Source organism: Scophthalmus maximus, chromosome 17 (genome assembly GCF_022379125.1).
Source record: "Scophthalmus maximus strain ysfricsl-2021 chromosome 17, ASM2237912v1, whole genome shotgun sequence".
NCBI classification, from domain to species: domain Eukaryota; kingdom Metazoa; phylum Chordata; class Actinopteri; order Pleuronectiformes; family Scophthalmidae; genus Scophthalmus; species Scophthalmus maximus.
The window spans coordinates 9,327,653-9,616,010 of record NC_061531.1 but is presented as its reverse complement, the minus strand read 5'-3'; the positions used below and the strand labels follow the sequence as shown (position 1 = coordinate 9,616,010).

Here is a 288,358-nt window from a genome sequence, read left to right as displayed (position 1 = left end):
CATTAGTCAGATGCAGCAAATGCTAAGACGGTAACAAACATGGATTGACTGTTTGTCTGTGTGCAATAGATTGGCTCGTGCTGAAGGTTTTAGTATTCAGTTTTATTTGTATGGTGGCATTATGAGCATTATGGTTATTATTATTTGGTTGAGGAAGGTTCTTGATTCAGTGAAATGATAAATATTATAGCATTTAATATGGAACTCGTTTATTTCTATTTGGTAATTCATAAAATAAAGTTTGTGGGAGGAAAACGCATGGAAGAATTATTTCTACGTATAGATTGTATATACAGAGGCCCTCCCGTTTTGTGGGAGATGAGATACATCTAAATTTACCATTTAGCTTTAATTTGTTCATAGATTAATAGCAGCATGTGATGATATTTGATAGTGAAAGGTCACTTTAAAGGATATACTGTTTGTTTATTCTTATCATAAAAATGACTGACAGAATGTGTGACAGCATAAAAAGTGTAATAATTGATGAACGTAGAGAGAATAATTAGCTGAATCTGCAAACTTTAGTGTGCTTCACAGTGAAGTTTCAGCTTTGTGGCCCTCAACATGACTGCCTTGGTCCGGTCTCTGTGACGTCACAGCGTCGTTTTTAGCCTCATCATGCAGCTGTTCTCGCTGCTCAAACAAGCCACCGCACGCTGCCGGTGCAGCAGACGGGCACAGTGAGGGACTAACTGGTGCATTTAATGAAGGATATCAGCAGGGATGTTCTACCTGCATTCTTCTTAGCTTAATGAAAGAATAATTGTTCCCTCAGTTTGGAAGTATTAAGTACCACTGCTTCTGAGTCGGAATGATCGATGTTTGCACTTGTCTCCACAGAGCACAGCGTGAGACTGGACTTCAAACATCCGACCAACTGTCAAACCAACTTCCCCAGTTAGTAGTCTGGCACTCCCTCCAGTGTCTGCAGAGCTTTACAGCATTTCAGCCGAGCCGCGCCTCCATTGGCCCCTCTGGTGCTACAGCAACGGGGGCGCTGTGAAGTCATTGTGGCCGCGAGCAGAAAGAGCACTATTTACGGTGCCTGTATAGAAATGTGATCTGTGTCAATGGGGAAAGGCCTGGTATATTTCCTACATGAACAAAGACAGGCTTGTGTCCGCTTCAAATCTCTAGCTAAGGAAAATGAATGTTGGATATGTTGGCAACATAAAATGATACGATGGGGCTATAACTGTACAGAGGTGTCAGTTAGTCTGGTATGTATGTGTAAAATGTAATAAACGTTGCTCTTTTTATTGCACTCGAACTAAGAATCACGAGACAAGGAGAGTATTCATCGAGGAGAAGAAGGACAAGAATAGTTCTACCAAAATCTTTCGGACAAGGACACCTCAGAGTCCGTGATCACTACTGACATGGGTCGCAGTGTCAAACATTCAGGCCAAATCTGTACAACGAGTATTGATAGTGTAGCTCAGTTGTCAGGTCCCAAGTATAAACTAGGACTGGATCACTGAAGAACAGTCCCACTGGACCCAATCGCGACATCCTTGTGTGTCTGTAGGCGTGTGTGATGGCACTTTCTACTACACTATCAAAGACATGATGCATGTGCTCGGGGACAAGCACTGGGCTCCGTTGTTACACCGAAAAGAGAAAATGTCCCATCAACTTAGAAAAGTTACTTCCATTAGTAACACACAAATGCATCAAAGTTTGTTCAACTTACAGTTATCGTGGTGAACTGAATTGATTTGTGTGTTACCAATGAATTCAGTATAGTAGGCCTGCGCAGAAGACCAAGATCATTTATCGACCATCAAGATCTAACTTACAGTAACATTTGCCCCATTGACCAAATGAAGTCTCATCTCGTCACAGCACAACCTCCAACCTTTAGGAACACACGTCATACATGAGGTACATTACTCCTCTTCTGGAGCCTGTCAAACTGCCGCTGACATGGCAAACAACTGTCATTCATATCTATAAAGTATTAGTGCTACATTTCAAAAATACCACGCATTAGCATACATCACAAGGCTGTTAATGATCATTATAACCTGTGAATTATTTGATGTGAGAAGGTCATCTCTCTCTCTCTCTCTCTGTCTTTCTCTCTCCCTCCCTCTCTCTGTCCTTTATCGCATAGCATCAGTCCCTCTCATCCCGAACCACTCAGAAGGTTGTCATGTCACTCATCGCTCCTGCGTGCTCCCCTTCCTCTCCGGGAGGATCCTCATCCTCTCCTGTCTTTTTCACATAGCAGTTAAAGGTAATGCGCAATCGGTCACATCTACATCTTGTGAGCAGCTGACCTATGCTGTCACTCTGCTGGGTCACACCAGGATGATGGTCCCTCGCCGTCAAAACGGAAACAGGGGGTGGAAATCTCTCCCTGTGATGTTGGTTTGGGATTAGAACATTTTGTCCCGAGCATCCCCTCATCCCCGCCTCCCCCTCCCTCTGTCTCTTTTTTCTGGCCACTCCCCGCCCCTCGCTTTCTCCCTGTGTGTTTGGAATTTTTAAATTTCTCACTCAAAGAAGCGGCAAGTGTTACTGAAACTAAAGCTGATATTCACACGCAGCCTACACACACAAACACATGAATATACAAACTTTTTGGACAAGGCAGGTATACGTGTGCATAAAAGCTTAGTGTGTTTGATCCGAATCCACACCAGGGCGGGTGATGTGACATCAAACAAACAGAGCACACATTGGCAGCACATCTACATTTCACAAACTGAAAGCCCTTCGACATGTTTTCGTTTGTTTAAAGCACATGGTATGTGCTTAAATGTCCCTGTGCATTTATGTGTGAAACAACGAGTCCTCCGACTCGTGTGAAAATATGTGTGTGCATGATATGAGTCATTCTTTGATGCACACGTATACACACATAGATGGTAACAGACGGCTTATTCCTACACAGTCGTGGTTTGGCAAGGTTTTTTTTCAATGTAGTTCTGTCTGTCTTCCTGTAGTGATTATCAGTGGTGTCAATCAAGCATACATCCTATTTTGCATGTCATGACATGCAACCAACTGCATGTTGAAAGTTACATTCTAGCCTCTCTATGTTGGATGATTAGAGGGCACAGGTTTATTCAGTGCATCATGCAGGCTGTTAATCTTTAAAAAAATAAATAGCTGTTCCTCTTCCATAACATGTTTATTATTCATGCAAATGCGGGTGCGGACAAGGTTATAAGTGAGTCTCCTGCATGGTTGTAATGCAGCTGCAGTCTGATTTCTTGTGCTTCCTTTTCACCATAGGTAAACACCTACCTACCCACTTATCTATCTACCCAGATGTTATGCAGTTGGTATAGACATAACAGAGCGATGTGAGGTAACGGTGTCCTAGTTTCCCCTACATTGAGCAGGTGGGGGGGGGGGGGGGGGGGGGGGGGGGGGGGGGGGGGGAGATTCCCTCGGAGTCAAGCAGCAGTTTTTCTGTTCTCCACAATTAAACCCTTCTTATGCTACGATGACCTTTCCCCCTTCACTGGTCACTCATGGAACTTGTCGTCCTGCTCCTCCATGCCCTCCCTCGGTCCCCTTCTCCTCTCTAGTGTCTCCTTACCTTTCTTGATTCCCCCTCTTCCCTTCCCCCTCCTGCACTTAGTTCTTTCCTTTCTTACTCTCATTTTTCCTCCTCTTGATTTATGACTCATCTGCTCCAAACTGTCTCCTGCTTCTCCCCATCTGTCAGCAAACACTGTCATGTTGCTAACCAGTCAAATACATGTTCGCAAACATGCAGACACCATCCATCCTCCTCCACCTGTCCCAATTAATCATCAAGAGGACTGTAGTACAGCACTGGTCATGTTGTGTCTAAGACTTACAGGAAATAATACAATCTTGTGTTTTTTGGATGATTAGATGTACTACGTAATACCAAAACCATCCACATGAAATGTCCTGTGACTGTACTCCTCACCCATGTCAGACCACCACACTCACACACTGCCTCTTTTGCCCGAGCACGTTCATGTCAATGTAGTGTGCTGGTATTCCACATTTTATTTCGGTACTTTATGACTTTCTGTACTATTGTCCCTCTTCCTATCCCCTCTCATCTGGCATATTTTTATTCTAACTCCACACGCAGACCAGCTGTGATCTGGAAAGCTGCTATTGACACTGTGTGTGTGTGTGTGTGTGTGTGTGTGTGTGTGTGTTTTCTTGATTTTAGTGCTCCAATCTTTGTTACCCAGTCATGCTTATGTATGATAGTAATTCTTATCTTAAGAATCTCATAAAAAAACTATATAAAAGACACGTTTTAGTGTTTTGCACCAGAGTTCAGAGTTCCGCCTTTAAAAACCTATTTTAATGGTTAAATTGAGTTGAACTGACATGTTAAGATGGATGTTTTTTTTCACTGTGTTTTTATACACTCACGATCTCACTCTTGAAAGTTTGTTGAATATTGTGCTGCCCCCCAGTGGTTGAATGAATGGACTGCACAAAAAGCAAGTCATTTCCCATTATTTGTCGGTGAATCTCTTATATACAGATGTGGAAGTTGATGAAAAAAAACAAACCCTACAGCGCAAGTCCTTTATAAAATCCTACATATGCTTTTAATTCAAATTAATTATGATATGTTTATCGTTAGTCAATATACCATGATAAACTGGAAACAAGGTCAGTAGAATTATGGGCAGACAATGACCAGTTTTCTGAATCAAAGAGGGGATGGAAGCCGTGATCATGGTTGTGTGTATGGAGTGCACACATCACCTGTGTGAATGAATGTGTTTGTAGTTGCCCCCTCCCCACGTTTGCACACATGCTCCCACTGCTCCTTCCTCAACCCCCCCCCCCCCCCTTCTGTTTTCTCTTGTTTCATCTCTCTTTCTTTCTAATAATATGTGTTGACCAACGCCTGTGCATTTCACATAGAATTGTAAAAAAAAAAAAAAGACCTTATATTTCACAATGGACTATACCTCTATATTCCGGTATTTCTATATTGCACAACAACCATGTTGTATGTCTTATCTTATCTTATGTGACCGAAAAAAGACACACAACAAGCCTCTATTATGCAGACTAACTGTCTTAATGTCAATAAGATAACGCTATAACGCTTTGATGAGATCAACTCATCATTTTAACTCATGATCAGTTCTGAAAGTGGGACTTGAAACTGACAAACTGATGTAAGTACACTGGGTTAGTGAGTTTATTTAATATTACAGATTATTCTGTTCGCCTTAAGAACAAGAAATTCACAGAATTTTTTGTCTTTTCGTAATCAATCATGGACCAAGTCTAAAGTAATCAGTGTTTTCACTCAATATGATTGAGGCAAGAGAAAATCATAATAATTCACATTTCTTTATCCAGGACAAAAAAGCTATAAGCTACTTCTTGTAACATGCTTAACTATTAGACCTAAGGTACTATAAACGATATAAACTGCAACTAAGCATGAACATGGACATGCCGCAGTGTAACTTGGCTCCCACATCCCTCATGACTTATTATTCTAATTTGTGCAAAAACAAATATTTTTTACGGCGTAATGACTCACGCCGTGCATTCAACCTGTTTCTGTTACATATTATATAAGACATATACACAGTACGCGGAGGGATTCACCACAGCAAACTGTTTTTTAAATTGATATGTATCACATCTCAGACCTAAGCACACATTTTAACGAAGAAACCATTTCTAGATCAAACATATCTGAGGTGGATATTTAGCGGGATATGTATTCAAGATCAATAATACTTTTTGTGCCTCAGTTTTCTTGAAAGAAAGTTCACCAACCCACACCAACAAGTGCTTCACCGACGCTGTGTCACTGAGGACATTGCCGCCGCCCCCCCTCCTCCCCTTTTGTACCTGTGTCTGTCTGGCTCATTATTAGGGTCTGTCTGGCAGGCTGCCTGGCTGGTGGTCTCCCGGTGAACTTGAGACTGAAATCAGCAGCCAGCTGTGATGAGTAGAACATCAAGGGGGCCGTGTGGAGCAAGTCTGGAGCTCAGCCAGTCACTTAACACTTGTCAACAGTTCTAATGAAAGTGGCCTTTTCCTTGGTGGCCTCTTTTTCATTAGCGAGGTCAGAGGTCGCCCGCCAGAGGCGGTCTCTCTGTCAGTCTGCGTGGGCAGGCAGTGGAGGAAGACGGCTGAGGAAGGGGGATAGAGAAGGGGATATAAGGGGGAAGGGGGAAGGGGGAAAACATTCAGTGGCTAGTTGACTACTAGCGTTTTGTCTCCTTTACGTACTGCAAGTCCTGCTGACTAATTATGTTCCTAAGGTATCCCACAGTTTAAGTAATTATCAACCCCATGTTGTTTCTCACCAGACATTGTAACGGTGTGCAGCATTATACAAGTGCACGTATGAATTTTGCCTATAGCCTAATCTCTTTCACACCAAGATTAAGCCACAGTATCAGCATGCGAAGCTAGACATTCGCCTGAATACTTGTGCTCGTCCCTTTAACTGTCAAGCTCTCTCCCGACATTACTTGAATTCAGGGGTTACATTCATTTATTTCTACTTGACCTTTTACTTTCTCTGTACTCTATTATTCCCGCTTTAGCACAGATGTTCGGGGAAGGAAAGCGAGAGAATCAGCCAACATCCCTCTCCTCCTCCTCCTCCTCTTTCCCTTCACCGCGGCCTCTTGCACATGAAAGGGGCCACGCAAGGCCAATGGATGGCCGGTGGGGTGTGTGCTATGCGAGGGCCCCAGACCCAGACACAACACAACACACAACTCTGCAGGCCACCACAGCTGGGCTGGAATGTGACCTGTTTCAGATTGTAATGCCAGACTGAGATGTGTGTGTGTGTGTGTGTGTGTGTGTGTGTGTGTGTGTGTGTGTGTGTTCGCGTGTGGAGGAGGACATGGATGAAGGGATGTCAACTATAGAACGGCACATGCACTGACAGTCTTTTGAAAAACTCTGAGCATGTTGGGTGTCTTGAGCAGAGGGAAAAGCACAACAGCATTGCAAGGACATTGTAATATATTCTAAATCGCCTTTATTCATTTTGCCATCATACACGTTTTACTGAACACTAACATATTTATTGATAGAATAAAAACATGTTCTATAGTTTTTTTTAATAATATATATATAGCTCAAGAAAAAAATAAATATGACATACAGAAGTACACATATTAGGTATTGTAAATCAAAACTTATCAAAATAGATTCCAAAAAAATGGAACCAACAAGCTTATTTGATTCTGGTAGATAAACTGAGGCTTCATATTGCATTATCATGAGCTCAAGGGCTCAGAACAGTTGTCATCTGATGTATATCGTGGGCAGCCCCACATACAGATAAAGCAAACAAACCAATTATATTAAAACAAACGGCTAAATGAATGACATTAATGTACTGAAGATTACATTTGGAGAGGAAAACTATTATAGTTAACAAAGATTAAATAATTTATACAGAGTAAATGCATATTACCTGTGCCTTTCCCAGTGTGTCTCGGGTGCTGACAGCAAAACTCTTTGATTCTAATAAAAAAAAAAGTAGTTCGCCGAAACAGCATCTGTGAAGAAATCACAAATGAAAACAACTGACAGCTGATGATCAACTATGACACGTGATTTTAAGATTTTTTTTAGATCTACAGAGCCATGAGAAACAAAAGACGGATTGGAAAACATTTGAACCAGGCAACAAAACCTCCGATGTAAGAGATGAGTGACTAGATCAGAGTTTGCTTGCACTGGTGAGGTCACTGGAGCATGTCGAAATCTGAAAACGTCATCGCTGACTTTCGGTGGGTGTGAGATTTTTTAAAAGTCTCTACTGGATGGTGGAGAAATCTTTAAGAAAGTCGCAGGTTTTCTTGTGGACAACCTCGCGAAGCTTCCTGATTCTGCGCGTGCTGGAGGAGCCTACAAAGCTGTCAGGTTGCAGTACGGCCATCCCGTTGTGAACGTCCCCCATGATGATGAGCTGCCCGTTGGCGACAGTGATATTAGGGCAGGGACAGTTCCAATCCATGTTCTGAAGAGTCACCTCCAACGGCTCTTTGCCAAAGAATTTCAGGCCCATCTTCTCATCCTTCAAGATCTCCTCCACTGTCACCAGGGCGTGGCCTGACTCTTGCTCCTCCGTCAGCTCCATCACACGGCCCAGGATCACAAAGTCGCTCTTGCAGAAGCTGGCGACCATCTTGCCTCGAGGTTTACACATCTTGCAGTTGTGGTTCTTCGGAAATGGGCACATCTCTTCGCAGGCCTCCTTGGACTCAAAGTTGTTCTCGTTGCCCCCGCAGCCCCCATAGACAAAGGACTGGCACTTTTTGAGGCTGCTGCTGTACGCCCAGCGAGGTTCATACGCCTTGCAAGGCCCTTGGAGGCTCGGTAGGCTACAGGGAGCCGATAGGTCTCCTCCACATGACAGCATGCAGGCATCGTAGGTGTCGAAATGGTTGCGGTTTCTATTGCACTGACTGTAGGTGAAGGTGAAGCAATTGTTCCTCTTTGGCTCATAATACCAGCTCATGCTCTCTTCACCACAGTCATCTGTGTCCGGGCTCTTCAGGCACTCCTCGGCTGGAAAAGGTAGGTTTGTACTATTCCCGTCCGCACTCTTACCTTTCACTTCTCTGCTGATCACTACCAAGGGAAAGTGTGCTGATACACTTGCCCCTACATTTTTGGCTGTACACGTATAGATGCCGGCATCCTGAAGTTGTGAGTTGTATATGACCAGCTGGCCAATGTTAGTAACCACAACGTTTCCTCGTACGTGATTGGGTCTCATTATGGTGTTCTCTTTGCCCTTCAACTGTTTCTCCCAGGTGATTTCTGGACGGGGCTTCCCTGACACCTCGCACAGGAAACTCGCCGTCTCTCCAACGAAGACCGCCTGCTGGATGGGGCCGCTGTGTATGGTGGGTAGTTGGATGTCAGCTGGGAGGGTGGTCTGGAGGGCAGTGGTGGGATGTAGGGTGGTCTCCGCAGGGATTGGGCTGGTGTGTGGCCAGGTCAGGTGATACCTGTAGGTAGGTGGAATAAGAAAGGGATTGATCAGAGCCAGGTCAGGCTAAGGGTTATGCTTTAACTGACATGTTTGCAGTATAAACATACATTTTGCTAACACCAGAAAAAATTGTTGTGCTTCTGAAATATCTTAATCAGGACAACTTTACCTTAATACACCAAAATCAAAAAGTAGAGATCTAAAATACTTAACATGTTACCTGCAGGTGACCTCAGAGATAGAGATACCCTTGGAACAGGCCTCTGCGTCCATGTAGCACTTGTTATAATATGTCAGGCCGTCAGATGCACACGTGAAGTGGGGCTCCCTCTCGCAGCGGTCCCGGCACTTACAGACAGGCTGGCCATCCCAGATGTCACACTCAGATCCTTGCTGGGAGCACATGAACTTGTCGCAGGTGGCTCCCTTTGGCATTCCAACTGGGCCTTTGCTTCCCTTGGCGTCTATGTAGCGTGAAGCCACGCAGCTCTTGTTGCCACATACGTTAGGGCAGCACTTCTCAAAGGTCTCGCAGTCCTAAAGTTGGAAAAAGAATCACGACTTTTGTTTGTTGCTTGCAGTTGCGATTTATTGTGAATTGAAGTCCTGCATGAATGGTTTGACCAATCTTCTCAACAAAAACCTTAACCTTCAGATTTCATTGTGATTTGTGATCCATTTGGATCAGAGGGTTCTTTAAATGCTCAATTTCAGTCCGGATGGGTTGATGACGACACAACATTGCATAACCCTAAAAAAATTGATATTTTTGTGTGTTTGGTTTCTCCTTGCTATTCTCTCTTGAGCCCCCCAGACTGCTGGGAGATTTGGTAACTTTGCTGTTCAACATTTAGGGAGTTTAACATGTCTAACACCAAACCTTGGTCCACTAAGATACGACTGAATCTGTCATGTCTGAGCTTCTTGTCAATCACAAGAGTTACAGTTTGACCTGGAAATGCAACAAATGGTTCATAATTTCCGGTTGTTTGTGCGACCTGGACTAATGTTAACAAAATCCAATTTTCCAAATTCATCAGTTTTGGGGGGGGGGGGGTGAAACCAAAACGTTGTTCTTTAATTCTCTGCAATATACAACATCCAAAAGAAGACAATCCGATACAGGCTAGTTAAACTTGCCACACTGGAACAAGTATGTAGATATATGCAATATGTCTTGATTTGTAATCCCTTTCCCTGCCATTGTTCCCACGACATGACCAAGCAGCGTGTGTCACTGAAATGTGTCCAAATGAAGCCTGGCCTGCGCTGTGCTCTTCACTCACCTGATCGGACTCACACTCGCGCATGCAGGTGCTCATCGCATCCACCCACAGGTTTGGGTTCAGGTCATTCGGGCACAGACCTGCGTGAGAGTACACCACCTTGGCCACGGACACGGGCATGGACATGGGCATCGCTCTCACGCGGCAGCTGTCCATGTAGAGGAGCAGCGCACAGCAGTGGCCCAGGAGAAACCAAATCCATCGGGGAAACAGCATCCACCACATAGCCGGCGCGTAACTGCGCGAACGCTTCAGAACAACAACCAAAAACACCAACAAAACAAATCCAAACACGAAGGTCTCAACGCGCGATTAAACTTCTGAAAACGTCTCTGCGGTTTCCAAAAAATGGCCCGTGGAAGCGCCGGAATCGGAAGCAGCGACGGTGGAAGCGTGCGCCCCCGGTCTGGACGCGGACGGCTCTTTAATAGGAGCGGAGAGATTAAGGCTGCGCTGCGCAAACCCACTCCTGAGCCAACTGCGCGAAATGACAGTGACCTGTCCGGTCCGACGGCAAATGCCAGCTGGGTTACAGCGATGATCGACTTTGGTAAAGAAGAAGAAAAGAGAGAAAGAAAAAAAAAAAAAAAAGAAGTTGTCCGACAGTTTGCGGAGGACTGGGGGAGACACCTGTGCGTCAGGCGCTGGCTGCCTTAACCCTTAGCTCGCAACGTTGCTGCAAGGGAGATGGACATATTAAGCCGCATGAGAAATAATGAGCTATCATAAAGCATTTTGTTTAAAAGCTAATTCATGCATGAACTAAACATTTTGGAATTACATGTCGAAACATTAAAATAGGTGTAAGAATAGAGGCATTCTGCATGTATAGAGCATATGAATTAAAAGAACATGTGCATTATATAGACTGGCAGTCACACGATTGCTCAGCTTCTTATTCTCACACTTTTTTCAACTTTCATTTCAGGCCATAGTTATTTTCTTTCATCATGACTATGAATATGTCTGTTCAAAATAACCATTTATCTCCTTCTACAGGACCAAGGTAAAACACAGTTGTGGGTGTTCGTACTCTGCAGTTTGCAGCGTGATAATTCTAATTGATTATCACTGTACAACCTCTCATTCCCACCAGTACAAAAGGTCAGTCTCCAGAGGATGGCACCAAACTCAGTTCAGCTCAGTTGGAAGGAAAAGTGCAAAAATCACTTTATTACTATATATGTTTGAATGACACATTGGCCTTATATGCTTTGTTAAGGTTTTTATCTGCATGTGCAATGGCCAAATTCTGGATATGTTTGTGAAACCTTCTACACTCTTCCTGCTGCTGCTTGTTGTCTTTCCTCTTTCTTTCCTTCCTTCTTCAAAGTTCCTGTATCTCAAAAACCTTCCCAAAACATGGTGGTGACAATCTACTGTTGCACCAGGTGGTTATGTCATACTATCTGAGCTGCCAAAATGTTTTTCTTCAGATTATAAAAAAGCATTAAAAAGATTTGCCATTTCGTATATGCAGTGAACAGATCCATAGAGCTGCAACTGTTGTCCAAAGTCTGATGTCTGAAGTACTTGTTCAACGAAACCAGAGTCAGAAGACAGAGCATGCATCCTCAAACATTGGCTTTTTTATGTGATGTGTGTTGTCAAATGTCCTGATGAACATATGCATAAAAATAAAACATACAATATAATACAGGGGTGTGTTGTCAGTCAGCGTTGTTTCGTCATCCATTACAGGACATTTAATCCGATCAACATTTTTCAATAGCTCAGTGTGTCACGTATCTGAGTCCCTGACACGCATGGAAATATTGAACTGCATCGCCAACAGTTGAACAGTTTAAGCTGAATTCAATTGAACAAAAAAATCATGTTTAAAAATCAAGTCCTTTTAATATTCAAAGCATTTCCAGTGCAACAACACTAGGCAATATTCCCTACATTGCCTAGTGTTGTTAGTGTGTGTGTGTGTGTGTGTGTGTGTGTGTGTGTGTGTGTGTGTGTGTGTGTGTGTGTGTGTGTGCCTGTGCTTCCCAAGCTGAGTCCCTGCTGAGTCCAAAGAGGCCCAGTGCTCTCCAGGCCGAACCCTGCAGTCTCAGTCTGGTCTGCTGTCTGTGAGCACTCTCTGAAAACAAAGTAACAATTTAGGCAAGAACATAGGTGTACGCACATTAAAGTACCAAAGTATAAGTAAGTATATACTGGAAAAAACACTGGCTGGCACGAATTGGCAATACTAGCGATTAACAGGGATTTGCTTGTAGAAAATGGAAATACATCATTTTTTCTCTCTCTCACACACACACACACACACACACACACACACACACACACACACACACACACACACACACACACACACACACACACACACACACACACACACACACACACACACACACACACACACACACACACACACACACACACACACACACACACACACACACACACACAAATGTATGCAAATGCACAAACATGGTCAAGCTGTGCTTTCAGTGTCTGCACTCCCACTCGCCACCCCTGGCCCTCCACCCCTAACCTTCACCCCTCAAGACCCTGCATTCCCAGCATAGCCGACACAGGGGCTACAGGGCACGTCCCATATTGAATAAAGCCACACGGAGGACCCCAGCGCAGGGGGGCTCCGATGGTCAGGACACGTATTGTCTGACAACAGACCTTGACTTTGACCTTCCTCAATGCACCCTGGCCATCTTTTCTGAGCACCGCTCAAAACAACCTCGGAGCCCGTGTGATGTCTCCGTTAATGTTTATTTTCAGTTGTCTCCAACTCCGGTTGTTTTATTGATAAAATATCTTGAATCAATGATGAAAGAACTGGCATTGTGTGGTACTTCACTTTACATGTCAACTCCCTTGTTCAGTATTTTCTCTCAAGTTTGTAAAGCTGCATTTTCACCAAAAGTTCCTGGAACTTGTAGTACCAGGAATATTTTTCAAGAAACTGAAAGGTTACTGTAGGCCGCTGTTCGCCTGTGTTTCCAACGTGGTCTCAAGACCAGGGGATATTTGAAAAACTAGACTTATTGAAGACAACTGATATCTATAACAAACTGCTTCAGTCCAATCCATCAGGCGGAGGTAATGCAGAAGACTATACAACAACAACAACAACAACAACAACAGTATATGGATCGAGCAACTCTACAATGACAGTAAACATGGAAGAAAGGAACATTTAAAAAACTGGAAATGCAAATGCTAAACATAAAGTTTAAGGAAACAGATCTTCCAAGCTCTTGTGGAGATTGAGCAGCAGAAATAAAAAAACTCAAGAAAGAATCAAACTCGACCAATCAAGCATTCAGTGGTTTAAGCCCCACGCCAAAGCACCCAAATAAGATTTCTCTGGAACTTAATTTAGGCCCGGGTCACTGCGATGGAAACGCATTGAGTTCCTGCTAAGGTTCCTAGTCCCTGGGGAAAGATGGTTTTTTGAGAAAATGGCAACAATCAAGTCTGGTTAAGTGTCTCATATAAGGTCCATGCATAAAGCAGACATAATTCAACAAAGTTAAGTTGTGTTCAAACGTGCAAAAGGCTACGAGACCTGAGAAGTAAAGTTAAGTGAAAGAAGAAGAAGGCGAACCCTCCGACTGTTGCCCTTACGTGTTGGAATAAATGTCTCACAGGTCCCTATCAAGGTCACACGGAACATCACAAGTCGGTGCACCACTACATACTTCACATCTTCTTCTGCCATCACTTCTTTCCCTAAGCTTATATATTGTTGTCACCCATGGAAAGCTCTTCCAAGTAAATGGTATGAGACAGTATGAATTGCAGGGTGAATTTAAGAGACAGGTGACTTTCTACCAACATAAAAGTCTGACTTGAAGGGCCTGTAATCCAAATGTGCGTTGTAGCCTGCTCAGTTAATGACATGCCACATTCACCGGAAGACCCAGATTTTTTTTTTTTTCTTCCTTCCAGATATCCTGTTATCCAGTTTTGACTCAATAAGGCAAGAGCTCCACTGCACAATTTAACTGTGGTGGATTCGCTTCTAACTTTATTCATATTCAAGATTAACAGCGCAGCACAACTCAATCACGGGATGTCAGGATTTATATTTTTAAGCTACTGTACATTTTACTCTGACATTAATCTTTGTGGCTTTACGCGTTATGCCTGTTGGAGAGGGGCACAAGTTGCACCACGGGCCAGAGTCCAAGCACACTGGACCAAGGCGCGTACCTGCGGGTAACGTCGCCTTCTGCCTCCATTGCTAAAATGCTCTTAGAGGTTCTTGACCATGCAGGTCCACGGCTTCTCTTGGCCACGACTGAGGCCTGGGAAGCTGGTGGAGCCGGTTCGAAACAATGGACGTGTTATGACTGTTCATACTAAGCTTATTATGAGTGTCTCACTCTGGAACAAAGGAGGGCGACACGTCCCGCCACAGCAGGGCCCTAAGCTGATTCTTCAGCCCCAGTCTAGACACACAACCCAACATGCCGATGGACAGACATGCAGGCACACATGCACAGATTCACGGGCCTCCGGTGAAGTGTACACATCCATGATTTCCACGCATATATACAGATATAAAGATTGCAAATGTATACACACATTTAACTTTCTCGAACGCTGTTCTCAGATTAGTCAATATTTGTGCGCTACAGATCGCAGCAGAACATCTGCTCACCACATGAACACTGTTGCACTCAATTCGCTGAAGAGGTTAAGGATTTCTCAGATGCACGAAAGGGTCAGTATGACCATAACTTAGGCGTTGTTTATGTTCTTTAAATCAGAAAGGGAACATAACAAAACGTTGTGTTGGTCGAGTTCATAACAGAATGTACAACATCGGCTTGCTGTGCAAAGGCAGGTCAAAAGTGAACAGACGGGCCGAAGACAAAATGACAGCTGGGCCGCGCAACAATATTGAGCCTTGGAATATGGAACGTTTCCAAATCCGTTTTATGTGTTATTAATGCACCGAATAGGTGATAACAAACTGGCATGTTTAATTATAGTTTAAAGGATGCGTTTAGACCAGGGTACACATGTATCAGTAAGTATAGAGTGGATAGATTTTCCAGCAGTTTTAAATACAAGTAAAAAATATCAGCTTTATTTAACTTGTATAGAACACGTACTCTGTGGTAACGCTCGAGCCTTAACTTATCGCAGTGTCTCTTTATAATGCAGGGGGAAAACATCCTTCTCAAAAAGTTAAACTGCCGTCAGTGTGACATTTAATGAACTTTGTTTTTCAAACTGAAAGCACAGGAGAGGTCATCCTCACAGTTACTCGATGGCAGACAGACAAAACCAAAAGTAAATATTTACTTTGTGAAATTATGAATCTGTATAGATACCTTAAGATGACGTCCTTTTATTTGTTGGGCATTTCATTTGCCTCGCTTACCCCAAATTTACAGTCGGTTATTGCAGGCATATTAGATCCTGAAATACATCTACACCGAGATATGAACTCCCATCCGTACAGAAGACACCTACGCTGATGGGTCAGAAAGGTTAGTCAAGGCAACGTTTATTATTAAGTAGTTCATTAGAATCATTGTGCAGGTATAGGATCTTATTTAAATATGTAATGTGCCTTTGATTGCTGCTACACTTCCATTCCGTTCATTTTTCTATAATGTTCAATAAAGAGATAAGAAAATCATTCAAAAACAAGAAGAAAAAAAAAGGTAAAAATGATGGAAATACACAAATATCGTTCCTGCCACACAGTTCATACATCCAAACCGAAGGAAACATTTTATTGACCTATTGTAGACCTGCATTACAGTGGTTCTATTTTAGCTCGGTGTTTTGCATCTTTAACGCTTCATCGCGAGTACTGAAGGTGCATCCTCTTGCACAGCAAGGACCAAGGCATCCAGACACTGGTGCATTTCATGAGAAAGATGACATGGGTCGTTATATACACAGAAAATATTAAAATACGTGACATTAATTAAACTAAGGACATAAAAATCGATCCTATTATTATTATCATAATTATTGTGTGTCACGTAACGCCTGCTACTAGAGTATGTGGTTCACCCTAAAGCCAATATTTGCTGTTCTGCTCCCTCTAGTGGATCTCGGCTGAAACACAACTGGGGAATTATCAAAGTGAAATGACTTCAGTTAGTCGTAAAGCTTTTCTAAGACACAAGGCCAGTTTGAGAGGAAAAAGATCGAAGAGATCAAGTAGTTCACCATGCTTTTATCAAAGAACAGATACAGGTCTCAAGAACAAAATAAAAAAAACAACAAGAAAAAAACAACAACACACGACTTTAACAGTGCCTAAGATTATTTCTGCAAGTACACAGGCCGCACTGTATATAAAAATATCAGACTCTGAATGCATAGGTTAATTCAAACTGTATTCTGCTTTGTCTAGAACAGTAAGCACCCCCCCACAAACACAATGTCAGTCAGTCATGTCCTTTCCACAGAATCAAAGAGGATCCTATAAAAAATCAACTTGAGACATGCTGCTCTCACTCACCCATGGCACCACACGCCAGAGGGGTCTTCTCTCTAGTCCCCCCCCCACCCACATGCTCTCACTTTCTCATCCAAGCTCTTGCCTTAAACACGTGGCACAACTTCCCCTTAAAGCATTTAACAGAATTGGGAATATGAAATAAGCAGTCGCCTCACCGTAAACTTCCTGGAAACAGACCCCCCCCCCCCACATTGCACTCATCTTCAACAGTAGCATCTCACCGCTTCCTCCCATTGTTGAACTCTTGCTTGTTGCTTGACAGTTTACTTTTTGACACAAAACACAACAGGCCAAGCTGGTTAAAAAAACAAGAAGAAAATGAATTAATAAAAAATATATCCGAAAAAATTGAAAGTACAGTAAGAGCATCAGGTATAGATCTGAACAGTAAACAGTTACCGCTGGGTAAGAAATCTTTTGATTGTATGACGTGTAGTGCGCAACCAAATGAACGAGACCCAGCACTGAGAATTAAAGGAATATAATGCGTCGATGAAAGCAGCATAGCAACGTTACTGTCTGACACAATGGGCCAATTAAATTCTTGATATATAGTGGAAGAATTTTTATAAATAGTCATGTTGTCTGTCCCCAGTCAAGACAACATCGGCAACGCCTCCAATTAAGGTAACAAATAGAAAACATTGACAGAAATCTAAATAATTACTTCTTTGATAATAAAAACAAGTACATATTAGCGCTAGAGTGGCCTCGACAAGCAAAGTGACACCATATATATATATATTGATCGTCCGTGTTGCTTTCAGCGACACAGTGCAAGATAGAGGAGCAGAAATAGTCATTCGGATTAGTGTCGGAGATAAAACGGAAGCACTCAATCGTAAGACCCAAGATCCTTTGCTGTATCGAATTTCTTTACCATTTCACTTGAAAAAAGGGAAAATCTAATCTCTCTGCAGTTAGTATCTTTGCTGGCTAGATTAGTTTTTGGTTTTGATTCTAACTACAGTTACACAGAAAGACAATGCCGGAAAATATTCAACGAAGGAAATTCGTTTGTGTGATAAATTTCAGTGCGAGCCTCCTGCACAACCTTGGCTGTGAGCTTGAACTTTGTTACTCTGGAGCGCAAATGCACAGCCTCGATTAGTATGAATCAACATGACTCAAAAAAAAAAAGAAAATAAATACTTTACAGTTGACAGTTAAAATGTTATGTTGACTGAATTGAGCCACACATCCTGAAAAGCAGAAGTGATAATGCAAGAACGAGAATAATTCTAAACAAACTGATTATTCCTTTTCCACAGTGTACGACTGAATGACTTAAAATATGAAGGGAATACCCCTATTCTAATGTATCCATTCATGTGTGGATACAGATTGAAGCACACTGCATGTGTGGTCAGCAAAATAAAGTACTATTGGTTTAAAGTTATCTAAATCTCACCCACTGTGAGATTAACACCACCTTAAGAACTGGGCCGGCCATGGACGCCCTCTGCCGGCAAAGACACTAAGGTTTATGCCTACAGCTTGTATGAAAGTGTGTACGCCAGCTAGACGATCTGATAACACATCTGTAGGTCAATTTGTTAGAAATCCAAGTTGCCTTGTGCAAGTCCACTGTGCTGCAACTTGTCTTGTTCTGCGGACTAATGATGAACTTATCAAGTAACAGTTATGTAAATCCTTCCCGTCGTCCTTTGCTCCAGATCTCAAACAGACCAATTTTCCACTCTGACTATAGTTCACAGCCAGCGTGGGGATGTATCCATATAGGGCTATTGCAGAATCCCATTCAAGTCCAGTCCATAAGGAAGGCATTCTGCCAACGTCCCCCCCCCATTGTCCCACGAGTGCCTTGGCACAAAGTGCAGCAGGAGGAGAAAAACGGATAGAGAGAGGAGAGAGGGGCCCAAATACTTTTGCACATAATTGAGTACACCATGCATCAGTAATCGCTTAGGACTGGTTGGGTACACTAAAGCGGCAGGAGGGCCAGAGGAGGACAATAGCTACAGAACTTGAAAATAAAAAAGAAGAGGGATATCCCAGTTAGAAAACTGTTAAAACACCAAACCCGAACAAAGCTGTAACAAGGGACCCGGGCAGGCAACTGGTTATGGTTGCTGGAGGGGAAGCTACAGAAGCCCATCTTACACAAAGAGACCTCGGGGTCTGCAGTAGCTCTAGTAGGTGAGGCGGGAGGCCTTCATGTTGTAGCAGGGTCTGTCTGTTAGGGCCCCGGTCCCAGAGAACAGGGACAGGCCCTCGGCTTTCTCCAACACAACCTCCAGCTCCTGAAAGTCCTGCAGCCGAGCCACGTCCTTGTCCTGGACATGGAGGGAAAATCACATTTAATAAAAAAAAAATCAACAACCAATTCATCTACTAATCATTTGTTTAACCTACAGAGCGGTACAGACCGCTATATGTGGATTTATTTGACAGCGAAGAAAACTATAAAAAAAGCATGATTCTTCATCTAATTCTAGTTTTTTTCTTGGATGTCTAGCAGATTTATTGAGAGAGCGAGAGAGAGCGACAGAGAGAGATTTGCAATCATAAACATGGGCAATATTATAATGAGGCACAATATTATTCCTGAGATAGTGCTTGTCACATGGAATCTAAGTGCATCGTGTCTTTGTGTTTAGATTTTATGACTGAGAGCGAGTGTGGTTTTAGATTAGGCTTAAGTGTTATAAAGTATTGTCATTGCCTTTCACCACACAGTGCATCTTTTCCCAATATAGAAAATATGTAAAATCTGAACCAGTGTAAAAAAATAAATAAAAAAATAAGCTTTTTATTCGTTAAAAGAGCAACCATCAAGACCTGGCATTATGAGTTATGACACTGGACGAAAAAACAAACGCTCCCATACCTTTCTCAACATGGTGTTTGGCAGCTTGCGGATCTTCTCCACGTGCTCAGCGCTGATGTCTAACTCGCGACAACAGACCCTCAGAAGGGAGCGATAGGTGAGCTCCTGGCGATCCAGCTCTACCTCGATGAAGTCATTCTCCCGTGCGTTGGGGTTCTGGATACGGACCTTCAGCACCAACTCTACAGGGAAGGAGCAGAGCGGTGCCTCTATCAACAAATGCATTGTGCTTGAGACTTGGCCCAAGGTGTGTCACTGATTAAAGCTGGCGTGCAGGGTAATCACCGTGATACTGTTTGATGTGATTAACTCTTAAAGGTGTTTCTGTCTCTACCTGTGACCCTGTGAATGTTCAGTCATTGCAGTGAATAAGACTAAATCCACCAACAACCCTTTCTGGTTTGACGAGTTGGCTGCAAAAGCACGGGCAAAAAAAAGAGTGTTGTCATTCCTGTGCACCAACAGTCACTTCCCCAAGAAGAAGCAACCACGCCAAATAAAAGCCTGAACTGCAGTCAACCAGAAGATGATTTTCAGAGATTAAATTTACAATGAATGATATCCTGTTAGTTTCTGGTCCATATGTGTGGACAGAGGGTTAGAGGTGATTAAACAAATGATTTTTCTCTCACCTTGCACATTGACGGGGAAGGTGCTAGTGAAGAAGAAAGGCTGGAAGGCGGGCATGGTCCCACCGGCCTGGCCGTAGCTCAGTTGCTGTGGGATCGACTGCTGCCGGCTCATGGTTGGGTTCGCGCTTGTCACTGGGGCCTGGGCCTGGACCTGGTTCCCGCTGTTGCTGGCCAAGCCGGGGCTGGCCAATGGTGGTGAGCACATGGTGCCATTGTGCCCCACCGCGTGCGGGTGGTCAGCGTGGTTGACGAGGTGCGGCTCGACTGATAGGTCCATGGGCACTGTGCAGTTAACAACAGTGTGGTTGTGGGATGAGGGCGGGTTGGGTGAAACGCCATTTTGCTCAGTCACAGGAATGAGTTCCCCTGTCGGGGCTTGGCCGTGGGCAGCAGGGTGTGAAGGAGGAGCAGGGCCGTCCGAGACTAGGCTCTGTGACTTCTGAGGCTCGTGGGTTGGAGAAGAGGAGGCTGAATCGCTGTGCGTGTCCTCTTCGTGTTCTTCAGAACCATTCTGTATGACTTGCGGTGCTAAGATGACCTCCGACTTGTTATCCATCTTGGAGTACATGAAGGGCGGGTTGGACAGGTAGTTGGGAATGATTGGCAATTCAGGCTCTTTGACTTCAGGCACTTCCTCCACCTCAACTGTGAAAAAAAGACGGTTATTTTACAGCTTTTATCTCTGCCAAAGCCATAAACAGCTGTAGATACAGTTACACCACTAATACTCACCTGTGCATTACGTGTAAAAGTATCCCATGGACTATATGAAATGCAACTAACACATCATGTGCAACTGACATATAAAGACTCAATGATGTGACGGGAACAAGAGGAGTGAGGAGTGTGTATGTTACCTCCGAGCAGCCGTTTGATCTCTGGTTTGGATGTGAGCTGCGAGGCCAGCTCATCCTTTGCCGTGAGGATTTCTTTGTCCGCTCCACAGCTGAGTAAGTAGAACACGATGTGCTTATGGTTCCTTTTGCATGCCCAGTGCAGGCATGTCCTGATTGGATTATTGAGGAGAGAACGCAGGTTAATTATCCGAAACACTTGCAACATATGTTCATATAAAATGACCGTACGTGTACGGAAAAGATCGTCTATACCGGAGGGATCATTTCAAGATGACAATAACAGGGTTCAACACAGGCTGTGTATTTAACTCGGACCTTGGAATCAACCGCCACCTGAACAAGGGCCGTGTGCGTGCGTTGCGAGACCTGGGTACACTTTGAACTCCATAGGTTTTGAGCACAGGCAAAAAGTTGTGTTTGCGTAGCGTGACTGAAAGAAATGTTGGAACGCGACAACATTGTTTCAATTTAGTGCTCATTGTTCGCCAGCTCAAGTTTTTAAATGTGTAAAATGATCTGATGTTTGTGATGAGAGAATTGAGTCATTGCACTAACTATGGCAATGAGAACAGCCTTGGCCGTAAATTAATATCCTCAACTCATATCTGTTGTTGAGAGCTGACCAGAAACATATGACAACCACCACCACCACACAGGGCGTGTGTGTGCTGCTTGAACAGAGAACGGAAAGGCGACAGGCCAGGATTGACTGATAAGCCTCGTTCAGGCTAATCGGATAAAGCTCAGAGGTTTAAATCCCCAACGCAGTTTTTCATTCTGCGCGGAACTTTTCAATAAAGCCCCCGAACACATGCGCGTTTACAGATCGTTGAATCAAACCGGCACCTGCTGGATTATGAAACACACACTCACCATCCATTTATCTCGTTCTGGGAGTTCACGTTCACTCCGCTCTCGACCAGCGTCCGCACCTCGTCGATGTCCCCGATGGCGGACGCCTCTCTCAGCCGCTCCTGTAGCTCTTTATCCAGCGAGGTCGTGGACATCTTGGTGCAGGCGACTAGCGCGGCGAGGGCATGGGACTCGCGCAACTCCTCTCGGATCGGGTGGTCAGCGACGATCGCCTCACGACTCCCACTGAGAATGTCCCCGCGTCGGCTAACATTAGCTGCCCGGCTAGCCGCCACCTCCTGCTAGCTTGACGGGCGGTAGCGGAGAGTTTGCTGCGCGGAAAAATAGCTTCGGCGACACAGGAACCTTCTTGTCCTGCTGGTCGGAGTCTTCGGCGTCGTCTAGGCGCGAGGTTCCGTCCTCGCCATTGATTTGTGCTGCTCAGTTCCGCTGCCGACACTCGGCGCTCTCGTTCAATCCAATGCACCAGTGTTGTCAGTCAGAAGAGCTGCGGGGCTGCCGTGCACACCACTGCCTCACCGGGGGACATATTTACATGTTACACCGGCGGGGCCAAACGTTAGTTCCCCCCATGAATGCCCTCATTATTTAGTTTCCCCTTTCACTAAGCTCCTATGTAAACATACTATACATGTACAGAGTGTAGTTATTTTGCTATGGTAATATAATTGTGTAATTTTAAATAATAATAATATTATTATCATTATATTATTATTATTATTAAGTATAAAGAAGGAGGAGAAGAAGCAGAGGAAGAGGCAGAGAAGATGTAAAAAAAATGGAAAGAGAGGAGGAGAAGATGGAATGGAAGGAGATGAAGAGGAGAGAGACAGATTTACCCCCGTACCCTCCCAATTCCCCTCAGCCTTGACCCGCCACCCAACCTCCTTACCCTCCAGCCTTCACCTTTACTCCCCACCCCAACCCGACCTGCGCCCTCCCTACCCTCCATCCCGCATGAAAAAGAATCCAAATTAAACAAATCAATTTGAGTCAGAATTCACTCTTATCCGCCCGTTCCTGTCATTGTGACACAGCAATATTATCACCCGCAACGACGTTTCGGATATTGAACTTATTGAACTTTCAAGAGAAGATGATGATTCCTCATTTTGACGTATTTCTCTCTAGATTTTGTAAGTTTCACTGCGGCAGTGACCTTTTCACACATCAGAGAAATACCACCCTCCAGTGGTCAAGGTTTGGTACTGCATCAGCCAGTTTGCACATTAGATTAATAAAAAGTCTGGTTTCACAGGAGAACAAGTTGAAAATCATTTTTAATTTAATCATGTTTCTCTCCCTCTCTTTCACACACCTATATATCTATCTCTATCTATATATATTCATAAAGTTCCTATGACACGTCCAACACCGTCGATACAGTATGAGAGATGTACTTCCGGTTCAGAGGCCGAGGAAGCTGCCGACGCTCGTCGCTAAACCACGCACGGGCGTTGTTGTCACGGCGTCTGCCATTTTGACTAGAGCTACTTTGCGCGCAATAGATGGTGTGATCCGGGCTCTTCGGCAGATACCGCCGCATTTTTTTTTTAAACCAAGGCAAAACTCCCTAAGCCCCCTCAAAAAACAACAACTACAACGACAGCCACCATGCTCTCAGCTGCCCAGTTGCTCGACGAGCTGATGGGCCGAGATAGAAACTTGGCCCCCGACGAGAAGCGAGCGAACGTGCGGTGGGACGACGAGAGCGTAAGTTAGCATGCGAGCTAACGTCGGCCTAGCCACTGTTATCAGGGAGCACAGGGTGTTTCAATCACATTAGACGCGCGGGGTTATAGTGGGTGGGCGACGGGCCGCCGTCGCGTGTCCATTGCAATCCTCGCCCGCAAACACACGGAATGGAGACATTGCGACATATGGATCACGCTCACGCGGGTTCGCCGAGGCATGTTCGCGAAGGCGCGTCGTGGTTCTCGATCGAAGGCGAGCGGTGGGAGGAATGGCCACTGGCCACTTCTCGTGTCCGCTGGTCGTTCGAGTCCCAGGGGACGACACTTCGTATTGAACCCCCCTGCAGTTCGAACGACGTGCAGAGCGGATTTGTTCACAGTTTGCATGCGGAGCGTGATCCAATGGGACCAGGCTCTGTACTATTTACTGAATGTGTCTCTCCCCCTTTCTCAACATTTAGGTTTGTCGATACTACCTGTGTGGTTTCTGTCCGGCGGAGCTGTTCACCAACACCCGCTCCGACTTGGGTGAGTCAACACTTGACTTTCATCATTCTGTATTACAGCTGCAGCTGACACACGTGCATCTGTTGTGTGGAAGATCATAATGACTTGATCTGTTCGTTCCCCCCTCAGGCCCTTGTGAGAAAATCCACGATGAGAACCTCAGGAAAGTGTAAGTTCAGGCTCATGGAGTACATTTCTGCGCGAATTGATATATTTCCACTCGGTAACTTGCTCCTTTGTTCATCCAGGTACGAGAAGAGCTCTCGGTTCATGAAGGAGGGATACGAGCGAGACTTCCTGCGCTATCTGCAGTCGCTCCTGGCCGAGGTGGAGCGGCGGATTCGTAGAGGCCATGCCCGGCTCGCACTCTCCCAGGCTCAGCAGAACGCAGGGGTTGGTTGCTTTGGGTTTTGGGACATTGATCTGCAACTTTTTCTTATTGCCGTTCCCTTTTTAAGAACGCCCGCGTGGTCTCTGTTGTCACAAAGCATTGTTTTTGCTTATTCAGTAAACACTTTTTTTTTTATTGTAGAAGAGTGTCTCCTAAAAAGAAAAAAAAGGAACGTGGGCTGTGGGGTTGTACCTGAGATGCAGTGTGTTTATTACAGCAGGGCCCTGGTCCAGCGGGAAAGAATGAGGAGAAGGCTCAGGTTCTTACAGAGAAGATTGAAGACTTAGTTGAACAGGTATGTAACGAATCTGGTTAATTGACATGAATAGATATTTTTCATTATAACTGATTAGTCCATATCAGCTCGACAACTTGGACGTTACTGGAACAAGAACACACTGGTATTTGAACATCCATCACATATTGACTTTATCACAGCCGGATCATGTTATATTAAAAAAAAAAAGGTATCTTCAGATAACATTGATATGGAATGATCTTATAAAACATCAATTCGAATTCTCAATGATACCTCAGACATCTAGTTGTCAATGTCATGATGTCGCATTGTGATTAAAGTGGCAGTTTGTCTCATTTCTGTTCTTGCTTTCACACAGATTGAGGAGCTGGGGTCGGAGGGCAGAGTGGAGGAGGCCCAGGGAATGATGAAGCTGGTGGAGCAGCTGAAGGAGGAGAGGGAGCTGCTCAGCTCCAACCCCTCGGTGAGTCATCCATCTGCAGGCTAATCGGCCCACGGACAATGTTGGGGAATGTAGGCGCTGGTCATGTAATGCTACTTCTCAACAAACATGGTTTATTCATCCACGAATAATCAAAGTCAAACTTAGCTTGAATGAAAATGATTTCACTGGTGCCAATGACATTAATCATGGGGAGCCAAAAGCTTTTCCTTAGCAACAAGTTCTCAGATTTTTATTCATTATCCTCAAAAAAAGGTCAGCAAACTTACTCAGCGACAGAAATATGTTGGTTATTCCTTTGTTTTTCTAATTTAATGTCTGGGTTTTTTATTCAGACCATTGAGAGCTTTGCAGCCCAGGAGAAACAGATGGAGGTGTGTGAGGTGTGTGGGGCCTTCCTCATTGTGGGTGACGCACAGTCCCGAGTGGACGACCACTTGATGGGCAAACAGCACATGGGCTATGCCAAGATCAAATCCACTGTAGAGGAGCTCAAGGTAACAGGGTCACCCGTCACAAAGACAACATACAGAGGGGAGAGGGGATGAGATATGTTTTGGTTGCGAATGATAAGTTGTTTAATTTTTCTTACACAAGAAATGGAAAAACAAGCAAATCCGGTTGTGACAGAACTGTGGCAAATTTTCAGGTTCTCATTTAGAAAAATACTTGGACTCAAAAAGAGCCATTGTTAAAATGTATTCCCAGAAACAAAGACTTAAAAAGTCTAATCTCATGTCTCATAATGTTAAATTAAGCCATCACACTTTGTTGCAGGTGAAGGTTATACATATTTCTCTCCTTTTCTGTGAATGATGAACAAATAGTTTTTTCCACATTGGCAATGTTTGATTTTAAGAGGCTTGTTACTGATTTGCTCCAAGGAGAAACTACGCCGTCGCTCCGAAGAGCCCCCGGGTGAAAACCCAGCGCTGAAGAAGGACAAGGAAGACCGCGAGCGAGAGAGGGAGGAAAGGGAGAAAAAGCGCAAAGAGGAGGAAGAAGAGAAGGAGAAGGAGCGGGAGAAAGAACGCGAGAAGGAGAAGGAACGAGAGAGAGAGCGGGAGCGCGAGAGGGAGAGAGACAGAGAACGGGACAGAGATAGAGACCGGGAGAGGGACAGGAGGGCCCGCCGAAGCCATTCCAACAGCCGCCACTCCAGTCGAGCGTCCGACAGGAAAAGGAGCAGGTCCCGCGATCGCCGGAGGTCCAGGAGCAGAGACAAGGACAGGGAGAGGGAACGCAAGCGCAGCAGGTACCACTGGTCATCTTCCTAACACGTCGACCAACATATTGTTGGTGGTCAAATAACAACAGTGTCACATTAAAAAGGCAAAGTGCTTCTGTCATAGACGGAATACATCTCTGTGTTACACTTCATGCAGGTTATTATTTATTTTTTGAATAAAATACATGTCGCCCATTTCTTCCTATAGGAGCCGGGATAGAGACAGGGAGAGGAGGCGCAGCCGCGAGCGCTCTGACAGAAAGCGTCGCTCCCGCAGTCGTGACAGGAAGAGGTCACGCAGCTCAGAGCGCAAATCCCACCGCCACCGCAGCCGCAGCAAGGACAGGGACAGGGACAGAGAGAAGGAGAGGGACAGGCGCTCGTCGAAAGACAAAGGTGAGGGCTTCGGAGTGGCTGGTGCTGACAACGATACCAAAAACCCTTGACTTTAAACAGGACAGGGAAAAAAAAATGGGCGACTGTTTGACGGCTGTGTATGTTTTGTCAGAACGTAAGGCGACGGAGGAGAGGAGCAGCTCTAAGAAAGACAAGCACTCTGACGGCGATGCATCTGCCATCAAGGCTTCGTCCGAGGCGGAACCGATGGAGACGGAGGTGGCCGCCTCTGTCTCCTCCCCTCTGCTCAATGGCCAGCAAGAACTCTTCCATTCTGAAGGTGACACTCAGTCCAATTAAAACTGATCTGATAGGACCTCAGATCAGGCTCAGGTAAGTGCGTCCTCCTCCTCGCTCTCCTCTGGCTCTCAACCCAACCCACCACCCTCCCACCCCTCCTCCACCTCTCCCATCTCCCCTACCCACCCCCTCTCCCCCCCACCCTGTTTAAGTTCAGTTCAATGCTTATGTTTTTTTTTTTTGTCTTATGTACTATATGCATATATCTTTATCCTGTTTTCAAATAGTGCATCATAAGTATGCACTGAAGATGAAGGACTAGGCCCGATGAATGAGAAGAAGGTAGAAAACATTCACACAGAGCCAAGAGGGAAAGGCCAGTGTAGCCCTGAGCAAACATGCCCGGAGGTACCGCTCGTTTTGTATCGGTTTTTGATCTTTATAGATGTATACTTTTTTTTGTCTTTGTGGACAAAATGGCAGTAAAAGAAAACACTAACCTGCCAATCCAAAGTTCCTGCCTGTGTTTACCTGTTTTTATCAAAAAAAAATTGTTTTGTAATTTTAGGTAGGAAAATTGTTATGATTTTCATTTGTTGAGATAATACACCCCACAGAGGGAGAACGTTAAGCCAGGGTGTGTCTACATGTTTGTATATCTCCACATTTATCGTGGGGATTTTCACTTTCTCGCATGTAAACACACAGACATACTTTTTAGCCTCATTTCTTTTGCTGAATCATAACTCGATTGCCATGGATTTGTTGCCCAGCATTACTGTGCCTGATAATGCCATGCAGTGTGTGTTTGGGGGTGGGGGGGTTGTAGCAACTGGGGGCAGGGGCCTAACGTAACTAACTAACTGGAGGGTAGGGTTTATCGAATGAATTGCAGCTGACTTCCATACCTCACACAGCGTTGGTGCTGTGAGCGAGACCACATGAGAAAAAGGGCAAATTAAAAATCATGGATACTCTGACTGTCAAACTGTGCAGGTACTCACCCCAGGTACTCCTTTCTCTACCCACATCCATTTCTGAATGCTGTTGCCTGTCAGAAAAAAAAAATTCTTTACTTCTCCAAAACTTGAACTTGGCAGCTTAATTGTGTATATATATTTTTTAACTGTTTCTTTAAGTTTTGGGGAAAAGTTCATTTGGTAGAAATGTCAGAGAGACACATTTTTTTAAAAACGCTGAGATGCACAGACAGCCTGCTTGATATACCAATACCAACACCTGAAATTGTCACTGATGTGTTCATTTCCCCGTACTGTATTGTTCAGGACCGAGTTAAAAAAAAAAAAGGTTATTCGAATGTCTCATTTGTCCGGTTGGTAGGATAATGTGGTTGTACCTTTAAGTGAAAACCAGATACACTAATAAAACATGTCAAGTGCACTTTCAGATTGGAAAGGGGAATATCAAACAGTTCTGTCACTGATATTTATTTTTTTTAGAAATATTTATATCTAAGGTAGTGACCAGAACTTTGGGTGTCGTTCAGGTTGCAAACTTCAGTCCAAAAAAATAAAATATACTGCACACTATTTAGAAAATAGCAGGATATTCTTACCTAATGCAGTCAGAACTTCATACCTCATATTGTGTTACTTAAATAGATTGTACTTGTGCATCATTAGCAGTGTCTCTTGTGTTTGTTCTGCACTCTCATCTGTCACTAAACTAAGGAACATATTCTGACTAGTCGTCATTCTGTAGATGATGTTGTTGCTCCGGTAGCAGCCGTCGTTACTAAAAAAAGGACATGTTGCGGGTCCTTTTCTAACATTGCACTTTTTGGACATGTTTTGCTCAACAGGGGAAGCTGGGATATCTGGTGGAGGAAGAAGTGGAAGAGCGCAACCATCCTTACCCTGAACCTGACACTTCGCTGCTTAAAAACAAGGTGAACCACAGATGTGTAGTGGCTTATTCAAAACCATGAACATACATGTGTAAATGAGGAGAGTAAAAAAAAAAAAAATTGATTGATTTTCATGTTCCATTACGCATCTTTTGGCTGAATGAGGGTAGTTGTGGTTCATCTGATGTATTTCTTGGTCGAGAAGCCAGACATCACTTTAAATACCAAACGTAGAAGAGAAGCTCAGTGTGGGTTTTTTTTTTGTTTTCTTATTTTGACACATCCTCCTTGTTTCTTGGCATTTAGTGAAAATGAAATAAAACAAAACCGTGCTTGTGATCTGTTTTGGTTCTGTCAGGTTCCACTTCACTTCCTGACCCCCCCCCCCCTTTTTTAAAAGAAGTCAGTTGAAAGCGTATGTACAGTGTTAGACCATGATAGGGCGTGTCTCTTTTCTCCTCCACTTTAGAGCTCACATTGATTGCTCGTGTCCCCTTATTGTAAAATAAACTGATTTCATTTTGATCAAAGGGTTTTGAAGACTGAAGATTTGTTTGATTATCCTCTGCTTTTAATGTCCATGTTGTCTTGATGAATAAAAAGTAAAAAACTTTTCAAAGTTGTGTTTATTTCCTTAAAACAAATTCCACTAATGGGACTGTCTGCAAGATGATATCTTAGTGCAGTGTATTAAGGTGCATGGTGAAAAGTTAAAGTCACTGAACTACACTTACAAAAAAAGAAAAAAGTATATACCCAATACATTTTTTCACTTAGAAATTAGCAATGTCAACACTCATTTTATTACCACACTACCAAACATCTCGGACGGCACACTTACATTACATTTAGTTCTTAATCTCCCTCCAATCATTTGTTTCCCTTTATTCCCACCCATAAACCATGTGCCCCTTACACGGCCCACATCCCAGGGCTGGTGTTCGTACCTTGGGACTGACCTTTCTAAACCTGGTGCCTGTGGAGAACGCTGCAGGGCGTTTGTCAGATGAGCGTTATTAATTAGCAACTGGGCGTCCAGGTCTGTGAATAGCCTGGGTTTCCAACTTGCACCCTGCAGAAGGTTCACTACACAGAAAAAGCCTTTTCTCAAGAACTGTCATCATCCTACTTGATGAATGCCAGAGATGGATAGATTTTGAGATTTGTCACCTTGCATGGTTTCTTTCATCATTTCCCTCTGCTGAAAAGGCTTGAAATTAAAAGCGCTCTGCTTCTGGTCTTGTGGAACAGTTTTGTTTTCCAATTCAAATTTAATTGTGTAGCCCATACTCAAAAATACATAAATCACAATTCGCCTCATAGGGCCTACCAAATGCGTACATGGAACATCCTCTGTTCTTCACCTTCACCTCAAGTGAAGAATAACTAACCAAAAACAGAAAACATTATTCCTGGGGAAATAGAAGTTCTACACACTTGTATCTCAATAGAGTTCAGTTGTGTGTTTGTCTACGCCAGGAGCAAATTACCAATCAATTACACGTGTACAAAAGCATACTTGATAGTGCAGGCGGACTGTCCCTGCTGTGACCTCTAGGCCCTGCGACGGCTCAGTCTTGCCCCATGAGTCCTTGTCTCCTCGCTCGGGATTTGCTTGACGTGGAAAATAAGGTGTCCTCTCCTTTCTCTCTTGGTCCCAGTCAGAACCACAAAGTAGCAGGTGGTCTGGTCATTTCTGGGATTGATGCTGAAATATATGGCACAATAGACAATTGGTCAACAATGGCACCAGGTAGCAGCAGATGTGTGTGTGCTTAGGAGCTGCATCCGGTGACGCAGAGTGAATTGATGAGCTGAATTTAGTTAAGTGCTCTATATCTATCTTTTGGGAAGTGTACTGTAATAGTATTGAAACATGCGTCAGGTGTTAGTTGTTTTCCTACTACTGAACAGCAGGAGGCAGCGTGTACCTATATTTGACCGAAACACCAAAAGCCCCCTAGTGTGTTCATAACAGTGCAGATCCTGTATTTGTTGAGACATTGAGACATGTCATCGGGTGCTTTCTCTCTTTCTCTCTCTCTCACACACACACACGCACACACGCACACACACACACACGCACAGATAGGAGTGTGGGAGACGCCCAGAAAATAGTCGCTGACTTTAAACAGTGTGTCTCACTCAGGCAACATCCCATTCTCTCCACAACACACGATCTGTATCATGTCATTAGGAGAGCATTTCCCCCCGGGGTTAGAATCACAGCGAGTGGGGAAAACAGAAGGAAGAAACAACAGGAAGATAGTCCGGGTGACAGTGAAAGTGATAGAGCATGAGGCAATGGGGAGAGATGGAGGGAGTCGACCTGATGTGATGCTAAATAACCAGGGTGAGGGAGAATAATGGAGACAGATCGTCCCTCTCCTTCCTCTACTTCTACTCTCTTTCACGTAGACACACAGTCATCTGGAGTGGCGCTTGAGAGGAGGGGAAGCTGAGCGTAGATTATGCAGTGGAGAAGGCAATTCATCAGTGCTGTCGACGTGCTGTCTGATTAATGATCGAAACTCCAACACACACGCACAGCTGATGTCAGCTGTCAGTCATGTTCTGAAGAGGAAATATAATTTCCCCCTAAAGCCATCTGCCATTTGTGCTGAGCTGGTGCCTACGGATATCTCCGGATCCCTCCACAGCTGCAGCTCTTATTCAGAATCCTACAGAGTATTCCCTTATGTTATCAAAGGTGATGTAGTGATACTAGATATCGTCCCCGGCACACTGGCATTGGGGTTGTAGAAATGAACTCAAACTGCAGCATTGTAAGTATTATTGTTGAAAAACAAGTAGTACCACCAAGTGTTAAAATCCTAATTTAGTCCAGCAGGTGCAGCATGTACTGTAGCTGTACCAGCTCAATTGGCAGGAACAACCTACAGTATTAATATCTAAGCACTCCCACTGCAATCCTTCATATGCTGTAGGTTATACTGTATCTTTCCAATTGTATGCAGTGGCGGCTGTAATGTCACACGCCAGACATTAATGTGTTATTGCGACCGGATAACGCCGGTAGTAATGTTTGTGTGAGGATGGTGGATATACTGAAAGAAAAAAAGAAAAATCACAAAAGAAATGACGTCATTTGTGTTAGACATGCGTGTCCAAAAAAATGTCTAAGTGCACCTGCTATTTTTGGTTCATGAAGGTGCAGCAGTGCAAAGTGCAAAAAAGGTGCTGGCTAAGGTGGAGTACAAATCCGAGGGTGTGGCAATGAATAAATTCGCTCCTAGCCAATCGCAATGATGCACAGGATTTATGTGCCGCTGGGATTCAACATCACCCACCGAAACCACCGGGTACAGAAGGACCAGTCCCGATGTGTAAAGTGTGTGTAGTGTGCAGTAGTGTGGTGTTTCTCTACGAAGCAGCCTTTGTGATTTAATGAAGATCAACAAAGTGGACAGCCGTGTGCAATGACACAAGTGCTGTGACGCGGCACTTCTCAAACGTGAGGCTGCAGATTCATTCAAACACGCCGTGCCGCCTTCACGGGGCCGCAATGATTTCACAGACTGGAGGAGAAGGTTTTCATGTAGTATAAAATCAGCTGCGAACAACAGATACAGGACGAATCACTCAGTGTGTTGTGACTGATTTACCAACATGCCCGCTTTAGAAGGCGACGGATGTAAATGCCACAAAGTGAATTTTGCTCTTTTGAAATTCACATTTGCTGCTTTTCATTTGTGCCGTCACAAAACAAAAAGTTCAATCATATCCAATCATTGTTGTTCTCCCACTTTATATCATATGTGGAGTTTTGACTAGGATACCATACATTCCAATATTGGATGAAGTTGTTCATAGGGCAGTCCCTAATCCAGTACGTCTGTGTCCATCTGCTCCTTCCTCTGACGGGCCAGACTCACACACTGGACCGTCTGTCTCTGAGGTTTCTTCAGTGCGGTGAAGGTTAGGCAAATCACAACGAGGAACAGTTGCGGCGTTTACTCATAATCCATGCCAAACCACCACTAACGTTGCCTTTTTAAACCCCCTTCAGATTTGAGTCATCTAATTTTTCTGCCACTAAAGTTGAACAGCATCAGTTTCATAAAGGTCGGGTTTGCTTTGTTGCAGTGAATTCTACCGGAGCTTCTATTTTTCTGGCCCCGTGTATTTCTAGACCGCCTGGGTTCACGCACCCACTCAGAGGTTTCACCCGTACAAATTCAGATTCTCAATAGCAGTGATGGCACCAGAGTGGATCATGCGTTATTGTTTGCCCTCCACCCCGTCTCCCTCCTTCCCTCGGCAGATGGCTCCACCACAGGAATGCGCTCTGAATCGATGAATAGCAGCCCAGCATCTCTCTCTCCGACTCCCTCTTCCTTCTTGCTCTCTTTTTCCCTCTTCCCCTCTTTATTAGCTGCAGTGTTTGCAGTCCTGGCCCCAGTTGAGTCCCCTCCGGCGCCTGGAACCATGGTGGCGGCCAGTGAGCGATCCAGCCTTTCCACCTCAAAGCCTTCAGTGGGCGTCGGAGTGAGGACAAGCCTGTCCCCCCCCTCTGCTGCCTCCCTCCCTGAAAGCTCTAAAAGCAGAGAGAATGAAGAGGATTTAAAAAAAAAGAGAAAGAAACACGAGGTAGAAATGTTTCTGCAGAATGACTTGCATGATTTCTCGAGGAGCTGAATTATTGCATGACGTGTGGATAGAGACAGAACTTTGGAACATGTGTGGAGAAAATAATGAGATGATATTTAACTTCTGAGAGGAAGATCACAGTGTCTCTGTCGGTTTCAGACATTATACAGGACGATTTGGATAAACAGTGATGTAATGAACCCAGGAAAAGTCAGACAGAGAGACAGGAGGCGAGGGTGCAGAGAGAGAGAGAAAAAAATGAGCTGGATGTGATATATGGACGGGGTGCATTTAAACTCCCCCGATGTAACCCTGTCTCCGTGGCAACGGCTCAAGCTGACCCTGCCTAATTTGTACCATGACAACCGGCGGCCGCGCCGAGCACGGAAACATGCACCAGGTGAATTCGGAAACCAATTCAGCAAACAGAGCCGCCTCTGTGTCCCCGGGGAGAGGGACCCGGAGCAGGACAAACAGCAATTCTCCACCAAAGTCTGGCTGAGCAAAGAACTCAGCCAATTTTCATTTGACCAATTGGAAAGCAAATGGCCAAAAGATGCCAAAGTTTGACCAGACGAACGTGAGCTGTGACCCCGTGTGTGATGAGCTCCAGCATCATTAGAAGACCATTAACCTCCCCCTATATTCAGTTGTCGATCTGAAATAGTTGCACCCAAAGGCCCCTCATTACACGCTGAATCCATGCTGCTCTTTTATTTATGTGTTTATTTATTTAAATCTACTGATAATTGTTCTCTAGGTTCATTGCTATTGACCACTTGATCGGTCACACCCTTATGTGTTACATACCTAAAGATGCTTCATAGATTATCTCATTATTAGCAGTGCTTTTACCGTGAGGAGGTATTTATGGAAGAGTTTGTTTACATGTCTATATATTTGATTTAATACACATTGAATAAATCCTCACTGATACACTGGGGCTCTCCACTCGAGAGGGTTAAATGAGAACTTGATGTCATTTTTGCAGAGATTATATTTGTTCTCAAATGACAGAACAATTGGAAATGTAATTATTAGATTTATGTGTGAATGTCAACTGCAGACCGACTTTAAAACTTGTCAGGGTTAGAAATGAAAGGACAAGAAACAGAGGATTATAAAGTTTTTGCATATTCTGCAAGAACATAAAAGTTTCTTACGACGACAAAAAAAAATACAGTGAAAAAAATTGTCACGCTTTGTCATAACATGAAGTAAAGCCACTGACAGATCTTTTTCATTTTGAATTATTCAAGCATGCTTTGCCCACGATAGCATTGTTGTTGGAGTGCGGGTCGAGCACACACAGCAGGTTTGTTACACAGACACACACACTCCAGTGTTCTTCTCTAATGTCCCACCAAGAAAGTGCTGAAGATGCAGCCGTGTCTCCTCTTTCACCACCCGCTTCCCTTTTCCTTCCCCTTAATTATGCATATGATTAATTAGGCTCGTCATCTCATGGTCTATGGTCAACTGGAAATCCCCCCCTCTGTTGTAGTTCAAACACAAAATGGCCCTTTTTGTTTTCCCTTCTCGCAGCCCTCTCCCCTGCCGTCATTTTTGGCCACGTGTTGTGGATTGAGAAGGGAGGGCCGTGGGTATTCCATATACCCTTCGGGCCGTTGCACGGCATTACGCAGGGGGATACAATGAAAAATAACAAGATAACAAGATAAAAGCCTGGCGTTGGACTTCAAAAGCGGAGCGGCTGCTTGAATAGGAACGGAGTGAAACACACTTGGTGCTATGGTGATTACAAAAGTCCGCAGGTCTGCGTCCATGGAAGGCGTGCATATGGGGATGCGGCGCGCACACACATGTACATGTGATGGTGTGCTATTCTGCACCTCAGAATTGACCTTTAATCAAATTCAAATCATGCAGAAGAATTGCATCAGCTTGCCTCTAAGTAGTCTTTTGTGCATAAATATGGCGCCATAGCTAATCTTCTCTGGAACGAGCAAATAATCCAAGCCTGGCTGCCTATAGCTGTGCTGCTCATGTCCCCCTCCTCCTTCACGTGACACAATACCACAGGCATGTTTAACGCCAGGAAACCTTAAGGTGTAAATCTCACGCAAACATGTGATTCCTGGAAGACGGCCTGCCACCCCCCACCCCCTCCAGCTCAAGGTGCCATCGGTGCAATAAATTTGCCTAGCAGTTATTGATCCATGCTGTGCTCAGAAAAGGTGGGCTGCCCTGGCACCTTGGAGACAGTAAACCACACGCACGCACGTGCACACACACACACTTTAATGCACTGTGATCACACTATGAGGCGCTATAGGAGAGTGTTGGGCCGTGGCCTCTGCATTGTGACTCCTTTGGCCTTTCATCGACCCGGGGCTTTGCTTGCTCTGTATTGATCGTCCCCCTCTTTCCCCGCACAGAGATCAGTCATGTACCTGTCCTCTGACGCTCTGCGGACAGCAGCACTGTCTTTTATGCCTCCCCGGCAGTGGGATTATGCAGACCAGCCAGCGATGGGCGATGGGTTTATCAAGGTAGTCTCCCGCAGTGTTAGACAACGGGGCTCAGAGTGACAGCTTTTGAAATACCAGAAGATTTAGGCGACCTTAAACTCAAGCTTTGAAGCCCACTGAGGCAACGGATGCTCACGTGTGCCTGTGTGTGTGTGTGCCTGTGTGTGTGTGTGTTTGTGTGTGTGTCGTCATCCTTGCCAACGCGGAGCTGCAGACAATGTCAGATGGCATTACTCTGATGTACAGTATTTGTGTGTACCAGACTGTGTCTCAGCATTGGTAGGTTTTTTTTTCCCCCTTTGTTTTTTTTATGCGCGTGTGTGGCTTCACTCATTTTCCCATCCTGTGTGCGTTCGCAGCGACTAATGGCTGTCTGGTGGTGTGGCTGGCTGTGTGTAATGATGCAAATCGGCACCACGCTCACCTCCAGCAAAGATATAACAGGGGGACACGGCGGACACTGAGCAAAGCCGACCTCTTCCCAACCGATTTACTCTCTCTCCGGCGCTGATTTGAAAGGATGACAGGGAGGGAGAGAGACACAAAGAAGGGCAAGAAAGGGGGAATTAGCAGCGGGAAAATAATAACGATAATAGTAGTAGATCGGTGTGACATGTTGTGTTAACAAAGTCTGCTGTGAGTATGTGTCAACCAGTTGAGAGGGAAATCACTATGTGTGTAGCAAATAAGTATATAAGTAAATATATATATTGAGAACTATCAAGGTCCTCATTGAATGTGCACTGTTTCCATGAGTGTTGGTATATTCTAGTTACAGGTCCGTCTGTGTCCAAGTGTGTATCAGTGTGTGTGTGTGTGTGTGTGTGTGTGTGTGTGTGTTTGGGGGATGAAGTCAATGAGTAATGACATATGCGCTGACGTGCATTGAAATGGAAAATACAGCTCAGACTGACAAACCCCTGACTCTCACCTCAAACGAAGAGCAGGTATAAGACACACACACACACACACACACACACACACACACACACACACACACACACACAATATTTAGCTTAAACAGGGTTTAGGTTAAAGCAAATGTCCGATACCAATACAGAGTTAAGCTGTCGAGGGACAGACTTTTTTAAAAATATCACTCAGACATGAGCCATAAACCCAATCTTCACCTTATGAGACAAATACACTGATCGCAGGGATTTGAGGGGCGATGAGTCACGTCATGAGCTAAATGCTCCCTGCTGACTGGTCTGAAACAGTTGAACTCACTACTGGGCTCAAATGTCGTAACGTGACTAATTCATTTCGATGCTGAATGTCACACGTGATCCCCCTTTTTCTGTGAAAACAAAACTACTGAAAGTGGTGTTGACTCGTGCCTTATCTGGATGTACCTGTGACTGAGAGAATCCACAGTGTAGCCTGTAAAAAGCCCCCAGCGCAGGACAGATGAGGTTCTATGCTTCACCTGCCACAGTCCAATATATCCCCCTGTTATTGCAACACAGAGCCTTGTGAAGAGAATGAGACCACATGCCCCAGGTGAGTGCCGCCCAGCTGGACAGCTTGCCTGGGCTTGGACGGCGGGCGATGGCTGTTTGTCGAAAATCAAAGGGTCACTCTCAATTCCAAACGCAATTCACAGTCAGACACGCAACAGGTACAAAGCTTAAAGTCTGCAGGTTTGTGTAAATCATGCTGGTATTGCATCTTTGAAATGTCTGCTCTGGTGTTGAAGATTTTTTCTGTGCATGACTGTCGTGGGATGAGAGCCAAAGAAACATATATTGAATAAAGGTTTGCTCTGCAGACACACCCACACGCCCAGTCTATCACTTAGTACAATCGCCATTTGTTACACATATTGATACACACACACACACACACACACACACACAAACACACACCCCTCGTCATTTCCTGCATTATCTCGGCAAGCAGCGACTGGACATGTACTTTACTTTTACGTGACTGCATAGCATATGTGCAGGAGAGAGAACATCTGCCGCAATACAGGAGGATACACACACACACACACACACACACACACACAAACAGACCTGAAACATGATCCCCCCGTGAGAACAGAACATTGTGATACTACAAATTTCCAGCTCGTAAAAACTAATAAACTAAGGACATTAGCCTACAGTGTCTCGTGAAAGCGTGTGACTAATAAAACACCTATCCACGAAGAAGCTTTCTCCCAATATGCTACGCCTGAATAAGAACGTGTCCATTTCAAAGGCCTGATTGCATTTTATTTTTAGTGTAATCATTTTGAATTCGAGTAAAGTGCCTTTTTATGGCGGTAGTAAATTTGTGACTGTCTTATTTATTTCCCTACCAGAAGTTTATATATGTTTCAATGTCACATAAACTGACCTCTACACCTTTCAAAAGTAGACAGATCGCAGATTTATTACTGAGGGAACAAGAGACTCTGGGATACTGTGTTTGACTTCAGATTCTTGAAGCGCTGCTTAAAACAGACAAAATAAATCTGTTGGTAAAATAAATGGTTGGAGGACTGACAGAACTAAAATATTAATTCCAAAATTCACTTCAAAGCGTTTTTCTTTAGCTTTAAAACATCCCACATCTCAGTTTTTGATCAATTTTCTTTGCAGAGCCGCCGTTTAGTGCTTCCTCTTCTGCATCCACAGGCAGAACTGATGAAGAGAAATTTTAGATGGAGCTATTCTAACCTCCGTCCAGCAGAGAAGAAGCCTCCTGTCCTTCGACCTCCCTGTGATCACACTGGGTCTCTCTCTTAGCTGTCCTCTAACCACTCCTCATTACTTGATATACACTTTGAACAAGAGAACTAACCGAACACCGTGACCATCAACAGAAAAGACAATAAGATGTGAACATATCTTGAGACTCATCTAAAAATCTCTGATCTTCCTGCCTCGGCACAAGTCGTTTAGTAGATGAATCTCCTTGGAGCATCCCTGCGCCTCTGCCCATCAGCGTCTGCCCTCACCTCCCCCTCCGCCTGGGCGTCAAAAGCCACAGACATCGAAAGTGCCACACAGCAGCCTTTGGCCTGGAGTGGATTAACGCCTAAAAGCCGTCAGGACGACATCTGATCGGTTCATCCTGACACACACACGCACACACACAGACACACACACACACACACACACACACACACACTCATCTCAAACTCTGGCTCAGCAGTCTGGAGACCATAACCAGAGGTCAAAGATGATTAACAACAATGTTATCAGCCAAATAACAGTATCACAGAGGATGGGTGGTTTTAAAGTCAGTGAGTCCCTGTAGAATTACGGCCTCGCCACTTAAATTGAGTAATTGCTCCCTCCTACCTGGGTTGAGACAATATACAAACTGCAGGGTTTTTTACTTTTGCAAAACCCCTTAGTTGTTAAAGGATATAATTCACACCTTTTCAAAAATGATGTGCAGTTGGTGTCCAAATGAACTCACTCACATAGTCTCAGTGGGGAACTGACTATTGTTGTAGGACAGACATAAAAAGAAATGCTAACTTGTCCTTTGACAGAAGAAAAATGGATGCTCACTGAGAATTAAAGAAAACCGTTTATTTTTTAACTAACTGCAGAACAAGAAGTAGTCATTTCTGAAAAACAGTGATCCACAGAGAGGTGCCAGAATCCAACACAAACGCTGGATGGTGGTTGGCCGATTGTCAGGCAGTAATGAATATCATCATGGTAAGCCATGATAGGACATGTATTCTTGGGAATCACTCCATGTGTTTCTATTCATATGTGATTAGGAGAATCCGCACTCATCTCCTTTGTTTCTGTTCCCCAAATAGTCTCACCAGTGCCCTTCTCCTGTTTCTCACATCTCAACTTTCGTCCTCTCTCTGTCCCTTCCTCCTCATCTCCTTTTCCCTCTCAACTGTTCTCCTCCTTCTCCACTTCCCCTTTCTTTACCCTCTCCGCCCTTAACTCTCACCGTGTCTGAATTTCAATATGGATACATCCTGTGCATGGGGTGTTGTCTTCCTCTTCCCTTCCTGGGCTCCTGTGGATGTACAACATATGTTCAGAAGCTAAATATGGGCCTTTTCCTCTTTCTGCCGGTGGAGTTTGCAGAAAGGCGCAGCGACACGCTGTGCCTGTCTTGTCTCGCTGATGCTTTCTTAAATGTTTTTGGCACCTTCTCTCCCCTGTGCTTCCATTTTGTTTCAACCTCAATCATCTTTCCACCCGTGCTTTGTATTCTTTAATCTCCCTCTCTCTCTCTCATTCATTCTCTTGCTGTCGCAGCTAGCTCTGTCTGTTAGCGATATTGTCACTCTATAGAAGGCACAGGCACAGACACGGCAAGGACAAAAGGCAACATTTTGGTGCAAAGGAAGCCCTGGTGGCTTCTTGATCCGGGACGCAAGAAAAAGACACTTGACAATCATTGTGTTCTCAGATCTCCACTTGCAGAAAAGACTGCAGAGTCTCCGTCTTTCTGCCTCTCTCCCTCTCTCCCTCTTCAACACATACACATGCTCAAAGCAGACTCTTAGGTAAACAGGGCGGACAGGCTCTCCAGCGGAGGAGAAATGCTTGCCCCGTGCGGGCCTGCGCGCTCAGCAGAGCGCCTAATTGCAGTGATAAATATGAGATGGGAGGAGAGGGGAGACAAAGGCTTGTGGGGACTCTCCTCACACGAACCAGGGGGAAGGAGGGGGCTGTTTAATGGGCTTAACACAACATATATAAAAGTGCTGCAAACACACACGCACCCATGCTGACCTCATCTTCCTCACTCCTTCCTCACTCACTAATGTAATAAATGACTGCATTATGTATGTCTGTATGCAATATACAGTCTTAAAGGGCACATATTGTTCTTTTTTGGGGATTGTTCCATTGCTAAAGTGTGCTATATAACCTTGTTGTGTATGTCAAAGGTCAGAAGTTCAAAGTCTGTTGCAAAAAGGAGTCGCTCTCTCCTACAGAATACACTGCTCCTGAAGAGCTCACCAAAGCTGCTTTCAGTCATTGCTTCAATAACATAACCGTTTAGTGACTAGTTGTTCTGGAACTGGTACAGCAGAACCAATTTCAGACTCTCGCTGCCAGGTGATTGGGTTTGAATAAGACCTTGACAATTTAGAAGTTCGAGCCAAACCCGACCACAGGTTCTCTGGCTGAGCTCAAGTAGTTGGATTTCCATCGCTCCGGTTATCATCTCCTAAAGCTCCATCGCTGAGCTAGCCGGGAAAATGAAAATGAAATAAACTTCAAAACAGAAAACACTGCTTACACGACACAATCATTGCGTACAGAAAGCTTTAATCACAAATCATTCATGGCTCTTCAGAGAAAGTATCTGAGGGACTCAACTGATCGCTGAAGGTTACAGGCTGATTGACATAACGCCGTCTCATGAGCAATAATGTAAAACATAACATGACCCACTTGAGTTTTTCCCTTTCAGATAACCTTTTTGCGTAAGTCAACGGTGTGTTAAGTTAACATCTGAGAAACAGATTGACATTTTAAAGCTGAATAACTGTGTTAACTATAAGTAAACTTTAGGATTAAAGCAGATAAGGAGCATAAAAGAATAAGAAGATTTGTATATTAATTCCCTCATCGTTCAACTCGTCTACTCGGATAAAATACCAGTATTCTGTTTCATGCTTCATAAATATCATCATGGACACTGCGGTGCAGTCTCACAAGGATCTGAGGACAAGACTGAGTTCATGTTTTAGAATTCTGATGAAATCTGAGACATGTGTATTGATATATCTAGGCAAATTTGCGGGCTTTGAAATTCATGAGTGTCTCTGTAGTTTGCCCTTCTCTACAACCTTGTGTCAAGCATAATGTCAATTTCAGTGTGTCTGCGTTTGAGCCGATATTCTGCCTCTTACTCCCACTTCCCCTGGTCTCATAGTACAACTTGCCTGAGAGGCTACAACCAAAAGCTCTTAACACCAAGACCCAGCTTTAAGAGAAAATTAGCTTTTTAAGTGCAACAGGCATCAAACTCATGCACTTCATCAAATCCACTGAGCGCCTCTGACATGTTTCAAATATCTTGACTCAGTTGCCTCCTTTCAATTCGTGACAGAGTGTGGGTTAATGCATAATGACGCTTCAAGAAAAAAAAAAAAAAAAGCCTTCCAGATAAATTGAAAATCAGCTGTTTGTGCATTGTCCAACTCTGAAATAACTTCCATGAACAGTTGCTTTGAAGCGCATGGCAAATTTCCATGAAGGTCTACCTAATTATCAACTAAATAAATTACATGGATAAATGTGATGCCTTTGTTACTCTGGATGCTCCCTTACTGGGACCACAAAAGATAAACTTTTTTCTCTACACCATAATTTCACAGCAGAGAAAACTTTATTACAAATTCAGCAAAGCAAGTTGCTTAAAATTCTATCTAGTCACCTTATGCAACACTTATTCAGAGGGCATGATTTATTTTTTACTTGTAACTTTGCTTTGTAAGCAATTGTGATTTTTTGCAGGTATTGTGTTCGGGCTTTCATGCTGCGCCGGTGTAATTCAATCTGACCCTTGTTCTTAGGTACAGTCATTAACAGCGGATTCAAAAACACAGTAACAGAGATGATATCAGTCAGAGGGAAAGAGTGGAACCTGAAACTGTTTATTTTTGGCCACTCTGGGGCGGTAGGATTTATATGATGTTAGGATTAGGGTCACACTAAGTCCAATATTCACTCTCTTTTAGCTCTGTTTTTGGTCTCAACCAACTCCCGAGGGGAAATATCTGACTCTTACGTTGTTTGCATGCCAATCTGTTCACCAGCTAGTTGTTAATCGTGTTTCTGTAGTTGAATTTGTGGCGTACAATGGATTTTTGGACCTTCTGAAGTTGACATTATGAGAACCGAGTGAACCAAGACAGTGAAGTAGCAGATTATACAACTAAACAAGGGAGCCGAAACACTCTGAACATACATCACTACTCATCACAGTTTTCATATTCTTGTGATAGTGTTGTTATAAAATATTTTGTTCTTTAATGTATCATCCCCATAAACTAGGAAGGGACGTTTGCGTTGAGCCCTTTATGTCTACAATCGGAGTGGGTCCTCTAACCGTGGTGTAACACCAAGTTTCTACAGGAGCTCAGATAGGACGAAACAAACACTGGCTCCAGAGAAGGCCTTTCATGTTTCATGTTACCTGAAGGCCACCATTGCTTCTCCTACACTTGGAAATGGTAAGGTGCAATCCACAAGGTCACCACTAGATGTCACTAAATCACACACACGGAACCTTTAAACTTGAAGATTTTTTTTCTTCTTGTTTTGAGGGTGAAATATCTGTTTACCTTTCTTATCCTTCCATTCTCACAGAGCAGTGGATGTAATAGGAGGATTTATTTTAAGTACCATGGGAGTTTTGCCAACATTACAAACTGCTTTCAGGGAAGGAAAATTCCTGAATTCAAACAAGGCAGAGATGTGACAGCTGGAACTGGGATTTTAAATCAGTCTGTTGAAAAAAAAGAAAAAAAAGAAAACACTGTTGCAAAGCCAGAGCTCACTTTGAATGAATATTTCAAAGCGCAAACCAGTCGCTCAACATTGTTAGTGTATTATTTTTCACTATAATCTCAAAAAAAAACTGCAGTCAGTCAATCATTCATCATGATGATGAAAGCGCATGGTGAGGCTGAAAATGGCAGCATCAGCACTGTGCCCAATCTCATGGTTTCAGCTGTCACAGCTTCTTTCTCTGCTGTTACGTCGCCGGGGTGAAGCAGAAGCCACGGGGGGGGGGGGGGGGGGGGGGGGGGGGGGGGGGCACAGACACTGATAGGCACACTTTGTTCAAAGTTCATAAGCTGCCCATTTGAATTAATGCAGAAATGTGTTGAGCGCACCTGCTTAATTCATCCCCCCAAGTCAAAGAGACAAGAAAGGGAAAGAAAGCAGGCTCTCTTTATGTGTGAGGGAGGAGGGAGGGAGGCAAAAATAGACAATGGAGGGGAAAGAGAAGCAAGACTGAGAGGGGGGACAAACAACAAAGAGATACTCAAATCAGGGGAAAAAAGTCCTTACATCCACTTTAGATTTCATTTGAAATATCACCTGGAGATTGACAGCCATTTTCCCTCATAATATATAGTCAGCACATTTCAGCAGCACCTCATTTTCCCTTTTGTTGTGCACCTCCACCGCCGGCCTTTATCTTTCCGTCTCTGGGGCCTGTGATACGATCGATGGGCCTGGACAACTCCCTGGACGGTTAGCCTTGACGGCTGACATGAGCTGGTTTCCATATAAGCCTTGATGTTGAGTGTGTGTGTGTGTGTGTGTGTGTTTGTGTGTGTGCCAGGGGAGAGGAAGGTGTTTTCCGCAGACTGGTGCGATTACATAAACGAGAAAGAGACAGATCGGGGGAAGTGGAGTTAACAGCCTCATTCATACGATCATAACCCAATAAATGCTGCATTAGAAAACTGAATGCAAGTCATGCATCTTCACTTTCCAGCCCTTCAAAGTGAAGCGAAATCTCTCGGCAACGTGCAGCATCTTGGGGGATAATGCTCACTGACCTGAGTCTTCTCGGAGGGCGTTGCATCCAAACGGTAGCAGCTTCATATCCCTGTGTCATGCCTCCGGGCTAAAAGCTGCACTCAGGCCACCTCTCCACGCGTCAGACTCAACCGCTGGATCAAGTGACTCATTAGGTGCCCTAAAAAAAACAACTCATAATTTACCCACTTTCTGACTACAAAGCTTCACAGCTCCCCCGGGGGACGAAAAAAAAAGAAAGTCTACAGTACGGAAAACAAATTAGGATGTTGTGAGAAGTTCTCAGTTCCGCCCTTTTGGGCCCAGAGACAATGAGACATATTCTTTTCTTTTATCAAACATTTCTCTTGAGTTTCTTACTAACTTTCAACCCGACATCTTTGGCTGACAAAAACATGAGGACATTTCTTCTTTGAAAAAAATGTGTTGTTAGTCCTCTTGGATTTGATTCAGCCCGCCTCCAAAAGACCTACAACCTCTGTTACGCCGTACGGTGCACTATCGGTTAACAGCTGAGACAGCGCCGGTGGGTTTTTCAGCAGAGGTGAAGGGGCTTTGACGTCTCTGGGCACTTTGTGCGTTACCATGGGAGGTAAATCGATCAAATCATGGCACAAGACCCCCAGAGGCTTATTGCACATTGACTTTTGGAGTTAATGTTGCAAGAGGGCACATGATTGGACTTCATGGGATGGAAGGCAAAGCAGAGTTAAAGCCCAGCATTTTTAGACTTTTAAAGACCTTGCAGATTACCGGAGCTATGACAGCTCCGCTCACACACACTTGTTTGTGCTGGCAACAACATCCACACAAGCACACACAGTCTCTGAGACATCTGCACACTTAGCTCACACACACACACACACGCACGCACACCCACACACACACACACACACACACACACACACACACACACACCCCTTCACCCTCCTGCGGTGACATTTTGAAGGACAGGAGCCTGCAGGGAGAACTGGTTTTGAGAGGTTAGTCGAGGTGGAGGGCTGGCTGGTTGGGGGTGTGAGGTAAACAACACCTCCGAGTTCAGCGTGCATGCCTAATGTGCTCTCTCATTCGCACTGGTGGCTCTGCTGGGCAAGGCTGCCCGATGACAAGCTGTCTCGAGAAGTCTCCGGCTCCTGCAGCATTTTCGCCACCGCAGTCTCTCACAATGTTGGTGCTTTTCTCCTTTTCCAGCTGTCCACATCAACTCTGGATACGTTCTGCTTCCGTGTCCCGGTTCTGTCTCTGGCTTTCTCGTTCCCTGCTCTACAGTCTCCTGTCGCAACCCTTTTTCTCCTGCTGTCATATCACATTAAGTGCTAAATGTACAAAATATGACATAAAGATGACGAGTGAAGTGCAGCCTCTACTTACCCAAAATTCAATAATGTGAAGGATGCAGGTTTTTTTTTTTTTTTTTTGTATTTTGGGGTGGGGGGGCTTGAAGTGGTTATTTTTGTGGTTTCATACCAGCAGTCAAAAAACACTGAATCATTCCCTTTAACTTTGTACAATTTTATGAAATGCATACTAATGATATAATCATGGTCACTGGCAGCAATGCACACATGCAGATCAGAATACAAAGATATGTACAAATGTGAATTGTACACTCGTACAGTGTGTTCAGACTGAACACAAAGCAAATTTCAGAGGCATCGGACAAATTGCATACAAATTCACTTCACAGGTTTTCTTCAAGGCAGCCTGACTTGAAGCAAAAGTAACGCGTCCGCACACGTTTAAAATGCAGAAAAATATCTGGTGCACTGGCTGTTTGCAGTGCTCAAGTTCGGAGAGTGCAAAAACTCTCCAGCAGTCCAATTTGTGCGAATAAAGCAAGGCGGAGATTTGCTTTGCCTTCAGCCTGATCACACCTTTACAGCTATCTTTAAAACTTTTATAGTGGTTTTTACCCCCCGACCTGAGTTCAATGACCTAATTTGTCAATGTCGTCCAATTGTGGCCCATCTCTCTCCCGATTGGTCTCCGAGAGGGCGGAATCTCATTCGTTGTGAGTTCAGAGGAAAAAGAATAAATACTGTTGTATTCTGAGGAGATAAAAATCACGTTGACATCATTTACTCAGGGCATACACATGGAACATTTATTGCTGTATCGTCACGCTTTAACGCTTGATGCCGTATTCGTTGACACAAGGATTTGTCTCAGAAAGATAGGAGGACACGTCTTTGAAGCTAAAACAGCCCTTGGTTGCTTTGTGTTTTCCTTCTTCATCCCTTCGTCTCAGATATCCTTACCGACAAACAGGACACTTCAGGAAAAGGCTTTCACTTCACCTGAAGTCATAGACACGCTCGCACGCACACACACACACACACACACACACACACACACACACACACACACAACTGTCTTCAATCACTCATCATTACCCAACGTCATGTGACAAAACATATAGTCATCAAAGTGATTTTGCATGATAAAAAAAGGTCAAACCCTTGGATTTTCTCACATCACCAAATTTAAAAAAAAGTCAGGTAATGTCCAAAATACAACGGGTAACAACAGTCTACCTCTAGAAATCAGGTTCAAAATGAGCGTCTCTTTTTTTTTTCTTTTTTCGATGGAGCGATTAATCAAGTGGCAGAAGCCAAGATGAGTTTGCATTAAAGCTCTGTTCGTTGTTACAGTGTCAGCTTTTGATATTTAACTATGGTGCGTGTGAAAGGGTTGCTACAACATACTGTATGTGCGAAGAGATGGGGAAGAGAAGATGAGTGCATTAAGGTGTCATTTCAAGAAAAAAACATTGCAATCCCAGAACCATGCTCATGGAATACTAATGTGTCCATAATCGATATGTTGTGGTGTAACTCTTAAATTAAAGCTTTGAAAGAGATGGTTATCGCTATTCAGGTTTTTTTTTCCAGCATAGCAGGCTAAGAAGCAAACAAAGCTCAGCCAGTAACGTCTGTGAGCCGGAGCAATCCCCATGTGCTAAGTGAATATGGCTGATCCCATCTCTGGTTGTCCTCTGGGACTCAAAACACAAGGAAAAGAAGAAAAAAAAAACCCATGAGGAACTAATGTTCCCAAAGAGAAATGTGCTGGAGGGAACAATCACTTCAGCGCACAAAGTTGATTCGAAATTTTTTGCTTTGTTGTTTACATACTGTCCAAACCTTAAAAAATGTTATAAAACTGGAAGCCACTGGCAGACAAAAAGTCCTAGAAAACAAGTCAAAGAGACCAGATGGGTAAATTAAATTTGGACAAAGTAACGGCAACACTTGCACGTGCCTATTCTCTTTTCTACAAAAATAGTGGAATAGAAATCACATGGTAATCACCCAACATTGACATCTTGATACACATCTGTATATAGATTAAAAAAAAAAAAATCTTGGTTAAATGAAGTTCCATCATGCAGTCAAGGTCTCTCGCATCCGTTGTGGTTTTGTCCATTCATCTTAAAATTCCTTCAGGTGTGCTCCAAGTGTCACTTTATTACCCGGCTGTGGACCATGTATTGGTGCACTCCAGCCTACCCCCCAAAAGACCGCATCATTGTTTCTCCTGATGGGGTTTGTGAAGCTCCATCAACCTCGTCCTTTTTTCGTACTCAATTCTCCATGTCTGAGTGAGTGAGAGGCGCTGGCGTTGGGAAGAAAGATAACCAATTTCACGAACCACTCCATGCAATCATTTCTTTTCATTTTCCACTGCCACTCAAGACCAAGTTGACAGAGGCACAGAGCTTTGATCGTACCCTTACCCATCTCCTGTTTTAAAAAGTTCAGAGGTATGGTGAAGTGATGATAATTATTATATTAAGTCATGCCTTGGATACCTGAGGCAGTGCTCCCACACACAGGCACACACACGCACTATGAGCACACACTCTTGAACTCTCCTCCACCTCACATCCGACTCTGAACTCAGCAGAAGGTCCTGTGCCGGAGTGAGTAGGACCCGTTGTTTCCGTCTGCCAGAACAGATGGACATTAGATCCGCTTTCTGATTTCCCAGCCAAACAAATGACCTGCCTTCTCCTCTTTCCCAGTCTTATTTTGCACCTTGATATGTTCCGCCATCTCTGAGCCTCCGCCTACTTACTTGCTGCACTGCCTCTGAGACATAAACAAATCAAAACAGTCTCTGTTGGTGGGAATAGCTATTTCAGTTTGGGTACTTCTGTTTTTGCATTTTAAACCTCGGTGAGCCCGAGCCAACACGGAGGAGAGGGAACTACATTAGAGCATCAACAAGACTCGTTCTTGTGTCTTTGAGTTGAAGCTCTTTTGTCTCTGCTCCTACTGACTCTCTGAAATAAACGGGCACCCTGGTCTCCCAATGTAGCAGAACTTTCCACTGCCTCCTCTACAGGCACAGTCCCTCCTATCAGGATCTATCTTCATCTTTTTGGCCTTATATCTGCAGGCCACGTTCTCACCAGCAGACCATAACCAAGACCACTCCTCATAGGTAGCACAAAATAGGACATGGGCTTGTCACAAATGTATTGAAAAGGGGTTGAAGGGGACAGATGAGGGTTTGGTTTTGGAATACGGGTCATCATGTGTCATCGAGCCTCTCTCTCGCTGATGGGAACTGAGAGAGTGAGTAGGACAGCAATGGGTTTAGATCCAAGGAATGGAGAGACAAAGGAAGAGTAAACAGTCGGTTTCATCTGTTTTTCCGACAAGGCCCTACTGTTGTTTGGCTTGAGCTCTTCCCTTTCAATCCTTGTTCTCCATCTCCAATTTCCTCTCTTCCGTCTCCTCTTCTTTTATCAACCAATACCCCTGTCCAGGGATTGGCCAGGAAGCCCTGGGGGTCCATAAGCTCCAGGCCCAGAATCTCCCTGCGGCCATCCTTGCTACGGGACGACAGCAACATCCCCCCCTGGTCCAGGCTGCCTGTGCTGTTGCACTTCTTCACTGCTCCTCCTGGATACACCAGGGAGCTGGGTGAGAGCAGTGATGTCAGCGACAAGCTGCTCAGCGTCTCCGACAAGTGTTCACTGTTGCCCGCTTGGCTGGAGCCACAACCACCAATAGACGACCCGATACCGATACCCAGGTCCTCATCTGAGGGGTCAATTGAGTCGTCACGGGTGTAGCAAGGGCTGGTGCTGCCTCGCCCGCTGCTCTGGCTCCGCTGGTGGCCTCTGGTGGCCTGAAGGGTTAGCACAGATGAGGGGCTGGACCTTGGTCTTGGGGTCTGGACTGGGGAGGAAAGGATAGTCCCATCTTTGGCCAATGGGATTGGGCACACGAGTGGTAAGGGAGCTCTTGGCAACGGCAGCTCCAAGTTTTGTGGCGGAGAGATGCTGAAGCTCAGTCCCTCTTCCAGGGTGGTCTGGAGGCTGCCCTCGGAGCTGCCTGTAGCAAGGGACGAGTCACTGTGGGAGGGGTACTGAAGAGACAAGGGGAGAAAGGGGCAAAAGGAAGAGAAGCATTTGAATCCACATCTTGTTTTCATAATGAAAGAAAATGCAACGTTATGCACAGACCATGCTGGAATGTAATACTGCATCTTCTGCTTGTTGTCAGGAACCAAACTTGATGAGCATAAAGATAAATCCTCTCTTTTATTGAAACTTTGACATTGATCTAAGTACTTATTGAAGCCTTCACCTCAATAAAAACCCCACGGTCATTCTTTTGCTCCCTTTCTTGTCTAACCTATTTAAATGTGTTTTGCCCCTCTCCTCTTCTCCCCTCCCCTCCCCGTACCTGTGTACAGAGCATCTTGCTATGAGCTCCCGGGGAGCGGAGTGAAGCCCAGGAGGCTGGAGAGGTCATCTTATGGACCCTTGTCAACCTCAGGCTCCTGCTGCGGGGAGGTGCTGGGATGACGACTCCTGCGGGGTGGAAGAAGTCTGCAGGCAGACGGAAGAGAGGAGAAATGCCACTGGCTCCTCGTCCTTCTTTGTTTATTTCTCTGTTGCTGCTCCCGGACACAGCACCTTGAGGAGGGAATAAAGGCTTTCCATTTCTATCCTCATGTCAATTTGTGTCTTGTTTCTCTCCTTTTTTTTTTTTTAGGGATAATTCCTTGTAAGGGAAAGATGCTTTTTTCACCTGAACTTTGTTTATAGATTTAAATATACTATATTTTACTAAAGCCATAGCAGTTTTGTATAGCCTCAAAGGCAGGAGGACAGTACAAGTGGACGTTGGGAGTGAATTGGTAAGTTAAGAGCTGTTAATGCCAATGGTGGCTACGTAGCAATAGCAAAAAGTTAGGCTACATATCTAGGGTATACCCTTCAAGCCGACTGATTTTAGATACATGATGATACCGCTTCTTGTTATCTCTCCTCATTACTATTTCACATGTATATTTTTATGACCTGCACGTGCAGATGAATTGGCCTCTGTTCTTGTTAACTTATTATATTTCTCTGATGATGTTCTTTTTTTTAAAAGTTGCTGTTGTTGAACAAAACAACTGTATTTTGAAAACACTCATCGCTGAGGCTAGATTTTGTTCAGATGGATCACCCAAAAAGGTCAAGTGTAAACACTGCAAACAGCTCATCAGCCATCATGGCACAGCATCAAAAAGCAGTATTGGCTACATTTTCTGCGATAACTTTGTGTTTGAGCTTGAGGCTTTGTTTGAGTGTGATCATATCAGGATGGATGTGTTTCAATGTCTTTCATTCAATGTGGCTGAATTAAGTTAATTTTGAGATAACATGCAGATTGCTTGAGGAGTGGGTATGATTTCCTTTGGTTGACTGCAGCCCTACCACTATATTTGGCATTGTGTGACAAACAAACCACAGCAGAAAATCAACTTTGAATTTAACTGTAAATGTCAACTTATAAATCAATGAATACGTTTCTTTGAAAATGAGCCTGGTGATATGGAGTGAATTTAAAAATGTTCTCACCGGGGCTGCAGTGAGGTGAGCACATGTGTGTTTGGTGCGTTTGCGTCTCCATCTCCTGTAGCGTGGTTTCCATCTCAGCACCAGTGCAGAGGGCCCTGGCGGGCTGACCCAGCCCCTGCACCTGGCTCTGCACCACTGTGTGAGTGTGGTGGCCCTCTACATGACTTCCTCCACCGCCGGCCTCCTCAGAGCTGTGAGAGTCACTGCTGCACCTTCCCTGGGAGAAAACAGATGATCCGACGTTGAAAAGACATTCTTTTTACGAGGAATATCCAAGATGGATGATTCTTTTAAAAAGGAAAACTAATCAGACATATAGAGGTTGGTTAAAACAACAAAAGACCAAAACAAAGTGTGTATTGCTACGCTTGATTCATCACAAGTGTAGCATAAGCCTGATACAAAATGAGTAAAGGAAAAGAACAACCCCTCAGGCATCCTGCAAAAATCAAACATGGCCTCTAATTCACATCATCCCTCAGGCTTAACATTTTAGTGCCACCGAAGGGGTGAGAGATGATTATGAGCCAAAAGGGCCTGTTATTGTCATGTTAATGTTATATATTGTGATCATAAATGTTTGGTTATGAATTTGTTAGTGTGTGATGGCTGCTGGAAGCGAGCAGCAGACGGCAGATTAAGGCAGGAGTTAAGCTTTTTAAGCTCTTACCTCGTCGTTTTAATTAACATCATGTAGGGACTGCACAATCATCTGGTGTGTGTGTGTGCGTGGATTCATGTGCAAGTGTGTGGATACACTTTGCTTTCATTAGTGTACCTTTGAGTCATTCAGGCCTAGCCCCCTTCTCAAACATCCTTGCCACCCTCACTCACCAAACACCTCTTGACAAATCCTTAACCTTAGATCCCCTCTCACCTTCCGTCTTTCCCCCCTCTCTCTCTTCCCCTCTGTTTCCCATCCGCTAATGAGCAGGTTCACAGCCGTGCGCAGTGACCGCAGGCTTATCTGGCTATCCAGAACCAAGGAGCATTACCCCGTTACAGAGGAGGATATCTAGGAAGGACGTATGATAAGGGATGGAGATAGAGGGGCTAGAGGGAGGTGCAGGGAAGGTGTGCAATTACCAGAGGGGCAATGGGGAGAAAGGAGAAGCAGGAGAGATCAAGTCGAAAGAGGGGGAGACCGGGTGCAAGAGAGGGAGGCACCGGGGCCTCCCAGGACAGCTCAGGCTCTCCTGGTGGAAAGATTTATTCATGAGGTCTGTGGTGGATAGAGACTGTGGATTCTTCAAAGACAAGATAGTTACCACTGATACACAGAGGGGACGAGATGAGGCAGCCTCTGGAACCTAAGGTTTATATCTGTAATGCACAAGAGGGCTCACAGCATAGCCATGAAAAAGATTTTATAGTGGTCATTTGATTTGAGCTTCCTGCCATTGTTTTTACTCACCCTCTTGGGGGGGAGTAGGAATAGGAAGTGCCACTGTATTGTGCATGTGGAGTACAAAGTAGAGCTCGTACCAGTATTCAACTGCTGTGAGCTTGTGGCGCAGTCAGTGCTGTTAGTGGTCAGAGGGTTTTCTTTCTCTCGAGCTGTTGTTCCACACAAAGTTACAGTGGCATGAAGCAGGGTCTGCTCGGGCTTATATCCCGACACAGACATTGTCTGTCCACTCAGAGCAAAATCTGAGTAAAAGCTATATCTGGGTAACTTGTACAACTTTGCGTGTAATGACAGCTTCTTTTAAACAGAGAAGGCAATGGATGAAACGACTGCCAGGGATGTAACCTTGCACATTTCAAATACTTAAAACATTTTCATCCCCACCCAACTTGATCTCACAGAACATGAGCCCTCTGCTTGAGTTCCCATTCCCACCTCAGTCTGCGTACCCACCTTGTCGCCTCGCGCCAGCAGCTGGTAGGCCGTATGTTCATCCAGGCTGAGGTCATCTGGCAGGGCAGGGGACGACGACTTGTCTGACAGCAGCTCTGATTTCAGTGACGCCTGCTCAATCTCTGCCATCCTGATCTGCTGCAAGGAATCAACCTCAGTTATTCATGTCTTAGAGAGATGGGTGATGGGGACAGCATGGGTTGAAAACTTCCCGGATCGCTGCACTTATCGAGGGTTCATAAAAAACATGACTTTAGTATACATAAATCAGACATTAATTAAGGCACATTTTGCATTATTTTTGTTTTATAGACCAACATGAGCCACACAGAGAGATAGGTTAAACCGCCACCAGGCCTCGACATGCTTCACCAGATGTGAGAGACCATAACGCCGTGGCACCTCTCTGTAGAGAGAGCAGGGTGAGATAGCTCACAAGAAATTATATTTCTTTGTCTTCATCAACTGAAAAAAAACACTTTTCCCAGCGCCACAGAAATATGAGAAGAGAGAGGCTGAAAGAAAGCCAAGATGCAGCTATTCAATGCGGTGCACATACAGCAGATTAACTGTATGTGTGGATGCTCCAGTATCTGTATGTGACTCTCCAGAGTGGAAAGAGGCTTTTAGTCTCCCAGGGAGTGGTGTTGTATGCTACTTTCAGACATGCACTGAGGTCCAGACATTTTCCTGAACTCTCCGCAAAAATGTTGCTCCTGCCAGCCGCCTGGTCAAATTTGATTGATGACTGCAGACAAAAGCACTGCTTTGCGCAGCGGCATTATCGTCATGCCCGGCCTCCTGCATGCTCTAACCAGAGGCCACAGAATGTTCCAGAGATTTCTCTGCTGTTGTGAACACATCTGACCCGGACTATCCGCTGCTGTGTTCATCATTTGTGAACGGCAAACTCCAGAAAATGTCCGGACGCACTTTTGCGGAAATTTTTCATGTCTGAAAACAGCTGTAGCGGCACAAGACCCCTCATCCTTCTACACCTGCAGCGAACTGCGTATGTTTTCAAATGCAAATTTGACATGTTTTTGCTGCGTGTGTGATAACGGCGAGACAATTCAGTCAGCTGAGTCAGTGATCTCTTTTGAATCCCTTCTTAAAACCTACTTTCCAGATTTGCTTTAATTTCTTTTGAACTGTATTTCTACATTTTAAATTTCTACATCATTTGTTTTTACTTGTCCTCTTCCAAACCCAATGACCTGTTATTTTCCTTTGCCGCCTGTTTTGCCTTTGTGAAGCTCTTTGTAATCTCAATTTTGAAAAGTGCTCTATAAAAAATAGATGATCATTACTGTATTATTATAATGGTGTGTGTCATGCTCTCACACTCGCACAGCAATCCTAATGGGGCGACATTACCGAGCCCAGAATAATTGGGAAGGGACAACAATTCATCCAACTGTTACTACCTCCCTCACGTATTGGTTCCAACATTGGCTCCAGCTAGGTTTGTTTCATCAGGCCTGCAGGTAACTCTGCCCATACGGCTGCTGAACTGGTTTTGAATTAGCACTGCACGAGCTCAATCTTCTCAGCTGACGCTCTTCTCTACCTCCTCCGCGCGCAGCTCTTTTGTGTGTGCATGATTTCAAAAGACACCGCTAGCCGCGAACTGGGGTGGAATTTCAGAGCTCTGTGGGTGCTGCGATGCGCTCAAGCGGTGTTTCTTTCAAGAGTCGCAGCAATAAATAGCAAGAGAGAGAACTAGGAACGGGGCCGAGTGACATTCAATGGAGTGAGGCCTAGTATATTAACACGCGGCTGTGGACGAGAAAGACAAAGAGGCTGATACAGAAAGATTCACGGCAGGTACGCGGCAGTAAATTACCACTGGCCAGAGAGAGAGAGGGAGAGAGTGGTAGAAGCACAGCGGCGCAAATCTTTAATGTAAAGGAACAATTCACAGTTTTTCTGTGTTTTACCTCCATATATAAGCCTTCACTAATACTACTACAGTATGCACCATGTTTGCCCCCGTGTGATTGGCTGGTACAATTATCGACAGGTAATGGAAACCACAGCCTTCCTCTTCCTGTATTCTTGGCTGTGCCTGTCCAGGGATAGATGCAAAAATGCAGATGGGTACACGAAGAGTCTTTGCACAGTTGCTCCCCAAGGCCCCGCTAAAAGACAGGGGACCCAGGCAAGAACATTGGAAGTGTCCAGTGCAAGGCATCGCTATTCAGCACTGCTGGGAGGCAATGAGAGGAGAAAATTGTGTGACCGGGCAAAAGACACAAGCATGACTAATATCTCATGGTCACATCACATGAGTCATGGTAGTCGGGTAAGCATATGTGATACAATTCATAGTAAACCATTCAAAACAACCGCACCTTCAGGCAGAGGATAATTTTCCATAGAGATCACATGCAAAAACAAGCACAGCTCCTGCTCCCCCCTTATTACTGCCAACAGGTTTTTTTTCATACGATCAGTAGGAGCCAAAAGTGAGTCAAAAATGTTATAATGCTACACAGGGATGCTTTAAGTGATGTGATGTATTTAAATGTTCCATAGCAGCAGGAAAAGTGATTATTTTCCATGAGTATATAATGTGGGCCCAGTCGCAAAGCTGGTCTTGAAAGGAGGTGTGGTCAGGCTCATTGCTATCTTGATGCCGCGGAAGGTGTTCGCACCTTTGACCAACAAAATGTGGCTCGAAGTCAGTGGCTCAGTGTTTGACTGTTGTTTTAATCCAGATAGGACATTAATATGCATCTACATAAGCAGGAGCACAACTCATGTACGCTTTTATTTTCACACACACAGATGGTCTGCTTGTTCGCATTCTTTGCACACGGGCCGATCTGTTTCCTCTGCAGAGAGGAATTTCTTCTCAATACCTGGTAAATCAGCCATTATAATAGCAATCTGCCAGGGTGCACGTGCACCTGCCATTTAAAGGAAATTAGATGTGCTAATACAATCCATGACTATGCATGACATGATGTCCATGGATCACATCACTACTGGTCTGTAATTCAAACTGCCCCATGTCAGATAATGTGACCGTCAGCTAACTGTTAGGTTTTTGCCTTTTTCTATTTTTTACAGCCGGGTGACAGCGTTGTAAAACATTTGGTTTAAAATTTTGCAGTCACAATCTGCAGGACTGACGGTCACAGAACATGGGAAATTGAAGGTGAACAGCGCTGGATCAGATACAGTGAATCCGCGATAGATACAGTGAAAATTCAGAGGAGCACAGGGGACAGATGGAAAGAGGAAGCATGTAAAAGAGGGAGGAAAAGATTGACGGTTTGACAGCATCCGCAGACAAGCAGAAAGTCAGACTGACAGGTGAGGAGGTGTGGAGCCCAGTTATTGCTTCATCTGTGCTGACCCGCTGCACTTTGTCACTGTGATGGACAACACTGGCACATTACAGTGGATTCGTGTGTGTGTGTGTGTGTGTGTTTGTGTGTGTGCTTTAAGCACCAGAATACAAGCACGACGCATGCATATCAGGGACAGTTGCCTGTGTGCACACATGCAGTGGGGCCTCATTAATCAACATTTCTGTGCATATGGAAAGTTGATGTTGCTGTTATTGTGTTTAATTAAGGGGCCAAATTTCTCTATTATGCTGTAGAATATTTGCACATACTGTAGTTGACACGCTTAACAAAGCATGAAGTTCAACATTCTAAGTGATGAATGAAGCCCTGTGTGTGTGTGTGTGTGTGTGAGTGTGTGTGTGTGTGTGTGTGTGTGTGTGTGTGTGCGTGCGTGCGTGCGTGCGTGCGTGCGTGCGTTCGGATCTAGTAATATTTTGGTTTAGACCGTTTTTGTAATTCCATTGAATTAGGCTAAACACACAGTACCACATAACACAGTATTAAACAAATAGTGTGTGTAAGTACTGCATGTTGGCGTATACGTATGTATGTATATTTTTGCACATGTATACATATATGTATGATAAAGATGTTCGATGGTTTTCAGTCTTACATTTCTAAACTATTCAACTATTTGGGGCTGGTATCCAGTTTGAATCTATTTCAAACTGTCCCTAAAGTTAACTTTCATCCAGCACTTCTGTACAGCAAGTCTGTATTTAACAATCACCTCAAAGAATCAGTCCTAACTGACCCAAACTTCTCACAATGAGGAACCTTGATCCATACATTCAGTAAGAATCTTACATTCAGTAAGAATAGAGAAGAGAGGCATTTTTATAAAATACGATCATCCTATCTCTACCAGGGTAGAGAAGAGCTCGCAGAGATTTTGTGTCATAATCTTGGCCAGGGCTTCAGGTTTCTCCCGTTTTCCCTTTCAATATGTTTCCTATGTTTGTGTCTCTCTCTCCCTGTTTGTCTGTCACCTCATCTGCTGCCTTTTGTGTGTGTGTGTATGTGTGTTGCATATACAGTATATATATGTGTGTGTGTGTGCTCATGTGGTGTTCAGGGGGGTACCTCTTGTGGGTGACTCTTGCAGTCTTTGCAGATGGGTGGAGGAGAGGAGTAGTGGTGGAAGACAGAGCCGGAGAGGTTGTCTATCATCAGCATCTCCCCCTCCAAAGTGTCCTTGATGAGGAGAGACACGCTGTCCAGCCACTGGCTCTCCTGGAACACATATACCCACACACACAGATACACACACGCGCACACACAGAAACAAACACACGGGACGCAGGCCGGCAGACCAGTATTGCACGCAGGCGCAAACATGTGCACATGCGGACATGCGAGGACAAAGAACACGCAGGGAAATGCATACACCATCATAAGGGTTATTAAGAATGTCTGTGTGCACACTTTCTTATGTAACTCAATCACAAAGGTAAACATTTGCATATTCACCCATTTATGTAAGCACACATTTCTACAATTCCTCAACAAAAAAAGGCATCTCAAATTTCAGAGGTGCTCCGATACCAATACAAGGATCGGAAAATGCTGCGTCGGCCATCGACGACTACGCGAGTGTATGTACAGATCTGTTACCACGTCTCTACAGGACATTTGATTCATCTAGATAAAAGGTAGACAGTTTTTAGATCGGGCGAAGAAGAAGTGATTTCAGGTTTGCCGTCAGCCAGAGCTCACGAAAATGTCAGCAATTTGGCAATATTTCACACTGGGAAGTCCTACACGTAAAACTTGTTTTGTACTGTATTGTTGTTTACTGTTACTGTGAAAGATACAGACTTAAGGTATTTTTTAATTTTTTAAAGGAAGCAATTGTTCTTTATTCCTGGATTTATTTATTTGTGTGTGTTTTCAGTTATGACCGTCAAACTAGAACATAAAAGGTGGCAAACAGCTGTTAAAATACATTATAGAAGGTATTTTTTTCAAATCCACTGGTACGGCAACAGATGTTCCAGATGTTACCAGCCAAAGTGCAGGTATCAGAATCGGTATCGGGAAAGGGAAAAATGGTAGCGGAACATATTTACTTCCTTTGTGAGATGCTGTACAGATGAACCAAAGCAAATCCCCCTTCTCATACTTCTTAGAGCTAAACACTGTTCTCTCTTAGAGAAAAAAGTGCCTCGGTAATATGACACCACCACAACATATTTCTACCAAAGCCTTGAGAGTGGTGCAATTACATTTGCTTTATCACCTCAAATAGGCTGTTCAATACCTTGTTGAAACAATTTAAGATGTAAGCATTTGCTTTGTGCTCCGAGTATTATTAGGATTAAAGCAATTCAGACTGAATCAGTCTGGGCTTTCCTGCCACTTAAATCATCTCCCCCTGCACGAATCTCAGATTGGTTTCTCGGCGAACCAATCTGGCAGATAAAGGAAACTAAAGACGGGAAGAGGAAACTATATATATATATTTTTTTTTTTGGGTGGGGGGGGTTTCTGTCTTTCTTGGCAGGGAAGTGCACATCGCCATGAATTGTATGCGTTGTGCCTGCAGCACATTCACAACAGCCAAAATAACTGTATTACATCAGCAGATAAAGCCGAAAAAAGATGCTGTGAAACAAGGTCGCTCCTCTTCAATCCCCACACGAGTCTATTTCCATCGCACATTTCTACAACATGGCTTACGGGACAGAGATCCGTTATGCAAACGCACATTTCTCACACCGTTATATTACAATCACTCACGGCTGATATTTCGAAAATGAGGGGGCTAAGAATTCAACGAGCAGGTTACTGTACTCCCAGCAATATAAATGTGCCTACATCATGCTGGTTTATGAAACCGTGTTGCGGTTGACTGACATATGTCATATCCAGCTCTTTTCAAGCAATCCAGTCGCAAGATAGTTCATTCTGTGTAGACGGAGAGCTTGATATATATTAGTTAGGTTGATTGACTGTGGTGGCCTATTCGCTGCCCTCCATTAATAACTGAATTAGTGGACAACAATAGGGCCCGTCGACAGGGAATAGAAGTTTTTGAGAGAGAGGAGAGCACTGAAATTAATTACTGCCTCTATCTGACTGTCACTGGCTGAGCTATTATCTCTCCTCTCTTATCCCTTTACTCTCTCTGCCTTTGTGTGTGTGTGTGTGTGTGTGTGTGTGTGTGGACTTCCTACAGTCTCTCCACTGGTCCCTGTGCAATTTATTACTAGTCTGTCACTATACAGTCAAACATAACTCCTATATTGTGCAGTAAGGCCCATTGTAGAATATACTATATAGTTGTAGCTGCAATCTTTCTTTGAAAACACAGTACATCATCAGACCTCCAATTTAAATCTTTGAGGATACAGTCAACAATATTACGGATGATATCTGAGATATTAGAATTAATGTTTTTTTGTGTTTTTTATGACGGTTTACAAATAGACAAAATCAGGAATTCTATCTACTGGAAAATCTATAAACGTTTGGTAAACAAAGCACAAGGTGTCACAGTGTTTTTACAGGGTCTTCACACACACACACACACACACACACACACACACACACACACACACACACACACACGCACCTGACCTGCGGTGTGCAGATCCTTTATTGCATCACCTTTTTTAATCGCGGAGAATGAGAGAGAGGGAGATGGAGATAGATGGGGGGGGGGGGTGCTGCTGCCGATGTGTTCTCTTTGGTCTGCACTAAGTTCCCTTCGTCAGCCAACAATGAGCTAAAAATGGCTCCGCGCAGCCGAGTTTAGCTCCACAAAAGGTGAAACGCTCCACGGCAGCCGATGAGTCATCTTCGCGTGTGTTTGTGTGCAGATATCTCGGAGACCATCATTAGCGATTTCATAACGGTGAAGTGTGTGTCTCTGCAGTGAGGCAGTGGAACTATCGTTTCGTCACAGGCACATCGAGAAACTCACATTCTTTTGAGGGGTAAAAAGATCTTAAATTTAACTAGGCTTATTGACTTGGCGATTGTTTGTCTCTCCTTGCTGACAACTCGGGTTGCTAAAATATACTTATTACATTTAATTACTTGATTGTGTAACGCAATTCCACTTGTTGCCGTTACAGCACAGCTAAAGTTTATGTTTCTTCTATTTCTTTCATCTGCCTTTTCTTTATCTCCCCCCTCTTTGTGTAAATGTTTAACCTTACAACCTTCCCATCTCAAAAAGCAACAACTGTGTGACAGAAAAAGAGCCAAATTGCAAATGAATGATACCGTAAGTTTGGGGGATAAATCTCTAAATGACCATGCTGTCATGCCTTTGTTTCCTACGAAGTTTTGTAAAATGTTCATGGAGAGAAGCATACAGTCTTGAGTTGTGGACAGAATACAGAAACTCAACTGCAGATCCCAACAAACCAACAGGAGCTTTAGAAGCATGATGGACTTGGAATTTGAAGCTAAAATGGAAGGAAACCTTTTTAAAATGTCTTTTATTTGGCACGAACCATTTTGTATCCCTGGCTGGCACGTACGGTCATTTTACCCGGAACTGCTGGCCACTGTTGATATCACTGCCCTACACTTGATTACAGCTCACTGCTTTAGGCAATGGTTTTAAAGGCGCACAACGGAGCATTGCAGCTAAGACACAGTTCCGTTACAAAATAAAAGAGGATTAGAAATAGTTCTGAATAAATGTGGCTTTTCATACAAACCACCAGAATAAAAGAAATGCTTGATTGTCCTGATTTGAGTCATCCCTACTTGCAGACACAAACGCGCACACGGACGCCCACTCCCCACACACACACACACACACTCAAATACCAATCACACAATATAGGCATTTCACTCACCAGCAAAAAACATGAGAATCCTTGTGACACACACACGCACACACAGAGGTACACTCACTTGTGCTGGTGAGTACAGGGTCCGACTGGAGCCGTGGGGGTTGTACGGCCCTTGGAGTGCAGCGGCTGCTGCGTGCCTCATCTTCCTCACTCCTTCCCCTCCTCGGGCGTCTCCTCGCTCTCTTCCTCCCGCCGTTCCCCCAGGCCCCGTTCCCGCAGCGACCAGTCCTTTCTCCAACCCCCCACCCCCGCAACTGGGGGCGCCCATGCAACAGAGGGTGCCCTGGGCCAGCTCCAGCTCAATTTCTGCATCCATCTCCGCCTCCTCTTGGGCCTCCTTGTTGGAGTCGTCCAGGTGCTTCATCAGCACGGCCACCACCACATTGATGAGCACAAACTGGGCGGTGAGCACGAAGGAGACAAAGTACATGGGCGAGATAAACTGAAGGCTCGGATTGCAGGCATAGTCCACGTCGATGCCGTTGTCTGGTGGGCACTCCCGCAGTGTGTCCTGGTGTCATAAGGGCAGATGATGAGGGTTGGTCAGGAGGAGACGAACAAGGGGCACATGAAAGGGTACACTCAAAGAAACAAAAACACATGAGATGAGATGAGGGCAACTAAATGTCTTGGATAAAGCTTTGCCAAAATACAGGAAGTGGAAAAATTACAGAGATACCGCAACAATACAATGCTATATTGATGTTTAGCAATAGTTTTGTGCTGACTTTAAAATGGATTTTAATATTTCATAAAGCATTTTACATTCAACAACAGTATAACATATTTTGAAGGCGGTAAAATGCATTACAACATTTGTTCTGTTTCTGTACACTTTTACACTACTTGTTGTGTATCTTTATATCTATTACGCTACTTGTTGTGTATTTTTAATTGTATAACACAACCTTCTGTAAATTTATATTATTACTCTTTTTGTTTTGTATTTTTATATTGTAGCACTGCGTGTTCTGTTTTTTTCCTTATATTTCTAATCAGACTTTGTTTTTATACTGCACCTTCTTTAACTGCCTCAGGGCGGTATTTGTATTTGTGTTTAACTGTGCATTTTTTTTTTTTACAATCTTCATTTGTATACTTTTTGACATAGTCTCTTACAATATGGCTGATATGACTATAATTAATTAACCCCCGCGGATTATAAAAGTCACAACGATTTTCAGCCCTCTGAGCTGAAGCTGGTCTTTTATATCTAATTTGGCACGGCATGTACACACTGTGCACCTTCACACGTCATCTCCCCCTTCTGCCTTCACTCCCTTTCCATCATATTTCATTACATATTTTTGTTCTTTCCTCACACAGATATCCATTTTCCCACACAAACCTCCCCCTTTTTTTTCTATTGAAGAGGAGAAAGCATATTGGCTGGTCAGTACTTATAAGTCCTTTCCCTTCCCCTCACCCCCTTCTTATTACAGCTGGCTGCTGCCTCCTTTTCTCCGCACTGCTCCCCTTTTTTCCTCTCGTCTCTATAGTCACTGCAGGACTAACTATCCCTTCTGCGTTACCTGCTTCTTACCAAATCAAAGCAGGTCTATCCCTCTCACAGCCCAAGTAGCAATTTGATGGCGAAAATGACAGAGATTTAGTCTGAGAGGTAGCATCTGGGGCCCCGCTGCCTCTCTTCACGGCCCACTTCCATCCACAGTGCCTGCATCCGGTGTGCGTTCAATGGTCCATGCTCAACATGCTCCGGCGTGATCCCCATTCCCCTCACAGGTAGGAGGAGTGGTCGTAGCTGCTGGTGGTAGTAGATGTGTGTGTTGAGGGGAAATTGGTCCTTTGCGTGTGTGTACATGTGCAATGAGGCACAGTCAGTCCCCTACTCATCAGTGAGGAAATCTGTACTCCCAGTGCTGAGCAAGCACGTTCCCCTTTTCATCAGCGACTACCGTGAGAGCAAGAGACGGGATGCACGAGAGAAATGAAGCAAGAGTTCATCTCATCTCTCTCAGACTTTTGAGTGCATTATTCTAACACAAATTCTTATCTGTATAAAGTTTTCTCTCTATTACTTTTTGCACTTCACAGTGTGTTTGAAGACAAAAATGGGAGCTCTACCTGACCGGTTAACATATTCAAAATGCATTATATCCAAGCAGATGAGCATCCAGTCGAATGCATCTGTGTACCTTCATGATGCCATTCCAGTTGTCGCCCGTGGAGACTTGAAACAAGGTAAGGAAGGCCATGCCAAAGTTCTCAAAGGTAGCGTGACGACTCATTCCTTCACATGGGTAGTCTTCATTACAAACTGAGGATGAGAGTAAGGGAGCGGATGGAGAGAGAGAAGAAGTTATTCTGATAAAGCATCTACCACTTCTGGCACTAAAGCTGCCTGGGTTATTGTACAAACAAGCGAGTTATCAAATAAGTAGCAATGTGACCAATCACTATTTGTCTTTGAGCTTACATCCCAAGATAATCTTTGAAACTGCCTCAAGAAAAAAGCGACATTTGCATTTGCCACTAATCCTGCCAAGCTCCAATGGGAAGCAATGTTGCCTGCCTTGCCACTGGCTGCTGCTGCAGCAAACAATGGAAATGTGACAGCTTAGCAGTTGCAACTTCAATGTGCGTATTTTAGGACAGTACTTATGTATCAGAATACTGGGGAGTGGGTAGATTCCCTAATGGCTGTCTGACTGCAGGAGAGAGATCTGAAAGCTGAAAAGGATAATACATAACACCTTGTGCTCTAGCTGACTGTAGTAAAATGAGTGCGCAACAACTCCAAGTAAGAATTTTATCTACCTATGAAGACAGACATTACTGTACACGTGGGTGACAAATCAAAGGAAATAAAAACATATCCCCATCACGCAATCACAAGCTATGGCCTTCGCAGTCACCAGATTTTAACCAACTATGGAAGATGTTGGACTCAAGTGACAGTGCTCTCTGTCACATTCCATCATCCAATGAGAGTGCATCTTTGAGAAGAATACTGGTCATGACTCCAGTAGAGTTGAGACACTTGTAGAATCAATGACAAGGTACATTGAAGCTGTTCCTGTGGGACATGGTGGACCAACCAGGTGGCAACCCACCAAGCTTCGAGTTTCGCATTTTGCCCAGCGCCATCTTGTTTTTTTGAAACCAGAAGAAACCATATGTGGAGGAAAGGGGGTTGACTCTGACTCAGAGCTCGTCCACTGCATGTCCACTGCAAGTCCACCTACACCTGCAACCTGCACCCAGTGTACAGCACTAGCTATGCCGTTCGAGATAATACAAGTTTGAGGCATTTCCGCATTGGCCTCACTTTCTAGACCCTGTGACTACATCCATTTTTATATGGTCTATGGGACCAACACCTCACCCATCTGCAGGTTGACTCTTCATTGCTTTACATTGTGATGGTGTGTATGTTCTTTGACTAGTTTATATAATCCTTTCATAACAGTACGACATATATAGCATGAAAGGATTAATCCAACTGGGGAATGAGCTTATGTGCATTATCACACATGTGGTGCATATTTAGCTCCGTGCCAGACACAGGATAATGTACAGCTTCTCAAAGGTTTTAAGACTAGCATTGAGATTAAAGCATATCCCATCATATTCCATCCCGTGTCAAAGGAAATAACAGTCCAAAACTAAAAAATCTGTTAACACATTTGCTTGAAGACAGTTACCCTTTGAAAGCCCACACAAGAAGAAGGGAGTTTTATGTCAGATAAAAAGAACACCACACGCTGTCTTAAATAACTTGCTTGAGATCATTTGTATGAGATTTTAATGCGACGTAATCCTTTGTAGCATCACAACTGGATATTGTGCACTTACCAAGTTCTCCGAAAAGCTCTACTCCTAAGGCGGCGTAGATGAAAAACAGCAGCATGAAAAGCAGACCCAGGTTACCCACCTGCAAAACAAACGCACGCACCCACACAATGCATACATGTCACAAACCATCTGACAGCATTATCAAAAGTCAACATCTAATGCTTCTTTTCTGTTAAACATATATATTATATGCAAGAAATATAATATGAGTGATAGGTGTGCATGAAACTGGCCACTGCAGGATAACTATTTATTTGTCCTGTGCGACTGCTTGGTTCTGCCCACTGTTACCACAACCTAATGGTGATGATGATATTGCACAATAAACACTCAGAGAAAATTCTAACCCCATTACGGGGAAACAGAAGCCAGTCTCCTATTCACAGTTTTTTTAATACTCTTCGAACAACACTGCTCCACTGGGAATGAGGATATGCACTGTGATCATGATATGCAAGTAGTTTCTATTAATAAACTAAAATATGCTGTTTCCTAGAGTTCTGTCAAAGAACACTGCATCAATAGTATCCCAATTACAGAGTTTGTTTAAAGAGTATACATGTAAGCTGCTACACAAATAAAATTCATTAAAAGATATAACGTTGAGATATTTGTGGCAGAGTCATTTTGGCCCTGCTTGAATTGGCAGCGCTATAAAGATGTCTAGGAAAATAATGGGGACAAGGAGAGTGTTGGGGGAAAGCTCTCAGTTAATAGGAGCCAAGTTACAAAAGTGACCTTGATTGAATTTAAATGACACTAAACTGAACTACAATTTGATTCCAGACCTAGTAAGGGAAAAAATGTTGTCGAATTTTGTCGGAACAGTAGGAACTCTGTCTTTATTTGCATTTTAAAGCTGTAAAAGCCTTTTTGATAAATAGATTGATAGGATTCACCAGGTTGGTCTGTGTTCATGTTAAGCTGGTCAATTCTACGCTTCATGCACGACATGCAGAAGTAAGAAAATATTATCTGCATGCATATAAAAAAAATGCACTTGTCACATGAGTAAGTACCCTTGTACTAGAAGTAATGGAGCTAATTACACTCAAGCTTCAAGTAGGAGCTTCAAATTGCCTTTTACTGTTTGTCTCCAGGTTAATGTTATCTGAAGTGTCTGTGCTTCATGAGTCAATGTGGGATGAGAATGAATGCGCTTAATAGCAAATGTATACAATTATAACTGTTAACAATAACCCTCTGCTATATTAAAGTAAACCTGAGCTTTATTTTTGGTATATATATATATTGGTATATATATAGATGCACTTTTGCACAAATCACCAAAGACGCAGTTCATTTAATTTGATCTAATTTGGACGAACACCAACATCACATTCATTCCTAAAGTACAAACTGTTTTACAGGGGGCAGCTCTGATGCCAAAAGCTATTCTGTGGCTATTCAGCCTTTCCCAGAGAAGACGGGAAAACAACTGGCATTTACCTGCAACATAATGTGGGCGATCAGTGTTGGTGCGCCGCAGCCATCTTGCATTAGGTGGGGAGGAGAGGATAATGGGGGAGGCTTGTGGGTGAAACGATTCGGTCTCACGTTGTCTTTGTAAAGACAAGCCAAGAAAATGTAGCCAGGAATACCTATGCCAGAGTACCCATTCGCATCCGCGTATAGGACCCGCTCAGTTAATTTGAAAATTTCTGAGGAGCTTTATCAATGGCCGCAGAACAAAATACATCTCGGTTGCTAACGACCATGCTTTTCCTCCGTCAGTCATTGTATCAAAACCACCAAATTTAAGATAAACTGTCGTGAATGGTCTGACTTGTCTCCGAAGAGACGGGAATCTGCCAAAGACCCGTCTGTGAGCACGGGATAAACATGAGCCTGCTGATTGATCTGGTTTCCAGGCTGGTGAAAAGGGATTTCTCTCAACATTTCACTGACCTTTTAATCTTACTTACCCATTTAGTGTAAGTATTCGGATAGCTCATTACATCTCCATGTCCGTCATGGCCTATTAAATAGATAAGCTGCTCGGGGAGCATCCTGTTTAATCTTATAAATTATTATTCTGTCCCTGTGTGTAGTGAAGTCATTATTAAAATCCATTGCTTTCTTAAGTACACCGACAGCAGTGTATTTGACTTGTTCCTTTGTTCAGTTGTGTCCTGAAGCCTTTCGTTGAAATGTCAATATCGTCTTCAATGTCCAATGTGAGATAATGCAGGGAAAAAAAGTTGGCAGTTTGCCAATTAATTTTCATAGTGAAATATATTGTAATATTGCCTCAGATTAAATATCACGACGCGTGTAACCATTTCAATCTCCCTTTTCAGCGCCCTGAATATGCACACACGCCCATATATATATACTGTCGGAGACCTCGTGGAACTGTTTAATTAGCCTGAGTTTTAAGTACCTCGCCTGGTGCCCTTGGGATGGAGCAAAGGGCTCAGTGTTAATGAGAGGGGGATTGATAGTAAAGAAAGACAAGGGATCTGTTCTCCCTCACCTCTGCCTCCCCTTCTTTCACCACACCACCTGTTTCCCTGTTTGCTTCATCTTCATTGTAATGGTCAATGGGTCAGTGTGTGTGTGTGTGTGTGTGTGTGTGTGTGTGTGTGTGTGTGTGTGTGTGTGTGAATATATATCCATAAATAAGTCCATGCCCCTGTCTTTACTCCTAACCTGTCCATATAGAAAATTGCTTTTTTGGAAATTAATATTTTAACATTTTGGGAAACACTTTCACTTTCTTCCTGAGAGTTGCATGTACATATTGACACCACACACATGTCTGTATGCAATGCTGTACATATGCCGCTGGAGTCAGAAGCAATCTTAGTTAGTACAGATTAGTTAAATGAGCAAGTCTGTGGTGTGTCATACCCATCTCCCTGCGTGCGTACTGTATCTTATCCTGAGCTAACCAACTGCTGGCTCAACCTGCAAGAATGGAGATTTGAGAAAGGCCTCAACAGTCTCTCTGCAGAATTCAGTAAATAGGAACAATCTAAAATCTTTTACAACAATTGCTTTATATTTTTACAGGAAAAGTATTTAGAGGACACCAAAGTTTTAAACTAATTGTCCGAGCAAACGGTAGCATACAGCGAAAAGGATTTTGGGTAAAGGTTATAAATAAACTCACTAAATGCTGAAAACAGTGTGTGTGTGTGTGTGTGTCTGTGTACCTGAGGCAGGGCTTGGACCACCGTATCCAACAGGGCTCTCATTCCTGTCGCCATCTTCAGCAGCTTCAGCACTGTGTGTGTGTGTGTGTGTGTGTGTGTGTGGGGGGAGAGCGAGAGCGAGAGAGAGAGAGAGAGAGAGAGAGATTTTAAGTGTGGGCATTTAGGGGGGAATCCCTTAGGTTCAATTACAGACTAAATGAGAAACATTCAACTGTGGAAAGGTCATTTCTTTATTTACACCCCGTGTAACACACACACACACACACACACACACACACACACACACACACACACACACACACATACACACACACCCACACAAACACACACAGACACACACCCACATGCATGCATACACATAAATACCGTGCTTTAGACATTAGCAGCTAATGTTACAGCTAACTGATATAATATATAATATATATATATATATATAATTTTTTTCAGCAAGTACATTTCAACACACCAGTAAGAACAAATCAATATTTCATTTTACTGACAGGATGTACAGAAAGTGCAGTTGGGACAAAGTGTGAGTGTGTGTGTGAGTGTGTGTGAAGCACTAAGTATAGTTTAATGTACCTCGTGCTATTCTCAGTACTCTCATGATCCGGATGATGGTGGGGTTGATGGGCAGGGCAGAACTGATCTCTATCTCCTCCAGGGTGATGCCCATCACTGACAGGAGCACAATGGCCAGGTCCAACTGGTTCCACCTGGCACAAGAACGGACACAAGCGCAAAGAACATTTTAGAATACAAAATAGAAGAAAAAGACGAAGACACATATGTTTTTCAAAATAAAATATTTCAATATTAGGTATTCAGTGGCTGTTAAAGTTCAAAGACTGATGTCTCTTATTTGCTTCCATAGACACAGCTAAAACGCCAGACCCGTTCACTTGTCGTCAGTGTTACCTGCTACTCCAATAACCTGCCTGTAAACCTGGCCCGAGAGTCACCCCAGATTATAAATCACACTATGCACAACGACTGCTCGCGGCGCTTGCTGACACTATATAAAAAGAGACAAAGTGCCAGCTGATAACTGTGTGATAAATTCACTCTATATCCGTCCATCTCCTTTCTCATTTCATTTTTGTCTTTGATCAGTCCAGCTTCCCCTCCCATATATCATCTGTGCCTCTTCTCTCGCCCTCTCCCACCTTATCTCTGTTGCTCGAACCATTTTCTCCTTATCCTCTCTCTCTCTCCTCTTTCACATTCACAAGCTGAATTAGGTAAATTACACTGAACTACCATCAGTGTAATATAAGCTCCTAAATTTCTTTCTGCCTTTAATTAGTCACCACATATCCCTGAAAAGAATAAGACATCAGTCTCATCCCTGTGCACATTTAGGTGAGGGACAAATCAATCAGTCTGAGTGAAGGAATGTGGGCGTGAATAGACCGCTGCTGAGTTGTCTGTACTGCAGAGGTCACACAAAGTACAAAGTAGTTTACAGTCAGTTGCAGAAACGGAAAGTTCAATAGTATCACATGCAGAGATTAGCTTTTTGTTATTCAAATGAAAAAACTCTCCTTATTAAAGGCTGTCACATTCAGATCAAATTAAAGTTCTATTTAATTAATTGAAAATGAATTAAAGTTTATCTTAGCATTATGGAATGTTGATTGTATCTAATTAGGGAAGTAAACATTGATTTGGTGGAGGCCAAAGAAGCTAATTATCATAAAGAAAACTGTAAACATGCTTCTTAAGGAGGACAGTTCGCTTTTCTTTCACAGAAGTGCTGATGCGTAGTAAATGTCATGAAATTTCATATTTGCACAGCAGTATGGTTTGTCAACTTAAAAACAGAACACATCAGAGCCTGCTCACATACTCTGGCATATTTCATAATCCTCCTTGTATGGTTAACACTGTTATTCGGTCCATTTCTAATGATCAAAGCAAAAGGCGGATTTGTTCAGCTGTTACACTTTGAACGGAAAAACTGTTTATTGTGGCACTATTTATATTATATGTTAATGCAAGGGATTATGGCACATGCCTGGAGACATGTTTCACTTTGTTCCACATCATACATGTGACTTAGCTGAATTGACAAAAACATAAGGCGATACCGTCATTTTTAGTGACATTAAATCTCCAACTGTTTTGAAATATGAAGCTCCTTTTGCAGCATCGAATCCAGGGGGGGGGGGGGGGTTGCGTTTTCAGGCAGGACATTTAAAAAGGAGAGTTGATGCATACACTTACATGCAGACAGAAAGAGAAGCTCTCATACGCAAGCACACTGCCAACACACAACGTTTTAAATATACACTGCACCTCTCTTTGAAGAAGCGGCGGAAGCCAAAGGCGATGAGTTTCAGTACTGATTCCAGCACAAAAGTGGAGGTAAAGAAATAGTTGCAGTACTTCAGGGCGAGATCCAGAGACTGGAAAGAGAGAGTAAAAAAGGGGTATGTTTGGTTGTGTGTGTGTGTGTGTGTGTGTGGGATATCAGCAGCATCACCAGGGAGAAAGTGTAGAACAGCCGTTGTTCCTATTGTTTGCAGAGTAAAACCAAGCATGCCAGAGGCAACAACAGAGCATCCTCACATTATGTCCTGTAACAAACACACATTTCTAAGATAAATTGTATTCGCAGTGTATTCAAATGTTCCGGAGGCAAGCGTGTTGTAATTGTTTTTTAACAGTCTGTCCAGCTTCCTGTCAGCGCGGAGACTGGATATGAATCTGCCGGCTGCTTTATCATTTCATAAACAGACCTGTAGCTTGTAACAAGTGGGAGGCGGCCAAATGTCAGGACCACTGGCTGACGACTGCAGCCGAGACCTGTGATATTTATCTGATGCTTGGCCAGTTGGAGAAAAGCTTGCTCCATGTTAAAGGTCAAATGGGCATCTAAACTAAAGAATAATCACTTTTCTCTCCCTCACACACACACACACACACACACACACACACACACACACACACAAAAAGAAACGCTATCAGGCTTTTCAACCTCCATTCATCACAAAAGAATGGACAGATGCGTGAACGGTACACTCTGACAGCGGCCCGGCGCCAAAATCAGCGGCGCAATCACAGCTCCTTTGTGAGGATTTGCAGCTACACGCAACACGCGCTACAGAGCCGGGACACAGTTTCACGGTGGTTGGACTGGTCAGTGGTATCACTGTGTCTTTTTTTTTTTTAAGATGCCGCTTTTTGGGGAAGCGAAGGCTTTTATGTAAATGCTGCAGTGCAGTGCAGGAAATCAGCTGCAAAAAAAAATGACAGACGCCAAAAACCTCCTGCATAAAAACCACCAGCATTAGTTCTATCGACAGAGGGCAACTTGTAGGAATCAGGAGAAGACGATGGTCCATGATATGTGGAAAAACTCTCCAAATATCCCTCACAGTGGCTCTAGTTTGGGCATCCCATCCCAAGAGAATCAGACCCTCACATGGTAGATTAAATCACGTAGTTTGAACTTGTCATTTATTTCAATTTAGCACATTCTGGGTCGGGGACTAGAGGCATCGCTGTGTGCAGCAGCCTCGCCAACATCTACTGACAGCCTGCACGTGAGGTGTTTAAGGGGACATCTGTAGATAACGTCCACAGAAAATAGCCTGGGCCACACTCTCCCGCACGAGTCTCTTCATGCACATCGGTCACCGGACGCTGCGCAAAGTAAGTATTAAGTCCTCGGCCTGTGGGAAACACTGTCTTTGTGCAGACAGGCAACCATTCCTTCTTACGTGAGGTTGATTGAAGTGCTCTAGGGACATGGTGATGACGTTGATGCAGATGATGAAGGTGATGATGAGGTCCAGGTAGTGGTTTGTGCACAGTGTGTGGATCATCAGGCGTATGTGGCCGTAGCTGGAATAGTAGGGCAGCTTTTGGGCTTCTGTTGGTGGAAAAAAGAAATACGTGAATGAAGCTTTTTTTAACATGGTACATTTTGTATCTGGTGGGGGACGTTTTCTCCTCGGGAAATATGCTCATCATTATGATCATACGGTTAGAAATCTATAAGTTGATTCCAAACAAACTGCTCTGATCTCTCTGGTGTGGAGCAGAGCATTTGTCCAGAGGACCTGCTCTACACTCAGCACGTTGAACGGGAAAACTTTGAAAGAGCTGAAATTACTCTCAACTGAAAATATCAGCAATTATGACACCTACTATTAGTGCATTTATTATTATCTGTCTGTCTCCACATCCATCTGTTTGTTTTTTACAGCGCAGGGGAAGTGTGAACTATTCATGCCCATCATTTCAGGCACTTTGTGTTTTGCATCTCCTTTTTTCAAGAAAGTACTTTTCATCTGATTTTCCCCATTTTAACTCTCAAACTCTTCCTGCCCCATCCTCTGTTACGCAACTCCTGTCTCTTCCTAAAACAGTCCATGTGCCTGTTTTATTTATTTTTTTTAACTCTCCCCGAGCTTCTGGCTACTTCCAAACTCCAGCCCCTCCTCTCCTCTGAGCAGTCTCTCTTACTCCTCCTCTTCTTTTCCATGCGCCTCTGGCGCTTCTCCTCTCGCCTCTTGGCCTCCTCCACCTCCTGGTGCTGGCGGCACTTGTGGAAGTTCTCCACCACCACACCAACGAACATGTTAAGGACGAAGAAGCTGACGATGAGAAGGAAGGAGATGAAATACAGCAGCATCCATGGGTTGTTGTTGGTCACCGGCTGCGGTGGAAGTGATGCAGTTTGTTCACGGTGTGATTTTTGAAAGAAGGAGGTAAGAAACAAAAACAGAGATGAGAGAGAAAGAGAAAATGTGTTAGTCAGGTAAAAAGATACAGAGAAAAATATTTACATTTTGGGCAGTGAAGATTTTTATTTATTTTTCATGAGAAATTGCTGTTGTACAGCGTAGATACAGGTACCTGTTGGTCCACACCCACAGCATCCAGGCCGTGATACATGATGTTAACCCAGCCGTCTTTGGAGGCAAGTACAAACAGGGACATCAGAGCCTAGACAACAGAAGCCAGAGAACAGAAAGGAAAGCTGAAATGCTTATTTTACCGAGCAAAGATTGTCTTTTGTTCAAAATGTGCTTCCCATGCCTGAGAGAAACAACACACATGATGCAAAAAAGAAAGCCACTAACCTGTCCCAGGTTGTCAAAGTTGTACTTATGGTGAACCCACTTGTAGTTGGCTTGCATACAGTCAGACTTGTTGGTAATGTTTTTGACATCGGGGCCGAAGCAGTAGAAGAACTTGCCTTTAAACAGCTGTCAGAAGAACAGTGGCATCAAGCTGTTGTTGCAGTTACTTATAAAAAAGAAAACGGAGAAATAAGCCTTCATAGGGCCCCACGGTGAGATGAAAGGATGCTCTTGAGTGAAATAATGAGCTGGTCAAAGATCAGCCCGGCCGACAATTTTGTGCAGCGATGAAAGAAGACGGGAGAGGATAAGAGCTCAGTGAAGGGTGTTTCAGAGTGCACGTGCTTCGAAACGCAAGAGGTAAAGGACAGGGGGGAGTTAAGAGGGTTTTTCTTCCAAAAAATCCTGCACACCAAAACGTAATTTACAAAAGCTGACATGCGAAAGAATATGCTTCCTACCTGTACTCCAAGGATGCCAAAGATGATGAAGAAAGCACAGCAGATGAGGACAATGTTGCCAATGGGTTTGAGAGACGTGATGAGGGTCTCCACCACCAGCTTCAGACCCGGAGCTCTGCTAATCACCCTGGAGGAGAAAGAGGAGAACTAAAATGAACAGATGAAACCGGCAACACGAGTGGGAATAACAAAGCAGAAGTTTATGAAAAACACTGTCTATGTATTAGACAGCATGTGCATTTTCAGGTGTTGCTGACTTATTTGATGAAAAACATTTTCCTTGTTCCCTATATATTTATTACATACTGTGTGGCCAGAAGGAAACTCCAAGAAAAAAGGATACTTCTGATAAATTACAGCTAAAGTTGTCTGTCTGCTTTTGAGACTGAAGAAACAGAAAAAAACAATGTTGTTTTAAAAAAAAAAACAAAAAAAAAACCTTACCTGAGGGGACGCAATGTTCTCAGCAACCTAAGTACTCTGAGCACCCCGAGGATCTTGGCCCCACCCGCCATGGACACAACAATGTCAACCAGAGACACAAACACCAGGAAGCCATCCAAAATGTTCCAGCTGCTGCGGAGATACGCCTGCTCCCCCACATACAGACCCATGGAGACCACCTGAAGACGACAGAAGAAAGAGGTGAATCCAACGATGAGAGATGGCCGTTGTACCGGCCTCATATTAAACACGCACACCGCTGGATCCAGTGTTTGGCTTGGCAGCAGTGGAAGCATTGTGCCTACAAAAAAAGGAGGCTGCCACTGACATTTGAAGCTGTTTGCCAAGTGTCCAGCAAAGCCGCAGAGGGATTGTGGGGGATGGCATACAAACATATCAAGATGGTTGAAAGATCGGTGCTTGGCAAACATGATGTGTCTGAATGCAAAAAATGTAAACGGAATGTAAAACACTTGTGTGAGTGTGTTTTGAGTTCGCAATTCTTATCAACATGTGTATTGTAATTTACTTGGTGTTGAAATGAGTATTAGTATATACAGTATTCAGAATGGTATTGCTTATTACAAACAAATACTATGATTAGAACTAGTGAATACTGTAGATTTTGGAGAGAGCAGCATTGTGTTTGAAGCCGGCGCATGAAATAATCTTGAAAAAATGTTCAATCTGTCCTGTGCTTTTTATTTGGCTACGTCTTGTTCACAGCACCACACCATGTTGGAGTCCTACAGAGAGATTAATGCTACACAATCAACCACACAGCAACACACAGCAAGGAGATACACAGGGCGCAGACAGACACAGGCGTTTACGGCCCGGCCAGGAGGCTGACAAGTCCGCAGCTCATTGATGGGCTGTGATTGGTTAATAATTGATAGCGGGGGTGCATGATTGATAGCCCACTTGTGCCAGAGCCTTTTTTCGCAGAAAATACAAAGACGGTAGAAGAGGGGGGGAGAGAGGGAAGGATGGAGGATGGAGAAAAACAAGAACGTCCAAGAGTCGGGGGGGGGGGGACTGATGAGAACAATGGGACCCTAAGGAAGTGAAAACAGACTTAAAAAAGCTGTGTGGGGGTGTGCTGGCGATGGGCCGCGTTCATAAGAGGAGGCTAGCCACTAATTAATGACATCGCTTAATTGCTTTATTCTCCAAAGGAACATGGAGACTGCCATGAAAAGAAGGGGAAGGGCTGGGCTGTGGGAGCGCTGAGGAAAAGTTAAGTCAATGTGAAAGAAATGAGGGAGACAAGAAAGAAAGGAGGCCCCGGTGTAGCACGGCCACACGCGACACTTGGGACACATCTGCAGAGAGAGGCAGGTTGTAAAATGTTACCTTGAGTGTCATCTCGCCCACGAAGATGGCAGTAAAGATGTAGTTGGAGATGGTGAGGAAGACTCTCTCCTGGACAGACAAACAGACGAGGGAGAGAGGGAGAGAGAGAGAAGGGGTTTACGGTCAGAAAGGGGGAGATAGGGCAGTTAGGGGTAGTAAAAGTTTACTTACTGCTGCTTTTAGAAAATGATATTGAATTCATCCTCGGAGAATACAAAAAGCTGTCACACAGTCAAACACACACACACACACACACACACACACTTCAGATGGATTTACCAAGCTGCCCTGTAATATCTTGGGCCTCTCGAGAGCTACTGTGATGCAGTTGGAGAAGATGAAGGCCAGCACCACATAGTCAAACAGCTTATGGGCTATGATGGACTGGCAGATCTGTCTGAACCTGGAAGGAGAGCAGAGGAGAGGAGAAGAGGGGGGGAGCAAAAAAAAGTATCTGAAATCAGCATTTCGACAGAGACTAAAAAAGTGGGGTAACACTCTTTGGACGTTAGGCCGCACTAAAACCCTCTTCCATCCAATCAGGATGGGAGCCAAGTTCCCCCACTGTGCACGGGAGCTCCCCTCATATCTCGGTGAGTAAATAACCTCATTCAGCCCCTGTTTACACTGCTCCTAATTCAAAACAAATTACATTAACAACACTCTCAGAGGCAACAGACTCCTGAGCAGAGCGCACCGCTGGGAGAGTCGAACAGAGAGATAAGAGAGAAACAAACACACACACACACAAAGAGACAGAGAGAGACAAAAGGCAGTGGTGGGACATATGAATACTGAATATGTATTTCAAATGTGACACTGTGTACTGCCAAAAAGCAATGAGTTATTACCACTGCAGTGTTTGTTGGAACAGATGAAAAGAAACGGAAGTGAATCACGAAAAGGGAGGCATCAAATTTATTCTATTTCGGAACACACATGGAGACATTTTAATGTCCTTTTATTTGAAGGCTCGACCGTATTCAAACCCTCCCTTTGCAGATCATGACACAACTTCCCTGCACGTTAATGCCAATATGTAATGAATTGCCTATGGTAACAGATGTAACCCCCCCCCCCCCCCCCCCCCCCCCCCCCGAAGCCCTGCTCCTTTCCCTTACAGGAGGCGACAGTGTCGAAAATATCCCTTTGTTATTTACAAGGCGGGGATCGATACTCTAATGTAGTCCTGCTCTGCGGAAGCCTGGCAACGTGTCCTTCCTATTGATGAGATGGGGAGCAGAATCTTCAATCCCTGATGAAGCTTCGGTGAGACGCTGTTGTGTCCTGTGGTCAACCCGATCATGTGCGTGTATGTGAGGGAGGCAGCGGAGACATGAGCCGTAAAGGAGCCCACATGTCAACTCAACACACTTTTGATGCAGTCACTCCACTAACACATGCACTTGATTCAATTTGGGGAAGAAAAGCAGCAGAGCAGGTCATAATGCTGACTCACTTGTTCTGTGGGGAGAATAGGAAGACGGACCAATCCTCTCTGGTCTCACACCAGTCTGGTCTGTACGCCTCTAGCATCTTCTCGATGCGGAAGCACAAGCTCTGCAACAAACACAATCATGAAACACACACAGACACAGACACACACGAAGAAGACACACACAGACCTGCACAGAGAAACATCCTGTTTGGACTCTATCTGAATTATATACACGAGTGAAACACTTCAATAGCAACAGCTTGGAGCGTCTTCCAACACCGCCATCTGTATAGCTCTCTCCCCCGCTGTCTAAATAGTCCTTTCTAATTAACCTTGTTTCTCTTGTACACAGACTTGTTTACAATGAAAAACAATGGGAATCCCACGAGTGCAGGCGCTACACAGAGAACTTGGAGATCCTGCACAAGACAGCAGGAGATTATTGCACGTGTAAAATCCTGTACTTTAACACAAAAGCTAATATCTGTTACATAGTGTCTTAGTGATGCTTACACCCCCCACACACACAAACACAGAGCAGAAACCTACATATTCAATGTCATCGTCCAGGTCCTCCCGGTCCTTGCTTCGTGCGTTCACCTGGGGGAAGACGTCAGTCAACAGTTGGCTCTGGGGGTTCGCCCCTCCAGCTTGCTCAGTCTGGTGTCTGGGTGGGAGCTGGAGAAGCTGGGACAGTGGAGTCTTCCCATTACAGTCTTGGTGGACCCCTCCTAAGCCTCCAAGACTGTCGAGCCCACCGCCACCACCTCCACTGATTATTATCCCCCCAGAGAAGCTCTTCTTCCTGTGGAGTGTCATGGGGGGCGCTGGGTGGTGTGGAAGTGGCAGTGGAAGCGGTGGGGGTCCGGGGACCTGCAGCAGGTGGGGCAGCTCCAGTGATAGAGCTCTGCGGTCTCTCCTGGGCACAAAGTGACCTGGGAGCACAGGATGGGGAAGGTGGAGAGAGTGAGAAGCAACGGGAGGAGGGGAGAGCAGAGCCTCCTCCTCATCTGGTTGGACATGTCGGCGTGGGGATGAGGAGGCACGGGGACCACGGATACGGAGACTTCCCCCAACCAACCCTCCGAGGCCACCTAGGCCGTAGCCATAGAAGGACCTTGCAGAGGTGAAGGCTGGACTAGCGCAGGGAGATGAGGAAGAGCAGGGGTGGATGCCTCCCAGGCTGTTCCAGCTGGAGCGACGGGCCCAAAAGGCCTGAGGCTGGGGAGATGCTGGGCGCCCCCAGTTGTGGTAACGCCGACCTGAATACTAAGGGAGAGAGAGGGAGAGAGAAAGGGAGAGGATTCTTCCATCACCTGTAATTCTCAGCCATATCCCATCTGGATCTGTTCTGGCCGCCTCACGTTCACAAATAAACCTAAATACAACTGATTCGAAAACCACACACATCTTGTTAAAGTAAATAAGGTAGAATAAAAACAATGCAATCATATGCTACTGATGACACAAAATGTGGAGGTACCTCTGTGAGAGTAGCCCGCACTTAAACAAACTCAATTAAGTGCCATGGCATTTAATAAACTAATTAAACAGTTGATGTGAAAAACGGAATGCTTCGAATCAATGAGGCAATAAAAACAACTCTGCTATACCACTGATGCCAATGTGGCATCTAAAAATACAGACACAATTTACAGAGAAATTACCTGTAACATTTCTGTCACACAGTTTCGGTCACATCAAAACGTAATGACCAGTCATTCAACCAGCAACGGACAAACAGCCCAGCAGCTCTGTGTTTTCCTGCCTCTCTCATTACAGCCATTTCCACTCACCACAGCCCTCTGCTCCAGGTTGGCCCTGCCGAGAGAAATGGCACTATTCTTCCTGGAGCCGAGAGCAAAGGTCAACCTCTCCCCTGGAAACAGACCGGCAGGAAGTGAGGACAAGTCCAGGTGCCCATTTGGGGTCAGCGTACTGATCTTTGGGTCTGAAGGACAAGGGGCAGGGGAAAGAAAAGGGATATAAGGGGACGGGGAATAAAGATAAGGAAAAGACAGGAGAATTGTAATATGAATGAGAGGTGAAAACAGTCAGAATAAGAAAGGAAATAAAAAGCATTGAGCGAGACTGTTGCTCCCCTTGTTTGCTATTTCCCTGTTGCCTGTTGCCACATCAACATAACTTTGCATAATTCATCAGTCTCAACCATTTAAATGTCCTGAAGAAAGGTTATGGACGACTCAGAGAGACAGGGGGAAGGATTGATTTACTCTAAATCAACTCACAAGAGAAAGAGAGGGGCCATGTTTTCCATGAATTACCTAGACCGTGGCGTCCCAGCATAGTGTAATTTGTCCTCCCGCAGTTTCATAAGGATCCAACATTTTTTGGACACCTCTCATACTAATATAAAAGATCAGTTTTGTGCCGTCGCGTCACCGTGGAGTTATGTGCAGCACTCTTCGCCCAGCTGTCGCGCCTGCTCAATCTCTCTTAGATATCGGTAGATATCGCTTGCACCAAATTTAAGGAAATTCCCGTAAGACGTTGTTGAGATATTGTATTGACCAGAAAGAGACGGAAAGACGGACACAGCCCGTCAGTCACAAAAGAAAATGCCTCTGGAAAGAAACGCCGTATAGCTCTTGAGATGCTCAGTACCTGAGAGATGCAGAGAGTCTCTCTGCTTATCGTTCTCCTCAAAATTACAGGAAGACCTGTCATCATCTGAGTAAGAGCGGTTTGCATCTCCCTGTATTGAGGACGGTGAGGGAAAATGAATGAGGGAGGGAGAGATAGAGAGGGAGGCGGAGAAAGAGAGGACGAGCATGTCAGGGCATTGAGTAACAAGAGATACAATCACAAGCAAGTTTGAAAATCATCATTCATACCTATACGTTTCTTTAAATTGCACAATAAGATGACAGCATGTTTCAAACCATAAGAATTGAATAACTGAAATTGTGGCTGAATTTGTTAAGTTGCTAACTGTACCTAAAACCAAAGTGTCTCACCTCAGCTTGAAAGCCCTCAACCAAGATGGCAACCAATAAATTGAAGAGCACATAGTTTCCAAACGTCATGAGAGCCACAAAATAGAGAGCGGCAAAGGGCGAGGTGGAGGCCATGCCGTTGTACAGCACCATGTTCCAGTCCTCCTGAGTCAGAATCTACAGCAAATGAACAGAAGGTGCACACACACATTGCACACACACACACACAGACACACACACACACACACACACACACACACAAAATAAAATGTGGTTACAGGTACAAAGAATTTACACATAACTTGCTCACAAGCACATCTGTTCCGCTTGTGAAATGAAAGTGTTGAAAGTGTGTGTGTGTTTGTGTGTGTGTGTCTAGTATTATTTGTACCTGAAAGACAGTGACAATGGCCCAGAGCAGCGAGTCAAAGTTCTTCCTGTCAGGCACCGTGTCTCCTGCCTCCGTCTTCAGACTGAACTTACAACCAAATATATGCATCCCCAGGATACTGCAACACAAGAAAAGGTTTCCCCAGGAAGATTTTAGCCATACATACTGGTCATGGAGGGCACATCATATACACACACACACACACACACACACACACACACACACACACACATCCATCTATTCAGATTAAGATATGGATTCCTCTTTCATTTGAAGATTTTTTTTCTGTCTTCCACTCTCATATTTCCCTCCGGCCTGCTTCCTTTTACCTTCACCCATCTGTTTGCAGTTGTCACGCCATTCACATCCCCATTTATCTCAATTATGGAGAGGTTTTAAAAGTTTTAGCTGAGAAGCACTGAACATTAATTAAGCTCCCAAAAAGCTACAGTGGCGAGATGCCAAACGCCTTGGTCACATGTCTTGGTCCATTTATTTTTGATTGCTGTGGTGTAAAGAAGCAGCTTGGCAGGTACGCATAAACACACACACACACACACACACACACACACACACAAACACACATGTGGGGTTCCAAACACATACTGTCCATCACTTGAGATTTAACAGTTGACCAACAAGAATGATAAACATGATGCTTTGCCAAATTCAGGTAAAGGCAAAGCATTGCTAAGGGTGTAGTACTTCTAACAGTATAATACAGCAAAAAGTACAGATATTAATGTCAGTTTTAAATTAAACCAAATTGTCACCATGCCATAGTAATTTGAGATCAGTCTCTGTGTGTCAGTTTAATAGCGATGGTTTATTCTTATCACTGTTCTTTGGCCCAAAGCCTATTGGTCTTATTTAATGGAATCCCAAATGTTTTATGCAGTCAAACAAACTGTGAAGTAATGCTGGAGAAGAAGACGGGTCAAAGAGATAATCCTTGATGCTGATGAGATATGATTTTCTGTGGGGTCAGCCATCGCTGTCAGCAGCCTGGTCCATGCTCATGTGCTGATTTATTCCATCAGGGCTTTTCATTTTGGTTATTTAAAGGTTTGGAGTGACAACAAAACAGCCCGTCTTGGGTTCTTTAAACCCATCACAGAGTGCAGCACAGCGCATATGAAGCCATGTCCCCCTTCCCCCTCTGTTACCTGAAGATGAAGATGAACAGCATGAGCAGCATACAGAAGGTGGCCACGTTGTCCATCGTCTTCATCAGCACCACCAGCTGCCGCCTCAGCGCCGGCATGAACCGCACCAGCTTAATGACCCTCAGCAGCCGGAAGGTCCTCAGCACTGACAGCCCGCCGTCTGCCTGGCCGATGATCTCACACACACTGGTGTGTGTGTGTGTGTGTGTGTGTGTGTGTGTCCAATTGCATGGATGTGTACGATTGTGTCGGTAACAGAGTGAGATAGAGAGAAAGTGATAAAAGAAATGGAGGGTTGCAGAGAAATTAGGGAATGTGGAGTTAGATAAAAAAAAAAAAATCAATGTGAAGGAGGGAAAGACCAAAGAAGAGGAGATTAAATAAGAGGACATTGCTGTATTTTTATAGTAAGTATCACTACTATACATTTTCAGAATACAGAAATTCTACGACCATACATAAACCAAACTGTTGATAAGGAGTATCTCGAAAATGTACATATTGTATCTATAAGCTACTGAACGTTTGTACCATTAAAAAGAAGCAGTGTGTAGTAATGCAAAGCTTCATGTGGAATAGATAAAAAAAAAAAAAGACTGGAGGAGTTAATGTTCTGGACATGAGGAATATGTCAAAATGCATTTGGATACAAGTTTTGACAACCCATGTAGCAATATGATAGTTTTGGGACATATATTGGGACATTGATTAGTTAATTTGATTCAATCCAATATCAATCTGCGACTATTCTGATAAACGTTTAATTGTTTTTTTTTCAAGGGTGAAAACAAAAGGTTTCCATATTCCAGCTTCGCTAGTGTGAGGATATTCTGTTTTAAGTTTCTCGGTTGTAGTTAAGTACATAACTTTGGGTGTAGTTGAAGACATCACCTTGACATTAAAAACTGTATTTTTTAGCACTTTTCTGATATTTCATGGACATGTTCTAAACGTACGTCCTTAAGCATATATATCACACTTTGTTATACGATAATACTGATTAAATGACTAAATGTCTACGTTGACAATAAGCAGCCCTTCCGTTGATTACAGACCTGATGATAACAATGATGCCGTCAAATATGTTATAGGGATTCCTCAGGTACTCGAAGAAGCCAAACGCAGTCAACTTGAGGATCATCTCCAGCGTGAACATGCTGGTGAAGACGATGTTGCAGATCTCCAGCACATTGGTCAGCTCGTCGGGCTGGGCGGAGGAAGGTCGCACAAACAGGAGGAAAAAAGAAAAACAGTGAGTGACATGTGGAAGTGGGTAGGGAAGGAATGGTACAGGCAAGAGACAAGACCGATATTGAACCACTGCTTTGCAGCTGTGTTGAAAAAATGGAGGAATTAACAAACACATATTATTTCATATCGGAAACAGACTGGAAAAGGGAAACAAAGTGTGTGTTTTTGGCGACAGCCGTTCAACTGAAATTTAAATTGTAAAGGGCAGAAAAAAACCATCAGCAAATCGGAAAAGCAAAATGAGAAATGGGATGGAGAGGATGTAAGGTCTATACAGCACATGGTGTCAGACAAAGGCTGAATAGGCGGCCGTTATCTGGATCTGGCAAAGGAACACATGCACACACAAACCACACACACACACACTCCTGCTCCGGTCAATCCTGGGTTTATTTCCATTTGTATCTGTGCATGCATAAGCCTGTGTGTGCGTGTGTGTGTGTGCGTGTGTGTGTGTGTGTGTGTGAGCCTGAATGTGCGTTACACACGATATGGATCAGATGCTTTCACTGATACCCCCTGTGAATTTCAGTTTCAAAGCCAGTGAAGAAATAGCTGGTTAGCCCTGCCAAAGTTAGCAAACCATGTCAGAGAAAAACACACTCTCGCTCCCTCCCCTCCTCTAATCCGCTTTTTTCTCTCAATCCATCTTCAACCCCCGAGTTTTCATCCATTTTTCTTTCTCTTCCGTGGTCTCGTTATCAGGCGGGCCCATCTATTCCCAATCGATATCCTCCTGTCCATCAGGGGAGGGTGAACGGGAGAGGAAAAAATCCCAGTTGGAGGGAAGGGAAAAGTGGAGTAAGACGAGGGATTATTTGGGAGGACATGATGGATGGGCTGGAGAGGAGAAAATAATGCTCGATGAGAGGTGAGAAGGAGCAAGAGTGTACAAGGGATGGAATGAAAGGAAACAATCTCACAACACTAGTCCAAGTCTGGTTTTAGCTACACTGTTTCAATCTGGAAAACATCTACTGAGGCTCATCAGAGCTCGGTGTCAAGAAGCAGTGGCCTGCACATTGGTTTTAGATGACAACACGACATCACCTCTAATCCGGAATTATTCCCATTTGTGGGTGTAAGCTTCCGCCGACCAATCAAGGTTACAGGAAATGTGGTCACAATCTCCCCTTCTGTGTCTGAGTAATGGCGTTGAACAATGGCCAGAAAAGTGAAAAGAAAAGAAACCGTGAAGTTGACATTTTGGATAGAAAATGTCCTCACTCCCATAAGAAATTGATATGAAATTTTGTCATGATTAGATTTAGTTTCAGGAGTCATGGTGACCTTCACCTTTGACCACGGAATTCTGACCTCGAATGAAAGAGGACGTTTTTTTGCCGGATGCAATGAAATTCCTTCCCGGCGTTCCCGAGATATCGCATTTATAAGAATAGGATGGACATGAGGTCACAGTGATCACAGTGAACTTGATATTTGTCGACCAAAGTCTAATCAGATTCAACTTTGAGTCCATGTGGACATTTGAGCCATATCTGAAGTAATTCTCTCTGGGCGTTCCCAAGAGTGGGACTGAAACACAAAGCTGTCCACGGCTGATGCCGGCGGACGAGACAGAGCAAACAAAATGTCATTAAACGGAAATTCGTGAAGATGATGTTGTAGTAGGAAATAGAGGATGTAGGGATGAATGTCCACTGATGCCCTGATGGAGAGTTTGGTCCCTGTGCAGTTTGCACTGGCCTTGACCAATGTCCAGAGCACTCTCACTGGACCGAAGACCAAACACAGGATATGAGATTTATTGCTATTGACAGAACCATCACATCCCCTGACATCACATTTTAACTCAGACAAAATACCATCATTTTCCACCCTCCCCTCGCTTTCTCCCTCCTCGCTGCTTTCCTTCTTCTTGCCCCATTTTACCTTTAATTCTCAAAACCAGGTTTCCTCCTCATTTTTTCTCCCGTGTTGCTCCCAACCTTTACTATCCATCTCCTCGAAGATATTTCATATTTAATCCAGTCAAACAAATGTTCTCTCTCGTTTTCTCCCTCTAAATGTGCCCTCAGTGCATGCATGTTTCTTATATATGAATATGAATGAATGAACTACAGCTTCCCAGCCTGAATTCCAATGTGCCAACTTCTTTTCCACAGGCATGAACATACTCAGGAAATGGGCAGTTTACCTTTAAACTCAATGTGTCGCATTCAACATGATAATGACCTTTGATCATCAAAAGTCCAAGGTCATACCTGTACCAAACAATACACAATTCCCCTACAGGCAGGTTGTGGTGCAAGGAATCCAGCTCTCGTGCTTCTTCATTTCTCAGGTACAAGAACATTGGCTTCAGATTTCATGATTTAGAATCAAAATTTTGACTGCAGTGCCGAAACGCACACCTTTTTTCTGTCTCTGTGACAGCCTGGGGAAATTGTGGAGGGAGAGAGACACAAAAGACAGGCAGACAACGCGTCTGTGTGCGCACGCGTGTGTGTGTGTGTGTGCGCATGCAAATGTTCATGTGCTTCTCAATACATGCCTACTTTGAAACGTACACATTCAGTCACACACAGAAACACACAGGGAATTGAGCTGAAAAGTGCTGTGTAACCGGCATCTGGCTCGCTCGGCCGTCTCCTCCTCTACCCCCCCCCCCCCCCCCCCCCCCCCACAACCCTCATCATTTATTTTTAGAGTCTTCAGAGATGAGAGAAAGCAACTACTCTGTACACTGTCAAAGAGTGAGTGGGTGGATATGAGAGACAGAGAGAGAGAGAGAGAGAGAGAGAGAGAGATGTGGTGAAGCTGAGGGAGGTGAAACCGAGTCAGAGTAGATGAGACAGTTGGGGTAAGGCAGGAAGGACGGAAGGAAGGAAGACAGCGAGGAAGAAAGGAACAAGTGGGGGAATGTGGAGGGGATGGGTGCACAGAGGGATTTATGGGGAGAATAAGGGGAGAGTGGTGGAAGTCAAATTAGCAAGGGGGAGAGTCAAAGAGAAAACAAAGTGAGAAGGGGAAATGAAGGAGAAAGAAAAAAGCTGTTTTATATAACAGCCTGTGAGTGTATGTGCCTGCATGTGTTCCTGTTTTTAAAAAGGTATTTATTTATTTGCATACACGCTGGATAAAAATAAATGTGTTATTGTGTCTGTACGTGCACGCTTGGATGTATTTGTGTTGGCAATGTGTGTGTGTGTGTGTGTGTGTGTGTGTGTGTATCCTTGGCAGGCTTCTCTCGCTCTGGCTTTTCCGACACCTGCCATGTCTGCCTCTGAGGAGCCGGGGCCAATGTTAAAAGCCAGCTCGGTTTTGTCTGCCGCTAGGCTAAATGTTTACACCTCTGTCAGGGAACCGCATCGCAGTGAGGCTCCCCTCCCACACACATCCCTCTGAATGTCATCCGCTATTATCATAGGACCAGCAGCGATGCTTCATCAGCAGCGATACAGGTCTATCTGATGAGGCTGTGGCGATTTGTGGGTGTGAGAGGCCAGAGAGAGGAGCGATCAGACCGTTGACACAGTAGTACATCAGTCGAGGAGATACGTAATCCTACAACGATGGCGAGGGCCGTGCCATTTGCCGGATTTTGACCTGGAAAAATGAAACTCGATTGTACGTTGCCATCAATAAGTCGTATTTCCTCCACTGAGCAAAAACCATTGTTCTCTCTGTTTCTTCTCCTTCATTGTTGGAGCCAACCAATTATTTCCTGCTTTTGAATCAACACTTTCACTTTCACAATAAAAGCAAGGAGATCGTGGCTTCCGAATCACAGGTATGCCTTTAATGTGAAACACACGGATGGCACTGTCGGATTTGCAGCCCACAGCGACAAAAGTAAATGGAATCAGGTGTTGAAATAGGCAGGTTTTTTTCGGTCGATGGAACACATTTGCAATGAGAAATGATCACTGCATATAAAGATAGTCTCACCTGGTTGTGATGCTCGATGCCCATGCTGATGGTGTTGATGAGAATGGCGATCATAATGCCCCTGCTGAAGTACTTGCTCTCCACGATACCCCAAAGTCTCCTCCTCATACCATTCCAAGCGTCCCGACAATGCCCGAAGCATGTCCTCTTCCTCTCCCCATCTGCCCTGTCCTCTAAGTGGTTCTCCTCCTTGTCCGTTTCTTTCACAGCACCCTCCTCATCGTCCTCGTGCTTGACGGAGTCTCGCACAGGTCTTGCCCCCTCTTTGAGCGACAGCGCACATATGGGGCAGTCCTCTGGATTTTGCGGGACAGAAAGACTGATGGAGTTGGCGACCGGCTGAGAGCCGTGGTCTTGCTTGCTCTGGTGCGGACACTGGGATGCTAGAGCGGTGCAGAGACAGGAGCAAAAAGAATGTGAGAATATGGATGCACTTCTTTAGCAATGCAGAATACGCAAGAATGCAAGTATTTGAATTGGTGTGAAAGCTGCACATATTTTAAATTCCATTAAAATGATGAACCATTATTCGGGCTGCAAAATAGCAAGTATATAGATAATAGAATGAGAAGATGCATCCAGCACTTCGGTGGTCGTCATATTCAGCTCTTGTTGTTACTCAGTTTCACATGTCTGAAAAAAAGTCAAGTTCTCATGTTACATATTTTCTGAAGCCCTCCAACTCACATCTCGGGTGCCTCGCGTGATGCCGCTCCCCGTTCATATTCCCCCCGGCGCGCCTGTTACCCCTGCCTCCACCAGCTGGCGGGGGTTTGCCCCTCAGCGTGTAGTAGAGCGCTGTCGATCTCCTCTTGGCCTTGCGGAGGACATGGCACACCAGCTGGAAGATCTCCTCGTAGCAATCTCCCGGCTCGGCCATGCTGGCCAGCGTGGACGAAGACAGGCACTGTGCCCTTTGCTCCTGCATCAGCTGGTGCTCCCGCTGTTTGGTCTCTGAGAACTGGGTGGCGATAACCACCAGGCACAGGTTGATCATGAAGAACGAGCCAATCTGGAAAGATGTGGAACAATAGACAGACAGTCAGTCTGCAGTATATGGACACATCAAACTGGGTGAGTTATACCCACTGCAGGGAACATGAGCTAATCTGGAAAAGATATATACCATAAATCACAGCAACCCGAGATAAAACAATAAGCAGCAGTTGTTGTTGTGAGTTGTTTTTTATCGAATTCACACACTAGCAGATTCTAAAAGCGTGTGCCAATCCCCCTGTAGAAATGTCAGCACGCATGCTTAAGGTGTCTGAGGGTTGGCTCCTCAACAAAACCAAGGCTGATTGGAGCGGACACACAGGGCCAACACATACACAACGCACAGACCAGCATCAGGCTGTCGTTCTCTTTCTCTACTTTTTTTATCATTTCACTCTCCAACATCTGATTCAACTTTCCGTTCTGCCCCTACTCCAACTCAATACCCTTCTTTCCTTTTCTCATGCCTATGCATGCACACGTACACTCTTTAACTCATCCCCCAAAAAACCGAAGCTCTTTTCTTTTTGCTAATCCTTTTTCAGAGCTTTTTCTTATTTTTTCAGCATGAGTCAAACTGAGGGTTGGGGAGAGGGAGAGTTAGGGAGCATTGTGAGCGGTGTGTGTTGGCTGACCCTTTTAGTGGCAATAATGGGAATCACTCCGGGACTGCTGAAATGGCTTTTATTGGAATACTCCCGAGTGGTTACGGAACAATGATTTGATCAATAATGGTAAATGCGGAACAACTCAAAAAGCAGACAGCTGGAGGGAAAGAGCAGCTTGAAGCAGTGTCGGTTTTGTTCCATTACAAATCTGAACATGTGTTCCTCTAAGCGCCAAGGCAGGCGCATGTCGAGAGCACACACAGACACTTAGAAATGCCGTCAAGGCCAAAACATGTGGGGCAGTAACACTCAATAAAACATCGGCACATACAATCATCCACAGTGATTAAAGATGGATGCAGGCCAAGGTGAAGAAGAGACAGAAAGCCGGGAGGAAGGGAAAGAAAAGGGGGTGACCTCATGGATATTCACACAGACAGAAAGAGAGAGCAAACATACAGTATATGGGAGAGCATGTGTGTGTGTGTGTGTGTGTGTGTGTGTGTGTGTGTGTGTGTGTGTGTGTGTGAGAGAGAGAGAGAGAGACAGAGAGAGAGGGAGAGGGAGGAGCGATGTCCATCTGTAGCCTGTGGGTCAAAGCAGGTCTGCAGGTGTGTGAGGCTTTGATTTCCCTCCAGGCTTGCATCTGTGTGTGTGTGTGTGTGTAGGTGTGTGTGTGTGCCTATTCTGTGCTTATGATCAGTAGACAGCTTTGCGCATAATCAGGGAGGGCAGCCCAATATCACACATTCAGTTGATCACTGCATTATGCATGCATACAAACACACACACACACACACACACACACACACACACACACACACACACACACACACAAAAACACACACAGACCAAAAATATGTGTGATCAAACACTCAGACACACAAATGTAGGTGGCAGGTTTCGCCTACAACTGATTGCATGTTTCCATGTGCCTCCATGCGGCAGCTGTCACATCCATTCATGTGCACTGTATAAATATTGTCTCTTTCAATGAAACACACAAACTCCTCTTTTGGTAGGACTTAGCTCCAATACAAATCTATTTAGTCTTCCGTGTGACTCCAATAAAGACATTCAGTTACACACATATCGACACTGTGGACGCCAAATTTCTCTTTATCTTTTGAGTTTTATATCAATGAACACACACAGTACACACACACGCGCACACACACACACACACACACGCGCACAGGCAGAATTTCCAAAATAAAAAGTAAAAAGACAAAGGACTACAAAAGGAAAGAGAGAGTCAAGGTGACTGTGTGAACAGCACCTTAATGGCCGATGAAAGTCCTTGACTGAAAGCTTCTCACAGTGTCCACACTTCAGGGGGCTTCCCTTAGGACCCCTGACAAACTCTGTCAACTGAAGCGTTGCAGGGAAGCTCAAAGTGGGCAGCGCATGAGTGTGACGATCAGGTGGCTTGTGTAACCCACTGGGATCTACACGTTTGACTAAAAAACTACACACGCTTGTTTTGTTCCTTCACTTTCTCAGAGCCAACTTGTTGACTTGTATTGGACGTAGTGTATCTGCAGGAGTCTGTGGTCAATGGAGCGGCATCAACCGGGCAAAAGTGATTGCACTGCAATGTGACACCGTGTCAGCTACTGTAGCTATCTTCCAAAAGGTGCTCTTCCGCTGCCAACGCCAACCTCGGGTCAGATCTGCCAAAACTGGGGATGAGATTTACAGCTGCAGTCACAATTCCAATTATCACCTCAGCCAAATAAGGTCAATTTTATGAGAATGAAGTGGGTGACAAAAATGTTTTGTTCCCTCTCATTACCGTGTAGTGCAGAAACTTTAGAGAGTGTTTGTACTCTCTCTGCTTTCTTTTCTTTCTTTTCATTTTCTTGACCTGCCTCGCATTTATTCATTTCCTCACATTTGTCTTTCTATAACGTATCATACACTCATCCTCCTTCGCCTCCTTTCATCTCAAGCGTTCAAGCCAAAGACACATTTACCTCACATCCTTCTCTCCCGCCGACATTGATCGTGGACAGTCCTTTATGCTGCTATTGATTTTCACTAGTCTATTAACACTTCAATCCACCGCACAGGAAATATCCTCATTCAATTTATTGATAGCAGGAGACCACTGGCGACAACATATATTGGAAATGTTATAAGGGATTTATTATCTTGAGCGTGTATAACTACAGTTGCATTTCATTTTTAATCTATTTATTGTTTAATCATCAAATTGCACAGTGGATGTGTCAGCTGGCAGCAATGGGGAATGATATTAATTCAATAAATGTAGTTATAGATTGTACTTACGATGATGAGTAAGATGAAGTAGATGAAATTGTAAAAGGAGTGGGCATCCATTACGTAGTACATGATCTCGACCCAGCCCTCCAGAGTGATCACCTAGGGGGAAAGTGCAGCGTAGTTTAAATCAAATGTTTAAATCCAATCTCTGCTATGAATTCGTTCGGTCTTGACATTAAAACATAACTCAAATGATAAAAACAGAGTAAAGGAAATTACTGGTTCTTGTGAGTGAGATTTTAAATCAAGTAGCTTTTGAGGATCATACCTGAAAAATCACAATCCAGGCATAGACAATGTTGTCAAAGTTGATGGCGCCTTTGTGGGGGTTACTACTCCCTGTGTGGCAGCGTGTGTAATACTGGTTCCAGTTGATGCACAGACCAATTGCTTCACCAGCACCGCTGCCGTTGGCCAGTGGCTCAAGACTCAGGCCCAGAGACTGTCTGTGGAGCGCGTCCTCCTTGTCCAGGCAGCAGGTGCGGCCTCCTTCACGCCTCGCCGGCACGTCGGAACACGACATGATGCCGTTGTCCGACGGCAAGGAGCAGATGAAGGGCCGTTCGTCGTCCTCCTCTATCTGATAGTATGGAACTGGCGGAGTCATACCTGAAGACCTGGGATGAGGACAAGGTAAGACACTGAGCTAATTGGTTAAGGAAAAGAATACATATACATGATGTAGTACAAATATATATTTCTATCATCTTTCATTACTTCATTACGGGAATTTCTTTTGGTGAAATTGGGAACAGGAACCAAGCATGTGGGACGAATGCATCATTGAAGGAAAGCAGATGAATAAGGAAATGCAAATCACCCTGTGTGTACAGTAGGTATATTGTATACTCTCTCTCCCACAGTGTGTGTGTGTGTGTGTGTATGTGTGTGTGTGAGAGAGAGAAAAGTCTGACTTAGCAGTGAACTAGCGAACACCGCCTAAAGCTAGTGCAGCAAACCAAAGGCGTCCTGACAGGTGTGGTAAACAGGGGTGAGGTCCCGAGTACGTCAGGACATGACAAAGTGAGTGTCACGAGTCACAAAGTGATACCAAGGAGCACCTACTGTACCACTTTACATTTCGTTTCAGTCCTTTATTTATGATTTATTTTTGAGATAGGTGTCAAATTCACACGCTTAAGCTTTTTTGTGTGTTTGAAAACTATTCTATTTAACTTTTTAAGTCTCAGTCAGTGAAACATTTGGAGCAGCCCCTGTCTAGAAATGGGTCGCGGGTTCAAACCAAAGCATCCATCTAACTTCCTTTACAAACACAACAAATGCGCCGTTGCTAGGAGTTGTGATCCAGGTATCCAACAGGCAAAACGGGGTCAGGTCTGTTTCATTTGGTAGCAATATACCCATTCCTACGAGGCCCTGCAAGTAAATCATCGGCGTGGTCTTGAGAAAGCAGAGATAATAAGTGAGTTCTGCCATTCGAAACAGGGACAGTTCAGCGCTGCCACCCTGATTACCCTGCTGCACACACGGACCTGATTTGACTGGGACTGTGATGGGTGGAGATAATCAGACATCACTCTCTGAGATGCAAAATTGTGTTCAGAGGAGCAGGTTTTTTAATGAGTGCCAAGAGGTCACTGGAGAGGAACTCTGAAACAAACAAGTCCATCTATCTTCTGCTGGAAACAACATGTATTGCAATCTCCTTTTTGGCTTGATTATTCTGTGAACAATCAGGTTGGTCTGTCTTCACGTATTCATCAGGATCTTTGTGTGACGTACAGTATGTGACGATACAAAAGCAGCCGTACAACTTCGTCGTCAAAGATACAGGCACGTTAAAATGAAAAAGATAATTACTCAGCTAACTAACCAACTGGCAAGCGCATGATTGCAGATGAGTGTGTTTTGCACCAGACAACAAATTGTTTAATCATGCAAACTAAGTCATGTGGAAAGTGTACGTGAGATTGTGGGCATATGTGTGCCCTAGTATGTGAGTATGTGTGTGTGTGTGAAAGCAATAACCGCTGCTGAAATTAATTGGATAGAAATATATTTTTTTTAGCCATGAGTCAATCAGCAAGGCTTAAGTGAGTGTGTGAATCTGACATGACTGTGGGGGGAATGAGGGCAGGGTGCGGAGGCTCAGACCACGGTCTGGGCCTGGGTCGGAAAAAAAAAATAGACCCTCTCCATCAACAGGCCCATAACTGAACACACACTCTGTGTTCAGGGTGACTCCACCTACAGTATTTATTCATTTCACATTGCATCGTCTCTCTGGTGGTCTTTTTCACAGCACATTGTTCTCTGCATGTGTCCTCTCTCGTCTTTTTCTTTCTTCTGCACAGGAAGATTCTGATCAGGACAAAGCTGGCAGGGAAATCGTAGACAATTCAAACACAGTGCACACACCTTATATACTTGCATGCACCTCATATAGTATCACCTCGCCTTACAGTACATACTGCCCCCATTTAATAGTTCATATCCTCATTGATTGTCGCTTCCTTTCCCTTTCTCTTCATTCCTCTCCTCTGCTTTCTTTTTCAGACTTTCTCTTTCCCCCTCTAATCATTCTTTTTATTCTTCATTATGTCTTTAACATTGAGCCTTCTCCTCTCATGTCCACTCATATCCTGCCCTTCCTCTCCTCTCTTATTCTCTTTATCTCACCCCTCTCCTGCAGTCAATAGATTGTGCTGGCATATATAGTGAAACCCTTCACACAACACACATGCATGATGCCGGATCGATAGCTGGGCCATTTCAGGCAACACAACTTTCCGTTGAGAGTTGCTTTGAAACCATGCATTGATCTGGCGGCCCAGCGAGACCTACTGAGCTCGCAGTGACTTATAGCTCAGTAGAATTTATGCAATCCAATGGAGGACACAAAGGACAGACGACAGAGATGGACGTAAAGAATATCAAGAGTATCGAGAGGGGTCATCTGTGACATTCAAAAAGGTGCTTTACGAGCAGTAAATGGAGGAAGGGACTAAGAGTAGAAGGGGAAAAAAAGTGGCCCATGTCAGAGCAGCGGAGCGTGAATGGAGGCTGTTGCCCCCCTGCTAGTGACTTGGCAGGGCACAGCGTGGCACGGCCAAACCTGGCATCACACTGAGAAAACACCTGCCAAAGGAGAGTGAGATGGAGGGAGGGAGCAGAGGAAAGAAGCAGTTCCCTGCATCGCTATAACTCAAGACGCAGGGACAGTTGGAAAGGGAGGGTTGGTGTGAAAAAGCAAGACACAACATATTAAAAAAAGGGAGGAGGAGAAAAAACAGACACCAGCACGGCACCTTTGACGTGCCGCTGGCCTGCTCTCTGAGGCCGATGCTGCAAGACGATGAAGACGCTGGTATGTGTTAAATCGCCCGAGCTCGGTATTGATTGTACTAATTTCAACTTGATTTGAAGGAATGAATAAGGAAATAAATAATATGGAAGAGGACACATGGTAAAAATATAAATAAAAATAAGGCACACAGTGAAGAATACGGTGGATTAAGACGTGAAAAGGTAGAGAAAAAAAAAGAAAAGTGGCAAACTGAAGGCTGCACTTGACAGCGACACTCAGCGCCCTCCACAGTGACCCGTCACGGAGCTAATGTTGGCCCTTTACTCAGCATAATAGTCCTCAAGTGCTAACTCACAAGGACCCGTCCTAATTAAGAACTCAAGCACCCTGACCAACCGGCGCAATATCTTAACACAATGCTCCAAAATAAATTGAAATGAAATGCTTTGTTTTAATAACAAGCGACCCTGATAAAAGTCGGCTGTTGCACTGATCAGCGAAACACGTGGCGCTTTATAAATGTATAACACGCTATACTAGAATACAAAATAATATAATATAATACTGTAGTTGATTCCCAGGATACAAAAAATAAATATATATATATATATATATATATATATATATATATATATATATATATATATATATATATATATATATATATGGATCCTTTTTCAGCCCATCTAAGGGAGTCAAAGTGAAGTCCTCAGTTTGTCCTGCTAAATTACTATCAACCTTGAGCCTGGTCAAGATACAGTACGAGATAAGAGTGAGAGGAATCTCGTGCAGTGATTACTGTAGAGGTTGCGGGGGGTAAATGCTCGCTCTCAACTTGAAGGGGAGGACACAGCAGGTGGGACAGTGCTGACTGGCAGACACGTGTCCCCTTTCATCTGGTTATTAGATCCGTCATTAGTACACGCTGTGTCAGCAGAACCAGAGCAGTATGCATGGCCTATACACTTATTACGACGCACACGTCAGGGGCATTTCTAGCGAGGTGATACCAGCATGAAAAAAGGACACGGAGAGATTGCCATGAAATAAAACACTGAATACTTGTGAATGTCTGTCACTCACACACACACACACACACACACACATACACAGTAGGTGACGCCGTCACGCAGGCTCATGAATATGGAGGCATGCAGCTGGAATCTAATCACGTTCTGCAGGGAAATGGAACTGTACTGTTGCTGTTGCTTTGTAGCTTAAAAGAGAAAGAGAAGAGAAGAAGAGAGAGAGAGAGGAGATGGCAGAAAAGCTGGAAGGCGGAGATTGCTAATGGCTACTTATCACTACTCGTCAAATATACTCAGATACAGTATAGATGTATTCCACGTGGATGGAGTTAATTATCCATTGTGACAAATTGGTATGTTCATATTCAAACCGCAAGAAATTGTAGTTTTTTTTAGACAGATTTAACAGCTGATGAAATTAAAATATACTATGTTTTTTTTTTTTACAAAAAGAATTCTGACATGATAAAATGGAGAAAAAGGGGGAAGCATACTGCCCGAGGGCAGGGCCACAGTCTCTGTCACTCACAAACAAACACAACCGGTGCACACTGATGCCAAGCGCTTAACTCACAGGGTGAAGTTCTCCTCGAGATAGCAGCGGTTCCTCAGCAGCCCCGCCCACAGCTGCACGCCAATGATGCCGAAGATGAAGAAGACGAAGAAGCAGAGCAGCAGCACGTTGCCCAGCATGGGTAGAGTGTCGAGCAGCAGGTTCACCAGGATTCGCATACCTGCGTTATTGAGCGGGTCAATCAATTAATAATAGATTATCACAGGTATTGATTTCAAAATGCACTTACTATATTTGCATAAAGATTGCTTCAGCAGTGGCCTATCATGGTCATATATATATATATATATATATATGATTACAGACACTGAAAGTAGTAGCACCACTACATATACATCCAAAGTACCCCTGTCTCCTATATATCAGGCATATAAAAGTAATGAATTGTTTTATGAAATATGCTTTGAAAGTAAAAATAACATCAATGTCCATCGTCCAGCAGTCCTTTTTTGGTTCTACTGCTTAAAAAAACAATCATGGGGATATATTTGAGGAGGAGGATAGGCTCACAAAATGCTGGACACTGGGGATCAATTTGTAAGGTTTAAGCTTCTGAAGAATCAGCGTCATGTACAGTATTGTTGTTTTGTACGGTTACTGTGAAAGACACAGACTGAAGTGATGCATCATTTCGAGAAGATAGACTTTCTTAAACGACTTCCCTACATTTTGCCATTTATGTATTTTACATTTGCAACAGTACAGTTCAAAGTCTGCTTTTTAAAAGCAAACTGACTTGAAAGCACAATTCAGGAAATACAAGGACATGGGGGAAAAAAGAGACACATGGATGTAGTGCACATACTGTACACAGAGGCACAAAGGTTCAGAGGTGCAACAGAGGAAGTGAAGAAGTGAACAGCCTCTCCAGATGGAGGCGGTATATATAAGACACATCAGAGGCAACGCTCACAGACCAAAATAGGTGTGTTGCTCACGAAATCTTTCCCGAACACATCGAGAGCTTTAAAGTTAGAATATTACAAAGACAACCACACACGCAGACGCACATATACTAACTACCGTCCACCCCATGAACACAGAAGCATAATTGTACCATATGAGGTCTGATTCATGATTAGAGGAAACCTAATTGCAGAAACACAAGCGCGTCCCCTCGCGAATAATGATGACCTGAACCCCTGTGGCTGGGTCTTTCACGCAGAGATGACATATTGAGAAGGTGATTAGTGAAACATAATGACAGCTGATTGGACTAACGAGAGAGAGAGAGGTGAGACCCACTGATGAGATCACGGCATCCTCATACTGACACCTGAGAAGGGTGTGTGTGTGTGTGTGTGTGTGTGTGTCACTTCAACTGTGACTGTATGTGTGTGTGTCTCTACTTATCTCATTTGCGTTCAGTTGTGTTTATTCAATGGTTTACTAGGATTTGTGGAAGACAGCCCCACAGTAGATTAATTTGTAATAGAGACATATGAACTGCCAACAAACTGAATGACAGGTGAGGAGCTGAAAGAGACGGGAGAGGAAGAAAGAGAGAGAGAGAGAGAGAGAGAGAGAGAGAGAGAGAGCAATGACAATGATGGTCCCACATGTAGATAATATTTACAGGGATAAAAACACCGGCAGTTCTACACAAACAAAAAAAGCATGAATGCTAAATATCATTAAAGAGGATTTTCCCATTCACCAAATGCTAAACATGCTATTATTCCCCCTTGATTCTTGCAACATCTAGATTAGTGATTATGTGCTAATTTAGAGTTAAGTTAAGTGATTCATTCATCAATACAGTTTGTATCTTCAAATGTAGAATTAAATAACTGTTATTCTTGTCAAAGAGCAGTCTGCATCCTTTGCCAGACTTGTGTTATAATGTGTTTTATTGACTTGTAGTTCAGTCCTGAATTCAGCAAGCTCTTTGTAGAGAAACAGGCTGTGAAGATTGCTCGGACAATAACGTGTGGGTATGATTTTTTCTTGGATTGCAGTGAAATTGCATTTTTGAATTTTATCTCAACAAAACGGGGGAAAGATTTTGTCTGTCAATGCGCCCGGTTCTCCCTCCTTCGGCTAACTCGCCCTCGTCAACTGGTATTAAATGGAAAGCAGCAGCATCGCTGGTGTGTGTGTGTGTGTGCATCTCTGGTGGCGGCTGGAGGCGAGTCTAAATGTGTTTGTTCCCCGGGGTCCCTGTCATTAGGCCACTGTTCCATTAGGCCTAATTAGATGAAGAGAGCGAGAGATGGATGGAGGGAGAGACGGGCAGAACGAGGAGGAGACAGCGCCCGAGGGTGTGCCGAAAAGTAGGGAGTGCCAAAGAAAAACTAAAACATTAAGGAATCACAAAAAAAAGATTATTTTTCCCTCCTTTCTCTGCTTTGTCTTTTTTCTCCTCTTCCCCTCTCTCCTCCTGGTGACTATACCAGTCTGCCGACTGTTCCTGCTGTTCCCAGATAAAGATGGATGCTCTGGCACCACCGTGGAAACACAGTTACAGCGTCCTGCCAGCGCTATTCATAAAAAAGACCAGGAGAGTTCTCCTCTCTCCTCCTCTCTCCTCCTCTCTTCCCTCTCTCGTTCGACTTCCTGCTGTTTTTGTTCGTCTTTCCCATTCCCTCTCTTGGTCGGGGCACCTCATCTGGCTGTCTCACACCAATTTCATCCAAAAGTTAAACACGACAGCACACACACACAGACACACACATGGTACAGGCCTACTCCCTGCCATTTCGTCAATGGTTCCAAATTGAGGTTTGTGGGGGTGGGGGGTCAGGGTGCGCTCGTGCTCCCTGTGTATCTTTATCCCCATGTTACCTCACCTCTAATGGGGTCACGGATAGGGGACGGGGTCAGGCGGCCACACACTCATTACATCCAGCCGACGGAGAACAACACAAACACTGACTACAGTACAACGTACAGTATACTGTAAGGACACCTGCTGTTTCAACTACCAATATGCCAACACACCGTATCTGGAGATCGTGCTTTGATATATAATCACTTCCACAAAGGCAGATTTATTTACAATCTGCCCACTTGTCCCTGAAACACTATACACACACTCTACTGCACACGTTATCCTCTAATCACACCACTTAGAAAAGTCATTCAGTTTGCGTCCATATTTTGCTGAGCGCTACCGTGGCTGTCTGTAATATCTGCCTACACCTGAAAACGACTTGTCCTTCAAGATGTTTGGAAATTGAAATCAATTCAGCCGCTGAAGACAGGATGCTTTTTTTCCCCCGGTGAACGCACTAAATAAAGGAGAATCTGCCATGATTGGACATTTAGGTGGTGAGCGAAAAATCAGTGAGCTCTTGCTCAAGGCTGAGGAATAGCTTTTCATTTTTGGATGTGTGTGTGTGTGTGTGTGTGTGTGTGTGTGTGTGTGTGTGTGTGTGTGTGTGTGTGTGTGCAAAATAAAAGAAGAAGACACACAAGCTAAACAGGTCACATAAGAAGGTAAAAAAAGGAAGATATAGAAATGTTGTACATAAGCCACAGATTAGGTATCTGCTCTTCACTCCTCCTCACCTTCCTCACAAGTAAACATTGTGACTAACTGTATCTTAATGCTTTTTCCCCACAGATTTATTTACAACTTTTTGTCTCCCTCCAGAAAACTTAAAAATGACTGCCCAGGTTTCTTTTTTTTCCTACAGTATCTGTCCCCGAGTACCAAACTGAATCCGGCGTCAGGGCTTTCACTGCGATCCGCTCCATCCGCTGCGGACTCCTGTCAAGATTATTTAAAAGTAGAAGAGACAGTCTCTCTCCGATGATGCTTAAGATATTCAGGAGAAGTTTTTTGTTAAGGTTTGTGTGCTTTGTTTTTATCCAAGAGGTTCCGTGGGGATGAGGAAGTCATAGGTCAATCCAATTAGGACAGACGGACTCCAATTGTCCCGTTCACTCGCTTCGATGAGACAAAGACAAGGCGCGTGTCTTAGCATACATCTAAGGAAAAGAGTGAAATTCCTACACCTTTTTTTTTTAAAACAACGAGACTCCCTACTCATCTGAAACTTCATTACCTACAATTACCATTGGCTACTAATGCTTGGCTAACTGCTAAAGTGCTAGAACTAAGAGACGAGACCAGTCTGAATCGAGCTTTGAACAGGCTAATTGGCGCTTACGATGATTAAGAGCTGCCCGTTGGGGCAGCGGGACGGAGAAATCAATAGAAGTTAAAAAGTTTGGCCAAGAACGGCGTTTTCAGATGAAAGGAACGGGGTTATGGTCACGGACGGATGAGTGACGCAGCATTAATGCATGTTTTTTTTAAATCTGATAAAGCGGTGACTCGGGGGGCCTGAAGGGGCTGTGTGATGAGGCATAATACATATGTTTGATGATCCCCATGGAGAACAGGTGGCCTGCAGATGCACAGGTAATACATCAATTCTCATGCGGAGGCATTAAGTGGACTGACACACACGTGACGCACAAAAAAAAACTTAAAATGTTCTCACTTGGCACTCTGTTGATGGCTTTGAGCGGCCGAAGAACCCTCACCGTCCGAATGGCCGACAGGTTAATATTCTGCAGGTCCAGTGAGTACTCTACCATCCTGGAAAAAGTAGACAAAAGGGAGCAAATAAGGAACGACAGACGACAAATCGGAGAGGAAGAAAACATCGTTTAACACTCCTGTGTAGTTACCTGGTTGAGCTGCTCGTTTAAAATATCGACGACAACAGTTTTATTCTGTAAGTCTCACCTGTCCCCCCTCCCAGAGCTGTGCGGGTCTATGGGGAATGTACTGCACCGGGTGGAAAGTGGTGGTGGTGGGGGGGTTAGAGTGACAAAGCCTCAAAAAGGGGTGGATAACATGACAGAGAGGTGAGGAAGAGGGGGGGGGGGGATTTATCCTTTTCTAAGTGTTGCCTGCAGGACGTTATAGCTTAGTCAGAGCCTGGCATCTGTTAGCAAGTCATTTCCACAGCATGCCTAAGCTGTTTGCGCCCCAAAACCCAACCACTTTCACAGGGGAATGGCTGCGTGTGTGTGTGTGTGTGTGTGTGTGTGTGTGTGTGTGTGTGTGTGCGTGTGCGTGTTCCAAAGTGCGACACTTCTACTGCATGACCACAGTCGTCGACACGGGGAGAACCTAAGTGAGTGGATCGCGTTTTACAGTGTTAAACGGGAGCATTGATGCCACTGTGTGCCAACACGTGGGCAAATGGTTCGATGATGAGTGTGTACGGGGAGTTAGTTGAGGTCTGTGCCCGCGGCATCAGCAGCACTGCGGCCACCACCACCACCACCACCACCCCAGGCTAATAACACCCAAAGCACAGCCTCATGGCTTTGACATAACAAGCTGAGCTGCCAGTCTCCCACGGACAGACTTATGAACCATGTCATTTACAGTAATGTGATACTTTATTGATCCCACGGGGAGGCCCTTTCCGTTCGCCCTTCACCGCAGAGCAGCCTCCCCGGAACACTCTGGTGGGATAACTTGTCGTGACGTTCTCTTAACAACAAACGTTTTGAATTCTCATCGCAGTGAAATATTTCAAACCGCCATAAATCTGTAAGGCATGCGAGGGTGCTACACATCACACTTTGAGGTGAAATGCTTACTCTCTTTGGAGTCGTGGAAACAGACTAATTCTGCCGCTCTCACTGTTTAAGCTCCCGGGTCCCACACTTGAAACAGGGATGTACAGGCGCAATCGCCACAGACCAATTGTCCCTCCCTGGCATGGTTGGAAGTGCACAAATGCCACACAGCAGCTTAATGAAAATGTCACAGTATAGAGAAGCTGCATAACAGCTGTTTTTTTTTCCCCAGCTGGGCATAGCGGTGTTATTACAACCTGCCTGAAACGTAACAGTATCTGTGCTTCCTCTGCTGACTTGATGTGGGCTGCAGGGAGACTAAAATGTAAAAAAAAATGTATATGTTTCCTTCTCAATTAGTGCGAGTGATGAAGTGAAAGATGATGAAAAAACATCAACAGTTACACAGATACTGTTTCGTAAGTGATCCAGTTGCATCTGGAGGACAGACAGAGCAGCGGATAGAGTGAACGAGAGAACACAAGATGGCAGATGTGCCTTGGTGCGTGTGGATCTTTAGACACGAGTGTCTTTGTACGTGTGTGTGTGTGTGTGTGTGTGTGTGTGCCCGCACTGTGTTTATGCATGCGTGCACTCTATACTCTTCCTGTACACATCAATCAGGATGGTGCATTTGGGAGGGTAATTAGTGGACTGCCGCAAGCATCCCTTTTATGATTGTTCTCTATTTTTCCACATTCTCTTTTCGCAGTCGACTCACCTTCATCTCATTCATGCTTTTATGTTCGCATGTGTGCGCGCGCGTGTGTGTGTGTGTGTGTGTGTGTGTGTGTATTCATATCAATATGAAAAGTAGAGCTAAAGGATAAACCTCGGGCAGAGCTGGTGAGACAAATTCAGGGCACCTGCAACATGAAGAGAAAAGTAAAACAACCGAGTCATGAATTTAGACATGTGAAATCCGTGGTGACGTAACTCGCCAACTAACAATATTCCCTCATCAAAGTTAACACCGAAGTTCTATGTTAAAGTTTTTCTGCGTCATGTAAATACAAATCAACCTTTTTGCATTTTAAAGTTGAAAAATAAAGAAAAGACATCATGAACTGCAGCAGCAGTGCTGTCTTGTTCTGTCCCGTTTAATTATGCATTATAGCGAAACCACTAAAGGCTACAAGGGCAGGCCCACAAACCGTGATCAGCTTTTTGTTTCGCTGCATCTGGAGAGGTGCTCCACCAGGTTAAGTCAAGATACTTAATATGCTAGCTATGTAAGAAATATTATGCTCAGTGGGTTTTCAGCATACATTAGAATACATATGGAAGGCAAGACTGACTTTCTGTAAAAAAGGGTCAATCTCAGTGGACGCACACAATGAGACACACTGCGTCTTTCTCTCTCCCTCTTCCTGCTGCAGATACCAGCCTGGAAAGGAAGAATAAGCCTCGGTGCAGTGGATTAAGACAAAAGAAAATATACAGCGTGTGAAATGAAGCAGACTCCCGGAGGCAGCTTGTGTGTGCCTGGGTCATGGAGCAAAAGCATGACACCCCCTGCGGAGCCTGTTCATCCTAGCATGTGAAAAAGAAAGAAAGGGAGCGGGACGTTCAGAGGAGGGCGCGAGAGCAAGGCGGTGCCCATGGCCAATGGACATGGAGCTCATAGCAGACTGTCGGCTGTGATTTGGCCGGGCACGGCTGGCACTGCCCTCTGCAATTAGCTCAGCCGCTAATCTAATGGATGCTGCCAGGAGCCAAAACGAAGGCCGAGGCGTTCACACAAATGCACATACAAACACACACACATACGCAGATTGAACAAACTCAAAATGCGTACGCAAACGGACCGCAATCTCTGTGTGTGTCGGTCCGTGGCACAAACACTATGCCGCTCAAATGAAGATGAATGTCCCTCCGCCTAAGTCTGTTTTTGTGGGGCAGGCGTTATGAGTCTTCATGCAGTGCGGATATCTCACAATCCTTTTCGTGGTTTCCATCTTTTGTTCCTTCACATCTCTCTAGTTCAATGTCTGCTTTACATAAGCATCAAATCATCAGATGCATATGTGCCATCTGTTGTGCCCCCTGAATTCAAGTGTGAAGCGATATTCTGGTGTCAACTGATTTTTGAATTGGGATTCAAAATGTATTACAGCACATTATCATCAATACATTTTCAAGTTTTGACCTGAGGCTACGCAGGTTTATCATCCAGTATTGAGACTGTTCCAAGTTAGTGAAATATGCAAAAGTTGCCTGTGCAGATTTTTTAAATTTTGATAAAACATTGTTTTACAAATGGCTATTATTTCTTAAACAACTGCACGGACAGCAAAGGCCTAGATTTTTGCTAAATGAAAAAAAAAAAGTGATTCCTGGAGTCTGACCTGCACATAAATGGATGAATACTGGAAGTGAGTGACAATGTTTTGTTACTGTCTGTACTGTAGTTTAGTCCCCCCCCCCCCCCATACATTAGACAGTTTTGGTGACCTGTCATCCTGCATCATCAGCCCTAACTCGACTCGCAAGGAGAAAATGCGAAAATGTCTAGTGAGAATGAAAATCACGCTGCGTTTAATAGCACCTGACAGCCCTAATAATCTTCTTAGAGCTTAGAAACCCGGTGCACAAATAGATATAATGCAAGCAGTTGAGCAGTAGAGACTAGTTCAGTGTAGACATCATATTATAGAATCATATTATAGAATTCAGACTTTAAGTCAAAGTGAACTAATTCAGTCATGAACCTGACATTCACCCTCATTGAAGTTCATGACAGCATAAAGGAAGATGTTGAGTTATCTTACCATCTATCGAGCCTTGCTTTCAAGAGCGGACAGACTCGCTTTGCTCAAATCAATTTCCCCCAAAAACGACATAACAGACAAGCGGATGAGTAATTAACGCTGACATAAAGTTGCTCACCCTGCCATGACGATGAAGAAGTCCAGCCTGTTCCAGGTGTCCCCCAGGTAACAGCGACGGCCAAAGATCCCGAGAGCCACCATCTTCACCACCATCTCCAACGCGAAGAAGATGTAGATGAACGCGTCGAAGGCCTGAAAGAGAGGGAGAGAGGGAGATAAAGTTGGAGGAGCGAAGAGGAGCTAAAAGAGGGCAGAAGATGCATTCGGTGGTCAGTGATTGAGCCGGACATCTGTGCGCCCTCGTGTGTTCATGAAATGAGTGGGCTCAAGACGCTGTCAGCCTCTTGGTGAACAAGGAGTCATCTGTGGTGAGAACAAATTGTCTGGTTTAAATCGTCTGGTTGAAAAAGAAAAAAAAAAAAAAAGAAAAACTCATTAGTTGTTAACAATAGAGCTAAAGAGAAAAATGCAGATTTTGTTCAAAAGCACAATGAGAGACTGTGAAACTAAATTGCCAGAAGCACACATGCAAAGCTTCTCAGACAATTTTTTTTGGGTTCCGACCCTAACTACTCAAAACAATCAGTGACCTGCTATTTTCACAGTTCAACTGCAGTTTTTTTTTTACAGTTTTCGAGTGTGGCAGGTTCACGCTCAGCAACCGACTCATCCCTTAAACTCACAGGACTTGGGGACAAATTCGTTATTTTCCATCCAATTGTCCTTTCAAACAGCACAAATGTAGTATGCAGGACAGCTTTTAATGTGCCCGTGTGTGTGTGTGTGGTCTTTGGTAATGGCTATGAAAGCACTGGTTGGCAAGTTTGCTAATAATATTGTGAAATGAATGGCTTGAATTTCTGCATTTGCAAAGTGCAAACTGAACGGAATCAGAAGAGATGTGAGAAATGGACAGGAAAACAAAGAAAGTAAATGAGCTCTTTAACAACTTAAAGTGTGATGTGACAGCGAGACATATGATCTCTGCCATGTTGTGCTTATTATGTTCAGATCACTAGCCTAACCCCCTATCATATTTTCAGAATAAAACTCTTTCCCAGTGATTTGCCCTGGGCTCGTTCTGACTCTGTTTGCGGCCTCGTTACACATCCCTCCTTTATGTTGTATAACTCGAGCTGCTGCTTCTTCACAGAGATTTCCAAGGCCGGGAAATTCACAATCAACTCATTGGTCGCAATTTGTGCTTTGTGCTGACGCCAGGGGTTTCCGTTTGTCCGGAAAAAACCCCACCCGCACCCTGTCTGAAACCCATGCAAAAACAAATTGAAAAAAGAAAATTGCTTACCAACTTGAAAAAGAAATTAAAAACTTCAATTGGTAACACACAAATGAAATAGATGTTTATGCAATTTAAGGTTTAAACTTGATCTGCGCGTCGCCAATTGAAGTCATTTTTTCGAACTTGGTAAGCAATTAGTGCACGGCGCCAAACTCCTTCGAATGGGATACCTGGAGTGCCTCTTTGGAACAATTAAGAAATAAAGACTTTGCTCTCCCCTCTGAGTCGTTTTACACACGGTAGCTGTTACGGGTACTGGTGACATGCCGATCTTCTCCGATATATAATCTTGAGTCGACAGGTTAAATGTCACTCAGTTCATAGGTAAAAAAAATCCATCAGGTTTTCAAAGATCACAGGGACTCTCCAGCTGCTGCATGCCGCCCTAGGCTCAGTAAGTGAGCCCTGAGAACAGAGTCAGTGCACTCAACAAATCACGTTGCCGCGAACCAATACACGCGGTGCGATGGGAAAAACAATTTTCCAGAAGTACTTTAAGGTTATTACCTTTTTCTACAGGTTTCGGGCAAAAGTTAGATGTTAAACTAGAGAGCCGACAACCCAGCCCACAGCAGGCCAGACAGCACTGATATGCAGCATGTGAGCAATACGCTTCAGCTGGAGGAGAGCACCCAGTTGAGATCACATTCACCGAGATGAAGGCAGTGTGAATTTGTGTGGATTTATTCACGTTGCAGCCACTAAAAGTGGCAGTGGACGGTGCTGCTGGTTTGACAGCGATCTATACACTTGTTCTGCAGGTGTGGACCGTACTATTTGTTTATTTCCAGGGGTCAAATCTCTAGCGTGTGAACGTGGCGTTGTGCTGGCCTGAGTCTGCGTTTTAGTGCGTTTGAAAGGGCGACACGCGTTCCAATCCCTTCGCATTCACCCGCACACGCATGTACACAAAACCTCACACGAGCGCCAGCTCAACCGGAGGCGGCGCGCGGAGCTGGCGTCAGGCAATGGGGAAGATGAGAAGATCAGTCTCGTGCTGTTTAAATGATGTTTTGATAAATAATGCAGCCTGCACGCTTCGCATGTAATCCGACATTGGCGGCACCAGTCGGATCCCTGTCGCGCTCGGCGGCGGGTGAAAGGGGGGAATGAATTCATCGCTGTTATTTGCCTCTGCTGCCAGCTTCCTCCTCAGTCAGCCTATCAGGTTTCATCATTGACGTGATTTGTGAAGAGGCTGAGGCTGTCTAGCGATGGGCCGTTTCATGATTTGAAATAGGAGCCGGTCGGGGGAACTACTTCATATGCTGTCACTGCGCCGCTTATTTGGCAGGAGGAGAGGACGCGCTAAGTAGGTCATCAGGACTGTAGTGGTACCGTTTAAAATAATGTATGTGTCTCTTTCTCTGTATGTGGAATTAGTGGCTGACAAGATGAATCAGTGTTTCAAACCAAAGGCACCATGAGGACAAATTTTCACTTTACACTCCCAGACAAATTGCAAGGGGAAAAGGGATACCTGACCGTTCTGCAAAGTGTCTGCAGCTCTGAAGCTTTATTCCGATCTAGATAGATTTAAAGGTTAATCCTTTCATGGTGTATTCAGACGTATAATAACAAGAAATCACTGTGCAAATACAGTACAAACAGGGGTTAACTTGGGGCCGACTGGAGAGGACCTCCGTCCTCAGCTCGTGGCTGTGTGTTTGTTAATTTCCGGTGCTTCAAACAATTCAAGGCATTATTTTTAATAGATTTTTTAAAGTGTGATCCATTGTTCAATCCACTTAGACCAAAATGGGCCGTGCTGGGATTATGATGAGAAAAATTAGCTGCTCACACAAGACGCCATGTTTTAATATTTCTGCACAATTGGTATTAAAGGGTCAGTTAATTGGTGTCTGGCTTTGCAGATAATTTTTGGTTCTGTGTGGCAATGTTTTGTAATATACATATATCTGTATTTGTGCCCCCCAAAGCAGGGAAAATTATCAGGTTCAAAAACAATAGAATCAAAAATCCCTGCTACAGCTTTTACTGTGACTATTTCCTTACTCATCTTTTTGTTTTGACATCCTACTTTTCAGTGCAGTGATTATTTTGACTATATTTATATATATACCGTATAGATTGATTGGTATCATGAAATGTTAATATGAACCATAGCCCTGTATCATGTAGTCTGGTCATTTAGGATTGATTGTATTTTTTGTAGGTATTGATGAAGGTGTAGCAGATAAGGTGCATCACATGAACCATGAGGGTTTCGATCCCTGAGGTCCAGGACTCTAAATCCCAATTTAACCCCTGCAGACGGATATCTGAACTGATCCTGAGGTAATGTTTACCTTGTTTGTGGCTATTACTGTATCTCTTCCCTTCAAAAAGTGAGGTGGGGATATTGTATTTCACAGAGGGCCAGAGGCATGTGAGGGCCACTCTAACTATCTAAGCCCTGTCAGCAAAATCTCTCCTGTTACCATTAGCAACCACCAGAACAGGACCCCTCACAGTACCTGGGGAGACAATGAGCTTGTTAGAAAGACAAAGGATGAAGGAAGGGACGGAGAACAAGTGTGTGGGACGGGGGAATGGGAGCGTAACGAGAGGGAAGACGGTACTGCAAGAGGAGGCAAGGAGAGGGAGAGAGACCGTGAAGCAGGAAGTTTTAATACAACAGTGAATACTTTTTTGAAATCTCTGCACAATGAAGCAATAAATAGAGTAGTTTCGTAAAAGCTCCATAAAGTGAGTTCTGCGGGATCCAAACCACACTAATAAATCTCTAATATTTTGACATAAACCTCAAAATAATCAGAAAGTTTGAGGATTCAAAAAAATAAATAATCACCAGAAGTCATGTAGTGTAAAATGAATTAGAAATATGGGACCCTGAGATGCATTCAGGTGACACTGATTTGATTTCCCCATCACAGGCTTGTTCAAGTAACTCAACTTGTAACCTGTGTCCATGTTAAATATTTGGAAAAATCTTAATTAAAACTGTTATTCTAAGCAAAGAGGAGCTTTCCCAGTGTCAAATCATGGCTACACTATATGTTTCAATGGGGGCAGTGCATGGAAACTCTAACATGCTTTGCATAAATTGGATCAGCTCTATCCACAGCACAATCAGGCAGATCAAAATCAAGAAGATCAATTCATCATGCTTGGTTCGCTGAGAAATAGAAAAGCACCTCACCACAGATGCATCATTTGCTAAATAAAAAACCGAAGACTCCAATCGGCAAAAGTGTTCTCCAAAAGGGTATTTTGGTAGTGGTCTCTGAGGATGAGTAGCAGGACCCACTCGAAGACCAGAGAAGACAAGGGAGTCCAGACTCTCCTCCACCCCTTCACCTGACCCTAACCCCACACATTTACGGGGGCACTTGAGGACCGCTGAGAAAACCAAGCGTTCTGTGACATAACGAGAGGCTCTGTTGAACGCTGTCAAATCATGCGGGATAAAACACATTAGAAACAAATACAAAATGTAAGTATATTGAACGGTGGTCACTGAATTCTGGACCCCACTGGAGTTATTATCCACCGTAATTGAGGTGAGACCTGGCTGTAGAGCACATTGAATCAACACAGAGCTCAGATGCAGGTCACTGTGGACAGATTTTCAGTGTCAACCGTCATTAGAAATCGGCAACAAAAGGCATGTAAGGCAGAATTAGGGTCGGTCTTGTCACAACTGAAATTGGGTCTGCCAAATTTGCCTCAGTGAAAAGCAATTACAATCCCTGGGGTACGTACACAGCAGAGTCCACAGCCAGTTGGCAAATCACCAAGTCAGCAACACATAACCTACATCAGCTCAACATGGCTTATAGACAGAACTAAAAGGACACACCACAATAATATGCACTCAAACATAAATACCCTTACTTGATACCAACACCTTCATACAGGGTGAATCAAGTCCACAAACGAGGCAAGCACATGGACACATGTATCTACAAAGATTTGACAAGTTATTATTGGATCGATGATTCGGAGAACAATGACACCAAAGCAGTCTCACACAGTACAAAGGTAAGTGTCTGGGGACAGCGGTGATATAGGAACAATGAAAAAGTAAACCAGATTTTCAATGATTCTACACATATAGAAATCCCCAACAATGCGGAGCGAAGACAGTGTTTTAAACAATAGAATTGCAGCAAAATGTAAGAATAAAAGCTGGCAGGTGAAACTACAGCATTTGTGGCCACTTAACTGCTGGCAATTGTCAAGTGCATCCTCATCACAGACTGATAACATCACATGCCGGCTCCGCTAGACTATATTAAAAACAAGTCCACATTCTCCTGTTCAAAGAGCAGGAGAGCATATAAACCTTCCTGGATGGGAAATATTCAAGCTGCAGTGTCGGCATCACCGCGTGGGGAACAGGGGCGAGAAGAGAGGCACGTTGCTCGGAGTTTATGTCAAACAATTGATCGTTTTGTCGTATCTCTTCCATCGCTGCGCTGACGTGGTAATGTTGCACAAACACACGCACGCACACACACACACACACACACACACACACACACACACACACAGGCGGTCTGCCTTACCTGCAGTATCTGGCAGCGGTCCGAGGTGCAGTCGATGTTCTCGCAGGGCTGGTACATGCCCAGTGTCACACAGTTGAGCAGGATCACCATGATGCTAATCCTCTCGAACCACGTATTAACAGGACTGGGGTTAAGGAGCATTGCAGCTGAGGAGGAAATACACACAGGCGTGCACATACTGTACATGTTTCATACGCTGATGGACGGATGGGTAAAAGCCTGACCTCACCTTCACTCTGATGGACATCTTGCTCCAATCAAACACGACCTGTATGGTTTTAGATATGCATCAATGTATGTTAAAAAGGGGGGGGGGTTACTGTGCTAACAGGATACAGAGGTGTACTGTACATGGGTAAATGGCTACCATACAAATATGTGCAGATCAAATGATAGTTTTTAAAACAATGAACCCTGTAATGAAATGAAATGATTATGCTCACAAATCATTAAGAACATGAAGTCAGTTGCCCACAACTGCTAATTTAGACTACTAATATTATCGTCTTAATATACATAACATGACCACTTTTTAAAATCCAAAATACATTTCTGTATGCAATGACATTATTTTATACAAGATAACCTGCACTAGAAGAATGTTGTTTCCATTATTAGGACAGGTTTGCCCCAACACTATACCACGGGGTTTGGTTCGACAACAATTCTGACAATCATGAATGTCATGAATTTACCATGAACAAATACGCCATCTATCTCGGACTGTCTTTAAAATACAGAGTCATAGATCATCACCATGTTTAACGTATTCTGAATGTTCGGCAATTTTTCTTCCACACACCAAAGTATGGACAAGTGTGGAAAGGGTTCATGTCACAAATTTCAGTCAACACATTCAGTCAATGCATCCGCTCACTGGCTTGTTCACAGCTGCAGTACGTGCAGCACATCACGCAAGCTGCTCACACAGCTGCCACTTTGCCGGTGAGCAATTTATCAATGAAAATGAAGGTGAGAAGTACATTTTCCAGCCAACCTGTTTTTTTTTCTCCTACATGGCAGTCTGCCAAGGCACCAGATAACTGTTTTGATATCTATCCGAAATGCTGAAACTGGTGCCAGTCAAATTCAAAGTTCAAGCCATCTTTTAACAGGCAAATAAAATGAGAAAAGATGCTTAGTATTTTCAAATTTCATTCTGTTGATCAATCAACATAAAAGCATCTCTTCAGTCACCATTCAGGGTTTGTTTATATATTTGTATTGGTAGGCATTTAAAAAAAAAAAAATATATATATATATATATATATATATATATATATGTATAATGTCCTTTTAAAATAAAAATCTGCTTAAATGCATTCCATTGACACACACACACACACACACACACACACACACACATATTACTTAACATGTCTCTCCTTCCTGGAAGCTCCTCTCTGCTGTGTTCACTTTAGCCCTGCTCTCTGGGGTGACATCGTGAAATGGGGAGAAATAGAATCACAATGAGTCTGCCGCTCTCCTCCTACTCTCCTCATTTAACCACAACCCTCCTCTTGCAATGATGCTCCAACACATTTTGGGTAATAGTGCTTTGTTGTTGTTGTTGTTGTTGTTCATATTATTTATTTTCCTTTGTGCACCTCTTCGTCCTCAATATCATTTCAATTTCCCACGTTTCACTTCTCCGCCCTTTTTTCTTTCCATCTCTGTCTCTTTTTTTTCTCGGCTTTTTTTTTATTCATCCCCATGTGTGACAGAGCAAACAACGGAAAGTTTCGTCCTCCCAGCAAAAACCAACGCGGACACTTTGGGGCACATTATTCCTCGACGGGGCAATGAAAAATCAATCAGGCCTGAGCGTGTATGAATGTATGTGCATGTGCATGCATGAGGGTGTGTGTGTGTGTGTGTGTGTGTGTGTGTGTGTGTGTGTGTGTGTGTGTGAGAGAGAAAGAGAGTGTGTGCAGCATTCCCATAGGGCAACTAAGGAACCTGCCCTGAGGTTCTGTATTAGCAAAGCAAGAGCCAGGAATAGAGGCGAGTTCACACCAGGCCCCCTCCAACCCTGACACAGACGGTCTGAGGAGATAGTGGGAAGGAAGGAGAATAAATACACACATATCTACCAAGGCGAGAAGAAGGAGAAGACTTGTTTTGGGACTTAGCTGCAAACAAACAAACAGACGACACCAGACAAAGGACAGAAGCCACGGCAGTGAACTTTTCTCAGCAATCCCTCCAAAGCTCCGAGAACACGGGCCTTTGTAGAGCAGCTCGGGTTGAACGCGCACAACTCCCTGCACGCTACCTCATTACACGGAAATAAACGCCGCCCCTCGCAAGCCCTACGGACTCCATGGGGATGCATCAAAGCTGAAGGTATAGGCAGCATCGGCACTGACATGTGAGGTGAATCAGCGCAGGTTGGAGTTCAGTCTCTTTGTCTTTCCTGACCCCAAGCCCCACTCCCTCCCCGGGGAGATGCAGCCGCGGGCGGCTGACTCACAGCCAGCTGACTCCAGCGCGCGAGCTGACGGCTGGTCGTGTCTCCTCCCTAATCATGCTGGGAGGGAGCTAACCGAGTCTGACACGGCGGATGCTTTGAGGAAACAAAGGAGAGGCGGCGTGCTGTTATAGCATATCAGCATTTAATTTGATTGTTCTTCTGAGGCTATATTACTCTCAAAATGTTCCAAGTGTCTGAGGAGAGACGATCCAGGTGGTTGCATCCTTCTGTCTCTCTTTCCTCTCGTCACCTCTTCCTTTATTCTTGTACTGTGTGTCTAATGGTCTTAGAAAGCGAACAAGTCCTCCTCTCTGTATTTACTCTTTTCCCCTCCTTCTTCCTCTTCACGACATCACTACCTATTTTTATGTCTGCCTCTCTTCGTCAATACAGATTTTTTTAGACGTGCCCTTTTCTTTCATCCTGTCCTGTTTTTTTTTTCCTGTTTGAGGCTGTCCAACTCTATCCAGCTCTCCGTCTCCCTGTTTGACAGGCTATTTAAGGATACTCACTTTGTGTCGCTGATTCTCTTTTTGTCTGCTTGACGGCCTTTGTGATGCATTCAAGAAGTTAAACTGCAGAGCTAAGGAGTTTGACCCTCTTTCTCGTGAACCCTCAGCAGGAAAAGATCTTTTCAAAAGTACTTGAATCGTTGCAATGTACAAGCCAAGGGCTGCTGAGCAAAAACAAATGGATTACTTGAGTGTATTATTTATTTCGGCCTGTTGAAAGTTCTGTCTTTTCCTTCCTGAGTGCAGCATCTCAACATTTTTCCGCAGCAGTCTCGAAACTGAGATAACCATAATCTGCTAAATATTTAATAATTTCACACTTTTGTTTACCTTTTATTTCTGGGCTCATCAGGCTGACATGCTGCCTGATGCTTCTTTTTGGACTGTTATACTCTGCTTCATGACAATAATTTGGCTTCATATTCGTGTAAATAATTGAAGAACTGAAATCTATTTCTGTATATGATTCTCTTCTCTCTTGTAAAACAGAAGAAGAAGCTCGCGAGCGCGTGTGTGTGTGTGCGGCATTTACGTAATCCATGGAAAATGGAATATAGGAATGACTCCGTTAAACGGACGCACCAACTCAACAGCTCTGCATGTGTGTGTGTGCGTGTGAACAGGATGACTCATGACTGAATGAGATCTCTGTAAATTACAAGGTTTTTCAACAGAGCTCCCCTCCATAGTGCCTGTCTGTGTGTGTGTGTGTGTGTGTGTGTGTGTGTGTGCAGACTCTGTGGGAAAACCTCAGGAACAGTCTCACTGAGTGAATCAAAATGACATTCTGCTTCTCACTGTGGCACTGAAGCCTGTGCCTGTCTCCCCTCCCAGTGAGAACACTCCAGGATGAGAGGTCACACGCTGTTACACACACACACACACACACACACACGCACACACACACACACACTCACACACACACACACACACACAAACACACATGCACACACAATGTAAAACCAGTGCAGCATTCCTGCCTTTACTAAAACATACTCAAAACTGACCAACAGTCCCACACAGACACACACATATCCTCCCCCCCGCACCACGGCTTGTGTGACAGCCAGTGTCCCATCTAGTTGTTTTCAAATTCGCTGTCTTGAATGAAAAAGAAATCTGCTGTGCGTGACACAGGGAGAAAGGTCCCAGCTGCTGGACGGAGGCTCCGTCAGTATGACTGAGTGATGTCCAGGTGAACTGCTGCTCAAGCTGTTACAGAAGGTGTCCGTGCACCGTCGCTGGCATCTGACAGGCACACTCCATAGTTGTGACTCTGCAACTGCTGCACTGAGCCCTCGCTCCTCTCCCCGACACTCCCTCTCTCCCTCTCTCTCTCTCCCGTGTCCCTCTCTCCATGACAAAGTAGGGAGGCAGACTGCCAGGAATCTCCGCACCTAGCTCCCTCTCCTCTCATCCCTCTTTTTAATCCCACTTAATTTCCCAGCACCTTGTGGGAAAAAATTGATCAATGAGTCTGTCTCTGTGTCTGTCTGACCCCTCCGATCTGGGGCTGAGCCAAAAAGCCCGACAGATACCAGGAGAACGTTATTAGCTTCCCTGTTTTGGTTACACCATGGCTGACGCATGTCCGGTGACCAAGGCGAAAACGCGCTGAAAGGCCATTACACCGTGCAACCAGTTTAAACGCCATTATGACAAGTTTAAGCCAAAAAGTTGCCTATTAACGGCTTCAAAGGGGAGTTTTAATATTACAAGAGTAAAGTCCTTATTTTGTAGGTGAAAAAAGTCCTAATATTAGGATAATTAAATGTAATGTTAGAGGGGGGATATCAAGATCAGCCTGGGGGAATGTGGAGCATCTTCAGAAATAATGACATACTTCATGTGTTGCCACATGAGCAGCACCACGTCATCATTAGTATCGAGACCTTGAAAAAAGATTGTGGAGGAAAGTGTGTCTATTCTGTTTAAAGAACCGCACAGACTTTAGCTTTTTGTTTTTTATTACAACTTTTTTTTTCCAATCTTATTACTCTTCCTTCATGAAATTACAACCCAATACTTCTAATATACTGATTTTCTTCTCATTTACGACTTTTCTTTTCAGTACCTAATGCTTCTTGCTGATTCCTCACTGTGCCTTTGCCATTGTATAGGCCCACAGAGGATTTCACCTTTTCATCCAGTGTGAGTAGGAATTTACTTTTACACGTCAGAGAGGGAGAGAGAGTTCCTTATATTCTCAACCAAGCCTTTCCCTCCCACAAGCTCTCCTGCCAAAAGGAGCACACAGGAGCACAGGGAATAACAAGTAAAGTACAATCTTAAAAGCCTCGAGCAAACGGTGTTGTATGTTCTAAGTGCCGCTCTGCTCATCTCAGCCAGTGTCACTTCCACATTACCAGCTCCAGAAAAAAGTTTGCTTGTGAGGATAGACTCACGCGTTTCCCATACGCACGTCCTGCGCCTCCCATTCAAAACACTATTTGAAATTTTGGGCATTATGCTTTTGTATTTTTCCCCCAGCGCTAAAATCCGTCTCCTCAAATAAAAATGTTGGCAGCCTTTGAGATAATACAGACAGTCTTTTCAAATAAAGGGCTTCATGAAAAGTATGTGTCATGCATAGAATGATGTCCAAGAACCACAGATTTTCCATCCAATTCCATTGAAAGCATCACACAGTTAGAAAACCTTTTTTTTTTTTGTATTCAAGGTTGAAGTCACATAAAGACAGGTTTATGAAGGTAGGCTATAATTGAAATGGTAGCTTAGGTCTGGAAGTAATAAAGGTGATAGATGAATGACTGAGCTGACATACAATACACTTCAGCTTTTGGCATGGTGTGAGTATTTTGTTTGCACTGGCACAAATAATGGTAATACTAAAAGACTCTAACTTCATTCTTGACTTCTGAACTTTCTCCACTGTGTGTGATTTCAACAAATGCATGAAGCCACTCTGTGTGATGGTCATCATTCCTGTTGATGCACAAACAAATTACTGTTTAACTAGTGTTTTTGTAGCATAAAATTGTTACGTTTTCTGTCATTGCTCCTTTCTTTCCTGTAGCTGTTTAAACAGAATGAAATAATCAGTGGTCAGGCTATTGACCATTGGCTAATCCAGAGCAGGAATTCTACCTGAAGCCAAAAAACAGTGATTCGCGTCACTTTTGATTGTGCATCAGCTATATTTTTTGGGCTCATGCAAACGTAAATGAATGATGTGATGAAATAAGCTGTGATGAATTGAAACAGTTTAATTAAATCAAGACTGTTTTTTATCATTATATCATCATATGATGTTACTATTTTGTTTTCATCTTCTGCCTTTCGTCAACTTAGGTTTGCTTTACTAAATCACCTTTGTCATCAATATAAAGTCAAGAAAGTTATTTAATTCAATTTACTTTTGACAGTGTTTTCTGAAATTTAATTTCTGTGAGTTTCACCTGTCACAGGAGGACATGAGGGATCATTGTTGTTATTATTCAGTATATATTTCTAAAAGATAAGTGTAAGCATCCTCAGCTTGTATCACTCTGTATACCTGCAGTTCAGGGGAAAAGTGCACATGTTGCTATGTCAGCGTGAGCTCAGCAAGATGGAGACATGCCGGCTGTGTTTTTGGACAATTTAAACGAAAAAGTACACAGTCGGGTGGTTTCATATAAACACTGTAGCTTGGCAGTCAGCAGAAATGAGTGAGAGGTTCTTTATCTCTTTCTGTAGAATCAGTGAAGGTGTGCTCCCCTGATAAGTCTCATTGGAGATTTGCAAAGGCAGAAAAAAAATATATGGTGTTTTAAATGGCTTCAACTGTGGTACATAGAATTTAAGAAATCATTTGGGCTTAATGTGCAACTGTGCAACTTCAGTATCTGCTTGAAAGTTTTTTGTTGTAATAGGAAAATAAACAAATGTAGAATGGCGTTTAAGAAGCTGCCATACAATTTGATAATTGCCATCCCTCACACGCAGGCACACAGACGCACATTCAGACACACATATGGCAGAAAAGGCAGTAAGAAACAGAGACGGACAGACACACGGAGCCAACCACACAGCCTGGCATGGCAGGCAGGGACCTCAGGCACCTCGCAAGACAAGCCTATGGCCTGTAACCACGGCAACGGGAGCAGACGGGTCGCCTTTAGCTACCAAAACAACACAAACTGTCTGTGTCAATACTCGTGTGTGTGTGTGTGTGTGTGTGTGTGTGTGTGTGTGTGTGTGTGTGCGTGTGTGTGTGTGTGTGTGTGTGTGTCTGAATGTGGTGTTTGCACAAACACATTTATGCGGGCAAATTTGACACACATGAGTTTGAAATTTTTGCACAAGTTTCTAGTTATGCACAGCGACTGCAGTCACAGACAGAGGTTGATTACATTCTCCATCCATATTTCAGCATTTGAAAGCTCATGGTGAGTGTGTGTGTGTGTGTGTGTGTGTCTGCGTGTGTGTGTGTGTGTGTGACTGCATGTGTATTTCACCTCATATCAGCTCAGCACAGCAGGTGCCTTGCTCCAGTACATTGACGCTGCTAGTGAAGCTGAATGCATTGCAGACGCCATGGGAAATATATGCCAATACTTTCTGTACATGTGTGTGTGTGGGGAGGGGGGATAGAGAAAGGACGACATGACTCAGTGAGATGGAATGAAGGAAACTGAAAGACAGACAGAGGGGGACCAATATAAACTGAGTACAGAGGTGAGTCGTGGGTGACAAAGGATGTCGACAAGAGCGCAAAAGTGAGCACAAAAATTTTGAAAAAGGCATGCACAGGGGAATTAGAGAAAGGTGGGAAGAGAAGGAGAGCCAGATAAAAACAACTACAGAGAGTTTCATGGGTCAGTGGACAGCAGCGCATGCAGTGTGCTCACAAGCCATTAGTTTGAATTTGACACAGTCAGTGTTTTGGAAAAATAACAGACAGGGAGGGAGGAAAAGAAAAAGAGAAGTGATGGCATGACTCCGCTGCTGACATCTGCAGGGACCGGTCAGACTCTGATGTGACAAGGGACCATCCTCACCAGCTCTCAACCGCCGTCCAGCCATCTGTCTTACTCCAACTCCCACCATCTCATTGCATTTGCAAAAATAAAATAGCAATAAAATGACTCATGATCCTCATCAAGAAGCACCACAGACAACCATTTGTGCCTCCAAATGTCAGAACCCCTTTAGTCATGTACCCAGTCATAGCAACCTGGCTGGACACATGTGGTGACACCAGCTGCTCTGTGATCTCTCCCCCAACGTCCCATCCTCCCAGAGCGACTTCTGGACATTGTTTGCTCCCTACTACTATATCTAGAGATCTACCAGTTGTCTTTAGGACGATTAGCAATTTCAGAAAAGACAAGAAGAACAAGAAAAAAGGTGACCACAAATTGTTGACTGACAATCCTGTTCGAGCCTGAGACGTGACTCACAACCTCACACCCCTCATCCATGAGTGGGTCTGCTCTCAACCGGCCGGAACCGACTGCCACACAACACGACACAATTCAGAGTGGAAATCTGTGTCTTGTGGAATCACAATCTCTCAGTTCTGAGAACTGTGATTAATTCACTGGTCTGTGTTATTTCAGTCAATGCCTGCAGCAAAAAACCAATATATATATTATTCAAAGTGGACTGACCAGAACTATTACACTGAGGTTAAATGATCCAAACCAGACTGATGCTGTGAGTTGGGTTATTCTGTTGAAATAAAGGACTATATGTTTTGTTTTTTATTGAGATCTCAATGGCAGATGCACACATTGAGCCAGCAGATAATCAAATGAAATCGATGATTTTTTAGGGAGAATGTGTGTGATATGTGAACTATATTAGATTTCAGGTGTTTTTCTCCCCCTGAGTAGCAGACAAACAACACCCGCATCACTCTCTGAACTGACAAAGTCTGGATAACCAGGACGAGATGGGAATGAAGAGGATCTGGTTGAGAAGGGGAACTGTAAGCCCTCATCTCTCTCATCTCGTCATCCATATTTCAACAGGGGTCTAATGGGCTGACATGATCCCTTGTTGCAAACAGAGGGAGAAAAAAAAGGAGCTGAGGGCTCGGTAAGAGAAGGAAACACGAGACTGGGGCTCGGCTGTGGCCCGGATTAAAAACAATTGCAGAGAGATCCTTTTTTTCCTGTTGTTTTTTTACTATTTCCCTCCATTTGATATGCACATATAATTTTGGCAGGTTTGCTATAGGTAAAATTCATATTTCATTAAACAGGAATACCCAAAAAGCAGGACTAAGAGAAAGATCTCCCACAAGCTCAACCGCCTGCTCACCACGCCACAAGGGTACAGCTTGAACTTTTAGATCTTCTCTCCACTTTCTGCCAGTCCTTTTCTTTCATGGAAATCGATACCCTCGCGATTAGTCGGGCTCCCTGAGGTCCCCGCCTGTAATTGCAGGCATGGCGAGTGGATCCTCGAGCATCACAGGTGTTTCATGGAAGAGGAACAAACAAGTCGAGGGCGGCAAAGTAGATGAAATGAGGCGACACAGAGAGAGAGGGAGACGCTTAAAAGGAATTATGAAATGGCTGTGATCCGTCCATTTGTGATGCTAATTTTCCAGCAGAAAGGTGAAGGTTTCTCTGTTTCTATTTATTCCACTGCGCCTCAATCTCTCTTTCTCTCCGTCTGCGTTTGCCGGTTTTTCTTTCAGCATTGTGAAATGTGTTGATGCATCTGCCATTTTATTCAGCAATAAAAAACAAAAGTCCAAGTCTTACTCATGAAACAACTTTTGATAACAATTTCAAGGCAACCTAATAAAAGTAATACGACACTCGTAGTCGGTTCAAAGCAGGAAAGCGGTAAAGACGGTTGGAGTGGCAGAGCAAAACACTAAATAAAGAGAAAATTATACTAAGTATATTGAAGGTTTTAGGTAAACAAATCCAGACACCAAATCCTGCCCGGTTGGATGGTGGTGAGTTCTGGGGGCGTCGCTGAGGGCGGTAACTGTTTACTTGTATTTACTGTATGAAGCGGCTACACCTGCTTTGTAATGAAAAGAGACATGGAAATCTAACTTCATACAATATGGGACCCTTAATCTCAAGTGAGTTTTGTGTGAATTTCAGTGAAGTGTGTCCAAAATAGAACATTATAGGGATTCGGACGCCATTTGTAGACTTTTTTTCAATGCTTGCTGGCTGCAGATTTTTCACCGTAGCTAAAACCGTCGTGTCCGTGCTGTTCCCTTTTGCCTGGATTTAGATTTTTATCAGGAGATCAAATGACACACGTGGAAATGAGATCACCGGACACGTATTGCACTCACCGCCGTACAAGCCTCGGTTTGCCGTTGAGCGAATGTTGTACACATCTTTGGCGAGTTTGCCCATTGCCATTAAATAATGCAAAATGTGTCTGGGGATGATGGTAGGAATTCATTCTGTCTCTCTGACAGCCTGGCCCAGTTCTCTCACTAGCATTGAGGAGAGGTTCATGTTGTACAAACCATCCCTGCCAAACCCCCATTCCAGAGGCAAAGATTAACCCCCCCACCCCCCAAAAAAAGGGTAACACCCGACAGCAAGTTGGTTTCTTATGTGTGTGTAAAAGTGTGTTAATGAGATAATAAGATTAATAGTTTCTCATTGGGATCTGATGTTTCCCTGTAACGCTTGAGATCAGCGGACTTGTAGAGTCTCACACAGAAAAAGCTTTGTGGCATTTACTGAATCCATAAAATTCATGAAGGCATTCAGTATATGGATGGAGCCTTCTGTCCACACTCTGTGGTCATTTCATCCATATTGCTGTTATGAGGGCAGAACAGACCAGTAGAGCTAATAGTTCCAGAGGACACACGGCCATGAGACACAATGAAGACTTTTTTTTAAAATGGAGGACATTTTTGAGGAGAGGTTATGCGTTATGTCACCTACACTCCGGCCTTTGCCGCCATGTTTGTCGTTGTCAAAAACGTTTGACGTCATCTACGCCGACAAAAAGGGCCACGTTTTGGTCTATGGAAAAACCCACAGAGGCTGTTGCGGACTTGAGCCGGTGCCACACGAATCAACTTCTGTTGTGGCCTACATTTTACCCCAGACTTTGAAGAGCTGCTTTGACAGCTTCCACTCTGCTCCTGTTCTTGCAGCAGTCTCTCTCTCTCTCTCTCTCTCCAGCCCCCAAAGCACCAAAGTAGTCAGTTCCGTGTCCCCCAAGTAGACGCCTAGAGACACAGAGTGACTGACAGCTAACGTGACTGAGAGAGTGAACCCCTTCTTAGCTGGATGCATGTGGAGTAAAGCTTCTAAATCCTGGGGAAATGACACAGTGAAAGTGATGTTCGCTTTGAAATTACACAAGGGAGACTTTACCATGTTCTTTTATATGTTCTAATAAGGAAATGCCAGTGTTGATTCTTTCATCAGTTCTGTGTTGTACATTAGTTGTTTTTTTCTGATATTCAGGGCTACTGTGCTTTATCTTTATAATCGTTAAACGTGACTGCAGCCACTATAACAGGCACACACACACACACACGCACGCACACGCACACACACACACACACACACACACGCACACACACACAGTGACTACATCATTTCCATTTCCCACGTCCTTGTTCTCTTTCACCTCACGTCCCTTTTCTCCGTCCCTCTCTCCCATCTCTCTGTCATGCTAAAAGGGGACGATGACTTTGCGACCCTGCCTAGAATATTTCTGCCCAGTTGATGATGTAACAAAAATCTCAAAAAACACACGCAAACAACCAAGTTAATCTTTTTAACACATAAAAACCGCCGTAGGACAGTTGCACAATACAGTGCTTGACTGTGCATTGGATGTTTCATCTTAAAATATTAATCTTTAATTGAGTGAAAATAAACCCTAATGTTTGTTTGTTTCATAATTGTGAAATCTTATTACCTCTGGGGCTTTTTGTTCTTTTTTCAGTACACTACAATGATTTTTGTACTACTGAAAGCAGGCACACACGCACACACACATACACACACACACACACACACACACACACACACATGCATAATTCTTCCTCAGCTAACCATAAACCATAATTTTCTATTATATTTTTTTTCAGTTGGTTCACTTCAGAAGTTTCTCATTGCTTCTGCTGCAGCGAGTGTGTAGAAAACACTGCAGGTCCAGTGCTTAGTCTTCAGGGCGTGCTGAACCCTGTGAGTTCACGTTCCACTAAGTGATCTGTGCCCCGACTTGCCTTGTTATTTGTTTGCAAGTTAACTTTGCTAAGGACTTTAGTTCGGGCGAAGGGCTCGGAGGGTGAATGAACTTCACCAAGGTTTCTGCATCTGCACGCCCCCTTTCCCTTGTTTCTCTACACCAGCCCTTCGTTTTTCTTTTTTGGGTCCTCATAAGACTACTACAATATTAATATACGGGGTGCTGAAAGACTGAAATGGAAAAGAGGACAGGACTCAATAATGCATAGCACCCACTGCTGTATTGCTACATTAAGGTGAGGCTTGTGCAAAATTAGGACCCCAGAAATGAAGTCAAAGCTTACTTTTTAAATGGCTTTTTTTTTTCTTTTTTTCTTTTTGCTTGCCTCGCTGCAGTTGGTTGGAATAAGTTTGTCTTTATTTCCAGCACGAGTGTGAGAGTTTGGACTGGTGGCACGTCCTATATAGGCATGTCAGCACAGCAGGAGAGCCTGTCTCTACTAATTACTACCTGACACACACACACACACACACACACACACACACACACAGATGCAGCAGCAACAGGAAGCTAGTTATATTGTCCCATTTCCCCTCTGCACTTCATGCTCGGTCAGGCCATTTACGACACCGAGGAAGCAGATGAAGCAGAATGACGAGCCGAGCCGAGCCGAGCTGAGCCGAACCGAGCCGCCACCCTCAACCAGGGCCTTCTTGCATGACCCAGCAGAAATCTTACTGCGACAGAAGCACGACATATTATATATGCAGAGGTCATATTTCTTCCTGCTTCCCCTCTGTGGGGCCACACAGCGACGTTTCCAATTCAACAGAGCCAAGAAAACATGTGAAACTGTTTGTAGCTCTGCATTATTCATCCGCCCAGCTTAGCAATGGCATTGCAAGTTGCTCCCGGCTCCGACAAATGTCATCTGTGATGCTTCCGAGATCCCCTGCAGGACGTCACTATCGCAACGAGAGTCAAATGGCCATTCCCTCCTTTTAATGTGCCTGATAATCAGTCTACTTGTGAACGGCACAGTGTGGCAGCTGCCAATTCTTTCTGCCAAAAAGGTCACTAAAATAAAACGACGACAAAAAGTGGGGAGGACACTTGGAAAGTGGGTTTATCTACAAAATATTAAGAGTTAAGTTTACACAATAACAGGGAGTCGTTTAACCTTCACTGTTTGTCAGCGAGTCCTTGAGGCAGGTAGGGGACACCAGGCAAGGAACAGAGATACAAGACGCTCTCCCGTCCCCCAGCCATCAAGGTGCCCTTGTGCCATGCACGTTAAACTTAACAGCTCCAGCGGGCCTGTTAGACATCGGCACAAGAGTGTGTGTGTGCGTACTGGGCTACGCAGCTGTCAAATAATCAAAACACTGCAATATTAAAAATTGCTGCACTGCGAATTAAAGTTGTAAAATGAGAAAATAGCCCCACGTCCTTTTTGATCATTAAACAGGAGCACATTCAACAGCTACAGTGGCCAACAAGGCGATGACAGAATTCCAAACATTCCACTGATATTGTTGTTGATTTGTCTGATTTGAGAAGGATAGAAAAATCGAAGAATTTTGCATGATGTGACAGAGATATGTTTCAAAAATGTGTCCACCCTTCGCCTGCCATGGAAATAACAGGCCTCGTCATCTCACACTACAACTTCAAATATGGCAGCGGTTGCCAAAGAAAGGAAGCCCATTGAAGCTCACAATGCAGTGAGACAGAAATGAAGATGGAGGAACAAAAGTACTTTTCTCCTATCATTCCATTTCGTTTGAATAAGAGCAATTTCAGTCATACTAATGCTCTAGCTGTCTTCTTTGTATGGCTTCTCTCTTACAGGCAGTTTCATCCTTCTGTGGCTGTGCTGGGGCTAAATCCTCCCTCGAGGCCATGTCAGAGCTTTTGAAGGGACAGGAGAGAGACAAGTTGTGTGTGTGTGTGTGTGTGTGTGTGCGCACGCGTGTGTGTGTGTGTGCGTGTCTACAAAAGCAAAAAATGCCAAATTTTGAAAATCTGTCCTTGGTGACCATCATTTTTCCTGGTTTCTTTACATTATGATGCACGGCGAAGACTGGGAAACAGTCCTGCTCTTCACTAGGTTTAAGGAATACTGTCCTATCCATCCAACTATACTGTCCATGGATGTCAAAGATAAAGACTGAGGTAAAAACAATTCACAGGTGGCGGTCGGGAGGTTTACATTGCATTGCAAATTAGTTATAAAATAAAAAAACAGTGAGCGAGGCCTACAAGCAGCAGAGAAGATAGCAGTGTCATGCAGGCTGCATTAGCTCACTGGTTAGCTACGAGCATAACCAAGGTCAGTTCTTTGCAGCTCAACTGGTTCCATTGATATTAATATGCTGTGGCAGTGACTGCACCCTGTGGGACCACGTCTCCGCAGGTTGGCAGGCTCAGGTATGGCGATGCACAATAATGCATTGCTCACACACATGCACACGCACACACACACGCACACACACACGCAAGCACTAACGCACACGCAATATGGAGCAGACATGCAGAGATTTGAAGCCGTTGAATCAGGGTTAATTTAATTTTCTTTTTTTTTTAATAAAATCTAATAATGTAGACTATAAAGGTTCCCACTACACCTTACAAAATTAGTTGATTCCTTGATATACAGCATCACTAAACACAAACTGCAGACGCTACCACCCAAACCGCTTGTTCTCTCTCTGCGGGAAAATATAACAATACGGAGCTAGCAAAAGTGTTCATTTTTATAATATTAATGAAGCAGTAGAATATTTACAGTAGAAGTGATCTTAAAAATCAGTTTGACAAGCTAGATTTTAATTCAGCACACAGGTTCACCACATATGTGTGCATGGTTACTCTACTCACTGAAATTATATGTAATGAAGACGTTAAAACATTAAAATCATCTGACAGCCGCAAGTTGAATGGAGATCACTTTAGCTCCTCACCAGCTCCCACATTTACAACCAAAGGAATCTTGGTAGTGCGATGAATGATCATGTGACTCGACAATAAGGTCGAAACAAATACACTATACTTTGGAACTTTAAGCGGACGAGCTGCTGCTTGTTAATGTCGATTGCCATCTCAATTTTTTTTAAATTTTGATAAAACTAAAACAGTATTTCTAACAGCATTTCTAAATCATCTCTTTTAAATTGCTTGACATGGCCAATGGAAAAGTAGAAAATGACACCCGCCCAGTATCAGTGTTGTCAATTCACCGTGACGTCTACTCACTGACTTGCCGATGGCTCTGTGAGTGATGGGATGTCTGTCACCCTGACTCTTTCTTTGTCTTCCCCTCTCGTTCTGCAACACCCTCCTCCATCTGCTTAACTTTGACTTACAGGTCGCTGAAGCAACGTTTACTCCGAGAAACAGACGGAGACAGGATGCAAGAGGAGAAGAGAGACAGAGAAGTGGGCAAGCGATAAGAGGGGGAGAGAGAGAGATGGGGACCCTATTAATCACATGTGGCAAGGCAGCAAATTCAGCATATTCTTAAGGAGTAGCTCACACATCGGCAACACTGTCCTCTAATTAATGCCCTGGGAAAGAATATCTCATAGACTGAATCCTTTGCATTTAGTTTTTAGGCTATTTTGTATTGATCCATGCAGTAAATTGTCCTGTGAGATTGAGATAAATATTGGTGGCCTCGGCCTTGGAATTACACCAAACAATATTGGTCATTTACATGTCAATATGAAGCGCCAGGGCGCACAAAATCAACTGCAATCAACGAGAATGCTGTCTGAATGCAATCTGTACAATGATCCCATTGTTAGGAAGAAAAATTTGGCTCAGCATGTTGAGAGATCAGCTAACTCTTCTGACACTTGTGTACCGGACCTTGCAACAGAGACGTTCTTTAGTCTGCATTTGGGTCCTCGTCTGTTTCTTTTGGGGACCTGCGTGTTCACTAAAGTTCACTAGGGATGTTCTGATCAATAACTTAGAGTGGTATGAAACAGAACGCGTCGGAAGGGTCAAAGTATCTGTCATGTTTCTGCAAATGCAACAATAGTGTATACACACATTTCACGCAATGCAATTCACACATCCACGCGACACCTAACAGTCGGTTCAGTGTCGATCATGACACTCTGAGAGGAAATAAAAAGTAATGGAAGTGGGTGAGGGTGAGGGACGCATAACTGAAACAGATAGAATGAAAAACAAATGTGTCGTGATAACATTATTTAAAAAGTGCTTGGCTCTCTGCAGGACCTGGCTGTCTTTGCACTCCGGCTCACACTCATTTGACTGGGAAAATAGCCAAAAGGACACGCGCGCGCGCGCACGCACGCACGCACGCACGCACGCACGCACGCACGCACGCACGCACGCACGCACACACACACACACACACACACACACACACACACACACACACACAAAGACAAAATTGTACAGAACTGTGCTGTCAAGTGTCATTTGTGAGAAAGATAGCGCGCTGGGTATTACTATTAGTAACAGGATGAATCATCTTATTTTGTGTGTAGGTTCAGGGCGTCATGCACTGTACGTAGTCGTGGTTGAAGGACGAAGGCAATGTGTGTGTATGTGTATCTGCTCGCCTAGCAAAGGTATAAGTGGAAAGATGTAAGGTGGTGCCTGCATATCTGTGCTTGCACAGCAAACAAAAACACAGCACTAAAAACCCTAAGTGTATGGTCAGTGCAGTAGGTTGAAATAATCCGAGACGGATCAACCAGTTTGCACACACAGAAGTCGGGGCCGAGGTCAGCCCAGTGAAACAAACCGCGGGTGAGAAAGCTAACGGGATCTCATGGGATTGCGTATGAAAAAGCGCGGCACTGGAAAGACCTTTTTCGCGGGTCACGTCTATACATTTGAGAATCTTTTCGCGTGTCCTACGTCACGGTTTTGAGGGAAAAGGGTCAGCTCGGGTCAGTTGAGACAGGATGTAGTGTGAAATGAAACGCTAAAAGCCAAAAGTTCACAGTGATAACACGCAAAAATGACTTAACGTAACTGGCGTGTATTCAAACACCGTTTTTTCCTCTCTTCCCTATAGGATTAATTTAGATGCCAGGATTGGACGCCGTCACAGTGCGGCAGAGTCTAACTTAAGACAATGGAGTGTCAAAGGAGACCGTGTTCACTTTGTTGAGCTGCACGTACGTTGGCTCACAGTTCCACATTTGTGCCACGGTTTCTGCTGCTGTCAACTCCTCTGTTGGCCCGGGGAGGGTGTGAAGCGCCGCGGGGCCTGCTCCCACACACATCGAGACACCAGGCGAGAGCGATATCTACCGTGAGAGTGTAACGCGTGCAGAGATTCACACCAGCAGTTTCCCTGTTTGAAAGAGGTGCCCTGGCAGAGTTTGGCGTAGAGACACGGTCCCCCGCTGGCTTCCCACTGGCGGCGGTGGAGTGATTTCCCCTGCAAACTGCTTCTCGAGCTTGCTATTTTGTTTTGGTGAATGTGAAGATTTCTATTATATTCCTCTCTCCCTGCGGCATCATTAACCACCATTATGTTACTAAATTGCTGCATTTACTGCTCCTTAATACGTCCTTTCACTCCCCGTTTTGCTCTTCCTCTCTCCTCCCTCACTGAACAGTCTGTCCCCCTGTGAGCTCACATCACGCGAGCTTGTTGCAGTAATGTCAGTGATTCAGGCGCTGATTTTGTTACATGACAGCGTTCACGGACGATTTACCAACTCAGCTACTTTGGGGAGACCATCAAAAGCTGCACCGTTCTATGTGTCCGTGCGAACAAGTGTGTGTTGGTAAATTTAAAGCTGGTATTTAATGACTTAAGCCCCAAGGCTCATTTGAGCTACATATACACCAGTCAAACATCTGTGTGGTCTCTCTCTCTCTCTCACACACACACACACACACACACACACACACACACACACACACACACACACACACACACACACACACACACACACACACACACACACACACGGGCTGAGCTTTCATCATTGGCCAGAGGAAGGGTTTCAGCATCCGCCCTGACAGATGCCGCCCACACAACACAACACAACACACACACACACACACACACACACACACACACACACACACACACACACACACACACACACACACACACACACAGCCTAATAGCCAGTGGAAAAAACACTGGAGAAGGATCTGGGCAAAGTATGATCCATATGTGTGTAACATATATCTGACAGCTATAGGATTATGTGTATATATGATAGTGAGAAAAGAGAGAGTTGTGCATGTTTGTGTGTGTTTGCGTGTGAGACAGTGACAAAGCAGGGCCATTTCAGTAGCTCCCAAGTGATCACTAACTCTTTCCACTCTCTTTCTCACCTCACTCTCTCTCTACATATTTTTTTTCTCTCTCTCCTTGATAGACCCCCCCCCATCTGTCTCCCCTTCCAGAGCTGACAGAGCGATAAGGGAATACACTCAGGAGAGGCTAAGGGTCACTAGGCAGAAGTCAGGGAAAAGTTGTGGGTCAGTGTTGAAAGTGTGCGTTTTATATATATATATATATATCTCATCATTCCTCCAGGTCAGGGTGTGCAGATAATATCAGTAAATCACTGAGGCATGGCCTGAGTCTGCCCCACTAATCTGGATTCTTTCTCTCAGTGAGAAACAAACCATCCCAACTATTTTGATAATCTGTGATAATTTTTGTGATAGATTTTTACTTTTTTTATGAAATTTGAAGCCCAAATTATTATATTTATTTGCTCTTATGTGACAGCAAACTGAATACCTTTGGTTTGTGGATAAAACAAAACATCATGTTGGGGTTTGGGAAACACGATCGACGCTTTTCCTCATTTATGACATTTTATGGACTAAAGAACTACATCGCATCATCGAGAAGATAATCAACAGATGAATCAATAATGAGTCAGCGCAAACGAGAGGAGGGGGCGATGTGAGCAGGACAGAGGGATCAGATTGACGACAGATTCCAGTGTGGACAGTTGAGACACATACAGTACAGCATCACCAGTATAAGGAATCTCCAATTGATAAACTTATGCACATTGAATCCGATCAAAACCAACACCTCCTCAATCTGCATGAATTGCTCTCTCAGTTATAACGTCACCTTCCTCTTTAGACTCGTCGTAATTGCTGTGGCTGGGACAGGGATTCCTCACTTGAACACGTTGTTTTGGAGGAACTCGTTATTCCCAGGAGGACAGTCGTGTTTCATACGTCGGGTCCCCGATCTCGGGTCTAATCTCTGTTATTTGTCTGTTTGAAGATTCCAGAGAGCCGCTACTTTATAACTAAATGTAGTCGCTCTTGCCGTTTCCGAGACCTTTTGTCTTTTTTATTCGCCATGATCTCGGTGCTACTCTCCCGTCCCTCCCACTCTGTCTTCCTCCCTCTCACTGTGGGAGAGGTCTGAAGTTGCCGTCACCAGAGCAATTAGAGACTTCATGTACCTCCTCACTGTCAAGAGTAGGCAAGGGGTACACACACACACACACACACACACACACACACACACACACACACACACACACGCGCGTCCTCTGTTCTGACAGGCACTGGGCAAAAGTTCACTTTGCCACTGTGCTAACTATCTCCCCTTCTCCTCCTCTCTATTTTCCTCCTTCCTTCACACTGTCTAATTCTCGTGCTCTGTCTTTTCAGGAAAAGTGCTAACTAGCAATCTCTCACTCCTTCACCCCTCTCTGCCTCTACCCGCCTCTCCGAGAGGCTGCGATCCTTCTCTTTTGTCTCCATCCTTTCTCGTCCTCTTTCATCCGTCTTTCAGAGAGAAGTTACAAGCTTGTCCTTCACTCAGTGTCTCGCTGCTGTGCCCCCGGCTAACCCTCCGTTCCCTGCCTGAGTTTCCGCACAATTATTACCCCTTCTCGCCCCCCGATCTCTCCCCCCTCCCATTGGCTCGTTTATCATCCGTCGTCTTTTCCTGCTTTTGCAGTATATTCCGTATGCGTTTGCGGGGCTTATTTGGCCAACTCTCACATCTTGTGACCGGGAGACGAGCCGGTGCACACAATCACAAAATCCCCTGGGAACAAATATTGCAGAACTTAATTTCTGATCATTTTCTGCTCTGAATAAAGTGAACCGTAAAGAGCATTGACTCGAGAGGGAAGATGGGGAATGTCAAGAGAAGTTCACAATGAGATTTTTTTAATCGAGTCACATTAGATCATGACAATGAGCTTCCAAAAAATAAGCCTCCTACTCTCTTTTCATCAGGCCAGACTTTAAATGGCCAACTTATATCGCAAGGTCTTGTGAGCAGTTTTGCATGTCATTCATCTTCTGTGAAGTGCGACGAGGACACCATTACACACCACGGCCAGGGACAAAGGGAATCATGCTCTACTCTATGCAAACCGCATGCCGGAATTTAATGTGCACTGATGCAGTGCTTGTCAATCAGCGAGCCTCTGTCCTGTCTGACCATCTGAAATGTGCTGCAAGCCTTCCATGACTCTTCCTCCAACATCTGAAGGAGGCATTTTTGAGGGACTCGTCTGAGCTGGGCATAATTGTGACCCATGAATTCGCAACGTGACGCTCATGCAGCCCGGACACTGAGACCGATATCCACTCGAAAGGAACTAAAAGGGCATGTGATGTGCTGGTCTCCTTGATATTGTAATGAGCCCTCTTGATCTGCTAATGTGCTCATAAGTATTCATTAGCGACCTCAAAGCCCCAACAGCAAGTGGGCAAACGGCTCACGCCGAAACATAGTGATGATCAATGGAAAAGGGGAATATTCATAAACATCCCTCAGTGACTCACGCTATCCGCACACTTTCTACAAACCTACATGACTGGACTGCAAGCGCTCCCATGATTGTTCCCTGTTTGTAGGGCATTATGTTCTGACACAATCTCTACAGAACCATATTCATAATTACTTCAATTTTATATTTCTATCATCTAAGGCCTACAGTGTGCAGAAGCCGTTGCTTCTACACTTTTGAGCCATTTGGTTAGAGGCTTTAGGTTCCCTCCACAAATGTTGAATATCTTGTTTAAGAATTCATCTCCCTTTATTTGTTATTAAAAAATATGCACATACACAGAGATGCATTATATGGTGCCACATGTTTGAGCATGCAAGTACAGTTTGCCGATCATTGTTTTTAAAGCATTAACCATGGGGGGAGAATAGCAGAATGTATTCTGTAAAGATATATATATATATTTTTTCCATTTCTCTCTACGAAATAAGAACAGATTTTGAGCTGTCACATTTGATTTATTAGTAATCCTGTCTGCTGGCAATTTAGCTTCCAAGTGAAACAAGACAAGAATATTTGGAGTAGAATAATTATTGCTTTGCTTATCTGTAGCTGTCTTTACAGCTGCCTCCGGTTATAGCCATAGCATTAATATGCAAACTACTAACATGGAAGCTTTTGCTGCTTTTGTTCACATCCTTCAGTTTTAAGGATGACGCCGTACAGAGTTGCCCTCCTGTTCTGAAGAAGCAAAAGGAGCTCAATACAAATACAAGAGCTCTTATTATAAAATGTGTGTTAAGAAGTGAACTCTCTTTAACTCGAGGCTAAGCACTGGCCTGAGACTAATTTATTTGCATATTGCAATTAGTAAATTCTAGCAGTCTTTTAACCAGAAACAAAATAAAAGGATGCACTTTCCAGAATGCTAAGTTTGATAGATAAGTAAAACACTTTTTTTGGTAGTGATTATTGTGAAGGGAAGGATAGTTATGATTATTTAAATTATTATTATTTTTTAGTACAACAGAAAAGGGGAGCAAATCAGTCATGACTGAAGTGGACATAACGTTTGCCTCCCATTTTTTCTGACTGCATGACTAAAGATACTTTATGACTACTACTACTAGTAATAATAATAATATCAAAATGTTTATTCTTATAGCACTTATCTAAACATGGTTACCAAGTGTTACAGTGCAACATACATTAGAATAAAACAGCACAGATCAAAACAAGAAAAAACTAAAATAATAACGATAAGAGAGAAGGAAATTATGACAACAAACAACATCAGTTAAAACCAGTTACAAATCTATAAAAATGTGTTGTAAGCCATGTTATAAAAAAAACAGGTAAAGGCAAATCTAATCTCTTTGGGGACCTGATGGCAAAAGCCAGGTTACCCTTAGTTACCAAACTTGATTTGGGAATTTATGCTTGGAGTTGGTTATTAGATCTTCTGGGGTAACAGGTCTTGGGGCATAGATGGATTTAGCAGCTCTGTTACTGTACCGTATCTGGTGGCCAGACCACGCTGAGCTTTAAAAGTTATTTAACGAATCTTAAAATCAATCCTTAATTCATATGGCTGCCAATGAAGGGAGGCGAGAATTGGTGTGATATGGGCCCTCCTCCGGGTGTTGGGGATGTGGGATGCGAGCAGCAGCTTTCTGCACGAGCTGAAGCCGAGACACTGAGGATTGACTGATACATTTAAAAAATGCATTGCAGTAGTCCAAGCGTTAAAAGACAAAAGCCTCTGGTCTGTGATAAGAGAGGGCTTATTGGATTTTTTAAGATATTTCTTTGGATTGTCGAGATTTAATAAGGTTAATCACATGAGATTTTTTATCCAGACCTCTTATTCATCGATGAGAATTGGCCACATACTGCATACATTTACTGTGCTCCACAGCATTTGAACAGAAAATAGGAGGTGGGTATATTGACCTTCATCAGCAGAGATGTGGACACGTTGTTGTCCTCACTTTGAGCTCTGGTATCCTCCACAAACATGTTCTTCCTGACTGAGGACTCGCGGAGGTCTGTTACTAACTTGACAAGGTCAAGCCACCATCCCTTTAAGACACTCTCATCGTTGTGCTCGCTGCAACTTCCAATCAATCATGTCTCCCCATGTTTTTGAGGAAACATATATCTGTTCAGGATTGTTTTCTGGAGGTCGGCAGCAGTGAACAGACTCGTTGCAGTGCAGAATGACTCATAGAATTTATATCGCACTTTGGCGATAAGAGATGAGAAATAGCAAACTACAAAGCACTCACTTTGATAAAATGTACACTGCAGTTAGCGGTGATGGAGACATGGAATTAAATCCTCTCAAGAGTCCCAGTTTGTGTAAAGCTATACTTCTGAGTTGAGATGACATCGGAAGTTAGATGTGGTTCTTTCATTCGTTAAAAAACAAAAGGCATGCAGCAAGAATGTGATGATGACAGGAAAATAAACAAGACAGTTAAACAAATAAAATGCATCAGTGTGTGCTTTTGTGCACCTCTGACATTTATCTGTGCAGTTTATCCTAAAGCAATCTGCTCTGCTGTTACTGAGCTCAGACAAATCGCCACTGCCGTCCACAGTATGGCTGTGACACTCTGCATACAGCATAACACAATGCCCAAGCAGTGGTTGGATGATGTCAGGCAGCCATCTGAAGGTAATTTTCTTTGAATAATGTGACATTGAACCCATAACACAATTATGGCTGCAATTCAAGAAGATTGTCCACATAATCCAAAATCCGATAGCAGGGGATTGAGATAAAACGCACACACGCACGCACGCACGCACGCACGCAGGGACGCAACTATTCAAATCACAAGGGGAAGAATAGTGGACATACCATCCAACACTTCCAAGCAAAATAGTCAACAACAGTCAACAACACAGGCAAAGCAGTTTCTAACTTACTAATTGTGCAGACGTGCAGAGCTGCCGAAGCTTGTGAGAGTGCTCAAAAACACACTGACGCGTGTCATCGAATAAGAAACACGACAACGTTTGAGGTCAGGTCATTTTTTTTACTAGTTGTCCAATGTACCATTGAAAGAACATGACTTTAATTCAACGATTCTGTGGAAATCATTGCTTTCGTTCTGTGAAATTCTGGTGCCCCATAGAATACGAGGAAATGGGACAAAAGAAGTGAGATGCATGTGTGATGTCATGTGGCCTTGCGTTTCTCTTCATTGTTTAACATTTAAAAAAATAACAAACTTCAACTTGCCATCATGTTAAATGCACATGGTTAGTGCAACGTAACTATTATGAAAAAGTAAAGCCTGTGAAGGAGGTCACACTGTGTGTGTGTGTGTGTGTGTGTGTGTGTGCGGCAAAGCTTCGTACTACAGTAGTCATTAGTCACTTTAAGTCCTTCATCTCTTCCCTACTCTTCCCTTCTCATCTCTTCTTCCTCTTTCAGGAACAAACACTAATGGAGTTTAGACTAGACCTGAGGGAGAAGAGAAAGGGAGGAGGGGAGGGAAAAAAAGAAGAAGGGAGCGAAGATGAAGTGATGAAGAGTGATGAGAGAGTGGGGATCATTAGAATCAGTATTGGTACTCGTATTAGCACTGGGATTTGTTTTGGAAGCATAAGCATTAGTATTCTAATAAGTCTTATTTAGCCTTAACAGAGGTTTGTCTCATTAATGTTTCCGCCTCTTTTATAAAGAAGACTTCCCCCGGGTAAAAGGACAACAGTTCAGACTCAAAGCAGAGGCTCATTAAAATGAGTGGAACACTCACATTATTGCACGAGATGAAGGCATAAATGGAAATTTGGGATAGGATGGCATCTTACGAAGGGGGGGAGGAGGGACGCGTGCACCTATAGAAAGCAGTGAATGAATCTGTGAGAGAGAGAAGAAAACAGACAGCAAAGCAAATCAAAACAAGAGGAAATGACAGAAAAGAGGCTGGAGAACACGTGAAAGACAAGAAACACAAAGACAGTGTCACTTTGGGTAAAAGACAGCGTTTTGATTTTCTTTAATAATAAATTTGTCAAATCAAGAGGAACAACCACTCAACATGTACACACACACACACACACACACACACACACACACACAAACCCATCAAGTGGCCCACCTCACAGCAAGTGTCACTGCATAAGAGAAGACATTAATCTATCATGAAGCCCCACAGCAACTTCTCCATCTACAACTACAGCAAGACAAAGAAGAAGAAAAAATTAAAGTAAAAGTTGAGAGAAAGACATAGAGAGAAGAATAAAATAATAACAAAACCACGGAAAGAAAACGCGAGCGAGAGAGAGAGAGAGACAGAGAGAGAGAGAAGGTGATGTGTCCCAGGTGTGTGCTCTATCCTCGGCAGTAGTTAAGAGCAAGGCGCAGCAACGCCTCAGCCATCCGTCACCATGGAGATAACAAGCTGTCAGGGCCGAAGAGGACCACGGGCCACAGAGGCCAGTCACTCTGCTTGAACGCCACAGGAGCCAATCAGATGGAGAAGAGGAGAGGGTGAGGCAATGTGAAGACGAGGAGAGTTACCAGCATCAAGCAAGAGAAAAAAATGCACCAACTGCAAAGAGCCGAGACGATAGACGTGTGAAACTTGTGAGAGACATTAATTTCAGAGACAGGAAAGACAGGAAGACAGGACAACAAACACAAAAAGAGACGGGAGGAGGAAGTGGAAAGAAAGTATAGTAAATGGCATGCAACCATATATGAGGGGTAGATTAAAAAAAGAGAAAAGGGCCCAGAGCCAAACATCAATCAATGCTCTTCTTCTAAACAACTCATGCACACATTTCCTTTAAGAAACGCTGCGCACTGCAAGTAATTACCCGAGCATTTTCACTTTGAAAATACAGCCTAATAATGCCACTATTCAGGCTGCTCACTCTGCAATTATAACTACAGTTAGCAGTTTGGAACAAGCATAGTGCAGACCGTGCAAAAGTAGTTCTAAATAAACAAATAAATCAAAAGTTCAACAGAAAACAAACAAATGAATTCAAAAAGTGAGATATTATTGCACTAGTAGAAGTCGAATTGTGTCACGGATATATTACACTGTAACTTTGTATAGAGCACTACTCCTCTGCTGACGCCACCTGGTTAAGACTATAGATATGACACTGCCACTTTATGCATGCATGTATCTGCTGACAGTTTAAGAAGAATTGGTTAATTTCAATATCATTTGACTAACTAGGATCACTGAAAAAATGCTAAGTAACTAATGACTGAATCTGGGAGAGAAAAAAATTATAAAGCACAATATTGTAAGAAGTGTAGCATGAAGTAGCATGGAGTGAAACCACTCCAGTGAAGTACAAGTACCTCAAAACTGTACTGAAATACAGTACTTATGAATGCACACAGTTATTTTCCAACCACGTCAGTGAGTTCCTGCATATAACTGCATCCATGGACCAGAACTTGCATCATACGCCTGCTGTGGTGCATTCTCTGCTTGAGGTAACCGCAGCTTTGTGCCATGAGCCATGTCCTCGGGTATACCTAACCTTCACTTGGTCTTTAGACCCTCAACCATAACACAGCAGCTTGTGGGCCCCCAGTGGGGGCCAAATCACTGCCCATAGCAGTTAATTTCTCTCTCCATCCAGGCCATAGAGCTGACAACAGCTGCCATGTAGATTTGGCTGGGAAAGCTCCGCAGCCGATCTCAACAGAGAACCGCCAGGTCTGCCATCCCCTGGCCCTGCGCTCTTCAACCAGCGACTGGTACTTTGTGGCCTTTTCCTTGTGGGCTTTTTTCACAAGCCTCCCACGGCACAGTGAGCTCGACCACTATGATAATATGGTCTGTGGTGGACCACTTGCACAATGTCTGGCTTGAGGGGTTGTTTGCAACACCTCTGGGAACCGCAGTCTCCGTCCCACTTCAACTCTCATCTCCCAGCAGCTGGAGGCCGGGAGCAGATAGGGTTTCGATTTTTTCTTTAGGTTGGAATGTTGTAGTACACAGATTTGTGCCTGTGCCTTGTGACTGTATTGGGACACACCTTTGATCTGCTATCAGTTTTGACAGGAAGGAAATAACGTCAGTTACAATAACTTCCTAAGTCAGGATAAAGTGTAAGACGAACAAAGACTTAGATTGATTTAGATACACAGGTTGAAAACAGGAAAACGTACCCGCTTGGCAGATGTAGTACATCTGTGTACTTTGACTACAAAGATCGAGTGTGGAAAGAAGGATAGAAATCAGCATCATTATATTAAATGTGTGTTGATATTTATGTAAAAAAAAAAAATGGGGGATAAGGGGGATGATTTAAAACAGTTTTAAAACAAGAGAAGTTTTTCGGGTTAATTTATGCTGTGTGATATGTACAGAGTGATAAGTGTGCACTCCGAAACACAAGAACAGTAGAGAGAGGCAGAAGAAGTGTGTGGGGTGCAATATAGAGAGGTGCTGCCGGTGCTCTGCTGCAGGCAAGCGTGGGAGAACACCATTGTGTGTGTGTGTGTGTGTGTGTGTGTGTGTGTGTGTATGTGCGCGCCTGTCACTGCATGCCTTTCCCAGCTACTGAGTGGTGGATAGAATTATTGATCTGAAAAGAGATGGTGAAACAACCGCTTATTTCCCCCCTACACACAGACATCTTGACAAAATTCACCTCAGACACACTGCGCTGATCACAGGCAAAACACTGATGATGTGAAATGAGGCCATCACTTGACAACTGTGTATCTCATGTCTGACTTTGAATAAAAAGTCCAAATGTCTTCATATCTGGTATGTATACACACACACACACACACACACACACACACACGTGAGTACGATCAATACACACAAATGGGTACAAATCCTGTTCCAGTGCACCAAACATCAAACACACAGTTCCACACACAGTAGATGCCCACACAGATCCCCTTGTCCTACACAAATAAGGTACAAAGCCTGTGAATAAACCGGCATCCCACACACATGCGCGCACACACACACACACACACACACACACACACACAGACACACACTGGCACTCACACACACACACACACACACAGAGACACACACTGGCACTAGCTGTGATGGTGACTGAGGTGTGTGTGTGTGTGTGTGTTTGTCCTTTTTTGGCTCTCCAGCTTCCACAAGAGACTAGCGCAGCTCCAGCACTAAGAACCTTTCCTCAAACCACCACGCATTGTCTTTTCCAACCTTCCTTACAATTACATTTTATTTCTCTTACACATTCTCTTTCACACAGACACACGCACACACACACGTGTCTCTCTGTGTTTTAACATGCTTACAGCTCTAGCCGCCATGGGTGTGCAGCAACCAATGAGCTGAAGCGGAAGGTCAAGCGATGTGAAATAAGATTTGCAGTGTATGTGTGTTGTGTGTGTGTATACACCGGCATGTTTGTCCCCTGTCCCGTGGGACCATCTGAGAGGAGCAGAGCTCAGCCCTTAGCGGGCAGATTTCAAATCTTTCTCCAACGTCAAAGATGGAGTCTGAAAAAGCAAACAGACAGTCTAACTGTCCAGTTGTGTATATTTGACTGCTCGTTCACCGTCCTCACTAAAAGTGCAACAATCCTTGTAAAAATGTGTGAATGAAGTAACAATTTCTTGAATTCTCACTACTTCTATTCAACATTCAAACTACATACAGCATAAAATTACTGCCCAAAAAAAGTATGACAAGAAAATCATTGTGAACAGTTTATTGTCTACTATGTTGGTTATGAGGTGTCCTTGTTTGTTATGGATTTATAGTGCTGCTGTTCAATGGTATGTGCTGTTTGCTAGGTGTCAGTATTTGTTTCATGGGATGTGGTCTGTGCACATCCACAACACTGCATCAGCTCCACGCTGAAATATAAAGTGAATAAAAGCTTGAAAAAACACAATTAGTTTGTAATGGCAGGGAGTGAAAAGGTCCTGAAAAAGCTCAACAGTCTGTATGGCAGTAAACAGGGTCATAGACATATTGCACTTGGATGTACACAAGCCCGCACACACACACACACACACACATTTTGCAGCAGTGTCATTTTGTCTGTCCCGAATGTGAAAGGATCATCCTTAGTCCCTCTGCCACTGTCAGTGTAGTCAGCAAACAGACAACTGCTTGTTATGGGGACAAGCAAAAACCCTACTTACACACCCAAACACACACACACACACACACACACACACACACACACACACACACACAAACACACACACACACACACACACACACACACACATACAAATGTGCACATTCAGTCGTTCGAGCGGTGGAATGCTGATCGCTGCAGTTGTACTTGTATAGGGATGTCAAACACACTTACTTTGAGAAGATTCTGGGACGGCTGCTGCACGGTGGTAGCAAATCCACCAGATAATGGGGGGGGGGACAATGTATCAAAAGAATACAACAGCGACGGAGGAGAGAAGTCTCGACGCTGCAAAAGTGCGAGCACAAAAAAAAGTGCTATAGAGAGGAAGGAGTGCATACAGGGAAGGACGCACCGGTGTCGGATGAGGAGATGAAAGGAGAAGGTGGAGGAGGGAGAGGGACTGAGCGCTGTATCAAAGGTGTGCCAATGAAGCGAGGACGTGAAGAATGATGAGAGCGATGTAAGAAGCGGGGGATTAATGAAGCTTAGAGACTTTAAAAACCATTGAGGGAAGTGTTTTTTTGTGATCACTGATACCAGAAGAGTTTGATCTGTGAATCGTTTACCTGCAAATGATGTGTGAGGACAGGCGAACGATGAGTGATGATGAAAATAAAGTAGAGCTTATCTTTAAGTTGAGAGGGGACTGGAAAGGATATGGGCTGGAGACCATGCGGATGCACCAGCTGCGAGGACAGGTGGTCTGCTTCAGGCAGAAGAAGACCACGGGCGCCAGCTCCGGGTAGGGCAGCACCAGATTGCTCAGGTCACTGCCGATACTGACGTCATCACCTGGTCCCACTTCCTCAATTATGTCATCAGCCTGCGCCGAGCCGTAGTCCTCGCTCTGCCCTGGCACTGCTGAGGAAATGCTCCCCAGCGGCACAGGACACTCCTCGCTCGTCATGGCAACTCAGCCGAGATCTGAAAGACGACAGGACGTCGGCACCGAGATCAGAGCAGAGAAATGGTCGTCACACTGTCAGATGCGGAACCGACGTAAGACGCCTGTTGTGATTTAATTATCGCCCGGAGCAGCCAATAGTTATCAATTGAATGTGCTTATTTCCTGAAAGTTGGATTTGAGCAACAAGCCTTTGGGTATGCAGACCACTAAATCAGCGCCACGTCATAACATCACCTCACGACTCGCACACACTTAATGCTCGTTGTTTTCCGGGGCCCCGAGGGCCCATTAGTCTCTCGCTGAGTCGTCGCGCCGCACAGTGCTCTTATCGTAAACTCACTTGTGTGCATTTGACAGAGCGCTTTGCTCACAGATAAATATCACCCATCAGAATCAGACACCCACAGAAATTTACGACAGCGGAAAGTAAATCACTGTCAACAGTCATTGCACATTCATTGATGATTCATTTAGCCACATCGCAGTGTTGAGGCTTCTCCATTCCCCTACCACTCACTGGCTCATGAATGGATTCACTTTCATCCATGAATATAACACACAAAAACAGCATTTTTAGACTATATCTCTTAAATCATTGTCTTAGTCGTATTTGCTTTCAAAATCTAAATGCTTTTTCACTCACTCTGCCTAATCATATATAAGCATTTATGTCTGTACATTCATTAATGCAGTACATACAAACAAAATACTGTCTTTCAAACCAAGGCCATTGGTTTTTTGCCTTTCCATAACTGGCCTTTTAAATTCACTCTACCATGGCAACAGCAGCTTCCTGTGGAAGCAGGAAGTTTATTCTTGCTCTGCTGTGTTTTATTTCCCATGACAAAGCGTCTTAGAGGGACCCTGCAGCTATTACCGGCGACTACAATTAAGTAGGAGACAGCTTTGCAGAAATGACTAAAAGGACTGTGCTCTGTGCATTCTGTGTGTGTGTGCGTGTGTGTGCGTGTGTGTGCGTGAGTGTGTGTGTGTGTGTGTGTGTGTGTGTGTGTGCGTGTGTGTGTGTGTGTGTGTGTGCGTGTGTGTGTGTTAAAGAGGATAAAATAGCAATACATTTCTTTTCTTGCATTATAAAATTCTTTCATCTAACTTCAAAGTTCCCGTATGCTGGGACAGCTTCCTCCCATTGTTTTATTTTTTGGTGTATAATGATGACGATTGATGAGAGTGTGTGACACAACCTGAGAGAGAGAGAGAGTGGGACTACACACAAAGCCCTTGCCGCTGCATGAACACACACGCACGCGTTCACACTTTCTCAACACGCACACTCACACAATAACACCCTTAATTGGGGAAGCGGATTACAGTCACCCATTTAGCTGCACTGTGAACTAAATGTTGTGATGAGCCGCGGAACAGAAAAAAAGTGCTTTGCCCCTCCCACACACACTCTCACTGCGACAGTCTGAGACACGAGAGGCTGGATGGGAAACAACAGTGAAAACATGTTGGCAGATTCATTAGGGATTTTGAGCAACAGTCTCCATTTCAATTATTTCATATTCCCAATTTGGATATTGAAAAAAATGAAAATCAATGTTTTCAATCATCACTGTGTGATGATTCACACTGAGATCTGTTATACATACCTGTTAGGGACCAAGTGAATGGACAGAAGAGTACAAAGTGAAATGAGCAATAATGTTCCACAAATTACCAAAGAATGACAGTAAATAATTCTAGAGGAACTTGAAAAAGAAGATGAAAACAATAAAGGCCCAAAGTCATAGGAGGTCAGAAACTAAAAGTTAGAAAATAGGGCTGCAGGAAAATCGAAAGCAAGGATGAAGTGTTTCCTGCAAAACCACATGCTACCACATTAGAAAACAAACAAGTCATAACTCCAATAGAATAATGAAATGTATGAGCACCAGGCTGGCCAGTATTGCAAGAATGTGAATGAATAATTGATCCGATGAAGTTCAGCAGAAGTGTCACGGTCACTTGGGTGAGAAGGTTCGTTCACGGGAGACATTTTGAAAATGCCACAGAAAAGGCACAGTCGTGGATGACGAAATTAAATATGGTCTAATTCCATTTAACTGCTTCAGCATCAGGGTCCTGATATTGTACACGCTGCCTAATTGTCACTAGTTGCATACACACAAGTTTCCATCTAAATGACTGAGAATGCACTTCCAGAATAAAAATCATCACGTCACACATTTGTATGTGGTACCACATATCAGACGCATTCCAAAGAGAAAAAGCAGCTAGAAGAGGCAATGATAACTTGTCCCACCTCTACGGGTGCAAACAAAAACAGATCCATATACGAAACAGCAAAAAAAAAGAAAAGAAAAAAAATCCCCTCATGTATTGATCTTTCAGATAATTATATTTACAGTCAATAAGCCCTTCTTCAGAGCAAGTACGACACCACTACTTCGATGAAGGAAACGTGATCATCAGTCGACAGAAACACAATGACACCTGGAGACTGCACCAGCGACGAGGTCATCTACCTCGGTAGACAGTCTTCAACCCACAACCACAAGTTCCACATTGACTTAAAAAATATGTATATTTATATCCACACATCTTGGTCATGAGCTGCACGTGCAATGCTGTTTGACTGCTGCGCAAAATCAGAAGCACAGAACCTCTCTCATTCTGTATATTATATTTGTATTGTAAGCATGTATGGAAAATCTTGCTGTAGACGCTGCATGTATGCCAGACGTGTTTTACACGAGTACAGAAATATTCTATCATATCGAATACTCGCTGTTTGTACAGGCAAAGCCCCCCTCACGAGGAACCACAGGACTGTCTTCACAGGATTTAACTGGTACTATTAATTAAGCACACATGATTATGAAAGGAGGCTCTGCGCAGCTGTTTGTGGTTTTCCTTTTCAATTTCCCTCCACAGACACCAGTCTGCAGCTTCATCGGCGTTTCACTGTTGTCATCTGTGAACTTTTCTGTCATTCAGCCTCAGTTCATTAAGAGAATTACACTACTGTACAACTGTACTGTACTATGGACATTTTTTGGGATTCTTAAGACATACTCTATTTAGCTTGGATTATATGTCGGCAAGAGGAGATTTTCATAAAACAGTAAATACCATTGCATAATCAAGGCAACTTGACAGTAACTCCCTGCATTTTAAAGTCAGTTGTGTATTGTTAGGACGGAGCTCAAATCTAGTGTGACAAACCAGGACATCTGGGGGAGAACTGATACGGTATCTGACACATTGTAGGATGTAAGCCTCATCTTCTACAGGTAAAAAAGTTATTAAAAAGTGCCTCCCCATAATGTTGCATTATGAGTTTCAGAAGTTATTAAAACAAAAATCGGTGTGGAAAGTTGCAGAGGTGAGATTAGATCTTTTTTTCCCCTTTTTTATATTTTCCTTCACCAAAAATACAGCTAGGTTGGAAGATATGTTTGTCTGTGTGTGCGTTGTGTGTGTGTGTGTGTGTGTGTGTGTGTGTGTGTGTGTGTTTGTGTGTGTGTGTGCGTGCGTGTGTGTGTGTGTGTGTGTGCGTGTGTGCGTGCGTGTGTGTGTTCGTGCGTGTGTGCGTGTGTGTGTGTGTGTTCATGTGTGTGTGTGCGTGTGTGCGTGCGTGTGTTCGTGTGTGTGTGTGTGTGTGTGTGTGTGTGTGCGTGTGTGCGTTTGTGTGTGCGTGTGTGCGTGCGTGTGTGCGTGCGTGTGTTTGTGTGTCAGTTGATTTGGGGCAATCTTGAGTCTAGCACAGCACTCACAGAGAGCGAGGTATCCGACTGTGACACCAACTTAACACAGCACCCAGTCTTAACTAGTGTTTGTGTGTGTTTGTGTGTGTGTGTGTGTGTGTGTGTGTGTGTGTCAGAAAAAACACAATGACCATCCAGGACTATAGGGACCATCCAGACAGACAGTGGCTAATGCTAATGTAATCACTTCAGGGTAGGGATCCATTGGGACAAGTTGTGTGTGTGTGTGTGTGTGTGTGTGTGTGATGGCCACACACACACACACATGCACCCACGCACCCACGCACACACGCACGCAGTCAGCTATGGCAGGCAATGCTTCATCCAGTGACCTGAGACAAACCAGCTTTGGCAGCTATTTGCTGAGTGGTCAAAACAACACATTACATTACCGAGACCATCAGTATATTCAGTGAGAGCATCATATATTTATCAGCTTGCTACTGACAGGGGACACGACGCTGAATAAGATGGCTGGCTTCTTGACCGCACTACGAAGAATAGCCTTCTCCAAAAGGATGGATGTGATTCTTGCATAACAGAGAAGAATATATAATTCCCATCTGGTAACATCACCTCGTCAAGTAAACCTTAATATGTCTACTTTAGGGCCATTACAATATTTAAGTATGTCAGTTTAAATGGACTCACGAGTATGATTTCTTGCACAAAGGAACTGCGTCACCCATTGCGTAACCAGAACAAGGAAGAGAATAGAATTCTCCCAGTATCTATCCCCAGTGATGATGAATTGACTAAAACGAGTCAACCTCGCGAGAGAAAAAAGAATCACAATGACGGAGGTACAAAAGCGGGCGACCGAGGAGAGTGATAGAAAGACACATAAAACAATTCACTCCATCGGAGGAGCTCTGGGACTTGAGAGGCTTCAAAGACGACGCGCAGTTTGTCTCCTTTCTACTAGAGCAGCACAACCAGCCTACTTATCAACACTACTGGACGTTTAACTCGAAGTTTCTTTGTTCCAATTGGGGCTTTTTTTTCTTTGGACAGAAGCCAGGCTGGTGGCATTGAGTTGGCCATGATGCCAAAGCTGCAGCTACACACTCGGAGCCGGGACAACGGAGACGGAGCTTCAGATTACACGCGTCTTTCTCCTCCTCCGTCATCCAAAGTTTTGTTGACAACTTCGCCAGCAGCTGACACGTTGTATCCTTTCATTTCATTGTATTTTCTTTTTTTTCTTTTTATATTTCATTCTCGTACTTCTGTACCCAGAATAACCCTTGCAAAAAAAGAAAAAAAACTAAATCGATGTGAAATGTTTGGTTGCTGTCATCAGGGCACCTAGAATAATTCTCCCAAGAAATGAAATGAGGCACTGAAGATGCTGCATCGACGCTATCTGCGACGGGCTGTCGCGGGACAAGCGAGCCTGGGCTTTATTCATTTAAAAGCTTTGTGGGTTTGTCAGCATTCAGTTACAATCAGAGTGGGACAAGCAGGAGCAACGCTGTGACTTTGCTGGTGAATTGGAGTCACGCGATGAATTAAACGCGGTTGAAGTGAAGGCAATACGCATCTTCGTGCACAGGGATTTCAGGGGAATTCCAAAATCCGCAGTGTTTTGTTTGAAAACTAAACTATGGTAAGCCCCTCCACAAGCCACTTATATATTGCTGCCGTTCTTCAGCGGCTTAAGGTGGAATAAAAAATGAAGGAGACTGCGGAGAAATGTCGCTCTGAGCACTGCTGGTGCCACTTAGCTTCATATACTGAGGAAAAACAGAGTCTTCCTCGAGCAGAGGGCTTCGCCTTACAAAACTTCATGCTGGGGACAACCCGAAATTGTTTAAAACAACACCCACATGACTTCATTCAAGAACTTTATTTCATGCTTTTCATCCTCGCAATTGATCATATATAAATCATGAGTGATTTTCAAATTCTGCATCACCAATGTTTTATGGCGTAGGTTTTATTTGTTCAATTCAATGTTGTGTGCAGTTTTAAATTTATGTGCCCAATTTAATAAAAAAAATAAATAGATCCACAACCACTGCAGTAAAACGGCCTGTTAACCTGCCGCCACAGGCAGACACCGGAGGTATTTCAGGAGACACATGGGTGTCAGAGCCGTCGCCTGCTCCCAGCAGCACAGTCCTGACTCCGCAGAATATCCACATTGGCCCAGACATTCATTATGGATCACAGCCCAGCCGAGTGGGCAGATTTACCCCCAACAGCCGCATACGCTCTCTGAAAATGACACTCAATGGACAATCGGTCCGGACTCCAATCACTCAGTTGCATAAAAAAAAAAAAAAAGAAAGATCCCAGAATGGATTTTGATTTGAATTCAATAGAAAAAAAATCATTGTAGCATGTTTCATGCATGTAGAGATATTCCCTCGAGCTCATTTACCCACCGCCTGAATAAAATCCTCTTCACATAAAGCCCAGGGGCAGTTTCACACAGGACAACGTTTCATGCAGTGTAACACTGCCCAGTGTGAATGAGGGCGGACCAAAGCAGCAGCAACAAGAGAAAGGTCTGTTCATGAGTAAAGCTCTTTGTAGAGTTAAATGACACTGTCTGTTCATTGTCCCGCCGTGCTTTCCCTGCATCAGCAGCCAGTGAAACATGTCATCTTCTCACTTAGAAACACAGTTGACTCTTCAAAGTTGAGGAGCGGAACCGGCAGCTCTACTGTGGATGTTGTCAAATATCACATTTTGGTCTTTTTGGTCCGGGGACTGGATGAAAGATTCCCTTTGAATCTTCTTTTTTTTTTGTGTGGGGGGGGGGGGGGGGGGGGGTTACTCTGCTGCTGTAACGAGTAAATTTCCCCGGGGTGGGATGAATAAAGTTCTATCTTATCTTATCTTTAATCTCAAATCTTCCTTTTGGAATTTTTAATTTCTGGTTCCCATTTGAATTTCTTGATCTGTCTTGATTTCTACTCATCCTCTCCCCCACACTTTTTTCTCATCTTTTCATCCCCTTGGCTGCTCCTTTAACATCTCTCTGCAGGCCTTCCGTCCCTATACGTCAGATGCACTTGCATGCCTCGGGAAAGTTTGTGTGCACACAATCTTCCATCTTGTGCCTTATTGACTGATTTATAACCACAGCATATATTTATATCAGGCTCCCCCCTTTGCCTCCCAAAACAAATCCATATTGGCGAGGGAGGGGACGTCCAGTAATGCCGCCAATGATTTACTATTTGACCTCTTGCTGTCATTTTTTTTTTCCACCCTCATACATGCCATGTGTGAGGCAGAGGGAGCAAACACTAGTGGGCGTCGCCGAATAAAACATACCGCCAATCTCTCCGGCTGACGAGCGAGTGCAGATCTAGTGCAGACTGTCATCTTTTGGTGAGTAGTGTGTGTGTGTGTGTGTGTGTGTGTGTGTGTGTGTGTGTGTGTGTGTGTGTGTGTGTGTGAGTTTTCAGTTGCCTGCTCTTTGCTGACTACAGTGGCAGAAGGACTGAGGACAATCAATTCACATTAGGGACAGACTGCCGCAGAGCTGCAGGTGTTCATATCATGTGTGTAGTCTGTCTGAGCCAAAGTGTTTTCAGGGTTCATCTCTCTCTCCCTCTCTCTGTAAGAGTGTGTACGTGTCTGCATGCGTGTGTCTGTATGTAAGATTCTGCCTTTCATCAGATTTTATGCTTTGCCGCGCGCACACACACACACACAAACACACACGCACACACACACACACACACGCACACACACACACACACACACACACACACACATACACAGAGGGAGAGAGTCCGGCTAGTAAGCAGCCTATAAGTAATGAGAACAGCGGGCGCCATGACTGTCTGAGGTGATCCTTATTTGGCTGGAAGCCCCATTATCTTCCTAATTTAAAAAGTTACTGCGCGATCGCATCGGAGAGGCTCTGTGCTTCAGTGTGAATCCTTCAGCCTCCCTCTTACACTTCAGGCTGAACTTAGACTTCTACTTGTTAAAGGCATCGCTGTCTGTGAGGGCCTCCCGACTCTATTCTGTTCCATTTTGTTGTATACCATAATTTCAAGTTCCCTAAAAGCTTCGGTGCCTCGAAATCAGAGGGAATGGAGGCTAATCTGTTCAGGGGTTAGTTTTACAAAGGACATCAGGAAGGGGAGGCGAGGAACAGCGAGTGGAAGTAAGGGGAAGTGATGGAGGAGGAGGAGAAGCAACAGACAGATCCATTCCTCTTTTTCCCCCTCTGTGGGGCAAAAAGTGTTGAGTTGAACATCTGTCAGAGCTCCTTATCTCCTCTCCCCGACTCCACGCTCGCTGTCTCTTCTTCTCCCTCTTTTAGAAATCTCCTCCCGCTTTGCTTTCATTTCCCTGACAGGATGCTGCCATCAGAACTATGGAAACTCATGGAGAGACGACGTGAGCTGACGTGTGCAGGCGTGTGTTGGTGTTATAGATTTGTGTCTGAGAAAGAGAGAGAGAGAGAGAGAGAAGAGAGACAATGAGTGAGAACAGACTCCGCGAGAGAGCAGGATGCCTGCAGGTGAGGCAAGTCTGAGAAATGAGAGCTTCGTATGTGCGTGCATGTCCACGTGTGTGCACGTGCGGTCTCATTACGCATTAGGGTTTCCCGTGCTGCCATTGAAAAACACACGTCGGAGTACAGTGAGTGTATACCTGCGCGTGAGTGGTTGTGTGGAGCACATCTTATTAGTGATAATTCCAGCCCTGTCTGAAGCAAGAGAGGGGAATAACATGCAAATGGAGAAGAGGAGGAAGAACAGTCCGAGAAAGGGGGCTAAGCCAGAAAAAAAAAAGAAGAGAGAGGACAGTGGGAGGGCAGTGAGGGGGAGCCAGTAGTGAAAAGGCAAGTGGAGGGGGGGGGGGGGGGGGGATGTGGATGAAAGAAGAAGGAAATAAGTTGGAGGGCTGAGGCGAGGAACGCGTCGACTGAGGCCAGCGAGACAGAAAAAGACACAGACAGAGAGAGACAACACTGCGAGAGGAAAGGTTGTAAGCAAGACTGACAGAAAGAAGGTAGGAGAAGAGAGGGGATGAAGGAGCTGAGGAGGAGGAGGAGGAGGAGGAAGAGGAAAAAAGAAACTGACAGACAAGGCAGGAAAAAGCAAAGACAGAGCTGAAGTGTTTCCAGACAGCTGCGTGGCTGCAGCTCATGCAAAAACAGGGGAAATATCCGGGATAGAAATATAGAGAAGCATATTAAACACACACACACACACACACCGAGAGAAAGAGACGGAGAGAGAGAGAGAAGGCAATGATGCCTTAAAGGGAATATATGGATGTGTAATGCTGATACAGAGACATGCACGCGCCTTCTCTCAGCATTCCTCCAAACAAACACCAAAGCCCGAGACCTTATCCGTCCACTTCTCTCTCTCTATTCTCCCTCCACACCTCTCCTCCAGCCCTCAGAGCTCGGCTCCCTAATTACCTCATTTGCATAAACAGGCGCGCCGTGCGCAGAGGGAAAGAGGCGGGCTGTGGTCAGAGGACGGGGAGGAGGAGGAGGGAGAGGGCAGACCTACACCTGGAGAAGGGGGAGAAGGGAGGGAGGTAGGCCTACACCTGGAGAAGGGGGAGGGAGGGAGGGAGGTAGGCCTACACCTGGAGAAGGGGGAGAAGGGAGGGAGGTAGGCCTTCACCTGGAGAAGGGGGAGAAGGGAGGGAGGTAGACCTATACCTGGAGAAGGGGGAGGGAGGGAGGGAGGTAGACCTATACCTGGAGAAGGGGGAGGGAGGGAGGGAGGTAGACCTATACCTGGAGAAGGGGGAGGGAGGGAGGTAGGCCTTCACCTGGAGAAGGGGGAGAAGGGAGGGAGGGAGGGAGGTAGACCTATACCTGGAGAAGGGGGAGGGAGGGAGGTAGGCCTTCACCTGGAGAAGGGGGAGAATGGAGGGAGGTAGACCTATACCTGGAGAAGGGGGAGGGAGGGAGGTAGACCTATACCTGGAGAAGGGGGAGGGAGGGAGGTAGACCTACACATGGAGAAGGGGGAGGGAGGGAGGTAGACCTACACCTGGAGAAGGGGGAGGGAGGGAGGGAGGTAGGCCTACACCTGGAGAAGGGGGAGAAGGGAGGGAGGTAGGCCTTCACCTGGAGAAGGGGGAGAAGGGAGGGAGGTAGACCTATACCTGGAGAAGGGGGAGGGAGGGAGGGAGGTAGACCTATACCTGGAGAAGGGGGAGGGAGGGAGGTAGGCCTTCACCTGGAGAAGGGGGAGAAGGGAGGGAGGTAGACCTATACCTGGAGAAGGGGGAGGGAGGGAGGGAGGTAGACCTATACCTGGAGAAGGGGGAGGGAGGGAGGGAGGTAGACCTATACCTGGAGAAGGGGGAGGGAGGGAGGTAGACCTATACCTGGAGAAGGGGGAGGGAGGGAGGGAGGTAGACCTATACCTGGAGAAGGGGGAGGGAGGGAGGTAGACCTATACCTGGAGAAGGGGGAGGGAGGGAGGGAGGTAGGCCTTCACCTGGAGAAGGGGGAGGGAGGGAGGTAGACCTATACCTGGAGAAGGGGGAGAAGGGAGGGAGGTAGACCTACACCTGGAGAAGGGGGAGGGAGGGAGGTAGACCTACACATGGAGAAGGGGGAGGGAGGGAGGTAGACCTATACCTGGAGAAGGGGGAGGGAGGGAGGGAGGTAGGCCTTCACCTGGAGAAGGGGGAGGGAGGGAGGGAGGTAGACCTACACCTGGAGAAGGGGGAGAAGGGAGGGAGGTAGACCTACACCTGGAGAAGGGGGAGGGAGGGAGGTAGACCTACACATGGAGAAGGGGGAGGGAGGGAGGTAGACCTATACCTGGAGAAGGGGGAGGGAGGGAGGGAGGTAGGCCTTCACCTGGAGAAGGGGGAGGGAGGGAGGGAGGTAGACCTACACCTGGAGAAGGGGGAGGGAGGGAGGGAGGTAGGCCTTCACCTGGAGAAAGGGGAGGGAGGGAGGGAGGTAGACCTACACCTGGAGAAGGGGGAGGGAGGGAGGGAGGTAGGCCGACGCAGTTGTGGAAATAGAAAAGAGATTGCAACAACAAGGAAACCGTCAAAACTTGTCCTCCTCTATGCTGTTGATATCCGGCTCCCTCACACCGCCTTGCTTTCATCCCGTCTGCTCTCTCCATCCTCCCTTTCTTCCCTTTTTTAGACCTGGCTGTGTGCTGCTCATTCTTTTGCTCCCTGCCTCCCTTGCTCTCGCTTTCTTGTTGTCGCTCCTTTTTGCCATACTGTAGGCAACAGCCATTATTCTCCTCCTCCTCTCCCACGTCGCGTCCCTCACTTTCCTCCCCCACTTCCAGTACTGTCTCTAGCATTATTTGCGTTGCATCGCTCACAATCCTCCTCTCACTCCTTCCCAGTTAGTGTCCCCCTCTCTTTCCCTTCCTCTCTTCCCTTTTTCCACAGAGTGCTGTCTCAGGTCTTTTCACCCTCAGCAGTGTGAAATGAGATTTGAATATGGCTCTTGGAGCAGTCGCGGCCTGCCTGCATTCCCCCCACAACCACACACACACACATGCGCACGCGCACATAAAGAGAAGGCCTCTCGTAAAGATAAAGGATTGTGACGCTACTTGAGTGCATGCTCGAATGTCAAGGGACGGGGAGAAGGAGCAGTAAGGGATGGTGGGAGGAAGCTGGAGGAGACGGGAAGGAAGGGGAAGGTGAGGAGAGGACAGGGATGGAGGGAGATGTGAAGAGCAGAGGACAAGCAGAATGGGCTCCTGTAGATTATAGATGAACATATACCACGGATGTAAAGAAGGGATCAGCAGGAGGGGAAAAAAAAACTGTGAAATGGATGAATATGAAACAGAGATAGGGTTCAAGTGGACGGGGGGGGAAATGGACGGAATGGAGAGAAGTTCACTAAAATGCACTGACCCGCTCGCTGGCTCCTTTCTCTGCATTGCCAATGGAAACCCTCAGCCAAGAGAGCGAGAGAGAGGGGAGAACTGAGAGGAGGAACGAACTGAGCTGAGCATAAAACGACCATGAGGTGTCAAAGTGTTGGCCTCCACTCCAAACCCCCCCCCCCCAAAAAAAGCAAGGGGAGATACGAAAGTCCCAGCGAGCGTGTGTGCACGTGTATGTGTGTGCGCGCACAAAGAGACAAGTGCAACACGTGTTGTTTGTGCAAAATAATCATGTAACATGTCTCGGTGTTTACTTCCTCCACCCAGGTAGGACCTGATTGCGAAATCACGCCACTGTGAGATTACACAGAAGAAGAAAAAAAATACACTACAACAAACACAGACACATTTAATTGGAGAGATTCCTTTTTAAACACCTCTCACGCATGCAGAGAGATGATCCCAGATTACCTGGGCATGTTAAGAATGTACGTGAAGAATTAGCTTCATTTCCTCCTCAACAAAACACATAGATGATGACTTTGACTCTGCACTCTCTTTAGATCTCAGTCATTTGCTTTTCGTGTAATGTTGTTGACTTGGAAAATCAAGGCAGAGCAACACTTATAAATATGAAATGAACCAGCTAACAAAATTAGTTTCACAGCAAGGAGGGATGGAGTGATAGAGCAAGAGGTAGAAAGACGTGAAGAGGAAAAAGCAGGAAGACCAAATGACAATGGAACTGCCTCTACCCTTCTGTTATAATCATGTTATATTATGCATGTTCCTTATCTGCAGCAGGGGATCGTGCAAAAGGAAACGGTTGTAAAATACCACGATTTTCTTAAACACACCAGCGCAACTGTGTGCAGTTCCTTACACACGCTGCATGGACAAAAGCCTGAAATTTGTCTCTCAGTAAGAGAAAACAACAGAGCCATTAAGCTACATCTGTGTAAGTAGTGCATTCATTTACTAGGCAATAACATGTGAATTTTTTATTTCATTTCTCACATCTCGCTGTATATTTCTCCAGGCACCGGTCCCGCCATTAGAATGCATTTCAGGGATCGGTTGCTAACCTAACCGCGTGAGTAAGGTCTAAACGAATGTAGACTCACAGTGCGGCGTAAACGAGTTCAGCATAAAATTAGCTAAAGGATTCCCAGTGCAGAGTTGCCATTATTATTAATACTAATCCTCCATGTGCCAGTGGTATGAAAAGTATAAAATGGTCAGCCTCTGATGAAGTGTGACACAGATCCATTGTCTGTTTTTGCAAATGTACGTTAGTGTAACTTAGTAGATTACATACTTTTGAATACTTTCATAAATTAACAATATTGTACGTTATAACTGGTTCGAAGTATTATTATTATTGTTATTACCTGTTAATGTCTACATCCAAAATGATCATATTTTTTGGTTTCTCCTTTCACTCAAACGTTAAGTGACCACTGGAGTGGAGGTAGTTAGTTGGTTGATCAGACGCGTGAAATCTTTTGATTGACACCAAAAGATTATTTTTTTAAACTGATTTGAACAAAGTGTACCCACATATCAGCATGTTCGAGCACGTCCGCCGTCATTCACATCTCATTCTTTTCCTATGGTCCATAGCAATTGTTTTACAAGAAGGCCCCTGAGTTTTGAATGAATTAGAGTGATGTTTTTCATAAAATATGCATTTGTGATTAAAAATTGAATAAATCGTGTTTAATCGCAGACAGTGTGATTGATCACAATTCAAAGTCGCTTGACAGCGGTAAATAAATTATATGACACAAAATGTTAAGCAGGAATAATCTCTCATCAGAGCATCACATCACAACAACACAACAACACTGACAACAAAGAGAGAGTCTAGACCATGCATATACTTATGTGCCTATGGGTGCATATGGAAATGCAAATTATTAAAATGTGCACACTTACAGTGGACGCATTTGTGTGTGTGTTTGTGTGTGTGTGTGTGTGAAAGAGAGGATAGGTCAGAAGGCAGTGCGTTGTATTAAGTGAATTAGGGCTCTACTGAGTGGAATCTAGCCAAAGTGGAAAAGTCAAATTTTTTGAGTTACTCCACTGTTTCCTCTAAAATAATCAATATTCACTGTTATCCTGAAGGTTTGACTGCGTACACCATCAAATCAACAAACTTTAACAAACCAATGTATTGCTCGATTAAGCTTTGGGTAAAATGTAAACTCTCCAATGAATGGTCACATGGAAAAGCAAAATAAAGTAATTTAAATTTTGTTGAAAATGTTAAATAATAAAAATAAATTGTACCTTTAGCAAAATGCATGAATCCATCTTTCTACCTGAATGATGTCTTTGCCACTAGGGGGGATGTTCTGGTTTTGCTTGGCAGGTCTTTAATTTGAGTGGACTTGTTTGCCTTTGGTGTTGGGGTCATATTGGTGCTAATGTGGTGCGCAGGTGGGACACATGAGTCTTGTCAGCAACAAATTGACATTAATGCTCCCATTTGCCCCCGATAATCCCCAGCCCAAATTTAGACACTGTTATTCATGTGCAATAAATTATTTAAACTTGCTCTCCCTATCTCAAATCATGACTGTTCCCATCTCTTTGTTTTCCCTTCACTCCGCTGTCGAGATCTTCACCTCTCACCACATTCACTCCTTCTCTCTTCCTTCTGTCGCTACATTGATCCCCTCTCCCGTCAAAAGTCTTTTTCATCTTTCTCTGCCAAATGTCGCTTTTCAATTAGTGAATGGGAAGTTGCCTGTAACTTGCTTAGTTCCTGCCTTTCAAAACTCTGCCAATACTCACTCACTTAATCATGATTACTACTGTTAATAATCATTGGTTTATGAAGGAACAATCTTCTCATTCTAATGCTTTCAGCTATGATTCAGAAACCAAAGTGGTTTTTTTTGAGCGTCGTCTTTTGAGTCAAGACGGACAATAAGAAATGATAATGATAAACTCTGTTGCATTGTAATTCGATTCTGTTCGACTACAAATTATTCTCCTTCACCAAAAGTCCTCCTGACATTGAATCAGATTACTTAATTAATTCATTAATTCAGAGATCACGATTCCAAACAAACTCAATAATGATAAGAAAGCAACAAGAACAACGCCTACCCTTATCACAGATAACAATCTACCTGATCTAAATACATACTACACGGTCCAAATAATAACTCAAGATACACTTGACCGCACAGTACTTTACTTTTAACATATCGAACACAAGTATATAAGTCGAAACCATTATCACAAGACAAGTGTCTCTTTATCAATTACTCCGCTTTTAAACAATCTTTTAAAGCTGTAAACAATTCATCCTCCAGATCCATGAGGTTAATGGTGTCCCTTCTCACGCAGGTATCACTTCTACACCTGAAAAAAAATTGTCTTTCTCTGTCTGGCCGTGCAGCTTTGATAACGCTGTACAAAATATCTTCATCTCTGTCCGCGGACTAATGTTGCATTAACTTGCTAATTAGCTAAAGCAGATAAATCAGCCCGAAATGCTAATCCTACTGTTGTTTTCTCTTTCAGTTGCTCGCAGAGGTGGTACGGCAGGAAGCTGCAGCTTTCCAGGAGAAGAGTGAAGGTCAAACTGAGGTAGGGAGGGAGAGAGAAACCGAGGGGAGATGGAAATGGGGGGTTGCCGAGGACTCACGAGAGAGCAGGATCAAAGGCAGTGTGCCACATCATGTAGTGAGAGAATACAAGAGCATCAGAGACGGGAGGAGATTGGGAAAGGGCTGAAAGAGGATGGAAGGTGGACACTTTGAGAGACAAGGAGAGGATGTTTGAGACTTCAAAAAAGAAAAACTGCTATTCGGTGAACCCAGTCAATCTTGCACTGTGGGCAGAGACCCGCACACTGACCATCACAAGCAAATGTTCCTATAAATTCTCCAGAAGGGCTGCATGTGAGAACGCAAATGTCCACAAATGTTGCTCCGTAGATTCTTTTCACAAACTTTTTCTTAGAATTTCAAACAAGGCATAGCCTACAGTAGCACATGAAATAGCACAATGCGAATCCATACTCTCCATCTCTGTCTTTTGAGTAGTTTATGGTGTAACTAATATGTGTCACGTGAATTTCACCCATTCCCTCTAAATACTTCTTATGCCATCTACCTTTTGGTAAAAGCCACAATCAGTGTGTGACGCTGTTTCATGCTCAGGTACTCACTTAGATGAATCATCCTTGTCGCACTTGCTGTGTGTGTGTGTGTGTGTGTGTGTGTATGTGTGTGTGTTATATAACTTCAATAAGAGAAAGGATGCTGTGGATATTCGCATACAAGGACTCAAAGTGAGATTCAAAGAGTGTCCCTGCAGTGCCGATGAGGTGAACATGATTATTATTCCAGCTCACGGTGGTCCAATTTTGACCAATTGAAGAATAGTGCACAAATGAGCAGACCATCAAATAATATGAAAGTCTAGTCGAAATGAACCCTGTCGCCTTTATCAAACAGAAGGGTAAGAGAAAGAAATGTGAGGGAGAATATGTAGCTAGTGGGAGACATGGTGGTTGTTTGTTTTATATTATGAAGCTATTAAAATAATCCTAGGATTCATAAACTTAAAAGCAGATGTCTTAGGTAGTACTAATGACTTCTAACTTTTTAATATCATTTCACTTATTGAATCTGGACTGTTGTTTTGATTCCTTGTTCTTATTTGACTTGAATAAATCCTCCTGGCTTTCTGCACATCCCCTTATACCAATCTGTATGTTCTCTGTTGTATTTTTTCACTTTTAACACTTGCTAACTTTTCCACCTAATTTCTAAAGGTGGGCTGTTGCTTTCTGTTGCTGCGATGGCCCAATTTGTCCGCTGCGAGGATTCAGATTGAAACTTTGTGGAGCCAGAGGAGAGAACAGAGAAAGAGAGGCAGAGTGAGTGACAGGAGCAAAGAGAGGGAGACAGTCACGTAGAAAGGAGAGTTTAAAGAAATCAAGAAAATGACAGACGGAGGAAAAAGGGGAGCGTACCTGAAAGAAATAAAAGGAAGAGAGAAAGGCTGAGATATTCTGACAGTGGGCAGAGAGGTTGTTCCACAGTCAGGCATCGGCTCCCTCAGGAGGGGTTAAATGCATTAGTGCTGTCGACCGGGAGGCAGTGAAATGATTAACTTCGGCTTCGGGACAGAAACTAGTCAAGGAAACACCCAGCAACACACACGTGGATGTGCTAATTAGGGCTGGATCAATGAATAATCTGATAACATAGCCCTTCACATTCCTGACAATTAGAAATAATTGTACAGTAACACACACACACACACACACACACATTCAAATAAGTACGATACACTATGGTATTGTGTTATGGCAGCCACCTAATGAGCTACACACTGCATGCAAAGGGCCAGAATCCAGAGATATTACTATTGGATATCTCTGACATTCTCTGGAGAATACGAAGCATTTCTGATGCATATTCTGAGTTTTGTTGATAATATCCATATCAATATAATAACTTGACTTGTGACATGACTGATATATATTCAGATACTGGACTGTCTATCAAATCACTTTGAAACTATTTTAAAACATCATGAGCTCTGGATTCTTGCGGTAATAAAGTGATCCCATACTGGAGATAGACTCTCATAAACAGAGAGTATCCACTATGTAAATCATCATATTTTGTATTTTGTCTTGTAATATTCAGGCAATAATATCTCTGGATCCTGATTGGCAATAAAACATGTTGTTAAGACTGGTAGTAAATAAATGGCATTCAGGCAGTGCAGGTGGTATTTATGTTAAAATATTCTCTTGATCTGCGAGTTTTATTATACAGTTTTGAGAGAGAAAGCAAAACAGGCATGGAAAGGTTGCACATAAAAGGGTTGGGGGCCAAACATGCTCTACGCCCAAATGTCACTTCCATTTGTTCGACCTTGGACGACACAAACAATCTCCTTCATCTGGCTTAAGCAACTTAGATGCGTTACACCAGCAGTGATGACTGTTCAAAGACAGTGAGTAAAGCAAAGACGAGAGTATTCAGAGGGACAAGCATTAGAACCAAATTATCATAAACACATTTGTCACTTATTGTAGATCTTCTGCATATTGTCACAGCAAGCACTGAGTTCACAGGGTGGTTTGGGGAACTTGGGTGTGTGCTCCGCATGCACTGTAAGTAATCCATGGACGGCTAGCATCCAAAATTCAATTACCCCAGACTTGGCTGAGAAAACTGTTGAGCAATGACCTTACATAAATGTCAAACTGAATGCATGAGTTTAATTTTACATAATATTGAAATCTCCCACAAGACCAAATTCATCATGCAGCCTACTTGTCAAAGAGCCAATGCTACCTAAGGTTGCACCCTGCATGACATGTGGTGAGACCACTTCAATGTGAGCTGGCTCAACCCTACAGCCTGTACAGACATTTGGGAGCTCAAGTCTCGGTATGAGAATTCAGGAGTTTCTATAAAGTTTTGTTGAGCTGCAAGTCTGCAAGTCTGCAATGCTTCAGGCTTCAGCTCCTGCCAACCAACAAACGCTGCCAGTGACGGCTGCAGCAGCCTGCTGATTGATTACTGTACTGTAGGTGTGGGGCCATTCCAAGAGCCCCCACGTCAAAGTCGGTTTGACCAAGAAAGGAAGCCACACGTGACAGGATACGTGTCCGTACATGTCAAAAGCAATTCTCAAAATGCACACACTCTCACTCATAATCCAGCATGACTGTGTCAAATCATCCACACATACCAAGGCTGAAATACCCTTTGAAGTTTCCCAAAGGCGGACATTAGTCCCCTATTTGTCACGCTGCTCTTTGACATGTGCAACGTCATGGGGGCAGCGTCACATGCACAGAAGAACCAATATATGATGACGTATATACTGGACACATATGCACATTACAGTCAATGCATGTATGTCGCACACTTTGCTGCGTATTCAATGTGACAAGTTGTTTAAATTCAATGTCACAGTCCCATAAAACGGTTTGTGTTTGTATCACGTACCAGAGGATTCACCCTCAAGCACCTGGCTATTATGTGCAACATATTACAAATGGGTGACGGAGACACGCACAAGCAAGCACACTGTACACACACACACACACACACACACACACACACACCATTGCTGAGTGCCACAATGAAAAGACAACGCAATTATCAAAGGAATGATTCACCTGCTGATCTTCAAAGGTCTCCCCCTCATCTCAACAGACCCCCTCCTCCCTGCAGCTCCACCTCTCAATTCATCTGTCGCTTCTCATGTTTCTCCATTTCCCCGTCTCACAGTCTAGCCCATCATTTCCCCCGTTTCCTTTGTCTTGCCGTGCCACTCAGTGTGATAGCTTTTCTCGCATCTGGTGGGTTTTGCGTTTCAACACACAGGAGGCTGGCGTTGCCATCGGCGGCTCATTCAGAGGAGAGGTACAATGGAAAGTTAGAGCAACCTCCCGCTGCACCTCCCTGATGCACCATGTTCTGCACTTTCCTGTCGTCCCTGTCACTCTCCTCTTGAGCCTGTTATTTTCTCCCTCTTATTTCCCCTTCATGCCTGTTATTGATGCAGCACTGCTTTTTTTCTTAAAAACCAAACAAAGAATATTTCTATTGGCTGGTTTTTCCAGAATTTGATGGTGAAAAATTAAAATCAGCATGTTGAGCAGTGACTGACTCGTGAATCTATGAATCAAAATGGGAATATGATTCCGCTAAACGAAGCAGCCATAAATTAATTGGAAAATTATGTTATTTTATAGGCTTTTTAAAAAATTAGAAATAAATAAATTTTCATTGAGCTGCAACAATGCATTGTTGCCTGTGTAATATCATTACAGTATAACTATCTCATACTATAGTATCACAAACAGCCAATGACTGTAAGCATTCAAATAATTAGTCTCCTCTTCCCCCCCATGTGGTACCACAGCTAAGTTTTGCTTCTCTTCAGTTTTTTTTTTTCTTCTTCTCTGGTTTAACTCTCTCAACTTCCTGCAATCCGTCTACAAGTCCGAACTATCCCAAACAAGTGTTTGCACGCTGCAAACGAACCGAAGCATGGTTCAGTTTGATCCGGACCGAGATCACCTCTCTTGGTCGGGCTAGATTTTGGTCCATTCAACCGGAGTCTCCTTTCACAAGAGTTACTTCGGTTCGGACTAAACTGAAGAGTTGAAAGGAAGGTGTGAAAGTGCCCTTTAAAAGATTTGATTGGTCAAAAAAAAAATGAATTCAATACTGATCAAACAGAAGGTTCCATGATTTCTTCTTTTCAAAAGCTTAAATTCAGATGAGATGGAAAAACTGAGGTTATGTAAAACTACGCAGTAGCGTATTTTGTGCGCCACCCACGAGTTTTCACTGAATTCTGAGGGCCTGTTATTGTTTTGGTTCAGTCTCTCTGCTCTTGTAGAACTGTTTTTTGGGAGCAGGAAGCTATTTTTAGAGATACAGCCCCAGAAATTCAGTAACTGGTGAATGTAGTGGGACATTAAACAGCTAAAGAAACAGGCCAAATGAATGATGCTGCTGGGTGTGCAAATGTGAAGGATTTACTTGGCTAATAGCCCTGCCACATCAACCTGAAAATGTGACATCATGTTTCGCTCAGCCCATGTGGTCCACGAATGGAGTGAATCCGTTTCATCACCTCTGGTTTTGCTGCAGTGGTAAAAAAGATCCTCAGGTAAGGCCCACGCAGAGCTTTCAATCTCCGCAGTGACAGTGTGCTTCAGGTTTGACTCATTTTCTACTTCCCCGTTTCCTATTCGCTCTCTCTCAACTCGTGTGTTCGTGCGTGCATGTGTGTGTGTTTTTCCCTCTGAAGTTTCCTCCTCTCTTCCTGTCACTCTTCCCCCCCACCACCCCTCCTCTGCAGTTCTCAGAGCGGGAGAGAACTCATACCATTCACAGTTTTCCGAAGCTAAAGGGGCTAAAAATATTTGCGTTCCACCTCATCACGCAGGACATTTCTGGATGCGCGCGCACACACACGCACACACACAGACACACGCACACGCACACGCACACGCACACGCACACGCACACGCACACACACACACACACACAGAGGAGGAGAGGACCTCCCTTTGTTGCCTGTAAGATATATATATATATATATATATATATATATATATAGGGAAGTCATCATTTCCTTCTGGAGAAAGAGCGAGGGTGAATCTATTCCGACCCCAATTTGAACATTAACAAAGTGCTGCAAATGTTGCAGATTTGCATCACTGTATTTCTGCTTCTGTGGCATTTATCATTATGTCTTTGCCGTGTTAAGGCAGAGCCAGAAGGCATGTCAAAACACATAACTCCCTCATCCCCATATATAAACACACACACACACACACTCACTCACTCACTCACACACACTTCCCTGTATGACAAAGGCTGCTATAGTTGAGCATCTGTTGTGTCATTAGAGCCATTAATGACCTAAGGCGCACCAACCATAACCTGACATTACTTCTGCCATTACTTCTACCTGCTAAATGAGTCATGTCAGATTAAGCAACTTGAATACGTGTCTTGTTTGCATTTGTTTAGTTAGTTGAGTGAAAGATTAGTTGATAAGATTTCAGCCACCGTTGGCTGGTATAGAAACACCCTTGTAGGGAGTACAGCTCATGTAAGTAAGTTTGTGTGTCTGTGTTTTACCAGCACTAAGTAGTTGTGTTGGTCAGTGTTAAAACAGCATCTTCATGTCTTCTTATGTTGATCTGTTTTTGCTGTTGACCTCTCCAAAGTTAAAAGTTTGGCCTAAGTAACTTAAAAATCATGAAGATCAGATGTCTCACTCCCAAACACAGAGGGAGCCTCTAAAGTATTATAATTTAGCAGGCTGTAGGGTCAAATACACAATGCACACATGACATTTGTCCCAAAGCACCTCCACATGTAGACGTCCCCTTTGCATATTTGTATGTCCTCAAACAACCATCTATAGCCTCCAACCCCTGAGAGGCAAGTGCTAGTATGTGTGTGTGTGTGTGTGTGTGTGTGTGTGTGTGTGTGTGTGTGTGTGTCGGCAGATTGAGCATGCCCCAGGATGCTTGCTGCGTCTCAAGGGATGAGAGGTATCGTCAAAAATAGAGAGCTTTCATGGTCTAGTTCACTGCTTGTGTCTGCATCCACAACAGATTAAACTGTCTTCCCTAATTGCTTGCTCCAGGTCTCAATAACAGGAATAATTTAAAAAATATGGCATGACATTCTTTTTATTATTGGGACACTGCCGGCTAAGTGGCACTCAGTGAACAACTTGTCTCTCATTATTCGTATAGTCTCAGTAGACCTGTCCATCCATCCGCCTATTTTCTTAAGCTATCAAAAAGCACATTTTTGTGTCTATGGATATGGTAAGGGTCGGGGGAGTCTCCGTGTGTGTGTGTGTGTGTGTGTGTGTGTGTGTGTGTGTGTGTGTGTGTGTGTGTGAGCCAGTTACAGATGGTCTATGGTCATAGTCCTGGTGGAATATACACTCTACAGATGCTGCGGTAAGGTGTCGTGTCAGCGCCTTGTGTTCACTCTCCCACATTTCCTCAAGATATCACCCATTATATGATAATCACTGACCCCTCAAATAAGCTATAGAGGTCAGTTTAGACCATGAGATGACTAGGTGCTGTCCAATAAAAGTTCAAACCCTTAAAGCCCTTATTATTATTATTAGTAGTAGAACATTTATTATTACTATTATTAAGGGGTTGCTGCTTCCATTGCTGCTGTTATAATTAATAACATCATATGCGTACACCTAAACATTACTGTTATTATTACAATTACAACAGCTGGTCTGATAGTGCTATACCATATCCAGCTCTTTTAGTCTCTCCCCTTTCCCTCTTCAAGATAACTGGTGGAGGCACGTGGCCGCCCCAACCCTGAATCTGGTCCAAATGGACGGTTCTGGTTCTTCACTGTCATGTTGGGAACTGCTGGGTTTCTCTTAGGTTGTATCTATCTAAGGTCTGTACCTTATACTGTGTAAAGTGGCTTGAGATCATTTAGGGACATGTCATACCCTGACATGCGTCTATCCCGCATCCTTCCTTGTGCATTGAACACACCCACCAAAAGTAGTTTCACCAAAAACTGCCTGGGTTCACCTGCATCAGAGCCGTTATCACTGAAGAAAGCCCAGGGGTGAGATGCCAGTGTCGATCAGTGTCACTCAGAGAGCAGCATGTGGATTTTGGTGTTTTTGCCCTTTTTTTGTCTTTCTTCCGTTTCCTACGTCTGCCCTCATACCTCAGGGTGGGCACCCACATGCAGACATCTCGACACGCTCGCCTCCGCGCAGCCCACCCATCCGTGAACGCTTAATATGCAGCTCAACTCCGCCGTGCATCAAGAAGGCTTCGCCGAGACTCCCTTGCCTCTCCTCTCTCCCACTGCCTCGTCCTGGCCGAGCAGGGGCCGACTTAATAGAATTCATAAAACAAAGAAGGGATTGATTGGTAAATGAGGCATGTGAGGGGGGCCAGCATAGAAATTAATTATTAGAGCAGCACAGTCCCCGACTTGCGATCAACAAGCGTGGACCTGTGGAGTCTTCTCTGTGGGAGTGTGTGTGTGTGCGTCAGTGTGTGTGTGTGTGTGTGTGTGTGTGCGCGTGTTTTTCCAATTAAACGCAGTGAAATTGAGAGACTTGGCCTGTAGGAATCTAATTACCAGAATCCTTGGGGGGGGAAGAGGACAGAGTGCCTTCAATGTGTCAGCACATCCTGCGCGGACTCAGTGTGTGCGTGTGTGGAGGAGATGATATATGTTTTTGTATTTATGCAGGTGTGAGTGTTTATGAATTCATTAAAAATATATCTGCATCAATGATCGGGTATTTTGTAGCGTTTAATTTAGTGTAATTGTGTGTCTGATGCATACAAACCTATACCAGCATCTATAACATGCCTGTGTATGGCTGTTAATCTATGTTTTTACTTTATTTTGTGTGTGTGTGTGTGTGTGTGTGTGTGTGTGTGTGTGTTTGTGTTTGTGTTCTTCAGCTTTATGAGTGACCAGGGGTGATGAATCAGGGAGGGGCTCAAAGGAGCCGCGGCGTCATCACCATGAACAACCACAATAGCCCCATACATCTGTCAGCAGCCGCTCTTGGAAAACATGGCTGGCATTAGAGAAAGCGAGACCGGACCAGTAGATTGGGAGAGACAAAGCCATATTCGTGAAGAGATGAGAGCCAAGGAACAAAGCAGGCAAACACACAATTCAGATCTGTGGTGTCACAAAGACAATGAGAGTTGTGAAGTTCCCTCTCAAAACTACAAATATGATTCTCATGGTGGCACTGGAGCAAATCTATGTTCTACGTTCACATACGAAGAACGGAGTGTGACCAAACCGAGACTTGTGTTTCAGTAACCTTTTTTGATTTATTCAAGGTGAACTTAAAATAATAATTTGAGTAATTTGAAGATACTAAAGGATACAACTGTCCTGCTTTTCTAGATCATATAAAAAGTAGTGAGAAGCTAATTAGTACCAATAAATATACAAAATCACAATCCAGTCACAAACACACAAACAGAATTCACTTAACTCTGAGCAATGATTCATTCTGTGTGTGTGCTGTAATTCTCTCTCTCAATCTCTCTCCATCTCTTTCTCACTCACAAACTCTCACTCACACACACACACACACACACCATGATCAATCAAATTGATCAACAAATGGACAGTGAGTGAGGGCTGACATTTGCAGCCCTGCAGCTCAGCTCAGCTTGGCTCAGTGTGTGTGTGTGTGTGTGTGTGTGTGTGTGTGTGTGTGTGTGTGTGTGTCTGTGTCTGTGTCTGTGTCTGTGTGATGGCTATAACAAGAGTGGCGATAATGAAATGATGCTGCTGGTGAAAAGGACCATGCAAAGCGCCACTGTTTTAAGTGGTGGGAAAGCGTGGTGACCTTGAAAGTTATTCAAGTGATGATGTGTAAAGGAAGAAGGCCACCACCTCCTCTCATACAGATGAGAGGAAAAATGACTGAGATGAGTTGAACAGTAGCTGCACTATTGAAGAGAAGGGGAGTGTTGTGGAGTGAAAGAGTGAGAGAGAAAATGAGTGTCCAGCCCAAAGCAAGTTTGCTTTGAATTCCCCTCCCCTTAGATATCTTTCTAATCTGCAAACACACACAAACACACACACACACACACACACACACACACCCCCTCTGGCAACAGTCAATGTTAATCCGTTTAATTTCAAATCAACTAACAGAAAACAAAGGAGACAGAGAATGGAGGAAGTGCGTATGTACGTGTGTGCGCGTGTGTTTGTGTGTGTGCGTGTGTCCACATTACTACAGTATGACTGATCATTGAGAAAGATCAAATCTGATTTTCATTCAACTACAGAACGTGGTGCGGTTACCATTAATTCAGCCACTGCTGTTGACAAAGGATCAATGTCGTGTCTAATCATAAACGATGAACCTGAGCACAAAATGAGATGGATTTGTTGGTGATCAGTTTAAATTGTCATCAAACTATTATTTCTAACACTCAAAAAAAAGTAATGAATAGGAAATTGGCTTCTCGTGTTTTAGATGTCACTCCTGTGAAAAAAAATAATTAATTTCTATTTAAAAAAAGATACATGCATCTTATCATTTGTTAGCTCATTAAAGTCGCTGATGCAGGTTATATTATACAGTAAGCGCTACAGTTTTGTCAGCGTTTACCACTGTGTATGAAAATTAGCATAATGTGCAACAACTGTTGCTGTCAATCATTTCGTATGAATAGACATCTTTTTTTTCATGTAACCGGTGAATCATCTCTGAAGCCAGCCCTTGCTTGATAATCACAATTTCCCAGGGGAATCTAAACGTCGAATTACTCCGACAGAGCATTACCCCCCGTTACCTCGCGAGAGCCGAGTGATCCGTTAATCATGTACAGTAGTCGGCCATGCAGGACATCGTGAGGCAATAACGCAAAGGGTGTGACACCCTTGACTCCAAAAGGTCGCGAGTCTCCGTGGCGGGGGGTTGTCGTTTGTTCACATCAGCGAGCGGCGAGCAGGGGGGTGGGGTGGGTTCGAACAGCAGGATGCGGTCTCCGTCAAAATGACTTAGCGACGGTGGAGTAGGCCGGTGATGGCCCTCCCCACCGGTGTCAGCCCTGACAGGTGACAAAACAGCTGCGGAAGAGCCACGCCAAGGGACAACGTGTGTGTGTGTGTGTGTCTGTGTACGTCAGAGAGAGCAAGAGAGAATATTATCTGCGTGGGTGAGGAAATGAAATCAAATTTACATCACAGTGTGTGTGTGGGGGGGCGGGCAACACTGATTCACAACATTGTACAGTCTGCGGGAGGCTCCTACACCAAAACAAATGAATTAGGGAAAATTCTGGAAAAGACCAAAGGAAATAAAAAATGGTGGCGAGGGATAAATGTGCGTTAGGTTTGGTGTCAGGTTAGTGTAGCTGGTCATTAATGTGGAGAGCAGGTGTGAGGTTGGATGTTTCTGGGACAACAGAATCTTCTGGGCGCGTTGTGGTCCAAATTCAACCAAACACCTGTCAGGGGGGTGGCACAAAATGAAGCTACATGTAGGCGCCACCAGCAGATGTTACTTTTTCTGCAGCCGCTCGCATATCTAGTCAATTATGCACTGTATAGTTCATATATGTACCTACGCTATCGGTGACGTGAACAGTCGACACTCGAACACGCTGACGGGTGATGAGAGAAGCTGGCGGATGGCTGAAACAGTGCCGTCAATGCTTCATGTTTACATTTTCAGAATTTCAATGTACTAAATTAAATCAGGACAGTGACATTATGGATATATTCAAATAGCCAGTTGCACATTGATGAAAGGTCGAGGACAAATCTCAATTACAAATTAGTTCTGAGCAACTTTAACCTTCATTTCCTGCTCCAGCGGCAAATTCTATTCACAAAGTGATCTGCAGCTTCGCCAGCGACTCGCTGCTGTCACGAGGATTTAAAAGGATGCGCAATAATCCCTGACATGACAAACACATCATCTCAGATACATACACATCCAGCTACCATAAATCCACACCCTCACATGCTGCGCGGCATACAATCATCTATAATTGGGATGTTGTGTGATGGGGCAACGGCTGCCTGTCAACAGCGATTAGCTGCAGACGTGTGTGTGTGTGTGTGTGTGTGTGTGTGTGTGTGTGTGTGTGTGTGTGTGTGTGTGTGTGTGTGTTTGTGTATACGCGGGTTTGTATCCATTGTTGCACCTGAGCACCTGGTTTAAATGTGATACTGTGGAAGTCCGAATAAACAAACAAATGTAAAAATAAAGTGATGCAAAACACAGACACAATATCTTCTCTTTTGCCTCCAGGTACATATGCACAAATGTATTGCATTAAGTTTACACCGCCTGGCGACTGTGTCTACTGTAAGGCTGCATGTCGAATCTAGCTATTCCAATCCAGGATTAATAGTTTTCAACAAAAATATATCTTTACTCACATAAACCACCAGAATTCAATTTTAAGGAAATCACATCAGCTCTTCAGAAATCTAATAGCAAAGGGTATATATATTTTTTTCTTTCTCCCCGAGGCATGACAGCACCTTTATCAGTCATGGTCTTTCCACCTATTCAAGCCGGAGTGAGACGATCATTACGGAGACGTCATATAAATATCTATTGTTTGTTTCGGGCTTATTATTCAATGTTTGTTTTTTTTGCGACAGAAAGAGAATGCCAGATTTTAAAGCACCCTGTGGCAAACTTGTCATATTGAGATTTACTCTTTTAATGGCCAGTGTGAACAATCCGTGTTCTGTAAAAAAAAAAAAAAAAAAAGGAGATGCAGGATTGATTTTTGTTCACTTATTACTTCTACAATTATGAACTGCGCTTACCAGTTCTTATTGCTCTCTGGCGTTGTATGTTGTGATACGCTGTATAGTAGTTGCAATATAAATGTATGTGCATGATATGCACCGATGCTTTTACACAAATGAAGTTCCTAACGGATAAAATAAAAGTTGAATTGAATTGAATTGATATCATATTCCTCTGTCACTGAACTGACGTGCACATAACACAAACATGCATGCATTTACATGTATGCAAATAAGTACTCTGTTCATCCATTGCCTTCTGATTAAAATCAAATCCGAATTGTGCTGATATTATTCAAAACTCAAATTGTGCATGGTACATGTTCAATGCAACCAGCTGTCTTTTACCTTACACCTCTACAGGTCCACCATGTGGAACAGACAGACCACTCTATTATCATTCACATGAAACCAGTGAAGTCAATTCAAGTCTCTTGAAATACTATCTTTAATAAGCTAATAACATAATATATATACATATATATATATGTATATATATACTGCATGTATTACACTGTATATACATTTTCAACCAGACATAAATTCAGTTTTGTGTTTATATTTGAGAGGGACATTTCTTCGTCAAAGTGTTTGTGTCTCCCTCTGGACAAGTGCCAACCTACAGCTGTTGTTCCTCTTTGCAAACATCTTTTGGCACATGCTGTCATATTGTTAGGACCATGCCCCGTTCCTCATTAGATATTTGCATAATCATAATAATAACTGAAGAGTTGCGTGTGTTTTATTCATGTGGCCTTTTGAATGGTCTGTTAAAAAAAAACTCCATTGTTTTACTTTAACGCACCGTGACTCACCTGAGCAGATGCCTTTGTAATTGTGATATCTTGCTCACGGTGAAAGAAAACTACGGCTCTGTGAGGGGTTGACTTGGGCCGTAGTCACGTTAGGTATGAAACGATAGCAGAGCCGGTGGGTGAGCATACATGAGTCAACGGTCCTTGACTGTTGGTGGCACTCACCGTGACTCATGTTTCCAGGACTAGAGAGAGATTCGAGAGAGGGAAACAACGAGAGGCCTAATGTCAAGACCACCTGATTTATACTTCTCTCACAGTTCTTTCAAGCTGTTGCCTGCTTCATTTCTATTTTTGCATGGCAGACACAGATCAATGTCAAACTGAAAAACTCTGTGGAAAGACAATTAAGATCCCCATCATTTTCACTTTCACCCTTGTTTCTCTCGAGCCATCACCTCCTCCGCCCAGGAGGCAACCAACCAATGGACAGTTTGTTCAGCAGGGTTGCGGGGAAAACTACACGACAGATTTTCGGACTTGGTGGAAGGATGGAACGACGAGACATTGGCCAAAAAATCCGGACAAAGGGGCGGATACATTGCGTTATTTTTGATATTTGACAAATCAGGCATATTCAAGGGGACTGATATCTACGAGTGTGTGCGCTTTGGTGCAGATCCAAATGAAAATCTGGATCTATAGTGGATTTAAATGTGGTATCACAAGGGCACTGTCGGGCCTTGGCAGAGGCTCAGGATGAGTGAGAGTGCCACTCTTGTTCTTCTCTTCTTATCACGTCTCGCCGGTGTCTTACTCTCGCTGCTGGTGTTCGTCCCTCCGCCCGTCACACTTCCTCCTCCTTTTGTTTTTACTATTATGGAATATCGACAGTGGCAGCCACCGAACCTCCCCTCCCCTCCCCTCCGTTGCCCCTGCCTCTGCCTCTCTCGCCCCGTCTCTCCGTCTCGCGCTGCCTCCTGCCTCGTCTGGCCTTCACGGGAGGCTCTCACGGCGCAGTATGTGGCCGCCCTCGCCACACAGTTGTCAGGCGGCGAACCGATCGTTTTCACCTAGCCGAGTAATACCAGCATTCACTCCCATCTCCGCTCTCTGTTGCCCTCTCTGTGCTCCCGCGAGACTTTTGTCATTTTCATCTGTGATGGCTTCTACTCTTCCCTCGTGTCTGACCCAACAGCTCCCTTAATCTTTCCACCTCCGCCACCCGCTCATCTTCATCATCTTGTTTCTGTTTGGTCCTCCCTCTGTTTCTTTTCTTTGTCTTTCCAGCCTTTTCCCCCTGATTGTCAACCCGTCCTCTCTTTTCCTCTATTCCCTGCTACCTCTCTTCTGCCTATCAGTTTCTCATTTTCTATACACACACCTTCTCTCTCTATTTGTGTCACCCCCTGGTAGTTATAGGTCACTGTGAGCTGCTGCCACAAAATAACTATAAATGTCCCCTCTCTCCCCCCTACAGTGAATCATAATACTAGATCTCACACAGGCCAGGTCTCATCTATGAATGAACCTAGAAATGCACCTTGACCCTGGTCTATAAAAGGCATTCAACCGGCATGCATTGCTCCTCCTCCTGTTCATTCTAAGGATTGTTTTCATTGATTCCTGTTGAATTGGCTCTTTTAACAGCTACATATATATATATATATATATAAAACATAACTGTCTTTGACTGCCAAATATCCTGACACTTCAAAGGCAGAGGAGAGAGACTCAAATGTACAAGCAATACATTCCATCCTTTGCGTGTAAAGTGGTACTGCCAGTTCCAGAAAAAGACATTGTATCGTCACTGTCGTCACTGAAATGTTTTCATCCAAAAATCGGACAATTTCCTAAATACATGGGCATATTTCAGCAGTGAACCACGTTGATTGAAATGAATATGCCTGGATCTGTTTTTGTAGATTCACTTGATTATAGACGGAACTGTTCCTTTAAGAGAAGCATCAATCAACATGAGACGGTTGCTCATGAGCCAGACTCCCCTGAACAGCAGCCCGAGGTCAGACACCACTGGGGAAGCATAGTCAATAGAAGGTGGGGGGGGGGGGGCAGATATGAATGATCAGCCCTCATTGATGCTTTGTTCCAGGGGTCAGAGTTGAACGGCTGCCAGTTGCTTCTCACTGTGCAGCCCTGTGCTACTTCAGTGTTCAACAAAAAGATGAATTTAGGGACGGCAGATTGTTGGCATGTATTCCTCTTCAGCCGGGAGCAGCGCGAGGGCAACGTGTTCGCCTGCGTGTGCCATCCAGCAGTTATACAATGTTGTGGACTTTAAGATGGCAGTTTTATGCGGAGTCACTAACAATGGGCGCAGCAGATCTTGAGGAAAGAACTGCAAGCACACGACTGGTGGAGAGAGTAAGATTCAAAGACAGCCTTTGGCAGATGATAAAATAAACCACAGCAGGTGTCCCTTCACCCCCGATGATCAAATACATACTTGGTGTGCTAAGTGAAGGCAGTGCTGAGAGGGGAGGGGAGGGGAGGGGAGGAGAGGAGTGGTCACTCTGGTGAGATCACAGTCTGATCACTGTCTGAATCAAACTCCTTACTGATTATTGGCTACATCAGGCGCAGTTATTTTAGTGTGTCCCCAAGACAGAAGACCGGAGGACCCCGGCAACTTTGTGTGCATCAACCGTTCTGCTCAGCATCGTCGACAGGGTTCAAAGAAACTTGAGAGCAAAATATATTCAACCAATTTTCTGCAGATTGTTGTGCAATGGAAATGTGTTATTGAAAGAATCATAGTCTTGATAACATTGAGTCAATCTATCTTTGGATATGTTCAATATTAACATGGGGGGGGGGTATCTGGTGGGAAAATGTCTGCTAAAATTATTGTTTTGAAATCTAGAACAGGTGTCCACCTAAACATTCAGCAGTCTCACATTACATGCGGCAAGTGATCTTCATGGCATGAATATAAGTATTATTTCACACTGAAATGCACCTGCCGAAAGGTGAAACGCATGAAAATCAATAACTTTTTACATCGTTGAGGTTACAGGTCGGCCCTATTCGTTTCGTTCAGCGCTTCTTAAACCCAACAGTATACACCCCGCAGCAAAATGCGATACAACAGAAAACGCCAGGTGGAAATAGGCCGAACTTACCTTGACTGACATTAACAAGGTGTGTCCAGGATTCACTGAACAAGACCGCCGTCGCCTCGGCCTCTCGGAGACACCTGGCCGCTGCGCACCATGGAGAGTCAGTATCCACTGGCCATTTGGGAGGACGACGCGCGACGGAGACGAGAGACAACGCGGGTGCGTCCTCGGCGATGGCCGCGCTGCAGAGACGCGTCGCCCCGTGGAACCACTGGGTTGCGCGCTGCAGCCTTGGCGACTCCGCGCGGCGCGCGCCGGACTCCGCTGGACTCACATGTGCGGGAGAAAAGGAAATGGCAATTCCCTCGGTGGCTCCGACAAGATAAGTTTCTTTTTGGTGTGGCTCCTACGCGACCGTCGCGAGCCAGTCAATGACAGGGACGATCCACATTCATTCAGCTCCACTTTAGAAGCTGTACGCGCTGAGGAATGTGCCACTGCTCTGCACGGTCACGTTGACTGTGCACACTGCAAAAAAAAGAAGAAGAAGAAGAAAAAAAAAAAGTCCTATGATGCAGGAGGAAAATATTTGTCCGGACTAGAGGTGCCCATCTTCTCTATCGGCCAGTTCCCAGCGAAGACTTGGAACGAGGAGCATTGCCCATCTTCTCAGACCGTTCCGGCACCAATCCCAGACGCCAACTTGTCATTCCCAGACGCCGTATCCAAAACAAAAAAAACAAAAAGGCGTGACGGTTTTCAAAAACACAGTTGCAACAGTTAATCACCTGCGGGGCTAAAGAAGAAAAAAAAATAATAACTCCCCAGAAATAATAATCGATAAGAGTCGTCTTCACTTCATCGTCCTCCTCCTCCCGACGGAGAGGTGTGCGTTTGTCAAGGCAGCCTCCTCATGCAGCCACAATATCCCGCGAAGGTTTACCCAAGAAACAAGTGGGTTTATTAAAAAAAAAAAAAAGGTTTCATGCTACGAGAAGTGGGATCTTTCTCTTTTCGGTTATTCCCACGCCGCTGCGCCATGGGCTTCCTCATTCGCCTCCGGCGCTTCAAAACCTCATCGTGTGGCTGGATTCTCTGGGAAGAGTTCCGACTGTAACGGGGGGGGGGGGGGGGGGGAGACTTTTAGGCAAATGGGCAACAACAGGCTCAACAACAGGCTCCCGAAGGAAAAGTAACACAATGCTGATGGGGGGGGGGTCACGCTCCTGATTTGTTTAGTCCCCATCCCAAAGTGCAGCAGTAAATCACATCCTCTGATTTGACTATTTCACTCTGTACACAGACTGCACTTGTGCACGCGCGCGCGTGCGTGTGTGTGTGTCGTGCGGAGACGACAATCTGTGGGGAATATTGTGTGTGGGGATGTGTGTGTGTGGGTGTGGGTGTGGATGTGTGTGTGTGTGTGTGCGTGCGTCGGATTAAATATCTGATGAGGAAATTGCCCATATCCTCATAACCAGCATTGTGATGCGAGACAAAGAAGGGTTACATAGCATAAGTAGCTACGCGCGCACACACGTGCGCGCGCACGCACACACACACACACACACACACAGAGAGGTGGGCATACGAACAGCCCCGACACGCGCACGGCGGTGGATGACCGGACTTCGTCTCGTCTCGTGTCTTCATGAGATCGGACAAGCGAACGCACCGTCGCAGCGGGAGCGCGGACCACTCATGCATGAACAACTTCGATTCGACCACCACGGGGTGGAGTGTGTGTGCGTGTGCGTGCGTGCACAGTCTGTGTGTGATCAGACGAGGGAGAAAGAGAGAGAGGCACCGAGTTAATTAACGAAGCAAATAACAAAGCGCACGCGCGCGCGCACGCGCACACATTGCACAGAAAGTGATTCCATTCGTCGGCCGCGGTCTTTCAGCACCACGGACAGCTCACAGGCGTGCGGGCCCTGGTCGGCGCTGCCCAGCTGAGAGCTCGTCATTTGGAAAGTGTCACACCGATGTGGGTCGTCACTCTCTGGTTCCCTCCATGTATCCGCCTTCACCTCGTCCAACAGCGGGCTCACAACGCTCGGTCAACTCTGTCACCAACTCTCTGACAGTGGATGGTTTTTTAATATTTACATTTTCTAAACTTTTTCCGAACTGGTCTTAGTGATTGTCATTGGCGGATATTTGAATGTGACTTCTTCCTCCTCCTGACCTCAGGGGAGGACCAAATCGTATCTCACTCCTATTTCATGTCAGCCATTAAATGCTACATAAAATAATTTGTAACATAATAATAATTTAAAAAAAAAATACGTGCAGCAGTTAATCATTTGGGTCATAAAGGCAAATTGAAGTTGGAGATCTGAGGGTATACCACATTGTTTCCCAGATACATAATGTCTGATTCAACAACTTGCTCCACAGGCTGAAAATATCTTTTATTGTTTGTCGGTCAGAGAAATAACGCTGATCCATGCAACATAAAGAGTGAGGCTGCAGAGATTGGAGATCCATTAAACATGACTACATTCCTTCACATGTCAGGTCAGTCGAACAGGAAAGCAGAAAGCGACTCGCTTCGAAAGCTTAAGTATACGGGTTCGTTTTAGACACGCTACATGTATACTGATGGCAAAATACTTACTATGGCACTTTCTATAACCCCCGCAAAAGACAAAGGCTGGAGGCATGAAAATTGTATGTTTTGCCATTGTGAGGTTATGACTAATTCAGGGCTCCATGTGCAAAAATACCCCCACTTGCCAGCTTGAGGTAAAGTGTGTTATTCATAAGTTGTGAATAATTGAGGTTTAGGGAGCACGTTTGGACCTGAGGGGGGGAGATATTTGCTGACTCCGTGCGGTTGGCACTTATGAGGAAATACAATGTTCGGGTCAGGCAATTAGCAGCAAGGACAAGTGAACAAAGCAAGGAACCCTGTGTGTTTTGAGAATAAAGAACATGCCATAAAACATCAACAATATTGTTAGCAACAGATATGTCAGTGACATATTGCGGGTTACTCCTAGTTTTTTTTCCTGCTAAGAGCCACTTGGGCACGACCGTCATTAGGTTGCATCGGGTGCCAAACAGTGTGGGAACGTTTGAGAACAATTTGTGATTGAGGATTGTAGCATCACATCATGTCACATCATATCCCATCGCATCAAGTCCCTTCACGTCACACAACGAAGCGATGGAATCACACTGTCAGGACAATAACATCAGTGGATGATTTTTTTTACTACAGCCTTCCAAAATAAAAATAAAAAGCTGCTGCTTTTTCTTTTTTACGTTATAGCTTAAATTATAAAACATCAATATCACATGCATAGCTGTATTTTTAACACATTGGGCCCTCACGTTGTGCAGAAGACTGATGCAAAATGAAAACATTAACTCACCCAGGACAAAAATGCTAGTAGTGTTGACATGTCTGGCTTTGATCCGACTCCACCTGAAAAATCACATTGTGTTCTTATCATAATTGAGGCAACAGATGTGTTTTGCAGCCATCGTGTACAGTGATTCAGTGCAAAGTGTTTCGGGCTGGAACACCGTCCTTGGTCTGCGGCCTACCTGTCTGCAAATCCAAACAGAGGGTCTGCTGTGTGATAGTGTTAAAAATGCTATTAGGAGTCTGGCAGGAGAAACCGAAACATGCCTGGAAAGTCATGTGAAACTTTTGTTTAAACCAGGTATGTCAGCTTGGATGACCACATTGATAGAGACTGCGGTTTTCCACAGAGATGCCAGACGTACAGTGCCTCCAGGGCTGCTGTGAAGAGATAGGCTGCGCGCATTCCTGTGCGTGTGTGTGCGCGTGTGTCGTGTGTATGTGTGTATGTGTGTGATAGTGACTATATGTGGGAGTCTAGGTATAGATAAGGGGAAGTCCTGGAGCATGGAGGGATTTGGAGGGAAAGTGATTAGTGCCAGTGGCTCAAACCACACACTCTCTCTCACACACACACACACACACACACACACACACACGAGAACTCGTACGCACTTTAATACACCAGGGCCTACGTTCAAGTAGCCTGTTGGTGTGTGTGTGTGTGTGTGTGTGTGTGTGTGTGTGTGTGTGTGTGTGTGTGTGTGTGTGTCTTACATACTGTATGCATTTGCACAGGCAGTCATGCATATAAACACACAGCAGGCAGGCAAAACCTCACTTGATACTTGTCTTCTCAACCCATTAGGCCACACGTGGACTGATAGGAGGCCTCTTCTCAGCCTCCTTCATTTGTTTGGTGCCGATGCAAACCTTCTTTTGATCCTGCCTGAAGTTATTTTCCTGAAACTGACTGTGCAATTGAATGTATTATTTGAGTGAGTTGCTGATATTTAAGTCGATGCTGTTTTGATTTGTGTTTAAGCCACTGAAATCACCCCAACCAGTCAACTGCTTGTGGAGAACCCCGCGGAAAATAAAATAAACTGTTCTGTATCTTCTCCGGTCCTGATGCTTAAACTGGTGTGACGCTACAGAATTGCTTCAGCTAATCCAGCTAACACAAAGCTAATTTTCTCCAATAATGTCTTTTGTGAGTTAAACACTTTAAATTCTCCTCGTGTGCCGTAAACTTCCCTCGCCAGTTTATGCCTCTTCTGTTCAAACACACTGGAGATGGGTTCACCTTTGAGTGGATAAGCCCCCGACTGTCTATGCCTGATGTTGGTGCTCACAAAAAGAAAGACAGAGAGGACAAAAAAAGAAAAGTGAGAAAACAAGGTGGGGTTTGAGAAGCAGAAGAGCCAAGATGTGAGATTCAGAAATTTTGAAAGAAAAAAATAACGATACAATCAAAGAAAACACAGGAAAAAAATGCCATTACTTTGTAGTGTCCATTTACTGTAACAGACGAGTGTTCCAATTTTCAAAATTCACAAAACAACTCTGCTCCCACTAAACAACAACAATTTTTTATCTTTCTTTCTTTGCCCAGCGGCAACTGATAGATTGTTTGCGTAGCTGTGTGCTGTTAGTTTTGGGCTCTGGCAGCAAGTGTTTTGTTTCACAACACAAACAATACCAACTAAACAATATCTCTAATTGCACCGTTTTAATAGTGCCCTGCCGGGGCACAGTTGCAGTGAATGTATGACCCCATAATCTCTTTGGAGATGGGTCGAAACAGCAGCCATGACAGTTCGAGAAAATATGCTTTGTGTTTTGTGTGCATTGTAATATTTAACGTTCTCATTGGTTTGTATGTACTTGTATTTCTTTATTGAACCTACAGTTGAATTAACATTACTTTTGATTCTGTACTTTCTTGGCCTTTTCCCTGGAGACACCCTCAACATTGATAGAAGTTGTTCATACAAATATTCTATAAACAATGACGGGATGTTCGCATTCACAGAACAACACGTGTATGAACTCCCACTGTCTCTGGCCACATTCATCACCTGTGGAAAAGTCAATTTACCTGATGTTGAGACGGCAGTTGCGGCAAAGCCAATTTGATTCGATTTCAAGTCTGTTTACAATATCTCCCTTCCCCACACACACACACACACACACACCCCCACGCACACGCACACACACATGCACACACACACACACACACACACACACACACACACATGCACACATGCACAACCATGCGCATGCAGTCTCATTTCACAGTCTGCTCTTTACCAACCCAGTAACCCCCTGGAGGGATTTAGTAAATAGAAAGCTAGTTTGTACTTTCCATTAGAGCCTAATTCTATTACGCAGCCGGCTCTTATCGATCCAAACATTCAGGCCGACATGCAAGAAAAATAGCGAGTGGAGCCAAGCAGAGGCCACTGTGGTTTGAGGGTGGAGGTGGGAAAATGTGAGGTTGGGTGGTGCGGTACAGAAATAAGAAGGGGGGGGCGGGGGGCTCCACCAGCGCCCAAAACAATGTCCCACTGATAGTTTCAACATCTGTATAGCTATACAAGAAGTTTGCCTTCGTGCACGATATCTTTGGTCACATTATGTATAGCCGCCGCTGCACTTGTTGAAACATGTAACCGAAGATGCTCATGTATGGCTGCCTACGCATGAGGAGACAATTTGTGTGTGTTTCCTAGTAATTCTGAGCCCACGAAAAAAGAGTAAGGGGGAAAAAAATGGGTGAATGTGTGTATTCTGATGCCCCGACGTTGTTCATACATATTGACTGTGGGGTGTATGGAGGTTTAGAGCGTCCAGATTCAAAGTCACAGCATGTATGTCATTTGTACAATGCTGAAAATGCATACTTACACACACACTCTCACACATGCACAGACATACATACATACATACATACACTCGCGCACACACACACACACACGCGCGCACACACTAAAGAGATAGGAAGGTGACCGATAGCCGGGAAAAATGTGTGCGGTACAGCATAGAGATTGGTGTGTGTGTGTGTGTGTGTGTGTGTGTGTGTGTGTCTGTTTAACCCTGGGAGTTCTTGGAACTAGAGTTGTGGTCGCACCTGAACCACCATGCCTGGGGGGTTTTCATTCAAACCTGAAGGAAAGAAATCAGAACAGAGAGAGATTATGAGGAACATTTCTGGAGAGATGCAGGTATAGGGCGAGAGAGAGAGAGAAAGGTGGTGGCAACAGGCAGGAGTGGATAAAGGAAGAGATGTGTTCAGAGAGGATGTAGAGGAGCCGTGATGATAGAGGGAATGCGAAGAGGTTTGTCATAATGAATCTACAAATGTCTGTCTTTGTTGTCTCGACAACCCCTCATCCAATCACCCAAGTCTGAGGACCACCGGCGGTGCAGTGTTGAGTGATGCAGTTCCCAGTGACATCACAGAATGTCTCCCTCTGACCTTAAATGTCCGAATGCAGTTTTGTGAGTTAAACCCCATCAGACTATTTATTTCCCCCCCCCCCCCCAAAAAAAGATGCCACGCACCAAAATACACAGATGTCTCACTGCTACCTAAACCCAATGTCCATTCGGTTGGAAGTAAAACACAAAGACAGGTCCTGACCAAGTGCAGGCTCAGTGACCAATTTAAAAAAAAAAAAAAAAATAACACGGCTGCGCAGAGAGAGGACTGAATAGGTTTTATTTAGATCATATTCCTATTCTGCTTTTTAGAACAGAGAAAAGGAAAATCTTCTCAGGGAGGCAGGAGACTGGTACCACTCACAGAGCAGGGCGGCTCCCTCACTGAACATGGAGGCATATTTAAAAGACACATGCTACACGATGTCGCTCGTTGCGATACTGGAGGATGGAGGTGACATTTAAACACGGGCGACTTGTGAGGAAGAACAAGCTGCTTCACAAAAGCAAAGCGTCGTGGGACCAAACGGACAGATGGGGAAGAGCACGTCGGAGAGCGTTGCGTTTGAAGTCCTCTCTCTGTGTTCACAGTCAACCGTTAGAAAACCAACAGGAGTGCATGGCCCCGTATGCATATTTTATCACGGGCAAACACCCACAATCACCACGGAATCACAATGTAACGTGGTTCTTGTCAGCTCCGTCAGTGTAGGTTTGTCGTCGGGAACAATGTTGCCTCTGACAGCTCTGCTCTCACAAAGTGTGAAGAAGAAAAGTTCACCGAGCGTCTTCTTTTATTCCCAAGTTGTCGGAATGACAGGAACCTCAGTGGTATATTGTTCTAATGGACATATTTAAAATATGAATCACGAAACGTAGCACACAATTAACTTGATCTACAGCAAAATTCTTTTTTCAAACCCTTTTTTTTCTGTGCCAACTACTTCTTTCAGAGCCAGTTCAACTTTTATAATAACCAGTGTTAAAAACGATATTGAGTTCAGGTTTCATTTTTTAATGCCAACTTTTATTTTCAACGCCAATACTTGGTGTCACCGTTCTAGCCCCGTAGTGAACTGGCATGAAAGAAGCCCTCAGTAAATTGAACTTACTGTTCAACATTTCTAGTTGCCTGACGGATGCTGCAATAGATCAGAAGTTTATATCACTGATATCTGGAAGTGGACAGATTTTAAAATATTGTAGTATCACCACGGCGCTATCCAAGTTTACGGGGTCATTAAATGCAAATCCTGTTTTAAGGTGGACATGGCCTATAAATTGTGGCTGTGACTCATCACACACACACTTGCAGGAGGTGAATTGATGTTCCCACTCCGAGCACATGAACGCAGATCAATGCATTGTAAAGGAGGCGAGACTCGCATGACCATTACTTGTTTTCTGGAGATCTCCTCCAAATCAAGGTAATTCAAAGAACTATGATCAAGTGCTACATTTAGGAAGAGGGTTTATCATCAGTGGTGGAAGTGTAAGACTGTAACTCTATTTAAAGTGTAAGGCTGCAGTTCATTTGGCTGAGCAGCAAGGTCCACGCTTCCTGCCACACACCCTGAACTACACAACATCACTGCATTTCACACATTTGTCGACGTGACACTGGAGGTCGGTCTCGATTCAGGCTGCAGCATCTGCAACGCATGAAAACGAAACACTTGTCAGCCCCGCGTGTGTGTTAGTATTCTATGGTGATGAGCTTTTCACCCCTGCCCAGGAGACAACTCAAGCAAACGGGCTTTGACACGATGTGTGTGTGAGGTGCATCGCAAAGCTGGTCGGAGTGTGTGGGAGATTAATACTGCATGTGTCTCTCTTGCTCTTTGTCACACACGAAGAGCGTCTACCTACACGGTGTAGGTGTACGTGCAGCGGCGAGATGGACAAGATGCTGAACTCCAGGCTTCAAAAGGTCAGCTCACGTACCAACAGGTGACGTCATGGTGGCTTGCCACTTGGTAGAGACATAAGTGAGGCAGACATTTGAAAAAGCAATTTCATGTTGGTTATGCTTTGTCAACCGCTGACTCAAATTCATACGAAATGATGCGAGATAGAACTGATTATTGATGATTGGGTGTTTTCTCGATTCAAATCAGTTTCTTGGTCTAATGACTGGTGGACCTGTACAAGCATTCAGCCAGTTTTCTAGAAAATGTGATTGATTGTTGTTTGTCCAAATGACTTTTTGTTGGCATGTTACTCCCTTTCTTTTCCATGGTTACTCTGCAGCCACTTCTCCAACTCATCGTCATCAAATCTGATGTTGGGGAAAACAATTATCAACCCGACTGAAGAGTTTTTTTGCATGACTCCCACTCAGTTGAATCAATCCTTGCTTGAACTCCTGTTCCTGTGTTGATTTTGTTGATTTATTTATTCGTTTTTTTTTAGTCTTGTGTCTTTCTGTTTCCCATTTCTGCTCGCGACTTGAATCTCAGTGCTCTTCGACCAACACTCTCCCCAGCCCACCTGGGTTCCTGTCCTCTCCCCGTGGCGCCGTTATGTTTTGTGTCTTTATATTTATTCCATGTCCTCTAAATAAAAACACCATGTAAACTCCTAAGGTATCCCTGTAATGATGTATGCAACTAGGATAAAACCGAGACGACCGAGGTGAGGCATCCATGCAGAATATGAATCCAGGGCCGCAGTCAGCGGGGCGGGCCCACGCACATCTCAGTGTGTGGCTGATAGCTACGGTGCAGAAATCTAGAGTCATGCTGGCGCTAAATATAGACAATGGTTTTATGTAAGCTGCGGTGAATCATCCCACTCCACACGTTTTAGCACATTTACTCACACACACTGCGTGAGTGACATGGCACAGGTGAAGGAAGCACGGGGACGCGTTAGACATCCGCGTTACTCATCACACGTAATGGTTTAGAGGAGTGACAACACAGCATGTGCCAGCTGAAAACACACACATTTACGTAAACAAGGATGTGGGTGTGTTTGTGTGTGCATGTGCATGTGTGTGTTCCTCAAGGGCAAGCAATGAGCAAGGTAATTTGAACACGTTAATCAAAGCCCTGGCATGATTGATTGGATGTGTATGGAATGGCTGGAGGCTTGTCCTTCACTCAAGCATCGCAGATAATGGATCAGTGTGGCTCAACAGCACACAGCCACGTCTTACATTTCTGTGAGACAGGAGGTTACACAGATATGCTCCTCTTTTGAAACACGCCGGTCAATCGGGTTCACACACACATCGCCTTATCTTTTTACATTTACCGGCAGTTTGTGTACAAAGTGAGCAAAACGAACCGGGGGTGCAGGGCAGTCTCCATCTATGCTAAAAGTACGGATGAGGAACAAACACAAACAAGCAAGCACACTAACAACGTGGCCGCTGGATATTGATCTTGTCTGCCGCAAAATAATGAAGAGGGGAAGTGCTAAAATGAGTTATTTCCAATTAAGAGTGCGCAAACAGGGGGGAGGCGGAGGGAAGGGAAAGATGTGGGCAACGGAGGTGAAAAGGGAGCCGAAAGAAATAGATATTGGAAAAAAAGAATTGGAGAAAGAAGAGGGAAAAAAAGCAAAAGGGTGATAGAAAAGGATACAGACAGTGGGAGAATGGGAAAGGAAGAGGGGGATTGAACTGTGGTCATCAAGAGAAACAAACCTGCTCCTCTAGAGAGGTCACCTTTGACACTGGCAGATAGCTTCAGAGCACTCAATACCTCACACACACATGCACACACGCACGCACACACACACAGTGTACACCTGTATGTCATGGAGGAACCATGCCACACTACTGCATCATTATGCTGTTCTCCAACACGATGCCATTGGCCTTTTATTTTGAAGGGTCGGAGCATAGGAAACTGTTCACACACATCTCACTTGCTCTTCTCTATCCATCTCTCCAAATACATGTTGCCTTCTGTTACGTCAGACTGGATGATAAGAACACACACACACACACACACACACACACACACACACACACACACACACACACACACACACACAGAATATGCCTGGTTTGAACTGCGTGGAGTCCTGATTTTCATTTTCATCTCTGTGCCACGAGCGTATTGAATTACGGTGGTCAGCGAGAGATCAGCGGCGCTGTCAGATTATGTGATCATCTTTGTGGTAAGACATCACTTTAGTATCTTCTTCACCGCCTTGAGCTGAGATGCCTTGTGCAAAATTCAAGTCTGGGTTGTATCACGTGGACACAAACAAATTCACAGAGAGAATCATTTGCTGACACAGAATCAGAAAAGTATCCTGTGTGACCTGAAACATTTTCCCAAAAGCTTCAGCTAGACTGCATTAATACAGCAACGGTGACATCTAGTGGCTAAGATGGCTAATTACCAATTTCATGGGTCAGTTTGGGTTAGGGTTAGTTAGTTTAATGACAAGTACATCATAGTTTGAATTCCAGAGCCTGATTGGGTCCTGCTGACCATGTGCATCCCTTTATGGCCACAATTTACCATATTCTAAAGGCTACTTCCTGTGTCACAAAGAAACAAGTAATGAGTGCAATATATTTCTGGCCTCTTCACTCACCAGATCTTCATCCAATAGAAACGCCTCTGGGATGTTGTCGAACAGGAGACTCGGAGCTGAGGAATCTGCAAAATTCAAGTGAGGCGCTCATCGTGTCAACGTGCAACCTGTGAAATCAGTATTAGAATGTTGGTGTTCCTAATAAAGTGATGGGTGAAAGCACCACCATTGTCGTGCTTTACACCAGTCATTATCAGTGTTGATAGCGGATAGACCTGAATGTCAGTACGGCAATCTTGACTATACACCGGGCGAATGTCACAAATTGATCACAAAGATTTTTACTGTGTAAGGAAGATGCTTTTTGACGGACATGATTGTGTAACTGAGCACAGGGCGCAGACAATACATATAAATACTGTACACCCAGTTTATGTTAGTTTGGAGAGGGCAGTGATGTGACAGAAATAATCATAGACTGAATATAAAAATAGACGTATTGTCACCGGGTCCGGAAAATGAAGCCATTGCAGAAGTGCCTGAAGCCTGTTTTCTCTTGAATGACCAGCAGAGGGCGACTCCGCTGGTTGCACAAAGAAGTCAGTCACAAAGTCAGTCACAAAGAAGAAAATGACCCTACTTCTCACTTGATTAAAAACATCAGTAAACACTTTCCAATCGCTAGTCTAAGTTCTTCTTCAATACAGCATGATGTTGTATGTTTTTTTGAAAATTCTGGTCTCATTTTGAATAAAATAGACGGTGGAGCACGGCATACATTGGGTCGTGGATTCTGTGTAATTGACGGCTAGTACAGTCCAATGGCTGCGGGCCACAGGTGGTTGGTGGGCATGCAGTGGATGTTCTCTCAGTAAGACCCCTACCCCCGGCTCCTACTTCGGTTTCCGACAAACCAAGATGGCGCTGGTCAAAATGCTAAACTCGAGGCTTCAAAACACGGTGGGTTGCCACTTGGAAATAATGAGAAGAGGGAAAAGTCTGGTTTAAGTTTTTTTTGTTTTGATTTTTCTCTTCATAAAGGGCCATGCTTTAATACATGTTGTTACAGGAATCTGGAATGTTTGGGAGGAAAAGCAGCCAAAAAAACACAAAACATGCAGCGTTTCAAGGCACCTTATAGATCGACTGGTCACATTTATGTGGTATTTTTCAGCTAAACACTGCGAAGCAAATGACAGTTAGACCACATGGGCTTGGAACTATATCCGTATGTATATCCTACCTGGCCAGCTTTTCAGTGAGTAGTTCAGCCAGGTATCACGAAATGGCGAATGATCATCAGGCTAATTTCCTTAAGTCATTTTGCATGTCACATCTACACATTTAGCTTATTGCGTGTCACATGGTGATTTTAGCTACAGCATTAAATGACACACAACAAGTTTACAATGTGTGGAAATGACACAGAAGAGTTCTGTCAACTTCAACCTGTGTGCAGGAGGGGGATATTACGTACGTAATTAATGTGACTATACGTCTAACACTCATCTCTCCATCTTTTGTTCTATGGTTTGTATCTGCACATGTCAACAGGCCAAAATTCTTGCATAATACGTAAATAAGTGATAAGCATGTAAGGCTGACAAAATTGATTTTCCATCCAACGCTTCCCGGGAGGTCGGAGGTTTTACTTGATCTCAACGCTCCTGATGCGAGCCTCGCCCTCGAAGCTCAGGAACTGGTACTTCTCAGCACCGGCGCGGTTGGGGAAGTGGATATTAGAGCCGTCGGATAAAGTCACCAGGAACTCCTCGGGGGTGAATTCAACGTTGATCTAGACCGACGAATGAGGGACGGAGAGAATAGGAAGGAGAATATGGAGATAAAGATGTTACATTATCGAACTTACACCTTAACACCATATGCGATACCTGAATACACTTTATCAGATGAAAAATAAATGGATGCAGCTCTCATAGATCTTAATTAGTGATAAATGATCAGGGTGGATTTATCACACAGGTACAACAAAACAGAAACACACACACACACAGACAGACACAGAACTACTAACCTTGAACTCCTCTCCGAGCTGGAAAGGAAAGCCCCCCTCTCGCAGCTCCTCGCACCACTTGCCACCCAGGTAAGAGTTGCAGACCACCGTGTTCTCATCTCCATGGGCGTTGAAACGAGCATTGAAGTGCAACCCAATCTCCTGCTCGCTGGAGCCAATATTCACGGCAAAACTGTAGCAGAAGCAGAGGCATTAATATGGCTCCTCGTGTCTTAAAATGGTTTATAAAAATGTGACACTAAGTGGACAAAATATAGAGAAGGCCTTCTCCAGTTTTACTGTGATGCATTTATTTGAAAATATGAAGATAGTGTTTTCACACGAGCACTTACTTTGTAGCGTCAGACTTGGGAACCCCAACAATGGTCAGGGTCTGCCCAACCTTGAAGGACATGTTCTTTATCATCATGTCCTGTGCAGACAAAGACTGCAGGTTAGTGATACAGTACGTTATTGTGCGGTAATACGACTGGATTTTACGAGATCCAATTATTATTGCAGCCACTGGCGGAAAAAGAAAAACACCACCAGCAGTAGCCTCAGCCAACTCTCCAATCCTCGCTCCATCCTTATAAATTACAAAAAAAACACGTGTTTTCAATTATACTCCCACCGATGGATTGCTCACAGATTCCAGCTCTCTCCTGTCTCACTGTTGCCACGGCTATTTTTCCACTACGCCAATGTAGGCAGAGACTAGAAAGGTTAGTGACGGGGAACGACCGTTAAACAGAGGAATGTTTTATTAAGTGCAATACATGGAAGTGGAGTACACAGTGTGGGGGGAAAAGTATACAATTGGGACATTATGCTTCAGCAATCATATGATTTTGTTGTGAAACACAGATCACCAGTTTGCCACTTTGTCATATTGCGTAACCGAGGCACAGTGATCTGTCACCCAGTACGAAAATAGTGGCCCATCGAGGATTTACAGTTCATCACAATAACGTTAACTATCTGCACTAGAGTGGTAGGTTGACGCGACATGTGAGGAAAGTACGAAACAGGAGAAAGAATCTGAAACACGAGCGGCAGCAACTGCAAACACTGCATGTGCTCATTGTTCTTGTTCTTTTGTGAATTACTGATTTCCAGGGGTTGATCCCATAGCCCCTGTTTCAGGGGACAGGAGGAAAAATGTGTGATTTTCATTCTTTCTCACCAAAAATATCTTTCACTGTATTTTGGTTAACTGATCAAATTCAAGGTCAGAATGATTGAACATGGCCAGAGAGAGACCCACTGGTACAAAATGACATAGTTTCCTCGATAAAATTAGTGATTGTGCCCCTGAACGTCTCTATTAAAAAGCCTTTAGCCTTGAATAGAGACATGATGGCGGTGGTTTGTTGGTTCTGGCAGAAATCGAGAGGCTAAATTTGGAATAAAACCATAGAAAACGAAATGAATGGGGTTTGTGGAAGGGTCGGATGACATGTGTACGACATTCTTTCCATGCTAGAGTCCAACTGTAAAGGGCGCGTATAACACATGGCACTCGGGCTGGAGCTGTGTGTGGGGCTGGGCTGAGGCTGCAGCCGGCTGTCACCCTGCATTTCTCCCAGATACTGCTGTCGAAGGGAAAGTGCACACTGTACTGCGTAAGACTGAGTGACAGCAAACAGCTACCTGGTAATTAGAAACACTCAGCGTATGTACAAAAGGGAATTGTTTTAATTAACTAATTAACTCTGAAACTACTGGCATCTTGAAGGAATTCCTGTGTCATATAAATATGACATATACATTTCACAGTGCAAGAGACATTCGCTTGACAGTACATGATGTAAAACAGCCTCCACAATCTGCCACTCCCAAGAAAAAAAAATCACAGTGTGGTTGCATCAATTTTAACCTCCACATGATCGCTTTATTTCATTTCATGCTTTAATGCGATTTAAGCCCGCTGCCCCCTGCTTCCCTGTGCCGTGATAACCCCTGTAGCCAAGCAAAACGCCATGATGATACAGGGCCTTTATTGTAATCCCCTCAGTTTATGAGACCAAGGAAACCACATTGCATTGCTCCCAGTGTTTTAACTCCAGATTCTGAGACTGAGAAGAGACATGACTGGAATAAAATGGGCAAATGTTAACAAGCATGTCTTTTGTAGTGTGACTAAGTTATCGGAGGATAGAAGAACACAAACAGCTGACTTGCATTTCAATGTATCTCAGTTGAAAGGTGACTAATGTGCAATGCACTGTGCTCTGCAGTAAATATTTTGACCATAAAAGGAAATGAAAAAAGCCCTGGACTCTAATAAACTAATACAGTAAATAGAGTCTAAAAGTTAGATGAGACACTTCTGCTAAAGCGTCTTTCAGCTGGTTCGATTACATCAGCATGGCACTGACTGAGCTGGCAAAAATCACAGAGCTGTAAAGTTCCACTGTAAGAATATGACCTGGCCTGTGCGAGTCATGAAATACAGAGAATAAAAGACATGCAGGAAAAAACGTTTTCTTGTCAAGATGATACTTACCTTCATATTTTTTGCAGATGTAGTCCAAGGAGCTCAGCTGAGATGAAATGGGAGTGCTGCAGACAGGGCCTTGTCCCTCTGCGTCCAGAGGGGAGAATATATGTCGTGTGGGAGGTTCCTTCAAAGAGAGTGACATTTTGAATAGCCAATACAATCGGGCCTTCAGTGAATTTCGACAAATGGATTCAAAGTGAAGTTATAGACCATAAATAACTAATTTAGTGCTTAACAAGTGATTGCAGACGTTGGTCAAGTGAGGGTAACTGGTGATAGATAATTCGGTGACATGAGACTGCAACATTGTAAGTTGAGGTTGCTGAGTCTGACTGCGGGAGGGAGGGAACAGAAGCCAGAGTGGAAGACAAGAATAGAAATGTATTTGTTGCCAGGGAGACGACTAAATATTTAGCACAGCCAGGAGACTTAATGCCAGAGTACTGTACGTGGCTTGTATATACAGTGAGATCAAATGGCAGCGCTGGACTGCCGGGGAAGTAAACTTGAGTCGGAAGAGAATAAAAAAGGACAAAGTGAGACATGGCAACTGAGTCAAATCGTCAGAATTGTTAAAATCTCTGACTCGCAGCTAGCAAGAGATAAGAGAGTCATCTGTTGTAATGTAATACGACCTCATGTAACATAGATTAAAATCAAGCGGCACAACTGTGAAGGATCTCACACACACACACACACACACACACACACACACACACACACACACACACACACACACACACACACCTTTTCAGAAAGTATCTTGTTTTCTACAAGATACTTTCTTTCAGTTCAGGTTCTTTTACAAGGGATCTTGAAGCTTTCCGAAGTATGCCATGCAATTCTTCAGATCTCACACAGTGAAATTGTTTTAATATCACACCTGCAATGAAATATTGTAGTATTCATAAAAGGTTTCGATACTGTCTTGGATTCTTTCTAATATGTTACGCCTAGTTACCATTTCCTCCGTCACCAAGCTTATCTTTTCTCCCCTGTTCATTTGTATGGGTGGCTGTGGCTCAGGAGTTAGAGAGGGTTGTCCATAATTCAGCAGGTCAAAGGTTTGATCCCTGGCTGCTACAGTCAGCAGTTGTTTGTTCTGAATTAAAATTGTAAAAACAGTGTCTTTCTATACCCTCAACATCTGGCTTTTATCAGTGATCCAAGGAATTGTCACTGTCAGCCACTATTTGATTTTTATTGACCTCCTCCTCAACAAACAGAGATGTGCAATCCTTGTCACTTGAAAAATCATTAAGGCCTGTCACTGGGTAATGCAGTTCTTGCATCAGAAGTTCGATGAGGCACAGATATATACATTTCCTCTTGCCCCATGAACCAAGATACAGAGACCTTTCAAAAGGACACACACGCAAATAAAGACTTATGTTATGATGACTTGATTGTTTGTCAAGTCCTCAAAAAATAAGAAATAACACGTAGATATAGCCAATACAAATACAATTTGATTGACAGATTTCTACCCCCTTTTACATATTTGGCATTGAATAGACGATCTCAATATTTTCTTGTGGACGATGTTTTGAATAGGGCTGAGCTGAATGCTTAAGCGTTGCCACAAATAAATCAAGGCATTTTTAGTAACCTCAAGGATGCTGGTATTTAACATGGTCAGTTTAGCCGGTTCACCGTCATCAAGGGGGATAGCACTCTCGTCTTTTTAAGAAGTTTTAGACAGATCTTGTAAGAGTACTGTTAAATAACCGGGCAAGTCACTTTTTATTACATTGTTATTACTTAATTGCCACAGATGTTACATCGGTTTCACGGACGTTGCATCAACACGAGTTGCACTGTGATTACAACTTGAGTCTCGCAGGCCGGGACGGGGCGGGGCCGCACTGTAATCATATGAACGACCCCCTCGCTCTCATTGGTCCGCTGCTTTCATATTCACAGAGACTGCAACAGTATTGGCGAACAGAGAGGAAAGGAGGCGTTGACACGCGCGCCTTCCTGATAGTGTCGAAGGAGGACGTTTCTGTTTTGGTTTTTCTGTGAAGGCTCGCTCACAAGCTGGTGGCACATAAATAAACAAGCGGTGTGTTGTTTTAAAGTTGGCTGTTTGAGGCTCTGCTAATTTCACTCGGCGTTGCTCGTGCTGGCTAATGACTGGAGGCGCGTGCACCTTGCGGTGACCCGGCCGGTGTTTGTTTGTTGTCAGTCGTCATCCCCCGGAAACAGGGGACCACCTTTTTCAGTTTAATACCGTGAGGCTGGCACTAAAGACATGGCATCAGTAGCCGCGGCGCATGAGCCAGGTCTCAGCCCGGCCTCCATTGCGCTTGCCGACGCTTTGGTCCCCGCCAGCATCTTCGCTCCGGACCGGGGAGGATGCGGGGACGACGCCGGGGACGAGTGCTTCGACGACGCGGACATGCTCAACGGCGAGCCCGAGGAGCGGCGGGTCGACTTCACCAACAAGGTAAAAGCTGGGCCCCTGAATTCAGCGCCGCTGCGGAGCTAATGCCAGCTAGCCAACTAGCTAATGCTAACTAGCTAATGCTCGCTAGCTGCCCCATGGGGGATGGATGAATTAAAAAAACAAATGACGTGTTCTCTCGCTTGTAGCCGTGTCGTCACCAAACACCGGCCGCTGGACACGGATGCAGGAGATGAGTTTCGTCACGTCAAAACACGCCGTGGCTAATGCTAGTCTTGAATGACTACCGTTGCCATTGGTTGCCTTCGCGATTCAGATGTATGTAATTCGCCGTTCACGATGATGCCCTGACTGGCTGAAGTCGAGCTGTTGCAATTAATCGATTAATCGACCACTAGATTAATCGCACATCACTTAGATAATCGATTAATCAGTTCAAGTATTTTTTTTATTTTTACAAAAACAGTCAAAACTGTCTGATTTCAGCTTCTTCAAAGTGATTGTTTTCTGGTTTCTTTGCTCATCTGTGATGGTAGACTGAAGGTATGGGGTTTGTGGACAACTCAAAACATCAGCTCTGTTGACATGTTTCCTCTGCGAGATGACATGTTATGGACCGAACAGCTGATGGGTTAATCGAGAGAACGATGGACAGATCATTCGGTAGTGAGGATAAGGTCGCTGCAGCCAGGCAGCGCCTCACGGTTGGCTCTGCTGTCAAACAATCCGTAACAATAGCTGATGAAATACAGGGCAACGATACAATGAGGTGGGGTTTTGTCCTGCTGAACCACTACAAACAAAACACAAATACCTGTGAGCCAGTGTTTGTGAGGATGGTCAACTGACACTTCACATTAGTGTCAGGACACGTCCCGTACACGACTTGCACGTGGTTGTCCCAGCACACAACATGCATGTGAAAAGTATGTTTTGGCCATAATTACTGTCATAATCAAATGGCTTCTGTAATAGCTTACACAATGTCATTTGTTCATTTAAGGACATAATAACAAAACAACTTTTGATATTTTGAAGTTCATTTCTAAAATAACAAACACTAGAACATGCTCTTATGGTACTAAAGAGAGAAATGCTTATTCTTATTCTACTTTATTCTACTTTTACTAAACAACAGTTTTACAGTGGTATACTGTTTGGGATCAACAGCATTTTTTGGGTTGTGTATATTAGCAGGTGTTATACCAATGGGTTCAAATGTAACCTTGAGGTGTTTCGTGGGAAGAGAGGCAGCTGTGTGGAGAACAGCTTTTGAACTTGCCCTACTTTCTATATCTACTTTCTGCTGAAGGAAAAAAATGTCCTGAGTGATGTGAGTGACTCTGAAGTCGGGTCACTGTCCCTCTCGGAATAAACCTCACCTGATGCAATTGTCACCAACTTTTGAAATCCTCGGATAAAGGATTGTCTTAGTCATAACAGCATCAGTGGTTATTGTTCTACTTTTCCCTCCTCTTTCCCTCGCGTCCTTGGAACCCAACAGCACGCTCTCGTGAGCCCAAACGGAGAGCAGTATGACTCGTTACTACGCCAGCTACGGGACAGGATGGAAGAGGGATGCGGAGAGACCATCTATGTGGTCGGGATGGGCTCAGGTGACACACACACACACACACACACACACACACACACACACACACACACACACACACACACACACACACACACACACACACACACACCAGAGCAGTTCACAACAAATGTACAAATGACGTACTTACCTCGTCCCCCACCTTTCTCCGTCACTCTGTCGTAGATGGCAGTGACTGGGGTCTGGATGAGAACGATATGGAGGCCTCGGTGGCCACCGTGCACTCGATGTGTGAGCAGCTGGACGCCGACCTTATTTCGCTCCGAGAGCGAAATGAGTCTGCCGGTTTGGTGCGCGACTATCTGATCCGCAGGCGTGTGGGTGAGCTAGACTTCCTGGAGGTGAGGTGAGTGGTCAGAGATGAGAATACTGAGGGTTCATGGTTACGGTCGAATAGTAGATTCCACACAATAGCGCCCCCAGCTTTGGTGATAGTCGCCGTTCATTTACCAGTTCAGATGTTCTTCCCTCTGAAACCTTTCAATCCAATTATGTCTTCCTCTCTCAATTCTAGATATTCAGATGAAAAAACACAATTCATTTTGAACAAACAAAAATTTTTTAAAGAATAAATGTTTAGTTGCATTAAAATTAAATCATAAGGGTCAGTTTTGGTAATATCTTTCACACATTTTTCTCTTTAGTTTGTCGCTATGTTAATGTATTGCCAACTAACACAGATGACATTTCTTTGCCGAGACATGTCATGAAGTTTTGTTTTTCTAGTACAGTTGAAATTACATTTTTGGTACCTGTGCGTCTCCTCAGGGTTGCAGTGGTGGGTAACGTGGACGCTGGTAAGAGCACGCTGTTGGGAGTGTTGACGCACGGAGAGCTGGACAATGGCAGGGGCTTCGCCCGCCAGAAGCTCTTCAGGCACAAGCACGAGATGGAGAGCGGCAGGACCAGCAGCGTGGGCAACGACATCCTGGGCTTTGACCAGGAGGGACAGGTGAATTGGGGGAGCAAAGAGGTCCACTTGTTGTTGTTACACAGTTAAAACCGTTGTTTATTTATAGATGACACCAGTGAGGTTCTAAAATACATTTCCAATCCAAATGAAATATTGACATTAACTAGAGGAGCCTGCAAGATGTGAAGGAGGAGAGGAAAAGTGGAATTTAGACGAGGGGTTGTTCTGCACCAGCTACCATACATTATGTAGCATGCATTATCCCCAGTTTCTTAATAGTTTTGTCACACCAGTATTTTTTGTAATAAACAAAACTAGCTCTCTGTATGAGTGCACAAATACCATTCAATAGATTGCACCCACCATAGAATTGACCTTCGCTTGAAGCAGCTTGTGGACAGTATGATTTCTTAAGTAAAATATAATTTCACCCCTCTCTGTCTGTCCCTATAGGTGGTGAACAAACCTGACAGTCACGGAGGAAGCCTGGACTGGACCAAAATCTGCGAGAAGTCCTCCAAGGTCATAACCTTCATCGACCTTGCGGGCCACGAGAAATACCTCAAGACCACTGTGTTTGGGATGACCGGACACCTGCCCGACTTCTGCATGCTCATGGTCAGAGAGGAGGGGGGGCAGGGGCATCAGTTAGAGGGGGGCATTGGGTATTTGTGGGCGTGAGGGGGCAATAGTGCATTTGCAGGGCAATCAAATATCATGAATTGGTGCCATGCATTAGAAATTATTTCAATGTTTTTCAATGTAAACGCAAGACAAAATGGTAAATTGTTTATTTTATCACTTAGCAAATCTGAAATCAATTCTAAAAACAATGTCCATAATTTGAACATGTTCTTGTTTCACCCCTTTGAGTATAGAAAAGAAATTCACTCCCTGCCTCCCCAGGTGGGCAGTAACGCAGGTATCGTAGGGATGACCAAAGAGCACCTGGGCCTGGCCTTAGCTCTGAACGTGCCCGTGTTTGTTGTGGTAACCAAAATCGACATGTGTCCGGCCAACATCCTCCAAGGTCAGTCCCCTGGAGCTCCCTCTCGTGTTTGCGATGACACACTCTTTCCCCTACTGCGACATCTCAAAATGTTTCGCTCTCTTTATCAGGCTCTGTGCTGTAACTTCTGTGGTTTTGCTTTCCTCCTAACAGAGACGTTGAAGCTGCTCCAGAGGTTACTGAAGTCTCCTGGCTGTAGAAAGATCCCCGTCCTGGTACAGAACAAGGATGACGTCATAGTCACGGCGTCAAACTTCAGTTCTGAGAGGTATTAAAAAGTCTGTCGCAGCCAAATTCAAAATAACAGTGAAAATGCACTTGTGTAATGTGTGTGTGTGTGCACAGGATGTGTCCCATCTTTCAGATTTCCAATGTGAGTGGAGAGAACATGGACCTGCTCAAGATGTTTCTCAACCTGCTCTCCTCGAGGACCTCCTACCGAGACGACCAGCCCGCAGAGTTCCAGATAGACGACACCTACTCCGTACCGGTGCTCTGACCAATTACAAACTATTACTCATAAATGGCATTTTACTGTGTGGAATTGTCATGTCATGGTAACGTCTACCAAATATGCTCTCTAACAAACCATTGCTGTTCATATCGCAGGGAGTCGGCACAGTAGTATCAGGAACTACTTTACGCGGACTCATACGTCTGAATGATACCATGCTACTGGGACCAGACCCTCTGGGCAGTTTCATCCCTATTGCCGTGAAGTCAATCCACCGCAAGAGAATGCCTGTGAAGGAGGTTCGAGGTGGCCAGACGGCCTCGTTTGCTCTCAAAAAGGTGGGAGGGGTAATTTTCACTTTTCAGCGGGGCCTTAAAATGATCTGGAGAAATAATTGCACAACAGTGTGTTATATTAACGGCTGTGTTCCTCTTGTCTACGTACGATGTCTCTCCCCTCTATCGCATGACTGTCTGTACAGATCAAGCGTTCATCCATAAGGAAAGGCATGGTGATGGTGTCCCCGAGGCTGAGCCCACAGGCTACTTGGGAGTTTGAGGCCGAGATCCTGGTGCTACATCACCCCACCACGATATCCCCGAGATACCAGGCCATGGGTGGGTAACAATGACACAGAAAAGGCATGTGCTGTGGATGACTTGGGGCCATGTTTCCCATGACAGGACGTTAAAGTGCCTGTGGAAAATTTGCATCTAGTTTTCCTAATAACATTAAGTATTTTCTTAAAGAGGCAACAGACAACTTTCGTGCCCCTAGTGGTTCCAGGTGGTATTGTTTTTTGATCACTCAGCAAGATGACTGTAAGGACGCAGGTACCCTTCCTCAGAGCTCCGAGTCAACACGACTTTGGAGATAACAGAGAAGAAAGAAGTATGTTCACTGGAGCTCCTACTTTGTTTTTTCTGGCTCCTAGCATTAACTAGCAGCAGCGTCAGCATCATGGCTAAATCAATCAATAAAAGCAAGACGTATAAGGGACAAATGTAAGCGTGGATGGTATCGTTTTCTACCTCTATTACACTGTGCAACCAGTTTTAACATTGTCACATTGACAAGTTTAAGCCAAAAAGTCATAGGTGTGTCTTAAATGATAAGATATTCATCAAATAACACACAATTTTCACAGAATAGTTTCCTCAAAGAGTGGCACACTGATGAAAATACAGAGCAGTAAATCGTATTTATCACTACCACCGTAGAAATGGTGCACATGCATATTTTAGTGATTCACCATCGCCTCTTCAATATGCACAAACTCACATTTTCCCGTTGTCTTTTTCTCCTCTCCGACCAACTTCACAGTCCACTGTGGCAGCATAAGGCAGACGGCCACCATCTTGTCCATGAACCGAGACTGCCTACGCACAGGGGACAAGGCTTCAGTCCACTTCCGCTTCATCAAGACCCCAGAGTATCTGCACTGCGACCAGAGGCTGGTCTTTAGAGAGGGACGTACCAAGGCGGTGGGGACCATCACTAAGGTACTAAAGACTTCTTCTGGAAGATGAAGAGAGTTTACATTTTGTTATGGCCACCACGATGTTAGGGCCTGAGACCGAGATACAGATTTTGTTGTTAAGAAACATTTTTTTTTTCCGATTTCTCAATCTCTTTGAGGCTCACATATTGACTCGCATTCCTTTCAGCTTTTGCAATCCACCAACAATTTGCCATCGAACTCCAAACCGCCACAAATCAAAATGCAGTCGACAAAAAAGGCACCGCTCCGAAAAGAAGACGGCACTGCGGCAGCTGGCGAAGACGCAGCCACGATAGCACAGTCGGCAGTGCCGAACACGACACAACCAGTAAGTCAATGTGTTGTTGCAAATATTATACTGTGAGCTGCTATTTATTGTACTAATCTGATGTTTCTCTATGGATTTTCCTTCCTTTTTACTATATGACACTAACATCAGTCCTCTGTGTCCTCCTCCTCCTCCTGTTTTTTTCCTTTTCAACATCTTCTCCACCACCCTCCATTACAACCTGCTTGATTTTTTTCCTCCCAAACTTTTTTGTCATGCCACATTGCTTCTTTACATTCTCTCCTCCCTCTCCTTTTGCTTGCGTGGCTGGCTTCCTAAAGGGAGAGGGAGAGGAAGACCCTCAGATTAAGGAGGGCAACAAAGAGAACAAGGTAAAATGGGTTAATTCCGAATGAACCAGAACGGAGGTGAACTTGAATTAGGGAGTTTGTGTTTTACAAAGCGAGAAGGTAGAGTTCATAGCCAGTTAGTCTTGATCCTTGATACATTTGGAGTCAATCAAGCTGCAGCTTCTCGGTTTGTGGTGTCAGCCGCATGTAAAATCTTCTGCTGTCAGTTCATGTGCTCGCTACACGCCACCATCTCCAACAAACCCAACAGTGAGACCTCTTAGCGCACCGCTTCAAGTCATACAATTTCAATAAAATAAGCGGATATATTTTGGAATCAAACTTGGAACAAAAAGCTCATAAAAAAGAACTGTCAGCGTTTAGGCCATCTCTTAACTTAAAGTACTAGTTAAAAAAAGTGAGTTTTGTCAAATCGACTTTCTTCTGTTATCTCTCCTTCGAAGCCAAAGTCTGGAGGAGGCGGGAGGAGAAGAGGCGGCCAGAGGCACAAGGGAAAAGGCCAGAACAGCGGCACCAGCTCGACAGCAGCTCCCTCCTCATCGGGGACAGGCGGCTGCTAAATTGCTCCCTCCCCTGCGATCACTCCACCCAAGTGTCTTCATCCCACAGACCATGAAGGATTCAGATGTTTGGATAGAGACGCTCTCCGCAGTCCCATTTCCTCTCGCCTTCTTACACCAGGTCCTATTGTTTTTATTTTTAAAGGGATCACAAAGGGGTGTGTCTCAAACCAAAAGGCATATACACCCTTAGTGTTTTAATTTCTGTTTCTTACCTTTTTTCTTTTTTTGGGAGAGGTTTGGGAAATAGAAAATAGTGTGGATTCTGAGCTTAGCCTCACTCAGTTTGATGATTTATTCAATTTTATCCATATTTCATAGGAGTCTTATGAAATCCTCTGGCTCAGTTTCAGTGGTGGGGAGGGTGGCTAAATCCAAAACAAGGGTCCAGTACCGATATGAGCAGCTATTAATGGAACCCCTTCCCCCCTCATGCATTCCCTGTGTATTTGCGATGAAAAACAGTTCATGTTCTATTTATACTGCATATGTAAAATAGCTGTTAGTTGTGCTCCGATTGGAACGATGCCACTGTACAAAATGTATGCAAATCACCAATGAATGTAGCAGAGGGGCACAGTGATTTCAAATTCTAGATATACGGAAGATATAAGCAATTTTATAATTGTCAGTTATTTATTCAGCATACATGCAGATGATGAGACTTTTAGATGGTCTTAAGATTGTTCCACCTACTCTCATCCGCGCTCTTGGATTAATGCTTCCACTGTCCGTCATCCATTTTTCACCTTATACTTCTAGTGTTAGTACAAATAAATACAGCACATAATCTCGTCACGCCAACAGTTGTTCATGATTTGAAGACATGCAGTACTTGCGGTGAAACTTGTAACTCTAGTAACCCCATGCGTTACGGCCGGTTGTTGTACACGTGTTGTGACATTTGAAACACTTTGCCGCTAAAAAAAAGCTGAACATTAATAAACAGGCTTTACTGAACCTTTTCAACATTGCCGCTTCTTAAACATCTGCATCATTTTAACATATTCTGATTGTGTATTAAAGTATTTATTACATAAACTTTAAGTGTGGGAAAAAAAATAATTTACCTTCAACTGGAGTAGGGATGGATGGGTTTTCAAATATTTATCAGGTTCTTTTTCTCAAGTATACTGCAACTACTTTTGAGTAGTTACAGTATATTGTGATTTACACAGGCTACAATAGCTCCAATCATGTAAAACTAGAAACTAAGATGATTATATTTTGCGCATATGGGAAAGATTCAAAATAATTGAAGTGAAAAAACAATTTCCAATGAAATAACAAAACAGTTTCAAGTTTTGCACCTGCGAGATCGAATTAGTTTGCCAAGAATAACAACCAATAAAACAAACATTATTACTGTATGTAGCAAGTATCCAAACATTTACCAGGTTAACAAGTGAACATAAATCTTCGTTTCCTGTGCATAACAAAATAAAGTTATTTAGTTTTGTTGACACATCAACCCTCTCAAGTACCCACTCATGGTCCACAGCTTATAATACAATTGATGTAGTAAGTAACAGGCGATCCCTGTTTCATTATGAATGTGCAGTTTTAGATTAGAGCCAGTCAGAAAACTGGAAATGAAAAATGATTACAATACAATAATTTTAGCTAGCAAGGATACATTCAGTCACAAATGACAAATGTGTTTAAACACACAAAAAAAATTGACTGCTGGACCCCACTCTGTATATACACACACACGTATATATGTATAGATCGTAACACAAAACATCTGCTTCATTTACAATATGTCATACAAGTGTAGACTGCACACTACCACTGTTCCGGTAGCACACGTAGCCATAGTCTTGTATCACAATTTGAAAAGGCTTTACTTGGTGTGTGCAACATTAGTATCTAATGAAATGTTTTGGGTATTTCATGATATTGAAGGAAGTAGCGTTTCTCTAAAAATAATCAGTAGCTGTACAAACCTCCATGTTCAGGAATGTTCTTCGTTTGGTTTTTGGGGAAATTTACAGGGTGATGTGGAGTTTGGGACCATGTTTGAAAAGGCCCGGTGTTTGTGATCACCTGGTGCTGCATTTAACGCAGACACGACCAATGACAAGAGAGAGCGGACCGCACGTCTCCAACACAGTCAGTGGCCAGTGTAGTGAGTTCTTCAGTAAGTCCAGACTGTTTCTGTACTAGAGGAGTGTTTTACTTACGTCCTATACTGGGTCTGAATTAAAAAATTAAGTATGCACCTTAATGCACACGCGCCTCAGCTCTTACAGACCAGTCGATCTTTATGGTGACAAGACAGCTTAGGTCCTCATTGTCAGGCTGTCGTCGATATTCAACGCCGAGAGGTGATGTGACAGAAGCAGTCACAGTGTAGCAGACACTAGTGTCGGGTTTATGATGGACAGTCTGTAAGAAACAAGTGAAGAGACATCGAATATAAACAGACGCACAAGACAGGGTCAGATTCAGCCGTTTGGTTTTTTGGTTGGTTTTTTTTGCTGTGTTTAGCCATCAATGTCCCAGCTGAAGAGGTGATGTTTCACCAACATGTCCTGCACGCCCTCTTTCAACGGTCTCTGCTCCTTCTCCTGGAAAAGAGAAATGTGGAAAGTTTTACCAAAATGCAAAATCAACACAACACCATAGAGGACAACACCACTAATTTGGACATCCTACCAAACACTAATAGGCAATTTTAAAGACAGCATTTTATCTTTGACAGCTAATGCTGATTAAAAACCTTGCCAGAGATGATTTAAATATACAACATAAGCTGTTTCCAGACATGTACACTGAAAAATGTCTGGAACTTCTGATTCAGAGTTTGCTGTTCACCGATGCAGAACGCAACAGGAGATTGTCCGGGTCAGATGCGTTCACCAACAGGAAATTCCAGAAAATTCAAGCGAAGGGTGGCACCTGTGGAGAGCTCCCACTCGCTTGCCATGAATCTTGCAGAATTTTTCCTGCTGCATTCTCATATTGGATCACTCTGACATCTTACAGAATTTTTACTAGGGGGCCGGCAGGAAAAGTTCTGGACATTTGCCTTCTCACATAAGGCCCCTTTGTAAAAAAGTTGTCCGGACTTCAGTGCATGTTTAAAAGCAGCTTTTTAGAAAGTAGGGAACTGCTGTTATTTTCCCCTATAATGAATACAGTGTACTGACACATCTGTCACTTTGTGACCAGCACTATCACTTAAATTGATTTGTTTAATAGGGCATCATGAATCATCAGCTTAATGAACTAGTGTAACTAATGACTATGCTACAGCATCTCTAGCTTCATCTCTAGTGTTTACATTCTCATACGTGACATGTTACCTAGAGATCCCAACTAAAGAGGTGATGCTGAATCAGTGCATCCATAACTTCTGCTTTCAGAATAGCGGATTTCTGAAACAGCATAAAGTCATAACCGGTTGTTTTTTTCTCTCTCCTGTATATACATACGTTTTTGCTCACTGTGATGATACTGAGGTTCACCTGCTTAGCTCACCTCTTTCTTGTCGGGTAGCTCACAATCCTGGGAGAGACTGAAGGCAAACTTTGACAGGACCCTGAGGAAACAACAACAGCAGACTGGTCATTATTTGTTTTATTGGTCAGATCATGCGTCTTAAAACCATTCTTAGAGATTCACTAATAATTTCGAACAACTAAATAATGTGTGGTAAAACTGGATTAAGTACAATATGTTTAAAATCGCCAGCCAAAGTCTGAGTTTTTCCAGCACCTCATCTCATTTAACCCCAATTTTATTTTGCTTATGTTTCCACATTAAACCACTTTAAACCATTAAACCACTGCTGAGACGTTTTGCTGAGACGCTAGAATCAAGAGACTGCCGTTTTATAGTTGAAGCATTTCTTACCTGAGCTCACACTTGATCTGGACCCATCCTGGACTGCGAAGGAACGACCAGGGATGATACCATTTCTCTACGGCAGCCATGCTGGAACACAACACCTCCAGCCATAGGTGTAGCACCTGCTCACTGGAGGAACATACGCGTGTTAAGAGCCAAACAGCCTGGGTGTGTACTCATCATCATCATCATCATCATCATCTCCATCTGATACCGTGTACAGAGTGACAGTCTGGAAAACTCACTTGAGGCCGACGCAGATGAGAGACCTAAACTTGACGTCCATCTGAGCATGTGCCGAGTCGTGGCTCATGTTGACTGCCTGAACCGCCTGGAAGAGCCGACAGAGGGCGCTCATGTACTTTCCACTAAACTTTCACAGCCTGATGTGGCCAGACCTCACTACACAGACATAACTTTTAAAGAAACATACTTATTATTGGAAGCCAAGAACTTTTTTTTTTTTACACATTGATTACTCACTCTGTATAGCAGCTCCTCTGGTGTTAGTACTTTCCCATCTTCATCCAATCTGGGAAATGCCAAAGGCAATTAGTTGTTACTTTATAATATTCTAAGAAATGAATTTCCCTTTGTAAAAACACTGACAGGGTCAGTTCACAGTTTCAGAATCTAAATCTGAAAATACTGTATTAATCCACAGGGCAAAATGGGTTTTACAGACCTAAAATTATTATAAAGAGAAATATAAAATACGAATAAGGAGAATGTGAAAAATAATTATAAAGTATTTATGTTCTAAATGGACAATATCCCCTCATTTGTTTCCCATCCTGTTGCAAATGAAAGTCGAATCAATCGCTGATCAATCCTGAAGGAATTTGGGTGATCAAGGCTTCAAAACATGTGATTTTTGTCTTTATGTATTTTTGATGTAACAGATTACAATCCCCCCAAATGTTCAGGTAAATACAGAGCTAGTGAAAACACAAAGTGAGTGTCTGTGTTCTACCTGTAAGTTTTACACAGCACCAGTCGTGAGTAGACTGAGTTGAAGTCCCTCTCTACCTCCCTACTGGCCGCCTGAGAGAAAATCAAAAGACAAAGAATGATAAAGTTAAATCTTATACAAGTACAAGTGAAGTAACAAGGTAGCAATCCATGTGGATTAAAAAAAAAAGAAGCTCTCATACCTCCTCTATATATAACCAAGGGTGACAGGGCCCTCCCAGTATAGATGGTTTCTTGAGACCATGCTGAAAGATGGCCTTCAGGGCCGGACACAGTGTGCCCCTGGCCAGGTCTGTCACTGCCTCGGTCACAGAGTCATCACCTGCTAATGAGTACTGGAGAAAGACGAGAGCACCGTTCAATGATTACGACACTAGTTGGATGAATATTCAGTAGTACTGGAATGGGAAGATGAAGAAGCAGAGATAAACAGTGAAAAACATCACAAGGTCTGGCACATATCACAAGGCCTAAAGCAAAATACCAAGTTAAGCTGAAAAGGAACTACTTCATTACCTCTTTGCTTCTTTCATCGAGGATCTCCACAAACTTTGCTGGAAACCAGCCTGTTACAAAGAGACATAGAAACGTTAAGTCAAATGAGTGGCAATACAGTTTATAAAATACACTATCCAGATGGTAACAGTTACTTTGGAAACACAAAAGAAGCGCGCACACACACCTCTGAGGCCGTTGAGCTCCCCAACCCAACAGTGTTCGTCCTTCTGTGAGATAATCTGAGGGAGAAAGATAAAAACACAGCGGGATGAGTTAAGTGTACATATTTGTAACGAAGAAGCGTACTTTGTTTGTGTGCGTCTCTGTGCAAGTGGTGGCTCACGGTGATGATGTCGTTCTTTCTGAAGCCCAGTTCGTCGTCGTCGTGTCGCTCAAAATCCAGCAAAGCCTTTGCCCGTCTCCGCCGGGTGCGGGAAACAACCAGGAAGTTTTCGTGATCTTGCTGGTGGCTCTCCATGGAGTAGTCCGGAGTCAAGTCCTGGAGAGACAAGGTGGGACAAGTCAGATGGGAATTGCGATATAACAGGCTATACTCTATACTTTTAGCAATGAATTGACGGTATAACAATATTAAATTTAGGAGCCCAACATAACAGCAAGTAAAGGTATGTCTATCTTAATGCTCTTCTTATTTTGGGTAATTCCCAGCACACAACAGTTACCGTGTGTGAACTCACAGTACTGGAGTGACGGGGGTCCAAACAGTGGAAGTGCTCTGCAGTGCGGGTTATCGCCTCTCGCAGGGCAGCCACCAGCTCGGTCTGCTTGATGTTCTTGGATTTTAGAGCCTCGGCCTCATCCTCCCCAAACAACAGCGAGCTCAGTGTGGACTTCCTGCGCAGCGACTGTCTTCTCACCACCTGCTCAAAAACAGGCACACATTTTTTTTCTTTTTATTACTTTTAATAGAAATAATGGACAACTAAACCTCAAAATTTGTCCAAAGCAATTTTTTTTTAAACACAGCTACAATAGCTACTGGACACTACTATGTTTCAGCACCATTTGCAAAGACTACACCAGACCTTGTTGAGATTTGTGTTGAGTGTTGTGTTGTTTCCGTTGTTGAGCTGTGCCTGCTCGTTCAGGATGTAGGCTTGGTGCTTGTGTCGGTGGGCATCCAGATTTTCCTGGGACAGCGTCCCTGCAAGTCTCATAGCTTCCCCAAGAACCGCAGGCCCATCTCTCAGCTGGCTCGGCAAGTCCGACAGAGTGTTAAAAATGGAAGCAGAGTTCTCTGATGATACGAGCTCCTCCTCCTGGGGTCGGCGAGTCAATAGAACAAGGGTTAAAACTCCTCATCATACACAGTTTTTGTCAACAGTAGGAGTAGGTGGTGAATAGTTGGCATGGGATGAAGGGTCTGTTGGTATTTACAGCTGTATATGTGAGTTAAGAAACAGGAAATAGGTGGTGTAGTGCAAATACCTTGATTTTGAGCATCCCCAGTGTGACCTGAAAGAGCACCAGTGAGCCCTGGTAGAAGAGGAGATCCCAAATCCTGAGAAGCAGACGGATGTCCACCACACTGGCAAATGATGTCAGGAACCAATGCAATGTGATCAGCGACAGCTCTGGATGTGTAAGGAGGGGGGGGTTACATATTGTATGCTATTGACTGCAAGACAATTATTTCTTCTAAAACAATGCACATCTGAAAGGTAGTGGCTTTGTCAAGAGCCCATGATACCACTGACCTCACTCACCACCACACTACCCAAACGCCCATTACTTGCCTATGTCATGCTCCTGCAGGAGGCGGTCGAGGGCTGGTAGGTACTGAATAATGAGCTGGCGAAGAACCCTCTGGTCCGTTTGGACGCCCAGCAGAGTGGAGGAGAAGTAGGCTGGAGGGAGGAGGTCTTCAATCAGGGCACACATCATCCACAGGACATCCTCCTCCTCAAGAAAAAGCAGCAGACAGGAAACCACCTGGAGCGACCAAGACAGGTGTGGGAAAGAGAGCGGTAAAAAAATGGGAGCAGTGGAGATGGAAAAGGTTAGAAGAAAGGCAATAAATGAATGAAACACTTTGAAAAGTGCTTGTCTATTTATCTCTGTTCAGTGAACTTGCTGGTGTAATGTGTGTAGAGTAGGTATTCTCACCATCCCGGTACCCTGACAGTAACCGATGTCGGGGTAGAGCCAGGCCAGGCCCTTCAGTACCCGCCTCAGCCGCGGCACACCAACACAGGTCAGGGTATTGAAACACGCATTGGTTGGCATAGTCCGCAACAGGTCCTTCTCTATCTGAGGGGCAGAAGTTACCAATTACAATCATCATTGTGATCACAAATACAAAGAACGTCAAGAATGGTGGTGGTGTTGGTGGTGGGTGGCGGGATGGAGGGGTGACATGTTACCGCCCCCTGTATACAAGTCTACAGCAGATTAATAGCTGCTTAATGTATGTGTTTTGAGGCTGTTCGGGATTTATGGAATTGATAACAAAACTTTGATGTAGTGGGATTTTGTTTGTTTACACATTTACAGACGTAGCTGGGGATTTGACCTGTTTAGCTGTGGAGGAGTCCTCGTTGGAGCTGTTCTTGATGATTTCTCTGTAGGAGATCTCAGCGGTCCTCTTCTTCTGCAGAGCTCCAGACAGCCGCATCCAAAGCTAGCAAACAGAACGTCTTCAGAACTCTGAAGCGTGTTCTGTATCCGTGGAAATAACTCAAATGTGAAAATGTAAACACTCAAAGGAAACTTACCTGTGGCCTCATGCTGTGAGGTATGCCCCCGAGCACCAAGGAACGCAGACGCTCGGAGCGTGGAAGGACGGGATCAATGAGCTCCCAGGTCAGGTCACCCACCGTGTGGTTGTGGGTGAACTCCAGGTGGGCTTGCCAGCGCAACCGCTGCTGGGGATCTTCACGCTGGGGTGAGCCCTCAGTGCCCAGCCAGGACCTGGACTCCCCGCCGTCTGAGTGGGAGGAGAAACATCAGCATTTGGGATGTGTTGTTGTTGTTTGACTTATTTGTAACTGCAAAGTTTACATGAATTGAGTGGGGGGGCTAGGATATTTGAAAATGGAAAGCAGAACTGTATTGTAACTTATCACGATTGAGAAATTAGGTGATTGAAAGTGTCTGGAGACAAGAGGTCGTATGAAGTAAGAGGCCAAGAACTCTGATGGGAGACATACTGTACAACTGTCATTTGTATGTATTCCATATTCTGAAAAAAATGGCAATATTTCAACAATTTGTTGCGGGAACAAACATTTGTCCAAATAATGTAGCCTCTTCACCCAGATGCAAAGTTTTCCATTCATGTCGCTTGACTGGCATTCAGGAATTTTCTCGTGGGGAAATTTAAAAAAAAAAGAGTGAAGATGGAAGAAATAGTTGTTAGCATGTACATGTGAACACATTACCTTCAGTGTCCACTCTGAAGCCAAACTCATCGTATTGGAGTTCAGGCTGCTCCAATGAGCCTTTCTGTAGAGACAAACAATTCATGAGGCCACATGTCATAGAGAAGAGGTGACTGATGGAAATACAGCAGCTTTTATAAGCTTCTTAAATGCCAGTGAGCATCGACAGAGCAGATGTCACAGGTTCACATGAAGAAAAAGCCACTGTGGCTTTTTTTTTGTCTTTATATTGTGTCGGGACTCGGGCTACGCAGATGGGTCGTTCCTTGAAATGATATTTTCTGCTGGTTTTTTTTATTTAGAGTTAAAATGTTGAGTATTATCTCTCAACTCAATTTTTTTTTTAAATATTCTTTTCAATCTCTATTTATTGTCATCAAAACTAAATAAAATACTCAAGACCAAAGCAACATAAGAAGTCGTCCTCACTTGATGGTACTTGGCCAAAATGTCCTGAGGCCACATACTTGGAGTGAGGGCGGAGAAGGGCCCACCGGGAGCCGGTGTGTAGGTCCCTGGAACAGAGACACATTCTTTGATTAGATCAGTTGTTCTCAAGTCGATACACCAGAATAGTCAGGCTGGTGTTTTCACTTCCCCTGAGCCGCCAGGCAAGTCTCTCGGTGGAGCATGAAACCGATTTCAGAATCAGAATCAGACATACTTTAAAGATCCACAGGGGAAATTGATCAACAGGCGAAATTGGCTCACAAAATAGTCTCTCTTTTTTGTCATGTGAAAACAAACTTTGGGTCTCACATACACAAACTCAATAAAATCCATTCCGAAAACAGATCTTATCACTGGTGGAGACAAAGTTAATGTAAAAAAACAATTCCCAGTCTAAAATTGTCTCGCAACCCCCAGGTTGGGAATCACTGTATATTAGATAAACTGTCATTTAAACAGAAAAAGTGAAACATACTATAAGGGAATCTTGAGAATAAAAAGCAGATTAAAAACCCAAGTTTGATATTAAGATATAGCCAAAGTAAAGAGTAAAGAGTAAAGCATTTGTGCTTTTGATAGATTTGAATGCAGCAATTCAAAACATGACTTCAAAACTGTTGGTGTTATTTCTGAAATCCAAGGTCAGAGTGCGTTTGCCGGTAACGAGACAAAAAGAAAAATCATACAAATCCATACCTGACATTTTGTTGGTATTAGAGTGAATGACTTCAATATGCAGAGAACACAGTCACCTCAGAGACAGAAGGTCAGCCGATGGCATGAGCTCTGTAAAACGAAGAAACAGAGGAAGAGAAAAGTTTGGTTGTTTAATCCCTGACTCATTCTAACAACATGGTACATCTTACTTGAGTGGCCACCGACCCCATGGGTTGTGTGTGAATTTGAGTAAATCAAGTTATTGCAGTGCACCCGCTCTAAACTTGCCGATGCATAACCTCAACAACACTAAGGTCCTTTAAAAAAAAAAAAAAAAAATCAATGTACCTTAACAACGAAGAAACAGACTCTAGTCTTAAGTCCAACAATCCCGTACCGAGGCAATATTCCCTCTGCGTGAGTGCGGGCAGAGACTCAGTGGTGAAATAAATTTGGGAGAGAGGACGAAATACTGAGAGAAAGAAAGAGGGACATTCCTTTGACTCTTCTCAAGGCCATATGACTAATGTTCTTCCTAGAGGCTGTTTATCTGTGTGCGTCTGTGTGTGTGTGTGTGTGTGTGTGTGTGTGTGTGTGTGTGCGCGCGTGCGTGCGTGCGTGCGTGTCTCTTTTCATTTAATTTTAGTGCTGCCACAAATTAAAATCAGTATCACATTATAATGTGATAACATTGTTAGAACATAAAGCTTCTCACGTAATAACCTCGAACATATCACGTTATAATGTAAAAATATCCCCATCATGACTAGAATTCTTGTTGTTATAGCATGAAATTGACATTTAAATTTGTGCTGAACATATAATTCAGTAACATGGCTTATTTAATACAATTTGATTAACTTTTACTTCATGCTTGGGTTGAGACATGGGGACGTTCTGCTGCGTCTAGTGTCATGTCTAATTGGTCAGCTGGAGGAGCACCGAAGGCTCCATGGATACAAGCGACACAATCTCGGGTGCATCCAAGGCTGGGTATGTTGTGACCCAAACTACAGTGAGGCGTTTGACCCCGGAGGTGTTGAGCAAAGATGGAGAAATCGATTGATGCAACACATATAAACGTTAAGCTAGATTTATGTGGCACACTCACACACAGGACAAACTATAATCAGCGGATCGAAAGATAGTGAATGCATCATGCCCAACTGGAGACTTCCAACTGGAGTCAAGCAGCTTGTATTGTTCCCTTGTCTGAACATCATTGAGTAAGTTAATAGGTGTTCTTATAGCCTATCTCTCATTCACCGTGAGAGTTAGGATTTTGAAGTTCGGCCTTAATGAGGAGCCAATAATAGCTCATGTATTTGTTTTCATAGCCGCAGTTAAACAAATTGCCGTAGTTGCCATAGTTTATAGCTGCTGCCCCAATTCCTCTATAATGGTTCGCCCCCCCAACCACAATGTAAACAACTGTGATCCCATGAGTGTAGTGCATAATACATGCCCCATCTAAAATGCGTGCATTCATGTTACTAGATTAAATCTTCCAAAGGGACACACAAATGAAAAGATAAAAGCACTAGGCTAAACAATGAAAGTGCGGCAGAGAGAAACTAAAGCAGAAATCCTCAAACATAATGACAAACAGTGCAAAAATAAAGAGGCCATTATTCAAACAAATCATATTTGGCATCTATTCACATAATCCAAACAGACTTAACAGTAATAGTCCCGTATCATGCATGATAAAGTAACTATTAGCAGTTCCCTGGGATTCTACAAAATCTTACCATATGTTACTCATAATGTAAACAATGGTCCTGTAGCCTACGTTTCACAACACAATGTTGGTACAATCCTAGACATGAAAATGAATCTTGTGGGCAAATACATTTGCTCAGGATGTTTGTTGGAGGCTTGTAAACAAGAATGTCAACAGAGAGGACATTGTCCTTGGGATGAAACAGTATTCAGCTTGTGTTGCTTTAAAATGGCAGGAAACTTATTTCCACCCACCACAGCAGATGAAGTCATAGAGCTGTATCTGTTCCCGAGAGCATAAATACTTAAAGATTGAACAGCTGATGGCATAATTAATTTTGAACATTTGTGTGGATAAAAATTCAATCTTAAGCATCATGTTTTTAATTTAATTTCTTGAGATGTATAAAGAAAAAAAGAAAGAATGTATTTAACCAGGCCCCCTGTGCAAGTGTGTGATGGTGTAGTGATATTTACAGATACCATGTGATTTGTGCTTCAGAAGATGGGGCACCGAGCCCACATAGATAATTTGAGATATCTGTGAACTACATCACAACCTTGTTGACACAGATAATATCTTATCTTATCTTATCTCTTTTGTGAGTTCTGCAAACATTCAGTTGCAATAAATTGAAAACTCTTTGTGTTCCTGGATTATTTATTTCCCCCCCCGCATATTTCTACTAGACTACTGGATTGCACGATACAAGCTTGGGCGACTACACAATTGTTGGGCTATAAACATGTGCTGCATATAAACACATTAAATCCTGAAGCCAGCGCTAAAGAAAGCAGATCCAACATATTCACAACAAACATGTTGCTGCCAAAATAAATTCAAAACACAGAATAATCACAAATCCCTTAATTATTTTTTAGTCAGCACAATATTTTATAATCAGAGCCAAACGGGAGGGAATTGCGATGCCAACAACATCCTGACATCTTGCTGTGGCATTCATATTACAGAGACTTCATTGATGGGTCTATCGTAACAACATCTCGGGTTCCTGCAGAGTCTCTCAGTTCCTCCCCATCGTTCGCAAACACCAAAGCATCAGCACGAAGGCATTTGCCACATGTGAAACAGATGAGGGGGCAATCGCAGAAGACGATGCACAGTATAGCAGTAAGAGGGCGCCATATGTGTAATGCAAACTGATAATCAACACCCACAGACAAACACAACAGCATAACAACCATAGCCTGCAAAAGAGGCTCACCAGCAGCATGCAGATGCTCTGCCAAAATGATTCATTCCAGCAGCGGCATCTGAAGAGGGATTTAGGACTTAAGAGAGATGAGAAATCAATTTGAGGTTTGGAGGGCGGCCAAACGGTTTCAGGCTCGCTCTGTGTGAAGCTCAGGGGAGAACTGGGATGGGATTTTGGAGCAACTCCCTCAGTACACTAACAGTTTATTCACCTGCCAAGAAAACCAACATGACCAAAGCCACCTCCTGCAACCTGTTGCTTTGAACTGAACTTGAATTTCATCAGATTCAAAGATGTCACATGTCCCTTTCACGTCAATGGTACTGCTGCAGTTTTATGGTAACAGAGAGTGCAGTTTAAAATAAAAAACAAAGCACTTCACAAGTAGACAATGCCCTCCCCCCCAGGGTCCTCAGAAATACACCCGCCAAGATCTTGCCTTGATTTATGTGTTTATTAGTAGGATTGTTCAACTATATAATCAACTCTCTCAATATATCTTGAGCCACAAGAGTTTTAGTTTTTAAATTTAAATTTGAGGGTTTCTTGGCAAAAAATGCTTGTGTAAAATAAAATATCAGCGCATGTTTTATTTTTATTATTTATAACGACTAAATTCCAACAACGGTATTAACCTCAAAAGTCAATTCTAGTTAAGAATTATTAACCAGTCAACGCCATCAAAATGTGTGGGTTTTTTTCCCACATAAAGGCCTATGAAAAAACAACACAATCAAGTTCTATGCAATTTTGTTTAGATGATTAAATTGCCCACAATGGCCCGGAACAACCAGATGATATTGAAGGGAGAAAAGCCATGGTGCAGAGTGCAAAGTCTGACGTGTTGCAAATTTAAATAATCTCACAGTGCACATTGAATACAGATTAGTCAATTTAGCTTCAGTTGATTTTGGATGAACTGCTAATGTTTGGTGTGAAATCTAAAATGTTTGCAGGGAAAAGTCAACAACTGTCCGGCAATGAGTTTCAGTCACTGCTACCAGCTTCCTTAAAACACAACCCTCTGATATTTTAATCTTATTATAATCACGTACAATCATGTACTTCAATGGATTAATCTCCCCAAAAAACACAATGTGGAAACCCCAATCAAATCACTTCTGGTGACTGAGGGAGCAAAAGACTGCTAACAGGGAGTCTTTTCATTTTTACTCAGAAGAACATGTCTCCCCATTGTCAAGTTGCGGCTGTGCTCACCTGTGTTTGCACACGCTGGCTAACACCCTGCTGCAAGGAAAGCAAAGAGTAACATCCTGCTCTCAGGTGGAGTCACTATCACACCAATTTGCCCAGAGGGGCTTGACAACCTGCACAACACACGTCACCGTCTGTCCTCTCGTCACACTGACAGGCATGTCATAGATTTACTGAATGATGAAAGACAGCAGTAGTAGACTTTAGTGAACAGGTCACACCATGCCACTTCCTAGGCAGGCAGGGGAATAAGACGATGGAGAACCAAGCTAAATGCAGGGTTCCCCGGGGGGTTCAGCAACAGAAAGACCAGTCTGCAGGGGGCGCGGAGTTTTAAAACAGCTTACAGCTCTTGAGATGAGTCTGGTTTGAAGCACTGAAGCTCCATTCACAGCAAAGCCATTTGAATATGTCTCGCAACAAGTGACTCGACTGGGTTTGGTGCCAGTAGTTAGGGAACGCACAGTATGTATCGGTGGGCATGTCAGGGCGAAACACAGTATTGTACATGTCTTTTAAATGACTACAATCAGCTGTGTCACTGTTTTAACCGCTCAGTGGTGGACGGAGATGGCGAAAAGCTGATGAAGCATAACCACTCGCTTTGGGTTGTGGAGAGAGTCTCCTGCTCACGTGTGTGTAAGTGTAAAGTAAACGGCCAATGGCATCGTGTCGGAGATGATAATGATAACGATGATGATGATGATGATGATACAATCAGTCCGGCAAGGTTCCTCCATGACACACAGGTGTATACCGCGCGCGTGTGTGTGTGTGTGTGTGTGTGTGTGTGCGTGTGTGTGTGTGTATGTGTGTGTGTGTGTGTTCATTGTGTCACTGTGCCTTTTATAGTGACCAACAGTAACGTGTCATTAAACGCCTGCTGACGTCACCAAACAGTGCAATGTGCAAACAAACAAAAAAACTATTTACCATCGACATTTATTTACGAACGCCGCCGCCGCCACCACCACACAAAACGTGCAGTATGGTCATTAATGGAACTCCCGGCAGCATACGTGTCAGCGATGAGTCACCGAGTTGTCAGCTGTTAGCCACACATGCTACCCTTTAGCTTTTAGCTAGCATTTACCAACAGCGGTGCATAATGACGCGGGTGACAGCGTGACTTACCGTGACATTATTCTGTGGCGGGGCCTTGCGGTTTGTGGCGGGACGTTTCTCTTCCGTCGTCTGTAACTGGAGAACACCATATGCTCGTCTACGGCATCGCTCCTCCCGTGTTATGTCGTTCCCCTGCGTTGTGTGCACCTGCTAGCGACGCGCGGCTCCGTCGTATCCCTGCGCCCCGCTAATGTTCCCCCCCCCCCTCCCCTTTCCCATCCCGAGAAGTAGTTCCACATCCCGGAACTAAACGTCCTCGGTGAAAGAAAATATCCTTCCGCACAGGAGTAGATGACGCAGGCGAATGACGTGGGTTTGTTCCGCACATTCATTATTTCCCCTCGTTCGCTCCAGCTCAGGTCGCATCCAGTCCCAACAACACGAAGCCTTGCGAATCGTCATGGCACACGAGCACAAGAAGTCCGAGCTCACGCGGACGCGTGTTGCTTTGTATGTGTTTATTTTGTATATTGAATGACAAACTTAAACCTTTGACTCGTGACTTTTTTAAGAGGGTTTGCACGTAATAAACTGGCAACTAGAGGGAGAAGGTCTCATGTGAATAAAAAACGTCTTATGTCACGTTTTTAAATGATCTTCAACATTTAATTGAAAGGTGTTTTTTTTAAAATTGCCCTCTAATGTTAAAAAAAATGTATTGTTATCATAATATATGTACACAACCTGTAAGCAACCACCAGTGACAGATTGCATATACTCCATGTACACTTTTATATCTTTTTACCTTCATATATTTAATTATTTTCATCATAACGTTTTCAGTTACTGCTCTTGCCCTTGTTCTTACAGTGCTTTTAAATATGTTTTGTTATTCAACCAAACACAGAGACAAATTCCTTTTGTGCGAAAACCGAGCATACAAAATACTACTTACTAAATCACACAGGAAAGGTTTTATAGAAAGAACATAGAATGAGCAAAAATGGGAGAACCCCATTGTTTCATCATTGAATCTTTTGTCTTATGATTATTGTGATAAACCTTTAACTTCTTGAAAAACAGTTTAACTTACGATTGATGTTACGACATGATGTTTCTGCTCGCTTGCTCCACAAGATGTCTGCAGTGTGTGCAGTGAAGCCTCGCTTGGTACGGTCAGTATAGCTCGGCTTTTGAAAGAAAGATGGTGGTATATGTTTCCTTTATTGGAGCTTCCACAAGCTTTCGTCCTACATTAGTTGGTGGAAGTGAGGTTCAATGGGCATGAGAACCAAATGATCTGCTATTCTCCTGTCTGTAAGTAGATTCATGTGCGACAGGAGCTGGTGCGTTCATGCTGCAGCAGAAAATGTTTATTTATTGCTCTAAAGAATTCGAGAAAATGTGTGTGTGTGTGTGCGTGTGCGCTGGGCACATGTTACATAGCCTCCTGACTGTTGATGAGCCAATAATCCTAGAAAATGCTAATCGCTTTCTCTCTCTCTGTCTTTACCTATTACGTTTACATTTTACAGTCTATCCGTCAGGTCTTGTCCCTTCATCATCATTTTTTGTCTTCTTTTGCCACTGATGTGCACAGGCCTGCACATAGTGAGTGCACAAGTTAGAGTGTCCTTCTCTCTAAAAAGTCTCTTTCACTTTATATACCCTTCCCTCAGACCATCTCTCCCTGTAACCCCCTCCTCTCCTGCCTCTGCCCTATGACACATCAACCAATCTGTGTCTTGCTTAGGTCGCTGCACCATGCCATAGTGAGTCACAATATTAAAAATTCCGCAGCCTAAAGCCAACCTTGCCAATAGCTTATTGGCCAAATTACCTAAATACTGCATCCACCCTACATATCACAGTGATGTGGGAGTGGCTCAGCCCCTCTCTGCCACCTCTGTACCCCCACCCCCCCTACTCCACCTGCTCTCGTGAGCATCCGTCCGGCTGTCTCTGTCAGGTTTAATAGAATGATGTGTCTGGTTGGGCTAACCCTGGCTCCTACACTGCAGTTGCTATGACGTCAGACGGAGGCAGAGTGAGGCAGAGGGAGATGTCAGGGGAGGAATGAGGAGACAGACAGAGATCCAGAAGCGCAGAGGGTGGGAGGATACATGGTAGAAAAACAAAGCCGCTATAAGGCAAGTGTGAGTGGAAAAAAAATATATGAGCAAGAGGATCAAGAAGGAGTGTGTTTGTGGCTAAAGCACAAAAAGGGAAATGATAATGAGCTTGGGTATAATAATATTTAAAAATGTAGAGGTACGGTAGAAGACGTAGACTAAAAGAGGTATTTTTTATCTGTATACGTATATGATAAATTGTTCATGTGAAGCAACAGAAACCTCTGACTCACAACCTTGTTGTATATGTGGGTGGGTAGTCACATGAGCAAGTGTGACGTCGTTCATTGGAAGGTGAAAGAGTTTATTGATCCAGATGAACCAGCATCAGGTTATACCATCAGATGAGATGAGAGATGAAAAAGAAATGGAGAGAACCACGCACTGGATTCATTTGCTGCAGTCTTGCAGTCTTTCGTCAGGCCAGGAGATAGCGCTGTTGCATCACATCGCGCCGAATGCAATTAATCATGTATGTGGGCCATATTTGAATAGATTATTGTAAATGTAAATGTGTGTGTGGGGGAGGGCACATGCGTGCAAGCATGCGGCAATGCTTATGAAAATGGGCTTGTGTACGAATATATCAGAGCTGTTCCTGCTTTTTTTGTTATGCATATATATATATATATATTTTATGGAAAATAAAATAATATTGGGCCTCATGGTGTCTCTTGTGTCCAAATTTTTTTTTCAGACTAACTTGAAACCACTTAACCAGAACATAATCATGTCTATGTGTCATATAGAGCAACGTGTAGCACACAGGTTTATGTAACCTGCATGACGTGCCCTCTGCCTTTGGGATAATTTATCAGGCAAGGCTGTGTCTCTTTGGCTGGATCATGGGGCTTTCATTTAGCTGCTCCCCCCCACCCCCTGTCTCTGAGGAGCTTGCCTGTGATGAGGGGGTTTGGAAGTAAAGGGCAGGGGCTCTAAGGCTACAACTTACAATATCAAGTGATTTCTCTTGGGTGTTGTCATGGGAGTGGCACCTCCAGTATTTATGACTGTGTTCTTAAATCTATAGTGAACATGTGGTGGAGCACGTGTGGCAAAGAGAAGCGAGAGAAAACCTCTTAAATATATGTAATGTACTGGAAAAAAAAATAAAGATGGCTGAAAAAGAATTTATATTTGAAAATCCCGTTTCTTGTTCTGGGTCATGGGAGGAGTGGGAATAGTGAAAGAGTGGGAGAAAAAAAAAAAAGATTGACAGGAGTCTCATGTATCATGACATCTTTAATGCACTTCTATACAAACCTCAAAATTTCCTTTTCTTCTGTCGAAGCTTATTTGATCATCTCTGGAAAATCAAGTCGTAAGGGGAAATGATGCACTGTGCTGCCACAAGTACGCACAAAAAAAAAATAACTCATTCACATTCTCTGTGAGCTGATGTGTGATGATGTACAAAAAGGTCGAGGGCTACCAACATACTGAATGTTGGAATGAAGGAGAGGGAGGCAGAGGATGAGACATAAAATACAGAGCCAAAGAGGGAGAGCAGAATTTCTGGATGGTGTTTTCACTGCGGCGTATAAAATACATGCATTAATACATCACTGCAATAAAACCTTCTGCCCTAATAAAGTGCTACAAGAAAACCTCAGCTACTGTGGCATCACCACTGAATAAAATCTGATTTCTGCAATACAACAACAGCAGAACTGCAATGTGGTATCTGTTGTATCGCTTGATTTGAATTAGTTCAACTTCAGAGTTATGCAAATATTGCATCCAGCTATCGTAAATATCCAATGCACATTTTACAACAGTCATACATTATAGATTTATCCGCCTGTGATAGTCGTCCTGACTGCATATAGTGTCTTTACTTGTGCAGTTTGTACAACAGCTCTGTCACTTCCTTCAGTCCATCTGCTGTGGCCATTTGTCGGGTGGGAGGCCGGTCATTATTCGCCTGAGTGGTAGACACAGTTGAATGGAGGTTGTAGCTATATAAATCCATCCAACCTCCTCCTCTCCCCTCTTGTATTTATGATGGCGAGTGTAATGTTTCTTAACCCCTCAACCCTTTGCTCTGTGTTATAGTGTCTGTGCCAGTTCAGATTAACTCACAGCTGACAGAGATATCTAAAAATAGAGTGGAGCGAGATCCATTATAAACTAATAGACTTTTCCTCATTGTACAGTAGTATGGGAGTGCAGTGTAGCCGTGAGTATGAAGGCGTGTAAATCTCCGGTATATTTTCACTCACTTGTTGCGCAAAATTGTTTTGAATGTATTCGCAATAAAAGTGAGGGAATCTGTTTTTTTTTGTGGCTCCCCATTAAGGCCCCATAACTCTCACCTTGACTATTATTGTTTCTCAATAAAAGTGATTCACTTGTCGTCATGGCTGAGCTTAGTTTTATCTGCTGGAGTTTGGGACTTGTGATAAGAGCTTGAATATTGGGAGTGTTCGGGGTTTCAGCTGGTCCTGTGGCGCCTACGGGTTTCAGAGATTTCACCTTGCACACATTTCATTCACATGACTATTTCTCTGTAGTATTGACATAATGGGAAACTCAACATGGCTTTTGTTTTATAGGACAGACAGTCACATTTGCATTCACGTTTCTGCAATATTCCTTTTCACTTAAGCATTGGAGAAATGCTGGAACTGAAAGCCGTGGGTTTACGAGACAGCATGCTTAACCATTGTTCATTTCATATTTCACTGCTGAGAGCGCCTGCTCTGTGGATTATACTACTGCCACACTCAGCCACAGCAATTGTCAACATTCAGATTACAGTATATCCATGTGCAGATGGTCAGTTGCTGCTTCAAGATGCCATTTCATTTAGACTCCTGTTTCCACTACAGTTCTATGAAATTCTGTTTATTGTGCTTAACCAACATGACTTAACCACTGGAACATACAATATACAACAATCATATTTTTTCAGAAACAAATACAAAAACTAACCCCGTTGATTTGGGAATATATTTGTTTAAAAAATTTGATCTGCCTGAAACAACAAAAACGCCTCTGTTTTTTTCTGTTGGCAGAAGGAAGACGTGTATGCTAACTGCATCATTTATTGAGATGGATTGAGACGGTCCTCACTGTAGCTTGCCGTTGTCCCGTCCATTAATCTCTGTCAAGAAAGTAAAAAAAAAAAAAGCAAGGGCAAACCACAGACTCATGGGACAGTGAAGATCCCTGGGAAAAAATAAGGGGGTTCGGAATATCATGACTTATGTCCACATGTGTGGATGAATGAGTGTGTGCACATCTATGTGTTTTATATCTGTCACTGTGTGCTATGCTAAGAGGACGAAAGAGCCGTTTCCATGAACTGTACGCCGCCTTACAGTGAATCACAACTGTAATAATAATGGGTACACACACACACACATTGTCTGCATTGACATAAAGGCTGTAATCATATGTTTAATTTGTAAAGAGAGCTTGATAGGTAAAATAGGATTATGAAAATGTAAGCGTAACATTTTCTGTCCATAAAGTTGTTACAAGTTAAATTGTAATGCACGCACACGCACACACACACACACACACACACACACACACACACACTCACACACACAAACAAACACACTAGCGCACACATTAGCACACGCAACACATCCCCCTTCTTTCCAATTCTATTTCAATCTCCTTGTATTTTTTTTATTAGTTGCTCTATCACTTTCCGTCTCTTTATCACACGCTGTCAGGTATAATCAGCTCAATATGTCAGTCTGCCTCTCGCAGATGGATCTGAATGGCCTGTGTTGTCTCTGTATCGCTGCAAGAAATATCCGACAGAATAAAAAAAAAAAAGGTTAATGTCTTGAGATAAGTAACAACCTGATTTTAACACTCTTGCACAAAAACGATGTGTGCAAAGTAAACCCAACCCTTTAGTCGGTTTACATGCATCTTGTACACACTCATCTTTAACACTGAATTAGTGTGAGAATAGACACATTGACACACATTTCCCCATAATCTGGTAGTTCATACCTATAGCAGCGGCAGCTGCAGTGGCGTCTGATAGAGATCTTTTTGACCTGCTGGTGCAGATAAAAATCAGCAGCAGGAGGAGCACTCAGTAGTGGTAATCACTGATAATAGGAATGAATGGAGTTCCTGTAGCGCTGATACTCATCGGCTGATAGAGACAGTGCTATTTGGTCACTGTCAACACTGTTCTGCCCAGAAATGCTGCTGGCTCTTTGTGTGTGTGTTTGTGCATGTATGTTTGAAAGAAAGAAAGAAAAAAAGAAAGAAAGAGTGTGTGTAGTAGAGACGATATGCACACAAAAAGGAGTGTGTCAGACACATCACTAACAGGTCCCTGTGTAACTGGATGAGAGGTCACGGTCATGGACACTGAGCCTCTTTTCTTCTCTTCGAGGTTTGGCTCATGGTGCAAGCAACGCAGCCTGTTCTACATCAAAGCACAAGGTGCAGCTCATAGATCACATCCGTGTGTTGTGGAGATAAACCACTGACAGCATAGAGAATAACACTATTGTCATTAAAAATAAACAAAGCATACTTATATTGTGCTCCTTCATATTCAGTTAAAATGCAAGGGTGCCACTTGGATGTAACCGACATCTGAAATGTTATACCGCTGAGATGTCATTAAAAACCTTTTGTGAGCAAACATATCCTGGTGGGTATTAGAATGAAAGGAGTAGAGCTAATGTGTCAAAGTTTTTCTGCAGGTATAAAACATTCAACCATGAACAAAAACACATAAAAAGACATGAGTCAGTTTCTATATTTGGGTTCAAAGATGTGCTCGAGGGCTTGTTCATGAATATGTGCACGGCTACACATGTAGCCGTGCACATATTCCTCTGAGCACAGACTGCTGGTATCGGAGAATTTCCAAATATGCAGGATTTCAGAATTTAACAGCAAATAACTCATCTCTATGTTAATAGTCTGAAATTAGACTTCATCTATGCAAGGACCTTCTGAATGGTGATTCTCTCATGTTCATCTGCCCGTATCTACACACACACACACACACACACACACACTCACAAAAACAACAACAACAACAACAACAACAACAACAACAGACAAAACAAACAAGCAAGCAAACAGAAAAGAAAAGAAAAGACAATGTCAAAACATTTTAGCCATTATTCTGGATAAATCTATTAAACATGTCAAAGTGTATAGGGATCTCTGAGCAGCTACTTTCAATTCACATTCAAATCATAGGAAGATGAGGAGGCGGAACAAGAGGAAGCAGAAAAAGGAGTTGGGAGAAGACAAATAAAAACAATCAATACAATAAGAGTCATCACGTATTTATGATATATTATGAAAACACAAAAGAGAAAAAAGATTTAATTAAAAACATTTTTCAGTGGCATCAACTCATTTCCGTGGCGGGCTTCGTCATCATCTTCTTCATTGTTCTTCAGCTTCTTATAAAACCATTCTTTATCATTAGTGTCTGTGTGTGTTTGTGTTTGTATTTGTGCATATGTGTGAGAGAGACATGGCAGTGAGCTTGAAGCAAATGGTTTATTTATTGATGTGAAATGGTCCTAAAAGCTTTGCAGCCCTCTGTGACTGTCCGACTGAGTGAGCACCAACTGGCATGTCAACACGGGGCCCAGACACCACAGACAAGCCCGCGTTGGAAAGGTAAATATGGTGCTTCAGTGGTTGTCTAGTGTATATGTCAGTGTGTGTGGTTTGCATATTCATGTGATGCCATTGCATAATGAATTTATGGCTGACACGGGATGCCTGTAGGTCTTTCCTTTTGTACATCCCCGGCAATATGTAGTTAGGGGCGTGCCAAGGTATGGAAATCATATTGACATGAGCTGGTCGGAAGCCAAGAACCAAATTTATTTTGAGATTCTCTGTATTTAAGTTACTTAATACCACAAAAAAATATATCACAGTTTTACTGTATTTTGTTAAGAGTTTCAGTTGAGGCAACAACTTCTGTGCCACTAGTGGTTCCAGGTGGTGTTATGGTTTGGTCACTGTTGTAAAAGCTCGTTCTAGCTCCCAGCGTTAACTAACAGCAGCGTTATCACCATAGCTAACTCAATGCAAGCAGCCTGGCTACTGTCCAAAGCAGAAAATAATCATAAAGAAAATCCCAATTTGAAGAAATGACCTTGAGTAAAACACCTGTCAGTATCAATAAGTAGGCTGGTCGTGATACTTACTGATCTAGTAGAAAGAAGACAAACTGCACGTTGCTTTTAAATCCACTCAAGTCCCGGAGCTCTCTCCACGGAGTGAACGCCCGTCCGACATTCACTCCTTTTTTTGTCTCTTTTTCTATCACTCTCCTTCTTCGCCACAAGATTCTTTTTGTCTTGCGAGGTTGAGTTGTTTTTGTAATACTTGGCTGTTTCTCCCGTCTGCCATTTCCATCACTGGGGATAGATTCCAGGAGAACGGCAATTATCTTCCTTGGTTTGGTTATACGCAATGGGTGATCAATGGTTCAAGAGGACGATGTGGTGAAATCCTTGTAGGGGACCAACATAAGCATTCTATTGCTATTACACGAAAATATGGATGAAAACAGCGTTGGACCAAACTTAAAGTGCTTTAATTTTCATTTCAAAACATGCAGAAAAACATCTAGTCCGAAAATGATGCCTATTAGATTTACTTGTCAGTGATACATTTCCATGGCAGCATGTGTAACCTGGGTCTGATATACACACACACGATTTCACCTCACTCCTCCTTCTCCAGGACAGGAAATCAAATATTAAAGTTATATGTTTTTAATGAATACTTTCAGCATGCCGTGCACACATGCGGTTACACACAGTGACATTTGGGTGCACGTGTGCAGCTGTGCATGCATAACTACATATTTACATTTAAATGCACAGAGATGTATGCAGCATGCATGCATATGCACACACATTCACACACCAAATAAATGCTATACAAAACGGTTTTGGAAGAATTATTTGAGGATGTAGAGGTCAGTCACAAGCCCACATGGCACATTTGTGACCCTTGCTTTGTTATCCCCTTTTCCCCACAGCAATTGTTATACTTGGAGCCCACAGAGATGAGAACATCAGGAGGAATCAGATACTCGTACTCCATTTTATAGGCTGACATGTCTATGTGTTCATGCACATTGTATGTGTAAGCGTGTGTGTATGTATAAAAAATAGGGTAAACCTCGCACATGTGCCATATATATATGGTGACACATGCACTTTGATGTACATAGGAAGTTCATGTGACATAACTGCAACTGACCGCTTTCAGACGTGGGACAGATAGGGATATACAGTGATATGATTGCTGCAGTCATTTGAATTCTGTTTTCAACTTGTTTTGCTTTCCAGCAGTTCAGCCTTTTGCCTTTTGCCACCTCAGGGCTGTTGGACATTTGAAAAACTTCACCTTGACACGAACCTCCCCGAAAATCTCATGAGACTATTTGCAGTAAAGGGACATTTGTCTTCACTATTTTTGTGCATTTTTTTTCCTGTCCTTGCAAAGCCCAACAATACACAATATTCACAATTATAAAGTGCATTACTATAATTAATGACCCGTAGAGCAACAATAGCTACATTTATGGGAAAATACACCAAGTTGAAAACAATCCTTCATTGTCCTGTATTTTGGTGTATGCATCAGTGAGTGAACATATCCACATGGTTGTGGATGTTAATCTGCCTTTGGAACATTTTTATATCTATGCTGTCATGTTCCTTCTATCTGTCAGTGTGTTCCAAAATAATAATTTCATGGAGTTAATAACACAGCTGTCACAGTTCCCTCTGACACTAAGACCTCCTGTAACTCATCAGATGTTTGTTTTTTTCCAGTCACTCTTGGAGACTGTGCTCCTGTGAAATAAATGACTTGTCACGACACATAGTTATGTTTAAATGTTGAGAGAAGTATATGATGGGAGCAAATGTGAAAAATCAGTGATGTAGTGACAGAGTCCGCTCTGAGTGGAGGTTGGGGTGGATGGAGGGGCTGTCAAAACAGGGGACACCACTAGTCATTCAATTTGTTTTGTTTTTCTCTTTTAAATCATCCTCATAACCATAACCGTGTTTATTATTGTTACCATGACGCAAATGTCCTCTAACCTTTACAAAGTAAATCATTTTAGAGGTCTAGTATGCTGCCATATGTTCCTATAGGTTGTATTCTGGGACAGAGGGACCAGTGTGGTCGTTCAGGGTCGAGGACTTGTCGGCCTCCTGTTTGTTCTCGGCACAGGTGCAAGTGTCACCCCTTCTCTCGCCCAGTCACTGGTCCATTCCTGCTGCGCTCCACCCTTTTTCTTTCTTCTTTCTGTCTCTCCCAATTCGTCGGTGGCCTTCTCCCTTATTTTTTTCTTAATCTGTGCTCATCTCTCCAATCACCTCTGTCCCTCCACTCAGCAGCCCGTCTGCCCACAGTCTGTCCTCGTTGTCTCCACCCGATAACAAGCAGGACAGTGCAATGCCACGCTCCGCTGGCTCTCCTCCCTGCTGCACACAAAGAATGTGAATGGTGTCAGAGAGAAAACAGGAGGTGCACACGCACGCGCACACATACACACACACACACACACGCACACACACTCACACGCACACACACTCACACACACTCACACACACCCACACACACTCACATACACACACACACACACACTCACACACGCACACACACACTCATACACACGAATATGTTTGATTGATCCATTTTCACTGTGAGTCATCAGCCTTGTGAGAGGCTCGCACTGGCTGTGAAGTAATGAAATTTAAAGCTGTCTTTCTCTAGCGAGCCTCACTTTCAATAGGAATGCTGAAGCAGCAGGACATGGATATGAATAATGCCATAATTCATGGCCAGAAAGTAAATTTTTTTGGCGTGCCAGCTCTAGATCCCAGTGAAATGTTTTGTTAGATCAACTCAGCCCTCTGTATGGTACTCCAATAAAGTCATGACGAAATACATAGTTTTTTCAAAAGACAAAAAGCAGTTTGGGATGGTTTGATGTGTGGTAGAAGTGGTAGAGTTCAATCTTTATTAATATTGATTATGATATTGGTCTTTGTATATAGCCTGTTTTTTTGATTGCCTGTAAGAAATGAAAGGTCCAGTGTATAGGATGTAGGGGGATTTATTGGCAGAAAAATGTAATATATTATTCATAATTATGTTTTCATTAGTGTATAATCATCTGAAACTAAGAATTATTGTATTTTCATGACATTAGAGTGAGCCGTGTTGGACTGCCATGCTTCGACAGCAGCCCATAGGGCTTTTCATGTTTCTATGTCGTTGGATGCCACTAAATCCTACAAACTGTACCTTTAATTCACCAAGTTATGTCGTACGCTTCCCACAATGAGCAGGCACTTGGCAACAGTGGAGAGTCCATCGGATAGACTGGAGAGGGGAGCGGAAATGGTGAGAGAAAAGAGAGAGAAAGAGAGAGAGAGAGACCAGGAACAGTTGTGTGTAACTGATATGTTTAACCGCTGTCAGACTCTTTGTTATAATGATGATGATGATGATGATGATAGCGTTTCTTATAGATGTGATAATGTCTTTAATAGCAATAGCAGCGATGACAGCAGTACCAATTAACAATAGTTGAGTAGTCGTGTCAGATCTGGATCCTGAGGCGCCGGAGACAGATACCTGCAGGATGAGGACAGAGAGGAAAAACATAAACTAGAGGAGAGAGAAAGCACAAAGTGAACGACAGGTAGTTCAATATGATAATATAAAAATGGGGGGCAGGGAGAGAGAGAGTGGGAGAAAGGAAGGCAGCCTATGGCAGCATAATTACAAGATGATTCAGCCCTCACTATTATCAAAGAGGAAAGTTTTAATACCAACCCTAAAATGTAGAGAGGGTGTCTGCCTCCCGGACAGAGCTGGTTCCACAGGAGAGGATAGCCGAAGGGCGGCCTTCCCAGTCTCTCGTTCTCAAAGACTCTGGACACCTCAAGTAAGCCTTCATTTAGAGATTGAAGAGATCTGTTGGGATTATGGTGGTTCTATGAGCTCTTTAATATCCGATGGGGCTTGGACATTAGTTGCTTCATATGTAAGGAGAGGAATCTTTAATAATTCAATGCAGAGAAGCTAATTTCTGAGAAATATTCTGTCTTCTTCTACATGCTACATTCTACATTTTTGAACAACTGTAAGCTTTTGATCGACCCATTGGGAAATCCTGAAGGAATTATATTCGTTCATTCTACGGGTAATAAATGCATTAGCATAAGTTTTTCAGCCTGAATGTTAAGACAGAATGTTTTTATGTTATCATAATATTGCACAGTTTAATAAAAGAAGAAGAAATGCGCTGTACGAGTCTGTGCTAAATGGTATAAGATGAATATGAGATAAATACATTTCAAACTTATGTATTCATGTGGCCTGGAGACAGATCTGGGCTCTTAAAGGAAAGTCTGAGACTGGTTGAGCGTTTGGTTTACTGTGGTCAGTGAGATCAAAAAAAAGAAAGAGAATACAATAGAATCGGACACAGAAGTCTTATCACTTCAGTTCATTGAAATACTAAAATAGTCCCAACACACCACTGTTGCCAAGAGCGGAACAGGCAACAGCAGAGAACTGATGAAAATACTATTGGTCATTAGTCTGGCTTAACATATGACTAATTATTCTGCAAAAGAAAACACAGTGATGAAAACCAGAGGAGAAGCAAGTTTCAAACTTGTTTGCACGTTTAACATGTTGTGCTGTATTGCTGAAATTAAGAAAACGGTTATATTTTTATCGCTGTCGAACAATCACATTCTGCATGCTGCTGAGCTTGCAGGGCGCTGTTTCAATGGTTTTCAAAAAGCTCCTTGCACATCCCTTTGGTGAGATGCTGGTTGTGAAGAGGACAGGCTCTCAACTGCCCAGCCCCTTCATGGCCACAGGACAGCGGACATCCACTCAGCTTAAATGTTATTGAGTTGACTCTGAACTTTGACCTCCCCATGGAAAGGGAGCAATTAACAAAATGTCCCTGCAGCGATCAAACCAATGTCACCGGACAAGAAAGAAAGAAAGAAACAAACTAACTAAAAATAAAAGGCTACAGCAGATCGTGCACGGGTCACAGGGGAGGGCAAAGTCCATCAGCACATTGGTCCATACAGAAATATTCCAGTTACTATCGGAATATTTCGTTGTGAATTTCTGTATGAATTTAGCCTCATAGTAAAGATGATGAACCTGGTTAGTGTTCTAATGTTAGCAAATGTTAGTACAGCCTCTCAGACCCAGAGTCTCAATGTTGTAACATTGAGAGTTTATAAATGACACGGTCTGAAAAACGAATTTTTTATATTTTGTGATCAATTCAATTCAATATTATTTGTATAGTAGTAGGAGTAGTAGTAGATACTTTATTTATTCCCAGGGAATTTCAGGCATTTGTATAGCGCCAAATCACAACACACAGTATCTCAAGCAACTTTACATAGTAAGGTCGAGTCCTTACACTGATACAGAGAAACCCAACAGTTCCCACAATGAGCAAGTAAAAAAAAATCCCTTTTGTCTTCCTTAATGATTGCTTGAGAAGAGGAATCTGACTACTCACAGAAAGTGAGAACTCTGAGAAGGAAAGAGGTTCAAACGCACCAATGCGGGGTTTTTCGTGACACGTCAAGGGACGCAGACTAAAAGCAAGGCAAGGAAATCTATGGAAGTGATGTGCAAGTGGAGGAGGGTGGGAGTGAAAAAAGAAAACAAAGAAAAGAGAATCCGGAAGAAGCAGCGATAAGAGGAGGAGGAGAGAAGAGGAGGAGGAGGCTCCTCTGGTGTGTAATTAAGGCTCTGGTATCCTGTTCGCCACTGACCGCTAGAACTTAAGAGAAATGAGGGGAGAGAAAAAATGTCCCTTAGAAAGAGACCAAGCAAGAAAAGTAAATACAATATTAAAGGGAGCATGCAAAAAGAGATGGAAGAACAAGTAAGGACAGTGGAAAAAAGAGAATGCCATAGTAACAAAAGTAAAAAAAGAAACAAACAAGTTCTGTGGAAATGCTTCTTAAAAAACAAAGCATAGAAATCCCAGGGAGAGCATTAAAGGATATGTGCTGAGATCGGAATGAAAACGGGAGCAGAGTAAAAGAATGACAGTTTTCCTTTATCTCTAACCTTACATGTTTCCCCTTTGAGTTGATGGCGGAAAAAGACATTTTCTCCACCACCCAGCTCCTCCTTGGGAAATCACCCCCACTGTAAGGCAGTGGCCACCAGCCCCTTTTAAGCCATGTGATCTGTGACTTCAGTCGTGGCGAAAGGCAAAAGGCAAGATATAGAACTCCTGTTGGCTCAGAGAGGTGAATGGATCCAAAGAGGGCCCTCACTGTTGTAGTGCACACGCAGTGAGAAGAGGACACCTATAGGGCCAAGAGTCACTGGCCCTTGATCGCGCTTTAACACTTGTCGATCCAAATCGTCCGACTGTGACTGTGACTGTGTGATCATATATGAACAGAGACTCACTCGGAATCACAAAACTGTATCGTGATCCACTCATTTATGAGAGGGGTTTGCTTAACTTTTAGTTGACCAATGTTTTTGAGAGCGCCCTGGTTGAGAGATTGAGAGGGTCAGACAAAAAAGGGGACAGTCAGAGACATTTTTATTACTATCCAAACCGTTTAATATCTCTAATCTATGAACTGAATCAGCTGCAAGGGCAGGACAAGCCGTGTTAAAAAAAGGCTGCGTCAGCGCTTCAAAAGACGCGAGTTGTCGGAGAAGAGCCGCTGGCAACGTGTCCATTGGTTGAGATGGGCTCTGATAAATATTACAAAGTCTTTCATGTGCTGGTGATAAAGCGGAGGCTTTGTACATTTCCAGTGGAGGAGTGAGTTGCTTTCATCCATCCACAGGGATGATTTTGATCTATTCTCTAAACAGGATGAGGAAAACAGTTGAATTGTTTAAAAGTATGCAGCAACACTTAATTCATTTGGGCCAATTGCACCATTTTTTTCAAGAAACAGCACTCGACGAAAATTGATCTCATCAATCCCAGTGTGTCAATTTCCATGTTGTGCAAGTTGATAACATGGACGCAAAATACATCTCATTATTTAACTATCAAATGTTGATTGATTTGTGAGGCTTACAGTGGTCATTTATCAAGCTCGTGATGCAGAATCAATAGGACTTTTTAAAAACTTTCATACCAGATGGATTCACACTTATTATATGGATAATAATAAGGGTGGGAGTGTGAAATTGGTCTGCATAGAAATGTGCAGAATGACATTCCTCAGAAAAGTGGCATGCCCTTGAAAGAACTTGTCTTGGAATTCGCAGACTCCCACAGGACACAGAAGTAAAGCCTGCAGAAGATCTGTACTCTTACATGCAACACTGATCCTACCGCATTTGACATGTCACTCATTCCACTGATTGATCAGGGCAGACAGACGCTGTTAATTATTTCTTCTGGTGTTCGGCCGTCGAGGGCTGTGCAACGAGATGTGCCTCACTGAAAGACATTACTATTATTCTGACTTTTATTGAGTGTCATCGAAGACACACTGCACCTGATATTATGTCTGATTGTGGAGACCTTTCACTCAAATCGCTGAGACGGAAACTGACCAGTTCAGCTCCAGTTCAGCAAGACGAATCGAAGAAATTTGAGGAGAAAAAAAGTCACCGCAATTGACGCTGACAGACGCAGGATGACTGTGTGTTGGGTGCTGTTTCCTTTCCAAAAGGAGGTTTGGTGCTGCGAGCGGTTGTCTGGATGGGCTCTCCGCTGATTGCGAGCTCCCCCGGGTGCTGTGGTGAGTCAGGTTCCCTGTCGCAATGCATTCGCCGCAACACAGACATGCTCTGGGGAGTCAATGACTGATCTCTCCTCCGTGCAGCGTGTGCGTATGTGTGTGACCGTGTCTCGGGGTGCGTGAGAGTGTACACACGTGTCCCACAAAAACTTCAGAGCTCCTTGTGGATGTCAAATGCCTTGATCCAGTAGGCGCGTAGAAAAGATTTGTGTGTGTGGAAAAACAGTATTGATGTGACATTATTTTCATTCCCCAAGGGGATGAATAATGTATCTATCTGCACATTATCTGTGTATTGACTACAATTGAGTTTTATAGGATTAAAAATTGTTGTGCGTGTGTGTGCGTGTGCGTGTGTGTGTGTGTGTGTGTGTGTGTGGTTTGTCATGGAAATCTCTTGTGCTACTATTTTCACATTGTACATTGATCAGTTGAGTGAGTACTTGGATCAGTACTCTTCATTGTTGCACGTCATGGAGTACTTTGTAATTATTCGGTGCACCTCTGAGGGAACTCATCAACCCATGTCCGCAGCAGATTTGTTTGACATGACAGAAGTACATTGTTGGACAGTAGATGCAGATGTTAGTTGTATTCTACGATTGTGTCATGATACGTGACTGAGCCTCACGAGAAATTGTCAGCATTGTTCTAGTGAAAGTCATAGATTAGAAAGTCATTGTTCAACATACATCCTGCTTTGCACAAGTCTGTGATTTTTGAGGAGGAGCCGTTGTCGTCTCATTTGTAATACAACACGAGCAACGAGCATCTGGTCTGGTAGAGCATAATATATTCACTCGGAGAATCAAACCTGACGTTGCTGGCATTTTATGGCCCCAAGACAGAGGCAGTAAAAGCCTCTCACTGCCTGATTTTTGCTCTCCAGCCGACTCCATCCAACACTCAGACCATTTTAAACTTTAAAAACCTGGTGAATGACTCCCGTGTGTGAAAATAAAAAAAGTTTGCGTCAGCAGCTCACCAAGGCTGTGACTTAACTGCTGTGCTCGGCCTTTGCTCTGGATGAATTACGAATTGTGTAGTCACTGTCTAAACAAGGTGTATTTATAAAAAAAAAAAATGGCCACATATGGTGTGAGATGAAGTGTGCACCTAATAATTACCTTGTTTACACATTTTCAGGTGGAGGGAGAGAATCATCGTGTCCCAATTCAAGAGCCGCCCTCCTTCAGAGGCCGGGGTCTATGCGGCCGACGGAGGCCACCCGCCTTCATCGGCTGCATAGACCACAAAGGCCGGACCAAAATGAGACGACCAGGACTACGGTGGAATTCCTATTTGCCGTCACCAGCGTGTACTGCTCTTACCGCTGTCGCCTGGCAACGGAGCTGCAGTTGCCCACGGTACGAGTATGTCACCGGTGCGCAATGAATCCTGGGATAGGTTGGGCCTGGAAGGTTCCACCGATGCTACTCGAGACTGGAAGGACGCGCCTTTGACGGAGCTTTCGAAATGGGACAGCCAAGTTGTCCCGCTGTGAAGCATTCAGTCTTCGAATGCAGCCTCCGAAGGAGGTGGCCCCTGAATTGGGACACAGATAATACGTCACCTATGATCCCCTGTATTCCTCCCATGCTCTCAAATCTCTGCCCTCCTCTTGTGCCTGTAGAGAAACCAGTTAGGTTAATGTCTTACATTCCCTCTAAAGGAATGCTTATCTGAAAAAGAGTGAAGGGTGGGCGTAGAGGTGGATGAGATAAGATGGAGGAAGGAATTATACAGTTAACTCTCAACATTGAGGCGACCTTAATGTCCCTTTAATGTCTCATCCATCTCCTCAGATCCTGACTCACATTTCCTATACTCTATCCCTCACCTTTACACAAGCTCATTTATTGTTCCATTGTTTGGTAGACTGCCTATAGCCATGGTCATCTTTTTAAACACATCTTCATGGAGTGAAGTTAAGCTGATTAGTTTTACAGGGGGAGGTTGAGTCATGTCACTGCAACGACAGCATCTCGATGATTTGTAGCCGAATTGTCTTTGTCAGCACTTTTTGTGAACTGCATGTGGCTGTGCCAGCGAGGATTGTATCACATTTCACCTCCTTGGGGGATGCACGGTAAAAAAAAAAATCCTCCTCAAGTTAGTGTACAACAGCTGTGTACAGACTAAAATCCACAGTGATTTTTAATGTGTGACTGGAGAATCATCTTATCTCTTTGACTTGTTGACCTGCTGACCTGCCTGGAATTTACCCGGCCATACAATGTGGTGCACATTACATTAGAGATGTTCTTCAAAAAACATCTCTTGCAAAGTTTTTGGGGGTTTCAAGAGGCAACGGACAACTTTCGAACCCCAGAAGTTCCAGGTGGTATGACTGTTCGGTCACTGTTGTAAAGACTTTATAGTAGCAAGATGCATATTTTATAGAATGCCTGATGTTAAAAGTGATTTGAGTATTTATATCATACTATATGCAGAGTCAAGTGCTGTTCACATGTCTTTCAGAAGTCAACCACAGTTTTGGTTTCCATGTTGTAAGAAACAGCAAAAGAACATGTGTGTACACCCACGGTGCACACGTGCGTCCGTCTAATTGCAGTGCAAGGGAGTTGAAACCTTTACACAGCCCATTCAACTGTGTAAATTATCATAATCATGTTTTTCTGACTAGTTTTACTTTTTTCTCCCTTCAATTCTGCTCTCCCTTTCATCCTCCTGCTCACTCCCCTTCGCTCTCCTCCTCCATTGGCATTTTTGCAGCAGAGAGGTAATTACAGTCTGCACCAATGACTTGGTCTACACACACATACACACACACACACACACACACACACACACACACACACACACACACACTAGAGGCCTCACATAGAGAAATAGAGCACATTAAGAATTTATGTGGGCACTCTGAGAGGTTATTCCTCCCTGAAATTTTAATGTCTCTTCCCTGGTAGAACCTTTAGAACATATATACATATAGCCTCAGGCCAGAATTGGGTGAAAGGTGCTTTATGAATGTGGGACGTTTTGTCATAGAATCTGCCATCAGGCATTGCTAATGTTACTATAACCATCGTTGGCAGTGAGGAGTATTGCAACAGTAAAATAAAATACTGACCAAGTTTGAAGTAATCAAATATCAAATTCCATTTGTAACTTGGAGCAATACCCATTAACAGATCTATGAACTGTGCAGTAAAAATTGATTTCCCATCAGGTTTGATTATTAGTTAAGTGAATCAGTGAAACATTAAATTATGAAAAATTAAATGATTTAACAAAGAAACATATGAACAAATTAGAAGCAAATGCCATCTCCCCATTAACTTCATTAAAATTTGTATGAAAGCAACATTTCACTTTCATATTTTTTTTCAATAGCAAGATTGTACTTTAAGAATAAAAAAGGCAAAGAAGAAAACAAAACTCAAAGATCTCGGCATAAGACATGTCTGTTCAGTGAACACCTCCATGTCCGACAAAGAGGACAACGAGATCTGCGGCCATGACAGTTTGTCAGTCGGGGTCCATTGCGTGATGAGCTTCAAGTGGAGCATGACAGGCCTGGCGGTGCACTGATGGTGCATGGTCCTCTGGGAAGGTCAGTTCTCCAGGCAGGGGGAAGAGAGGTAAAGGTTAGTCACGATGTTACATCGGAGCAATGGGATTAGGACAGAGAGGTTTGAGCAGCCCATGTGATGTGAATGTGGGGCATGAAATTCAACTGAGGGCAGTGTTTGACACTCGGGATCGCTGCATGCACGTAACTTTTGCAGCTGATGACTGATTTTGTTTTTTCCCCGAAATGTGTAGCAAGCAATAGATTGGTACTGTGCTGCACACTTTGTTTGGTCTGAATGTGGAAAAGGGTGAAGACTCAGGTCAACAGATCAATTTGAAAACCTAAATCATGATTAAGCCTACGTTCTGATATGTTCATTTCTTTGTCTATTTTGTGTGGAGGTGCTAAAAGTGTGTATGATTTCATAACATTTGAGAACAAGATTATGTTAGCGTTACAATCAGATTAGTTTTTAAATGCCAGAAATTCAATTGTCTAATGTCTTCATAATATTTTGACTTAAAAATGACTAATAAATTAGCTTATATGGCCTAAAACAAACCATTACTTTCTTAGTGCATTTATATTTGTAACTTAAGTTAAGTAGTACTGAGTTGTCACGAGGATGGCATCACTGCTATATGATAAAATTGCAGTTACTAACCATTTTGGAGTGCATATTAACAGTACAAACTTTTGCACTTCTGAAAAAAACATAGCTAGCAATCAGGTTGGCTGATTGTGAGCTCACGAATGGTCATATTGGGTTCTCACCAACCTTGTTTCCAATTGTTGCTATAGGATGTTTTTTTCAGGTTTTCAGCAATGTGGCAATGGTTGCTTCGCCTTGTGTGTATATGAGTATTTTTCGGTCACTGTACCGGATTTGGGGCTTTGCAAAATGTACAACAAACTATGTTAAATGTAAAGTGGGTTGGAAAATATTGAAGAAGAGTGCGGCCAAGGTCAGACAGCAGGAGAATTTGTTGCTGTATTATTGCTTTCAAATCTATCTGTGTTAATGTGTAAGCTCAGCCAATCAGACAGGTGATTGTGATTATGACACACACACACGCACACACAATGGGCAAAGACACAAGGAATTGGCTGAACAAAATAAAATGATCCATCCATACAATAGCCACACTAGCTACAAAGACATTGAACCCTCAATTCTCAGCGTGTCATAAAATTCATCTTTCAGCCAGCATTTACTATAATTATACAGATCCTCGGTCTGCTCTATGCATTTGTATTCCACGGCAGCATAAAATGAATAGCTGAAGTTAACAATCCACGGCCAGTTACTCCCTGCACATCATAGTCAGAAGTCAACAGTGGTGGGCAAAGAAAAACTTTATCTTCTTTACAAACTAAAACCACTGAGCGATGACAATGTTTTTATTTTTAACACCATCAGTCTGATAGAGAGGGTAGATCAGTCGATGTTCTATATTGGGACACTGTGTATGCATTGTTCTTGTTTTTGTTTTTGCTTGTGCCTTGACTTGTTTGAACAAGAAATTGCTGAAAGCATCAAAAGTCTTTTGCAGCCGAACGCTGTAACACAAAAGAGCACTTTGCAATCCATGCATACACATTAGGGCTTAATGTGCTGGATTTTAGGTTATGTAGGCCTCCGTCTGTTACTGTTGCGGTGAACAGATTATTTCTTGGATACAAAGTAGATCAAAAAATGTGTTGTCATTGTTCAGGGATATACTGTATATCCAAATAATCTGTCCTCTGTGCGATACTTTAAGCCTATGTTTTGTTGTTGTTATCAGAGAAAGCACACAGACAGTACCCCTGGTTTATGTGTCACAACTAAATAGCACTGCTTGCTCACAATAATGCAGCATGCGGTAATATTTGCTATATAAGACTTATATATGAATTCTCTCATTACTGAGGTTCACTGTTGCACTGAAGCAACTATTTGTGTTTATTTATGTATGCATTTTTTTGCGTGTGGTTCATTATATTAGATACAGAATGACCGTGGTATGGCAATGTAGATGGTTTTATATAATACTGGTTGGCAGAAAATAAAATATGCAAGTGATGTAGGGTACTGTAAAATCTCAAGTTACTTTTTACAAGCAATATGACTACCTGTTGCTCCGTGGTTATGCCCAAATCAGAACTTCCTGCACATTATGTATAATGTGTATGGTATTATGTGTATGATATTATTAAAGCATGATAATTTGGCCAAGGGTTCGACGTCAACAGATACCTGCATAACGCAGACTGTTATGTAGTTGGAGTTTCTCTGTGCAAGGTTGTCGTGCGGAGTTGTGCTGATAGATACAACTGCTAAACTATGTAGCAAAGATCCAGTGCTTTCCTTGAGCACGAGAGCCAATATTGATATTCCGTTGTTTATTTAAGGGTCTCTCTCAGGTGCAATCATGGCCTTGCCTTTGCTAATGACCTCTGTGTGCATCACTGTGACAGGAGCAGCTGCTACTGGCTAAACACATATAAGGTTTCAAGCAAAGCTCCCGGGAGTGTGGATGCCTGTTGGTGATTACTTAGGGCCGGGCGCTCATAAGCCTCGGTTTTTTAGTGGCTGAGCCGAGGTCTGACATCGCCATGCTTGAGTTAACAGGCTCTGAGTCCCTGATATATGTTTGTCCATGGGTTTTTTTTTTCATTTGCTTGCCAATATTCCGTGGCTATGATACAGCCAGTGTGTCGGCACTGACTGAGTGCCACTGCAGTTATTTGGCCTCCGAAACCTGATGGATCACTGGAGGACAATGATGTGACTGGAGCTGGGGCCGAGCAGGTCTCCAAACACACACAAAAAGCAGCCACACGTACCGCTTACTGAGTCGTTCACCCTGGCTCTCAGACCGAACACAGACACAGACACACAAACACAAACATCCTCCAGGGAGTTCACCAAATGTTAATTCAGTCGTTCAATTCTCTTGAAACATAACTGAAAGTTTAGAGGTGGTCCCTTATTAAATACCGTATTTAATTTGAGGATTTTTAGAATTTCGACCAGCTATCAGTTGCAGAAACCTGACCTCTTCTTGCAACCGGTGGAGTCACCCTCTGCTGAACAAAGCTTATGTTGTACATATCCATTACCCCAACCTTCACACCCTTAACGTTCTCGATCACCGCAGAGAAGGTTACCTCATGCATTGGCCTTGAACGGTGGTGTTGGATGCACTTTATGAGGTGTGTCCCGTACGAACAGATTTACCAGGGAGATCAACCGCCGGCCCACATTTTACTATACCCAGGTGAGCAATTCAGCTGTTTTAGCTTCTGCCCTAGATTGACAGAATCACAATTAAAGCAGCAGTGTTGAAATGCAATAAGAAGTCTTGTGTCTCTTTTGAGAGTTTTCACTCGTCAAATCGTTAAGAAAATTGCGAGCTTGGAATAAGAAAGTAGGGCGGGTAATTATGTAACATTAACAGAAGTGACTACTGAGAGAGAGAGAGAGAGAGACAGTGGGGCTTGGACGTATATCAAAAGAAATGGAAAGTCTTACCCCCAAATTAATTATTGCCAGAACTATATTAACACCAGTGCAGTAGTTCACAATTTGAAAAGCTGCCAAATCTAGTGAAAATCACAAAAACACATGTAGGCAAATGCATAGTATTGTAACTTCCCCATCTTAATTCATTCTATCTATGCCATCATATCCCTCATCCTTTCTTTTGCTGTCTCGAACACACTTGTGTACACAACTGTAGAACACACACACACACACACACACACACACACACACATTACTCTTGCATAATCAACAGGGCAACGAACAAATACGTCTCCAAACACATTCAACATTCATCACATGCCATTTATATTTAAGCACAATGAATAAAATATTTGGCAGAATCCTGGATGCTCACTCTACATCAAAAATGCAGAGGAGCCCTCCGACAGGTTTTTAATGAGCCTGATGAGCCATGCGAGAGAGCGCCGCTCATTCGTGTCAGGTCGATAGGATACTACCTCAGCTCTATTTCATGACATATTAGGTATTCGAACACTGACTCCGCTGCACAGTTAATACCTCTGTTGCAACGCTGTCAACAGCAACAGGACTCGACTGTGATCATCAAAGGTAATCACAATAAGAAGACATGCCGATTATCTTCAAGATGGTGAAGGTTGTATAATTAAAGCTGCTATTCTTTCCTATTGTAATTACAGTGGATGGTAGTTTCAAGTATCTGTACATTTCTTTCTAGAATGATTTATCTGTCTTTGCCAGTATTATAGGAAAATAAACACCTCTAATGCCTCACCTGGAGCGTTTGTCATGGACCAGACGTTCACACGTTCACACATTAGCAGGTCAAATTACGTTGATGGTTATTTGCTCAGAAATGTGTTCACATGTAATTGCAGGCCTCAGACAAAAGTACATTAGATATTGGTTCGGTGCAGAGGACGCTGTTAAGATCTTGAAACTGGTGGCTTGTAGCTCAGGCGGGAAATGCTCAGAATTCCATCTGATATTTCAGAGTAAGATATAATCAAAGACAAAGAAACACTGTGCTATACCCCAAAAGTTCTGATCAGGCTTTTAAAGCATGAAATCAAATTAAAGAAAATGAGTGCAATCTGGGTTCTCATTCATTTGCTTTTATATTTTCAGCAGCAGGGGTAAAACCTTAAGGGGCATTGCAGTTGATGGAGCACTCTTATGCCAGATAAAATGTCACCAACGCTTTGTTCAGTTATCAAAAATTGACCAGCCCTGCTCTCATATTTTCTTCTTGTAGCAAATCCCAGTCATCCAGCTTCGACACTCGAGACATTGAAACCAGGAGTCCACAGGCAAACTATCTGGCACAGCTGTGCTAAAAGGCAAAATGCTAACAGCAGCATGATTTCCATTTCAACCTTCTTGGTTAAGCATGCTAGCATGAAGATTGTTTCATATTTAACACTGAACGCAAACTATTGAGAAAAGGTTGGTGGCAATTTGAGGTATAAACCTGATGAAAGTGCGTAAAGTAAAACAACATATATGAACTTCATTGTGACACCACCGGAAATGTCAAGGGGACCTAAGTCTTGAGGATTCATCCTCTGAAGACCACGAATCTCCCTACAAAATCTTATGGCAATCTGATCATGGTTAAGATATTTCAGTCTGGAACAAGTGGTGGACCATTTGACTGGCAGACTGAGACTGCCCTATAGAGACATGTCGCACTTATCTGTTGCCACTGTCCACTACATAGTTGGTGAAGAAAACACAAGATAGCGCTGAAAACAAAAAAGTTGACCACTTGAAGAAGTTCAGAACATTTGCAGTGGAAACAGCTCAAGAGTTGTGAGGTTGCTAAAAAATGTACTGTTAAATGATGAAAACATACAAACTGCCTGATTGCATGGATTTCCCATTAGCGGCACTTAGCTCATCCTCACATACGAGAGGAGACCAAGCACGGAGCGATGAGCTAAAAGGAGATAAGAAAGGATTAAGAGTTGGGGGAGGTTCGAAAAAAGTGAAAGAGGGTGGAAAGCAGGGATGAGGAGACATTCAAATGAGTGTTAATAGTTTTATAACTGCACAGGGTGAATTCATGACATGCCTTTAATGCGGGAGCAAGGATGACACATAATATTCAGAGTAATTACATGGTGCCATGGAAGACCTTTCAAATCCTTACCAGCAGGAACCGACTGTGCTGCACTTGTGTGTTAGACACAAAGAACACCACAGCCTGATACTGCTCATCTACACTGACTATACAGCGAAGCAAGAATGGAAGAGAAGACTCTATGAGACTAACTGTGTGCCAATTCAGGGGCCGTCTCCTTCGTAAGCTACATTTGAAAACTGATTGTGTCACGGCGGCAGAACTTGGCTGTCCCATTTCAAAGAGTCCTTCAAATGCTGCAGACAAATGCATTCCTCCATTCCCGAGCAACAAAGGTTCCCACCTGTGTATCTTTTTCCTGGTCTAACCCAGGATCCATGCACACTGGTGCCAAACTTTTTCGTACCGTGCGCAGCTGCAGCTCCATTGCAAGGCGACAGCGGTAAGGGTGGAACATGCAGTTGATGGCAGATCAGCTGTAGACCATACCGTCTCATTCCGGTTTCGGCCTTCGCAGTCTCCGTGGACCGATGAAAGACACCCGCCCCCCTGAGTCCTCTGAAGAAGGCAGCCCCTGAATTGGGATACGGCTTGTTTGTGTGTAGTTGCAGGAAGGAAAGTCCCTCTGGCAAAGGTAGCACCAGATTGTCATCGTCATGGTTGCAACAGTAAACTCAAAGTTTTGAATGCTCGTGGTTGGGCTAGGTTTAAGGCATGTTAATTGGTTAAATAAGTACTAATAATAGCCATGGCAACATCATGCAATTAAGGTTATGGAACTGTCATGGATAAAAGAATGTCCTTCGTTTAACTTACCTTTCCATTCACCTCCCCTATGTTGACTCTATTGCTCTGTAACACCGATGTCGGACTTCCTCCTTTGTTCCCATCTTAATTACTACAGCCAATAGACGTAGGCCGGCTAACACTAAAACCGAACTTCATTGACTTGTTTTGGAACCAAGATGATTTGATCAGGTTACACATCTACTGAGCCTGGGTCATTAAATGTTTGGAAGTATTTTTAATCTTTTTAGTCCCTCAGTAATAAATAATGGAGGAAATTCAATTATCGCCAAATAACCATAACATAACGATCAAGGAAATAGTTTGTGCACACAATACTTTGACTCTATGTCATATTCATACTGCTCAAGCGATGCTAACAGTCGTCTAATTATTTTTCCAATACACACTATGATATCCTCAAGCTGCTGCAGAAGTTGCTAACATTCACTGCCCCATCTGGGTCACAGCCTTAATAGCGGTTACCCTTGAAGTCCTTACTCTCAGTGACTTCTGAAGCAGTTGTTTGGAATCTCCTTCCTTGTCGCTTTGCATGTACCCTTAACATTTGATGGATGTGTGAGCATGTGCGACGTCTGAGCCTCTGCTTCTCAAAGTGGAAGTTCAAGGCAGTGTGTGTATTATTTTGTTTTAGGAAACAGAGCTCATTTGAACGCACCTGAAGCTCCAAGCCAGTTTTGTTGCATCATTTTTACTTCCACTCAAGAGTTACTGTCCATGCACAACCATTTCTCTTTGAGGCCAGGTGCTGCAAAATGTCAGCGTTTTGTAAATAGAAAAGCATCAGGAAAGACAAAGCAATGTGGCCTTTTCCTTTTAGAGAAGTCTTTGTTGCAAATTACACAACCAATTTAACTTTGGCATTCTGTGAGGAAAGAAAACAAAGAAAGGAAATAGCTTTTACCCTTCTGAATTTAAAGGGTCACCTCTCACTTTGACAACAACCACTGAGGGCAAAATGTGGTGTTGTACAGTTGCAATTTTTCTTACACTTCCTGTCCAAACCTCCACCATCGGATGCAGCCATTTACAACTCAAAATAGGAATGTTTCCAGAATAAGCGAAATGGAGACAATGAATTATTAATAGGTCTGTTTTGAAAAGACCCTTTTCTGCTCCTGTTTTTTAAGGCGTATTTTTTGTGCATACTGTTCACCTCAGGCCTTGTTGACAAGATGTGCCATTCATAAAACTTTCAAAGGCAAATAGGCAGAATTTACAGAGGGGCTTTAAGTTGGGAGAGCAGGTTTTGGCTCTTAGTGTAGTTATAATTTGAGACGTCATCTTCCTAAGTTTTCAGTATTTCAGAACTGGAGGGCAAAACGGTAATGTAACACTCCTATCTGATTAAGATTCTTTGGGAAAAATATTTGTTTCTGTCAGTTGCGTCAGTGTCCTGCAGTGTTTGTAGTTTATGTGGTAAGAGGGGCCTTACTATACTGTTAATTAGTGTTACATTTTTGTGCAAACCGTGCAACGTACAGTGTTGTATGCACTGCAAAATAATGTAGTAATTTATGGATAAATTCATTTCATTGAATTAATCGATATTTGGTTTTTCACAGCAATAGATGCCATTTAGCTTATGGAGGTCTAAATACTCTAATCAAAACAGAATATGAAACTAGTAAAAGAAGCCTCAAAATGCCTTCAAAATTTGAGCGAACAACTTAGATTCACACCCGGTCGCAATCTCACACTATGAAGTGACGCACACACTCCTGTTGATCTTTGTAGCTGTGATCACTTATGATTCAATACACTGAGTGTCACCGTTGCTTTTATTCTTGCTGACAGTTTCCCACATTGATGGGGGCTACTGTCCTTTCCTCTCAGATGTGTGGTTGAGATTGTGTTGGAGAGATGGGAGGTCAATGGGAGATTACACTAAGTCTCACATTCTCTTGTCAATAAAAGATGTTCCCACAAATTTTTGAAGGTCATATCAGTTCTCTTATTTTTCTGCATGGTGCTTTGATCATCTGCCCTCCCACATCCTTAACAGACTCTGTGTCGTTCTCTTTTTTTTTCTTACATGCACACAAAAACAATAACACAATGCAGTAACACAATGCGAGATATGGGTGTGAAAAGACACGCACGGAAAGCAGGCAGGATTAACTGTTAGTTTAAAATGCAGAATGGATAGTCAAGGGTTAATCCAGCTCCCTAATCCTCAGGCGATAAAGAGCTTAACATGGATAGTCCGGAGTTAAAGATATTTAGAAATATGGGATAATTCTATGGCTGCCAAGTTTGGCTTACACAACTCTCAGCAGGGAGGGAGGTTGAGGGGACAACGGAAAAGAGGAGGACTTTCGGGGGCTGGTTTTGGGGTCAGGGTCTGAGAGAGAGGGATCGGATGTGAGAGAACAATAAATGAGGACAAAATCAGAAATAGAAGGCATGATGAGGATAAGAGAGAAAGGGGAACAGTGAAATATGACAATAAATGGGATGGGAAACGATTGGTTGAGAGCAAAATAATACGAGAGTAAAAAAAAAGGAGGAGGTGAGGGATGATGTCATGCAGTCAGAAACAGGGCATGGCTTTCAACTGCAAGACATAAGCATGTCTAAAGAAACGACTGCGTTTTATGCAGTGTCAGTATCATCAGGTATTATTCTATTAAGCTAATTATGCCAATTGTACATGTATCCCCAAACACTACACTTGCTCAAATGAACGTCAATGGTTTTCTGTGAGGTTTGGGAACGCTTTGGTTACAGGCACTTACAGGCACAAAAATAGATGGAAAACTTTGATGGAAACCACGGTGTCATGATGGTGCATTCATTTTTAATCGTTTCACCCCCTTCGGGTTACTGCAGGAGTGGGGCAGACAGACGTCATTGCTGACAGTCCTTGTTGAGACAGATAGACTCAAAGAGACATTTTTTTATTCACTAACCTCTAAGTGCTGCTCTTTTTGTAGATTGTGTTAATAAATGAGCACAAATGACAACAAATTAAATGAGAAATCGTCACGAAGAGGATGAACCCTAAGGACGTGTGGTTTCACTTTGAACGGGGCAAAGTCAGACGACCACACTCCCTCATATGACATACAATGTAATCCTCATGGAACAGGTTCCCCCAAGAGCCATCTCCCACGCCCCCACCTCTCCGTCCTTCTCCGTGCAAATGTATCCACAAATTCTATTTTACTTTGCTGGTAAAATCTTCTAAATTTATGGATGAACATAATGTCTTTGTTTTAACCTTCCTATGTTTGTCTTTGAAGCCTACAGCAAATGCTGAATCCACATAATGCCAAAGATTCCTCTGAGCTGTGTTTTTAACATGTCCAACCAGCACTTTGAACGCTATACCAGCAAAGACCACATGCAATCTATGCCTTCATGTTCAGATCTGTCAACATTATTACATTAGTCTGTTCGGCAAAGGTTTTGCTAAAATTAGACTGAAACATCTGATTGTCTACAGAACCATGAAAGAGGTGGACGTGGTTGTCATTTTAATGAGTCATCAACCTTACACTTTACCCTTTTTTTGTCTCCAATATTTGAGTACCCATCTGTGCCTGTGTATCGAGGCCCTCAAAACACTGAGAGGTTTTAATGGAGAGTTGCCAAGTGGCCAGTGTGCGTGTGTGTGTGTGGTAATAAGGGAAATCCCACAATCTCTTCTAGTAGACAGGTGCGTTGCAGGACTGAGTGCATGAATAATTGAATTACAGGACCCAGCCAAAGAATACAGTAGCAAATATTCTACACAGCAAATGCTGTACGTACACTATCACACACTTGACTGATTGTGCAGTACTACGTGTCCCTGTAAATCAATCAGAGACCTGGCACACATTTTCATAAAATTTTAATTACAAATTTATTGCAAATATAGAAATAGATCTTTTGTACAGAAATCGCAAAGGGGGGGAAAAAAAAGTCAATACCAGCAACAAATAATTGAACAAATCAAAAAAAAAAGAAAAGCCAAGATTTGTTCCCATTAGCCAAACCTTTGTTTGGTCTTTCCCGTTTGGTCTCGAAACGTGAGTGTAGAGCTGAAACCAGAGGGGAGAGTCCCAGTAGATTTGAATAGAATTCAATGGAATTTGATAGTGATGACCCTTTTCACATCTCGCCCTTGAAGACCAACACACACCTCTTGATGCCGCCCATCTGGTCGGAGCCATCGTGCGACACAAATGTTACATTCATGTCCAAATAGAAATTGAAAATCAAATGATATCAATGTGAGAATTTGCTTTGACCCTTGGCCCTAGGGAACACACAGATGGTGGTTATACTTTATTAGCAATTATACTTTTGAAAAGGAAAGTTGTATTATACCAGGCAGGATGTTTGATTTAGGCTCAGTTATGCATCTTTTTAATAGCACATGTTTCTGCATCACGTGTACGTGCGGGCAAGTATATAAACATTGAGTTCTTTTGTTTGCTGCACGGCCAGAAGACTATTAGCTCACAAACAGATCAAGCCGCACACATTTCATTTCCTCGATGACTTGGGAATGGCCTGTCCCTTTCTCTGTGAACTGACAGCTATTTTATTTTCAAGCTGCTGAGATTTAAATCTCTGGCACTGGCAAGGCCAATCATCAGTGTTGTGAAAGACTGATCGGCACCTGACGGTGGATGTCATATGCTGTGTGAGTTTTTTAGAAAGTACCACAATCTACTGTACGGTTAGAGGACAAAAGTAACTCAAGAGCAAAAAGTATAATGAGATTTTCCCAAAAAAATGAACAAGGATACAAAAATCTAGGATTACAAAAGGTCACAGTGAGGCGAAAATCCAAAAAATAAGACACAAGCAAGGTTAAAAAACATGATCAGGATCAACACACACAGGCGAAGAACAGAGTGCTGGAAAGCTAAGACACAAAGACGGAGAGCAAGTGGAAAAGGAGAGTATGGGAGCTAATGAGGGGAGGGGGAGCAGGTCAGGTGGGAAAGGCGTGTGGGGGTCGCAGGGGCTGAAGCCTCATCCACATTACTACGTTCTTGTTGTAAATCGAATCACCGCTGCTACGTTCATACATTTTACAATGTTCATTTTCTTTAACTAAGTAACCATTGGCGGAGTAGACAAACTACTTCCTGTTAACACTGGCACGCACATGCTCAGTGTCCAGTATGTGAATGGTCACGGACCTGGACGGGGATTGTATCCGTTTCAGTACACCTTTTTTAAAACAAAAACGTAGTAGTGTGGATGTTGCCTGAAATGACAGCAGAGTTAGAAGAATGTGTGCACAAACATCTGGACTGAATGAATTAAAGTGTGAATGAGCAGACTGAAAACTCAAACCCACGACACAGAGAGATGGCACTCTGAGTTACATTTTGAGCCTCTGGTACTGACTAAGAACAACTGCCTCATCTGACAACGGTGAACTTTAACGAGGAACTGGCTGCCTGCGGCATGTTGCCATGTGGACAAGCTGAGGAGCAGACTTAGCCCAGCGGTTAGTGCATTTCATTTTCTCATTGTTATTGAAAATAGGACTTTTGAGCAAAGGCTGCCCCACAGAGTTGGAGTCTTGTATTATCACTGCAGAATGAAAACATGACTATGACTTATGACTCGCTGTCACTGCACGGACCCTAATGCAATAACTAATGTGTCAGCACGGCTGCAGTAGGAGTTACCAATGCATTATTGGTTGGGCGCCCGGTGAAATGTACACAATACTCTGCCTCATTTCAAAAGGCCCGACCGTCCGACGGATCCCCTTACACTTAATTTAATTGTCAATAATGCGGTTTCCCACAAAATTTAATTCATCCCAAGTATTGTCGTTTCTCTCTGTGGTCACGCGCATTCATTTGAATTTTTATTTCTCTCAAAAAGAGATGAATATCCAAAGATCCGTGGAATACAAATGTTAATGTTTTGAATATTTTTGTGATTATCGGGACTTTTTAGACGTAACAACAATTTTGAGCTTCCAAGCTTCCAATAGATGCAGCTAATCTATCTGAACCAAGACAAGAAACTGTCTTTTCTGCGCACACAAAGAGATATTCAGCAGAAGACAGAGTGTATAATAAACTGGTGTGTAATAGACCGATGATAAAAGACTGATTTACTGTCCGGATTTAAATGAAGTGACTCTGATAGAAAACCGGCGGGCTCTTAGAGAAGAAGATGAAGAATGAAATTCACTGATTTAGCTAACAGCCAGTGGGCTGGGGCGGCGGGAGAAGCTTGCTGATGGCACATTGATTTGCCAGTAACTTCTAAGTGATGGATTGGGATTAGGTTAAAACCGTAAAACAATCCGCAATGTCTGTGCGTGTGTCACTTCAGCACACTCTTCTTCGAAACATATATTGTCATATCTTATGTCTTGAACTGGAGAAGAGAAATAAAAAAAACTGCTCTCCATACAGGTAAGTGAATTATGAGAAAATATAACCACAAACTCTGACAGGGTTCCACCTAAAGCCAAAGGAGAAAGCTCCACATCTGCCATGGGCAATAATATTTGTAATGGAGAACAATAGAGTGCAGTTCATTTTCTTATAACCGATGTAAACAGACAGCAGCTTCATTTTCACCACCTCTTTGCACTGCACACTCCGCTCGCATGTGACTAAAGGAGTTGCTATGGTAACCCCAGTGTTGGTATATAATGCAAATGACAAGGAAAACGGTACAGAGAATTAAAAAGAAACAGACTAAATGTTCAAATCAAAGGTACTTGACAATGCTGTATGTCAGCCCCTACAGTTTTTGTTTTCAATGTACGTCCACTCATTGTACACAACAATATATTTTTTGTCTCTCAAAAAATACAGGGAATCATGCAAATATAACAACTTTTCTTTTATGTAGTACACTATGTTAAGCTTTCTCTGTTCTTAAACCTGTATAACATATATCATTGCAAGTACTAAAAGTCAATCCCTCCATTCCCAATGACCAGCCCCCCCCCAAGAAAATCCCCAAAAATAAACAAAGACAAACAGCCAACTGAAAATAGAGAAACACACAGACATATCAAGAGATCAGGCTGAGTATAAAACATCTATAGAAGCATTTTTTTTTTTTACCTTAGCATTTTCTTTTCTTTTATCTAGGGTACAAAAATTCACAGATATTTCACAGATTCTTTAAGTCCTTTGTCCATCTTTGGAAACTAAAACTTGCAGTATGCATATTGTAAGTGTAAATAAACAAACTCTATATAAATGTGTGAGGAAAATAAAGTGTTGTCATGGAAAACAGGGGCCAAATCATTGCCTGTTTTTTGCTCACTTCAGATATTCAATTGCTCTTGTGCTCAGAAATCCTATTATCCAGAAGTATCAAAGGTTCAATTGTTCTCCAGCTCAATATAACTGACAAAGAAATCTAAAACCCTGTGCAGACTACATGCATAGTTTTGAGCTAAGAAGATTTTACTGGCTTAGCTCAATGCTAGTATATTTATTTATTTTGAATTGTTGTCCAAAGATATGTAAAAACATATTTGACATGTGTTGTCTGTTACATTCTAATAAGGAGTTTTAGTCGTCAATAACCAACATAAAAAACATGAAAAAAACGGGAAAAAAGGATGTTCATTTTTACTTGATTTTTTTTTTTTTATTCTTCTGCAGAGCAGTTGGCAGTTGGAAAGGAATCGTTGGCAGTGATTGGTCCGTCAAAGCTGCCCCATAATGTATGAAGAGTGACCAAGAAATCAGTCACACCGGAATGATATTTCATTTGTCTCAACTTAAAAGTCATGTTCATCATTATGGAGACAAATACAAATTCACATTAGTATTGGTATAAGTGAAAAAGAAAAGAAAATGGCATGCATTTAATTTTCATCACATCAGGCTCTGCTGTTGCTATCACGAGGAGACATTATACTTTCTCATTTATCAAATTTGGCACAATATCCACAGAGGCTGAACTCCCACACAGTAAGCTAATGGATTTAATAGACTATTAGACAAAAGGTCAAAAGATACCAAATTAAAGGATTTGAAACAGTGCTAATACCTGCCTGTCAACCGTCTCGAAATTAGGCAGAAATGAAGCTGTCCTCCTGACGGCTTTAAAGGAGGGCTCCATGCTTTCAGTTGTGAAGAATGCAGAAATCTCTAAATATTTTGTAAGAACAGTTCCCAAATGTGTTGCGGTTCCCTTGAAGCGGTGCACTGATTCATGCATGGTCAATTTTTAGCACAGCCATGCAACCGTATCTTATATCCCAGCTGCATGCCTGCATTCATGCAGCCTACAACCCTCCCTCGCTGCTCTCTCTCCTCTTTGAAGACTTTGCCCATTACCTGCCTTTCAGGAAAAGACTCATTTTAGTTTAGTCAGTGTGACTCACCCTGACTCGCTTTGTGACGGACTCACAATACTGCCGTTGTGTGTATGTATGTTTGTTGGGGAGGGGAGTAGAGGGAGGGAAGAAGAAGATTAAAGATTTCTATAATGTACCACATAATCAACAGAAGAAACGAATAACTTTGTGTGAAGATGTAAACATGAGTTATTCAAAATGGGTCTGTTTAGCTGTGTCTTACTAATTTCTTTAATAATTATGCAATATTGAATTCTTTACAAAACCCTCATCCTTCTTATATCCCTCTCTTTTTTCTTGATCGACCAGGCCCCTTTACTCTTAATAGGAACACATACACACACGGATATATGTGTGTGTGTGTGTGTGTGTGTATATATATATACTGAATATAAAGTCTATTTGGACAAGGCTTTAAATATAAGATGTCAAAGGATTAACAGTTTGGAAACTGCAAGCGTCTGCGATTTTGACAAAGGGATTAAAGAGAAATAGCACATTAGATAACTTTCTATGTCTGGCTCTCCACTGGCTCTGAGACAAACAACAATGTCAGTGCCACAAAAAAGGATGATCGATCTCCATGTGAGCCTCCTTCAAGGGGATCGACAGAAATATAAGAAGGGTTTTTTTTTGTTCGATGTTGGCATTGTGGGACAGAAAAAAAAGAGTATATATGTGGTACTGCTTAAGTTTTTAATTATTCAGCTAGCCAATTATTTGAACTGACTATTACCCACCAGTGCAGTCTGTTTATTGAAAGCATCAGTCCTGTCTATTGGCAATTGTAGATAAAAGCTGCATCTACAATGGTCCAATAACCCCAACAGAAAAAAAGAAATTAATACAATTAAAAATAAAAAAAACTATCCAAACCATAAATTTTCACTTTAGGGGAGCTCGCTGTCATGCAGAGTGGAGGTTTATTTGCGAATGCAGCGCTGGAAAAAACATTCTCAGGCTTTTCTTTTCCATTTTTACTGGTTTAAAACTTTACTTATGTTTGAAATTTGTGTAATGCTATATCATCGGAAAGGGTCGTCAAAAAAAGAAGAAATTTGAGCCGAAGAGCACTTGAACATATGTTTGTCCCCTGAAAATCTGAAAGAAATTGAAAATGTATGGAATTAACAGTCATCCATGAAAAAGTAATAAACATGTTTTTTGTCACATTATATTTAGACAACTGAAATGTCAAGCAATGCTGATAACACTGAACATTTCTGAATTTGCTGTTTTTCTTATCCTCAGAGTCCATTTCTGTAAACGTTTTATGGCAGTTGAGGATTTGGGGAGTTCATCATATGCTGCTTTATCATATCGAAGGCGGATGAGGTGACTAATATGACAACGAGGCCCTTAATCGTATGCAGTGCAATTAATTGTAATAACTCACAGATCAACGCTGACACAAGGGATTTGACCTCCTGAACTTGACTGTATGTACACGTCATAATAACACAGGGAGAAAGGGGGCAGGGCAAATGAACAGGGCGGAAGAAAAACACCCATCAATGTGAAGATACAGTACATGCCAACACATTTGCATACTCATCCCTGTTCAACCCACATTTATTGAGAGGAGTCAAACACTTCTTAAAGTCAACCACTCAATAAAAGAGAGAAATGTGATATGTGTTGTACAAGTCCCGCCCTAAATGAAAGGCAATTTCTAACATTTTTCATTTAATAACAGGTATTTATGTTCATCACACTGCTCATGCCAAACCTATATCCAACTAGACCCATGGGAGCAGTGACGGTGAGCCAAATGAACGTCTTCACAATCAACAAGTGAGGGTCAAAAAAAAGAGAAGATTTGAAATAAACATGTTCCTGAAATTTAACTAGTCATCACTATGTCTTGTATCTTAAATGTAGCAGTGAACTAAAGTGTGAAGCAAGGTTTAAGTTTTCACATTTTTTAGGGTAGAATGTCTCAGATTGTGTATGTAAGCTGATGATGCATAAATGTAACAGTTACACAGCAACCTGGGTGAGCGGGATCCCATTTGTCGTAATGCCAGGCAATGACACTATCATTTTGATTAATCACAAGAAGATAATTTGAATAGAAAAGGCCAATGGATGGATAATATTTTACATGACTGGGGATCCGATCATGCCTGTGTTGGCAGGAGGCACTATGCTACGTATCTGAGCGCCATGCTCATGTGATGTACGTCTGGGAAAATACATTGAACATTGTTGGTATTTGTACATTTGTCCATGCCATTAAAAATCTAATATTGTTTAGACTCAGACAACCCACCACTGGGCAAGATATTTACAACTATCGATTTAAGTCAATTCGGGCATACACAATATAATTTGACAAGGCATGCCAACACCCCACTTACACAGCCACACACAATCATGAGGCGTATAGTGCAAGCAAACATGCCTGTCACAAGTTGGCTAATTGAGTAATCAATAGACAACAAGGATATTAATATCCAGAACTGAACAGACATGTTGGCAGTAATTAGACGTGTCCTTTCCCTCTGTGCCTCATTCAGTTCGATGGTATTTGGAATGCACTGTGGTGCTCAAACTGAATGATGCAATGAGATTTTTCCATAACCTGCTTGTAATCGAATTACATTCACAGTGGTTGGAGGGAATCATTTATATCATTGCTTTTAAGATTGCTTTCATTTTTTTTCTGTTCTTTATATTATATCAGCATTTAAAAATACGCCTCTGCACTCCTTCAAATTAAATTTTTTTTTTTTGCAAGTGCTATTTGGGATATCTGTGGAACCACATCCATTACATCACTCAATGAATTATGCGAGATTGTATGTTGGGTATATGTGCTTTACACCTCAGGGTGCAATCAGTGCACACTTTTTAGGTTCCACTTTATCATGATTTCATTATGTTGCAAGATTTTTGAGTCTTTTCATGGTTTAGTTGTTCATTTCTTCCTAATTTCTCTTATTGTATCACAGATGATACTGAAATGCAAATATATCAGCTGCATGACAGATCTCATGGTAAGAGATAGGGCCAGCATTTGACAAATCTGTTGACTGTTCAGCGTTTTGTCATTTCTAACAGAGCACAATTCCCACTCTTTCATAGTCTACCTTCATGTAGAAGTCCAACATATCAAAGTAAACACTGCAGAATGAGAAACAAAATCTTGGATCCCACAACCTTAAAGTGTAGGGTATCAATGTTTACCTTCAGTGACTACCCATAGATGAAAACATGGCACTGCTAAGATGGTTCATTGTTCACAAAATGTGATCACTCAAACGGTACTACATCACACAGTTTGCATTTGCTCCCTGTGCTGTGAATAAAACTCACAAAAACTAAATGAAAATTATACAGAAATAGAGCTACAGTGAAGTGTAAAATAAAACCAAAATTACTCACGTTTCCCAGGCACAGTTTCACAGTCCTTGCTCTTAGCACAATATTCTACACACCTAGCATGCCAAAAAAAACCAGAGGCAAAATTTTGTCATACATTTTTCTCCCCATTACTGCAAATGGTTTCTCTGGCCCACTGGCCTGTCAGGAAAATAAGTATCCAAATTCCTTTTCCCCACAATGCTTGACTTTGGTCCCACAGTTACAGCTTCTGCTGTGCTGACACACCCTTCCAATAATCAAGGATGTCATGCAGATCCTCGCCTTTGGCGAACTGCACCTTTTTTCGAAGGGCATTTCCAGCCGTCACATAACAGGCCTCATCACGCTGGCCTTTTCGGTAGGGACGAAAGCGCTCCCAGATCCGCAGTGAGCTCTCTGAGGAGTACTCTGGGCTGGAGGAGTAGCCAGAGTAACTGGACTGGTGGCGGGCCGGTGAAAGCTGTGAGTAAGATGCTGCATCCCTCCGTGAACGCGTTAGGGGCTTTAGGAATGAAACCCGCTGGGCTGGGGAGCCCTGGTGGGAGCCTTCATAGTAGAGAGCTGGGACAGAGTGGCGGTGCTCCGAGCAGTGGTAGTCTTGCTGCACCTCCAGCTGCTTCTGTTGCTGCTGCTGCTGCTGCTGCTGCTGTTGTATGTGTTGCTGTTGATGGTAATGGTGTGTCTTCTGACTTTCTTGATGTTGGGCACCAACACCACCAGTGTCGCAACTACCACCACCCCCTCCGCCACAGCCCCCACTCCCCACTAAAGGCAACCTCTCTAGGGGCTCCCCACAGCCCAAGGGACTAGCCCTGTCTGGGTACTGCTGCTGTTGTTGATTACAGGCATCTGGACTCCGTGGTTCAGGAACATCCAGGCTATACAACCGAGCTCCTCCACGTTCCCTGTCCCGACCCATGGATCCACAAGAGGTGGTGCTGCATTGTTTCTTGACAGAATTTACAATTACCACAGCTGCATCTGCACTCATTTGCCGCTGAATGGGACGTACAGCAGTGGCTGGAGGAGGGGGCCTGTAGGGAGGAGATACAACAAAGCCCCCGCCACTGATCCCTGGGCGCTCAGAGAGAGGGGCATTCAAGGCAGGGAGTGGAGGTGGAGGGGGTATTTTGATCGGAGCCATGACCTGGCAAGTCTCTGATAACCCTTGGGAGAGTGGGATTAAGCCACGAGTTAGGGATGATGCACTGGTGGGGGGAGGTGAGGTGGGATTGGAGGAGGCTGTAGGGTTAGAAGAGACCCCAGAAGCAGCAACTGCCGCTGCGTCTAATTTCAATGCATCAATGCAGTTGTTAATGATCTGGTTAACCTTGTCTACCTCCATGGCAATGGTGGAAATCTCTGATGCAGAGCCATGTCCATCATCATCCGAGTCCTCCCCAACATCAGTTACATCATCGTCCCTCAAGTCCTCCCCCCTCATCCCACCATGTCCACCGTCCACTGCCCCTCCAGTTCTGACATCCATATAGTTTCCTTTAGTTGTAGCCATGGCCTCTGAAAAGGCAGTGGCCATTTTTTCCACTTGTGGGATACATGAGAGTCTGGAAGAACTGGTATTGGCTGAGTGGAGCATTCCTGAGCTAGAGGATGTGGAGAGGGGAAGTTTGCCTCCATGGTGGTGCTGATACTGGTGATGTTCTCTGGACTGCTCCTGAAGTCTATGGACTGCAGATGGATCATTTGCCACTGCTGCCGCCACCTCTGGTCCATAGCGCATCTCCAGAATAGTTTTCTTGACACAGATCGATTTTTTCTTCTCATCATGCATCCGTTTCTTACGCAGACAATAGTAGACAAGACCTAAAACAATGAGCATGCCAAAAAGGCAGCCCACAATGGTCATTATGTAGTGGCTAGTGGTGGAAGGTGTGGGGAGCATGTCATCCTGATTTTGAGCCCGAGTGGCAAACTGGAGGCAAGTGTGGTTGTAACGTTGAGAGCTGCGGATGGATCCTACACAGAAGGTGTAATTGTTGTGTGGCTTGAGCTTGTTGAGGGTAATCATCTCCTTCTTGTTCTTCAAAGTCATGACATCAGACACAAATGTTTGGTTGTATTGTGTTAGAATATACATTTTGCTGAAGGGCCTTGGAATCTGCACAAAGAGAGAGGCTGATGACAAAGAGACATGATGGAGCTTGATGCTAGGAACAACGAGTTCAGTAGATGATGAAGAGGTTGTGGGCTGGTGGTATGGCCCTGCACCACCAAACATCTCTGGTCCGATCCCAGAAGGACCATCAAGATCTGGTGGGAGAGAGGTCATTCCTGGAATCATAACTCCATCTCGGCAGTGATGGTACAAAATGTTTTTGGCATTGCGACCAGCATGGCCAGCAGCAATAGGACTCAGTAAGGGGTAGCCAAACATCTTTTGTGGTGTCTCACACTGGAGGCGGTCATACGTGTGAGTGACATTGTTGAAGGATTCCAACCAAGTAAGGAAGCTATAAAGGTCGCATCCACAGTGGAAAGGATTTGCTGCCAGTTCACATACCATTAGACGCATTAGGACGGTGAATGTGGATGGATCAATGCGGGCAAGTTTGTTGGATGACAGATCAATGCTACTGAGGCTGGGGCACTCCCAGAATGCATTGCTAGCAATTACCTCAATGAGGTTGTGCTGGAGGAAGAGGCATTGCATGCGGCCGAGCCCTCTCATCATACCCTCAGTTAAGTTTGTCAATTTATTGTAGCCTAGCTGTAAAACCTGAAGAAAACACAAAAGAAGAAGCTTTAGGGCATGGTTGATTGTGTCATTGCAGTTATGATTTCAGTCAAGAGAGAGTTGAGTAAAATATTATCGTACCAAATACATACACAGTCATGTAGGTTTAAAGATTAAAGCGAGACACAGCAAACAGAAACATTGTTTTCATGCAGTGGACAATTTTAACATTTGGGGTTATGTTGCTTTTTTTTTTCTCTCAGACTAGTGGAAAGAAATATACATATTTAGGAGTGTATTTTACCACACCACTTGCCAATAAAAATTTATGGAATGAATAAATAAATGCCCTTTTCCAAAATAAACCAAAATCATATTCATGTGGTAGCCAAAGTGAAAAAGCTAGTCCCAAACTTAGGTCTAACACGTTGAGTAACATTCTTAAAATCAAAACTTTTTTTCATCCATTTGCATATCACCTGTAGGTTGGCTTGTCCTGCAAAGGCTCCATCCTCAATGTAACTGATTTCATTTTTGGTGAGGTTGAGGTCGGTAAGGTTGGTGAATCGGTACATGGAGCTGAAGAGCACAGCTTTCAGCTTGTTCTCATTCAATCTCAAGTCATGGACTGTGTTGTTGATGTGCTGGGGGATAGTCTCGTACGGCGGCTGGTTCTGACTGCAGATGGCCAGCCACACATAGCCTTTGTCCCCCTCAATGAGCCAGCAGTCCCCACTCACCACGTTGGGAAAGTGGGAGAAGAAAAGGAGGGAGGGAAGAATAAGGAGAACGGAGGTGGTAGACGCACCTTGCATGATGCCAAAGAAAATAAATGAAAAAGATGAAGAGTCTGTAATTATTATGGAGAGAAACCAGGGACAGGTAGGTAAGGATGTTGTGTTTTTCAGGAGAAAGGGAAGCAACAGTGGTTGCTAGGAAGGATTTCCAAAGAGGGTTGGATGCTGAAAAGGGATGAAGGCCTCACAGTAACAGACACAGCTTTATGGTCGTCATGGTGATCAGCAGGGGACCCATGTTATGTCATATCTTGTTGGGCTGTGATGTGGAGTAACACAGCTTGTCCTCATACTCTCTCTGTAGACCTCAGCTGTGAGTGACTCAAAATGGATGGACCCTTGGAATCAAGGAGAATCTGTGGAGGAAATAAGAAACCAGCCATGAAAAAAAACTGTACAGTGTGAATTATTAATATTATATTGCCTTCACTCTGCCTATATTGACTGTACTCTTTGTATAGATGGACTGAAGGATGGCAATACAGAATCTTGAACCATCACATTTAAATTAATTGTAATTCATTTGTCTTGGAATTATTTGTTTCACTGACCCTGCAGGCCCCCCATAATCAATCTCAATTTTTGTTGCACGTCTTTTTCTTCAGGTGGTGTTCTCATCGTGTTGGGGCGATGCATGTTGCATCACCCCAACCAGTTCCGTTTTAGCATACTGAATCTGTACTCTGTCATTTTCCTCTTGGACCCCGTAAGGAACAGAGTTCATCAAGCTTGATGTGCCAATCTCTCACCAGTCCTCAAAGGGATGTTTTGGGTTTTTTATACCACAATGGGCAGCAATAATCACCCAAATGCTGGCAGCACATTGTCTCCACAGACATTCCTTGTTATGACACTTTACTGCTAAACCTTAAGCTCTCCAAACCATCTGCATGTTGTTTGAGTAGCAGTCAAGTGTTTACATAAGGAGAGGATTAACTGCCTGTCTGTTGCATCATGACAGGCATTGTCTTCTTGCCAGCTCAGCAGCTGCGGGAAGCATACTTACAATTACACACATTACATTAAATAAACATGGACACTAAAATGGACACATGCCCTCAGACAAACGGATACATTTGCAGACATGAAACACACATGCAGGTACTTGTAAGGGCAGACAAGTCAAAGCTACTGCTAATGGTATGCTGTCTATGATTTTATGCAATACTTTGTCTATCTACAACTTTCATCCCACATCTCTATTTTACATAATCGTGATTTCCACCATCATTCCATTAAACCAACAAAAAAAATATCTCCCTTTCCTCCTTGTGCTCCAAATTCAGAGAGCAGAGAATTGAACTCATTCCAGTCTATTCCGGTCCAAGCTCCCCAGAGCTGCCAGCAGAGAATCAGGTCCATCCAATCCAATCTATTTATTACTGTAGAAACCTCTGAAACCTAAACTATATGTGAAATGGAGATCAAATGACCATAGGAACTCCCTGCATCACGTGCCTCCTCTTGTTTGGCATAACAGGGCAAAAGAAGATACAAGAAATATGGGTGCCCATGTGGTTTCTTGTGCTAGCCTTTGACAGATATGAGGATGGATATAAAGAAAGAGCCGCATGTATATGCTTTAAATGCTTTCAATTTCAATTGATCAAGTGATCCTCAAGAGTGCTTAGTGATCTGTTTGAGTCGACTTAAACCCAACATTGTCTCTGACTGCAATAAAAGGACCAATTAGTCAACTTTGTGGTGGTCTACAGAACAGCAAACATCCCGATCGTGGCTGACACTCCCTTCTTGTAATTCATTGTTTTGCCTCTCTCGCACGCGTCTGAGGTTTATCCCCTCCACATGAGACATGATCTCATTTGGTGCTCCACATAGTGAAACCCAGAGGGTTTAGATGTGGGGGGCAGGAGGCACAGTGGGTCTGCATGTGTGCGTGTTAAGGGATATGATTACATAATTAGGAATATGGGACATGCAGAGCACCTGTCTCAAAAGGGAAAGAGCATGACTCATAACACTGATCCACTTGTAAGTATGAACATGTGGAAAGTATTATAAAACTTCTTCATGCACTACAGCAGACTGCTGCTGTGCAGCGACAAATATTTGTCTTGTTGCATGTTTCTTTGATACATTTTGCAGTATTTTGCACTTGTGCAGCAACGACAGTCATCTAACCTCAGTAGGTCGCAGCAGCATAAAACAGGTCAGATCTAGGAAATTAACATGGGAACAGGTGGTACAAGGGAAGCTGCAGGTGTCTGCCTGTCCTACTTACACCATCTGTGGAAATACATATGATTACACAAAACCTCCTCTTCCAAAAGCCTCATCGTATGACTTCATTATTATGCATCACAACGAAGTGGAGTTACAGAGTGACTTGCTAATTGATCATCATTAATTGACCACTGACTTGTGAGTAGGGTTTGTAAACAATTTTTTTTTTAAAACACCACTTTAAGAATTTATTTGAACCTGTGTGATAGAACTGCCGTGTGTGTGTGTGTGTGTGTGTGTGTGTGTGTGTGTGTGTGTGTGACAGCGCAGAAGCTGTCAGTTAATGTTATCGTACGATAAATTTAGTATACCGAGTTTCACAAACATATTCAAGAAAGTTTTTGTTCTATCTTTTGAAGGTTTTTGAAGAAATACACAGTGCCAAGGACATGATTTTGATGTGTGAAGTGCTCACACACACACACACACACACACACACGGCAGTTCTATCACACTTCATCAGACCCCTCATGTAATACAGATCTAGGTTACTCAATAAACAGGCTCATATTGATCCCCACTGTTGCCGTGGAAACACACTTGTGATCGACAGTGCCAATTAAGGCTAATGATAAGAAAATGGAATGTTGTTGGCATTCACATCAAATCAGTATGTCTCTTCCGCTTCATTAGCCACAATGATGAAACTCTCCTCCCTGAAATTCTATTAGCATCCAATGAGCATTGACTGTGACAGGTGTTGGAATTGGAAAGGGTCCATATCTCTTCTATTACCAACACGGCTTGTATTTGGGCCACCGTCGGCCCAAATGTAAATTTATTTAGTGCGATCCCTCGTGCTGTCAGCTGCATATGATGCTGTCATTGTGGATTGTGTCACCTGTGAATTGTATGTCACTACCAAATTAACTGGCCTGAGGGATTCTGAGATCAGCAGGATCTGAAAAAAGTCTGTGGTGATGTATTTATTAATGAAGTAATAATATTCAACAGAATTCAAATTTTAAATATTAGTAATAATACTGTTCTTCATGAAGAGGGCTGTAACTGTTATGTAGTGGAAGTGTCATGTATTTTGGCTTTGAGAAGTGTTAAGATGATCATGGCAGACTCAATGCTGAGAGAACATGTTTGAGTAACATCACATAATAACACATTTTATACAGGCTTTTCAAACTGATAATGTCATTTATATGTTTTTGAGAATGTGAATTCATCTTTTATCTGTGAGTGTTCATACTCGGCACAATGACATTTCTCCAGGCACTAGGAGCCTCAACCCCTCCGTGTTTTGCTCTTTCTGGTGTTTTATTTAAAAATAACAAGACAAAAATAGATCCAAAAAATGAGGTTAGACATTCTCATCGGACAAATAAATCACAATAAAATATTATGCATATGATTATTTTGGCAGATGCTGAAAAGTCTGAAGGTCTCCATCTTATTTTCCACTCAATACTCTCTTTTGACACCACTGATGAAAACAAAAAAGGTTAATTTAAAGTGGCTGTACTGAGCAATCCAAGTGATGTTTTGCAACCCCAGGTAATACAAATGATGAAATGATGATTAAAGTCTATGGCTGGGCAGTTATTGAAGCAAATATGTTCTCATTATGACGAGAAATGTAACTCATTGCTTCCTCCTTTCTTCATTCAGTTTGAGTTGAAAAGCGATATGAACCAATAACCCCTCTGAGTATCCCCAGGCTGACGTCATGACCTGGAGCGAATTCTATTATTATTCACTGCAGTGAATTTGGGGTAGACTTAGATCACTTTGTTAACTGATAAACCAAAGTGGCATGGTCTGGTGATGAGCGAAACGGATACAGCACAATGTAGCTCTCAGTCGAAAATCTACACACACATACACAAACAAACTCATACACAAACAGACTCATACACAAACAGACTCATACACAAACAGACTCATACACAAACAGACATGTAAAGGTGGATCTCAAAAGCGCAAGAAGCCAAACATCCATAACTGTCCCACACTCCTAGACAAGGTGCCTAGAATTACATAATTTGGTAACAAGGATTCATGCACTTAAGTAATGTTATGACTTATGATGATTTATCTATAGGCATGCTTTACTGCCGAATGCATCATGAATTCCTGTTGCTAACATTGATAACAAAATTATCAAGTCACTATGTGATTAGATCACACACGTTGCTCAGCCTCAAAAATAAAAATAGCTTCATAATCCTATAAGACCAGACCGAATGGTATTTGGTGGCACATTTACAACATAATGGGTGGAACGGGTCATTTAAATGAAAAGAAAAGCATTTGTATTGAAAGTGTGTGTATCCATATGGTGTTTTTGTCTGGCAAAACAAGCGCTGGCAGAGCAGTGGGGAGCCAGCGCTTTCTCTCGGCGCTTTACCAAAAGTACTGCGAAGGGGTTTTGTTTCTATGACAACGATATCTCGACAATGTATCACTACCCCATTGTGTGGTAGACTTGCATTGTCCTTTTTCTTGTCATAACTCTTTGTTTAGCATTGGGTTGTTTTTTTCTCACTATGAGCAACAACTGGTGATGTGTGGCCCTGTACGAGCCTGTCGCCGCTCGGGAAAGATGGAGCAAATGGTTGCACTCTTGACGACACAGCTAAACAAGATGCTTGTACAATGCGTACAGTGATTCAGTGTGCTGGCGAGCTGCTTCCACAAACGGGCTTCCCCGTCTTGGTTGTTATAGTTTCTGTCTGGCAAACACAGCCCGGGATAGACAGCCACGAGCTTTCCCCTCCCACTGACTTGGTCAGCAGAGTGATGAAGGAGCTACAGTGACAGCATCAGCGCCTTTTCTGAAAAGAGATTTTCAAGTAAAAAAAACAGATTGCCTCCGTGGGATTTGACTGAGAAAGTGTTCATCACAAACAACCCTCACAGACATAACTCCTTCTTCCAGCTTTTTTTTTTCTCTGTCTTCCTCCCTCAAGGTCGTTCTTGATCTCTGTACCATCCCCCCCCCAACTACTCCACTCCCTGTATCAGCCGTTGTACGTGTTCCTGTCTCCTAATTTTGCTTCAGTTTGCCTCCTTTTCACTGCTTCCTGTATCACGCTCTCTCCTTCAGCCTGCGCTGTTGCTTTACTCCCCTCTCGGCCAGGCCAGCTCCCTGGAGTACAGTCAGTGTAGTGCAGAGAAGCTTGGCCCCCTGCGCAGAGCGCCGTTTCCTCTCCACTTCACACAGGGCTTGGCGATGAGACAAACACAACTACAGACGGACGATGCTGCTCGGCGAGCTTCACCCTGTGTATGTGTGAGTGGAACAGATGATAAGGGGCGGCTGCTGAAAGCAGCTGTGCTACATTGTGAAGCACGGCTGAACAAAATGTTGCTGGTTCACACTTGCTAGTGTTTTAAAGATGTGTATTTGCTTTAGAAGGTGTGCACCTTAATAGGAAGTATTTATATACTGCATGCAGTACAATCTTTATCTATGCATTTAAAGCCGCGTTAATTAAAGCTAAGGCAATCTCAAATGTATTCCTGGAGTTTGTTGCTCATAAAGGTTAGAAACATACAGGAAGATATAAATAGATGGAGAAGATGAGAAGGAGGAAGGCAGAAAGAGAGAACAAAAGACAGCCGAGACAGATCTGCTGAGGCGCTGCATTTGATCTTCATTTCCTCCACAATCGTCTTGTTGAAGGAACGCAAAGAAGAGAGACGAAGTTGCACAGGCTCAAACACAAATCACCCCGGATGGACCGCATTTTTGGGATAATGATCCAGGCTGCCCAACTTTGGGGAGCGAGGCAGCAGTGCGAGCAGAGAGACTTTTGGGCAGAAAGGAATGAGAGGTTTGATTTCTCAGGTTAGATCTATAATTCATGTTTTGCCTTGAGAAGATCTTTTTCAACTTTTCTCTCCATTTTTTTTTCAGGCCAGTCTCACTGTTTCCCCCTCTGTACTTTCTGACCTCCTGTGTGTGTTTCTACATCTGTTTGCCACCTACTGACGATCAGACCACTGTCATCCTTGGCTGCTCATGCATGACATCATATCCATTCCCTTGGTGCCTCGCAGGAAGTAGAAGTGACGCAATGGAGCATGACAGAGAAGAGCCTGAAGGTCTGGGGCTAAATGGAGCAGAGCACCTTAGCCCCCCCGCAACTGACCACTAAATCACCACTACTAACATTATTTCTTTTCCACCCCAAAAGGTTAGGCACGAGGCCAGTGGTGATGCATTAAACCTGAAAGATGATCGGGCCGTCGAAGAGTTTCGAGGGTGCCACTCATTTAACAAAAACTAGAGAGCGGCGACGGCAAACAAGCAGATTGTTTTTGCTACAACCTAGGACAGGATTCGGGGAATAGGCGGAGAGCGAAAACACATAATTGGATGATGTGAACGACAAAGAGCAAGGAAATGTCAGGGATCACAGCCCTTGGCAATCATGTCATCGAGGTCAGGGTGGAATCACAGACCTGTGGTCGAAAATGATTTAAAAAAAGGCTTAGTAAAAACATGTACATTCACATTATTTAGCAGATGTGGATTACGGTACGTAAAGGTCTTTTGTTGCTGGATCTCAAGAACAGCAGTGTCTAACATTTAAGGTAAATTAGAAGTAAACATGTGATTCACGTGTTTAAATCAACAGGTGGCCAGAGTGACTCTTTTCCTGGTGATAGAATCTGTATCACCTCCACAGTTCTAAAAATCCTCCATCGCTTCCAAAAGATGAAAGGCTCATTACAGTAAGTCTGAAATGTTCAGACATGAGGTCAACAAATAGCCAAAGTAATAAAGCTGGTCAGGTTTGAAAATTCCCATAAAGTTGCCCTAATATGGAATCAATAGATGAACATAAGACACCTGAACGTATCTTGTTTAGCTAACTGAGATTTGAAATAAACAAAAAAGGTGATTGGGGCTCAAATCCCAGGTCTGGTTGCAGGTAATGGAAATGACTGTGCACTGAAGAAGTAAAGCCCCCAGCAGCAAGGATGTATTTCCCGGGGAGGATGGGTGATTTAAATATTGCATATGCAGATCAGTATTTATTATCCCATAAAAATGCATATGGTGTGATTTTCTCCTCCTTATACCGCAGTATTATTTAAAGATACCAATGCTCAATTCAGTTGCCCGCAAACAAACTGTCAAGTATTGTATTACTTACCAGATTTGTGTCGCAATTTGTGAAAAAGTCCAATTTCTTTTTGAAGTTGCAATTATTGGTATTTTCACGAGAGGAACAAATACGAATCCCATTGTGTGATTGCTGCAGTGTTTCCACACAATCAGGATTATGTTAATATCACCTCCACCACCCCTCTTGTCTGCCTTTGCTGCAGTATCCAAAATCACAAGATCTGAGCTCAAGAAGTGGCTGGAAGGTCAGGAAGGTTTTTCATTTACAGAAACGTCATAGATTCATACTTGCTGAACCCTGATAAACACTCTCAGAATCTGTTACAGGAACTCCATCCTCCCTCCACGCATGCATGCACACGCGCACACACACATGTATTGTGAGGGAAGCTGTGGGTTTAACATTTACAATTTCTGACGTTCAAGACCACAAGTTAAGCCGCGCTCTTGAACAAAGCACAATACATTTGCCACTATCAATGCATCTGCTATCCTCTGGCCTACCCACTTGCACCAGTGCTGCTGTCATAGCAACGATGTATCAATGCTGGAGGCGCGAAAGCACAATCGCTCCTTGATCACAGAGGAGCACGGGAACCAATGATGCATAAACATGGACGAGGCAAAGCGGGGGGAATTGAGATAGAGAGGCTAGAAAGATATATAAGTAGATTTCAAGTTAGAAACATTTTCTGACTGAAAGGAATAGAAAGGCATGGAGAGCACAAGCAGAACGGGAGAGATGAGTGAGTGGAAGGAATTAAAATGGGGAATGGATAATAAGAACAAGACACGAGGTGAGATTTTGTCAGGATTTATTCTTCACCTCCACCTTATTGCTGTTTTTCCCTGTAATTTCACCTTTCCTTGTGCATTCAACATTTGTCCATGGTACATCTATTTGCGTTTTTTGTGGCTATCTGAGCATCTGGAGCTGATCATCTAATTACAGCAACAATGCACTGCATCATAAAACCCTGGCTCATCCATTCAGGTTTTTCAGTCAACTATGTGGTGCAGATGCTACGATCAAGCTTCGTTCCGGTTTTCGTCCTCATCTGAACCCAGCTACTTCTTCGTCAGCTGTTACCAGATCGGACTGCTCATCCCGAGCCAGCTCCAGCCTTTCGGCCTGCTCTGCTTCCTCCACTAACCTGCCCATCTTAGCCCCTCTGAGCCAAATCCAAACTTCTCCAGCCAAGCCACAACCAACTACAATTCAAGATCCAATGAACTGCCTTTAAAGCGTTCCTAAATTGAATGGCTGCACCAGAATGATAGTCCCTGGCAGTGATGAATCAGCAGAACCTGCTTTCCGTGCTACGGCGAACTGCTGTGCTCACAAAATAGCAGTATCACAATCAAATTCATATCTCTTTTTGTGATGATTCGTACAGCCCTGAGATGTATTCAGTAATCAATTCGCAAACACTCACCATGGCAGAATCGATACGAGTGAAGCAGAGAGGCACTGGGATGTGTTAACGCAGAGCCGAGCATAATGTGTTCAAGAACTTTCGATATAAGATTTTGATTAGAGTTGCATTCCCTGTGATGAGCTGATGAGCTCTACCTAGACGGGTGGATGGATGGATGGATATTTGATAGTTTTGCCTCCTCCTTGAACTATCAAGCCTAAGACGAAGCAAAAATCACTCTTTTTTTTGGAAAATACAAACAGAGTTTGTGTTTTAATTTCTCTCTCATTTTTGTGTGTGTGCATTTCAATGAAAATCAAAACTACAAACTCACTTGGGAGAGCGATGTGTAGTGCTGACTATTTATGTGTGAGTCATGAATATTCTAGATGCCTAACTGCATCCCACAATATTGAGGATTTCCCTCGGCAAGCCTGTAGGGAAACCATGCTAAAGTCAGAGAAGGAGAGAGAAGGAGCCATTTCAAAGGAAAGGGAAAATTACTTCCCTTTCCTTTCGCACCACTTGCAGAGTAGAATTGTTGGGTGGACTTGTTTAGCTCCGTGGGTTGAAAAAATGTCTCTGACATTCCTTGGGTTGTAATTGTGGAAAACTGGATGGTTGTAATGAAATAGTCTCTGTTATGGGTCCTAAGTGTGGTCCTTGAGTAACAGAATATACAAGAATAAAACTGGAGAAGTTTTAAAGAGCAGTGAGTGAAACCATTTGCATCCTTTGCAGAAGCAGTTTGACTGACTTCTCCTAAAAAGCATTCATAGTTATTGTTGCATTTTGAGGCCAGCAGCCTTTCCTTTAGAGACATTTCTAAAAAGTTGCAGTTTTTTGGACCACTAAACCCGTTTAACTCCTTTACATTGGATTTGGTCAATTACAAATGATACGCAATTATAACAGATGCATCATTTATAACCCAATGGCTAATTTGCCGTTATGAACAGCTATCCTGCATAAATATACTCATTCAGCCATATCATGAAAACAGGTAAATGGTTTTAATGCTGTGGCTGGTCCGTGTGTGTTTGTATAGAGCCTGCCAATGCGTGATGCAGTGGAAGTCTGTACTCTACACACATTGAGCAGGGCATGAAATCCATGGATGAAGCATGAAACACATCTCCGAGCAAACACAAGACTTTTGAGTCATTTTAACTAAAAGCTCAGTCTCCATGTCGGGCTACAGTTTTCTCAATTCCTTGGACACAATTGTCATATCATATTGGATATTATTTTCAAAACAACATGCGCATCTCCAAACCACTGGCCACTAATTTACAACAGATTTGAATTTCTAATTCTTTCAAACAAATTGCAAATGTTTTCGCACATCTATGGAAATGAGTTAATACCACTATCTCCCATTTGCACAAATACCAGTTGAATATATCTTGCAGATTTTCGTTAAAAACATTAGAACAAATAGCTAATGGGAGTTGTAATTGATGCTTTTGGATAAATTCATTTAACACAATCCCCGTGTTAGAGCAGCAAGGTATCAGCCACACAACATACCTTACAAAATATGAAAAATAAAAATACAAGAACCTCAAAACTATACAAATTATGAGGAATAATAATATAAAGAATGAAGAATGAAAAGAAGGCAGAGACAAGGAGTTGAATCTCACTGTCTACAATATTAGATGGTACAATACTCATGACCAAAAAGATTGTTGAATTCATTGTTGGTGGGTTTCATTTTGAATCAGCGCTCACTGTAAGCAAAGGGACTCAGTTTCACTGGATTCCTCTTTTATTCCTGTTTTGACTCGCCAAACCAATACAGCAAACATTTGCAAGACATACACTACATTAGTCCCAATAGGAATTCAATGTATTAACTATGAGCTCACAGTGAATCCAGGCGATGAATCATCGTCAATAATAATGGAGACGGCGATGACTGCGGGACAGAGCCATGTACTGACTGTAACAGATCATAACATGGGTCAGCTGTAATTCAACACTGCTTCAGACAACTGAGGGACTCATGCTAACACATGTGACTTGTTAGACATAGAAATAAGAACATATGAATGTAAATGCTGACACTTAATGCATTTGAATCGCTTCCTCCTCATTTTCTACCTCTTGTTTTTATCTCTCCCTTCGCCCTGCTCTTCATTTTTCAATGTATTTGTATCGTCTTCTTTCTTTTTTTAAACAACGGCAAACAGAATCGTGTGATTATTGGTTTGGCTAGAAAGTTTTTAGGTCTCTTTTCAGATGCTCTGCTTGCCCCTGTTTCCCTTTTGTCGGATCTAGCTCACTCATTAAAAAACAAGTCCCAAGAACTAATATAATGAGGCCATCTCTTATAATAATGGAAACAATTTCAAATAGGTGGTGATGGAGGAAGCTACTGTATAGAAAATGGGTTATTCTCATAAATGTACAGTAAGTTTGAGCATGAGTTGTCGCAAGCTGCTTCCGAGGCTGCCCCTTGTATGAGGGAGCAGGTGTGCTTTTCTCGAAGCAAAAACGTTCTATGCTCCAGAGAGATTAAATTGGAAGTCATGCAACAATGCAAGTAAAGCAGTGTATCATATGTGCGTGTATGCCTGGGTGGGTCAAGATTGTTTTGTGCATGCGCTTCCACAATACACTTACACAGTTCATATGAACATCTGAGCATCTGCACCTGAACTACTTACATGGATGCGTGTACGCGGCACATATGTCTCATGTGTGGTCGTAATTGCATGGATTTTGATATTTGCGTTCTCCCTCGACTGCACATTGTTATTGTGTTGTTTGGGGGTGATGCTAGCAAACTGTTAAACTAGGGCACTGCCTGGCTGTGGGCGAAAATACAGAAAAGGGGATGGGGTGTGTGTGTGTGTGTGTGTGTGGGGGGGGGGGGGGGGGGTTGGAGAAAGTGAGAGGGAGAGGAGTAATGAAGGAATTACATAATGACATAAGATACCATGTAGTGAGTCATTCCTGGCCCTCGTCTGAATGATCTCTTTACATGTCACAGTCAGACCCCTCCGACTGATTAACACGTCGCATCAGACAGACTAAGCAAGTAGGTTGACAAAAAGAGACAGACAGAAATAAAGATGCCTCGGTTTAAACAATAGACTGACGAAAAATGATGACATGAGTGGTAGGCTACCTATTATTTTGCGCTTGTGAGCTGCTCAGAGTTAAGACCATGAGCTCACTGTCTGTGTAATGATCTTAATGCAAACAGGCCCAAGAGACTTCCATCCTCGTTCACCATCAATTCCACGTCACTGTGCAGATTCCACTTAAAGAAAACGGTATATTTATGTATATTTTTTTTCTCTCGATACTGTAGACTTAAGCGTGCACAACAACGTATTAAAGGGCATTTGTACCAATGACTCTTCTTTTAAATCAATTCACTTAAAGAATGGCCGGAACAAATCCGCCTTGCTGGCGGATATGGAAATATAGAAAAGGCAATATATGCTTCCTCTTGTTATATTCATGGAAGGCCAAATCTGTAAATGTGAGTATCACTATATCACTGTGTGATATCTCAGCATGGTGTAAATGACTCAGATATCCTTCTTGGATTTCGCCAGCTTTACTGTATTTCATCTGAACAGTTTGATCATCATGGATCTGCAGTAGATCATACAGCACCACCTGTAAATCTAGTTTTGGCGAAAGACCAGTAAAAAAGATTTTCTTTCTTCTGTTTTGCGCCACTTTTATTTTTCATAAGAACATTAAAAAAATGGGATTTTTAGTCATTAATTGTTTGAACATTAGCTAAACACCGTCTCTTGTTAGAAAGGCTCTCGACGCAATGTGCTCGTGGTGCACTGGCGTTGTGCTCACAGTTCAGTAGAAGCCTGGCTGTTCTGCAGTTATCAACTCTTGGGACTGGACAGCAGACTTTCCTGTTAAGTCTCAGTTAAAAGGAAAAGTGTGTGAAACACTGAAAGAGAGACAGAGTGAGAGACAGAGAATGACAGTGTGTTAGAAAGATACAAAGAATTGTATGGTCAAGCCAGAGACTCGGACAATGACGGAAGAAAAAAAAGGAAAACAGGCACATTAAATTAAATAGGAATTACATAACAAAAAGATTGAAGAGGAGAAAGACAGAGGAGCATGAGAAGAGGGACTAGAGGATTTCAGAAAGAAGAGATAAGAGAGAGCTTCGTCCCTCGCCCCTCATCTTCTCACTCATGGCAACGCCTAAACTCTGCCTCTGTCATTATGTTATTCCCTAAGAAGTCTTGCACCACGGAGAAAGAGGGGGCAACAAGGTACGAACAACAGCACTGAGCGAAAGCGATGAAGGGAGAGGAAATGGAGGATGGGGAGACTTGGGTAGAGGAGATAAAGACAGAGGGGGCAAGGATACAGAAGCACAAGACAGCCTAGATAAAGACATGTAATTAGTTGGGGAAGTAGAGAAGACCGGGTGCAACACATTCAGAAAAACATCACAGAAACCAAAGAAGAAAAAGGACGGAAAAAAAGAGGCAGAGGACATTTTCACTGAAAACAAATGTACGACATGAAATATAAAGATTCCAGCAGGGCCAAGAGGGCAATAGATTTGTAAAGAGATGAGAACGCAAGAGTGTCACATAGATCGTCAGATTGCAGGGGGAGTGTTGGGTCTCACCACTGGACCGACTCCGGTGACAGCTGATGTCAAAGGCACACAGCCCCCACCAACACACGCACAAACATGCTTGGAAAGGGAAGGAGGGGGGGGGGGGGGGGGGAACTTGACAGAGAAATGAGACTTACCCATTCCCTTACATCCATAACTCCAAAGAGAACAGTGGCGCTCTCTTCGAAAACACAAACAAAGACTGCGCAGCCATAACGCACTGACCTACATGCGCTCACTGTAGCGAGCTGAGGCAAACGCAAAAAACGACACTGCAACTTCAAGTTTGATAGATATCTGTATAGGTATACGACTGATACCCCGTTCTTTCCGGTTGAAGGACTTGTCCTCGTAGCATTTTGGAGGCATCTCATATAACCGATAATCAGTATCATCCAAATATTATATCAGTATAGAGTCTTTCACAGGGACCTCTTGAAAGTCACCCATGTCATCTTTCTCTGCCGAATCCTAGATTCCCTGCTCGCTCTTCTTCCCCCCCTGCTGTTTCCCCTGATGTTCCCGAGGCACAGCCCCCCCCCTCCACTGCAGTGCATTATCTCACACTGGGACTTTTTAACTAACTGCTACTTCAGCCAATTAGCATTGTTGCAAATGTCGAGATTCACCAGCCGCAATCGCGCCCGTCGGAGGATTGCAGGCACGGACTGGTGCCACACCGAGATTAGACGTATCCGAGGCTCGACGCGCATCGGCGCCTTCGTAGCACCTGCCGCCGCCCGAGGAACAACAAGCAGTGCTCGGTTTGCTTCTCTCATGTGAAGAGCCAAGACTGTTCAACACGTCCTGGGCCTCATTCAAATGGAGTCCACCTGTTACTCTGAAACAAACAGAAACAACTTTCTTGTTGTTCTGGTTTGAAAAGGATTCGATCACATGAATTCTGTACCACATCGGCAACAATGTTGATTTGTTTTGCTGTGAGCGCCACTGCCTCCCTGACCGTGGTTGACAAGGGGTTGAATTCCTACTGCACATTCAGTCACAACAGCGACTGAGTTTTATCAGACAAGTGTTGTTTTTTTTTCACTCTGTAGTAATTATGAGCCGACTGTGACTTCTCCCTCTGGTTCTCCACTGACAGCAATTAAACCTGACGTGTGCTGCTGCCACCGTCACCCCTTCACCAAGAGGTCTGGTGGGCGTCGGGCTCTCAGATGCCCCCATCTACCTGCCATTCCCCTCTCTCTGTTCAACTCCACTGAACGTCCCTTTCTTTTTTTTCTTCTATTTTTTCTTGTAACCCTTCATATTTTATCCTGTTGCTACTTGCTGCTGTCACAATATTACTTTCCCCACAGGGCTCATTAAACTTTCATCCAGCCATATCTTATTTCTTGCATGAGCCTCAACAGTATTTAATTCTGTTGGTAGTTTTTTTTTTAAAACATGATTGCAGAGGCACACGTTAATCATTTATCGTATCCCTCCCTTGATATATGCATCATATTGTGGGTACATCTGGTGTGACAGAACTGGGCATACTGTAGGTCACATATATAAGTTATACATTTATGAAAACAGATGTAGATCAAGGCAATTATTATAATCATAATGCTTTCTCACAACTTGTGTGTTGAATAAAACTCTTGTGTGTGGATGTCTCCGGCAGTAAAAGAGTGTGCATGAAGACACATTTAAAATTTGTGGAAACACATTCCACTCGATCTACTATCTATATTTGTATATCATTGTTATTGATCGGCCTTTGATTCTGCAAATCCATAACTAATTTAATGGCTTGTTACACATATTACAAGAAACATGAAAGCTCTAGATATACGGTGAGCTTTCAGGAAATAAAATAATCTGATACAAACTGATTTACTGTGAAATTTTAATAGAGTCATAGAAGGGTTTACTCTATGTCTGAGGTTTTGTTAGACAGCATGTAATCAACTTGCTGGACTCAATTAATTAGACAACAACTTTATGTGGATGAATTTTTTTTTTTTGTTTTCTCAATGGATGCTCTTGGTCCTATCAATTGTCCTGTGAACACTCTTTTTGAAAAATAACCTGTAGCAGCAGTTAGAGAACCTGCACCTGTGCATCCCTCAGTATGAATCCAGATTCACACTCATTGAGATGGGACCTTCATGCCGATTGTCCCTTCAGTACTCTGTCTATATGTTTAAAGACAGAACATGTTGGAGTACGATGTGTTTTCCTTGAAATTCGCACAGGAAAGCCTGATTCAGTGGCCCCTCATTGTGAATTTCAAGCATACACGATTATACAGCATCGGGAGCAGTGAGGATGAAGGTTTGGTTTTCTCTCAGAAGTATCCTGACGTCTAACAGCCTTGTCAGCTCGGAGTACTCACATGGCACTCGGACGTCTATATTCCATTTTCTGTGTGCTTAAGGATTGTGACAGTTCATATCATTTGTACCTGCGAGAGTCTGACAGCCAGGTACAAGCGAGAGAGCGCTCCCTCCTCTGTCCTGATTCCATGTGCTGAGTTAAGAACTGCAAATACCTGAGCCTGTGATTACATTCACTGGTCTCTTCACATATTTCTCCAGTATTTTGCTCTTCACACTCCATTTCCCAGAAGTTTGCCAGAACGGAGAAAGCCCCAAAACTCTCCCGGGGCTCATATGGGATATAAAGCTCAGCCATGAAAGTTTGACAACAGGCAGAGACGGACCGAATCCCTGATGGAACTTTTAGAGGCCAGAACCGAGAAGCTGCACGGACTCAAGCAAATATGTTTGGCTTATTTCTTGTATTATTTGTGGTCCAGGTGGCTGGTGGCATGATATTATATAAAGGAACGTAGAAGTAGAAATTGTGTAAGTCATTTTAAAGACATGACTGTTGAAAGAGAGGTAGAGCACTGCATCAGAGAGGTCAGTCACATCGAGGAGAGGTCGGTCACAGGCTATCTTTCATACATTCAACTCAACTTTTTTGAAATATCCCCCGTCAATTTAAAGTGACATTGAGTGAAAAGTGCTCCTTTCTCCTTTGTTACCTCAGCCAAGGAGCTTATGTGACTTTTTTCATTCTCTCTGTTTGTGAATACATTTTGTAGCAGGGAATTTGACATTTTGCGTCTCAAAACTTGCCCTTTTGAGTCATATCTTCACAAACACATTACAATACAGTTTCAGATTTTTCTCTCAGATTTCTATGAGTCGTCCTTGACATTTTAGACACTGTATCCAAGTGTGTACACCAAGAGAGAAGGGGCGTTGAGTGAATCACGACTCATTCAAAAGTGGGATGGAAGGTAGTTGAAGACCTCTATCTGCCCTGTGAGGTCAGATGGAAGGACGTGGGTCATGGGTCGGGGAAAGAGGAAGAAAAGAAGCAGTGAAAGGGAATAGATAGCAAACGGAATGACCCAAAAATAAGTGGGACAGAAGGGAAATCTGTGATTAGGAGAAAAAAAGTGCTACAAGAAACAGAGAGAGAGAGAGAGAGAGACTGGTGCGAAAGAGAGAAAGAGGGAGAAGCAGGGAGGGGTAGTGTCGGGGAGAGTAAATGTCCTGTGGGCTGCAATTTTAAAAGCCGCCGTGGTCAGTTTTTCCTGCTCTTCTCCGTTTCTTCTGGCCTCACCTTTCTGAAAGGCTGGTGACAGTAAGAGATGCACAAAGATAAAAAAAAAGAAAAGTCTGTTTTCTCTCTCTCTCTTTCTAGCCAACACCATCCTGAGAGCCACAGCAGGAGATCCATTTTGTGTGTCTAGCACCCACTCTTGGTGGGATGATTTGCACGATTCTGTCCATCTATCTATCTGAGTCTTTTCCTGCCCTAACTCTTTCTCTACCTCTGTCCGTGGGCGACAGCATTTCTCACACCACTGACTGCGGCGTTGATGATTTCGGCCACATTCTCACCGTTCTGTGAGCCAAGTCTGCCCTGGTTGCACACGCACAAAGGTTTATATGAAAAATGTGCTCATTCTCAACGTTTGACCTTGATTATATCACACAGCTGTTGAATTTTGTGATTTTTTTTCAAATGAAATGTTTGAGGTTTGGGTGGAGGTCAGTTTTCACCAAGTGCTCAAAACAAATTACAGAGAATAAGTCTTGCATTTCTAAAATAAATAGCATAGTTAAGGACGGTGCCAATAATGGATTTTGACCAAATGGCTTTTATGAATGACGGTGAATCTACCAGAGCAGAGAAATAGCACGTTTTACTCTGTTGCATTACACCAAGGAATGATGCATTTTCTGATGATTATTGTACAGTAATAGTGGCAGCAACAGATGACTGACACACAGTCGTCCCTGCACATCTGAAACATCCGTGTTACTATTAAGTGAGACGATGAAGGCCTCATTAAGTACTATAATATATTAGAAATGATAATAATAATAATAATTATCAGTGTATGCTTTTACTGTAAACCTGGGCTTCAGAACTGATCCCACTGAAGCCAGAACCCCCAGATACACATTTTGAATAGGTGTTACATTGCTTTATCACCCTTTTTTTTTTTTTTCTCACCGTGGCTAACTTTTTTTGGCTCAACACCTACTTACCAAGCCATGCAATTCGAGCATGGGCTAACAGGTCGCTCTCATTCTAGGCTACCTAGATAGGATCACCCTGACATGCTTCCCAGGTTTAAAATAACACCGGGCTAGGTCTCAGACGACAGTGTTCCTCTTTTAGTGCTCCAGTTTCATCTACTTGGCAACGTTTGAGTAGGTGTGAGTGATTTTTTTTTTCATCAGCCTTAGCCGATGACCGATACAGACTGCCGATTTTCTTGAGCCGATATTTGGAGCCGATACTACTTTTGCTCCCTGAATTTAATAGTTAAATAGAATTAAATTCAGCAAAAATATAAGGCTTCATGATATGCCTCTTATATTATCTTGCATTGTAACAGTTACCCATTCCTTATCACAAGTTTTACAGGCTAACTTGATATTAATGATACTGTGTGACCACGCCTTACGGGTGCCGGCTTTTTGGGTTGGTGAAGGGACTCATGATTCCCTAAGGGAAATAAAAAATAGAGGAACCTTGCAATGAATCACATTTTCCAAGAGTGTATCTGATCCCTTTTTACTGGACTTAAGTCCAGGTTCTGAGTGAACAAGGCGTTAGTGGAAATGCATGCGGTCATACTCCCCTCCCCCATCTATAACCCTCTTTCTTTGAGAACAGTGGGCATTAGAGACTGCATGGACCTAGCAACACCATGGCAGTCATAAAATATACATGGTAGATCCACAGTAAAAACACACACACGTACTAACCCCTGCTGCAAGAAGCATCTGCCCTAGAAATGAACCGATACAAAGAAATTCCAAGCTGGGTGTGGACGCAAAAGAAAAATTGCCACGGGAGGACTGTCTCCTTCTTCCTTTGATCATATTCCTCTTTCTTTCTCGACCTCTGCCTGCCGGTCATTATGCTTTTAGCTGAACCGCTGTTGTTTTGTTGCAGTTGTTGTTTGCAGTTGCTCCTGGATCAGGGTTCTGCAAGCCTACTGGTCTGACTACTGCACTTATAGGTCAATTATGCAACGTGTATAGTCCCGCTGTATGTGTGGAAAGTGCCTTTTTCTATTCATCTCGCTCTATGACTGTTTCACCTCCTATGTTCTCCAACTCTTCTTGTTTGCTGGTCATATACCTGTGGTTCATCACATGAATAAAATGTAGCTCTAGCGTGAGCTCAGTCAGGAAGACTACTCTTATGCTTGCTTCGGTTGCACTTTAATTCTCATTCATACTGCCTGTCATTTTCCGGGCATGTCATTTCAGCGATGAGCGGTTAATAAGCTGGTCTCACCTATCCAATAGCATTGCAACACACCTGCCTTGTTAGCCTATCATCTCGCTGCTGCCTGTTTAAATACGATTTCTCAGCTTGGATGAAAGGAGGCTCATGCAGCCTCCTACTCTCCACTAGGACAAATATACATTATCTGGGACATAAACAAAGCCCGTCCTCTTCTCACACTGCCTGTTCTATGTGTGTGCATGAACTACCTGTGTGAGTTAATAAGAATAATGGCTGGTGTCCACTGCTGAAACCAAAGTTGCACTTAAAGAACTATGCTCAGTGTTGTCAAAGTAATTCAAAGAAACATTCAAAGCAAAGTAGAACAAATACTAAACTATAGTTATTTTCTGTCAGTGTCATTTTCACATGGCACCGATAGTTACTTCAAGGTTGGAGCGTCATTAGCCAACAGACATTGCGAGTGGTTTAGCACTTCAAAGAGTGGAAAGAAAGAGCGAGGGAGGACGCTGGGAGCGAGGAAAATATGTTTTTAAAAAAGTTGGGTTAATTGCAGGAGAGACAGAGAAATAGGTCAAACCCAAGCCATGACATGGTAGACCTAAATCTTTCATTAGCTTTAAAATGAATCAGACCCTCTCTTTCCCCAGTGTGGTTAAGTTTGCGTGTGTGTGCGCGCGTGCATGTGCAGATGCACCCGTGTACCGTCTGTTCTGTTTCTCCGAATGCACCCATGCAAGCATGAATGTGTTGCAGGAGGAGTTGAAAAAAACATTTTTTTTACAACGGAGACGCAGCAACAAATGGACTGAGCCAGAATGGAAAAGAGACGAGAGACGAACAAGACACCAACAGATTTTCCCGCTGTTCGTGGATCTGGACATGGAGCATCCCTTTCATCAAAATATGTAGGATGATTCCACTTGGGAGCATAAGTGTGCAAACCAGTGCACATTCATACTTATGCATATTGCTCACATACACAGACTAGGTGCAAAACCTCAGAGGTTGAGGTTATATAGGTGATGGCAGGACAGTAAACTGGATCTATAAATACTATAAAATCATTACATCATTATAGTGGTTATATATAGATATATCTATATATATCTATATATAGTCAAGTAGGCAATTTGCTGGATAAAAAAATTAGTCTGTCTCATTTGAGACTTTGCTTACAGAGTCATTGACATGTTGATAATAGAAACAATTTCTACACTTGATTTTCTCATCACAGTTTTGTGTAAACCTGTGAGGGACATATCAACTGCTCACACCACAATCAGGTGACCATTTTAAATAAGATAATTCAAATTTGACTTCAAAAGTGATGTTCTTTCAAACAAGCTCATCAATGTCGGGATGATTAAAAGGAAACATTCAACATTTAATTTTTGAAATAGCTTTTTTGCTGTCAAGAAGCTTGATATGGCAGCAGTGAAACTGAGAGCGAACTTTCGCCTGTAAAGGATGTAAATCTCCATATTTAAAACAATGTGACATATAAACTATGAAAATTGGATTCAGAGGAAAAAAAATAACTGCACATCAAAAAGTTATTTGACAGGTATCATTCTTATTTCCAGCTACTACTCACAAATTAGCCGGTGGCCATAAGATCTACCCATCTTGCTTTTCCAAGTCAAACTCTTGGCCACAAAAGACGTCCCAGCCACAGATAATGCAAAAAGCAATTCTACTTTTGGTCAATGTGAGTCAAAGATAAGCTCTGAACTCATCAGTAAAACATGTTACACGCCTGATGACATTCAAACTGTGAGGTGATTGGATGCTTCGCCCCCTTCATGCATAAACATGTTGGTTGTTTTTGTTTGTCATTTTTGGGGACATTACATAGATTTGCATTCATTTCCTGATGGCAACTTAGCCTAACCCCCAGCACAACACACACGCAAAAGTTTTACATACAAATCTCAACATGCATGCCAACACTGCTAAGTTTTCACACACACACACACACACACACACAGTATCGAAAGCCATTTACACAAAGTCTCAGTTCAAGGCAGCCACCAAATCAATAATCCCATTATAGCTGAAAAGGCTCTTTTATTTGTTCTGATTGAGTCTGGGTAGAGGAGGAGGAGGAGGAGGAGGAACGGCTCATAATCAAAGTGGCATTTGCTAGATTGATGATTAAATGGGGTGGATCAGAATGCAAGCAGACACTTGTGCTGTGGCATGTTTAAAAAAAAAAATAAACATTACCATAAAGTATCCCTGCAACAAAAAACATAGATTCAAATGAATCCTCTCTCATTCTGTCTCCCCCTTCTCCATACCCCTTCTTCACATCAACAGTAATAACAGTCTTTTACTCTCTCTGATTGTACTGAAGATTGTACTGAAGAAGGGCGTGTCTCCGCATGGGTCGATACAGTACAGGGCATATTTCGATGAGTGGTTGATCAGAGGCCACAACTGAATTGTTCTCATCTCCAAGAAGACTAGAGTCAATGTAATTGGTCATACAGTAGTTGCACATGTTCAGACACCTTTGCAACCATGACAAAGACACGCGGTACATGCCTTCATTCACATATATGTACGTACAATATGTCAATATATTCTACGGCATAGCTCTGCGTTTATTTGATTATTTGAGGAGGAGCTTTCACCTTGTCAGATTTAGGCACTAAATCTAAAATGTGGCTGCACTGAACAGTTCTTATGAGGAAAACGTGCATCCTGTGAGTACTGTATGCAGCACTGTGTCCCAGTGCAACACTTTCCTCAGGCTGTTGTTGTGTAACAAGCTTGCCTTCATTGGCATTCACACTGCTGGCAATCACAATACAGGAATAACTGCATATCTGAACCTTGGCAGGTTCAGGTCCTCGTTTGCCAAGTGTGGCACCACGGGTTCAGTTATAGCACATGGAGCATACATCAACATCTGTTTGAATTCAGTGTTCAGTGCACAGAAATAAAAAAACAAATGCAGTAGCCATCACATGGATGAGCTTCCTAAAACTGCACAACATCAATGCATGGATTGCTTCTTTCTTGACATAGAGTTATAGCGTAGATGACTGTTCCTTGCCTTTGTGGTCTAGGGGGAACTGTAACAGGATACAGAAGTGACCACTGTCCCCTTTTTTCGGCTGTCACATCACATATGTGCTGGGCTATGATGGGATTGATGTCAAACTAGATTCATCATTCATGGCTAAAGCTGGAAAGCACCATCAACTGACATGATCATTTGTCCCCGCCAATATCAACAGACGTTGCCATCTCTTAAAAATGTTGCCACGACCAATAGCAGCTCTAGCAAACTGACAAGGCTCTGGTATTCAAAACTCAATCCCTCTTTCCTCAATTTAAACCGGTGCACAAAATGTCTGACACGTGTAGACAAGTACATTCTGTTTTACTGGAATGAGTGGAAGCAGCCACATCAGTAACATATGAACAGTGAACAGGTATTTATCAATGCTGGTATTGACATAGATCGCTGAGCGACGGGCTCGATGTCGTGCTCGGTCTCATCAGGTGAGTCAATAGCTGCCTCCTTCAACAGCCTGTAACACCTCATAGCTTCTCCGTTGTTAACTAAAACACCATTAATGTTTAAATATTCTCCCTCAGCAAACCTGGAGTGATGTCAGTGCCCTTACCTCACTTCAATCATCCCTGTAATAGTGCATTTACACTTCATCACATTTCATTAATACCCCCAGTATAAGATTTCATGTGTAATCAGACTGAAAAATGTAGCCTTTTTCTGTGAAAAGTACACGCACTGTTTGTATGCAAAAGGCTCTGTGTCCTTGGCAGCACAATTAGTTGGTTTGTGCATCAAAATAAGTTTGATGTTTTGCTGCATTGTACTTCAAGTCCACAGACGCATCACAGAGTTATATTAGTTCTTCTGTCAGGCTCAAAAGGGCCTATAAGGGGCCACCAGAGGCCCCTCAGCTTCTATAAGTGACTGGACCAAAGTGATTTCAAATGACTGACTAACTGACAGTGCCGTCCTCAGAGCCGGCTGAGAGTTTCAGACGTGGGCTAAAAAGCCCTGAAGCATAAAAAAGGAAAGGCGGTTTACTCATATAGGCGATTATATCACTGACAGATGTAGCTGTGCGACCAACCATATAAGTTTTCACAGGGTCTTAGCTGATTTTATAGGAAACATTCATGCACATGACGTTGCAAATGACGTATACGCCGTCTGATTTCTTCATGTAAGCCACGTGTACACATGCAGACGTAATCAAATAAAAAACACATGCTTTAACCAAAGGGACACCCTAAATACAGTTACTGCAATATACTACTATATTCTTAAAATCAAAATGTAAATGCATGTGTTGAGTTTTGGGTTTATCCTGTTCCCTTTTAAAAGGTTCAATATTTAACACTGTTCTGGGGTTTTACTGAAAACTTTGATATCAGTAGGAAGATTCAAATTGTGGTTCTAAGTACCAAACACTACCTCGATGTAGTTTTACATGTCTCTCACTCCGTCTCAAGAGCACTAGCAAGAAATGGTCGGTCAGCCAATCAGGAGAGAGGCTCAGAGCCTGAAGGCATGGAAGGAATGTGTACTGGTGGCGGCATGACAGCAGCACATATGGCAGAAATATGATTTGCCTGGGCAGCGGCTACAGAGACAAAGCTGCAGCTTATCCAGCTTCAACTCCGGGCGGTGGATTTTGTCCCTTACCTGCGAGTAAGCAAGTCTCCGCACACCAAACCATAATTGTGGCTGGTTTTCATGTTTAATTCGTGAAAATTCACGACTCATTAAACTGGAAAGTTTTGATATAAAAAGCAAGACAGAGGAAATCCAACAATTTGTCGAAGAAGTAGCATTGTAAAGATTGCAGGCAGATAAGGATTGTCGGAGAGGCCAAACAACAGGCATGTCTCACTTCAAGGAACAGTTTCTGAATATGTGCTATGAGCATTTCTCTGATTGAGCACTTCAATACGATTACAGTATTTATACTGTAGACCTAGACTCACTTTCCTATCAACTAAGAAATTGAAATCTCACTTTCTACAACGTGGGATCTTTAATGTCTGGACTATACTAAGATGGAGTGCAGACTAGCAAATTAGCCCTTGATCTTGTACATGGTAAATGCCCTGTATTTATAAAGGGTTTTTCTAGTCTCATCGAAACACTCAAAGCTCTTTACAGCACAAGTGACATTCACCCTTTCGTTCACACAGCGCTGCTGTTCACTGCGCTTTTTCTGTGACCTTCATACGGCGCCTGCACAGCCGAGCCAGAAGCGACTCAGGTTGAAGTGTCTTGCTCAAGGACACTTCGGCGTACGGACCGGGGGGAGCTGGAATAGAACCCCCTGGTTAGCGGACGACCCTCCTATCTCCTGAGCCACAGCCGCCCATTAAGTGTGAACTCTTGATCTTCGTTTGATCAATTAGCTGCTGCTGCGACTAAAAGGGTTTCCCCACGAGGAGACACTGAGTCTGAGGAAGAAGCCCAAGCTCACACCAACTGGTGGAGAGTGTACGGACGCTGCAGTCAAGCCGACGACAGCGAGAGTATGCGTAAAATGAAGGTGCACCACACACACACAAATCCTGTGTGGCATTGAGGAACAGAGATCATTGTGCGCGCGCAGCATTATATTTGGAGAAATGCCACGGCACGGCAGAAGAGAATAGAGGAGTGAAAGAGACGCCACCTAACTGGGCGCCTGACATATCTTCTCTGTAAATGCATTTGCTGCAACCACCTTCCACAAATTAATGTATTCCTCGTTCATTGATTATGAATTAACTCACATCACTTATTAAAGGTCCAATATTATATATTTTTTGTTTTTGTCCCACCAGGCTGATTAGGAGAAACACAACTAAGCCTGTGCATTTCTTTGATTCCCCACCAAAAAGGAGGAGAGAATCTCCACGTGAATAATTGCTTTTGGTAATCCAGTTACAGTATAGTTATTGTGCCACACAGGATTTTTTTTAAATATACAAAACATACTACACATCAGTTCATTTAAACATACATTAAAAGCACAACTGTTTGGGTAATAGTTTCAGCCTCTATCATACTGGAACTCACAGTGTTGGTTCACAATTGTTGCAGACCATAGTTGTTGGTCAGCAGCGATGTAGTATGATGATCAGCTGGTTGTCACAGTATGAAGTATCATGCACAATGTACAGTAAAAAGGTGTTTTATTCTCAGTGTAATACTTGCATATTGTGGTGCTCCCTCCCACTCTGTCATCTGACCAATGTGTTGTCTTTGTTTCAGTTTCAGTAGGTGTTCATTTCTGAGGGGCAACACAATACTTTGTTTTCTTACAGTAAGGCCATTCTGGACCTCTTGTTCACACCAAGTGCTTGCTTTTCAACTTGCTGAAGAAAATGAAAGTATATATACAATATATATGAAATACAAAACACCAGTCTTGCATATAGTGTTGTTGATTTTAGTTGTCATTATTACTTTAACCATCTGCACAGTGCAATGACAGTGGTAATTGAAATGACAAAGTGTGATCACCACAAAATGGTGATGAAACTGGTGAGGTACGTTTACTCTGCATTTCATTCGTCTTTGAGGAGCAAGATGTTCTTAAGCACAGACAAATAATTACAACAATTTCCTCTTTTACTCTGCCTGACGCACACAGCACGCTCACAATCGCACGGAATATAATAGATATGCTAAGTGAAGTACTGTCAGCACTAATAACAGTGTTGCCAGCAAAAGTAAAGCGCAGTAAAAAGCAGGGTTGATGGCATAATACGTGCCTGTGAAGACACTAACTAATGCTTTGACCCCAGTGTTAAACTGGGCCAAAAGCTTCACACACTTGTGTAAAATAACATGCATGACGCACACGCACGGACACACACACACATGCACACACAGCTTGCAGAAAGACTCAGGGTATTGTAAGGCAAAGCAATTTGTCAAACAGTGAGGTTGTTTTGGTGTGTGTGTGTGTGTGTGTGTGTGTGTGTGTGTGTGTCACAACTTACAGAAACACACATTTGAAACTGTCAGTCATAGGAATCCATTTTCACAGTAGAAAACCTCAAAACCTAAGATCAATACACAACAGGGCCGAAACTATTTTGCAAAAAATTAATCACCTACCTGTTTTTCTTCTCTTACTTTCTTCGTCTCACTCCCCGGCAGTCTTTATTGGGACAGAAAAAACAAACACGTATCCTTTTCTTTAAGAAGACTCTTCATTGAGGGGAGTTTTTCCCAGGGTTGGTTGGTGGTTGATGTCTTACACCAAAGTGTTATTTTGCTCTTTGTGGACGCGATGCGGGTCCTCAGCCACAGGAGACACAACCTGGCCCGGAGCTGAAAGTAAGAGAATACAAATAAAAACAGGGGTTAAAGGGGAAAAAGTTTAACATCACTGCGTATTTTGCGGAGACTATTTCTCAATACCCTGTTGAATTTGCATTTCAAACCTTTTGTACGGCAACAATGCAATTTAAATCATGCATCACATATTTCAAGCAAAGGGGAATGTACATTATTCTTCTTTAACTTCTTGGCTTAAGAAAAATATATCTTGAACAGAGAAGAATAGCCGCGACCCTTAAATGGATCAAGCGGTAGACAATGAATGAATGAATGAATGAGAAGAATAGAAAAATAATTCAGGAGCCTCATTAGGTTATCAAAAGAAAGCAAAGTGACAACAGGCAATAACATGAGCGTGGGAGAGGATTTTCCGAAGCATGCAGATTTTTCTCTGCATCGAGATCTTGAAGACACGCGAACAAATATTAACAGCGATCTGTCTGCCTGTCCGTCTAACCATCTGCATACTGTTTATGCCTGTCACTAGCATATTTAGTTCTCCATCTTTATCTCTCATTCGTTTGCCATTCTTCCTCCTGTCTCTTTTTCTACCAGTCACTTTCTCTCGCGTCACTTCAGTTGCCGTGTTTTGCCTAAATCACCATCACCATGTGACGAGGAGCCGGATCACAATAATGATGACAATAATGACTGGCGTGGCATCAGGAGGGTCCGAGGTGACAGACGGCTCAATCTGTAAGTGCTACTACAGATAATGAGATGCTACCTATCTTCCCGTTTCAGTCACAGTGCAGGACACCTGTCACAACACACCTAAAGCTGTCGGTACACAGCACACTGCATATCTATGAATAATTTGTGCAAATAACTGTCAGAGAAACTGACACTCAGCGCCCCTTTTTCACTATCCCGCTCGCTTTCTCACTTTCCTCTTTTTCCCTCCCTCCAGCCCTTTCACCCTCTCCCTCACACACACACACACACACACACACACACACACACAGAAACACAAGCACAGACCCACACAGACAGTTTACATCAGTTAGGGAGAGAGCCCAGCCAAAAGTGAGCCAAGCATGACATCTCATTTTCAGCAATAACACCGGGCTGATCCTGCTCCTCCCTGGCAAGTCAAATGGAAAAAGAGCGGTGCATTGCGCAGGATCATGAATCCGCACTGAAGGTAGGTATGTACATATGAGAATTTGGATGTATTGTGTCGATACTTAAACAAACATGCCTATACGGTAGAAGATCTTCATGCTGACTACTGAAACCGATCTGAGGTTACTCCCCGTAGTGCACTCACTATTTGAGCAACGGGATGCACACACAAAACAGACCTTGTTGAAGATGTGCATGTCCCAGCGTTGCATCTATGCTCACAAAAAGGGAATCTAAACAAGAAAGAAACAGTATTCAACCATTCTAGCGGTCTACTTGTGTATGGTGTTTATTCTTAGATGTCTTACTACGAATATAAAAGAATACACTTTTTACATTCCTCCACATTGCTGTATGATCCTCATAAATCATGCATATGTTTTTGTACTACTGAGTGTGCCGTGTTTCCGTAACAGGGGTTAAAATGGTTCTCTGAGAGAGGTTTTGTCTTAAAGCACTGTACTATGGCTGTCAGCTGAGCTCGGAAGAAAAACATCGGCCAAATGTGCTGCACATTAATGCTTGAACCATTTCAATTTTACCATGGGTTCTCCTCCCGGGATGCCCTCAGGTCAAATTGTCAACTTTCTACCCGAGATGTCAAAGAGTAATATCAAGATTTCCATTAAATTTTCCCTGGAGAATGAATTCTAATGTTCTGGGTGAACCCTGTGACCTTTCATGTCGAGGAGGCAATTTCCAGCTGTGCACGAGAAATCTGTTCTGAATCTGCCAGAACGTAACAGTGAAATGTACGCACTCCAGACTCCAAAGAATAAAATAATTACACACTCCACTTGGACACATCTGTCCATCCATCCCTTACCTTTACCACTTATCCTTTAAGGGTCGCAGCGGGCAGGGCTTGTGTCCAGACCAGCTGACAGGCGGGGCACATTGTGGATAGCTGGTCCACTGTGACCTTATCACAGGGTCACTTTGACACTGAATTAGCTTTAACTTAACTACCGTGATGCAACTCATAATCAATCTTAATTACCACAGTCATATATCCCACGTATAACTTTGCTACTCTCATGTTTAAGGGGCTACATAATGGCCTGGTAGAGTCAAATTAAACATATTTTAAGGGTTATTGTTGAGGCAGGGGCCAAATACTACAAAGCCAAAATCAATCCAATACGTACACATAACTGCTTTTCCGTCATCCACAAAACGCAGATGAAGGATGCGTTTTGCCCCTCGCCAGACAATACCGTAGTGAGCTTTCTATCAAATCGAGGACATTCCAAATAACGGATTGGACACCATGTCTGACATCCTTCCGCTTGTTATAAAGTATGGTTATCAGGACCCGTAATGCAGACAAAGACAGGAAGTAAATCAACCAAGAGACGGACGAGGTGAGTAACTTCAAAAGACAGCATGAAATAACAGCTATGGTCCGAGAGTCACTTCAGAGCGGCAGATCATGACACGGCTCGTAATTGTAATAGCCGAATAAAGTGGCCAAAAGGACAAATCAACATTGTAATACTCAAACACATCCCAAGACTGTTGTTTAGGGCGTCAGAGGCGACGCCCGTGTTGTATTCCACATTCACTGTTAACGTTCTGTCTTCTTCTTTCTCTCTCTGACAGAAGTGCACTGTCTCCCTCTCTCGCCCTCAATCTCAACCTCACCCACTCATAATCATATGAAATAGAGGCCGCTGCTGACACGACGACAGGGACGGAAATGAATCACTCATTTTCCTCTGTTCAGCTATAGACACAAATACAAACGCACAAAAACTCACTCTGGATACAGTCCTTCAAACTCATGGGTCCGTGGTTTACAATGAATCTGGTGTGTGCGGGTGGCTGTGTCTTAATGTTTGCAAGTACTTTGTATTTACAGCATTTCATCAGGTTGAACGGTGAACAAACCAAAAGGACCGGAGTGGAGAGATGAGGTCGGAGGCAAAGAAGAAGGAAAAGACGAGATAGCAAACAAAGAGTAAGGGGTGATTTGATAGAGAGAGTAGAGGGGAGATTGCTTTTTGAACAATGTGCTTTGGAACAGAGTCCAGACGGCCTGTTGTGTCAAGACCAACTGGAATTCAACAACTTCAGTGTGTGTGGATGTCTTCAGCCCTGCACAAGCTTCACATCCACAGTACCAAATGGTCATGAGAGTGATTGGATGAATGAAAAAAAAAGAGCTAAAAAGACGGACATGTAGCTGTCAAACTGTTTAAAAGGTCCTTCCAATATAATGCATACAAGTTTGAGTAATAACATTAAATTCAGTCATTAAACTAATGTCAGCTTAGTGTACATTTAGTAATAATACTAATTTACAGTCAGTGTGTAGACAGTATTAAACTGCATTCGTTTTTATATTGGTGTACCAAAAGAACTGTGAAGTCTAAATATAATTGATATTGATAAAAATAAAACAGGAAATACGAAACTCAAGATGAACAAAACACTGGGGATCACAAGAAAGTAACTTTACATAAACAGAGACACACACAAGGAAGGGGCAATCACAGAATTCATGAACAATAACGTCCGCCAAGAGACAAAAGTCTACGAAGAGTTCTTTCACAAAGGTCCAAAAGACGCCTTGGTCCTAGAGGACTATGAAAGATTTGTTCTGCCTAATCCAGTACAAAAGTGGTTCGAATGGCTTCAAATAAGAGTAGAACAGAGTAGCAAAACGTTAACAGAAATGTCCCAGCATACTTACACATCAAAAGAGACGCACACATGCATATACACTGTGTTCATTTAAGAACAAGGTCGAGAGGAAAGGCTAGAGGAGAAACTGCTGGGAGATCAGCAGGGAAGCTGGTCCATTTCTTCAGGTGCATAAATACTGACAGCAGACTCACCAGACCTTCGAAAGTGCTCCGGGCACATGGAGGAGATTTCCACCTTGTGATGTGAGAGATCTGCTGGGATGGTCTACTGACAGCATGTTGGATATGTTCTGCGGAGCCGGGCCTTGAAGTGCATTGAAGAACAGGTGGCGAATTTTAAACTGTATTCCGAGAACAACAGGCTCTGAACAAAAGGTTCTGGAGAAATGTGTTGTGATGTCTTTTGTCCTGGTTAGAACTGGTGAGGTTTGGAATCTGTTTTAATCTATCGATAGATTTGTTTGGAAGACCTATATAAAGGTTCCATCCATTAAATGCACGCGGGTTTTTCCTTGACCTTTACAGCCGTGTGAGTAATCGTACACGTCTCTTTGCTGAACATACGCTTATAGTTGAACACATATTCAGTCACTCCTCATCAGCTCTCTCATCAAGGGAGCTCTACTGATGCAAATTGATTGGACAGTGCCAATGCACTGGACAACCAGGGTGACATGCAGGTTGTGGACCAGCCATGTCTCGACCATGTCAATTTGTTACCATGGAATTAGTAGTATTATGGGCACTAGTATTGTTTCCCCATATTTATTCTAGATATTAATCATATTTACTTAGAAAACCTCTTGGAAATGGTCAAAAATCATACTTATGATGACATTATGTACAAATATTTATGAGGTAATATCATAAAATGTCAAATGTATCATATTGACTGTAATTACTGATCAGAAGTTTTTATTTCATAGCAAATAGTCAATTTTTATCACATTAGTTTTATTCTGCTACCTTTACCACAAAGTGCCCAATCAGGGCAGAGCACTTTTTTTTTTTTAATTATTCAATGTTTATTAGACATTTTTTGTTGAATCAAGACACATAATTATGTTCTTTAAGGGCTCAGACAGGATCACATGTTGAAAAAAATATGTTTACCACTCAAAATTTCACCAGAGTCAAAATGTCTGGGGTGATTTTCTTGTTTCTGACTTCTTGGTTGGAGGGGAATGAACAGGCTTGCCATTTAAAGACAATGCAACATCTGGTGGATTTTTTCAGCATAACATTGCTCAGCCAAATGGTGGAGATGGCTCAATCAGGTTGATTTAAGTTCAACACTACTCTCAATAAGATATAGTGGCTTAAAATATGTTCTACCAAACGGTTGAGCAGGCAGTTAATGGCACTCAGAAGAGCACGTACCTCCGCCATGGCCCACTTGTCCCCTTATATTCAATCAAGTCACACCAATTTGCACACACACTCATCAAACCCTCAAATATGCCTGATTTGTTTCATCAAGATCCATTCACTATTCTTTGGGATTTCATAGAAAATGTCACCAAAACGAATTATCCTATCTCGCAACGGAAAAGAAAGTGATTCGTTGCTTCTTTCTTTGAGTTCTCTCCAAATTTTGGGGAACTTACCAACCAACAAACGGGACCGACGGACAGGGATGAAAACGCAACCTGGAGGGAGGAAAACTAGCTCTGATGAGAGACATGCAAGCGTGTGATCTCTCAAGCTGTACGTGATATCTCGGTGCTTCGAAAGAGCAGCGAAGAATACGTAATTAGGCCTGAAATGCTTTCTTGCGCTGCATGCAGATTTACAATAGCATCCGCACTCGACATGCTAATGATGCAGGAGGAAATCTCCATTACACAGAAATAAATAACCCAGTCTGTCAGTTGTGTGGTCTTCATCTCCACAATTGCCCTTTTGTAATTTGATTATGCAAACATCCGATCATCGTGCCTCATGCTGCATGATCTTTGTGAGATCATCTCGACGAGGACCCAGTGCAGACTGCATCATACCGTTGCCTGATGTTAACGCATGGCCTAAATGTCTCAATTCACAGGCTGAGTTTCATATATTATACATATGCCCAGTTGAAAACAAGTCATAATGCATATAACCTATGGTCTGTTTCACGTTCGATGTAACGTTTACCTTCAGTGCCACCTGACATCTACCAGCTCGACAAGCCTTGTGAGGCCCCCTGCGTTCATGTGGATGCACCAGGGCTTGTGAGCAGCAGCTGTGATGCAATAAAACCCCACACAGTCCGCACATGTTTTTTAGTGAAACCCCCTGCGAGGCAAGAAAGTGAGAGCAGGTGTGCGAGTCAACAACCGAGGAGGGGGGACAAGTGAGCTCACGGAGGAGAAGGAGCCGTCGTCTGGTGAATGTGTCACTGTCGTTTAGAAAACGACGCTGAATCAAACCTTAATCGGATATTGTGGACTATGTACATGTGGCCGTTGAGTCAAGGATGAAGAATATATTGTGGCCGAGTCAAGGATGAAGAATTTATTTATAGAGTAGAATAGAACAAAAAAGAGTCTGTAATTTACCGCGCGGCATCAACATTACCAGTAGCCATCGCTGCAAACGCCACAAAATGAACAAACCCTGGAAGGTCGTGTCTCCGTGTCATTCCAGGAAGTTGCTGGTGAATTGACAGCGCGCCCGATCACTTCCTACTTGACTACACCGCTGACAGAGTGGAAGGATTAGAAAGGAGGGAAAGGAGGGAGGAGTGAAGTGGTGCCTCTAACGGATGCTGTGTATCTCCGTCGCACCACCCATCTGTCTTTTCTGTCTCTGTCGTTCCTTGGAGGCGCATGTGTCCTCAGCACTGCCAGGCAAAAGCTGCCACCAAGCCCCCGAACCGCAGAGCTTCGGGCGGCTGAGTCGGGGAGGGAGCGAGAGCGTGAAAGAGGGAAATGCAGCGAGGAGGGAAAGAGCGTTGCAGTGATGATAGAAATGTAGGCGGTGAAAAGAGAAAAGTGACATCAGAAACTCCTGTGAACGCTCGCCACAGACTCCGCGGCCTTGTGCACGTCTGTCCTCGTGCTCACCATGTGTGTGACATTTTTTTTTTGCCGTGCGGCTGACCTTTCGAACGGCAGCCGTGTGTGTGATTCGCGAGGAAACCTTTGAAAGTGTGCGTCAGCGTGTGCACAAATCCGCCTCAAATAGCAAACAGGGGTATTTCTGACTTGCTGTACATTCATTTTTTCGCATGTTTACATTAGGGTAATGCCGAAGGAATGTCATCATCAGATGACTGAGTAGCTGCGGTTCATCTTGCCGGCTACGCCTGTCAACGTGAAGCAAAGGTTTTTCCAAGCCTGCCAACAACCACAGGGCAAGCTTATGTTTTTACCAAACCCTTGGCAGAACGGTGTGTGCTTCGGAGTGACTGCTGCAGCTGCCTCTCTCTGGTAGAACAGTGTGGATTAGAGGCGGAATGGGGACTTTTGCAGCTTCCAACCATTGTTGCAGGTGAATCAGTTATGTAACAAACGCAACATGTGGCTCAGTTTCAAAGCCACATTTCTTTTTAATAGCTGTAATTTCTTTTTGGTATGTCCTTTATGCACGTTTCTGTCCCTGTAACAATCATTTCATGTTGAAAAAAAAAGGATGTGTGCATCGTCCTCAACAACGCTTTTGGGACCAAAACAGAGAACACAAAAACGAATTTTGTAGAAGACTGGAAATAAAAGTCTTCCAGAAAACACAATTGCTGTTTTTTTATGTGAGCGATTAAGTGAAATTTACAGTTCAGTGAGAAAAAAATCGAAACCTTTTTCTTTTATTTAGGAATGTGAGCAAATTTTCTCATATAAACATCAGCGCAGTACAGTGCCACACACACACACACACACACACACACACACACACAAATATTCTCACGCACACTCGTCTAAGCTTTTGTCGCCTGGCTGGCGGATTAAGTTTGAGCATTTGTGAAATCATTTGAATCCCTGGGGCTGCATAGGGGAGTGCAGACTATCTGTGTGCGTGTGTGAGTGTGTGTGTGTGTTTGTGTTTGGGACCTGCAGTGAGCGTCTGTTCGATTCAGCTCTGCTGTGACTGCACACCAGTAAAACTCCAGAAAAAAAAGCAAGTTTTAAAAGCACACTGGAAAATGAAACAGGAGAACAAATGAACTCCCTTTGGCTTGTTTTAACAGAGGATGTACAGCAACCGATATTATTATTGACCAAGGGGAGAGGCAGCATTTGTTTGACTATCGATTGCTTCAAACCAACAGCTACTTTCTACATTTTAGCCTCTGTGACTCCAGACTCTCAGTCTGAGGAGTTACGAATCGCAGAGCATCTGAAAGAATCTTTTTTTTTTTAGACATGAATGAAGATACACACATCTACGCACCATTGTCAATGGGCAATACTGAAATCAGCTTCCTAGAACAGATGTGTGTCTGCAGGCTCCAGGTTAGGGCAATAGACAATATTTCTGATCTCTAATCCCCTGGAATAAACTAGAATTATTCTGCCCTCCACACACCTATCTCTCTCTCCTCCCACCAATGCGTCTGGCCTGCCCGCAGAACTGCGTGAGCATGCGATGGTTTTCCGCCTATCTTCCCCAATTCACACTGGGCGCCACCTCTCTCTCTCTCTCTTTTCCTGTTCCCCAGTTTATTCATTTCAAGTTTACATACGTGGCCTGTACCCAAAGCAGCATTTTACACCAGGTTGAGGGCACAGTCTTTCACAGAAACAGGTGATCCACCATCAGAACCCGACAAAGTGAACCCCCGTGGTGTTAAAGTGCCAATAGATTCACGGCATAATGAATTTCCATCTGCAATCGTGCAATTCTTGTCCCCCAAGGTGGCGGAAATGGCGGAAGGTGGAACAACCGGCGTAACAGCCAAACTCTACCCAGCGAAAGAAAAAGAGTCACATTGTCAAGGGAAGCAAAGACGCTGAAGAGGGAGAGTGATAGAAACTGAGGTAGAACAAGAGTGAGTGGGCACTCACTCGATGGAGAGACGTGAGAGGGTGCAGAACAATGCTGTTGTTGTTGATGCAATGACATGGGAAATAAGTAATTAGGGTTGTTGTTGTTTTTTTTTTAAATCACAGCATATAAATTGTCATTCTTCTCGCTACTTGCACACATTGCTCATAGAAAAGAAATTCTCCCTAAACGGCTCCCCATGCAAGATTAAACATTTACGGTTTCTCATTGAGCGTGGAGTGCAAATTCAATGGGGCAAAACATGACTTCATCATGAATTTGTACTTATGTGTAAGGCGGCACGTTTGATCTGACTCGAGGGGGTTAGGGTCAGGGTCCCGTTGGCTCCGAATACATGGACTCAAGACTCAAACACTCATATTTGTCTTTCCTGCACGCATTCCTCCTAGATCACTTTGTAATGGAAATGTTGCATTTCTACTGTCTCATCATCATTGTGATGAAAGATGTGCATAAAAAAAGACTGCTTCCTGTGACTGTACCGTAATACGTATTGTAAACTGTTGTGCAGTTCACAATACGTATTATTGGGGGGATTCTTTCTTGGCCCATGTCCCATCGTTTCCTCCAGGTTTCGTGGAAATCCGTTAAGTCATTCTTTTGCATAATCTGACAAACAAACAAACCAACCAACAACCAAACAAAAGGACGAGCGAAAACGTCCATTTATACATGTAAAGTAACAACAGGCAAACCAAATGAAATCAGTCTCAGTCTGTTGACAGGTCAAAACCTAAAGACATGCCGTTTCTTTAGGGCCATGGCACAAATTAGAATGCAAACAGATGCTTCATTAGAAGGTACCGCCACGGAATACACTGTGCCTAGACATGCCCAGTTACACACACACACACACACACACACACTGGGACAGAATAGAGATACTGTCTCTCTCTGTGCAGATGCAGAGTGGGTGACAGAGCTAAAATATTTATACCCAGATCTTAGCGGTCCGTACCAAGAGAGGGAGAGAGGCAGAGTGAAAGATGGATAAAGAGAGGGAACGAGAGAGAGACTCGAGAGGAGGGCTACTGTGTGTGTGTGTGTGTGTGTGTGTGTGTAAGAGGAAAAGCAGTGATAACAACTGAGTGGGGAAGAGAGGGAGAGAGAGAGAGATGAGTGTGCAGCACAGATGCCAAATGAATCTAGGGCAGTTCAAAAAAAAAAACAAGGCATTATTTCAAAATCCACTTTGTACATGTGTTCAAGTATGGGTGTGTAATTGTATTTCTACATTTGGGCGTGCGTGCATT

At 43.5% G+C, this 288,358-nt stretch overlaps 8 protein-coding genes and 1 long non-coding RNA gene across 17 annotated transcripts in view; 2 read left to right on the top strand and 7 right to left on the bottom strand.

Annotated features, from left to right (window-relative positions):
• Nucleotides 1-6,985: 6,985 nt before the first annotated feature.
• Nucleotides 6,986-10,467, bottom strand: wfikkn2a (info WAP, follistatin/kazal, immunoglobulin, kunitz and netrin domain containing 2a). Its single transcript, XM_035616356.2, has 3 exons — nt 10,243-10,467; nt 9,177-9,493; nt 6,986-8,972 (listed from the first exon to the last, which is right to left on the bottom strand). Exons 1-3 carry the CDS (start codon nt 10,465-10,467, stop codon nt 7,772-7,774), a joined length of 1,743 nt encoding a protein of 580 aa, XP_035472249.1. The 3' UTR covers nt 6,986-7,771.
• Nucleotides 10,468-16,402: 5,935 nt separating this feature from the next.
• Nucleotides 16,403-22,462, bottom strand: ankrd40 (ankyrin repeat domain 40). Of its 2 annotated transcripts, none has more exons than XM_035615663.2 (5): nt 21,919-22,460; nt 21,046-21,194; nt 20,189-20,833; nt 19,557-19,738; nt 16,403-19,002 (listed from the first exon to the last, which is right to left on the bottom strand). In XM_035615663.2, the coding sequence occupies exons 1-5, from the start codon at nt 22,050-22,052 to the stop codon at nt 18,859-18,861; spliced, it is 1,254 nt and encodes a 417-aa protein (XP_035471556.1). In that variant the 5' UTR covers nt 22,053-22,460; the 3' UTR covers nt 16,403-18,858. The 2 variants fall into 2 exon arrangements, with proteins under 2 accessions (XP_035471556.1, XP_035471557.1); XM_035615664.2 differs by lacking the exon at nt 16,403-19,002 and adding an exon at nt 19,891-19,969 and having other exon boundaries at nt 19,562-19,738; nt 21,919-22,462.
• An 873-nt stretch (nt 22,463-23,335) lies between these two features.
• Nucleotides 23,336-29,555, top strand: luc7l3 (LUC7-like 3 pre-mRNA splicing factor). 4 transcript variants are annotated; one of them, XM_035615493.2, is made up of 11 exons: nt 23,338-23,631; nt 24,074-24,140; nt 24,249-24,288; nt 24,368-24,512; nt 24,728-24,805; nt 25,128-25,232; nt 25,547-25,708; nt 26,096-26,466; nt 26,648-26,835; nt 26,948-27,168; nt 27,363-29,555. In XM_035615493.2, exons 1-10 carry the CDS (start codon nt 23,533-23,535, stop codon nt 27,133-27,135), a joined length of 1,443 nt encoding a protein of 480 aa, XP_035471386.1. In that variant the 5' UTR covers nt 23,338-23,532; the 3' UTR covers nt 27,136-27,168; nt 27,363-29,555. The 4 variants fall into 4 exon arrangements, with proteins under 4 accessions (XP_035471388.1, XP_035471389.1, XP_035471386.1 ...); XM_035615494.2 differs by having other exon boundaries at nt 23,339-23,631; nt 28,898-29,555; XM_035615495.2 differs by having other exon boundaries at nt 23,336-23,631; nt 26,099-26,466; nt 26,948-29,555.
• Nucleotides 29,556-46,030: 16,475 nt separating this feature from the next.
• cacna1ia (calcium voltage-gated channel subunit alpha1 Ia) lies at nt 46,031-172,055 on the bottom strand. 3 transcript variants are annotated; one of them, XM_035614439.2, is made up of 37 exons: nt 171,048-172,055; nt 139,503-139,767; nt 109,844-109,955; nt 104,070-104,203; nt 100,085-100,182; nt 95,634-95,793; nt 91,032-91,380; nt 90,770-90,862; nt 87,561-87,885; nt 86,874-87,256; nt 82,766-82,917; nt 81,711-81,896; nt 80,545-80,662; nt 80,175-80,330; nt 79,822-79,912; nt 78,993-79,147; nt 77,746-78,465; nt 77,218-77,318; nt 76,038-76,161; nt 75,759-75,827; nt 74,403-74,581; nt 73,959-74,085; nt 73,498-73,623; nt 73,271-73,360; nt 72,878-73,070; nt 72,130-72,281; nt 70,703-70,812; nt 68,987-69,120; nt 68,405-68,475; nt 65,247-65,325; nt 63,587-63,708; nt 61,492-61,941; nt 57,703-57,852; nt 53,261-53,398; nt 51,400-51,616; nt 50,234-50,466; nt 46,031-49,913 (listed from the first exon to the last, which is right to left on the bottom strand). In XM_035614439.2, exons 2-37 carry the CDS (start codon nt 139,748-139,750, stop codon nt 49,182-49,184), a joined length of 7,077 nt encoding a protein of 2,358 aa, XP_035470332.1. In that variant the 5' UTR covers nt 139,751-139,767; nt 171,048-172,055; the 3' UTR covers nt 46,031-49,181. The 3 variants fall into 3 exon arrangements, with proteins under 3 accessions (XP_035470332.1, XP_035470336.1, XP_035470335.1); XM_035614443.2 differs by having other exon boundaries at nt 50,234-50,379; XM_035614442.2 differs by having other exon boundaries at nt 53,261-53,395.
• Nucleotides 172,056-183,236: 11,181 nt separating this feature from the next.
• Nucleotides 183,237-186,893, bottom strand: lgals2a (lectin, galactoside-binding, soluble, 2a). Its single transcript, XM_035614452.2, has 4 exons — nt 186,762-186,893; nt 184,606-184,685; nt 184,274-184,445; nt 183,237-184,033 (listed from the first exon to the last, which is right to left on the bottom strand). The coding sequence occupies exons 1-4, from the start codon at nt 186,765-186,767 to the stop codon at nt 183,887-183,889; spliced, it is 405 nt and encodes a 134-aa protein (XP_035470345.2). The 5' UTR covers nt 186,768-186,893; the 3' UTR covers nt 183,237-183,886.
• A 1,803-nt stretch (nt 186,894-188,696) lies between these two features.
• On the top strand, nt 188,697-196,810 carry gtpbp1 (GTP binding protein 1). Of its 2 annotated transcripts, XM_035614449.2 has the most exons (14): nt 188,697-189,204; nt 190,667-190,778; nt 190,940-191,120; nt 191,543-191,726; nt 192,141-192,305; nt 192,594-192,717; nt 192,850-192,964; nt 193,042-193,186; nt 193,306-193,488; nt 193,632-193,767; nt 194,474-194,652; nt 194,818-194,979; nt 195,261-195,311; nt 195,734-196,810. In XM_035614449.2, exons 1-14 carry the CDS (start codon nt 189,010-189,012, stop codon nt 195,848-195,850), a joined length of 2,049 nt encoding a protein of 682 aa, XP_035470342.1. In that variant the 5' UTR covers nt 188,697-189,009; the 3' UTR covers nt 195,851-196,810. The 2 variants fall into 2 exon arrangements, with proteins under 2 accessions (XP_035470342.1, XP_035470343.1); XM_035614450.2 differs by lacking the exon at nt 195,261-195,311 and having other exon boundaries at nt 188,699-189,204.
• On the bottom strand, nt 196,468-211,159 carry sgsm3 (small G protein signaling modulator 3). Of its 2 annotated transcripts, none has more exons than XM_035614447.2 (21): nt 210,972-211,159; nt 205,723-205,812; nt 205,006-205,091; nt 204,577-204,640; nt 203,911-204,122; nt 203,709-203,816; nt 203,303-203,446; nt 202,933-203,128; nt 202,625-202,770; nt 202,222-202,455; nt 201,874-202,056; nt 201,519-201,674; nt 201,360-201,414; nt 201,194-201,243; nt 200,860-201,012; nt 200,679-200,749; nt 200,189-200,237; nt 199,951-200,036; nt 199,712-199,834; nt 199,337-199,397; nt 196,468-198,423 (listed from the first exon to the last, which is right to left on the bottom strand). In XM_035614447.2, exons 2-21 carry the CDS (start codon nt 205,727-205,729, stop codon nt 198,340-198,342), a joined length of 2,268 nt encoding a protein of 755 aa, XP_035470340.1. In that variant the 5' UTR covers nt 205,730-205,812; nt 210,972-211,159; the 3' UTR covers nt 196,468-198,339. The 2 variants fall into 2 exon arrangements, with proteins under 2 accessions (XP_035470340.1, XP_035470341.1); XM_035614448.2 differs by lacking the exon at nt 210,972-211,159 and adding an exon at nt 206,032-206,155.
• An 11,175-nt stretch (nt 211,160-222,334) lies between these two features.
• LOC118289215 lies at nt 222,335-223,580 on the bottom strand. Its single transcript, XR_004786031.2, has 3 exons — nt 222,863-223,580; nt 222,601-222,661; nt 222,335-222,406 (listed from the first exon to the last, which is right to left on the bottom strand). It is a non-coding gene; the product is annotated as an uncharacterized LOC118289215 (long non-coding RNA).
• A 24,231-nt stretch (nt 223,581-247,811) lies between these two features.
• LOC118289214 (protein phosphatase 1 regulatory subunit 29) overlaps nt 247,812-288,358 on the bottom strand; it is a 47,122-nt gene continuing 6,575 nt past the window's right edge. Inside the window, exons 2-4 of the mRNA XM_035616012.2 lie at nt 278,122-278,337; nt 251,576-252,249; nt 247,812-251,138 (exon numbers count right to left, since the gene is read on the bottom strand). Of these exons, the coding sequence (XP_035471905.1) occupies nt 248,622-251,138; nt 251,576-251,911 (2,853 nt within the window). The 5' untranslated portion in view covers nt 251,912-252,249; nt 278,122-278,337 and the 3' untranslated portion in view covers nt 247,812-248,621. The remainder of the gene's footprint in view (nt 251,139-251,575; nt 252,250-278,121; nt 278,338-288,358) is intronic.

Coding starts and splice junctions, on each gene's coding strand:
- wfikkn2a (XM_035616356.2), bottom strand. CDS start 10,467: ATGTGGTGGATGCTGTTTCCCCGATGGATTTGGTTTCTCCTGGGCCAC. Junction 9,494..10,242: donor GCGAGTGTGAGTCCGATCAG/GTGAGTGAAGAG, acceptor TTCCAACTTTAG/GACTGCGAGACCTTTGAGAA. Junction 8,973..9,176: donor ATCTCTGAGGTCACCTGCAG/GTAACATGTTAA, acceptor ACCTACCTACAG/GTATCACCTGACCTGGCCAC.
- ankrd40 (XM_035615663.2), bottom strand. CDS start 22,052: ATGTCCACGACCTCGCTGGATAAAGAGCTACAGGAGCGGCTGAGAGAG. Junction 19,739..20,188: donor CTTCCCCGTCAATGTGCAAG/GTGAGAGAAAAA, acceptor CCTTCCCTGTAG/AGTTGGTGCTGAAGGTCCGT. Junction 19,003..19,556: donor CAAACACCATGTTGAGAAAG/GTATGGGAGCGT, acceptor CTCCATGTCCAG/GACAAGGACGTGGCTCGGCT.
- luc7l3 (XM_035615493.2), top strand. CDS start 23,533: ATGCTCTCAGCTGCCCAGTTGCTCGACGAGCTGATGGGCCGAGATAGA. Junction 24,513..24,727: donor AGGCTCAGCAGAACGCAGGG/GTTGGTTGCTTT, acceptor TGTTTATTACAG/CAGGGCCCTGGTCCAGCGGG. Junction 25,233..25,546: donor TGCTCAGCTCCAACCCCTCG/GTGAGTCATCCA, acceptor TTTTTTATTCAG/ACCATTGAGAGCTTTGCAGC.
- cacna1ia (XM_035614439.2), bottom strand. CDS start 139,750: ATGACGAGCGAGGAGTGTCCTGTGCCGCTGGGGAGCATTTCCTCAGCA. Junction 109,956..139,502: donor ATCCGCATGGTCTCCAGCCC/ATATCCTTTCCA, acceptor TCCTGTTAATAC/GTGGTTCGAGAGGATTAGCA. Junction 51,617..53,260: donor TGCTGGCGCGAGGCGACAAG/GTGGGTACGCAG, acceptor GTTTTCTCCCAG/GGAAGGTGCAGCAGTGACTC.
- lgals2a (XM_035614452.2), bottom strand. Junction 184,446..184,605: donor CCCAAGTCTGACGCTACAAA/GTAAGTGCTCGT, acceptor CTTCTGCTACAG/TTTTGCCGTGAATATTGGCT. Junction 184,034..184,273: donor AGCTCGGAGAGGAGTTCAAG/GTTAGTAGTTCT, acceptor TCGTCGGTCTAG/ATCAACGTTGAATTCACCCC.
- gtpbp1 (XM_035614449.2), top strand. CDS start 189,010: ATGGCATCAGTAGCCGCGGCGCATGAGCCAGGTCTCAGCCCGGCCTCC. Junction 191,121..191,542: donor CTAGACTTCCTGGAGGTGAG/GTGAGTGGTCAG, acceptor GCGTCTCCTCAG/GGTTGCAGTGGTGGGTAACG. Junction 194,980..195,260: donor TGCCGAACACGACACAACCA/GTAAGTCAATGT, acceptor GGCTTCCTAAAG/GGAGAGGGAGAGGAAGACCC.
- sgsm3 (XM_035614447.2), bottom strand. Junction 201,013..201,193: donor TCGATGAAAGAAGCAAAGAG/GTAATGAAGTAG, acceptor GTCTTTCTCCAG/TACTCATTAGCAGGTGATGA. Junction 200,750..200,859: donor CTTGGTTATATATAGAGGAG/GTATGAGAGCTT, acceptor ATTTTCTCTCAG/GCGGCCAGTAGGGAGGTAGA.